We start from the raw sequence: 288,358 nt of genomic DNA, 5'->3' as shown, positions 1-288,358 counted from the left end.
GTAGCTCAGTTCTTCCAGGTAATGGATGCATTCATTTAGGGGGCAGCTTCTAGCATGCAATACAAAAATTAAATATAGCGTACAGTAAAGCATGGTAAAGCTCTGTGTTTATACACTTTTAGTCTGCTCGCCTATATATGTACACAGGTTGGTATTGCAATGGCAAGCTATTTTCGCAATTGTCAACAGAAGAATGTGAATGATGCACTCATCGCCGAGCTGGAAAGTTGAATTTACTTGCTTGTTCCTTGGCCCGTCCTCGCAGGCAGGCTTTGTGCACATTTGCATGTAAATAGAAGACACGACACACATGTGTGCGGGGCTGCCTGAAAATTGACAAAATTTCAATTTGCGTTTTAGTTTATTTCATTGAAGTGTCTACGAAGCCTCCTCTAGTTACAGGGCACATGCTAATTGCCTGACCGACTGGTCAAGCCTAGGGCCTAGCCGCTCCGCCTGGGCAAATACCATTTGCGGTTGCAACAATTGCAATTTGTGTGCAGCAGTTGCAACACCAGTTGGCCTTCCAGCCAGCGGCTGACCCTTGTCATTTACATCCACTTAATTTCACACATTTAAAGTGCATGGAGGTTCTGGCATTTAATTCCTTAAAAGTAATTCCAAAGTAATGGGCGGGTGAGTGTTGCAGCTGTAGCTGCTGTTTCTGCTGCTTCTGCTGCTCATAATTATTTTTTGCTGCATTCAAGGACAACGGGCGAATGTGCGCATTTTCCCCATTTTCCATTTCCCATTGGCCACTCCCCATTTTCCTTTACATGGTTATAAGCATAAATTTGAGCTTTGCACGAGTGTGTAGCGCTCGGCTTTTTCCTTTCCGTTTCTTCCCATCCATTTCTTTTATTTAACGCGCGTGTCGCATTTCGTGCCCCTGCGAATTTCTGGAGAAACAGCTGCTAACTGCTCAACTGCTCTTGCAAGGAGCCGAGAAGCAATAATAATACTAATAAGAAGAAGAGCAAGAAGTACAGCAGAGTCGCAGCGCTGCTGACCCCGAAAGCCTTCGCAGGCGCTTAGTTGCCTTTTTTTTGTTGTCGGTTAGCAATTCATTTCCATTATCATCATCAAAAGTTTTCTACTTTTCGGGTGTTTTGCTGCTTTCTCCATTTTTTCCTGCTGTTGACGCTTATGTGTGTGATTTGCGCGGCATTATCTGAGTATGTGAGTGTGTGTGTTTGTGTGTGGGTGTGTGAGTGAGTGTATGGCAGCCTTAGACAGCGGCAGGCAACATCATCATCAGCGCCGCACTTCTTAAAAAAGCAATTACATTAAAAAGGATATGAAACCAGTGAGCCAGCCAGCCAGCCAGTCAGCCAGCCAGTCAGTCAGCCCTTTGCCTCACGTTACGTATACGTAGTGCCTGCTTACGTGCCACAGCGGAAAGCGGCAACTAAACGGCTGCACAGACATCGGTGAGTGTGTCTCTTAAATGTTCATTAAATTGGATTTTTAGTGTGCATCGTAAAAAATTCAAAGCGCCCATTTAATTCGCCAAAGCAAAAACAACAACTTTAGAAAGTGCAAAGGCAGCGACCGCCCCACCCGCTCCAAAGGGGTCGCAAAAGGTAAGGCAGACGGCGTAAAAGGTTGCTGACCAAAAACTTCGATTGCCGTTGGATGTTGGCCGCGCAGCTTGTTCAGCATTTCCAATTCCTTGCACTCATAAAAGTCCTGATGCCGCTTCTGCTCATCGAAAAGGCTCGGATCACAGCTCTCATTCGATTTGAAATATTTCCGAATTTTATTGATTTTCGGCGTAATGATGCGGCGCATATTAAATGCGACTTCTTGCAATACTCTCAGCTGCAATACGAATGGATTCTTCGCTAGTGATGAGCAAAAACTGCGATTAACCAGTCAGTTGCGAACCCAATTGTGCTGCATAAGTTCAATCATAAATTTTCTCCAATACGATCAAACACACATTGAGCTTTTTAATATCTTACAAAAAATATTAAATTCAAACCGAAAATATACATACCTGCTACGAATTAAAAGGAATTACTTAGCTCGCATAAAATAAATTAAAGCAAAACTATTGTAAAACTGGAAGTATAGAGCAAAATTCGAAAGCAATAAAACTTTAGACAATCAGTAAAGAGTATAAAAAAATATATACAAGTATGATATTGTTATAATAATAAAGTTGTTTATAAAATGCTATTAAAAGAAAACTGGATTTTCAGACTGATTGTATGTATTTTTGAAATAAAATATAAAACCAATACAAAAAGCCTTTTGTATGTTATCGAAATCGAAATTAAGCCGAAAAAAATAAAAGAGCGGGAGAAAAATTATCAGCAAGGAACCTATGTACAAATTGAAACATTGACTTTTGAAAGAAGATGGTTTCTTAGGAGTCCCTTGGTTACGAGTTCAGGTGGAGTGCAGCAACTTTTCACAGGAACTTTTTGAAAGGCTAGTAGAGAGTATGCTTAAACATATTTAAGCTTAAGTGCTTTTGACTAAATATTTAAATAAGTATATCAATGTCATTAAAAACGTACAAAAGTGGCCTTTCTGTTTGTTATTTACACAAAAAGTTAAATGATGTTAAGCAGTTTACATCGAGTTTATTAATGTTTTTCCTGTAAACATAACAAATGAATCTAATGCAAACAAATACAGTTCGATGCAAAAAAAGGACCAGAAGGAAACTGCTTCTTAGACACGTTGCGTGGATTGCGAAAATGAAAAATAGTCACAGTTCGCAGTTACTGCATTGTGATCACATCTCATGTAATGCTGCACATCACTTGCTCGGATTTGGATCCCTGCAAGCCATAGAACGGCCAGTGCTGTTGTCATTATGCGGCGCCTTAGTTTTTCAATTTCCAATGCTCACTCACTCACACATACGAATAGATTAAAAGCCTTAAAATTCTTTTTACGGCAAATTGTGCTGCATTTTGAACGGAAATGACGAGCGTCCTGCGGCGTGGCCGGACTCTCCGACATTTTTCCTCTCTTTTTTTCCAGGATGTACCATCCTGACCGCAAAATGGCGCAGATGCTGCCCGCACAACGGCTTGCATTCCCCCAAAACGTTTTTGTTTGCTGCGCCACCAAAATATTTGCATATTCATCTAAACAAAACACCAACTTCCTTCAACGCGCCATGGAGAGTGCATAAAATGGTCAAGAGACAAAAAAAAAAAAAAAATAAATGAAAAAAGAAGAAGGTAAATACAGAAAAAATAAAATAAACATTTGAAAAGAAATTGCCGCAGCAAAGTGTAATGGCCAAAATGACCATGGCAGCAGCAGTTGGCCAGCCAGGGGGTGGTGTGTTGGCCAAGTTGGCCAACAACAAGTCACCTTCAGTGCGAGTGGCCATTAGGCGATGCCACCTACAACTCACCAGTCACGCGCCTCTGCGGCATATTGGCAAAAAATCTAAATAATTGACACTGGCTGGTGTGTTGTTTTCTCTTCCCCCACCCCCCATTCTCTCTAACATTTTGTTTTTCTTTTCTTCTTCTCTGTTTTTGGGGACACCTACGCCAGCTATGTATTTTCTAATTGCCTTATCGCTTTCAGCGTTGACAGGCGCTGAAGCGCGAGCCAGCAACTCAAAGTCCTTTGACGATGAGTGGACACTTTTTGGGCTGGCCACAAAAAAAGGACACGAGACAGAGCAACGTCAATTGCAATTTGCTTTGGAATGTGTCTGCAAATGTGTGTGTGTGTGTGTGTGTTTTTGTGTATGTGTGAGTGTCGTCATACACTTTGAAAGGTGTTTGCACTTCTAAATGGCTTTTTGCTGTCCGTTGATGATAACACGCTGAAATATTTCATAAGTGTTGGCCAAAAAGGAGCAATCAATACAACACCAGCCACACCGATGTCCATGATTGCACGTTAGATTGGCAATTAGGCCAAAGTGGCAAAGTGTTTGGCATCGAATTACAGACATTCACACGCACACACGCACACACATACACACACAAACAGAGAGAGACAATACGTAGACCACAGGCTATGCGGCCCGTTGTACTTGATGAAGCATTTTGGGTTATCATGTAGCAAGGCGGATTGAAAGCCTTTTCCATTTTGTGCAGTGCTCGAAGGAATTACAATTGGAATATCGTGATATATGTATGTGTTTTGATTTATAGAAAATCGTCAAATCGTCATTAAGGTCAAGAGCAACAATCAAATCAACTTCTAAATACTTATAATACAAAATGTACTTGTATGTACAAGAGGATTATACAGCTACACAAAATTAAAACGACTATTCAGACTCAACAAAGCTTAAGTAATTTTCATTTCTAATAAATGATGAATCTTTGCAATAGATAGGCTATGGATATTATAATCGTCTGGTGCCATTTTTTAATGTTAAGTTTATCTTAAGGCAGTCACAATGTTATTTTGAGTTAACTTAACTTATGTTTACTTTCAAAAATTAATAAATTGCAAATCTAGTATATGAAGATCGTGAGAGCGAGACTTGGTCGATCGGGCTGTATTAACAATAAAATTATAGGTTTGCAACAATCCTATATCAAAATAAAATATAATAAATAAAAACTTACTTATTTATGTTCAGAATGTTTGAAGAATCTGGAATTTAGTGACAAATAATCGTAATATTGTTGATTTTACATAATAAGTGACCTTAATTAATTTTTTTTTAGACTCTTTTTGTTTACACTACCTACATAAAAACAACTTCTTTGCATTCCTAATCAAGAAAATATATGTATCTTTTTAAATTTTGTTTGAATTTCTTTAGAAATAAAAGGCGCATGCAACAATTATGCATTATACACTAAGCAATTCAAAAAAATAGAAAAATAAAACAATATCATCATTCTGATTTCGCTTCTTTGTGGTATCTTGTCCTAGTTTATTGAAGACAACATTTTTTAATTTTAAAAACAACACTACTTTCCACGGTGAACTTTTATAACTACACTTTATTTTCGACGTGGTAAAGTTTTGAGAACTTCTCGATATCTTATAACTGATAACCTATAGGACTTTTCGTTCCTCTTCCAAATCGAACAAATTAAAGCAGTTTCAATATCTTTTTGTTTCCAAGTTCTTTGCAAACTCTGAATTGCTTTAATTCGTTTTCGCCATTCATGGCCATTGTTGCCACATTTTTGCATTCAACTTTTATGTGTGGCATGAACATAAAATATCAATTTGCATTTCCCTGATCAACTCTTTATGTGCATGACACAGATACGTAGTTTATGTCCTATGAATAATTTGTCGTACAGGAAAGGGGGTCACATTTTATTAATGACAACAAAAAACTCCATATAACTTGTCGCTTGGGCCTTAGAAGGTTAATTGAAACTAAGAAACAAATTGTACAGCACTTTCAACTTGTCCGCAATATGGGACCACACACACACACACATGAAGACACATGAAATGGCACACAAAAAGACACATAGAATAGGAAAAGTTGCAGACATGCAAACTTCTAACCACTTTAATATAAAAGATGAGCAACGACAGACTAAGAAGTTTGAGTTTATGGGTGAGGGAATGGCTCTGGGCTTTGGTTTGGCCACTCGGCCGAGGTGGCAGTTGCACGACAAATTTATGGCATTGACCACAGTATGCTGGATTGTATGTGTAGGTGGATGTGGATGTGGGTGTGGGTGTGGGTGGGAGAGGGGGGTGTCTGGATGATCGGGTGTGAGTTGTGCAGCAAAACTTCAGTTTGCAAGTAACTTTTAGCAAGTCTACCAAGTACGCTACTAAATAAAAATTTATGCTAGGCGACACATACGAGCACAATACACTCGTACATACTAAGTGAAGCACACACACACACACACATACTTATGGGAGGAAAGAACTATTGCAAGACACTTGACCACTAACACTTATGCAATTATGAAATCGCCATAGAAAGTGACACTTTTATTTGTCGTAGTCGCCGTTGCTGCCTTTTCTGCTACAACAACAACAACAACAACTACTGATGCTGCTGCTACCGACGTCAACATTGTCGTTGCCATTGTCCTTTTTGTGAAGGCACTTTAGAGGCTAGTTGGCCAGGAGGCAGCAGGCTGGGTTGTCAACATCGTCTGTTGCTGCTGCTAAGGCTTCTAAGGCTAGGGCTGCTAGGCAAAGTCATAGGAAAAATAAAGAAAATTGCGTTTCGAAAACTCTTAACAAAGTCATTTGGTCCAGATGCTGCCAGTTATGTTTGTGTGTATATATATGTGTGTATGTGTGTGTTTCTTGTGAGGGAGTATGTGTATTATGTGTTTGCATGAAATTGCCGACAAACAGCAGCCACCGCTAGCAAGCAGAGTTTTTGACAGCAACGTCGCAAACAGAGAATAAAAACACATGTGGCTTAGGCAATGGCTAGTTGCCTTCATCTCTATAGCGGACCAAGGGTTAAGGTGCTACGACTGCAATTTGGCCAAAATGTGCTACTTACTACACAAACACACACACACACACACACACTCACACACATATATTGTCAGCTGGAGTAGGGGTTCTCGAAAGGGGCTTGATTGAGTTGACAACACGCCTGGCAATTGAAAACATTTTCGTCTCGACGCATTTGGTCACTTACTGTAATTGTCTTTCGCAGCGGCGAACTGGTGTGCAAATTAAGTGCAGGAAGCGATAAAACTTGGAGCTTGAGAGAGCTTTGTCATTACGGGCTTTATGAAAAGACAATCGACCCTGCCGACTGCTTTGACTCTTTGACGCATCTTGTCGCCATAGAGTGTAGCTGAAACTTTCAATTACTTTGTTTCTTGCCTCCAATAGGAAATGGCAGACTAGTTTAATTGAAAAGCATCGGTGAAGTGCAGGAAAGATATAGCCACGTTTTTACAGAGGGAGGGAGTCGGGTCTAAATTTTGAAGAAGTCAGACGTGCTGAGAGAGTGAGTAGAAAGAAGAGTCAAGCTGAATAAACTGTTGAATAAGTAAACTCCGTCATTTTTATTAAATAAAGTATTCATAAATCAAAGAGCTCCATTTGTACAACATCCACTTGCATAATTTTGTTCATTCAAGGGTTGGCTTCGATTTAGTTTCCACTATCTATGGATCATAGATTATTTTTCTTCACAAATAAATAGCTTGACTCAAGTTCTAATATTTTTTTAGTTTAAAATAATATTAATAATAATAATATTTTGATAAGATATAACAAACAGAAACACTTTAATTAAACTTTAATGCTGAGTTCTGGTGTTTTTGAATTCTCTATATTAATTATTCTGCTTTTGGTTGCAATTCGCAAATTCAAATCATAAAAACAAACAAAAACTTATGTACTCATGATATCACTTAACACTCCTTATATAACTGAAGTTAACATTAAATAATTGTTCCTGAAAATTGTTTCACCATTTCCAAAAAGTCAATATGCTGACTCATTCCCCTCCATCGAGTTTTTATTTTACTTTTAAGCTGCTGAAGAAGAGCATAATATGGCAAGTATGGAGAAATTAAAAAGTAGTTAACAATGTTATGTTATAATCTATTGTCTAGTTATTTCGATAAGCAATTTGTATGTACATAGTAAGCCACAAATATGGATTTTCACTACTTTGTCGTGCTGATGAAGTCGTCATTGATGGTGCAATTCAAAATAATATTGTTTCGTTTGTGCCTCGCCATCTGTGATGCCTTTATCCAACTCCCTTCGTTGAGCTTCTGCTTCTCATCATGTACAATTTTCGGGGCTCGAAACTCCAGGGAGTAGCTGGTCTTGTTGCGATTGAATTTTTCCATAAACTCTTGACACTTTCGATAGTACGTCATGTGATGACCTCCATTGTTTCCATAACAGTCGAGGGGATCTCGAACTACACGCTCGTGCACTGCCATGAAGTGCTCTTGGCCCGGCGGTGACCTTTTGGCCACCGAGAGGCAATGTTGGAGACGCATTTTTGGCAACAAATCGAACATTAATGTGTTTGTTGTAGTAAAATTCTTCAAATATTTCTTCGCGTATCGAAGATGAATGTGCGACTCCTTCACTTTACTCTCGTTCTGAAACACTTGCAGCTGCGTCCTCAGGAACTCACGCGTGATTTCGTCCTTTGGCCCCTTCGTGTAGCTGACTTGGTTCACTGTCTGGTGTCGTTCACAGCCCGGAGAGGTCAGGCCGGGTAATATGGCGTTGTTGGGGACATCATTTCTTTCGTATCGATCTGTGGACCAGTTACCCACAAGCACGGTTGGACTGTAAGGCGGATTGAATTCCATAAACGAAAGCCGTTCATTTTCCTTGTCATTGTCCTTTAAGTTTGTGCGTTTCTCGGCATCTCTGGGCATCTCAATAATATCAATAACGAACGTAAACTTATAACTATAGTTGGGAGTAATGTAAAATGAACTGAGAAGTTTAGTGCTAAAGTAAAGTGACAAAAAGTATTACAATTTTACTTTGTTTATTAAAATAGGAAGGAAACTAGCTCGCTCCCAATTTCTATTATACTTCTTAAATCCATTTTTCAGCTCAGATTGCATATTATTTGCTTGAAATGAAAGTGGAACGAAATATAAAATGGAAGCACCTTTGAGGTTCTGCAATTAGAAGAGAAGCTGAGAAGGTTTATCACCTTTTGCAGAACTTTCTGCAAAAGAAACTTGAAATTAAAGCGCACTTGCTAAATAATCAGCGCCGATTAGCCGTTTTTGTTGCTGCTGTCATTTCTACACTCCACTTGTATATTTTATTACAAAGTTTTTGAAATGTTACTGCAATGGCAGCAGTAACGCAACGGCAACTGTGAGGCATCTGTTTCCTTCTGAAACACACATATTTTTCGGCTTCATGTGTGTGTGTGTGTGTGTGTGCTTGACCATGCGTGTGAGCTTTGCCTCTGCACGTGTGTCTCCAGCTGCCTAGTCGTTGTCGTTGTCGTTGTGCGTTGTTGGTGTTGGTGTTGGTCTGCAGCATGTGGCTTTTACATTGTAGCGGTGCCTTTTTCCGTCATGTTAGCAGACAGTCAACCAGCCCGCCCGCCAAGCCGAGCCACACAGCCGCCCGGGCAGACGGTTGCACCGCCCAGACGCCCCGTACAGCCGCCCAGCCGGCAGTCAAGCAAGCGGAAACTCACAAAATAAATGCAACATTTGGCAGCGCATTTCATTGCAAACGGAAAAGTAGCTGCAGAGCACGTTTGTATGTATGTATGTGTGTTTGTTTAAGAGTGTGTGTGTGTGCTCCATGTGTGTGATACTGGCTGGTAATGTCTTGCTTAAGACTACACATATACACATATAAAGAAAGGGGGACGGTAATGCTTTTCGCTGGCACCCTGCTGCTGTCACATTTTCAACTGGCTCTGTATCCAGGGATGGAAATTCCATAAATTCCAAAAGCGATTTTTAACTTTCTGCAAAATATCATAAGTTGAGCAACAAAACAATGCTTATTAGATATTAATAGATCAAACTGATTTCGCTATTACTATAGCCTCTCATTAAGTTGGGAGTAGTATAGGAACTTTAGTTAGTCTGAAAATCATGGATATGGCCATTAGGTAACTCAAAAACTCAGTCTGCAATGAAAAATGCAAGGCCAAAGAAAAATTTAGGACTAACTTTTAGAAAATCTTCATTATATTAGCAAAGTAAATAAATTTTGAAATAATATCAAATCATGGTTGGCATCGACTTCGACAAAAAAGAAAACCAGTCTAATTTTTTTTTACTTCCTATATATATTAGAGCAAAATTATTATTGGTTAGACTGCCATACTGCATTTTCTTTATTGTTCCAATGTGAAGAAAACCCTCTCTCCATGTATTTATTTTTCAAGTTATTAGTAGTATTTTGTGTTTTTATTTTTCTTGTAATAAAATTATGATGGCAGCCGGTTTTGTTTATGCAGACGAGAGCAGCTCTAGCATTTGGTATTTTAAAGCTTTACGTTTACTGACTACGGGTATTTCCTGTGCTTTCTTTAAATCTGTGATGAAAAACCCTTTTTAAACTTAATTTCCATTTGGTTATGCAGCATAAACAAATTTTAATTTCTTTTCGAAACACTTCTATCCACAGCTAGCAGGGATTTAATAGCTGCCCTGTTTAAGGCAAACAGCTTACCTATAATTCTATCAATGTAGTAGTCGCTTTCGTATGGTTGATATTTAATCGACATATTAGACAGGGTGCGGGAAACGTTTCAGCCTTTATTTAAATTAAATTATATTATAACACTTTTATTCTTATGAAAATCTCTGATATAGTTCGGATATTGATCAGGAATAATACCAATAAACTCTTCTAGGCGGTCAGTTCATTATACTCTGTACATGAAATGTACAGAAGTATATTAGGTTTGCGGGAGCTCAAAAATGTAACAGGCAGAAGGAGGCGTGGCAGACCCCACAAAGTATATATATTCTTGATCAGCATGACGAGACGAGTCGATCTAGCCCTGTCTGTCTGTCTGTCCGTCTGTCCGTCCGTATAAACACCTGGATCTCAGAGACTATAAGAGATAGAGACACAAAATTTTGCACAAAGATGCGTTATGTGTGTATTCTATACGAGTTTGTTTTATTTTTTTGATTTTCCCCCCCACTTCCCCCCTATGGGGGTTTTCCCGATTTTCCATTCGTATAATCGCCTATATCTCGGAGACTATAAGACCTAGGAACACCAAATTTTAGTCCCAGATGCCTTATGTGAATACGCAGAAAATGTACATTTTGGAATTCCCCTCCCTCCGCCCTCTACCCCGCAAATCGTAACTCCCGTAATTCTTGGAATTTCGAACTAAAATTAAATACCCCCAGTTAGTTATTATGTGTCCGTATGCCAAATTTCATTATGATAGACCGATTTAACAAGAAGTTATAGCCATAAATATATTTGCTGATGCAGCGCTGCTGCAGCGCTGCTCAAGCGCTGCCCGCGGCTGTTGTTGATGTTGCTGTTTGGTTGACTGCGAAAATGCTTACACAGACACGAATTGATGCGCATAGGCATACATACACTCACACAGACGCAATTGCTATGTAAATGTGCAATTATACACCCTGTACGTGAGTTCGAATACCGAGAGAGGTAAAATCGATCAAATTTTTTTTTTATTTTCTTAATTTTTTTTATTTTCTATAATTATTGTAAACATATGTACAGAGTATTTCAAAGTCGGGACACCCGACTTTAGCTTTTGTACTTGTTTAATTGCTAAACATGTTCGCTAGGATTGCCATCCCTGGCTTTATTTGTTTGTCAGCTTGATTCTGCTTTTAGACGCCCGTACATGTGTTTGTGTGAGTGTGTGTGTGTTAGAGAGATTCTTATATTTTCCACTTGCTGCTTTGGCACTTCTTTTTGGCTGCTGCTGTCCGTTTGGCTGGCACTTCGACTGTTGGCTGCTTTTATTGTTTCAAATTTTATTGCTGCATCACTTTGTGGCGCTGTCTCACACACACACACACACACACATATACACACACATACACACACACACACACACCCATATATATTTATACATAGATGCACACACATTTGCCACACAGCGGCGACTTCCTTTTGAATTTTTCTTGATGCCTGTCCAAGTGGAGCATTTCTTGTGCCACTTTGCCGGTGGCAGTGGTTGTTGTTGTTGTTGTTTTTGTAGTTGCTGCCTCTGCCTGCATTTGAATTGTGTGCGTGCAACTTGGCAACCCTGACAGCCGACAGCAGTGTCTAATCTTTTGATTATGTATGACATACGCATATGTAAGACATTTTGTGTAGTCGCCGTCGCTGTCGCTGTCGACGTTGACGTCAGCGTCGGCATCAACGCCACTGCCCTGCAGGGTTATTTATGGTTTTATCAAAGCGCAGCGTCAATAAAAATTCGAAAATATTATTATTGTTGCTGCTGCAGTTCTCAACTGTCTGTGGTAACTTCAATGTACTTTTTCTGCTGCTCGTTTTGTCCTTCATCCCGGGGCCAACATTGAAAATTACTGAAGTCCATTTGGCGATGGCAGCAACGCCAATGATTGCGTCCAAAGGTCATGCCCCTTTTTGTTGTTGTTGTTTTGCTTGTCGATTATTGTTGTTGTTGTTGCTGACAATTTACCTAGTTCTGTTATATGCCTCTTTCAGTTCATAAAAAATTGTACAGAAGGATAGCATTTAAAAGAAATGTGAGAAAATCTCAAGAGTTATGGCTTCCTATAGATTCTTAGGTTGCACATTTAACAAAATTTGAGTATGCCAGAAAATTTGAATACTTTTTAAATGTACTTTATTAATGTTAGGATGTAGCTAGTTCTGATACCAAACCATGGCCTATTCTGAGAGAAACATTATTTAATAAAACCTTACTCTCCATTTCGCATTAAATTATATTTCAAAGTGAAAAGTCGGCTTGAAACCACAGCCACACATTTCCAAGTGATGTTGCTTTTAATGCTACTTTTCGATTGGACTTAGTTGTTGTCGTTAACTTCTAGGTGGAATTGTTCTTCTTGTTTTTACATTCGTCTCGAATTTATGTTTATATTTCAACAGTTACGGATTAGATAAATGTTATATACGCTGCATTGTCCAAGTATTTTGAAATGCTTCCTTAACTGTGTATTTAAGGAGCGAAATTTCATTCATTGGAGATGTTTGAGTAGCCTTTGCTAAGCTGTTGTACGGATTATGCATGTATGCCAAACGAAATGCTAAAAGCCTAATACTTGTAGGCACTTTTCCACACTAACAATAAAAATCAAAAGCAGAATCAATAATTAAATGCGCTCCAAGTGCTGCCGCTACAGCCTGCATTGACCAGAAAAATCAAAAGCCAGCAGCAGTGTTTGAGCTTTGCAGGCTTTTCAATTAATGGCAAAGTGAAAACTGTATTGCCTACTTTTAGGCTTAAATAGTTTTACTCGCACACACAGACACACACACACACACACAAATACAAACACTCACGCACAAATATAGTAGGCAAATTCACACAAATACAAACGCAAGCAATTGATGGAAAAATCAAACCAAACACTTAAACTTTTAAGCATATTTGAGTTTTCCAAAATGCATTCTACCATAAACTCGCCTCACACACACGCACACACAATACAGATGCAAACAAGATGGCCGACAAAGCATGTGAAAGCCTCTTGCGCTCTGTGGCACGAACTGAATATAGCGCAACAAAAGCGAAATGCATATAGAGATGAGTGTGTGGGTGTGGGTGTGGCAAAAGGAAATGCGAGCGCAAAAGGAAACAAGAAAGGAATGCTAAAGTCGAGCAGGCTCAACTCTTAAATACCCTGTACCACCCCACAAAAAAGTAATTAAATAAATTAATTAATTTAATTAAATTAATTAACTAAATTAATTTAATTAATTAACTAAATATTAACTAATTAAATATAAAATATTCCATGCATGCATACATACATTTACAATTACATCAGAATCGTGTCTATGCGTGTTTGTGTACTTGTACATATGTATGTATGTGTGCATTGAGTCTGGTTATATGGCTATAACTTTCTTTCCGATCATTCTATCATAATGAGACTTGGTATACGGTTATATAATTACTAACCTAATGTGACTACCAAATTTTAGTTAAAAATTCCAAGAATTACGGGAGTTATAGAAAATCGTTAATAGGGGGGGAGTGGGGGGGTGGATCAGAAAAAATGAACAAACTCGTCCTTTCTCGGTCTCAGGAGAATCTGTATACCAAGTTTGGTTATTCTAGCTCTTATACTTTCGGAGATCCTTGCGTTCATACAGACAGACAGACGGACAGACAGACGGACAGACGGACATGGCTATATCGACTCGGCTTGTCATGCTGATCAAGAATATATATACTTTGTGGGGTCTACCAAGCCTCCTTCTGTGTGTTCCATGTGCACTCGCACTAAACTAATATACCCTTGTACCCTTTGGGTACAGGGTATAAAAATTGCATATTAATTATGTTTTACTGGCACAATTCCTTGACGAGCACCAGCACACGCCATGCCGTAAGAAGGGGAGGAGGAAAAGGTAGTATTCGTGTGATAGTTGTCAGAGTATTTCTTGTACAGTGAATAAAAGGATGTAATTCAGTCCATTATACGGAAAACTGCCTTTATGTCAATGGAAAATTGCGTTTTAAAGCTGAAGTAGAACAAAAACTATTATACTATAAAATAATATTTAAAATCTCATCTGGGAATATTGAAATACGTTAAATTAAGGCAACTATTATCACTTGATATTTGGTCGCACTTATTTTTTTTTCATTCTGCTATGTGCTATCTATGTATACCAAGTCAGTTCTCATCCATCGTTTGCTAAAGAAAGAACTCGCGCATAAGTGCATAATAAATATGTATAACCTCTAAACACTTTAAAGCAACTGCGTCCATTTGTTAATCCAACTGATCTTAGATTATAGCCACCAAAGGTTATAATTTAAAACAGAGAATATATTGAATCAAGCTTAAAAACTGCAAAAGACGTTCGAAATCGCTTTAGTTCTGAATCTAATGCTAATATATTTCGCCAACGCTTCGATAATGAAATGTGGTTTTTATGAATAATTGAGATATTGGAAATTTGAATTTCAAAAATAATACATACAATATTACAATACATTTTGAAACTGAGAACAACTTTCTAAAATAAACCTATTTATAAAACTAAGGGCACAAACTACCAGCCTCTTTCCAATAACAATCATGGCTCATGAAAATATTAACATTTAGGAATTCCCATACTCTTTGCGTCTATTTAAAAAGTTATTGCCCGATATTATGCTTGCGATTGATATCTTTGGAGACAAAGTAGAAGCTTCGCACTTTATTGAAAGACATCAGTAATAGAGTATACAGAAGTTACTGTTATAATCTTCACAATCTATTACAAATAATGCATTGCTTTAACTAAATAAGTTGAGATAAAGATAAAACTAAATTAAGACTAAGACTATTTAGATTTCATACAATTCAAGCCATGCAAGCAGGCATTACTGTAGCGGCATGTGCTTCTCACTTCGAATCATGTTGACTGTTTGGAAGTAGAAGAAGGCTGAGTTGGCCGAAACTGTTGATAACTTGTATTGGGGCCGCGCAAAGTGCCGACTTTTGCAAACACGTCCATACACACACACATAAGCACACACACACACATTCTCTGAGGGGCATAGCTGCATGCCACGGCGTGTTGCATCTTTCAAAGGTGTTTGTGTTTAGCCGCATGCTGTTTACTGTTTTCCTATGTTTTGCATACCTTTCAACACATCAACACACACACACACACACACACACAAATACACACACACACACATACATACGCACAAACAGACACCAGCACAGAAACATACTATACGTGCAAGGTACACCATTTAAGCGTGCCATTATCTTGCATGCGCTTTTTATACTGCGCGAGTCTCACTTTTTTTCACAACCTCCCCTTTCCCCACCATAAATATACAATTTGTTGTTGTTGTTGTTGTTGCTGTAGAGCTGCTGCTGCAAACTAAAAATGGAAAATTGAACAACAACTTCTGCTCGTTTTGGTGCCTGAATGAGCGGAAGTTGATGCCTCTACCACGCAATGTTTTTCTTTGCTGCCACCAGTAAGTGTGTGTGCGAGTGTGTGAGGGCGTTACTAGGGGAGGCGGACGAGGGGTGCGAGGACGGACTGGCAGCTGAGCTGCTGCTATCAAACTGCAAGGTTAAGCCATAATGAAAGTAAAATGATGTACAAAATTGTTGTCGTTGGTTACGGCGTCGGCGTCGGCGGCGTCGACGTTGACGTTGCTGTTGCCGTTTCCGTCGACAGCAGCGTCAAGCCTTTCACACAATAGTGGAAAATTCTGCCAGCGTCACGCTCACTGCTTTCATAAATGCAATTTTCCTAGGTGCGAGCCGGCCCGGCCGGCCCGGCCCGCCTGCCTCTTCGCCCCTCGCCCTGCCACCCTGTCTACATGTGTGTTGCTGTTTTTTCAACTTGCCTGCCTTATATTCAACTTTCCGATTTTGTATGTAAGGGAGTGTGTGTGTGTGTGTGTGTGTATGTGTATGCGTGGCAAGCAGCATCGACTCATAGCCGCGCCTGCTTTTTTCCCCGCTTCTATGCCCCAGCTCCAGTCCGTAGCTGCTGTTTTCATTGCAAGGATAATTGCAAAAACATTGCATGCTGTTCGGTGCTGTAGATGGTCCTACTCGTGCTTCTGGGGCCTTGTTTTAGCCGGAGCCGCCTTCAAGCCGAGCCATTCGTCTATAGTACGAGTACGGGTATGTGTGGCCAAATTAATTACATAAAAATATGCCGTAGCAATTTTTGGTTACGAATTTTCAACACACACGGACTCAGCTCTGCACAGTTTTCAGTTTTATTTAACAGTTATCGTATTTCTTACTGCACTGTGGGCCCATCGAATGGATACTTTCTGTTTGAAAAACATACAATACGGCACCCATAAAAGCCTAAAAATTCACAGAGCCTTGCACCAAACTGTAGTTTGTAACTACTTGTATACCAAGATATCGAGGTAACAAAAACTATACAAAAAGTGGATGCATATTTTCAGATAATGAAAAACGTTTTCCATACAAACTCAACGAAATGGTAAGCGATGATGAAAAAGGCGAATTTAAGTTATTTAAACTGGATTTTCTTAACTTAACTGCGGTATTTTCTGTAAATTAAACCAAAAGTTAGACTGATAGGTAGACTGATAGACCCTTAAATCTCATGTTTGCAGAAAAATATATTGTTGTAAACGGATATAAATAAGGTTTAAAAAAAGGCTTGTATAATGGCAGCAATGCTCGTAAAAAGGACAATATGCTTTTTGCTTTGATTTAAACATGGAATGCAATATTTAAGGTACTTATTGTCTTACTAGTAGTCTAGTATATAACTATATCCGAGTCGAATGCTAGGAAAGACTCGTATGAAATCATTGCTATCGATGCATCGCAATACAATATTCGTCCTTAAGTCCTTAATTATAAAGTTTTTTCTTGAAATATAATGGGATGAGTTGTAAATACACGTTGGAGCGGTATGTCTATTAAATAGTTAGCAAGTTCCATGGTGATGTTCTGTGGTTGCTGCCTTAAGTTTGGATGCTTTTGGGAGTGGAGGCGACATGGCTGCTCGGCCATGACTGACCGCCATGCTGTATGCCGCATGACGCAAACGCTCGGCATGGCCTGCCCATGTTTGCTTCAGATCCCCCTCCCTCCCCCCTCCTAGTAAACCCTCCATCACATCCTTCGCTCGCTTTGCCGCTCTGGCTCAATGTCTCCCTGGTTGTTTGCATTTGGCTGCTGCTGCTGCTGTTGCTGTTGCTGCTGCCAAGGCTGTCGTTGCATGGCGTGTTAAAAGTGCGTGCGTGAAATGCTTGCACTGCCTCATACATACACGTATGTGTGAGTGTGTGTGTGCGTGTGTGTGTGTGCTTTTTTGTGTGCGACAGTGGCCAATGCCTTATTTGCCTTCGTGCGTTTATCGCTGGCATAACCAACAACAACAGCAATGGCCACGTCACGCATCCCCGTCATCGTTGTGCAGTTGTTTGTCTTTAATTATGTTTGGACGCGACGCCATTTTTGCGCAGCGCAAGACCTACTTATGCTCACGCACACAGACACCACACACCACAGCACACACACACACACATACACATACACACACGCACGCAGTGACATGCACCATAGCCACATAGCCATCAGCCTTTAGCCATCTGCCTGCTTCTGGGCCTGGACTGGGCGGCCGATTTCTCGCTCTTTCGTTCATTCGCTTGATGTTATTGCGCAATGGCCGCCATTGGCAAAAATAAAATTAAATGAAAACATTTCCTTTTCATTTGCGCACGCATAAAATGCAAGTCCAGATCAGCTTTGGCACAACCCAATACCTTCTTATCTACCCCTACCGCACACGTCTCTCCCATTCCACAACTCCACCACTGCCATCACGATTCGGAATGAAAATCTCTTTGGCAAAAGCTTGCAACAATGCGCTCCAGCTCCTTGTTCTTCACCATATTCTGCATCAGTTCGTTCGACACCTTGCTCTGTCATATATTTTAAATTAATTAAAAGCATAGCTGCAAAATTGATTGATAGCATGTTCGCATCACAATACAACAATCACGCCGGCCACACTTACTCTTAACCCTAAAAACATTTTTACAGAAAACATGTATGTATAAGATACTCGCACGTGCATCGGATAAACGAGTCTCCATTACTTGTAAGCTATTTTTCAGTGGATCGAATTACTGCTAATATAGAGTTGTCTCCACATCTCATTATTTAATTTGGAAGTTTTTATAACCAAAATTTATATTGGTTCCAAGAAATGCAAGTGTTGAGTTATTATATTTTGGGAAAACATGCATTTCTTCATTAAAATAATGAAATATTTTATTTATTTTGTAAGCTTTTAACATTTTTGATAATTGTCCAATAATAGTGAGATTATGCTACTATCTAAAAAAATTGTTCTGTTCTTGCATGCACTGCTTAATAATAATATAAGCATTCAATTTCCGATCCACTTAGTCTTTGCCAGATTCAAATCCTGATTTGAAAGAATCAACCGTTCTGGGGTTAAGCTACGCACGTTCCACAGTGCGTATGCGTAATTTTAATTGGCAGCTCAAGCAGCTTACAACAAAAAAGCTGCGCACTTTATTTGGTCAGCGCGCAAAAATCAACTACCATATATACATATATACACATATATGTTTAAATATATGCATATGTGGACGGAGTGGTCACTGCATGCGTGTAGAATAGATTGGGAGAGATGCGTGGGGGGGAGGGTATGGGAAGGGTAGCCACAACTGGACAGCTTCATTTCGCGAAATTTCATGTCAAAGTGAAATATTGGCTGGAGACACGTAATAAATTTTTAAATTTTTTATTGTGCGCTGCAGCAAAACTGTCAGCGAGCCACGGCGCCAGAGAAAAAGAGGGAGAGTGAATGGTACTAGATGGAGAAAGAGAGAGAGAGTGAGAGGGGGGGGGGGGGGGGGGGACAGAGAGAGAGAGAGAAAAGGAGAGAGTGAGAGCGAGTGAGTGGTGGAGTGAGATGCAAATATTTCGGCCTAACGCCGCGGCCACCGCCGCCAAAGTGGTTTGCACGGCTGCCTGCCCGTCTGTCATGCGTGAGCCACACACTCGACCTCGCTTGCTGCTGCTATTGCTATTGCTATTGTTGTTGTATGTTTGTTGTTGTTGCTATTGTGCAGATTCGGCGGCTCCTCAACGTTGCGTGAATCGTAAATCAACGATTTAGGCGCATGCAGTGAGCGGCACTTTTTTTGTAGCTTCTGCGACGCCAGTTGACATTTTTACGCTGGAGGCTTTTGAATATTTGTAGCAGCCGTTGCCGCTGGCGTTGCATGCCCTGCAGAGCAACGACATAAGCATTAACTAGTTTGTTTTAAATAAAAACAAACCCGAAATCTTTTATTAAAATAAACATTTATGATCAATGAAAAAATACTGATTTCTTATTTAGATTTGCTTGTTCACTCAGCCTGAAGCTCGGAATAAAGTCTAGAAAAGTTATTACAGACACTTTAACAATATTTTTTCAAAAGTAATATGAAATTAAAGGTGAATAAAAACTATTTATAGAATAAGAATACGAAAATCTGCGCTAAGGTCAAGACAGAACTGAGAAATTTTAAATATAAAAAAGATGACTTCATGATATAATAAACATAACTTTAGTTCATCAATCTCAATCTACTTTTTAATTAGACGTTTTACTATCTATTGAGAAAATCTTAAATTATGATGTCTATTTTTTTTACTACTTATTTAATTGTACTGTATTAAGAAATACATTTTAAAATACTTGATTACATTTAGAAAATGTATACACTTAAATTAAATTTATACTTTTTTTTACCGATATTCGCATTTTAATGGAAACTAGAGTTAAAAGTAATACTAGTTTTATTCCAAACAATTATTGAACAGATGAGATAAAGCAGAATGGCATTTCTTTTCAGAACGTCTTAAAAAAAATTGATTTTCTTTAACATATTTTAAATATAGGTTTTAGAGAAATTCTAAGAAATGGAGTAGGCTTTAAGCAATTTTTGTTAATTTTCTTCCAAATCAGCAGTTGGTTCATCAATTAACATAATAAAAATTATCTGCGTAATGGTTACAGATTTGGTGAAAATGTAAAATAGCTCATGCCCATAGCCATGTAGGCCAAAACTTTGAACAGGCAGCACATGCACAGCGTTGCGTATACGCAATAGCACGCTACACAAACGCACACATCACAAAGGGACGACGCACACTCACACACCGTCAACACATCAGCACAGTGTCGCGGCACCACTCATGACATATTGATTTGATGCCCTGCTATGTCGAGAATTTCCATTAAATTTTCGCCAAAGAGCGAGCAAAAAAGGCAAATATCGACAGGCATTTGCCATTAGAAGGAGCACGAGTCGCTTTAGCCAATGCAGTAGTGGCTCCCTATTCGTTTGCTTTTTTTTTTGTTTTTTGGAGCAAATCGTGCGAAAAATGATGCCGCACATCAATCAGAGTGCGCTTTGGCTGCTAAAATATTAAATTAGCCTTTGTTGCTTAATTGAAAACATAATTAGCGCTAATTTATTAGCTGGCCAATGCGAACGACCAAACTCGTACAGTGGCAGTTAGCCAAATGCTGGCACTGCATTGTCGGTGCAGACCGGTCTATTGCCCCCTTAATGGCACATCGATATCGGTGTCGTCTGTGCTCCGAAACAGCTTTGCATCGGGAAGCTTGTGACATGTTGGCTGACTTAGCCTGACATGGCCTCAATTTAATTAATCCGTGCAAAAACTTGCACTCTCTGCTTATTATAGAGCGACTGCCGTTGATGCTAATACCTTAACTAAATATATAATGCAGCCCCTCAGGCGACAGCTCAGCCCTGGCAAACATGCTGCCCCCCTCGATCTGACTCGTATGTGAAGTTAGTCCTTCAACTAAGTGCAGGGCATGTAACTACCCAGCGCAAGGTGGGGTGGGGCCGAACGTGACGTGACGGGACGGGACGGGACGGGACGAGGCGGTATTGGTGTCGGTGTCGGTTGCAGGCACTGGTGGTGTTACTCGTAGTTAATGCTGTACATTATTTTGGAAGTGCACCGCGGCCGTCTCTCTACAAAAGCAACAAACAGCAACAACTAGACGGCATTCATTACACCCTGTTACTCAACGTAGCACGTTGATGTTGAAGATAATAAGACTAAGTCCAGAGATACACTGCTATACTCTTCTCAGAGAATTGAAGGAGCAAGTCATCTGCTTCTATATATGAACGTAAATATACTTAGATATACTTGTATGTAACGCAGAAATTAAAATTGATATACGTAGAAGTATATAGACCTATACTATCTAATTATAAACGCAGTTAAAAATTTAAACAGGATATTAAAAAGAATTTGATATAAGGCAAAAACTCCGGTTATGTTAATAAATGATTTTGGATACAAAAAAGGTTCCAGTTTCTACAGGAAAAAATCAGAGAAAGATCATTAAAGTTATTCAAATAATCTAGTGTCGGGTTAATTAAATAAATATTTCATACTTATAATAGTGCCTAAACTTTGGTTTTGTCCACAAAAATGATAAAGCGTGGATAAAAGATTTTGGTCGAGAATTTACAAATTTTCAGGATTACAATTTAGAGCTTATGTAACGCCTCTAAAATTATTTAAGGTGTTTTCGGTGTGTTTTTATATTTTACATAAATTAAATACAGATATTTGATGTAAGTTTGCAGCTTTTCATATATATATATTCCTTTTAAGAGAAAGATGTGCGCACATTTTCATTATAATTTTAAGAAAGGCGTCGGATTGAAGTACAGCTAGAACATGATTATATTGAGGGGCTAGTAATTAAAAGCTAAACTCAGCGACTAAAAAGCACTTAATGAATGTGATTTTGAGATCAAATTTTTATATTCATTTGTTTAAATATTTGTTTGTATTTCTATATAATATTCAATTTGTTTCTCAGGGTATTTTTTAGTCTACGGCCCTTGGCCTATTTGATTGTTTACATTTTCTTCTAGAAACTGCTTTTGGGCTGCTGCGTTGGAAAGGATGAACTACGTTTTCTATTTTTTATTTTTTTAACATGCTCATGCATGTGACTTTGTCGTTTATAACTGCCGTCAAACATGTGTGCATATGTAAGTGTGTTTGTGTGTGTGTGTGTGTGTGTCTTACTTGGCTGCTATGCGCTGGCGCTTGTAAATGTCTGTTAGTGCAAAAGTCTTGTATCCTTTCGGAGCTGCCTGCGTCTCATCGGTCGCAGCGCCTTGCCGTGCATTCATTTTAATTTTGAAACTTGTACGGCAGTTTGCCTGCTACTTTGCACACACAGACACACACACACACACACACACTACCACACATAAGCTCAATTTGGCATGTGTCGGTGTGTGTTCGTGTTGCCATATTACTTCCTGCTGCTGCTGCTGATGCTGCCGATGCTGCTCTCGTTACGTATACGCCGCATGGGCCGCTGTTACTTTTTCTGCTGCCACACAACTAATTATTTTTCGCTTGACAATGAAAATGTTTAAGTTTAATTAAATGCAGCTTGCGCGCTGCTTTCTTTTGCACTTTGTTGTTTTTGTTGCTGTTGTCTATACGCCACACCTGATGCTGCCCTTGCCACTGCCGCCTTAGCCGCTGCCAGTTGCTGCAACTTTTGCTGCTACTTGCCGCCTTCTGTAAATTTATGTTGTATGTTTTCATTTGGAAAGTGTTAAATGTGCTTTGGATTTTCCTGTTTCTTGTTTGCTACTTTTTGTTGTTGTTCTTGCTGTTGTTCGTGTTGTTGTTGCTAGTTGCTTGTGCGCGCCATGTTTGCCCCAAAATTATTTGCTTGCCACTGCAGTAGAGAGTGTGAGAACATTCTTTGTTGCTGGCTAAAGATAAAGTTGCGCATTTGTAAGGATGGGATACAAAAAGGAAATGCGCAGCTAATTGCAGCACTCCATTTTTGGGTTTGCAGTATCAGCAGCAGCAGCAGGAGTAGTTGTAAAAAGTACGCTCCTTAAAGGCGTTTCTCCAATTTGGGCCACAACTAAATGGGTTCTTGCATCAAATAGATTGGCGGTTCTGCCTTGCAGCTCGTTTTAACACAACCCTGGCATTCGTTCTTATTGTCCTTTATGCACAATTTAAGTTACCTTTTGAATTGGTTAAAAAAAAAATTAATTAATTAATATTTTATAAATGCTTATATTTCGAATGTGGAGTGGAAAAGCAGAAGGGCAAAAAAACCATTATGTTTCTTCAAAGTATGTAACAGAGGGAGAAGGAAGCATCTCTGTTACCATAAAGTATACATACTTATAAATTCCATGACCCCATCGAGTCGGGAGCCTTTTATTAGGTGAAATTTGATATGAATTTTCAAACCTATGCTTCCATAGCTTTTAAAGCTTTTTTATAACTTTTTTTTTGAACCTGTCATATTTTGAAAGCTTTGTCTTCGCATATGTTGGAATTTTTCAAAAATATTAATAAATTCATTTATTCGCCCTACACGCCTAAATAAGTGAAATATATAAACACTGCCGTCTTTAAATTTCCTTTCAGTTCGGCTAATTCTTTCGAAAGCTATAGATAATAAAATATATACATTTGAAATTAAAATTATCCTAAAATCCCTTCGTAATGGGTTTTCAGTTAGGCTTCAGTTTTATGGTTTTATCTGAGAGGTAGAATTTTTTCATACTAGAACATTTTACCTGCAAAGCAGTATAGATGATATTATTTTTATATTTACAAATATTTGGATGTGTTTAAATACTTTAGCGTTTTATTAAAATTAAATAAAAATATTTTCTAAATATTAAGTTGATATTCTGCATTAATTTGGTTTTTAAAAACAGCATTTAAAATTGTTCATATTAATTCACATCAGCGAAAAGGTCCGTTAATTATAAAAGTAGTTAGTACACCATAAACAAAAATATTGTCATTCAAATATTTGCACAAAAAATAAAGTAAGAGCAGACTCTTCTTGTTCTAAAGAGGTTTAGCATCTCAATGAATTTCTGCTATCTTTCCGAATGACTTTCTATAACCACCTTGCCAACTAGGCCTACGAGGCGCATACTTGAGCAGCACACAACTCTTTTCATGCATAATGACAAATATGCATGGAAAAATGCTTTGACAAACAAAACTATTTGTCTTCGCATGACTTTGGGCAAAAAGTTCTGTTCCATTAGAATCGATAATCGTAAAAACGTTTGAAAAACGATGCGGGCGCAAAACTACTAAGATGGGGTTCGGGCCTGTGGTTGCCAGTCGAATGGTAGTATAATATAGTAGTGTGCGGAGCTGGGGAGGTGGTTTGCTGCGGCGCCATCGAACTAAGCAGGCAGTCAAGCAGCAACACTTGTCATGCCGTTGATAAATTTTTAACCAAGCTCTAAACATTTTCTAAGCACAACTCATGCAGTTTACGCTGCTAGGCTGGGTAGGCGCAAAAGAAAGCACAAAGAAGAAAAAAGCTGAACGAAATATTCAAAAATGCTTACAAACAATTTGCCGAAAACCCACAGATATGAGAGTGTATAGCTGTGTGTATTGTGTGTATTAAGGATGCGTTATATGTAAGACTATGTATGTGTGTATTTGTGTGCGTGTGTGTTTGAATGTGTTTGCCGACTTGCTGACTCGCTTGGTGACGCTTTTTGGGTTTTGGCATTGCATACATTTAGGCGCGCATGGCCTTCGCGCTGAACAGCAGCATGGCAGGGGTGTGCGAGGACTGCTGGCAAGGGGAAGAGGAGCTCTCGTTTATGTTTGCCAATGTGTTTTTAGTCGCCGGCGCCAGCATCAGCTTCAGCTACAGCCTCAGCGTCAGCGCCACTCCTGCTCCATTCGGGTCCATGTTTGCGTGCTAATGTTTATAAATGCTTAGCGCAGTGTAGTCCTCTCCCCTCCTTCCTACTAGCAGCCCGCACCCAGTCATTGTCACAGTCTGAGTCTCTGCATCTCATTCTCGCTCGGCATACGGGGCGGCTGTGAGCATCCTTTTGAATATTTTAATATGATTTAATATTAAACATCACTGGGTGCGTATGTAAGCTCAGCCCAAAAAGAGATCAAGATAACAAAGGCTTACAAAATGCTTTCATTTCTGAGTATGAGTGTGTGTGTGTGTGTGCAGTTCTCGTTGCGCATGTGTGCGACTCCGATGCCGATGTGGACGATGTTGACGCCAGTGTCGGCACTCACCATACGAATATTAAGTAAATGTTTTGAATAGTTTTTAGAAGTTATTTGGGTTAAGATTTTTTCGCTTTTCATACTCGGCGTCGTCGTCGTCGTGTCCTTGCTCCTTCCCCTTCAGCCCTCCTTCTACGCTCACTCATCACATTGCCTATTTTTGTCGCCTCTACGTTGTACGCATTTTATGCGAAGCCAAGCGCCGAGCACTGAGCGTGTAAAAAGGGCAAATAAACGCATTTTAATTCAAAGTTCTTGGCTTCCCTTTATGCACGGACTCCGACTATGTGTCGTGTGTGTGCGGTTGAGTGTGTTTGTTAAAAGCTTTGAAAAGATTTGCCTTGTAATCACATGCACAAGAAGGACATGGCGCGCAAACAAGTTAAATCGCTTTGATGACATTGTTAATTTGACATACTTGTGTGTCGCAGTGTTGTTTTATGTGTCCGTTCGCCTCGCCCCCGTCCCACCTTGCTACACCACAGCTTATTTGTTGCTCCAATTATTGTATTTATGCGGCATTTGAGAGGGGAAATCTTCATTTTTAACTAGGGGCTGAACTATAGTTTAAGTTAGAAGAAGAAAGCAATAGAGAAAAGAATATCTGCGAACGTTATAAACCAATGCAACGATACTAAAATAAATAATTTAACCATGTTCTTAGTTCAAGAAATTAAATATTAGATGTCAAAAAATACCTCCTGGTTGCAACTTATGCCGATGATACTGCATTCCTGGCTTTATCTCAAACTAGGCCTCTGAACTGCTTCAGGAGCAGCTTGATACTTTCCGCAAGTTTATTCTTAAATGGGACATATCGGTTAAAAGAAATAGGTTCTCTCAACCAACATTTTCTGTTAATATCTGAGTCTGTCGGCATTGCTAAGCGCAAACAACCTATCGAGAGAGCTTAGAAAGAAAAAGAGGATGTTGGGTTGAAAATGTAAACTAAAACTAAGAAACAAGCTTTTGCTATAAAAGGTAATCCTCCAGCCTGTAAAAAGACAACGTTGCAATTCTGCTAAGTGGACATTCATCAGGAACTTGTAGTTCCTTACATCATAGACGAAATATCTAGAATCAGACAAACTACGTGGCCATAAATCTACTTAAAATAGATTTAATCTGCTATCTATCCTCTCTTCTTCCTATCAATATTTAACAATATATAATATTTTAACATAATTTTTAAATCTTCATTATACACTTTCTCCAAGTATACTTTTAAACCTACATTTTGAATGCGCCAGGATACCATTTGAACATTTTCTGATTGTCCCCTTGCGGAGAGATTTAAAATAAAATTAAACAAACAAAAATTAATGAAGAGAATTGAGATTATGAAATGATTAGCTTTAAATGTGCAACAAAAAGTTAGTTGTCGTTTTTATAGGTCCAAGAGTGGTCTTGGTGTCATATTTTCACTGGCAACACAATTAGCTGTGTCTAATGGGTTAAGCGTAGTGGAAAATATATAGGTAAGCGCATTCTTACAAATGAAGATGCGAACATCAACAGATGCGAAAATGTAGACAACTAGAAGTCATTTCAAGCTTGTCTAACTGCAGGTGACAACACTAGCCAGTAAACTAATAGTGGCAGTAGGAGCCATATTACTGGATGTTGAGCATTTACGATCAGATGTTAAGTCAATTGGACAGATTGTGAAACACTTTTAAAGCTGGTAGATCGGCTGTAAAAATTGAAGCACTTTATTTGTTAATTTTTAATTTCTTTAGAATGATAATCAAATAAGTAATTACTGATAAGTGTTACAAAAATTTTTTCTGTTAATAGGAAGATGGAACCTTGCATGCTTACTACATGCAAACGCTTATAAATATTTTCATTTACATTCAAATACTTCTCTCTACGAATTTTGATTGAAAATTGGTATTCACTATTAGATGGAAGGAATTACATGTTTTATATGAACAGACCTTGATGATGGATGCTTTACTTATCCGCACGCATGAGCGCCATGTGCGCCTTGTTTTGGGCAGGTTGTATGCTCATTATAGAAAGCCCATCTATCCGGCGACATGCAGTTCATCAAATATACATGCATGTGCACATATGTATACCTATGTGTGTGTGTGTGTGTGTGTGTGTGTGTGTGTGTGTGTGTGTGTGCATATGTAGTGAATACTGTTTATTCGGCAACAAGTTCCACTTCTACTTTCTGCTCGCATTTTTTCGCACTTTTCAGGGCAGCCCAAAGCATCAGATACTCACACACACTCTCAGACACTCACTCACACATTCACACCCATTACTGCACTGCTGGTGCTTGCTGTGCTTGAGTGCTGTTTCAGTTGCGCTCAGTCTCGGGCCAGGCGTCGGGCCGTGTCGCTAAGCTGTGGCCATGGCTGGGCCTGCACTTGGGGCTTTGGGCTTTGGGCAATGGGCGTGGTTATAGCTGAAGCTGAAGCTGCTCGTGCGCTGAATTCTTCTTAATGAGCGACATCAAGTGTTATATTAAATGTCAGTCTGCCATGTGAATGTCTGGGTGTGTGTGTGTATGTGTGTTTATATGAAGCTGTCTGCATGTGTGCGTGTGTTGGCGCACAAGTATCTGTAATAAAATTTGTAATGAGTTGCAGGCACGGAAAAGGATTTTTGAGTGCAATTTATTTTATTTCACTGCTTTTATTTTTATTTCCTCTTTTCTTTAGCATATTTTTGCACACACACACACAGACAAATATTTATACACACACATACCCAGACTTTTAGCTCGGGCGTTTTCCTGCGTTACTTCTGCGCTGTCGAGGCAGTAACAGCGAATGCCATGGCATGTTTATTTCTGTTTGTATTCCATTTCTTATGATTTTTAATTACACTGGCGTTTCGTATTTTCCACTGCCGTTGCATTCGGCTATAAAACGTAGCATACTTTACGGCGCTCGCTGCAGGCACTTGCAATTTCACAGAGAAACTATATAGGAACAGTTACAGTAACTACCAATGCCATTGCCCGAATTCATAGAGTCGCAAATTTATCGAATGACCAAAAGACAATTCATTACGTGCTTAGCAGCGTTGCCCAACCCCCCTCCCCCAACCACCATTGTTTCTCACCAACGGGCAGCATCTTCCCCCCCTTCCCCCGCACACTCCAGCGGATCGGACAAACTGGCATTTGCATTTGAGATAATTGCCGCAGCGCTTTGTATGCTGCGTGCCTGTCAGAGTGCGTCACTTGCTTGCTCGCTTCTCGTCTCCGTTGTCGTTGTCGTTACGGTTGTTGTTGTTATTGTGGTTGTTTTCGTTCTTATTGTTGTTGTCGTCGTCGAGCTGCCAAAGCAGCGCCATAAATTTCAAGCGCGACGCACTAGTCAAGCGGACAGACCAACGAACGAACGAACGAGCGGATGGGAAGCCAAACGCTGACCATTGGGACCCGCATGTGCGCGAGAGGCATTCGCAATGGCGGCCAAAAGCCTGCCAGTTGCCTATAAGTTCGCGTTTGTGTGTGTGTGTGTGTGTGTGTGTGTGTGTGTGTGTGTGTGTGTGTGTGTGTGTGTGTGTACTTACAGTCATTGCTACAAATTGACAAATTCGCTGTCGGCTGTCAGGGAAAAGCGAAAAATCTTGCCGACGAGCACGACGTCAGCGTAAGCGTTAGCGCAGGACTAACCAGCCAGCAGACACATATGAGCACGATTGTGCAGTAGAACCTGCCTATAAGTAACACAAATTAATTTGAGCTGGCCTTAAGAGCATTTCTGTGAATGGGACTAAGATTGAAAGAACAATGCAGGTGCTCCAAAAAATATATATATTAACAACACATGTTAGTTTGTTTTAATAAAGTTTGGAAAGGAACCTATCTCAAATGATCCAAACCTTTAAGTAAACCAATAGTTTGCTTAAAAAACAAAAAGTTACAATTTCAAGATGCTCAACAAGCACTCTTCTTGGCGCATTTATTAAATTCAAGGAAAATTTCCTGTTGTAAATGTGTTCATACTGACAATAACTATTTAAATATGTGGACTTAGCTTTTTATGAAGTGCACTCCATGACCAATCTCTACAATCGAAGCCATACAAATTAAAAATAACATTTTATTCGTATTTTAAGTTTTTTATTTACTGAGCTTTTTGAAGAAGTAGTACGCATCTCCTATAAATAAATAAATCTTATTGTGATCAATATAAAACAACAATTTCGCAGGCCTTAGAAAGAAAGAAATTACAACAAATAACCAATAATTTATTTATATAAAATTGTTATTTACAAAATATAATAATCACTTGCGCGATACGCTGTTCATTGTTTCGTAAACCTCTATTTCGTTTTAAATGTTATCTGTTATCTGATCCTTAATAAGCAGATACTTCATTTACATTTTTCAAACTTTCACAATTTCTTTTAATACGTCCATGCTTCACTGTATTTGTTTTATAGCTACATATGTGTGCCAAATACATATGTATGACTATGTATGTAGTATGCGTGTATGTGTGTGTGCCGCATTGTTCGAATGGACATAAATGATAACAGTCGCAAAACGCTGATTCATTTACTAAATATTTGCATAGGCCTTGTCAATGGTGTCAAAGGACACGCGCAGCAACAAAGACTAACCGGCAGCCATTTTTTGGTCATGCCGCACAATTTCCCATTTCCCTGGCTCGCCCTTCCTATACGTATGCCCTATGTCCCATGCTCTACCATTCTGGCAGTCTCTGCGCGCAAACGAAAGACAAACATAGTCGAGATATGTTGGTCAAGATTTACGATTGGCGCATGTCAAAGGCTTAATGCGTTCACATGTGTGTGTGTGTGTATGTATGTATGTGTACTTGCCGGCTTGGTATTTGCTCAGCTTTATTAAAATCCGCCCATGGCCGGCGCCTCCTTTCAAGCGGTTTCTTCATTAATTAAATGCGTTCAGCCGCAGTCGCCAAAGCTGCTGCTGCTTCGTATGCCGCTGGCTGACAAAAAGCATAAATATTGTAAAGCATAAAAATAAATAATAAACCAAAATTAAATGTGTGTGAGTGTGTGCGTGTATGTTTTACGCACGCACAAAAAATATCGTGGGCCGGCATTTTGTTGGCCTTTGTGTGACATGAAATCGAATTTCCTCGCGGATGTCAGTTCTTAAATTTGATTGTATGCAAATGTGATTTCTCCCGATTAACATTTTGTTCTGGCCATTAATTAACATATTTACATTGCAGAGGACAGAATAAATACTTTACTTTGCGAAAGGGAATGCAAGATGTTCGCATAGCAAGAGGCTCACTATATTTTTGCTCGATATGAAAATTTAACTTATGGTTTAGGAATTGAGGGCTGCCAAGTCTATAGTCTTAAGAATGGAAGGGACTCACAAGTTGAACTAAATACATATAACTAAAGGATAAATTTCCAAATATTAATTATTCTATAGAAGCAGCGCTGTTATTCTTTCATAAATAAATAAATATTAAGGGAGAAAACCATGCTTTGCCAATAATTCGACATATAGTATACTAGTAATTAAATATAAGTTATATTTATAAAAAATAAACAAATTGTAAAAAGCAAAAATTATGCAAACAAAAAATATTTTAATGTCCCTCCACAACACAATTTCTTACATTTAAAGTCAATACGATTTTTAAAATATTAGCGTGATTTTGTTAAGGGTTTTTAAACATTATGTTTATACTTTAGTAATCTCTAATGTTATAATTATAATGTTTTTAATTGATATTGTTTTATATAGCGTATGATTGAAAGAAAACGTTTGTTAACTTTAAAGCAGCTTTGCTGTCCGATTTGATGAATTTTGAAATCACTTCCAATCGAATGGCAAGCATCTCTTGATCTGGTGGTGACTGGAATCGTTATTTATGGAATACAGTATTGCACTAAAGCATCTTTTTAAAGATTGTGTGTATACCTTTAATTAATAAGTTGAACTCGCTCTTACCAGACTTAGTATAATACCTGGTCTATTCAAATACTGTACGATTAGGAGCTAAAAAGCTAAGTGGTTCAAAAATTACTCATTGTGTGAAAACAGATATATTGAGAGTATTTGCCATACATTGCTTCACTATAATCGATTTCTCAAAATGGATCGCTATGTCGTCTATCTGTCATTAAAATAATTGAATGATTGATTAATTGGCACAGCAAAGTTTCTTTTAATTGAATGCCTGTTTAGGGGAGAAGGGTGGATGCAGAATTTTCAAGTGTTGGGCTGGCTCGACTTCAGGGCTCTATAAGCCACAAGCTTAGCATCAATTATGTATATAGACGAGTAAATAAATGATAAATCAAACGACAGACTGCATTTACAACTAAAATATGTGTATAACTTAACATAAAAATCATAGGAAGACCAACATTTGCTCGATAAAGGAAGACCGGAGGCTAAAACTTAAAGGCATTTCCATTTCAGCAGCCAAGAATAACACATACTCGGATTTTTCTTTGGGCGAAAGCAACAAAGTTGGGGAAAAGCAAAAGTTAACCACGTTGTCATGTCATACTTAAATTATAATGAAAAGGACAAGCTGGCAGTGAGCTGCTGATGTTGCTGCCTTTAACTCACATGTACGTACACACACACACATACACACGCTAACACACACAAAGAGCTCTGAAATGACAGTCAGTGTTTGTAACCTTATTTCACCCTCGAGGTACTGCAACGTCGAGCGAATGCACAAGTCGATTTTTTCTCATTGAAGGTTGACGTTGTTGCTGTTGATGTTGATGTTGCTGTTGCTTTTTAGAGCACAGAATTTTACTTTTGGGGTAGGGTGCCCGGTTCCCACAACGGCTTGGAAATTGTTGAGTTGTGTGTGGTCGTCGTTACTGCTGCTGTTGTTGTTGCTGTTGTTGTTGCTGTTGTTGTTGCTGCTGTTGTTGTCACTGACTGACTTTTGGCATCACTTACCGCTCGGAAATGGGATCATCAGCCTGCCATTTCCTTGCGCTGCTTCACTTCACAGACATTGCCAGCTGCTAGTCGGCCTGCCATTGCAAATGATTGTTTATGTGTGTGTGTCGATGTACGTGTGTGTGTGTCTGTGAGAGAGTGTGTGTGATTCCATACATATTTAATATTTCATATGTCTGTTAAGATTTCGTTGCCTTGTCTTGCCTTGCCTTTCCCACTGGCCAGTTCTATGCCAGATACTCGTATGCTGCGCATTACATTAAATCCAAAATGAAGCTGCTGATGACGACGAATTGTCGTCGTTGCTCCACATACCCTATATGTATACAGATACATATAAACATATATATATTATATGTACTATGCATGTGTGTTTGTTTGTTTGTGCTGTATTCGCTCGTTTCTCTTCTTTTTTATATTTTAGCTGCCGCTTGTTTATTTGTCATTCCCTGCCTGGCCTAATATTGTATATGTATTTCGTTTTAGTTTCATTTGCTTTTGCCAAGTTCCGCTTGACTTGCGCGCCATGTTGACTTCAATTTGTATGGCACATGGCCTGCGTTTCGCTTGGTTAGCATCTTTTAAAGAGCCAGTGTGAGCTTCGGGGCAGTGCAGAGCGGTACAGTGGAGAGGCTGGGAGATTTTCTTGCAGAGTGCCGAAGGCCAACAACGCGAGGCTGCTTAAAGCTTGGCAACTTTTATAGTAAACTTTAATGCAATTTTAATTAGGCAGTCAGTCGAGCGTTGGCATAAACTGCCATCGAAGCCCCTGGGCCACGCAAAATGCACAAATTTACAAATCTCTAACAAATTGACCATTGACTTTGGTCATAAAGTCTAAAAGTTTGCCCGACACACACACGCACACCCACAACAAGTGAGAGGCACGCATGAAACTCAAAGCATTTAGTTACACGCACTTACACAAACATGCCACGCCCATTTGATAGCACTCCCAGCTAGCTTAACGCTTTTAAAATATGCACATACACGTCGCCCGGGCAACCAGCACCAGCACCAGTTAGGTGCTGCCTTACCCACAGCCCAGAAGACCAGAAACTTGCACTTTGCACTTTGGCTAGCAGCAGCCTCAAGAACCCACGCAAAATCATAAGAAAAGGCCAAGTGGTTCGAGCAGAACTAGGAAAAATATGCTGCGTGGCAAACAGAGATCAGGCTGATGGAAATAGAGATGGTGGTGGCAGTAAGCGGGCAGAAAAATCAGTGAACAGTTAAGGTAAAAGCCAACTAAGTAAAGTCAAAGTATGTAACATACACACACACACACCCATCCCCAAACCTATACATACATACACATGCCGTCAGTTTACACTCAGAACAAAATTGTCGGCGACAAAATGTACTCACAATTGTAATTGTAGCAAAATATATGGACAAAATACCAATGTAATAACACAGACAATAGAGTTCATTGCGATATTTAAAGTTGATAATTAATCAAAAAATAATAAAATGTAATGTCGATAGATAGTAGAAATAATAAAGTTTTTTCTACAGATGAGGAAGAAAACCAAAATGTGATAACTAAAATAGCTTCGATAACAAAGATAGCAGAATTTATATAAATAAATAATCATTTAAAAATTTATAATTTATATAAATAATATGCCCGCACCCAGCGAGCACAAATTACTCGGAAAGCGAAGACCAGTGCGTACGAGAAATGAGTGATGTGATTCCTATTGAAAATACCTGATGCTCGCCACGCGGCGTATACGTAATACGTATTTTGTAAGATAAGTAAATAATAGAAATAGATAGAGATAAAAAATAATAATAAAAACCGTAAAATATAAATACAGCATAAACAATAACAGTAGACAAAATGATGATCAAGTGAAGATAATGAAGCTCAATAACTGAAAGTGTTATATAAAATGTGATTCGTATAAATACATAAATATATCCTCGTATTGATGCCTCTGCCTCAACTTAAAAATGGTCGTTTTATTTTAAGCTCTATTCGAAATTAAATCAGCTTATCTTATTATATTTCTCAATGCACATCGATAGTTATTAAGGTGTCATAGATTTTAAATTACAATAGATAGACGATAGATATTTCAGTAGATTAATATCAAACATTTTGCAACAGCTCGACGATCACATTAGGAAAGTAGAGCATTCTTTTTGTGAGTGTAGAGCCATAGAACCATAGCCATAGGCCGTCGTCGCTCGTTTGCAGCTTACCTTGAGCTAGCCTGGTCCAAAGCGAGCTTGGCCTGTTCGCTAGGTACTCGACTGGGCAGGCTTATGAGTGGCAAGTGCACTTTGCACGTTGTCGTAAGTATTTTAGAAAATTTCATTGGTTTCGGCTACGCTTTGCAGTTTCTACATAAATAGTTGAGCACTCAGTCTGAGCGGGCGTTTGGGGCTATTGGGGCGGTTGGGGGCGCAACCTGGCCTGCATAAAGTTTCTTACTGTATAAATAGTTGCCAAAATTTCTCATAAGTAGGCGGCTGAAATGAAGGCGACGCTCAACATGCAAGTGTAAAAGATTCGTTTGAAACTTTTTGTTTTGTTTAATGTTGCTAATGAAAAGTTGTGTGAGTCTTAAGCTAGCAAAGAAATCAAAATTCTAAAGCGCATGTCGGTCGAAGCTGTTGCTGAAAGGCATTTGTGGACGGCATACCGGCAGTCAAGTCGGTAAATAAACAAAGCAAAAATGCTTCCATGTTGAGGATTTTTAAATTAGTTTTAGATTTTAGACAGGCAGGCCACTTGTATAGCCCGGAGGACAGGTATAAAAATGTGAATATGGCCTCGTTGCCATGTGGTTTATGTGCCGTTCAATGCCATATTGCTAAGTTGGCTCTGTGTGGAAATTAGACTTAGTCATGCAAGTGGAACACATGAGCTCATAAAGTGGTCAAAAATTGATTTAACCATTGACTTCTGAGTTTTATAAATATATATTATGAATAGTAATTGGATAGATGGAAAAGGAGAGGAAAAGAAATCAAGCAACCTAAAACCTAACCATGAAACATAACAGATACAAAGCAAAATCTTATGCAAGACTCAAGGATTCATGGAATACTCCTAGTGCATTGAATTTGTATAACAAAAATGATAAATTAGAGTATTGAAGTCAACAATAATATGTAAAAAAAATTCACCGATAAAAATATGTCTCAGAATTGAATTCGATATTTGGATCAAGTATGATTATAAAAATCATTTAAACTTTAAATATTAAAGATAACTTCTTGAAGCTCAGAAAAATGGAATTGTCTTTGCAGGCGTATCGAAGATGATAATATGAAATATTGAAGTCAAAATGAAACACAGAAGAATGGCAAATAAACAATTGAAATATAAATATGCGAGCATTTAAATATTATTTTGAAGGATCCAATTTTCTTGAGATTAAAAAAACTGCATCATCGAAGACTGATGAGATGAATCATAGAATAAAATAATATAAATCTTGGGCATCGCTAAAGAAAGCTTTTATGAAAGCTCTCCTATGTATCATACCATGAGACTTCTTAGAAAAAAATGATAGCAATCGTCTTAATTAATTAAAATTATTAATTAAAATGAAACATCAGAAATAATGGAAGACGCATATTTAAAGAAAATATCTGAACTTAAAAAATAAAATAAGTCAAACACATTTTCGGGTTATGGGTAACGTTCTTGCTTGAATGTTATATACGAAGATATCTTAATGGTATGAAGTGTGTAGGACTCCGATCAGTGAATCGGATGTGGTTATCAGAAGACTGCACCGGTTGCAGCAAACAACACTCACAGATTAGTAAGAATATAGTATTTTTGAGTTTCCTTAAAAGCTCTTACTTAAAAGTAATCTGATTTCCGAAGTAACTCATTAAAGTCGATTCAGTGAATCTGAATGTTGAACGAAATAAAATTTCAGCCTGTGCTGCAACATCAGGGACAAATAAAATCAGGTAAACCAACCCAGCAACAGCAACATACACCTTCCCCTGCATGCATGGGGGGAGGATGGGCAACGGAACAACAATATGACTTCGGGATTCATTCGTTGTGATGGACATGGATTACAAACAGGAATTGTATGATGCCATTATGCATGTATGTGTGTGTGTGGATGAGCTGCAACCAGCTTAATGCCCAAATAACTCAAATCCTACTGCAAAAGTAACTATGAAAACTTTTCAGTATTTACTGGCCAATGACTACGACTGCGAGTACGAGTACGAGCGTATGGAATTTCATTTGCAATTTGGGCGGGTGTGGTGTGGTTCGGAGTGTGTGTTTCTTTGGAAACGTGGCAAAGAAGTATTAAATTTGAGAAATGCGCAAATTCAGCAACATAAACAAACACACACCCACACCCACACACACACACTTATGCATTCATGCTCGTATGTTGTATTTTCAGGCTGACTTCCGTTGCCCAAAATCCAACGAGCGCTGCTCATACTGCTTGTTATTGTTGTTGTTGTTGGCAGCTCGACTACTAGCCGTGCTGCTGGCTGGATGGCCACTAAAAAATTCCATTTGCAAACGGGAACCGCATTAAACCAAACTCATCTCCGGTTGTTAATGACTGAAAGATACAAATACTCAAGCACACACACACACACACAGCCAGACACACACCCGGACACACATTGGCAAGCCTTTGACGTACTAACTGAACAGTGAGAAGACAGCATGTCCGAACAACTAACTGACTCTTCAGACGCTTCGAGCTTTTGGCTTTTAAAGTTTAACGAGCTACAAATAATTGGCACCCCAAATAAAACGAGAGTAATAAATGGTGAGGGCAGGAAAGAAACAGAACAGAGCGGAAAAGAATGAAAAGTGCGTTCATTGCATTTGCCACAGACAAATGAAAACTGACGGCACCCAGCGAGCAGAAATTACTCGGAAAGCGCAGTCCAGTGCGTACGAGCAATGAGTGATGTGGTTCCTAATGAAAATACCTGATGCTCGCCACGCGGCATATACGTAATACGTATTTCGTATATGTACCGAAAGGCGTTTTAATTCACTGCGCGCAAATGATGCAACAAAACGTTCAATTGTTGTTGTTGTTGTTGTGGATGTGGCACTGCTGTCGTGTTGCTGTTGCCGCCTGTTTGTTCTTTTGTCTCTCTGTCTGTCCTTCTGTCTGTGTGCCTGTCTGCTCTTTTTGTCTGTCAGTCAACGACAGCGCGCAGTGACCGCAAATTAGTGCAAAGTGCCCCCAATGTAGGTGGCAAGTGATGGCAATAGAGGCACACGTTTCGGTCCACTCTGATACGACACGGCCGCAATGCCACTCATTGCCACACACCCGAACACACACACACACACACACACACACACACACACACAAACACATACGCAGACACTCTTATATGTGCGCTGTGTACTTCAGCATCCAGTCTTTGTTCTTGTGCCTTCTTTTTGGTTTTCTATCACACGCACACACACACAGACAAATTCACGAGGTTTGTTGTGGCAAGATTTGAAAGTTGATTAATGAATACGATTCTAAAGCATTGGACCAGCATTGTTTGCTAACACACTGACATATACACACAGATGCGCAAACAAGCACGGTACTTCTTCTTGGCCATGTGCGTGAATTATTGCGGAGCTCCAATTCCAATCATTGTGTAAACGACAATATCGTGAATATTTATTTAGATTGCAGTAAAAAAAAAAGAATATTCAGAATAGACAATAAAGTATATTTATAAAATTTATATTTAATATGAATTGGCTTTATAATAAAAATGATCAAAGCATACCAATCTATGCAATTCATACTCAGTTTTTAATTATTTGTTTGTCTCAACATAAAAACAGGTATAATCGGTATGGGTTCTGAATTCAACAACGAAATTTCAATATTTTCATTTCTACCACAAAGTTTCATTCTCGTCTCAAATATATTCAGAAAAGAAAAAAAACCAAAGAACGAAGTGCTCCCATTTTTGTCACGCACTCATCTCTAATTGTAGCAATGACAGACAGCATTTTATACAGTTCGAAGTTGTAGCCGCTCAGTGGACGAGGGGCGCCAAGGGTGGGGCAACGCACTAAGCACGGAAAGGGCTGCGGAAATGAATAAAGTGCGAAATTTTTGTGTTTTTCATTGCCGTCTGTTTGAAGAATGCAATTTTGTGATGAAGAAAAATTGATTGTCGTTGTCGTTGCTGGCGTTGCCGCTAAAAAAAAGATGCCGCCACAGTTGTTAAATAAAAAAGTAGAAGCACAAAATCCCGAACGTCTGCGAGCAGGTTCATGAATAAAACGACACCCAAAGATGGCAACTGGAAATGTGAGAAGAATGTTGAAATAAAAACCAAAGAAAAAGTAAATAGCGACGCAAGAAAAAAATTAATATTTGTTCAAATTGCGGCAAAGAAAAATCGTTCATTCCCAAGTTCAATAGTGCGTGAAATAAATTGTTTCCTTTTTAATTTGCTGCAAACGTTGAGCTAAGAGGACAAGGACATCGACCATGTTAAAGGCAACAATTTCGCAGTAAAATGCTTTAAAAAGTATATTGTGTGCGTATATATAAATATACATGTACATGCATACGTTATGTGTAATTTAATGTGAAACAATGAAAAAATGTTTTGTCATATATAGTGGAAATCATGTGGAAGCAATTGCGATAAAATTTAAAGCACGAAAAGTTTCTAAATTTTCAACAATAAGTAAAGCAGTCCTTTCTGAGCAGGACTGAAAATATGATAAAAACAGGTATTTTGAGAATAGAATAAAGCATTAAAATGAAGTATAGTGGGAAACAGGAAATAGTAATATTTGCAATTTAAGACCAGCTAGTGTTACATTATTATGTACATAATCATTGATTGGTCGTGGCAGCCATAGCTATTCACTACCTATTAGCTATAAGTCTTAACTTTAAAGCTAGCATTAAATAAATAAATAATTAAAACTAGCCTTGTTGAACTTTATTGAAAAATTATTGAGTGATAGTTTTTGCCAGTGCTTTAGTTTCATTTGTTCCTTCCAGGCAGTTTTCACTGTTTTACTGTAATTTCCATTTAATTTAAAAGGTGCTGCATAAAGCATGAGCGCCGATAATCAATTTGTCACTTTAGTCAGTGTTTTGCATACCAAAACTCAATTAAAGCGCACGCACACATATACACACACACAGTTAGAAACACGCGCACGCACACACTCACACACACGTGTAGATATGTAGATACAGATGCAGATACAAGCACAGTTCAATTCTCAGCTACAGTTACATTTACGAGCCTCGCTGTAAATGCAGAAATTTATATTCGAAATTGTACAATATTTTTGCGCATGAATTATGAATTGTGTAAATTGTAGAGCAGGCCGTAACACACACACACACTCACACTAACATAGGTACGAGTACATATAATATGTATATAATATATATATGTATATATATATATTCGAGTATATATGGAAAGATAAATATGTATATATGGAGCAGGTCTGAGTGTGCGTGCGGCAAAGCCAGAAAGTCGTTTTTGGCTGGCCGGGCGCTACAAAAACTTGTCGCCTGGGTTGCCAAGTTGCGTGTGGGCCAAAACCAAAGCGCACCAGCTGCGACCGCTGCTGCAACTGTGGAGTGGAGTGGAGTGGAGAGGTAAAGAGCCAGTCGACTCGAGGCGAGCAGATTCGAGTCGAGTAGAGTCGAGTCAAGTCGAACTGGCAGCATCGAGCGATGCTGGAACGGAATTCACATAACTTTACAGTCAGCCTACAGACTACAAAATTTAAATCACTGCATGGCCTCGAGTGCTTTTTGTTACAATTTACGCTTTATGGGTGACATTTTACAATTTACTCTGTCGCAAAAGCACTTTGCTGCGTGTATGTATGTATGTGCGAGAGGGATCTCTCCTCTTCCTCCATCCTCTCCACCACTCCCCTAATGCCTGTTTGTGTGTGACTGTGCAAAGCGAAATGGGTAATATAAATTAAGCAGTTATGTGCAATAAGTGGGACTGCCTGGGACGACGATGCGATCTCGAGCTCCAACTGCTGATGTATTCGAAGCAACAAAATAATATTTAAATAGGAAAGTTGTCGCCTGGACTGGCATTTGAAAATAAATCTGCAACATTCAACATTTGTAAATTGATCTCGGCTTATAAAGATGAAGAATGTGAACAGAAAATGCTTAAAAATTTGTCTGATAACTGCTGAAATAACTTATACGACATTCATTAAAGCAAATATGTTACTTATGACAGAAAATAAAGGCTTTACAATGGGGCGCTAGAAAAAAAAACTCTATGTTTATCAATTAAATATTAAACTGACGGTGCGTCATACATGAAAGTATTTTAAAACTTTAAATAATAAAAATAGTTTTGAAAAATTGTGTGCCTAATTTCTATTTTTCCATTTCAAAAGTACTTAGCGAAGATAGAACTTCTTAAATACAATCCTTTGTTGTTGGATAGAATTACTTATTAATTAAGATTATTAAAAGATTCCTTTTGTAGATTTACATTCGTCATCAAATTAGTATGCACTGAGATTAAACTCTAATTGTAAAACATGAATAATGCAGGATCTTAGATAATATTAAAGATATAGAAAGATCTACAACTTCACTCAAACTATATTGTAGAATATTACTTAGAAATTTGGATCAACAGGATGTTTAAAGCTATGTGTATTTGAAATCAATCTTCTATATTAATATTTCGACGTATTTTTGACTTGTGATCCAAAATAGATTTCTCTTTGCTTTGTATTCTTTTTAAACATGCATGATGAAATGCATATATTTACGACAAAGCCAGCTAGGTGAGCAATGCTTTGTCGACTTCAGTTTGTCATGAGATATAGTGTACTTCATTTGATCTCGAACTGTTGCACCCATTCGACATAAACTATTTGCCCCTACCATGACAATCTCTTCTCTGCGATTATGTGAAGTAATAATTCTGCCACACTTACACACACACAGTTATATTTACAGGCCCAGAAAATATATTTAAAAAGATAAATGCACTGGTAGGGAAGGCTGGGTAGGGTTGCTGGGCCATGAATTATTCAAGTTATTTCGCGCCACATTAAATCTTGCATATGATGTTGCGGACAGAGCGACAGACACTGGAAGCTTTGCAGCTACTCGATGATTCATTCGAGCATTTACATAGCCCGATTCATTTGCTCAGTCCCAATACCAACAGATATCCTTCGCACACACACACACACATACAGATTGCATTCCTCACTGGTTTGTGCCCTTATTTAAAGCATTTTTAATACAGGCAATAAAATATTCCCCACTCTTGTTGATGTACAAGTATTATGTGCAATGACATGCCTATTTTTATGTCCATTTTTATTGCAAGTGGGTCTATGATTTTGGCCATTGTGGGTGCATTTTACAGCCTTTTTGTTGTTCTTCGAGGTTTGACAAAACATTGTCTGTTTTGTTTACTTTGTGCGAAAAATGAAAGAGTCGGTAAATATGTTTTAGTGTAGCTAAATTTTAATTAAAAAATGTTCATCAACTAACATAACCAATAAAGATGAACGAAAGCCACTGAATGCCGCTGGGCACTAAAACAAAGACCCTCACCTTAATTTTTAGGGGGTTGTGTGAGTGGTTGGGCGCTTTAATGGGTGTGGGTCGCATAATTTTATATCTGCGTAAAGCACATTAAAGGCGCATAAAAATTCATTACGCCAACACAAAGGCTGATGGCAACGGTGGCAGTTGCCAAACAAATTATCGTTAGCCAAGTTAAAAGGCAAATGTGGCAACGGGCCTACAAGCAAGTGGCAAATGAAAATGGCGCACTGCAGCCTCCCAAAAGAAAAACCAAAAAAAAAACCTGTGACACGCCACTGCCAGCGCGCCAAAAAATGTTGTAACTACACAGGCACAAACACACACAGACAAGTTTTCGGCCTGGACACTGGACGCCCGGCACGAACATGTACACGTGCTGTTGCCTACTTTTGGGGGCACGATTTGGCAGCCCACACTACTGCTGCTAGTACTTTTTCCCCTCAGTTGTGTTGTTGCTGTTTGTTTTGTTGTTGCTGTTCAACCTCATCAAGCAGTTGAACTCCCCGACCGGGCACTTATTTTCATTATCTGACACACCTATTTAAAAATTTAAAGCTCTGAGTGTGACCCCCATTAGGCAGCACCTAACAGACTCCACACATCACCATCGCCATTGCCATCGCATCATCGTTGTTGGATCTCAACCCACCTCTTGGCACGGCATGCCACGAAAACGGCTCGAGTCGGCTTTTTGCAGTCGGCCCCAAAACGTGCATAAATATTTCACTTATTTCGTTTTTAGTGCGCTGCTAAAATTTTACCCAAATACACACACACACACACCAACAAAAACACACACACATACACGCTTGTTGTTGTTTCATTTGGCTTTTCTTAAGCATGTGGACATCAATTTATTTAGTGCGAGTTTTTGGCGCTCTCGTCGCATTTGCCGCTCGCTTTATTGCCAAAAGTGACAGCAACAACAAGAATTTGCACATTCCGGCCGTTCGTCCACCATATTCGACCTCTCTATTCCTCAGCACCAAATCCCCATTTCTCAATCTTCCAAAAGCTTACGATAGCGACCATCAATTTCTAAAGCTCTCCCCGCTGAGCACAAGACTCTTGTCCATTGCGAATCTTAGCCAAAAGGTGCTTAGGTGTTTTTGTTTAAAGCATCGCCAGCGACATCCTCGTGATTACGAAACCGTTTGGGTTTCCTGCTGTTGCCTCTCCTTGTTTATGTGGCCTTTGTCTTTGTGGCCATTTTCGACTCATGAAGGTCCTTTGTGGGTCTCCTTGGCTTGGTGGCGTCCTGACATTGCCAAGTGATTTTGTCACCCGCTTGTTAGTTGGGTTTGATTTGATTTAATTTGATTGAGTCTGAGAGCAGCTGCTTTATTTGTTACCCTAGACACGACTCTGGCCTGCAGTTTCTTGTTAATATCGATGTCAGCTTGTTAAGCGCCAAGGGAAGTACTTTAAGTTGTTTTTGGAAATAGATCAAATGAGCTGTGGGAGTGCGGAGGGTACTTGAACACGAACGAACACGAGAGTACACAACACATTTGTTTCTCAGAACAAATCTAAATAATTGAATGACTAAGTTTGTTTTAATTTTTTGACGATGTTCTGATGTATTCCCAGCTAATTAAATTAATAATAAAAATATAGTCATTTAATAGCAATAATGACCACCTAAGGACCGTCTTTCCTATCCTATTTAAACATTTTTATATCAAGTGTAGACATAAGCAATTCAAGTTGTATTCTCATATATTATATACTATACTATATTGATATACATACAAAGTACAATATCAATCGGTAATTGTTACACATATTTAATGTAGTCGAACTATGTCATTAATATAATTAATTTAATAAGATATTTTTCGACCTTAGAGCTTTCTGTTTTAGTGCGAACCGTTGAGCGAGATATGTAGCTCCTGTTCAGCTTTAGCTCTTGATAAATATCAAGCATACGCCCCATATGTTGACACGTCAGCAGAGCAGAGATTTGCTAAATACTCTAATTGGCCGAACAATGCCTTAATTTTCTGCTTACATAAGAAACAACAAAAAGAAACGCAGCCACAATAACAATAAAAACAACAACGACAACAACAACAGCAGGAACAGCAAACAAAAGCGTATTGTCCTGTTGATACACACACACACACACACACACACATATATATACACACAACATACAGACTCGTACGCAGTCACACACCCACGCACTTCATTACGCTGAAATATTTTTAGCCTCATTTCAGTTAAAGACGCTTAAGCACGTTATAACTTTGGCGTGGTTGCTGCTCTTGCTTTTGCTTTTTCTGTTTTATATATTTTAATTGCATTGTTTTTGTTACTGTTGCTGTTGCTGTTGTCGGTGTTGATGCTACTTGCAACGAACCTACAGAGTCCAACTCAAGCTGATTTACCTAACAAGCGCAGCCAAGAACAAAAGAACAAATTGGCAGGGTGAAGGGTGATGAAGGATGGGGCAGGAGATGCCTGGCAAGAAATCCTGTTTTCTTTTTAAATGATTTAACAAATGGAAAGGGCGATTGTCATGGAACACCAAGAAGGAGCCACACACGCTCCTTAGCCAGCTCTCTGTCATTCTCACGCAGCTCTTGGGCTCTTGTGCAAGGGACTCTTGCTGTCATTATTTGCGTCACTTTTGTTATTACATTTTCAGCTGAGACTGTTGTTGCATTTAAGCACATGCAACACGCTTCTGTGCAATTCTATGCCATTGGACTTTGCTGTTGTGAGACAAAAAGAGTTGACTGCCTGGCCCACACACATACTCTTACCATCTACTTTACTAGACAGAGTTACACTGGCACAAAAATATGAGCAAGTTTTAAAAAGAAGAGCTGTTAATAGGAGCACTAGGTGTGAGAATAATATTTATTTATCCGTCGAATTAAAATTTTTAGTCTATTTTAATATTTCTGAGAATGAGTTTGGCTATTTATAACTAAACATTGCTAAATTGTCAAAGAAAATATAACACTTGCGGTTTCCTTATAAGATTTGTCCTTTTATATGTATGCAATAGACCGTTTTATTTAATTTGTCTATTTAACAATATAAGAAACAATTGTAGCATACAACGTACACTTTTTGGGTGAGCTGATGGTAGGGCAGATGTGTGAACGGCGCACGCGCTAGCATACCGGCCTCAGTTTAGTCGGCTGGGGGGGGAGTGGGTTATGTTGAGGGTACCGCAACACTGCGTGCTCACAAAGGTGTATTATTTTATTTATTTAAAATTCGCGTGCTGTTTTATGGGAGGAGGGAAATAAAGTTCTATCAATCAGCGATCAGCTATAGGGAGGAAAAGAAGGAAAAGGGGGGCAGAAAGTATTAAGAGAAGAAGCTGGCTACGCTAGGAGCCATAGTGGCGAAATGAGCTCGCAATGGTGGTAATGAGCGGCTCGAGTAACCCCACCCTTCCATGATCGTCATGCTGCATCTACAATTATTGACGATCCCTAAGCACACTGCGGATTCCTAAATTGGCTCACGGACGGCACACATGATTCCCGAATTTAGACACTTACGTCGATTTCAATATAAATTTATTCATATTAACAAGAAAAAACAACTAGTTCTAATAAGTAAATAAACAGAAAAAAAAATTCAGGGAGTTTCTCGCTTCATCGATAATCACTATAATCCATATTAAAAAAGGGAAACACAATAATAAAAGTAATAGCAATAATAATTAATAATAGTAGTAATAATAATAACAGGAAATACAATAATTAAATACAAATTCCACGAAAGAATTTGAACAGTGTATAAATGTGCATAGCAAAGAAAAAATAATGAAGTTCGGTATTGGCCTGTATTTAAATTATGCTGTCCAAAAAAAAATGGATTTCAATTTCGAATATACAATCCGCAAAATAAGAAGCAAAAAAAAAATATATATATATATATATGGAGAATAAGGTGGGGGGGGAAAAAAAAAAAAAAAAAAAAAAAAAAAATATGCACAAACGAAAATTGCATATGTTTTGTGCAGTAAAATGTATTAATGCACTAAGGTCAATGACCGACTTAAAGCACACAGCTGACTACGATGTCGGCATTGCTTCGAATTTGCATTAGACTTTCAAGAGAGAGCTATTAAACATTGCGGTTTCTGTCCGCTTAAAATGAGCGCTTTAAGAGCGGACAAGGTAATCAAGTAGATAATAAAAAGAAGAGCGCACTTACGGTTTCGACTCCGAATCCAACGGCGAAAGATCTTTCGGCGGTGTTCGGCAGGCTTTGCTGAAAAAAAATTGTTGTTGTTCCGTTTCTTCGGTTTCTTGCATTATTTAAATGCACTCATTAAAACACTCATTTTATCTTAAACAGAGAACAAAAAAAATAATAAAAAAAAAGCAAAAAAAAAAAATAATATTTACAATATCTACGCTCGTTAGTTGTAGGCAGGAACGACCAAAAATAAATACGACTACCAATCTTGGCTTCACTCGGCGCTTACAGATTGCGGCACTGCCTAACCTCACTCTCTTATTTTTCTTTGCACTGCAGGCACATTTTAAAGGTAATTTAACCTATTGGCAAATTAATATTTTTTCCTGCGGCGTAAACAAAAAATATATGAAACCGGGAAAATATAAGAAATCAGGAAAACATGTAACGCTAAAACCTAATTCGGCGGTTTTCCCATTATCACTGTCCACTTTAGAAGGCGTTTAAATTAACCCCGAAAGTAATTATTTTGCGACTGGCCGTAAGCACAGGGTCCGCCGGCGTATACATCCGCGCATCAACTGCTGGGCTTAGAGTTCTCGGGTCCGCCAGTGAGTACGAAAATAGTTCGTTTTTTCGGACAAGAATTTAAGAGCGGCTTAATAAATAGCTCCAGCCGTAGTAGAATGCATCGTACATAGGTATATGCATAGGTATATAGGCTCCAGACTTAGTGCCGAATCTAAATGTGAGCGAACAGAAAAACGGCAACTAAGTAATAGGCACAGAAAAACAAGCCTGAAATTAAAATATTTACCCTGTTCGGCATCAACTTAAGAAGAATTCCTTTGCCAACGCAAATGGCATCCACGCCAAAAAACAGAAAATAGGCAATAGCTCTAACTTGCACTTAACACAGGCGTTCACTTCTATACCAACATTTGTAGTTTCTTTTTTTTTTTTCCTTAACAAAAGTTGTTTTTTTTTCTTTTAAATTTGTTGCACGGGAGCAATTATTTCTTGCCCAAATTAAAATTTTAATGCAAGCACATTTATTTTTGCTATGCGAAAAAGTACGTCTGTTCCGTTCGGCGGTTCAAAGAAAAAGAAGGTGGCTAGTTCCAACCTAGGCTCATTAGCCCTTCCACGGAAGTGGTTGAGGTGGCAGTTGTCAAAAGAAAGGTGCAAGGAGAACACTGACATTGACAATTCAGCCAAAAGAAAGGAAAAGAGAAATGAACCTTGCCACGACCATAGATGGCGCTCGTATGCAACTAATCTACTACTAAGAGTAACCATAGATTCTACTACTAAATGTAAAACCGAATCTACTACTAAATATAAAGGCAAAAAAAAAATAAATAATAAAATTTTACTACAAAATAAAAATAAATAAAAGCAAAGTTATTAATATTTGCGACAAGCGCTCCTACAATTCCCCCCGGCCAAAATCACACTTGGGGAATGCAATTCCACAACGGGTGATCCACGCTTGTCGAAACATCTCTTGCTTGGACCAAACTATTGCTTAATATCTTTAGCATGATATTTCCCAACCACATTTCCTTGCAGGTCCTCTAGCTCGTAATAACTATTTCCAAATTTTCGTTTTATTCTAGCTTTTACAAATGTAGGCGCTAGTTTGGCATTAAATCCGTTACTAAAATTGCTTTGCTGGAAATTCCTACGGTACACTTCCTGACCTATAACAAAAGAAACTGGGCGACATCGCAAGTTATAAGTATTTTCATTGCGGCTATGCTGCTTCCGCATTGCAACTGCAGCCTTGTTTCGCATCAGCTCCAATGAATCATCACGATCAAATCGGATCGTTCGATCTTCTAACAACTCGAGCTCGCGCAACAGTTTATATGAATTCCCTTCGGTAATCATGTGCTGCCCAAAAACCAATCTATAGGGAGTATTGTTCACGGCGGAATGCCAACTTGCCCGCAGTGCGCAACTAATGCTACTTAACTTTTCGTCCCAGTTTGACTGATCAGGATGAATATAAGATTTAATTGCCGTCAAAACTGAGCGATTTACCCTTTCTGAAGCATTCGCTTGCGGAGCGTATAACGCTGTATATGCGTGATGTACACCATATCGCTGTAGCAAGTCTTTAAAGATACGGGACCTAAATTGAACTCCGTTGTCTGAGACTATAACTTCTGGTATCCCGAAACAATGGAATAAATCTTCTTCTAAGAACTTCAAAATGGCATCGGCTGTGATCTTCTTAACAGGCTTTAAAAAAGGGAATTTAGAAAAGTGATCCAGTACTATAAATATTCCTACATTACCGGATTTAGACCTGGGATACGGACCCAAAAAATCTACATACAACTTTTGGAAAAAACGCTGACTTTCACCCGTTTTGCCCAAAGGTGGACGGAGTACATAATTAGGATGTTTAGTGCTTTTGCACACTTCGCATCGATTGACGTATTCCTTTACATCTGTCACCATATTTGGCCAATAATAATGACGCCTAAGTTTTTCAAGCGATTTATTTATTCCACAGTGGGATGACAATGGGTCATCGTGAACTCTTTTCAAAACTTCAGGGATCAACTCTTTTGGGAGCCACAATTTCCATACCAAGTCATCTGCTATTCGCTCTCCTGAAGCATGTTCGCTTCGTCGATAAATAAACTTATCCACTATTTTTATGTCAGGTGTTCGAGCTTTCTGCTGCTCTAGCTTCGACCTCAGATCCTGATAACTTGGTGAATTGAAATGCGGATGCTGCAAATCTATAACACAACCCAAATCTATTGCAGACAAATCCTCTGTGAAGGTACGTGATAATGCATCTGGGACCACATTCTGACTACCCTTCCTATGTTGTATGGTAAATGAATACCCTTGCAATTTCAAGGCCCATCGCGCTAATCGACTGCTAAGATCTGACTGTGACATTAACCATTTAAGGGACGCGTGATCAGTTATAATTGTAAACTGCTGCCCTTCTACGTATGCACGAAACTTCTTAAGACTTAAGATAGCTGCCAAGCATTCTTTCTCTGTCACTGAGTATTTACGCTGACACTGATTCAATTTTCGAGACATATAAGATATTGGCACCTCATTTCCTTCGTTGTCTTTCTGCATGAGCACTCCACCTACTCCCGTATGACTTGCATCACAATGAATATAAAATGGAGACTTAAAATCGGGCGTGTGCAAAACAGGCGCTGTACACATGGCTGTTTTGAGCTGCTGAAATGCACATTCGGCTGCGTCAGTCCATATAAATTGTCTGGATTTCTTTAGGGCATCCGTAAGGGGAGAAGCTATTGCTGCATAATTCCTAATAAATTTATTGTACCAGCCAGTCATACCTAAGAACCGGCGTAATTGCTTAACAGACTTTGGAGTAGGATACTCTTTTATTGCAACTATTTTATGACCATCCATCGAAATGGTACCATGCCCTACAATATGGCCTAAATACTGCACTTCTGCAACACAGAAATTACTTTTTTGAACATTAATTGTTAAGCCAGCGTCGGCCAACCTTTTTGCTATGTCCTTCAGAACAGCAATATGTCTTTCAAACTTATCGGAAATGATGAGAAGATCATCCAGATAAACAAATACTTCGTTTCGATATTTGACAGGAACTATTCGGTCCATTAGTTTTGACATTGTGGACGGTGCGTTGGTAAGGCCAAAAGGCATTACCGTGAATTGGTAAAGAGCCCGCCCGGGAACGGTGAAAGCAGTTTTGTCCCTTGAACTGGCATCTAGAGGAATCTGCCAATAAGCATCTTTCAGATCCAGAGTTGTTATAAATTCAGCCTTGGGAAGCCGACTTAGTATGCCATCTATCAGTGGCATGGGATAAGCATCCTTTCTCGTCACTTCATTGACCTTTCGACTATCTAGACATAGGCGCACCTTTCCAGGCTTCTGTACTAGCACTACTGGGGACGACCATGCACTCTCTGACTCTTCAATTACTCCAAGGGCAATCATGCGGTCGAGTTCCTCGTACATCAGTTTCTCTACGGCCGGAGAAACAGGATAATGCCTCTGTTTAATTGGTTTGGCATCGCCAACATCTATTATATGAGACAACAAGCTAGTTTTTCCTAACCCTTTCTCCACAAATGAAGAAAAACACTCAATGGCGTCCTTCAACGCTTTCTGTTGTTCGTTATTTAAGGGACGCTGTTCCACAGCAATATCTTTTTGCACGCTGGCGAGAGCAGCGGGGCAGTTGGACACCTGCTTCGATAAGCCCATTGGCAATAAATCAAACTCTGTCCAAAAATCTATTCCTAAGTACAACGGTTGATTTAGGGAGGGTACTAAATAAAATGTCAAAGCTTTACTACTTCCGAGATACTCAACTTTACAACGAATCTTTCCTACGATATTTTGCGTTTTACCATCGGCGGTACGCACACTGGACTCCATAGGCTTGTACGGCTGCCAGAGTCTATCAACTTCTTTGCAAAATTTCCACCGATACAACTAATCGATGCTCCGGTATCCATTAAACCTATCATAGAACTACCAAGCATGCTGACTTCAGCATATGGCCTTAAATCATGACCGACTATGGCGGCGATCAAAGCTTGTTTTTCAATCTTCTTCCGCTTAAAATATTCCTTCTGTCGCAAGCGAGAACGAGTGATTCTCTTCTCCTTTATGGTTATTTTTGTAGATTTATGCTTTAGACGGTTATGTAGCAGTGATTCATAAGGTAAGTCAAGGGAAAAGGGATTAGTGGGGGCAGAACCGTCCACTATTCCGTATTGGTGGCCTTCGTCACTAGTTTGCGTACACTTTTCGGCAGTGCACGCTGCAAACAGTTTTTTGAAGCATTACAATTATAGCAAGATGGTTTATACGTATCTGGCTGTCCACAACCATAACAAAATACGCGTCGTTCAGAAACACAGTCCTGATACCGATGTCCCATTGCACGACAATTCCAACAGGACAAAGTCAACGCGGACACTTCATTGTCGCTTAGATCCGACTCTTCTAATGGCGCTTCTATTTCATGTACGGTGCGCTGTGGAGCAGTTCGCATTTTAGGCCCTGCAGGTTTAGCTAACGACTGCAAAAACGACTCACGCTTTCTTACTAGGTGTCGGAGCTGGGCTACACTAAATATGCGTTCATACAGAAGCTCATGTTGGATTTCTGGCAACAAGTTAGCTTGCAGTGTCTCTAGCAAGGCTGTCTCTGGCAAGGGGTTAGACAATTGGTCAGCTAGAAGAACTACTGACTCATAAAATTGGTCAAACGACTCATTTGGCTGTTGCTTTCTGCGACTCATGACAGCTCGAATATTGCTATCAGTTCGCTCATCTTTAAACTGTATTCGCAACTGAGTACACAAATCCTCCCATCGGATGGATTTAACGCTTTTATGATAGCGCCAAAACCAGTCACTAGCACTACCATCAAATAAATTACTGACGTGACGTGCTAACAGGTCAAAATTTGCATCCAGTGTTTGAATAGTTAGTGCCTCTGCGCGGTAAATAAAATCATCAACGGACAAAGATGATCGTCCAGAAAATCGTAATTTCCAATTCAGAATGATCTGGCTGATTCGATCTGGACGTATATCAGAACGTGGAGAAGTGCGAGGATGTTCTGACTGACTTGACAATCGACATGGCTGCTCATCCTGTGGCGGAAGAGTATGTGTATCCACATTTGTTACTTGACTCGGACTGTCATTTCGGATTGCATGAAAACCCTCGGCTATTGCCTCTCTCAACATATTTGTCTGTCGTAATGTAGCTTCTGACAGTATTTCCGTTTGTCGGATAGCGGCTGCTGCCATTGCCTCAGCTACAATTTGCTGTAATTCACTCATATTCGGTGAGGGAGCCGTAGAAGTTGTAGGGGCTGCATCTAGTGGCAACTGCGGACCAGTAGATCGCACATTCGAGTGTTCCCTGGGTGGAGCATCTATTGCTTTAGAGCCACTTCTCGTTTGTGCTGGCATTATTTCTTGTATATTCTGTATAGACGGAGATAACTGGCCTAAACTAGAACCATACAGTTGACCCAAGGTAGAACCTTGCAAGGGAGCTTGGCAAACAGGGCAAACTTTCTTCGAGCCTACTCTGGTGTTTACACAGACTTTATGAAAAGTGTGACCACAACAATTAGTTATCAACTGAGCCTCAAACTGCACTGATCGGAGGCAAATAAAGCAGTCAATATCGCTCAAAGTCTCGTTTGATTCGTCGCCGCTGCGATTTAAAGACATTTCCGCCAACTCTCAGATTGGCCAAACCGTACAAACAGTTGATATGTACACCCAAAAATATCAAAGAAAAAGAATAACAATATTCCTTTGTAGCGAAAAAAAAACTTTAATACTAACAGTAAATACCAATTAAAATCAAAACTAAAACATTCGGAAATCATGAAACGCTTTCATGAGCAATGTAATGTAGCAAGTGAAAAAGAAACCAGAAGACAGAAAATTGGCACAAGTACCACGGACAGTATACAGCAAACGGCAGCGCAACTGATATCCAGCAATACCTATGCTCTACATAAAATAGTATGCAGAATGCTCAGCTTTCAGTATAGGAGTAATATTCTAACGAGTACTTATTAATCCAAGGAATAAGGTAATTAAGTCAAGGCACCAGCAAAATAACTACACATTCCTGTAATAATTCTCGAATACTATAACCAACAGCTTCTAGCCGAACAAGGAGGAAAAAAAAAGTTAACAGTTGAAAGAACGGACATTATCCTAAAATATTGTGCATTCGCATTTACATATAATTAGCGCGGTATATGCAGTATATCCAGCACTGGTCAAATAATGTAGCTCGCACATAATACAAAAGATAATGGTAAATAGGACAAGGGTTAAGAGTTGTGCCGGCAATGAACTTATGTTGAAAGTATCACTGATCCAATACACAGCGTAGGGTGTAACTAATGTTCTGAATTTAAATAAGCGGTAGGCCGTAGATTGCATCCACATAGAACCTAAATCCAGCAATACTTTTGCAGAATTATCAGAAACACAGGAAAAAGAAGTCATCGGTTATCTCATGATTGTGGAGCTGTAACTGATCTAGAAATACAACATGTCCAACCAATCTAACCAAATGCGCAAGCGTTTACAGCTTCTATTGAGGCAGGGCTGGAAGTTATTTGAAACCACTACAGTGTCCGCCGCACTCAAGTACGTAAACTGGTATTTGGGAGAAACATTTAATTTAACCTACACTGATTGATTTAAGTCAGCTGTTAATGACTGAAACTAGGATGGGGCTTGCTGAACCAAGCTTATAAGTTGATAAGCTAAAAACATAAACTAATAAAAGAAATCTTGTAAATGGCTTAGAATGTAGCATTGGGATAGAAACAGGCCTCTTAGATTGGCTCCAAATAATTAAAATACTAAAAAGAAATATTGTTTCTGGCTTAACATTTAGCATTGGTTCAGAAACAGGCCCCTCACGTTGGGCGCCACATATAATTAAAATAATAAGAAGAAATATTGTAGCATACAACGTACACTTTTTGGGTGAGCTGATGGTAGGGCAGATGTGTGAACGGAGCACGCGCTAGCATACCGGCCTCAGTTTAGTCGGCTGGGGGGGAGTGGGTTATGTTGAGGGTACCGCAACACTGCGTGCTCACAAAGGTGTATTATTTTATTTATTTAAAATTCGCGTGCTGTTTTATGGGAGGAGGGAAATAAAGTTCTATCAATCAGCGATCAGCTATAGGGAGGAAAAGAAGGAAAAGGGGGGCAGAAAGTATTAAGAGAAGAAGCTGGCTACGCTAGGAGCCATAGTGGCGAAATGAGCTCGCAATGGTGGTAATGAGCGGCTCGAGTAACCCCACCCTTCCATGATCGTCATGCTGCATCTACAATTATTGACGATCCCTAAGCACACTGCGGATTCCTAAATTGGCTCACGGACGGCACACATGATTCCCGAATTTAGACACTTACGTCGATTTCAATATAAATTTATTCATATTAACAAGAAAAAACAACTAGTTCTAATAAGTAAATAAACAGAAAAAAAAATTCAGGGAGTTTCTCGCTTCATCGATAATCACTATAATCCATATTAAAAAAGGGAAACACAATAATAAAAGTAATAGCAATAATAATTAATAATAGTAGTAATAATAATAACAGGAAATACAATAATTAAATACAAATTCCACGAAAGAATTTGAACAGTGTATAAATGTGCATAGCAAAGAAAAAATAATGAAGTTCGGTATTGGCCTGTATTTAAATTATGCTGTCCAAAAAAAAAAATGGATTTCAATTTCGAATATACAATCCGCAAAATAAGAAGCAAAAAAAAAATATATATATATATGGAGAATAAGGTGGGGGGAAAAAAAAAAAAAAATATGCACAAACGAAAATTGCATATGTTTTGTGCAGTAAAATGTATTAATGCACTAAGGTCAATGACCGACTTAAAGCACACAGCTGACTACGATGTCGGCATTGCTTCGAATTTGCATTAGAATTTCAAGAGAGAGCTATTAAACATTGCGGTTTCTGTCCGCTGAAAATGAGCGCTTTAAGAGCGGACAAGGTAATCAAGTAGATAATAAAAAGAAGAGCGCACTTACGGTTTCGACTCCGAATCCAACGGCGAAAGATCTTTCGGCGGTGTTCGGCAGGCTTTGCTGAAAAAAAATTGTTGTTGTTCCGTTTCTTCGGTTTCTTGCATTATTTAAATGCACTCATTAAAACACTCATTTTATCTTAAACAGAGAACAAAAAAAATAATAAAAAAAAAGCAAAAAAAAAAAAATAATATTTACAATATCTACGCTCGTTAGTTGTAGGCAGGAACGACCAAAAATAAATACGACTACCAATCTTGGCTTCACTCGGCGCTTACAGATTGCGGCACTGCCTAACCTCACTCTCTTATTTTTCTTTGCACTGCAGGCACATTTTAAAGGTAATTTAACCTATTGGCAAATTAATATTTTTTCCTGCGGCGTAAACAAAAAATATATGAAACCGGGAAAATATAAGAAATCAGGAAAACATGTAACGCTAAAACCTAATTCGGCGGTTTTCCCATTATCACTGTCCACTTTAGAAGGCGTTTAAATTAACCCCGAAAGTAATTATTTTGCGACTGGCCGTAAGCACAGGGTCCGCCGGCGTATACATCCGCGCATCAACTGCTGGGCTTAGAGTTCTCGGGTCCGCCAGTGAGTACGAAAATAGTCGTTTTTTCGGACAAGAATTTAAGAGCGGCTTAATAAATAGCTCCAGACGTAGTAGAATGCATCGTACATAGGTATATGCATAGGTATATAGGCTCCAGACTTAGTGCCGAATCTAAATGTGAGCGAACAGAAAAACGGCAACTAAGTAATAGGCACAGAAAAACAAGCCTGAAATTAAAATATTTACCCTGTTCGGCATCAACTTAAGAAGAATTCCTTTGCCAACGCAAATGGCATCCACGCCAAAAAACAGAAAATAGGCAATAGCTCTAACTTGCACTTAACACAGGCGTTCACTTCTATACCAACATTTGTAGTTTCTTTTTTTTTTTTCCTTAACAAAAGTTGTTTTTTTTTCTTTTAAATTTGTTGCACGGGAGCAATTATTTCTTGCCCAAATTAAAATTTTAATGCAAGCACATTTATTTTTGCTATGCGAAAAAGTACGTCTGTTCCGTTCGGCGGTTCAAAGAAAAAGAAGGTGGCTAGTTCCAACCTAGGCTCATTAGCCCTTCCACGGAAGTGGTTGAGGTGGCAGTTGTCAAAAGAAAGGTGCAAGGAGAACACTGACATTGACAATTCAGCCAAAAGAAAGGAAAAGAGAAATGAACCTTGCCACGACCATAGATGGCGCTCGTATGCAACTAATCTACTACTAAGAGTAACCATAGATTCTACTACTAAATGTAAAACCGAATCTACTACTAAATATAAAGGCAAAAAAAAAATAAATAATAAAATTTTACTACAAAATAAAAATAAATAAAAGCAAAGTTATTAATATTTGCGACAAGCGCTCCTACACAATAATATAAATATTTCACATCAGCAATAATAAATATATTTGCAATTCCCATATGTAATGACAAAATAATTAAAGTATTTTTTGCAAACATTATTTCTTTTATAAACTTTTGGAACATTTTACTTCTGTCTTTCGATGAAAGCAGCATTTAAATTTTTAAGCACTTTTAAAATATTACAATTACCCCTTAGAGATTAGATGAAAAACTTTTGAAATCCTTATGGTATGTGCATTTTATTTGTAGTCTACAACTTACCTCCCATACTTATAAAGTTTTAAAATGATTTACGAATTGTAAATTCGTAATTACCTATAAGCTATATAATTTAAGCAGTTTTATGCTCAATATATGCGTCGCTTAACTGTAATTAAATTAAAAACCAATAAACCAAACGTTAGCATTCGAAACCTATTGGTGATAGAATGGAAAACAAATAATAAAAAGTAATGAAACCAATCTTCACATCAGATAGTATTTCCCCCAATGGGAAACAAATTGAAACCTAAAACGACAATAGAAAACATTTAAATGCATTATGTGATGGTTGTTAAAGTATTCATCAATATTTCCATAAAGAGTAGAATCAAAAAGTTGTTCGTGGTTGGAGAAAAATTCGGGTTTTGCGGTGCCTTAACAAGCACGGACTACAAAAACATTTAAATAAAATATCGAAATAGAGAATTTATTATATGGTGCTTGCATGCAGTTAACTTTAAACTTTAGTTCTTAACTTTTGATATGTATTTACTTCGCCGCAGGAAAAAAGCTTAAATTCTGCAGAGTTTTTTTAAGCTCTATTGTTTTGTCGAGTGTAGTTACATGTGTGAGTTTTGAAAGTGTGTGTGTGTGATTCGTATTGTAGGAGCGCTTGTCGCAAATATTAATAACTTTGCTTTTATTTATTTTTATTTTGTAGTAAAATTTTATTATTTATTTTTTTTTTGCCTTTATATTTAGTAGTAGATTCGGTTTTACATTTAGTAGTAGAATCTATGGTTACTCTTAGTAGTAGATTAGTTGCATACGAGCGCCATCTATGGTCGTGGCAAGGTTCATTTCTCTTTTCCTTTCTTTTGGCTGAATTGTCAATGTCAGTGTTCTCCTTGCACCTTTCTTTTGACAACTGCCACCTCAACCACTTCCGTGGAAGGGCTAATGAGCCTAGGTTGGAACTAGCCACTTTCTTTTTCTTTGAACCGCCGAACGGAACAGACGTACTTTTTCGCATAGCAAAAATAAATGTGCTTGCATTAAAATTTTAATTTGGGCAAGAAATAATTGCTCCCGTGCAACAAATTTAAAAGAAAAAAAAAAACAACTTTTGTTAAGAAAAAAAAAGAAACTACAAATGTTGGTATAGAAGTGAACGCCTGTGTTAAGTGCAAGTTAGAGCTATTGCCTATTTTCTGTTTTTTGGCGTGGATGCCATTTGCGTTGGCAAAGGAATTCTTCTTAAGTTGATGCCGAACAGGGTAAATATTTTAATTTCAGGCTTGTTTTTCTGTGCCTATTACTTAGTTGCCGTTTTTCTGTTCGCTCACATTTAGATTCGGCACTAAGTCTGGAGCCTATATACCTATGCATATACCTATGTACGATGCATTCTACTACGGCTGGAGCTATTTATTAAGCCGCTCTTAAATTCTTGTCCGAAAAAACGAACTATTTTCGTACTCACTGGCGGACCCGAGAACTCTAAGCCCAGCAGTTGATGCGCGGATGTATACGCCGGCGGACCCTGTGCCTACGGCCAGTCGCAAAATAATGACTTTCGGGGTTAATTTAAACGCCTTCTAAAGTGGACAGTGATAATGGGAAAACCGCCGAATTAGGTTTTAGCGTTACATGTTTTCCTGATTTCTTATATTTTCCCGGTTTCATATATTTTTTGTTTACGCCGCAGAAAAAATATTAATTTGCCAATAGGTTAAATTACCTTTAAAATGTGCCTGCAGTGCAAAGAAAAATAAGAGAGTGAGGTTAGGCAGTGCCGCAATCTGTAAGCGCCGAGTGAAGCCAAGATTGGTAGTCGTATTTATTTTTGGTCGTTCCTGCTTACAACTAACGAGCGTAGATATTGTAAATATTATTTTTTTTTTTGCTTTTTTTTTTTATTATTTTTTTGTTCTCTGTTTAAGATAAAATGAGTGTTTTAATGAGTGCATTTAAATAATGCAAGAAACCGAAGAAACGGAACAACAACAATTTTTTTTCAGCAAAGCCTGCCGAACACCGCCGAAAGATCTTTCGCCGTTGGATTCGGAGTCGAAACCGTAAGTGCGCTCTTCTTTTTATTATCTACTTGATTACCTTGTCCGCTCTTAAAGCGCTCATTTTCAGCGGACAGAAACCGCAATGTTTAATAGCTCTCTCTTGAAATTCTAATGCAAATTCGAAGCAATGCCGACATCGTAGTCAGCTGTGTGCTTTAAGTCGGTCATTGACCTTAGTGCATTAATACATTTTACTGCACAAAACATATGCAATTTTCGTTTGTGCATATTTTTTTTTTTTTTTTTTTTTTTTTTTTTTCCCCCACCTTATTCTCCATATATATATATATTTTTTTTTTTGCTTCTTATTTTGCGGATTGTATATTCGAAATTGAAATCCATTTTTTTTTTTGGACAGCATAATTTAAATACAGGCCAATACCGAAATTCATTATTTTTTCTTTGCTATGCACATTTATACACTGTTCAAATTCTTTCGTGGAATTTGTATTTAATTATTGTATTTCCTGTTATCATTATTACTACTATTATTAATTATTATTGCTATTACTTTTATTATTGTGTTTCCCTTTTTTAATATGGATTATAGTGATTATCGATGAAGCGAGAAACTCCCTGAATTTTTTTTCTGTTTATTTACTTATTAGAACTAGTTGTTTTTTCTTGTTAATATGAATAAATTTATAATGAAATCGACGTAAGTGTCTAAATTCGGGAATCATGTGTGCCGTCCGTGAGCCAATTTAGGAATCCGCAGTGTGCTTAGGGATCGTCAATAATTGTAGATGCAGCATGACGATCATGGAAGGGTGGGGTTACTCGAGCCGCTCATTACCACCATTGCGAGCTCATTTCGCCACTATGGCTCCTAGCGTAGCAAGCTTCTTCTCTTAATACTTTCTGCCCCCCTTTTCCTTCTTTTCCTCCCTATAACTGATCGCTGATTGATAGAACTTTATTTCCCTCCTCCCATAAAACAGCACGCGAATTTTAAATAAATAAAGTAATACACCTTTGTGAGCACGCAGTGTTGCGGTACCCTCAACATAACCCACTCCCCCCCAGCCGACTAAACTGAGGCCGGTATGCTAGCGCGTGCTCCGTTCACACATCTGCCCTACCATCAGCTCACCCAAAAAGTGTACGTTGTATGCTACAATATTTCTTCTTATTATTTTAATTATATGTGGCGCCCAACGTGAGGGGCCTGTTTCTGAACCAATGCTAAATGTTAAGCCAGAAACAATATTTCTTTTTAGTATTTTAATTATTTGGAGCCAATCTAAGAGGCCTGTTTCTATCCCAATGCTACATTCTAAGCCATTTACAAGATTTCTTTTATTAGTTTATGTTTTTAGCTTATCAACTTATAAGCTTGGTTCAGCAAGCCCCATCCTAGTTTCAGTCATTAACAGCTGACTTAAATCAATCAGTGTAGGTTAAATTAAATGTTTTTCCCAAATACCAGTTTACGTACTTGAGTGCGGCGGACACTGTAGTGGTTTCAAATAACTTCCAGCCCTGCCTCAATAGAAGCTGTAAACGCTTGCGCATTTGGTTAGATTGGTTGGACATGTTGTATTTCTAGATCAGTTACAGCTCCACAATCATGAGATAACCGATGACTTCTTTTTCCTGTGTTTCTGATAATTCTGCAAAAGTATTGCTGGATTTAGGTTCTATGTGGATGCAATCTACGGCCTACCGCTTATTTAAATTCAGAACATTAGTTACACCCTACGCTGTGTATTGGATCAGTGATACGTTCAACATAAGTTCATTGCCGGCACAACTCTTAACCCTTGTCCTATTTACCATTATCTTTTGTATTATGTGCGAGCTACATTATTTGACCAGTGCTGGATATACTGCATATACCGCGCTAATTATATGTAAATGCGAATGCACAATATTTTAGGATAATGTCCGTTCTTTCAACTGTTAACTTTTTTTTTCCTCCTTGTTCGGCTAGAAGCTGTTGGTTATAGTATTCGAGAATTATTACAGGAATGTGTAGTTATTTTGCTGGTGCCTTGACTTAATTACCTTATTCCTTGGATTAATAAGTACTCGTTAGAATATTACTCCTATATTGAAAGCTGAGCATTCTGCATACTATTTTATGTAGAGCATAGGTATTGCTGGATATCAGTTGCGCTGCCGTTTGCTGTATACTGTCCGTGGTACTTGTGCCAATTTTCTGTCTTCTGGTTTCTTTTTCACTTGCTACATTACATTGCTCATGAAAGCGTTTCATGATTTCCGAATGTTTTAGTTTTGATTTTAATTGGTATTTACTGTTAGTATTAAAGTTTTTTTTTTTGCTACAAAGGAATATTGTTATTCTTTTTCTTTGATATTTTTGGGTGTACATATCAACTGTTTGTACGGTTTGGCCAATCTGAGAGTTGGCGGAAATGTCTTTAAATCGCAGCGGCGACGAATCAAACGAGACTTTGAGCGATATTGACTGCTTTATTTGCCTCCGATCAGTGCAGTTTGAGGCTCAGTTGATAACTAATTGTTGTGGTCACACTTTTCATAAAGTCTGTGTAAACACCAGAGTAGGCTCGAAGAAAGTTTGCCCTGTTTGCCAAGCTCCCTTGCAAGGTTCTACCTTGGGTCAACTGTATGGTTCTAGTTTAGGCCAGTTATCTCCGTCTATACAGAATATACAAGAAATAATGCCAGCACAAACGAGAAGTGGCTCTAAAGCAATAGATGCTCCACCCAGGGAACACTCGAATGTGCGATCTTCTGGTCCGCAGTTGCCACTAGATGCAGCCCCTACAACTTCTACGGCTCCCTCACCGAATATGAGTGAATTACAGCAAATTGTAGCTGAGGCAATGGCAGCAGCCGCTATCCGACAAACGGAAATACTGTCAGAAGCTACATTACGACAGACAAATATGTTGAGAGAGGCTATAGCCGAGGGTTTTCATGCAATCCGAAATGACAGTCCGAGTCAAGTAACAAATGTGGATACACATACTCTTCCGCCACAGGATGAGCAGCCATGTCGATTGTCAAGTCAGTCAGAACATCCTCGCACTTCTCCACGTTCTGATATACGTCCAGATCGAATCAGCCAGATCATTCTGAATTGGAAATTACGATTTTCTGGACGATCATCTTTGTCCGTTGATGATTTTATTTACCGCGCAGAGGCACTAACTATTCAAACACTGGATGCAAATTTTGACCTGTTAGCACGTCACGTCAGTAATTTATTTGATGGTAGTGCTAGTGACTGGTTTTGGCGCTATCATAAAAGCGTTAAATCCATCCGATGGGAGGATTTGTGTACTCAGTTGCGAATACAGTTTAAAGATGAGCGAACTGATAGCAATATTCGAGCTGTCATGAGTCGCAGAAAGCAACAGCCAAATGAGTCGTTTGACCAATTTTATGAGTCAGTAGTTCTTCTAGCTGACCAATTGTCTAACCCCTTGCCAGAGACAGCCTTGCTAGAGACACTGCAAGCTAACTTGTTGCCAGAAATCCAACATGAGCTTCTGTATGAACGCATATTTAGTGTAGCCCAGCTCCGACACCTAGTAAGAAAGCGTGAGTCGTTTTTGCAGTCGTTAGCTAAACCTGCAGGGCCTAAAATGCGAACTGCTCCACAGCGCACCGTACATGAAATAGAAGCGCCATTAGAAGAGTCGGATCTAAGCGACAATGAAGTGTCCGCGTTGACTTTGTCCTGTTGGAATTGTCGTGCAATGGGACATCGGTATCAGGACTGTGTTTCTGAACGACGCGTATTTTGTTATGGTTGTGGACAGCCAGATACGTATAAACCATCTTGCTATAATTGTAATGCTTCAAAAAACTGTTTGCAGCGTGCACTGCCGAAAAGTGTACGCAAACTAGTGACGAAGGCCACCAATACGGAATAGTGGACGGTTCTGCCCCCACTAATCCCTTTTCCCTTGACTTACCTTATGAATCACTGCTACATAACCGTCTAAAGCATAAATCTACAAAAATAACCATAAAGGAGAAGAGAATCACTCGTTCTCGCTTGCGACAGAAGGAATATTTTAAGCGGAAGAAGATTGAAAAACAAGCTTTGATCGCCGCCATAGTCGGTCATGATTTAAGGCCATATGCTGAAGTCAGCATGCTTGGTAGTTCTATGATAGGTTTAATGGATACCGGAGCATCGATTAGTTGTATCGGTGGAAATTTTGCAAAGAAGTTGATAGACTCTGGCAGCCGTACAAGCCTATGGAGTCCAGTGTGCGTACCGCCGATGGTAAAACGCAAAATATCGTAGGAAAGATTCGTTGTAAAGTTGAGTATCTCGGAAGTAGTAAAGCTTTGACATTTTATTTAGTACCCTCCCTAAATCAACCGTTGTACTTAGGAATAGATTTTTGGACAGAGTTTGATTTATTGCCAATGGGCTTATCGAAGCAGGTGTCCAACTGCCCCGCTGCTCTCGCCAGCGTGCAAAAAGATATTGCTGTGGAACAGCGTCCCTTAAATAACGAACAACAGAAAGCGTTGAAGGACGCCATTGAGTGTTTTTCTTCATTTGTGGAGAAAGGGTTAGGAAAAACTAGCTTGTTGTCTCATATAATAGATGTTGGCGATGCCAAACCAATTAAACAGAGGCATTATCCTGTTTCTCCGGCCGTAGAGAAACTGATGTACGAGGAACTCGACCGCATGATTGCCCTTGGAGTAATTGAAGAGTCAGAGAGTGCATGGTCGTCCCCAGTAGTGCTAGTACAGAAGCCTGGAAAGGTGCGCCTATGTCTAGATAGTCGAAAGGTCAATGAAGTGACGAGAAAGGATGCTTATCCCATGCCACTGATAGATGGCATACTAAGTCGGCTTCCCAAGGCTGAATTTATAACAACTCTGGATCTGAAAGATGCTTATTGGCAGATTCCTCTAGATGCCAGTTCAAGGGACAAAACTGCTTTCACCGTTCCCGGGCGGGCTCTTTACCAATTCACGGTAATGCCTTTTGGCCTTACCAACGCACCGTCCACAATGTCAAAACTAATGGACCGAATAGTTCCTGTCAAATATCGAAACGAAGTATTTGTTTATCTGGATGATCTTCTCATCATTTCCGATAAGTTTGAAAGACATATTGCTGTTCTGAAGGACATAGCAAAAAGGTTGGCCGACGCTGGCTTAACAATTAATGTTCAAAAAAGTAATTTCTGTGTTGCAGAAGTGCAGTATTTAGGCCATATTGTAGGGCATGGTACCATTTCGATGGATGGTCATAAAATAGTTGCAATAAAAGAGTATCCTACTCCAAAGTCTGTTAAGCAATTACGCCGGTTCTTAGGTATGACTGGCTGGTACAATAAATTTATTAGGAATTATGCAGCAATAGCTTCTCCCCTTACGGATGCCCTAAAGAAATCCAGACAATTTATATGGACTGACGCAGCCGAATGTGCATTTCAGCAGCTCAAAACAGCCATGTGTACAGCGCCTGTTTTGCACACGCCCGATTTTAAGTCTCCATTTTATATTCATTGTGATGCAAGTCATACGGGAGTAGGTGGAGTGCTCATGCAGAAAGACAACGAAGGAAATGAGGTGCCAATATCTTATATGTCTCGAAAATTGAATCAGTGTCAGCGTAAATACTCAGTGACAGAGAAAGAATGCTTGGCAGCTATCTTAAGTCTTAAGAAGTTTCGTGCATACGTAGAAGGGCAGCAGTTTACAATTATAACTGATCACGCGTCCCTTAAATGGTTAATGTCACAGTCAGATCTTAGCAGTCGATTAGCGCGATGGGCCTTGAAATTGCAAGGGTATTCATTTACCATACAACATAGGAAGGGTAGTCAGAATGTGGTCCCAGATGCATTATCACGTACCTTCACAGAGGATTTGTCTGCAATAGATTTGGGTTGTGTTATAGATTTGCAGCATCCGCATTTCAATTCACCAAGTTATCAGGATCTGAGGTCGAAGCTAGAGCAGCAGAAAGCTCGAACACCTGACATAAAAATAGTGGATAAGTTTATTTATCGACGAAGCGAACATGCTTCAGGAGAGCGAATAGCAGATGACTTGGTATGGAAATTGTGGCTCCCAAAAGAGTTGATCCCTGAAGTTTTGAAAAGAGTTCACGATGACCCATTGTCATCCCACTGTGGAATAAATAAATCGCTTGAAAAACTTAGGCGTCATTATTATTGGCCAAATATGGTGACAGATGTAAAGGAATACGTCAATCGATGCGAAGTGTGCAAAAGCACTAAACATCCTAATTATGTACTCCGTCCACCTTTGGGCAAAACGGGTGAAAGTCAGCGTTTTTTCCAAAAGTTGTATGTAGATTTTTTGGGTCCGTATCCCAGGTCTAAATCCGGTAATGTAGGAATATTTATAGTACTGGATCACTTTTCTAAATTCCCTTTTTTAAAGCCTGTTAAGAAGATCACAGCCGATGCCATTTTGAAGTTCTTAGAAGAAGATTTATTCCATTGTTTCGGGATACCAGAAGTTATAGTCTCAGACAACGGAGTTCAATTTAGGTCCCGTATCTTTAAAGACTTGCTACAGCGATATGGTGTACATCACGCATATACAGCGTTATACGCTCCGCAAGCGAATGCTTCAGAAAGGGTAAATCGCTCAGTTTTGACGGCAATTAAATCTTATATTCATCCTGATCAGTCAAACTGGGACGAAAAGTTAAGTAGCATTAGTTGCGCACTGCGGGCAAGTTGGCATTCCGCCGTGAACAATACTCCCTATAGATTGGTTTTTGGGCAGCACATGATTACCGAAGGGAATTCATATAAACTGTTGCGCGAGCTCGAGTTGTTAGAAGATCGAACGATCCGATTTGATCGTGATGATTCATTGGAGCTGATGCGAAACAAGGCTGCAGTTGCAATGCGGAAGCAGCATAGCCGCAATGAAAATACTTATAACTTGCGATGTCGCCCAGTTTCTTTTGTTATAGGTCAGGAAGTGTACCGTAGGAATTTCCAGCAAAGCAATTTTAGTAACGGATTTAATGCCAAACTAGCGCCTACATTTGTAAAAGCTAGAATAAAACGAAAATTTGGAAATAGTTATTACGAGCTAGAGGACCTGCAAGGAAATGTGGTTGGGAAATATCATGCTAAAGATATTAAGCAATAGTTTGGTCCAAGCAAGAGATGTTTCGACAAGCGTGGATCACCCGTTGTGGAATTGCATTCCCCAAGTGTGATTTTGGCCGGGGGGAATTGTAGGAGCGCTTGTCGCAAATATTAATAACTTTGCTTTTATTTATTTTTATTTTGTAGTAAAATTTTATTATTTATTTTTTTTTTGCCTTTATATTTAGTAGTAGATTCGGTTTTACATTTAGTAGTAGAATCTATGGTTACTCTTAGTAGTAGATTAGTTGCATACGAGCGCCATCTATGGTCGTGGCAAGGTTCATTTCTCTTTTCCTTTCTTTTGGCTGAATTGTCAATGTCAGTGTTCTCCTTGCACCTTTCTTTTGACAACTGCCACCTCAACCACTTCCGTGGAAGGGCTAATGAGCCTAGGTTGGAACTAGCCACTTTCTTTTTCTTTGAACCGCCGAACGGAACAGACGTACTTTTTCGCATAGCAAAAATAAATGTGCTTGCATTAAAATTTTAATTTGGGCAAGAAATAATTGCTCCCGTGCAACAAATTTAAAAGAAAAAAAAAAACAACTTTTGTTAAGAAAAAAAAAGAAACTACAAATGTTGGTATAGAAGTGAACGCCTGTGTTAAGTGCAAGTTAGAGCTATTGCCTATTTTCTGTTTTTTGGCGTGGATGCCATTTGCGTTGGCAAAGGAATTCTTCTTAAGTTGATGCCGAACAGGGTAAATATTTTAATTTCAGGCTTGTTTTTCTGTGCCTATTACTTAGTTGCCGTTTTTCTGTTCGCTCACATTTAGATTCGGCACTAAGTCTGGAGCCTATATACCTATGCATATACCTATGTACGATGCATTCTACTACGGCTGGAGCTATTTATTAAGCCGCTCTTAAATTCTTGTCCGAAAAAACGAACTATTTTCGTACTCACTGGCGGACCCGAGAACTCTAAGCCCAGCAGTTGATGCGCGGATGTATACGCCGGCGGACCCTGTGCCTACGGCCAGTCGCAAAATAATGACTTTCGGGGTTAATTTAAACGCCTTCTAAAGTGGACAGTGATAATGGGAAAACCGCCGAATTAGGTTTTAGCGTTACATGTTTTCCTGATTTCTTATATTTTCCCGGTTTCATATATTTTTTGTTTACGCCGCAGAAAAAATATTAATTTGCCAATAGGTTAAATTACCTTTAAAATGTGCCTGCAGTGCAAAGAAAAATAAGAGAGTGAGGTTAGGCAGTGCCGCAATCTGTAAGCGCCGAGTGAAGCCAAGATTGGTAGTCGTATTTATTTTTGGTCGTTCCTGCTTACAACTAACGAGCGTAGATATTGTAAATATTATTTTTTTTTTGCTTTTTTTTTTTATTATTTTTTTGTTCTCTGTTTAAGATAAAATGAGTGTTTTAATGAGTGCATTTAAATAATGCAAGAAACCGAAGAAACGGAACAACAACAATTTTTTTTCAGCAAAGCCTGCCGAACACCGCCGAAAGATCTTTCGCCGTTGGATTCGGAGTCGAAACCGTAAGTGCGCTCTTCTTTTTATTATCTACTTGATTACCTTGTCCGCTCTTAAAGCGCTCATTTTCAGCGGACAGAAACCGCAATGTTTAATAGCTCTCTCTTGAAATTCTAATGCAAATTCGAAGCAATGCCGACATCGTAGTCAGCTGTGTGCTTTAAGTCGGTCATTGACCTTAGTGCATTAATACATTTTACTGCACAAAACATATGCAATTTTCGTTTGTGCATATTTTTTTTTTTTTTTTTTTTTTTTTTTTTTTCCCCCACCTTATTCTCCATATATATATATATTTTTTTTTTTGCTTCTTATTTTGCGGATTGTATATTCGAAATTGAAATCCATTTTTTTTTTTGGACAGCATAATTTAAATACAGGCCAATACCGAAATTCATTATTTTTTCTTTGCTATGCACATTTATACACTGTTCAAATTCTTTCGTGGAATTTGTATTTAATTATTGTATTTCCTGTTATCATTATTACTACTATTATTAATTATTATTGCTATTACTTTTATTATTGTGTTTCCCTTTTTTAATATGGATTATAGTGATTATCGATGAAGCGAGAAACTCCCTGAATTTTTTTTCTGTTTATTTACTTATTAGAACTAGTTGTTTTTTCTTGTTAATATGAATAAATTTATAATGAAATCGACGTAAGTGTCTAAATTCGGGAATCATGTGTGCCGTCCGTGAGCCAATTTAGGAATCCGCAGTGTGCTTAGGGATCGTCAATAATTGTAGATGCAGCATGACGATCATGGAAGGGTGGGGTTACTCGAGCCGCTCATTACCACCATTGCGAGCTCATTTCGCCACTATGGCTCCTAGCGTAGCAAGCTTCTTCTCTTAATACTTTCTGCCCCCCTTTTCCTTCTTTTCCTCCCTATAACTGATCGCTGATTGATAGAACTTTATTTCCCTCCTCCCATAAAACAGCACGCGAATTTTAAATAAATAAAGTAATACACCTTTGTGAGCACGCAGTGTTGCGGTACCCTCAACATAACCCACTCCCCCCCAGCCGACTAAACTGAGGCCGGTATGCTAGCGCGTGCTCCGTTCACACATCTGCCCTACCATCAGCTCACCCAAAAAGTGTACGTTGTATGCTACAGTATGCTAAACAGAACAATGATAATGTCGCATGGTAAATTGCATGCAATTATGTATTTTTGTTGTTGGCTTGCTTTTGTTTTCACCTCACTCGGCGGTGCTTCGAGCTTGGTCTTGCTTCGTACGCCAGCGAGCAACGCTCTTTGGCTTTCATTTTGTTGCAGCAACCAGCACTCGTTACCGCCGTCGTAGCCGTTGTTGTTGCTGTTGCCATTAACAAATACATTCAGCAGCTTGTATTCCAACAACAATCATTGCATTTTCTTTGTTTTCTCCACACTTTTCCACGCTACGTTTCGGTTATGCTCTTTAGTAATTATGACTTCAAATTGTTGAAAAGAGGAACGCATACGGTACAGCGCTAGAAAATGTAATTGTAATTGTGTGTGTCTGTTTGTATGTCACTGTGGCTACACGGACTAACAGCTATAATTAGCACACCCGTATGCACACATATACAAAAAACAGAAAACAAAAACAATTCCACTTACACAAATGCCAAGCTTCTGTCATTGTACGCCCTTCATTTCCAACACCAATTTTCCATGACATTTTGTTGTCTCGCTGTGCATTCTTATTATTTTGTTGGTTTTTGGTTTTCCTATTTTTATTCAAAGGGAGTATTTAATTAACATTTTGTCGCGGTTTTGTTTGTGCTCTTTGCCTCATTCCTTAGAAGCGGAGTATTGAATTTATTTATTCATAATTGGGACAGAGAAAAAATATTTCAAATACGATAACATACAGGAATTGTTAAAATACAATTTAATAAAATCATTCTGATCCGTCAAAATATCACATTTATGAAAGGGATGTGTTTTATTAAGACATAGCTGGAGCAAATAATATATTTGATGTATGAGAAAACTTTTCGAAATATAAAAAACAAAATAATTCACATTTTGTTACAACAATTTAAAAGCAATTCCGATCAGCCAGACAAGTTTCAGTTTCATTTGACACCGAAGCAATGTTTACTGAAGCAGGCAATTAAGGCACGGTTATCAAGACCTTCTTTAGCGAATATGAAGAGAAGATATGACAGTGAATACTACTATTTGTATACATGGTATGTGTGTTGGGTTATGTTATAAAAGTTCGTGTCCGCAAACAAGATAAATCGTATCTAAATGTGAACTTAATTTAAAATAATTTCAAGCAGAAAATAATGTATTATTACAACGCCTTATGTTTGATAAAATATTGAACCATTCTAATCCGATTTCCATGAGTTATCAATCCGTTCACACTTTTGAAACGGACACTTTCAATTAAATTTAAAAAGTACGACTATTAATAAATCTTGTTCATACTGTGTTAGTTCTGGATGATGGCACATGTTTTAAAATTGTTTGATAATATTTTTAATTCAAAATACCTTTTGTATGAGCGATAATAAATTGCATTCGTTTTTCATTCAACTTATTTTCCATTAATACAAGGGTACTTCCGAAGTAGAAATAATATAATAAAACATTGGCTTTATATTAATTTGCTATTCCTTTATTTTTTTACAATAATGCTACAAAGTTTATTGGTAACTAATGAGTAAGCGAGCTATAGTTATTGCTAGTTTTACAATTAATTATATATGAGTATGAGTGTTTAAGGCAATAGAGTGGAGCTAAAAAGTGATTTGAGCTTCCAAAAATAAATATAGAAATTAATAATAAATAACTCTGCCAATAAATCTGAAAATAGGGAAATATAAAAATAAAATATATGAAAATAAAATAAAACTAAAATAAGGTATAAGCTTAAAAACTGGTTTATTATTAAAATATAAAATAAAATTCGTTTTATGTTCAAAGGTGTATTCACATGTTGTGAAAAGAGTCCACTGTAACGCGATCATGTGGGTCTCTGTTCTAAGTTTTGATTTATTTCTCACCGTTGCGAACATTTAATTAACGTAATAAGGTACAAATAAATTTGTTTATGCTGGCATAAATCATTGCTAAAATAAGTTTCAAAAGAGGTTTTGGATGAAACATGTCACTAAAGCATAAAAACAATCCCCTACTAAGTAGTTAGTAATTGTGCGAGGCGCCTGAGTATAACAGTTTTCTGAGGACTTGTGGAAAATACTGGGAATTTATATTGCGCGCAAGGTGAAGGCACAGTTTTCGAACTTCACTGAAAAGCGAGAATCTGCTGCAAAATAAAGTGCGTAGCTTCTACAAAAAAATTGTTAATATAAATAAAATAAATAATAATAATCATAAATAACTAAATGAATGTATTTCGAATTAAATTTACATTCATTTTTTGAGAAATTATATTATATTGGGCAAATTATTTGTCTGGTGATACGAAATTCAAATGTTTTAGCGCCTTTTAGCAAGTTGTGCTCTCAGCGTGGAAAAGCGATTGCGCAGTAGCCGAAATCGATTGCGGACTCTGGCAATTGAAATGCCAAAAAGGACGAACAGCTACAGCAAAAATGAAACGAGCCACAACAGCCAGGACGATAGAGTAGATTGCGTTCTGAATGGCGCTCCGGGCACAACGACGACGATGCAAAGCGAGGCGAATAGGCACGAGACCAGCGAGACCACGAGAGATGGCGGAGGTACGAGTATGATGATGATGAAGATAATGACGGACTGTCTCGAAATGAGCGCAACAGAGAGCGGCACAGCACGCGATGGCACAAGTGAGAATGAGAGCGGACACTTCGTGAATATTTTATGAACGAGCGCGCACTTTCGATGCTGGCGAGGAAGCTTTTGTGCGAGCGAGCGAGTAAGTGAGTGAGCGGAGAGGAGCGTAGTGTGTCGCACGAGCCTCGAATAACGGTTAGATGGCGTCGGCGACGACGACATCGGAGCTATCGTTATGCCATCCTCGAAGAGAAATGTAGGGAAACGCATCCTGTAGTTATTGTCGTCGTCGTCGTCGTCGCCGACGCCGCCGACGTCGTCGTCGTCGTTCCAACTGCTTACGCGAATCGCTTGTTGGTGGCAGAAGCAGCAGCAGCAGCAGCCTTAGCTGTAGCAGCAGCACCAGCACCAACATTTGGCTGCCTGACTGGCTGCCTGGCTGCTTGGCGGCCGCCTGCCTGCTATACTGCTGCCTGTTATCCTGGCTTCGCTGGCCGCCGTCGTCGTCGCCGCAGCCGCCGTTGCAGCGCTGGCGCTTTGAATTTTGGCCAATGCGTGTGCCGTTTAGTAAGAAAAGCGTCGCCCAGCGGTCTAGTACGAAAACGTACCGTACGCTTTGCGTTCTTTCTGTTTTTTGGGGTCTCCTCCATATAGTGTGTGTGCGTTACGCTCGTCTTTTGTTTCGTGCGTTATCCAAAACGCGTTCAAAGCATTCGAAATCGACGGCCACGAGTAACAATTAAACATACATTATTCATTCAAACATTATGATAAGCCAATTTAGCAAATAAACTGATAAATATTTCAATCACTAGAGCACTTGGAAAATGACAAATTCATTTGTGTTTCTCAAATTTACAAATAATTTGCTTACAAAATTGTAAAAATGTATTATTTTACAATTATTCTATTTCAAGTTAATATGTTGAAATGGAATGATTTTTATATTATTGTTAATTTTAATTATAAATATTAATTTTAAATTATGAAAAATTGTATACACTTTTTATAGATAATAATAATGCCATTTAAAAATTGTCGTACCTTTTCAATATGTGGTCTTAAAACCAAGAAATACGATTAATTCTGAAAACTTTTGAGGATATTTATACATTAAGGCATTTCTAGAAAATCAAAATATTAGTTAACTTTGAGTTTAATGTTTTAACTTGGTCAATTTTTGAGGAGCTTACTTTTTTATATTTTACAAACATTTTAATTATAGTTCCCACGAAGATAGTTTTTGGAATTTCTGGGCCATTAATAGTTACCAAATTGTGGTATCAACACCCTCAATTGGATTCATTTGATTATCTGTCACATCGTATTGCCCTGGAAATTTGTTGTTGACTTTTTCTATGAATTCCATTAGCGTTAATTATGCGGCCTCACGAAATTACGACTTAATAGTTTAACATATTGTCTAGACTTTGCTTAAGCCATGGCGGTGTGGCAACTTAAAGCCAACCGCAAACTTTGGCGACACTCATTTAAGTTTGACAACATTGCTGCTGCCGTCGTTGTTGTTGTTGTTTTTATTATTTTTCCTCTGCTCTATGCGAGCGGCCTGGCAGTCAGTCAGTGACTTCAGAAGCAGCCGGCTGCTGCTGCAAATTATTTCCAAACTATTTTTTGTTGTTGCCTGCAACTTTAGCGACATCGAGCCATTTGCCGGCTCTCCACCGAGTCTCTCTACCACTTTTTATGCGCCAGCCCCTGACATTACACATACGTGCTGATACACTTTCCCGTCATGCCGTTTGGCCGTTGCTGTCTGGCGCGCATATGACAGCAATATTTATAATTTCCGTAGCTGCTACAGACACAGACACAGCTGCAGTAGCAGAAGTAGCAGCAGAAAAAACAGCAACAACTAAGAAAAATAATTTGTGATTACAATGTTTGTTTTGCTTACGACTTGTATTGTTGTTTTTGTAGCAGCAGTAAGATAGACAGGCATAGCACATGAAATGAATTCCATGGCCAAATCCAACGTATCGTGAAACACGAAAGACAAGACTACGATAAATATAATAGCGAGAAAAAAAAACACAAAAACAAAAGAGAAGTAAAAAAAGTATAACGCCAAGTGCGCTCGTGTTCGTGTATTTCCGGTTGAACAAACACATAAGCAAAAAGTAAAGAAAGAAAAGCCAGCAAAATTATAGAAAATAATAAAAAAGGACACATACGAGCAGCAGCAGCAGCAGCAGCAGCCAAACAACGAGTGCAAGTATATACTTAGAAGGTAGTATATAAGGAGCACAACCAACGAGCGATTGCGATTGTGACTGCGACTGGTACGGGTACTGGAGAGGCAAAAAGTGAAAATACACATAAAAGTTGCAAAAAAGCAGCACAATATTTTTCATAAGTTTACAACACACACTGACGCACACTGACACAATCACACTCACACACATAACCATTTTCTAATATATAGCCAGAAGGCAAGAAAGGGAACATAAAGGCTAGCAGTGAGCAGTGAGCAGCCAGAGCATATGTGAAAGAGCGATAAAGGCTAACGCACGACCTTTGGCACAGAGTTCAAAAGCAGCATCATTGCAAAGAGTTGGGAGCCAACAAATCAATAAGTGGTTGGAAAGAAAGCAATTTGCCAGCTGAGCAGCAGTCGAACTATCCACAAAGCCTTCAAAATTCACTCACAAATTATGCTGGCTATGTCGACACTGATGATGCCAGCGCCGACTATAGCCATGGGGGCCCCGCAGATAACGATGGGCCCCCATAAGCCTCCGGAAACCAAATTACTTGCCATACATCCCGCGGCAGCCGCGGCCGCTGCTGCTCAACAGCAACAGCAGCAGCAGCAACACCAACAACAACAACAATCGGCCCACTTGCAACACAACGGCCAACAGCATCCGCAGGCACAACAGCAGCAGCAGCAGCAACAACAACTGGCACCGAACTCGCAACAGCAGCAACAATCGGTGGCTCAACAGCAGCAACAACAACAACAGCAGCACCAGTTGGCTGGCAGCAACTCCAAACCAGGTGAGTGAGTGTTCAGGTAGCCTGTGATGTACTCGTACTCGTAATTCTGGGTGAATGTCCTCTACCCGTTTGGCATATTTATTGCACATCTGTGCCGCTCTCCTTGTTGCTCTGTTTGGTGTCGCGTTATCCAGAAGGACTGTGCAATTTCATGTGGCATTAGTCTCCGTTTCCAGCGCAGCCAACGCCTGAGGTGTTGCATAAATTTTCAAATATCGTTGGCGTTTTATTTCTGCGACGTGTTTCGACTGCTTCATCGATTTTCTTGTTTTCCGGCCTATTCGAATGATGCGGTTGAATGTGACTGATTATATTGAACGTGCCTAGAAGTGGGGACGACTATGAATGGCCTCTGATGGCGTTTGATTTAAAATTAAGAATATTTAAAGGTGGATCTTAGGATGCAGGATGTATTATACAAATCGGAAAATTTGGCCAATTCGTCATATTAGTCTTAGTACATTATTAATAGTAGTAAATAGTAATTATATTTATTGCAATAGCTGTATCAAATTGCCAAGCAGATCGCGCTTGTTGTCAGTTCCATTGAATATTTCTATAAATATCTTAATTTTAATATAAAATATAATAATTACTTTGAAATTTTTTGGGGGGAAATGATAATATTTTATTATAATATAATAAGCGCAATGTCAAACTTCAAGTTTTAGTTAGAAAGTCAATGATAATTAATAAATTAGGTTTTTTTTATGCTGAGTCTATGTTCAGTTAAGTACTCTTAATAACAACATACTCTAATTTTATACCTGAAACTGATTTATATTTAATTTTTAATATTATTTTAATAATATTGAAAAAAAAAAACAACCTTTTATAAAATCATATGAATTTGAAAAAGTTAGGGGTAGTCTGACAATTGTTCTATTTACATCCATTTATTTATTTAAATTTAAGTTTTAAATTTTTTTAGCTCGCTAAGCTATGCCAGGACCCACGTTTATTTATGAAAACAAATAGCAAATCAGATGAAATTAGTTAAAATTTCAAAAATGTAGAATTTAACTATTACATGTTGTGCAACACAAATACTAAGTGCGGTCTTAAATTGAACATGTTAATTTAATTTAATTTAACTCAGTCTTATAAGAGACATTGCACAAAGCTAATAAGCATTACAAATTTATTCTGATTATTCTGATTATAATAGGAGAGATCAAAGAGAATATTTAAGAGATACAAAGTTTACATGCTCGAATTAGTTAACTAAATGATACATTTGTTTAGTTAATTGACACAAAAAATAACTTGGTAAGCATTTGCCATACTTCAAGGAAAACAGCAATCTCGAAATAAGAATCATATTCACAGTTTTCATTCAGAAAACTCGAAGTTTATTTTAGTTTTAGCATGGTGTAAATTCCTTAAACCCAAAAATCTGAGCTGCACATATTTAGCTGAGTACTATGTACAGTTATTTACTAGTATTTAGGTGTGATGGTATGCTCAATAGAACAATTTTCAAATTAAAATACTCGAAGACCCGTATATTGCATCGCATAACCTGAATTTATTTCAAAACTATGCAACCTGGTAGGTAATCAGTTTTAATACCGATAACAAATGCCAAGAAATTACTGGCCATTAAAATTGTGCTCAACGAAATGTGTTGATGTTGCTTTTGCATATCAAGTGTGGTTTAAGTGCCCGCAAAAGTATGCAGCAATTTATTGGAATTCGTATTCAGCCAGCCCAGTAACACATTTAATCACAATTTTACAAGCACACACACACACACACATGTATATATATTTATGCATATATATAGAAATAAATGTACGCAAAATTCCAGCAAGTCATAATTTGAACACACATATCAGTTACATTCGTTTATGTATACAATGCCTGAGAAGCGTACTTTCTAAGGACAAACCAAAGAAATCTGCCACTTGAAATGCAACTGAAATGAAAATACGCACGTAATCTGAAAATAACAAAACTCGCACATGAATTTTCAAAATAAATTATTGTGGACGTACTACGTATAGCCACAGCCAACAAGAGGGGGACGTAGACAGCCACAAATTTGAAAGCATAGGCAAGCATATCAGTTACAATTTCATATTTTTGTCCATAACCATTTTTAGAAACAATCGGGGAAATTTTCTTATGAATATGAATTCGCATAGAGGCTTGGCAAATAAAATTGCACAGAGAGACGTCGTCGTTTTCGAACGTAGAGATTTACAACTTAAAAACAACTTAAGCCGAAACTTAAAAACAAAAAGCAAGGCGTGTCGAGTAGAGTATAGTCGAGCTGGCAGGCTGTCCTCGCCTTGTGCGCCTAGCCTTGTCTACGGTTGCTAATGGCACAAACTACATACATATATACATATAAATAGGCAGGAAAGCTGGCTGAAGAGCGGGCGGACAAGACCGGAAGCAACAGCACAGGAAGCTGCATGAAATGAAACGTTGGCAACCAAGGCAGCCAAGTGTGTGCGGCGGGTGTAGAAGCAGAGGGCCTGGCAATGCCTGCAGCCTACAGCGCACGGCTCTAATGAAAAATGGAAATAGTGAAATATATCTAAATACGTATATATGTATATATAGGTATATATGTGTGTGTGTGTGTTTTTGCGTCACTGTCTATCTCGCTCGGCGGAGGGAGCGACTTGAAAATGAATTTAATTATGGCAAAAAAGTGAAAATTTCCACACTTGAGTCTGAGAAGTTTGCCAAGGAAGTGAAAAGCGAAGCATAACGAACGCTGCCAAGTGGGCGGAGATGGGCAGCATGTTGATGAGTGTGTGAAGTGTGGGTAAATTACTAGACAACAGAACATAAATAAGAAAACCGACAGCAAAAACAACCACAGCAACAACAACAACAATGAAAAGTACCGAAGTGAAGTGTTTGGCTGTATTGTGTTAGTTAGCTTAATGCAAGAAAAGCGGCAAGTTGGCAAAAGACAGAAAAAAATGAAACAAAACTGGGCGGGCTGAGGATGAATAGCGATGATTTTGAAGAAAATAAGTTAATTTAGCTCTGAAACTTCTCTGGCTTTAACCTGACGCATAAGGAGGCATTTCAGAAATTCATATTAAAGGTATTAAATTCCTATTATTTGTGTTAAGAATAATTTTAAATATAACTACTTTATGTTAATTTAACTTTGAATCAGAAAGCGTAGAATAATCTCAATAAATTAATATAAATGTAAAAGTCAACCCATTCTTAAAAATAGAAATTGATTAATTAAATGAAGCCGCCAAAGTACTATTCCACTATCAATCAAAAAGTAATGAGGTAGTCTGATTTGTTATAAACAGGTATACAGGTATATCTAGTTGTATTTTATCATTACTCAAAATTATACAAGAAAAGTCTTAATTAAATTAACCGCTACATAAGTAGTTTTAAGTTTTAATTGGACTGACTATTAATAAAGTATTATTATTATTATTAAGGGGATCACCCAAAGACGAATTTAAAGGCAGCTTTTCGGGATATCGACTAATGATGAAGATAAGGAGCCCCAAAAGTGTAGGGAGCTGTTCTCCAAACTTCAATAGAATTTGAAAATATTTCGAATCTTTTTCTTTTAGCTTTCGCCACAAAGTTGTAACTAGTAGAATCCTAAATTGTTGCCACGGTCAGCAGCGCCGTCTGCATCTGGCGACAATTGACTTTGCAATGAGCCACACTTAACTGCTAATTAGCACACCAATCGAATTCATTAGCGCGCAAGGCATGAAGTGAAAATTACGACACGGAGAGGACGAGAGACGGAGAAAAAATTGTTGCTGCTGCAGCACAAACATTTGATTAGTGTGGCAAAAAAGGACGAGGAATAAAATGATTGCAAATTGAAAATTAAGTAGTGTGTGCATGCATAGAAATTTCCAATTCAAATGCAACGATGTGTATACTGGTATGTGTGTGTTTTTGTGGAGCAGGAACCGGGTAAAAGTTGCAGCAGCTCGGCAAAATGGAAAGTGGGGGGAAGGGGGCACCTAAGCTGTGTGAAAGTGTTGCATCTTGCGCTTTATGGACATGCAAACAGGCACATGCATATAAATTTATATAGCAGCACACGTATATGCTCATAAGTAGAAATATACATATCCGGATATATACAACTACATATGTATATGTGGCGGAGAAAGAAGCGCACAGTGCATGAACTTTCAAGCAGCACTTACACAGTTACACCCACATATAGTATATGTATGTGCCTATGTGTGTGTGTGTGTGTGTGTGTTTGTGTGGGTGTTTACCAGAGCAAAAACAAACTGCAAGTTTTGAAGTGCGACAGCAGCCGAGCCAACAAGTGCCACAGTAGCCGCGCCGAAGTAACAGCAACAGCAGCAACAACAACTACTAACTATTTTGCGCCACTGCCGTCGTCTGCACTTGCCTGTTTTTCTTTAATGCCAAACCGGCAACAACAGCAACAACTGCTACTGCCAGGGCGTCTGTAACTGCAACTGGCTGGCAAGTAGTGGCAGAAGAAACGCGAGCCTGAGCTCCAGCTTCAGCTACAGCTACAGCTTCAGCTTCACTTTACTTCACTTCAGTGCAGTTCACTTTCGCCGCCTGCTGCAACGAAGACAGCAAAACTTTTAAATTGGTTGGCAACACTTGCCACAAACACACACACACACACATACATAGATATCTTCACATGTATGCATACAAAGGGAAAACTACACTCACAGCTGGCAGCCACGTCTTGGCTTTCGTCTGCTCATGTAAAATGTTTGTTTTGGAAATGAATTTGGCAATTTTTCCCGCGCAGCAAAGAAAATTAAACAATACGCCAGGCAGACAGCGGCACCTCAAAGTAATTTGCTAGCAAATAATTTGAAGAATTTTACCAAAAGTAGACTGCATGATGCGGTAGCTGTAACTGAGAAATACCGAGTGTTATCAATTCACATACACCTTATATAATACAACATATATGTATTCTTATAGGTGTGTGAGTATGTGTGTGTGTGTGTGTGTTTGTGTGGGCGTAAAAACCACTAACGTGAAATGCATTTATCGACCGCAAAGCATTCGAAATGAAATCTGTTTAAAGGATTTTAATACCGTAGCGAACGTGAGCTGCGAGCTGTGCCTGACTTGCATGGCAAAAGGCAAAGGGGTTGTGGTGTGTGCTGGGAACCGGAGGAGGCGGGAAAAGACGAGCAAACAACACAAAAAGTCAATGAATTCGTTTGCGAATTGAAAAATTAATTCAGTTGCCGTTCTTGCTTATCAGCAGAGCTGAGTTGAGTTAAGTTAAGCAGAGCAGAGCAGCAAAAACTTTACACACGGCGCTCATTTTATGTGTCTTTATCTTTCACTCTGTCAGTCTGTGTGTGTATGTGTGTGTGAGTGTAAGTGTGTATGATTGTGCTGCACACCCACAAGCTTTTTACTTACTAATGATTTCTCATTTCGCTTACGTTATTTTCTCCTCCTTTTCTGCCCTTTTTGTCTTACTTTGCGTTATACAACGCCTCGCATTGAGGCCAAATTACTCACTGCCTCTGTTGTGGATTTTTCTCATTTTATTTTGCTTAAATATACTTACATACATATATATGTTTGGGTGTATGTGTGTGTAAACTCAACATAACATCGTCATAGTCGTTTTTCTCACACAAATGAAACACTGTAGCGAAGAATGCAAAAGCAAAAGAAACGAAGAAGGAAATTAAGCAAAAAGCGCAAAGATTTATTTCGCTTTGATCAAAATTAAATGAATTGATTTTAATACGCCCCGTGGGCAAGATATTTCCAACATTTTGCAAATGAAAACGCATAGAAAAAGGTGTTGCTTCAGCCTCTGTGCCCCACATTCCTCCAACTCTCGCTTCTACAAAGTACGAGTAGTGTGCAATTCATTGCTCTGCTTGTTTAATTCCATGCCGCGGGTCATTACAGTTGGGTGGCTTGCGTGGGTAAAGGTTCTATATAATACGAGTAATTCCTTAAAGACGAGCAATAAATTCAGCTTGTGTTAAACACCAGACGTGAGATTAAATATTTAACGATAGCGCGGCCGCTATTTAGTTGAATAAATCTCAGATACAATTGCAGCTTAAAGTTGGCAGCATTTAATTGAAGTTGTCGGTTGTCTGTATTTGTAGATTAATGGCAATCAATACAAATATAGAAATAGTGAAATATGGCGAGTATTCAAATTAGCCCAAATATACATATGTATGAGCAATTTTCACTTTTAACATCACTTTAGTCCTTACTTCCGAAGACGATTGCCAAGTAAGGTAAATTTACCTCAAACACATTAATATTTATTTAGTTTAGTTAGGGATTCCAGGTTTTGTATAAAAATGAAGCATACTTCAAATAAATGAAGATGATTTTTGAGATGAAACTGCAAACTGATAACAACAAAAGAATAATTTAATCATGAAACCGGTTATTTCTTCAGCCATAAGCCATCTCGTATTATTAACAATCCATCAGAGTGCTTGTTGAATAATGTGAGAGGTTAATTTTTCTACATATCGAATTGTCAACTAGTGATCAATTCAGATAACAGTGTAAATTAGATCTGCAGCACAATAAATTCCTAGAAAATTCTTAAAAAGAGGCTAATAAAAGTTGATTATAAGCTAGGAAAATGTTCATTAGAAATGAATGTCAAGGCTCTAAAACGCAGCAATGATTGCTAATAACTATTATGCTTCAACATGTTTTATTTAAAAACAAGAGAGAACGCTACAGTCGAGCATGCCCGACAGTAAAATAGCAAGCCCACAAAATAGGAAAATTAAAACAAGATAGAACGCTACAGTCGAGCAAGCCCGACAGTAAAATAGCCTGTACTCTCCACAAAAAAAGAAAAATTAAAAAAAAAAAAATTAAAAAAAAAATTAAATTATTAAAAAAAATTAATGAATTAATTAATTAAATTAAATTAGAATATATGTTTATGTTTAGTTTTAACAGCATACATTTACATCACGTACCTATGCGTGTTTATATGCGTGTATGTATGCAGCACAAAGTTGAACCAAAGCAGCAACAACAACAACAGCTGCGGGCAGCGCTGCCGACAGAGCTGCAGGCAGCGCATGAGCAGCGATTTTACTTATGGCTATAACTTTCTTCAGAATTGACCTATCATGATGAAATTTGGCACACGGACACATTAGTACTAACTGGATGTACCTACCAAAATTGATTTCAAAATTCCGAGAATTACGGAAGTTATAAGAAAAAACATGAATTGCGGGGGAGTGGGGGGGTGCATCGAAAAAAAACTCAAACTCGTACTTTCTCGGTCTTAGGAGAATATGGAAACCAAGTTTGGTTATTCTAGCTCTTATACTTTCTGAGATCCTTGCGTTCATACGGACAGACGGACAGACGGACAGACGGACAGACGGACAGACGGACAGACGGACGGACGGACAAGGCTATATCGACTCGGCTTCTCATCCTGATCAAGAATATATATACTTTGTGGGGTCTGCCACGCCTCCTTCTGTGTGTTACATACATGCGCACAAAACTAGTATAGCCTTTCACCCTTTGGGTACAGGCTATAAAAAAAAATAGAGTTAGAAAACGTCTAGTATGCTTTCAACATAATTAGTCTTAATAAATCAAAAGCTTTTCCAACTACACAATAAAATATAGAATGAAACATGTTCAACGATTTTAACAAGTCTGCTGATCATGAAAAGCCAATTATTATTTCACCCTACTAATTGGTTTTAGAAATTTCCCACCATTGTTCTCAAATCCATGTTTTATTTTCCTTCTTTTTTTGTCAAACCCTTCTTTAACATCGTTTGACAAATTTTCAATAGCTTTTACATAAAATGTTCGCTTGTTACATTATTTGTTTTTTTTTTTTAAATGTTTGTATTATTTTTTGTTGGCTGCTCAACTTGTCGTAAATGAAAAACAATTTGAGGGAACTGCTGCCATTTTCCCCAACGTCCGTCCCTGCCCCGCTCCCCCACAATGCACTCATTCCGTATGATTTCATTTTATTTGATTTGTAGCCTTTTTCACATGCCACTGGTGCCCAGCTCACCATTTCTCCCTCTGGCCCGAAGTTTTTCACTAAATTTTGCGTTGCATTTTTGAATTTCATTTCGATTTTTTTTGCGCAAATGAAAAGTTTACATTTCATTGCTCAATTCGGCTGACATTTGGCAGTCGCATAGAAAATGAGGTTCACAGTCGATGCGATGCGATGCGACATCGTTGTCGATGCTGAATGGCTTTTGGCGTTTTGCAATGCTCCTCCCCGCCCCCTTTTCCAGCGACTCTATTTCAAAATGCACACAATTGACAGTGGCGTCGCATTTGGCACGAGCCTGTCGCCTTTTGTCTACTGAATTTTCCTGTTTTTCGCACCTCCCCCCACTCCACCAGCACCACATTTTTGATCCGAATGTGGAAAAGGTGTTGCCGGCTTAATAAAAGTCCCATTTTGCAGATCGCTTGTTGCAACTGCATGGTGCATCGTGCATCGTGCATCGTGCATGGTGCATGGTGCATGATGTGCTTTTGTCTGCATATTTGAATGCACGCAATTTAAAATGCATGCCTTTTTCTCCCACACAAAAAGGTACTTGGTCATATGTGTCTGTTAACTGGGCCAACAGAAAATGACTCTTGATAGTAAAAGTGACAAGAAAGAGCATTTATCTAGTGTTATTAAGCACAGTGAAAGTTTTGAACATCACTTCTCACTAAAAACAAAAACAACTGAAAACTCGCGCTCTTTTAAATTGTTTATTTATTACTTTTTATTTTGTCTAACTTTACTTATTCATTAATAATCCAATTTTCATGAAAAAGAGCTACAGCTTTAGATTGGCAAATTAATTTTGAGTATCTGTTAAAAGTGTAAAAGTAAAAGTGAAATAAAATAAAAAGGTTATTATAGCTCTTTCTTCGATTATGTAGAATAAAACCTGACCTGAGTCAATTATATATAATAGTTTTTTCCATTTTTTATTAGCACTTGGCCTCACTTTTCGATCGCTGTCTCAATATCAATAGTCGGTCATCTACATAGCTATCGATCGCTGGATTGTTTCTACTACTTATATTTTACTAGTTAGGGAACTTTTACCACTAACAAGTAGTTTCTTCACTTGGTAAATAAATCTTAGGCAACCCAGCCATATATATTAATCATTTCAAAAATGTTTACAACTCCAAGAATATAAATCTGCCATGGAATGGAATTCTTTAAGCAATCTTCTTCACAAGAGCAATGCTGACAATTTCTTCAACCCAAAGTGGAATACATTTTAAAGATATAATTTCATGATTTCAAGAAACACTAGAATGCAATGAGGAATCGCATTTCTTACGTTCAAATTACTGCTTCGACTGTATATAATGTGTATTTGTTGTGCGACCGCAGCTCTATCTTATATGGCGAAACTTTTTATGTTCACACACACACATACTTGTGTCTAGTCCATTTACATTTTAGATTCTCTGCATTGGCTTACTGCCCGCCCCCTTTCCCTCTAATTCCATTTTCTCAGCTGTGGGCATCGATTTCAGGCGTCGCCTGCCATTCAGATGCTTTTTATTTCAAATTTATGTGACCAAGCGTTCAAATTTAGACTCAAACTGCTCAGGCTTTCAGGGTCTTACATCTTTGTCATTACCATTGACTTGAGGCACGTTTTAATGCATTGGCCACAACGACGACTTACGTCACCAATGGGCTCAGACTTCTGAATGCCCTTATTCGTAGTTCCTTTAAAAATAGATATAAGTCCTGTGTAAGGAAAATTGTTGTGAATAATGAATTGGTCTAAGACAAGATTATACTTCCTGAAAAATTACGAAATAGCAACTGAATGCAAAACATGGTTTGGACGTAAAACTTACATTACCGATTTCGAAGCCATTTCTTGGCACAAGTATAATTTTTTTTATCTAATGGTTTTTTCCTAATTAATGCCATCAAATATTGTGGGCAGGATACTGGAATCTCTGAATCGATGGAGTGTTGAATAATGCAATAAAAAATTGAATTAAAAACAACATTTCTGAAATATAGAAATATGAGCTCTATGTTTCTCTTGAACCCCTTCAAAAATTTGGCTTTCATAAATCAATGTTGTTTTTTAGCATACATAAATAATCTGCTTGGGCAATATATATGTAGCTCTACGTAAATATCAGATACAAAAACTTATTACTATTCTTTTTTTTTGTGTTCAATGATCGAAGGAAATCAAGAAATTTTTCTGGTTAAATTCTATGATACCTTGTAAATTTAAAATTTAAAATAATTTGAGCAATATGTGGCAGTTATATCCATTAAATTATTTAATTTGATTCTACATTTGTAGTATTCTTGTTAAATTAAAAGTCAAAGTAAATCATCAGTTTTTAAACCTTTAATCTGACTTGGTTTTGCTGCAATCGCAGATAGTTTTCTGTTTTTCAGAGCATCTCATGTTCAGCTTGTGGCCTTCCCCTTTCAACCCGAGCGCTTTGTTTTGCAGGTTATTTTTGGGCCTTTCTGTTTGTTTTTTTGCTTTTTATGTTTGAATTCGGTTTTGTATTTTGGGTTTTTATGTGCTGCCCATTTTGCAAGGTTATACGCCCTTTTTTTGCATAAAGTCATTTGGCGCGTTGATGGAATTTTTGAGCAGTGTCGGAGACCGATTGCATTGCATGTGATAAAAAGTGTTTAGTCTTGAGCTAAACTTTATGAGCTGTGCGTGTGTGTGAAAATTTGTTTTCTTGGTTTGTGCTTAACAGTTAGTTCTTATGGCATAGTTGATGTGCTGACTAAATACGAAGCTGTAAAATGCTGCATTTTATGACTTGGCATGCCCCACTCGGCACTGAGTGAGCGGAAAGGCTTAAAGGCCAGCAGGCTTAATATATGCGCGCACTGCTCTCTGAGCTTCATTCACTGTGCAAATAAGCAAATAAAAATATTATGCAAATAATAATTTATAAAATTCAAACAGTTTTTTGAGTCCGACAACAAACAAATGCCATTAAAAGGCAACAGCAATAGCAACAGAAACAGCCACAGAAACAGCAACAGCAGCAATGATCGGCACATACAGCTAAAAATAAAATATAGCTAAATAAAACAAGCTGTAAGTAAATAAAACATTTAAACATACAGTCGTTTTACCACCGTACAGGCCACAGCTGACCCCGGCCATAAAAAGTGCTAAGTAAACACATGTGCCGCATTCGCACCCTCCCCTTTCCCCCCTTCCCAATGACCCCTTCCCATCTCCCCCAATCGCCCGCTCCGCCATCCAATCCACGCCTCCCACAGTGCCAGCAAGGCAAATGCCTGCACATAGTGTAAACACATAAATTTATGCATTTTCAATGGAGAACTGTTAGCATAAATTTACGGGCAACCAAAAAAAGACAGAAAGGCAGTCAGGCAGGCTGGCAGGCAAGCAAGCAAAAACTGTGCGCCGGTCAGTCAGCAACAAGAACAACAACAACATCCAATGGCAGCAACAAATTTACAGCAAAAGGCAAAACACAAATAAAAAAAAATAGAAAATGCTAACAAAACAAAAACAAAACAAAAATACCGTTCAAGCAAAGCAAAGCAAACACAGCACACACTCCACACTTCACAGTCCACGCCAAAAGCAAACACAGCAAGAAAGCAAAAAGTAAAAGGCCATTTCGAGGACTCGATCCCACGCCACGCACCACCAGGCCGCTGCGAACCGCTCCAAGCCCAGCAAAAAAAGCTTCAAGTAAATGCGAGCAAACTTGTGCCGCTTTAAACGAGTAGCAAAAAATTCTTTAACGCATTCCCAATGATTGAATCAATAAACAGTCCGCATGTTGGCTCTATTTGTTGGCTCGGGGAGGAGCGGGTCACCTTTGCTAACTGCTGCCAATTGTGGCTCACAAAATGGCCACCAAACGCAAATAGATACCGAAAAATGGAGTCAAACCGTGATTTTTGTTACGCTCGAACCGCAGCTGACACTATCCAGAAAGGACATTAATTTTTTTATATATTATTTGCATTTTTTTACAGTATTTGATTTAAGAAATAAAATACTACGTATCTACCTCTGTTCTTCATAAAAAATGTATGATTGGGGGAAAAAATGTTTGTAGACTCTACAATTTTATTTAAATATCTATTCCCATTTTTATGAAACGAAATTTCTGAAACTATAAAATAAATATGAATGATTGAACATTGAATCAGAAAAATAAAAAGTTTCAGAGCGATAACTAAGGCTACTTATTCACAGATGTTATAAATTATTTGTGTTTATTGTTGTTTATTTACAATTTAATACAATAATGTATTCAAATGCAGTTCTGGCCAGAGCTTGAACACCCCTTAATTGTTTACTTTTATTATCTACAAAAAGTTTAAATTTGCTTGAAATATAATGCGAAACAAAAGAAAATGTATATTGTGTTCTGCTTATGCGATCAAACCATATGGGTATCTACCTTAAAATTCTTCAGTTATTAACATTTAAATAAGCATTATTAACTATTGCTGATTTGTCCTTCGATCTTTGTATATTTTACATTGCAAAATGTTTCCATGTATGTAACATTTCTAATAATACGTTTATCTGGTCATTTAAATAATCATTTCTCTGCAAAAATATTTTGGCATTTTTACGAATATGAACCATAAATAATTAAAATTATTGTGTAAAGATAATATATATTAAAAAAATATACGGCAACATAAAAGAGATGTTGAATGTTCTTGACATTTTTCATTGGTATTTATTTATTTATTTTGTCGGCATAGGTGATACTTTATAGCGTTATAATGAACACTTTAAGCCAAAAAAGCGTTCATAGAAAAAATCTATTCAAATTACAATTCCGTCTGGTTAGGCCGCCGAATCGCTGGAGGAAGTGGCTATGCCCCGATTCACAGCCAATTATAGTGAGAGCAAACATTTAAAAAATAAACATTTTAAGTCTTAAACCTATAAGAGAAAGGAAACCTAATAAAGTGCTAATTAATAAAGTGAAAATAAAAGGAATCTCTGACCCGAAAAACTATGCTTCATATATATTTTTATGAAGCCTACAAAAAAAAAAACTATAAATTAGTAAAACTTTTCTATTACTATTTCATAGAAAAATGGACCATGGCTTTCACTAATTGGAAGTACTTTCGAAAATTTTTCATTTTGTAATAGAACAGTGACTTTGCATTATAACTTTAAGCACATCATAGAGTATGTGTGAGTGTGCCTTTGTCCCCTTTATGTAGAGTCTCAGAAAACAATTTGCTAACTTTTCAGAGACCACACAAGCGCAGTGTTACCCTTTTGGTCTTGCTACTTAGAGACTAAACTTTAATATATATAGAAAAATTGTGCAAAAAACAACTTTTCAACACAAATATGTCAATGGGCACACACATACACACAAACAGAGAAAGCAACTTATCAATTTTTGTGTTCAAACCCACTCAAATGGCAGGGCAGAAGCTTGAGCTTGAGCTTGAGTTCGAGCATGTGTCGAAAGGAGCTGGGAGGAGCGGAGACATACGACAGGACAAACATTTGACTAGCAGCGGCGGCAAAGCCAAAATCAAAACGATGCTGCAGTGCAAAGGGATGAGGATGGAAATGGGGATGGGGATGGGGCAGCGTGCAGTTCAGTGCAACCGTAGCAGCCGGAAATGCCATTGAAAATAGTTTAAAGTTACCCAAAAGGGATATTGAGCTAAGCCAGTTGCGCGCACAAGCTTACAGAAGGCGACTGTCTGTACAGGATGCCCCTTCTTCTCTCTCCCTCTCTCTCTTCACCCCGTCCTTTTCTCTGACTCAGTCTTTGTGTGTGTTTGTGTGCGTGTGTCTTTTTTCTTCGCCTTGCTCGTTTTTCTATTTTGCTTCGACTCGCTGCTTATGGAAATCCGCATGATGATTGCATATCCTATGCTGCATGAAAACGGAGACGCTGCCATATCCTTAATGCGGCTGCTGCGTTCGGCGTTGAGCGCCGAAACTTTGCGTTCATTTGGAGCTGCCATTGGAATTTTCTTCCACACTAAACAAAAAAAGGTGACCTACCAATTATCGCAAGTAATCAAATGAATGCTCTTAACAATTCTGTTAAAGACAGATAAATTTCCTGTGTTCTTATTTTAAGAAGATTTTTACTGAAATCAGTCTCCATAGAAAACGTATATATTTCTATAATTCGTTTCAAAAGAAGAATTAATTTGCAAAACATTAATGAAAAGAAAATGTTTTTGGAAAAGTATTTTTCATATTTTTCTGAGAAATCTTCTAATATTACTTAAATGTTAAAATATGTTAGTTTTGGAAAATATAGTTTTAATCAATTTATTATATAAATAATTACAATTCAAGAGATAGGTGACTATAAGTAACAATTTCTTTTTTACTTTCTTTCTTTGGTTTTGTTTTTTTATTGTTTTAGTATTCTTTTTAATTAATTTGTATGTAATTGGGAAAAAGCCTTTACAAATTTTGGGAAGTCAGTTGTCTCAAGGAACTACACCTTTTTTCATTTAAAGCAACTTAAGGTAAATGTTTTAAATGTAGGGGTAATTATTTTTTTGAGTGTTCCATATTACTTAAATTTTTTTGCAACTTTTTCTTGGCTTGGCTTTTGCAGTGCTACATGGCGGCGTCGGCCAAAGTGTTTCTCTTGCATTTGAAGAGCTTTTTCTTAATGTCACTTATGCATAAGTTCTACGAGCTTGGCCAGGAGTGTTTGTGTGGCGTGGTGTGGTGTGGCGGGCTCGCTTGTGTTTGCTTGCGGATAAGCGCAGCGACAACGACAACACATGTGTCTCTGTTTCTCCATCTCTCTCTTTCTCTCCCGCTCTCTCTCCTGCTATGTAGATGTGTGTATGCGCGTGTGTATTTGTATTTGAGACTAACTTGACGGCACATCCTCTGTGGGGATTTACAAGTGCTTAGTTCTATGTCGCAAGTAGAAAAAAAAACGCTTTAATATTATTATATTTTCTTTTCTATGCACTTGCCATTTTTGCTGTGCTTTTATTTTTGCATTTTTCTTCTGCCTTTCTTTTTCAATTTCCTTCATTTTTTTTTTTTGGTGGTTGTGTGTGCACTAAAATGAAATTAAATTAAATGAAATATCTGCTGTCAAAATAAGATAGAGGAAGCCACGAACAGGGCCATCGGGTGAGGACTCTACTCCGGAACGTTGAATTTTAACTGCATGTGCGCAGCTTTTTATGTCATTCTGGCACGCATGGCGCATTCCCAAAAATAGACCAACAAATTGTCAGCAGCGAGGGCTGTTGTAAGACACACAGCCTCCAGACACACTAACCGACAAAGTAATTTGCTAGCCAACACAATCACAGACATATACCCACCCACCCATACGCACGCACTTGATATATTACATGTGTTGGCATTATTTACTCAACTTCCTGCGCTATTTTTCTCTTAGCTCCAAAAAGCCAAAGTCTACTTTTGTTCGCAAAACCGCAAGCGGACCCAAAAAAGAGCAACGCCACACCATGAAATAGACATTAGAACAACACATGCCGGACTCCAAAGCAAGCCCACTCATACATGAACATGTCCCAGCATATGTGGGTGTAAGAAAGAAGAAATATAATGCCAACATAACGTTTAATCCGAGAAATTCCATATCGTAGTTAGTTTAGCGTGTGTGTGCAAGGGCACGGGGTGTCGAAAAAAGCACCGTGGTGCCAAAATGAGCAGAGATTGTGATTTAGATAAAGGGGGAATGATGCAGCTCTTCGTCATCAACAAAATCACACATGCACCGAATTACCTTCATAAAGGAACAAGTGTTTAATATCTATTGCTAAATTGTATTTAATTATAGATTTTTTTGTTTTAAATTTAAAATTTGTTCGAACAGACAAATAATTGTATTAAGTACTATATTTTGTTCTTTATAGATGATGTTCTTTTAATTAAAAAAAAAATATTTCAAAAACTATACTATTTCAATTGACTCTTAACACCCAAAATCTAGCCATAGAGTTAAGCAAATTACATCAGTACATGGGGATGAAGAAAAGATCAAAGAAGTAGAAATTCAATTCTTTTTACATTCAAACGACCTAGTCGTTAATTTAGATTTTTAGTCGTGGGAAAGTAGGTCTATTTATTAAGCTAAGGTGTCATCTTCAATAAATTGTGCACATGCAGCAGAGTCGTGCAAAAGTGTATCTAGATATAAATGCTACTCGTATGTGCATGTGTGGTAGTCTGTGGGCCGTCGTTTAAAATTACTAGGCGCTTAGCATCGTATTATGTTTGTGGATCATTGAAATCTATGCAGCGCTCAGACAACATTATGTTTATTTCCACTGTGCTTATCTGTCGGGACGCAGTCAGAAGGCAGTGGCGCAGTGGCACTGGCTGTGGTGCTCACTAAATGCCATACACGAATACGAGGAAAATAGCAAAGCGCACAAAGCAGCTCGGAAAAAATGCTCACATACTTTTAGGAGTAAAAGAGGAGGTAGCAGCAGCAAAAGCAACAACAGCATAATGGCCGAGCCATGGCTACGAAGCGTACGAATGAGCCAGCGGAAGGAAGAAATAATCATAAAAATTATTTCAACATATACGCACACAAGCACACATAATGCAACTGTGTGTGAGTGTGTGATCATAATGTTGCACAAGAGCAGCAGCTGAAGGCGGCAGCTCTGTTGGGAATTTCTTCATTTTCGATGCCTGCTGAAGATTTTTACTTTAATAGCCTCGTCGGGCGACGTCTCGTGTCTCGCGTCTCGCATCTCGCGTCTCATCCTGGCTGCCTTTTTTAATTTTCGTGCTTCATATTTTTCTATTTACTTGTCGTCTGTGCATGCTTGCGTGTATACGTGTGTGTGTTAATGGGCCAAGCGCCTGTTGGCATGAAAAAATTGATATCCCGTCGTCACATTTAATGCCTTCTGAATGTAGCTAATGAAACTTTGTGTCGAGTCGTGGCCCTGGACGTTCCGTTTGGTCCACATCTCGGCACATACAGTGTATTTTTTTCTATATTTTTTTAATCTTTAAATAAAATTTAATGCTCATTTTCTGCTCATTTTATTTACAGGTAAGCCAAGATGCTCCCCAGTTGAAAGCGCTTTAAACATAATGCCAAACACTCCCCTGGTTGTGCCTCTCTTGTTGGGTGAGTTGAGCATTTTGTTAATATAATTTCGTTTAGGAAAGGACACGACTCTGCTTGACTTCTATCTCGCTTTGGTTTTCTCCTTGAAGTGAGTTGCAAAGGCATCAGCAAATTTGATTTATTTTAGACACAAGAATGCACCCGCGGCGCCTCGAGGCCGCAGCTCATTAACATTTAATTAGAGGACCATTTACGTGGCCGCTAAGCAATGAAGTTATCAGCCTCAAGTTCTCACCTGACGCCCCTTTGTTGTTTCATTCATCGGCAGCAGCAGCAAAAAATTGTCATTGAATTTGTTGCTTAATCTGCTATAGAAATGGCCAGCTTGACCATTCAACCTACGCTTATCAGAGGCGATTCGTTCAAGCATTAAATCGAATTAATTTGAGGTGTCCTTTGGGCAGTTATGCGTACATCCTTGCTCCCCTCCCCCTTCCCACTTCGACGTCGTCCTGTACTTGACGCGCCTTTTTTGTGTCGTTCTTGTTTTGTTATTTTGTCGTTTGGCTTCACGTCCTCAACAACAACAACAACAACAACTACTACTACAATGCTGAAGACGTCGACTGGCCATTTGACATTTGTCGACAAAACGTTTACATTAAATGTTTTGCCATGTCCTGGCGTTTCTTTTCCTTTCGTTTCGACTCGTATTTGTATTCTATTTAGTTTCTTCACTTGAGCATTTGCTGTGTTACAAATATACTTGTTGTTGTTGTTGTAGCTGTTGCTCTTGTGCTGGTATTGTTGCTGCTTTTGTCTGTCTTAAGCGACATTCCTGGAATTGCTCACATTGCCGACTGCCTGACTGTCAGCGACAGCACCGCCAGAAAAAAAGGGATGAGTGCAAAATTTTGCCAGCGGACAACAAATCGCTTAATGGTCAAGTTAAGATATTTACGTTGACAATTGTTTTAAGTGGAATTCTTTCGTTTGAGGGTCTGCCTTTACTTAAACAAAAAAGAAACGATTTATTATAACTAAGAAAAATGTTCGTCCATCAACATTGGAGGGAACAACGAAAATTCAATGCTCCCATTTATCTGAAAAACTAACAAAAAAGTAACAACAGTCTACAAATTACAAATATTTTCAGCGGTCCTCAAACTCCGGGAGCCATTTTCCACTTAAATCCGTGGATTCAGCTCCGTAATGAATTTCAAGAACTGAATGTGGAGAGCAGTGGAGATCCTAACAGGATTTCCATAGAAACATTTTTATCGAGCTTGTAAAAAATAAAAGCATTTCTTCATGGTTTTTGTTTTAAAATTTACTATCAGTTTCAATTCGAAAAAATTCCCAAACAACTTTCTTAATGAGTTTTGTCAACTTACTCGACCCTCACATCCACATAAGCTGCCAATCTTACCACAAGCATTTGTTAAAGAAAAAAGATATATGTTTGACCTTAAAGTCAACTGACCTTGTCTCACAGTTTACAAATCAATTTAATTATTTTCATGTTAAATATCAGATAGACTTGAAGATTCTCATTATTCTTTAAGCAATTGTTTACTTTTTAAGCTTTTATGTCATTTTCAAAAGTAATGCTTGGCAAGGAATTAAATACATAGTAGGAATTAAATACATAGTAGTTCTCTCCGCTGCTTTTGTAAGCTTTTAATGCATATCACTCGATTTGTGGCTACTTAAGATACGAGATATCTCCAAAAATTTGTATAGAATTGATATATTCTATCAGAATCGTTGCAGGATGTACCAAAATAAATCAACTGAGAAAAAATGCTCCATTTATGATCCATTCGAGCTAATGAAATATAAAACACATTCGTAAACGTATACATAATTGCCACCTTCTACTCAATTGGGCTTTTGCGTTCCAAGTACCGTACTCACTCAAACAACTTGCAAACCCACAGCCCATAACCAATTCAATTAAACACATATAAGCAGTCGCAACTTTGGCACTCGCATCAGAAACCACACGATCCTGCAAAGCTGGAATGCCGCCACATCCATCAGCACGACATAGTCAAATTTTATTTTTTTTTATTTATTGCAAAAGATTTTGTGGCTTCGTTGCGAAGAGTGTGCAACAAAATCTAAAGAAATTGTTTCAATTTGTCATGACAATTTTCTTTTGAAATGACAAAAAATGTACGCCTACAGATGAAATGGATAGGCAAGGGCGAGCCAACAACGTCTGCCAAGTTTGAGGGATCAAAGCGCCGAATTCAATTTGGTTTTAGCGCGCAGGCAATTCCTTTAGCCATTTCCAGGACTAGGTTTACGGTAACAACGATGATGACGATGCGCGGGCCTGAGAACGACAGCTCCTGTTTATTTGCCTCGCTGTAATTTGCAATTTTCACCTAGGCTGGGGTGAAAAATAAGAATGAAGAGGAAAAACCAAAATCGGAAGGAAGCCGTCGGGTGTGCGCGATGGCTATTATGAGAGTTGACAAATCAGCGCTCATTGGCGCGCCACCTAAATGACTTTAATGGCATGGCTTGAATTTGAGTCGGAAAGCTTGGTTGGGCTCTTGCTTTCCCTGCCAAATTCTCAAGTAAATCTGATATTGCTGCATAGAATAAATAAATAAGCGAATTCTAGGATGTCAGCGGGTGTCAGCTCTGGTGTCATTTGGCTTAAAAGCGATCACAATCTGAAATTGCAAGCGGTTTCGCAGCAACATCCCAACACAAAAACAACAACAAAAGCGGTCACAATCTTTGATGCACAATGGGCCAAATCTTGGTCCTAGATGAGTCAGTTAGTGATAATTCAATTCGTTTAAAGAATAATTAAATCACTCTTCTTGTTAGAACAAATTATGCAGTATATTATTGAATATCTTTGAAGGTCTTTGCTTTTAATATTATTATTATATTATTTATTATACTACATATGTATATTTTATAAATCCCTTTGGGCTTGAATGTGAGATATGATAATATTTATTCTATATATAACTCAATAATTGATGACTTTATTAGGAAGTATTTATTAAACATCAGTCTTGGAATTGCTATAAACGGAAGATATTTTATTTGAAAAATTGCTGGCTTGGTGCCAAGTAAACTGCCCCAGACCTGCATAGCATAGCTCCACACAACAGTTCTGCATTGAAGACTAACTTCACTTTACTGTCGCTTTGTGATTAATAATGATTTTTAAGAAACTTCTCCTTCAGTACTACATATAATGCGATATATAGAATTATAAATTAACTATAGGTCAAGACATTGTTGACCCAAACAGGGCTTCTTTCTCTTAGTTCTTTGACAATATTTATTAATGCGTATTATACTATATCGGTTCAAGTATTATCACAATTCATTTTGGAAAATCTAAACAATAGTTCTGAAGGATTATATGTTTTGTCCCATTGTGCATATCCTTAATTATATGCTTCTTCACTCAATTATCGAATGTTGCAAATTGTTTGTCATTGCGGTGACATACTCCTCCATGCATATGCATGTATGTAAGCTGTGGAAAATGGTTGTGAAGATGTGCGTGGTGCAGGGAAGGGGGGAGTGGATATGAATGGATGTATTCCTGTCAACACTGGTCAGCAAATGTGCTAAATTAATATTGCAAGGGCTGATTGCTGCAAACTATTGCGGCCAGCCTCACAATTAAATCAAAGACAAGTCTGTCGGTTCACTGAACGTAGTCGTTGCCATAGCCCTTCCAGTTGTTAGTTGATGTCGACACACACTCACACTCACACACACACAACAGAGACAAACACAATGCATTAGTGTAAGTGCTTATGCTAAAATATTTTGATGTTAAGCAAAAGCCAAGACAGCCGAAGCATGACGGCCAGCACGGAAAACGGAAACAGACAGGCAGAGGAAGAAGATGGAATGGAAGAGAGTATGGAAAAGAGGAAGATGCCAAAAGCAAAAGTGGCATCAAAAGTAAAGGCAAACGGACGACGAGCTGCTGCCACTCAAGTGGCTGGCTAAACGCAGAAGCTTGCAAATTAAAAGCCCAGCATAATGGTACAACGAGGCGTATGCGCAACGTTCTGTAGGTAAGTGCAGAAAAACAAGCCGAGGCACGTGGCCATCAAGACAACCATGGCTAATGGCGTGCACATCAAAAAAGAAAATAAAACAAGAACAAATCGATAGCGCTACTTGAACGATAAATCTTTTGGAGCCGAGGCCAACCATCGATGATGCGACTTTAAGCTGCTTAGCTGCGTCCATTTGGCAGCTTCATGGTGTGTCGTGTTGCAATTTCCGTTGCGCCGCTGTGCCGCCCCCTTACGTACACCACCTATCTATCTACCCGCCAATCTGTCTGCCTGTTTGTCTTATCCTGTCTCCCGTCGCTGGGACGGAAACGCGCGACATCGGAAGCAAAGCAACAGCAGCAGCTCCCTGGGGTTGCCAGACGAGTCCGTAACTGCAACTGATGACTAGCCGTTGCTTTCGCGGAAGTAACAATATGATTGGATTATTATTATTTTATTATTTATTGACCCGCTTCAAGGACGCAGCCAAAGGCTATAGCTATTGCCCAGACTATGAGACTAAGTCCAGCAGAAAAGAAAATAATCGCTTTTACCGACATTAACATTTTTAAAGTGCGGTCTGAGCTTGCATTTTGCCTTTTCCTCTCGCCTAGGGCTGGCAATTGGCGTCAGACATGCAAGATGTTATTGCTTTTGTTGCTTTTGGTCGTTATCTTCTTGCGCCTGCAATTGAAGTTAGTTCGCAAAGTAATTAAGGCAATTATGTGGCGCTTAAGTATCAATAAACGGCAATTATATCGATTGTAGCGGTTTGCGCTTTTCGAATTTTTCCTTCCATTTTTTTGTGGTAGTATGCTTGAAATAATTTTTTGTGTTCGTAAAGTGATTGGATTTTTGTAAAGGAAGTGGCGAACTTTAAGAAAATTGAAGGTGCACAATTTTTATTGTAATATAAAGTGGGAAATCCATAATTTTTTTCATACTAAATGAACATTTATTTGTGATACTGTAGGAGGGATAATAAGCCATGTTTTCGTTTAAATAAGAAGAAATTAAACCCACAATTAAGTCATTTAAGATAAAGCTAGAGGGGGAAATAATTTATGAAAAGACATCTCCAATTTCATGAGCCTTGTAACATTTCACTTAAAAAACTAGGAGAATTCTATACAAAAACATGATGATGGTTATAATTATTGCGGTCTCAAATATAATTTCAAGGTTTAAGGCATTATGATTTGAAATTATCAACTGAAATAGAAACATTTTCATGAAATGAAATATATGAATGGATACAAGTCAGAATATTCAAACTTTTGTCTCTAACAAATACATATATAGAAATCTTTGTGAGCTCATGTCTTGTATTCCCCTTTTCGCTGGATTTGCATACAACTTTATTCTTATATACAAGTATGTATGTATGTGTGTGTGTGAGTGTGTGTAGTTAGGTATGTCGGGTGTACGTGTTAATGTTGAGCAGCAACTATGGCAACCAATTTTCAATTTTCGATGTTCAAGCAAGAAAGCTAACAAGCAGAACAGCAGCAGCAGCGACAGTGGCAGCAACAACGAAAACAACAACAGTATCGGCAGCTGACAGCAGCAGCAGTAGCAACAACAACAACCAGTGCAGCGCGTCAATCAAGCAACTTTTGCGTTGCTAATGAACTTCAATGCGCATCTACTAATTTGAAAGTCACTCAGCTTAATCCACTCAGCTGGCACACACACACATGCATATATATGCAACATATGTATGTATGTCTGCACGTGTGTGTGTGTGTGTGTGTGTGTGTGTGTGTGTGTGTGTGTGTGTGTGTGCGTGCAATATACAACGTCTCTAAGCCAAGTCAGTGCCAAAAAGTCAAATTTTAATCTGTGATGTTGCAAAACTTGATGAAGAAAGTTCAGTTCAGTTCAGTTTTGTGCGAAATATATTTTCTGCCACATGTTGAGATGCAACTGCAGTTGCCGCATCCCCCCATCCAACACCCCTCGTCACTTGTAGTTGCTTGCATTTTACAAGCCATAGCTCACTCACACACAAGCACACGCACATGCATACAAACATAGACTGGAGCAGACGCTGTTGAAAATTCCACTGCGTCATTGGCAAAAGTTACGCGTTTCAGCCAAAATGACTCCCCGCTTGCCATTGGAAAAAAAATATATAAATCTTAGACTTTAGTGCTTGCTGCTGCTCACTGCTGCTCAGTGCTGGGTGTTAAATATGGGGTAAAAAGCATTTGTTATCGCTGCAGCAACATAAATTCACTTTTGTAATTATTTCTGGTATTAGTAGCTGAGGTAAAGCGAAGCAGACGGCCAACGATCGTCGACGACTTGCCAACGCACGACAAAAGTCAGCAACGTGCAGGACGACGCCAACTGCTGTCCAACTGCTACTGCCACCTCTACTACCACTCCCACTGTTGCTGCTACTGCTACTGCTGTGCTCCATCATAGCCCAAAGCCTTGGCTATGCTTTGACTGAAATGAATGGACGCTGGCGAGATTATTTGTTAAAGCAACCCCGTCTCTAAGCAACGCCAACTGTGTTTTAAAACTACTACTCACTACAGTTTTTAGTGCTTAAGCTCAACTTTTTAATGTACTTTGGGGAGAGAGTATATGTTTGATTTATTATTTATAGAGAAGGGCGTTCGATTTTAAATGGTTGTTTTGTTGTGAAATATGTCGACATAAAACCCAATATGAAGCGATGCATTGGAAACAAAATTCATTGCTCTTACTAGAGTAGGTGTGGCGATCTGCCGATCTCTCGACAACTATATACCAGTATTAGATCGTGTACTTGTTGCTTAATAATAACATTTCAATTAATATCAATTAAAGGGGTATCCTATTGGGATCGTTGATATTGACGACATTAATAGTAAATCAAAATTGGTTTCCTTTTTTAATGACAACGAAAATGGACAAGACTTCATAAAGAAAATCGTAAAATCTTCAAAAGTTTCTGTAGCAATATCCTTTTTGAATAATACAGAGATATGTGTGTATAAAAAAACTTGACTTCCTTTGATTCTGAGTAGTAGTACCACTTCTTGCATCACCGCTTTATAGGGAGTTAGTTCAGAAGCTGCCAATCAACTGACTATGTTGACCATTAAGAAGAGGAAGAGCTAACAAGTAACTTTCTGAATTACTATTCCTGCAGAAAATATAGATATTGGTAGAGTTCTTGTAGCAACTGGTGAAGGTCACATGTTTCGGAATTTTATTACAGACTTTAGAATGGCAGACCATTATGCAGGCAATGAAGTAAGTAAGATCAAAGCTGTGGAATATAAGCAGCTCGTTAGTTGGTTAAAATAAATGTATATTAGTTTAAATTATTCTTATTTGCTATGCTTTCACATTTTCATATATTATACAAGCAGCTCGTTAGTTGGTTAAAATAAACGTATATTAGTTTAAGTTATTCTTATTTGCTATGCTTTCACACTTTCATATATTATATGAAATAAATATTAAATATTATGGATGCGTGTTTGCTTTCGTTTATTTAAACAAATTGTTACAACTAGATGTACTCTTCTCGAATTTATTATAAAATAAATTGAATTTTTATTGGCTGCCTCCAATAGTTTACATTTAAAAATGTATTTATTTATTGAGCAATTTATTGTTAAGCCAACACGTTGTACCAGCTTAGCCTAGAATATAAGTCGGAACGAAATATGAAATATTTCAGTCATTTTTAATAAACGTTTCATAAATTGCATGTTATTTATTGAACACTTTGTTTCGTTTAAATAAAATTATTTTCACTCTACTCTTTAATATTGAATGACTAAATAAATACATATTTAATAAAGATTGTAAGCAGATACAAATACAAAGCTAAAATGGAAAATGTATCTAAAGCAATTTTTGAACAAAATACGAGCCAAGCTTCAAAGACTCGTTATAGTAGATGTGATATGTTCAGCATCGGGTTGCCTTAAAATGAATTGATCAGAGGGAAATCAAAGCTAGTTTGGCTATATTTAGGCAACTTCCCCTGTACATAGTCGCCCCTATTTACACACACACTGCCTTATAAGTAGATGCTGCAACGACTACCTACATACACAAACAATTTTAAAATTGAATCAATCATTCTCACTTTGATGCACATCAGCAACAGAAGCTGCCATTGCCGTTGCCGTTGCCGCTTCTACTGCTACTGCTACTGTTACTGCTACTGCTGCTGCACTTTTTGGCCAAAGAAATGAAAAGCGTGTGGTGGCGATGGATGTGCGGGGAGGAAGCTGTGGAGAAAACTGCGAAATCGCTGGCACGATAAGCTGTAACTATAAACAAGCAGCTTATGTGTTTTCCAGGCGCTCGTTCACAACGTCATTTTGGTTGTTGGTGTTGTTGTTATTATTGTTGCTACTGCTTCTGCTGATGCCCGTAACGTTTTTTGTACTTGCTGTTAATTTTTGTTGGTTTATGAAGTTGCTTTTCCGATGGCATGGTGGTCTGATGGTCTGCACGCCCTTCCCCCCCTTGTCCAACCGAAGCCCAATTTCATTGAGTTCGTTAAACACTCGGCAGCTGTTCTTGTTGTTGCCGAGCGCTAACGAGCAAAAACTAATAAATCCCCACAAAAATGGCAGCGCGCAGCCGTGGCGGAAGCGGAAGTAGTGTGTTGTGTTCCTCATCTCTGTCCCTATCCCCATCCCCCTCCCTCATCCCCTCCCCACCCCACCCCCACCACACCCACACTAAGACCCTCGTCACCCGCAAGCTCTGCTTGCTTGCCGAAAGACCGCTTGTCTACCCATGTCTGTGATGTGTTTTCTTGCTTAATTCTTATTATTATCCCAGCCATTATTATTGCTCTTGCTGTTGTTGTTGTTGTTATTTTTCTTGCTGTTGCGTCGCCTTTTACAGATTTCTTTTGGCTTGGCGTTGCTATTTCTGTTACGTTCGTGTTGCTTATCGTTTGGTTGTATTATTATTGCCATTGCCACTGCCATTGTTCGCTGTTCGTTGTCGTCTTTGTTGTTACTGTTCCTGTTGATGTTGTTGTTGCTTTTGCCGTGCAATAGTTCATTTTAATCTGGCTGTGCGCTAAAAATGGGATAATGCAAGGATTTCGTAATTTTACTTCCATGGTCCTTTTTTCTCGCCTTCTTCTTCTTGAGTTCAGTTTTTATCTTGCTATCTGCGCCTGCTTCCTGCTTCGGCCGCTATTTACAAGTATACTAAGTACGAGTATATATGTAATGTTCAGTCTATTTCTTCTTACAATACGCTTTTGACTTACGCTCGGCTCTCTTTGTTGTAGCCCTTACTTAAGTCGCCTTTGTTGTTGCTGTTGCCGATTGTAAAAACTTTCTCTCGAAGTCATAATAAATTTCATCATTGTTGATTGCTTAAAATTTTTGAGCTACAAAAACTTTGCAGCTTTCAAGTGCTTTCATAATAGTTTTTACAGCTCTTTCGCTCCCACTTCCACTCCCCTCTCGCAACACAGCGCAGCTCCACCCCCTCCATTCACCAGCTTTGCTTATTAGAGAGGGCAACGTGTTTTCTACACTTATTGGCAGTAAATGCTCTATTTCTCTTGTTCTGATGATGATGTTGTTATTGGCACTGCAATTATGGGCAATAATATGGTTATTAGTGGCACAGAAAATCGAAAGCTCCACTCACTCGGCGCGCTTGGCAAATGTTCTTATGGTCTTTGATTTGAATTAATCAAGACAGTCTACGGGTGTTCTTGAGCATACCAACATTAAATTTTACTAATTCTAAAAACGCATCATCTCGAACAATATTAGGGCTTGAATTGAGAAACTACTTGAAGATATAAATTTACTCAATCCATAAATTAATCAATAAGTTTAAATGTCATTTAACAATTCATAGAGATAAAAAGAAAAATTTATTGCATACTAAATTTAACTATTTTATTTATTAATCTGGTATTCTTAAATTCCCTGGATGAAAATAGTCCGAAAAATCAGCCAGAGTATGAAAAAATACCTTTTATATTTAAAGAAAAATTAAAACTTTAGGATATGTTTTAATAAAATATAATATATTGTTGTCTAGATTTAATATTACTTTACCTTACTTTAGTTATAATATTTAATAAACCTTGTCATTTCAAATTATTATCCTTAATTTTGTAATTATGTATCCACAATTATCATAATTCAATTTACATAAAGGATGTCTCAGCTACTAATTAAACATTTTTATGCAGGCCAGCTGTTTCTTTAAAACTTTTCTACAAGATCCTGTTATGCTTGTTATATTTGAAACTATTTGAATTGTCATTAAAGCTATTTTCTGCAGTGCCTTTCATGTAAGCTTAGCTAGGTTATTAGTTTTAATTTGGCTTTATTTTTGTAGCTTCGAAAAGTTTTGGATAAAGACTCTACTTTTAGTTGAGATATTGGTTCAGTTTCCCCTTAATAATCATTAGTTTTGTCACAATATTGGTTACTGAGCCTACGCAGGCGATCTGTCAAATAAGCCTTTAACATATTTAAGATCAATTTGATTAATGCAAGTATAGTACTCAGAATGTATTCAAATACCTAATAACAAGTACGTCCAAGGGAGAAATTCTCTTTCTTTTAAAAATTACAACTTTTTTAATTCTGCAATTAAAGGTTGGGGAACTTAACAGCTACAATCGTCTAACTCGCCAATTCTTGTTCACACCACAATTCGTTTGCAAATATGAAATGTAATAATTTTTGAAATCCTATCGATTTTGCTTGCCAAAGGCACAATGGCAAAAGAAGTACGAGTGAGCGCGTTTGTGCAGTGCCAATTGGATATTTTCAATTCCCCATCCAGACTTTCAACAACCAACAAACGTCAGTGGAAACTTTGAGACAAACTTTATAACTGCCCCCATGGACGACCTTACAAATAAAATATATTATGCAACACAACGCGCAAATTGTGAATGTGTGCGGGAGGGAGGAGGGACGGCGATAGAGACAGAGACAGAGAGAACTGGGCTTGGCCAGTAGGGGAGAACAAAACCCGAAAAAACTTTATGCAGTTCAACTAATGAAACATCAGAGTGCACGCAGCAATGCAAATGCCAAAACAAGCAGCCGGGGAAAGCAAAAAGTCCGAAACGCAGTCAAACTAATTAGAAATTATTTTTATTTTTTATTTTTTTGGGTGCAGCTTCGCCTCTTTTTGCTTTCTACATACCATGCACATTTTCATATAAATATATATTTTGATTTATGTGTGTGTGAGAGAATTTGAAAAGTTTCTGAGTGCGAAATGTGCATTCAAAGCCATTTGGGGTCCATTGAATGGCTTGGCAAGTGCACGCAGATTATGCAGTACGTGCCGAAATTGGAGGCCCCCGAAGTTTAAAAAAATTAAAGTTCAGCTCTGTATGTCAGTCTGTGCTTGAGTGTGTGTGTGTATGTGTGTGCGAGTGTGTGCGAGTGTGTAAGTAGAGCAGCGAAAGCAAAAGAAAAAATCTAATTGCGCACAAAATGAATTGATGTCGTTGCCAAGCGTCGACGTCGAGCAAATGAATGGACGAGCAAGACGGGCCGTTTGGTATCCTCTCGAGTGTTTTATTAAGCGTATGTATCCAATTTCGCAACGGACTCAAGTGGCGCGCACAAAGCGACAAATGCAACAACAACAACAACAACAGCAGCAGCAGCAGCAAGGACATTGGCTAAACTGCCTGGCTCGGCTGGACTGGACAAGCGAAAACTAATTTATGGCGTTCCATTAAAACTTGAGTTCAATTGCCAAAAATTTCATAAAATTTTTATTTAAAAAACATAAGAGATACGCAATCAAGTTTATTACAAACAGCGCACACACACAACACACAAACGAACACACTTGCATGGGACAAGAAACAGTCGAGTATATAGTAGTCGTTGTCATAGTCATCGTTGTCATCGTCTGGATTGTTCTCTTCGTGTCTGATGTCGTGCTCGCCCTCGCCCTCGTCCTGGTCCTGGTCGTCTGTAGCTGGCCACTTGTGTCGCCTCAGTGGCGACGGGGGGTTACTCCATCCTGCGAACTGCCCCCCACCCCACCCCGCTGCCTACTCAAGGCTGCACTCTTGCAATTCCAGCTGCTGCTCTGGGCCACCTCCTAGTTCATTTGCTGCAGCGCCCAAACAAAATGAAATAAATTTAAATATATTTTTAGTACATTTCGCATAAAACAAAGAGACGGCGGTTGGTCCCATTCGTTGGTACGTTGTTTCGTCGGTTCGTTGGTCGGTTCGCTGCTTCGTTTGGGTCATGTAGTTGGGCTGCTTTTATTTTCCGGCCGTTTGCTGTCTCAGCTTTTGCGCCGCTCTGTTCTTTTTTTTATTGTTCTCGTAGTCACAGTAGTTCTGGGCTCGTCTGGCAGTCTGTCCGTCTGCTGGACTGCCTGTTTACTTATTTACTTTTTCGTTTTATTATTCTCCATTAACTTGACAAAATGAGCAAAAGTAGCAACAAAAGCGGCAGTCGCGCAATTTTAGTTCCTAGGCCATACTGTGACTTCCCTTTTCCTTCCCATTGGCCATTGGTATTGTGCTACGACCAAGTGCCGCCCAGACGCCAACTGCCCACCACTTCCCTTCCTGTTCGCAGCTTACCACACTTTGCACTGTTGCATAAAATTAAAAAGGCAAGGCGAACTCCTCAGTTAATGCTACGCCTGCTTTTATGCTTTTGTAAGATTTCAGCGAAATGTTAAATAAAAATTCTTAACTAAGCAGCTGGATTTTGAGCCCATAGTAAAAAGTGTGACAAGAATGACAAAAGCTTGCATACATTTTCATAATTTTTTTTTCTTCAACTGAAACAATGGTTTCCACCTGGAACAATAATCAACAGCAAAAAACGTAATAAGCTACGAAAAATCCCTACTTCTGGGTAGAAGAATAATAAACAATTTTCTCAATTTTTATTAGACTTTTAATTTTCTTTCCATTTCAATTCGATGTAATTGGTAATAAACACTATATAACATACTATACAACAAACAATAGTAAGATTAAGCCTTAATACTAAAAAGTACTTAAATTTTTCGCACAGCTTCCACCACTTCATTCATTTTCATTTTTGGTATTTTTTTTTAACGAAATGCAGCGCCAAATTGCTAAGAAGTGTGATGTATCGGAATAATTTCTTCTTCAACAATTGAGATAATAATCTTATTGCAAGTAACCTTTCTTGATGACGTCGCTCAGCTCAATGGAAGGCTTCGAGTTTATACGTGAAGTGCAAATTCAAAGCAAGCTCTCTTTTCCAACAATGTGATATGATAATAAAAATGAATTGCCTTCCTGCTGAAATAAATTTAAATATGAGGGTAACCATCAAATCCACCCTAAAACCATTTAACAACTTCCATTTAGATTTCCTTTCACAAATTATCCCTTCAGGGCTCACCAACCATTTAAAAAATAAAAATGTTGAATCGGGTACACGAAATATACGAAAATAGGAAAGGAAAGAAGACAAAATGGAAAGAAAGTCATGGAAAGGGAAACTTACTCACTTATGTTTTTCTTCCTAATGAGACCTAATACTCTTACCATGCTAGCTGGCTTGCTCATTAACCCCGTTCTACAATTTGCAAATTTGCCGCATTTGCTTCACTTTGTGACGACACAAAGGCGAAAGGAAACTTGTAATTTGTGTGTTTGTGTAGATGAAATTCTCAAACAAAAAAAATTAAATAGAAAAAACAAAATGTAGCCAAAGTTGCTTTGGCCATCGTTGTTGTTGTTGTTGCTGCTGTTGCTGCTGCTGTTCTCGAAACTGCTGCGAGTTCTTAGCGCCTTAAATGAGTTTCTGCTCTGATTGTGTTAAATTTTGTCGCTGTCGTTGTTAGCTTTATACTCTCAACACGCAGACATGTGTAGGGTGCTCGGCAACGGGGAGGAGGCGAAGTCAGCGCTCATGCAAAATAAAGTTAAAATAGAATGCGGCACTTACAGTGAGCATGTGTTAATGTTTATATAGTATATGTGGTGGGCCTTTGCTTCTGGGCCAAGCTAGAGGGCTTATAGTTGTAAGTACTATAGCAATTGCTCAACAGAGCAGGCCATTACACTTAGCCTAGTCTTAAGAGTGAGTTCAATGAGGACATGTGCAGACATTTATTTACAACTGTTGAGCGTTTCTTGGAAAACATCTTCAAACTTGTAAACTTGCTTCAGTAACGCATGTTATGTTTCCTAAAAGGATCAAAAAATTAAATTAATCTAATATATGTACGTACTAGAATAAATACTCGTTAATATTTGCATCTAGCATTGCATTCTGATATGACTTTTGAAATAAAAGACAAAAATATAACAACTTGTTTTAAGAATTAAGTTAAACTAGTATTAAAGAATTACGTAGGAAAAGAATTATGTAAAATAAATGATATCGAAAATATTAGGACTGTGTGTATTGTATGGGGTATCCTGATAGCCCCTCATAATAAATACAACTAGATGGAAGGAAATCGGGCGAGTCACAAGTTAATCATAAGAACGTATTTACAAAATTGTTCATATAGACAATTAAACTAGTAGCGCAAGTCAATATTTAAATAATAATAATTATTTCTGTTAAATAACTAAACAAATAATTGCAGTTAAACTCTAAATGCATTTTTTTTAATAAACCCAAGGTATTTATAGAATGAAATCTTCAGAAACTTAATAATTCTACTATTATTATTGTATATTAAAATAAATGTTCGTCCAGGAAAAGATGAATAGAAGTTAATTATTGCATAAATTCATAGATTTTGAATACTTACAAATATTTAAGAAATATAAAATCATTAATTTAACAATTTTTTATTATTTTTTGTGTGACGCAGACTACAATACGAAATCAAATCGAATTGGAAAAATTTTTTTATAATTTTGACGCCTAAAATCGAAAATATTGTGAAACAAATATGACAGCAACAATTAAATCAAATACAGGGATTAATCCTGTATTCAGTATTTTGAAATGTTTTGTTTGCGTCAGCGAATAAAGACTGCTAAACCGCTTTGGAAAATTGACTGAATTGAAATCGCAAACATGAACATATTTTTTGACGTAAAAAATAAGATAAAAGTGTCAGGGCTGCAACATATGAATTGTTTCTTATAGACCTTAATTAGCCGGCGTTCCCACAGTTACGGTTTTTGTTAGTAAATGCATATCTAGCTGGTACTATTTTGTGCAAACAATTTGCGCGCCTCGCATGTTATTCGACGGCATGCACCCAATTAAGAGGTTTGCGCCGCTACACTACTCTGACCCTTCCTTCTCCTGGCCACCTGCAACATTGCTAACTATTGTGCCCAGCCTTCTCTGGATGTTTTTGCTTTTTTCCTACTGCCGCATTTTAAGTGAAAAATACTCAGCAAAATTTTACTTATTTAGTACGTAACTACAATTTACGCCATGCATCTGCATATAAAATTCATTTTTTTCCAGCTTTTTGTTGGCCGGGTCGACAGAGCTACACCCATTTTTTCCGCAAACACGCACACACACACAGTTGTATATATATAAATATATATGTATATATGTATACAACAGTTCATACAGCGACTTATTATTTATATCTCTATGACTGTGTGGCTGCCTGTACACGTACAGTATGTGTGTTTGCAACGGCCCCCTCTCGACTTGTTTTTTATGTACTCACTGCTATTTGCGTTGCCAAAAAATGCAAATAGTAAAGCACAATGCCGAGCAGAGTGGAGCAGAGTGGGGCAGCTTATTTCTTCAACGCGAGAACTGCAGCGTTCCTTATCCATCTCGCTCGCACTCAGACTAGCCGCGCTTTTCACTTAACTCGTGTTGTTAAGCGGCAGATTTCTGTGTATTTTAAATGCATTTCAACAAGCATACACGCACACACGCACACACCCACACACACACACACACTCACACACCCACATATATATATGACTCGTAGTACAGTAAAGCCCAATAGATTAGGTTCCACAAATTGCCCACGATTTATAGTGTATTTCAAGGCACACAAACAATAAATCCAATTGGAAAATAGAACAGTGCTTTTTGAATTACTTAAATACTTTTTCTACAGAGCATTTGAATGTACTTGTACTTTGTGATTACTTGACGTTTGTATAAATAAAATAATTTACGATATTTTCGAAGCCGAACCATATTTTTGAGCCAAAGCCACCAATTGAGACCAAACATGAGGTATAAACTTTTTCTAAAAACGATTCACTTTTTCTGAAAGCATTTTCCTCTGTTTATCAGTCTTCAAACTGTAAAAATTAACAAAATATAAATTCAGCAATTGTTGATTAATTAATTAAGTTAGAAAACCGCTAAAAAAATCATACGACTTAAAACCAATTTTAAAGCAGTCGTTCATTGGTACCGGCTTGGGAATTTGTTAAGCATTATATAAATCTGGGCTTATCATATATTTAGTTTAGTGTAAGTTTGTTCTATTTTTAAAAGTGCCTTTTTTATTTCATTTTCACCGCAAATTCGGCCTACAAGCAAAGTCTAACAGGCTAGTGACTGTATTTATGCGCCAACTTATTGCAAGAACCAAATAAGTATACTATACTAAGAATAAGTATTATTAGATATGAACTTAATTTCTTAACCTATATAGTAATACGAAGCAATTATTTTTAATCGAGTACAAGCTTAGCTAACAATAGGAAATTAAATAGCCACCAAAGAAGAAAGTATCATTACTTTGAATAACAACATTTCCTGCTCAGTCATTTAAAACGGTAAATTTCTTTGAAATAAATATTGGAACAACTGCAAAGACTATTGAGTTGCCTGGCACTGTATAGTGCCGCGTACACTACAGCCATTTCAGGCTTTCGTGCATGCAAAAAACAAAAACAAACATAGCGATAGTTTGCAGCTATACTTATAAGTTTTTTTTTGTTTTTGCCCGCACGCTCAGTGTCTTGCTGTTTCTTTAACATTTGATTAATGAGCAGGGAGCGAGCTGGCACCTAATTTTTTTTGGTGGAGGGGCTTAAGTTGCTGCGAATATTTCGCATACGCAACGTGGGCTGTTCGTGCTAAAGTGCATTATGTTTGGCCATCGGTCTAATGCCCACAATTACGCAATCATCGATTAGCGGCAAGGCCAGCTTATGGCGCCTGCTCAAGCAAATACTAGTACTTATTCTGCAGAGCTTAACTACTAAAATGTGGGGATGTATCTGATCATAAAGTTGACATTAAAAGCGACAGCAACGACGCTTAGTGGTGGTGGGTGGATGGCCGGGTAGTTGGCAATACCGAGCGGCGTGGACAAAAGTTCACAAAAGTTATGACATAACAAGAAAATTAATTAAAAGCAGGCAAACCTCAAACCAACCTCCACAAAGAGTGAGCCCCAAGTCGTGATGCTGTAACTTTAAAAGACAAACTAGACATATTTGTTCGTTGTGGCTGCTCTCGGGCGTTAAGCAGGGGACACACTTTGGGTTTATGTTCCTGAAATGCGACGGCCTAGCAGTCGTAAAGCGTTTCAATGCGCGAAACGCGCTCCGCATGCCACACAAAAAATTATGAAAAAGTTTGCTTTTCTCGCCCAAAGAAACTCAAATATTAAGTATACGCAATGACTTTATCAATGTGTTGACAGTCGGCATGAAAAATGTGGGAATATGCTAAAGAGATAACAGTGAACAGCTCTAAAACTAAAACTTTAGTTATGCTCTGACAGCCAAGACTGAAATTGTATTAACTCTGGATGTAGCTTTTCTTAAGAATATCTACCTAAAATAAGCATGATTGTTGGAGCAGATTAGTATTAATTGCGATTTAAATGTAGTGCATTGAAGTGTTGTAGTCTGGCAACAGAATATTCTCTCTGGTTATCTAATTTTTCACGGCCAAGAAAGCGGCCAACAATGATAATAAAGGCAATATCTAATACAAGCCCCGATTTTCAATTCTCCTTCCAACTATTTCTCAATTATGGCAGTTCTAACAATATTACCTATTTGTCAGACTTGCTTCATAACTCACGGCCATAATTCCTATAATAGGAGCTATTATAGTAGCAAGAATAATGCGGTGGCATAGTTTGACAACATGAAGGGATTACAGCAAATTTCATTCAGCCGAGGAAAAAGCAAAAGTTAAAGCATATTTCCATCCATTTACATTATTAAAACACTCGTCTTTGACATTCTGGAAAACAATTTCAATAAAAATATAAATAGCTGTGGAATTGGAGAGAGCTTTAAAGAAATACCCTTCGACTCCTAGAGCAGCAAATGTACTGCTCCTATTAGGCTTTGCATCCATGCATTTCTATAAAAAGCCGAACACTGCTTACTGCCGGGGAGAAAAGCAAAACGGCAACGTTGTGGGGGCACAGTCTCAACAGAAATTGAATTGTAAGTAAGGAAAAAGAAATGCCAGCGCATAAATACGTATACAAGACGAAAAATATATATAAACATTTATAGTACATATAGATATACATACATATATACTATATATGTATAAAAAATTGCTAGTCTGTATTGGCAACAACAAGACGGCATGTCGCTGCTGCAGGAAGCCAACATCAATTCAGGGATTAAGGACACTGATTTGATTTACTTTTTATTACCATTAAGTCTAAGTTGGCAAATGCGAATACGAACGTGAGCTGTGAGCTGTGAGTTGTGTGTTGTGGCCTCTCAACATTTAATAAGCGGCCGTCAACATATCGAGAATTTAAAACCCAGGCCCGAAACAGCGACAGCGTCAGCAACAGCTACAGCAGCAACAACAACAACAACAACATCAGTCATTAGCTGCGCACCATTAGCTCCGACGACAGTGAACCAAAACGAACCACCACACCACACCCCCTCGCACCACATCAGAGCGGCGTACTCATCACACGACCCCAAAATCGTGGCTCGTTATTATGGCTGATAACATTTTTACGATGCCGACAATGACATGACATGATTTTTTGCTCGTTCTCTAGCACTCTCCTTCACTCTCTGTCTCCCTCTATTCTCATTTCGCTTGCACTCTATTGTCCCTGGATCCCTGAGATTGGTACTGGTACTGGTAATGGTCCTGGTATGGATGGCGCTATGGTGATGTTTGCTGTCAGTTGCCGGGCGCTCCAAACGATTTTTTATGCCGCCAAATGACGCAGTTTTATTGCGCGACGGCCGACTACAGACGACCGACGACCGACGACAACCGACAACTGACAACTGACGCCCATGCCTCACATCTCAAATTTCGCATTTTGGGAGGAAAGAGGAGGACTGGCTTTAAAGGCCGAGAGTCGAGATTTTCGTTTCGTTTTTAAAGCATTAAAAATGCCTCATAAATTTATTGTTAAAGTCCTTGTGCCTTCGAATATGTTGCTTTTCATGGCTGGCCATTTGATTGGTCAGCGAGATTTCGGGCGCGTGTAGTACTAGGCACATATTTTGTGGGCCATTTCAATTGGAAAACATATTTTTATAAAGTTTATTAGTGTGTTTTTATGTGCCCCAGAAGGAAACTGCGATAGTTGTTGTGGGTTAACTTTACTACTTAGGGCGCAAGGAGGCAACAGAAGTTTTCAAGAATTGTTGGTGCCCAATAGAAAGGCACTAAAGGAAATCGATAGATACAGACTCATAAATTGAGGGGCTTAAAATGCGTGGCAAATGGTGGGTTAATAAATTTATTTTTAAGAGCCTAATAAACTCATATCTCAAACTAAATATATGTACACACTTCATTCAATTTCTTGAAATATATATACACATTGTCATTGACTTGCGTCAGGAATTCAATAAATGCTTTGAGAATACAATATATCTAAAGAGGTTAACATTTTTAAGGAGCATTCTTTTTATTGAGAAAGTTACTAAAAATATTTGATCTCACTTTTAAATAGAGACCACCTTTGTAGATAAACTAACGAATCGTAAACTAAAATTTATAATATCTTAAAATTTTTGCCAGTATTAAAACTTAGTTCACTTCAAAATAAGTGAAAAATATGTGGTCGTTGTAAACTGTACGCGTTTATAGAAGCTCCATGTCAGTAATGACAGAAAATCGCCAGTTGGCAAAGAGTAGGGCAGAAAATTGGGATCTGGATCGAAATCTTTTAATATAGCCGATCCCTAGTAATAAAATGTTTACTAAACACAGTTGGAAATTAAATAAAACTCAAATGGCACTTACCTGGTGAGGACACGTGTGGTTTAGATTTGTGAAGTTCCCGAAAACACTCCATATGATCTTAATAGCTAGATCGTTCCTCTTCTCCAAAAAATTGCAAACATTAAATGTGTAATCTACGATATATGTTACATAGCCAGTCAACCGCTTAGCTTTCACTTGAATTCGAAGCCAGATGTCGTTAGTTGGATGCAGTATTGTGGTATTTATATTTAAGAGAGTCTTATTTGTCGCTGTTCTAGAAATGCCACAATACCGTAAATCCAACCACGATCTATTGTAAGACTTGCAAACAACATTAGTCATATTCACAATTAGTGTCTTCTGCTTTAGCTCGACTATGTTTTGGCTCATCACGAAGAACAGAAGCGTGAGTGCCACGACCAGAGCTTTTGGAATTGTTTTCATTTTGGTGGTGCAAAAGCAAATATTGGTTTTGAAAAAGGTTAGACAAGACCGAAAGGCTAAGTCAATCGGTTAAAACACATAAAGCGAAACGTGCTCATTTCTGTGAAACAATTAGAAACTCATTTAAACTCTATTTGGATACACGTACATTAAGAAGCCTAATGCTTTCCAATATTATGATTATAAGCTAATAGTTTGTCATTCTAAAAATAGCACAAGCCCTAAAAATGGATGAACTATGACCAAATTATTGATTGGTTTTGGAAAATTACAAAATATGAGCGACATTTTTACGTGATTTCCATGATTTATCTAATCTAAATTAAACTATCCTTTATTTAAAAGGTTGTTATCTTAACAACTTTCCTAGCATTTGTTTTTAAATAAATAGACTTGTTTTATGAAGAAACCTTCGCTTTGTTATTTAAATAGCGAGCATAGATGTGTACGCGATTGCTGCCTATAACCCTATAAAATCTAGCCATTTTTTGACCTAAGCTGTCTATTCCTTCTGTCGAGCATGTCTGCCTCTTGATTAAGCTATGTATTTATACAAACACTTGTAAGTATATTAAACATAACTAAAGAAAGTGCTTATAAATGAATGAAATATGGGTTATATAACATTGGAATTATTGCGATCAAATAATAAGGGATACAAGTTATTCAATTTTCCCTTCAAAATGTATATATCCTTGATTTCTGAAAATCGAAGCGCAGTTGGGGGCATGGATTATCAAGTTCTAAGAAAATTCAAAGGAATTATTAAAATGCTGCACTTATGTGCTTTTAATTTTTATTAATTTAAGTATTTTAGGTAAAATATTCATCATCATATTCATTTGAAATACACATTTCCGAATGACTGAAGTCATTGTGGTTAACATTTATTTGTCAAGCCAATAGGAATTTAATGCAGCTAATTTATTTAGAATATCATTTCGTATTCAATATACAACATATTTGTTAATACTTGTATGTACTTGTATATACGTGTATTCTTCAATTTTAAATAAATGAATAATATATATTAGTGGAGAATTGTGGATGCTTTTGGAAGCTCCATGTCATAAGTATCAAATAGTCGCCATTGGGTATGGTAGAGGGTAAGACTCTACCATCTGGATCAAAATCTTTAACCATTTGCAGACCCTATTCAAATCCATAAAATGTATATTAAATTGTCATATTGCAGCTTATTTTAAAGGGACTAACCTCATAAGGACACGTATGATTAGCATTTGTAAAATCAACAAAAAGGCTCCAAAGCACTTTTGTAATTTTACTTTCCGGTTTTTCCATAAAATCGCACACATCAATATCGTAGTTAACAAACCAAGGCTTGTACTCATTTCCCTTCCTCTGTTTCACTTGAATCTTAAGCCAAATATCATCGGTTCTATGAAGAAATGTGGCATTAAGATTGAAGACTGTCCTGTTTTGCGCAGTGGTCGAAAGTCTGCAATGTTGGATATCCACCCATGACTTATTGAAGGACTTACAGACCACTCTCGTCATTTGCACAATCAGAGCACTCTGGAAAAGAAAAACTAATATCAGTATTATTTCCCAAATCATTTGATTTTGATTACGTTTTGATTTGCCAACAAAAAGAGGGCTAAGAACGCTACGACTACAACTGTCAGTGCTGCTTGCATCTTATATGAGAGAGGTGTAATGATTGAATAATGTGGGCGAAGTGCTTCATTTCTCAGGTGAATTCATATCGCAATCAAAATATATAATTGTTGCAATATTGTTTTTTTATTTCCTATTTTTTTTGAATTGAAATGGAACATACACTTAAAAAAATACAGAACTCTGTTTAAAATGAGAATCATAAAAGAGCTGAGGGCCGCAGTTTATGTGCCTATGGAAAAAGGCTTAAGTTGAATTTTCAATTTCAAATAAAGAAGAGATATTTGTCAAAAATTTGTTGTTTTGAAAATAAGTTTCTAAGGAACTATAAATTCTTGACTACATTTGTTCTATCACTATTTTTTCCTTGCCGAAAGTATTTTTAATTTATGAATGAAGAATATATGGTATATACATTTTATATATACAACTTACATGAAAATTCTACAAAGTTAAAATTTTTCTTTATATGTATTTGAGAATTTTTTTCACTTTTTACGAAAGCACCATTAGTTTCGCATGAATAGCATGCTCATTATTTTAACCAATTCTTATATTACAAATTTTAAATTTAAGCGTAAAATAAACCCAACAATAAATTTGCATTAATATATAAATTTAAGCAACACAATTATATGCTTAACAATTAAATAAAATAATGAGGGACAGCGAAAATGTTCGTAAATTATTTGAGTATTATTTTGGTGGTTTTTATCGCCAGAATGCTCAAATATAGCACTGATGCTTGAGCTTAATTAATGCGCAATGTATGCATATATTAGCAACACATTATTGCAACAATACTAATTACAATAAAAATTGCATATATATTACACACTTACATGTGTATGTATGTATGTACATACATATGTAAAGCTGGACATGTGTATTGAATATTATGTAATTAATTGGCATTAAAGGCCAAAACAGAAACACGAAAAAATTATACCACCATGCATAAATACAAACACACATATACACACACACACACATACACACTTATGTATGTGGACACAATATGGCGTGTGTCAGTGTGTTGGTTACCTCAGCCAGTTCATTCAATTTTTGCCTGCTGCTCAGCTTATGTTTATTAATGAATGGGCGTGTGCCATGTTTTAACAAACACACACTCACATATACTACGTATGTGTGTCCGTCTGTATGTCTGTCTGAGTGTGTGGCTGTGGCTTGCGGTGTGTCATTTATGTGTGAACGAGTATGTGTATGCGCGGGTGTGTGTGTCTGTTTTTGCATAATTAATAATAAAACTAGGCTTTGTTGCTATTATTTTAATTACGCACACATAAAATGTGTGGTATATGTACGTAAAAGCAAAAGTGTGTGGTGCAGCAACAGAATGAAAGCTTACAATCAAACAAAAATAAAACAAAATGAAATAATTTAAGACTGGCGGAGGGGATAAAGGGGCTCTTGGCAGCTAAGCTGGCGAAGTCGCGCCAGGGCTGGCTCTTACTTTACAAAGGCATTAAAGGCTTAGAGCCTAAGTCCACAAATAAGCGTCATGTAAATGTAATTACGCATACACATACACCAGTACAGGCACAGAAATACACACACACGCACATCGATTTTATGCACTCCAGCCCATCGCATCGCATCGCATCGCACTTAAGCGCAATGGGCACCATCAACGATATCCGCTCCAGCACTTGAGAACTTTGCGGATTTCAACTGCCTTTACCTTGTGCTTCACAATTTTGTCTGTCGCTGCCATTTCGCCGTCTGTAGCAGCAGAATAATCATCACCATCATCAGCATCATCATCATCTTTGTTGGCAGGAACTCTTTGCATGTGCAGGTATAATTGGTAGCAGCTTCATTGCTCCATAGCTGTGGCCTTTACCTTGTCTCTAACATGGCCCACTGTTAAGGAAACATCTGCCGTCGAAAGTATGTGTGCCTTCTGTTCAAGAAGGACTACGCATTGCTGTACAATATTCCCCATACTGTATAGATAATTGGTCGGCCAATTTTTGTCCGCTCAAGGGGAGTGTACGCTTAAGGGGATACTTAATTACTTTAAACACCGATCGAATGTTTTAAAAAAAAAGTGTCCGCCGAAGAGAGTGTCCGAATAAAAGAGGTGTCCAATAAAGGAGTTTTCACTGTAGTTACAACTAATTTTTAGGCTAAAAAAAATATATTTTTAAAAACTATTAAGAAAAAGGTTCGACAGCCCAAAGGTCATAACTAAACTTGTTGGTAATTGGCAACGCTCATTAGTATACAACCATTCGTAATAGTACCGATCTGGTAACACACAGTAGCAGTTAAGTTACATATTTGTCCTCAATAAAAGTAGTCTCTCATAAACCTTCAACAGATGCAGATTACTCTTTCTTATTTCCCCCTTCTATGCAACTTGAAATTAGCAATAAAACTAAACTTAAACTAAATTACTAAAAAAAACCTTTACTTTTTTAAATTTATTTTTGTTTGTCTTTTTTTCATTCAATAGTCTAATCTCCGAGTGTTATATTGCGGATAGCTAGTGTAGTTGAGATACCATTTAGAACTTTTTGTTATTTGAAACTGCCGATTAATATATCTTTAATATCAACTACATACTAAACTTTAGAAGTAAAAGTGCTGCCATTTATAAAATAATTTTTAATACATTAATCGCTTAAAGATATAATAAGATTATTAAACAATTGGATAGCCACATGAAAAATGTGCATATCCAACAATTTGCAATTTGATTCTAAATCTATACCCATGTCTGTTCATTATAAGCTCTAATTTGTATTGTATGTGTACAACGAGGTCTATATGATATATGTACATATATAAGTATACATATATAGTATATTACATGTGTAGGAATATCGTGTTTATCGTTAGTTGTGTGCACACTTAAGCGTTAATGAAATTTCAATTCAATTTTGTGGTTTCGCATTTATAATGTCGCCTACTCCGTTGGTTTGTTTGCAGCTAATACTGTTGCTGCATTCTGGCAGGAGAGCAGCAACAAAGACCAACAAAAACGGCACAAAGCCACAAAGCCTAGCAGCAACAACAACAACAACACCATCTGACCGCTGCTAAATGTAAGCCACTTTGCAATTAGTGCAAACAGCACAAGCCTGTCATTTTGTATTAATTTTGAATTAAACTGCGATCCAATATGAGGGAATGCCTCCAAATGCTAAATCACAGTGTTGAATAATTGTAGCAACAGTTTGGAAACTACACACTAGACATAGGCATGAGAAAATACAAAGGAAATACTCAATAAATTTTAATTCATTAAAACATTATTGTGACAATGCTCGTTATAAGTACGTGGAGAATACAAAATAAAACTCGGACTTTTTAAAAATATCCATATGTTTTTTAGGTATATTCCTAATTGACATTGAGTCAATATTTAATGACAATTTCGAACTGATATTTTTATATACAAGTATTTAAGGAAGTTTCAATAAAAAGAGCAAAACAATGAAATGAAATAATTAAATCGTATTGTTCTGTAACAAAAAATTCCTTTAAAAAGTGGAAAAGAATTGAATATAGGTATGTCTCGAGGGAAGAAGGGTCTTTATTTGATGATCTTTTTGCTTAGTGATATTTGTAGAACGATCTCAAATCCTATAACAAGTACAATCTCGTCACAGTCCAACTGTAATCTCGAAATGTGCTCCGAACATCATTCGTTGACTTGTCAAAGCGAATAACTAAAGCCCTACGAGCCTCTAAATGGTTGTAAATTCGTCACCAAATCGATTTGCATGGCTTTGAGCCACTTAATGCTGTTTGCATCTCATTGCTGGTGACGATGAAGACGAAGACGATGACGACGACGGCGACGACGATGACGATGTCGTTACATGCCGTTGCATATGTCGGTCAGAATGGCCGCCCACTGCGCCTTAGCTTGACAGTCAGTCATTATTATAATTTCTGTATTTGCACAAATGTCGGTGCTGGTCATCGCCAACGCCATTGCCATCGTTGGTACTGGCCGCAAATTGCAATTGCCAACGATTATTGAATTAACTTAAACAGCGTTTGTCGTCGGTGTTTGTCGCTGTCGCTACACTCCCCTTCCCCCGACCATTCGACCCACGACCCATGGCCACCGACTACCGACCACTGACTTGTAATCCAAAACTGTTGGGCTGTCAGTCGACGGCTGTCGGCCCGACAGTCAAGTGGAGTCGAAAATTCATCCTGTGACTGTTAAAGGCTCATTGCATGAAACTTCCGCACTGCTGCGCTTGCGTATCAAAGTCTGTCGAGCTGTCTGATTGACTTCCGTTGTCTACGTTTGTCAGCTTGGCCATTTTGGTTTTGACTCGACCATCACACAAACACGCACACACACACACACACACACAGAGAGACTCAGTTGGCTACTATCCGTACTTATTTACACTTTAAGTGAATTGTTTGCTTGCGCTTTAACGCAAATGCAATTATTGTCTGTCATTCTTCCTCTTGCAGCCGCACCAGGCCCTTGGTCCTTCGACATCGCTCTGCTGCTGCAGCTGCTGCGGTCGCTGCTGGCATTGCTTTTGTATTTTGCATTAGTTGTTGCTATGTAAAGTGGCAGTGTGATTGTGTATGTGTGTGTGGGTGCGAGTGTGTGTTCTGTTACTAATGTTTGACCATTAGTTTTTGTTGTAATAGTTTCTGTTACAACTTCTCGTTATTTGTTGAACGCTACTCACAACTGGATCTGCTTGGCTTGGCTTTTGCGGTAATTGAAGTGTTTTGGTCAAGTGGCCAGCCAGCCAGCCAGTCAGCCATTCAGCCAGACAGTCAGTCGAGCGCTAAATTTTCCATTTGTAAATTGACTTTATTACGCACTGGACCTCAGTGGGAACAGCTTAGATATATGCACTCTAACTGGCTTTTTTAATGGCAAACTGAGTTGTTTGGTGCACAATTAATGTCTGTTAATGAATGCTATTCATTCGAATCGAATAAAGTATGCTTAAGAGTGACTAATAACTCTGTTTAGATATCGATTGAAGGGGAAAAATATAAGCTTTAAAATTAAATCCTCAAATGGGGCAAAAGAGCGGCCACAGTTTGGTGGGAATAGCTTTCGACTAACATTTACTGCTAAAGTAGAATGTATTCAAGGTTTTCTTTTTATTTTAATATTTTGGAGGAAGAAATAAGCACTTAAGAAGACGCTTTTTAAATTTTGTATATAATTGTGTTAATATTTGTTATTTTTTGCAACTATTAAAATTTTTTACACATTTTGTAAAGGCCTCTACAGATTTTCATTGAAGTTTGTTATTTTTACGAAAAAGTTGTAGATATTATTGCTACATTTGTTTGCGTAATTCTTATAAACGCTATCGAAAATGTAAGGGTACGGTAGAGTGCGAAATGGTGAATGGTGATGAACTCCATGTTAAAGGTTCATAGAAGATGAGTGTGGCGAGATGAATAAATATAGACATGCCCGCGTGTCCATAAATATTTGGCTTAATTTTCTTACTGCTTCCTATTTTCTTATAATAGCTGTAGTGCACATAAATATCTGTAAGAAATCTCTAATATAAAGGGAATTACTTTATCAAGTTTATTTAAATTGAAAGACTTAGTTACAATACAATGGTCAAGAGTTGCGCGATTTTAAAAATGTACTCGTTTTTAGTAACAAAGGTAAGCTACTAAGCAATATGTTCTTAAAATAGACAAATCCGCTACATAACCGCTTCTCCTTAGAAATGGGGAAAACTCATATGAGCATTTTGTATGGCATGATGTGAGATTAATTCAAAATGCGCAAAAATTAACAAAGCTATAACTGACATTTTTGCTCAAAATATAACGATAATCCGTATACTTGTTTTCAAATTGCATAAAATTCTTTTAATTTAAAGATATTTTATATTGAAAGCAATCAATAGGCCAATGATATCTACCTGGAAATAAGATAAAAGAAGCGATTAAATCTCTTCCTTTGCTTATTGTCAAATGAAATTAAACTCTTTCTATACACATTTACAAGTAGATATAAGCAAATTAATTTGCCTGATTGCAGGCCGCAGATATGCAATTATAGGCAATTTTTCTGTGTTGCTCTAAAATAGAGGAGGAATCGCCGAATATAGTATGCAAATGCAAAAACGCTGGGTGTGACACGCTTTGGCTTCTAATTAAATATAAGTGCGCGACTCTGGGGCGGTCCCTGCGACGCAGTGAGGTGCGGCAGACGTCAGGCAGGTAGGCGGGCAGGCGGGCAGGCCAACGAAGGCCAATAATTAGGGAACCTGACGCAGTCCCGATGGCGTCCGTCTGAGAATTACGTACAACGTCGCCCCGAAGTGATGGCGTTGAGTGTGCGCGCACACACATACATACACGTACTCGTACACCCCTATATAGACATTCTACATGTATGAATTGTAAATTTAATTTAATCAGCCTTAAGTGCAGCTCTTCGTATTTGTGTGAGTGTGTGTTTGTTTGTGTATGTATGAGTGTGTGCGTGTGTGCATGCATTACGTATACGCAACGTGGTCAGCCACTATTGAAATTGCTGGTAAGCTTCGTTTTGGAGGCGCCCAATTCGGTTTGTTGGCACTGAGCTATAATTGTTAACAATTTATGAAAATGTCCATCGGCCAAGTGTATGCATAATTGTTGTTCTAGCTGCTATTATTATTGTTGCTGTTGTTGCAACACATTTAGAGATAGACATACGCACGCACTAACTCACACAAACTCACGCATATGGTCTGTGTAATTATTTGAAGCTACGCAGCAGAATAAAACAGAAGCAACACAATTCAGGGCCAGACAAAGGCACCCAGCCCCCCTCCACTTCACTCCACTCCAGTCCAGCCCACTCATAGACACACTCGCCGACCCGCTTCCCCTCCCACACCCCAGGAACGATGAACGTAGCAGTGCGCAACGAGGCGTGCAAATTGAAGTTGTAGTTACAACATTTTGCCTGACTACATATCAGCAACCCGCACACACACACACACGCACACCTACACACACATACAAACCATTAACAGCGATTAGAAGCCACCATGCGAACATTAGAGTACACATATGTATGTATGTAGATACTCGACATAATATTTCAGCCCCGTGCATGTATCTATTTAATTAGTAAGACTCAAGGTGCCTTAGTCAGTTAGCAATTAGTTTGGCGCTCTTCGTATATTAAAACAATGGGTTAACTATCAGATTTTGTTGGTAGCGAAAAATAGAAAACTCATCAATGTTTAGTTGAAATTGAATAGGACTTGTTTTACTTAAGAGTTACTCTGAATATAATTGTAAATAATTGCAATAATTAAATACTACAACTACTTGTAGAAAATTATGCTTTGCGCAAAGGGTAGCATTAAAAATGATTAAATTAAAGAATAACAAATTCTTCTTAAGGCTTGTTTGAAAATAAAAAACCTATAGAGAAAGAGCTCAATAATTTGTATTAAAGATAGTACAAAAATATTAGAAAACATCCCTACAGGGCTTTATTTAATATTAGTTGCTTGTCTTAAATAAACAAAGCTATTATTGTTTACACAAAAGTTATTCAATAAAATTTATTATATTTCTAAGTGACAGCGTTTTTAAAATTTGACCCTATCTAATTCTATTTAGTGAGCTCCGATACTATTTATTTACTTAATATATATTTTTCACTTTCTACTTGTAATCTTATTATTAGAAACATAACAAACAAGAGAGAACGCTACAGTCGAGCAAGCCCGACAGTGTAATACCCTGTACCCAGGTAAACTTCCGCCACTGAGTTATATGCGCCCAAAGCAGCAAAAAGAGGAAGAAGAAGAGCGAACTTGTTGCAGCAGTTCGTGGGGGTTGTACTGGCGAGAATTTGTTTCGCTAATAACTTTTCTTATAATTGACCGAATTGAATAAAATTTTGAACAACAGTAGACAATTATATAGAAATTATGTGTGCAAAGTTTGGTTTAGGTAGCATTTGAAATGTGGACGCTATTGACGAAATTCTGTAGCGGGGGAAGGGGGAGAAAATTCCAAAAAATAAAATAAACTCGTCCTTTCTCGGACCTAGGAGAATCTGGATGCCAACTTTGGTTATTCTAGCTTTTATAGTTTCTGAGATCCTCGCGTTCATCCAGACGGACGGACAGACGGACAGACGGACGGACGGACGGACATGTCTAGATCGATTTCTCTCGTCATGCTGATTCAGAATATATATACTTTATGGGGTCGGAGATGTTTCCTTCTGTATGTTACATACTTTGCACAAACCTAATATACCCTTTTTACCCTACGGGTACAGGGTATAAAAATATTTAAACGTTGAAGACATGAGGACAAATTTTGTTTAATATAGTCTACAAAAGTATACATATATAAATATAGGCAGACTGTTTCATTGAAAGAATTAAGCGTAAACTTAACAATTGGTAGTTTCTTAAACAGTCAACTTAATAGTAAAATAGTTCTATCTGATTTGTACAGCAAATACAGATTATAAATTAAACATACTATAATACTATAGTAGCACAAAAAAAAACATTTTTTCTATCGCGAAATTGAAGAATATTCATAAATTTGTTTCACAGTCGAGTCGAGAGTAATTAAAAACCAGAAATGAGTAAAGTAAAGTATACAGTAAAGTATACACCACTTTTTCTTGCTCACTCTCAATTTTAAAGTAAACAAATAGAAACTTTCACGATTTAAATTAAAAATCAACAAAACGAGAACTTCAAATAAAAAAGTTACAAAATTATGAAAAAATTTAACAACAGCTGCGGTCTTTGTTTAACTGCTGACCTATTGAAAAAATATGTTATTTCTGAAGAAATAATAAACTTGCCTTTGGAATAACATTTGGAGTCAGCTATTCTGAGAAAATGCTTAAAAATTTGAAAGACTCGTTGTCTGCATTTATGCCTACTTTGCATTGTCGCATTGCGTTCGAAAAACCCCTTTCGTTGCGCCCAAGTCCTCAATCCAGCAGCGTCCACATTATGGCTTATCAATCAACACAAATTGTGGTCATAAAGGCAGCGACCAGCAGCTGCTGTCCCCTGCACAAAATATGATGTTTATAAATAAAAAATGAGTGCCCTTTTTCTTGCTTTCATCGTCCCCGTTTCCTTTGGCTTTCCAATTTGCGCTAATGCCCAAGTTAAGGACTGCCTAACGCTTTGTTAAGCAATCGTATCGATAACCTTTGGGTTGACGATGGTGCTGCATCAATTTTGTGCGTTAACCTTTTTGATGGTGCAGGATGGTGTGAGGAGCAGTAGTCCTGCGTCAAATTTGCACAATTCGATTTGCATTCCCATGCCCCAGTTGTACGTGGCTTCATTTCTTTTGCTTGTTTGTGTTCAAGAGGAACACATATAGTATCTGTGTGTGTGTGTGTTTTTTTTTGTGTGTGTGTGGCTTTGAGTCTCGACGCTTATGAAATTTTTATTGTGCTCCTGCTCGTGTTCTTTTGCTTTTAATATGTAAATTGAAAACTTTTGCAATAAAATTACATTAAAGTACAATTTGTCTAAGCATCAGATCAGCCGCAGTGACAGCTTAAATGTTTCATCCCGCATCCACACTCTACGGCTCCGAGCCGAAGCGGAAGTTCGCCAAGAAGAAGACGAAGAAAATGGCATAGATACAAGTATGTGGGCCTTGGTCGCCAGTGCTGGACGAGTAAATCAATCAACTACTGCGGAAATTATGTTAACAGCACACAAAAGTTTTGGCTCTTTGCGAAATGAAACAAACACAAACTTCAATTGCAACTGTAGAAGCAATATATCATGAAGTGACCGACCGCATGTGGTGCCCAAAATTAGGGACCCTCTGCCTTTCTCCCCTACCAATATAATATGCTTAATGACAGCAAACAAAATGCGTAAAAGTCAATTGCCCGAAGATGGGTCTGAAGTGTGCTTTAATTTTGCACAAATTTCACGAGAAGCCACGACAATTCGGCTGAAGCTCATTATGCGGCCCAAGGTATGCATCAATGTCAGCTCAGAAGCAAAAAGGAGCTCGGAACGAAAGAAATTATATCACACAAGTGGAAGAGGCCAAAAGGAAACGGAGCCAAGGACGCCAGTCACAACAGGCAAGAGCGGAAACCGCTCATGCTAATTATTTTACATTAAATTAAATAATGATACACTTTGTAGACGCGCCAGGATGTGACGGGCCACGAACCACGAACCCTGAGCCCGAGTCTGAGTCTGAGTCTGAAAGAGTGAGAAAAGGTAGCAGGCAGCAAAGCCAAAGAAATCATTGAGGCACGTGACGCAATTTGCATAAATTTCGAGTCGAGCTGCCTCACATTTTCATCGGCACACATAGTGGGTGAGGTGGCCGATGCGGTGGTGGAGGGGGGTGGAGGAAGCGGCGGGCAGGAACTTGAGCATGGGCACGAGCGTGTAATTTCAATTGCGGTTAAAAGGCAGCCAAATGGGAAGGGCAGACAAGCTAGGGTTGTCGCTCATCAAGTGCGACTCAGAATGGAATTTTATTGAAAACTCCGTCCACCTTGTCAGCGTCCAAATAAAAATGGCAGGCGACTAAAGCTTTCTATTTACTGGTAACACAATTTATTAGAAAATTATAATAAGCCAGTCTCAATGTATTGTCACAGCTCTGTGGTGCGGAAATCAGGTGAGAACTCGTTTGGGGGATCCCCGGCCTACAAGTTATTGGCCTGCCTGATTGGTCCTAAACAAACATTTGTGTCTTGGCAAATGGGCGAAATATTTTTTCTATTTGCTGTTAGATTCGAAATGAAATTTCGTCTGGATAGGTGGGCGGTGCTCGGGCGCTTCGCAGCCGCTTGGGTGGTACGCCGAGCGTTGCGTGTCTCTTAAGGCGCTGTCAGTGTTTTGGCAAAGATAACGAAAAGCGCTTGAAGTGTTTGCTTGCGATAAATTGATGTGTTTGCATTAGCACAAAATAATAAATTAAGTTTTCTTCACTATTGTTGTTGCCGTTGCTGTTATTGTTGTTGTAGTTGATTTTGTTTTATTGCCATTGTTGCTGTCTCTTGTGTCCTACAAATTGCTTCAGGGGTGTGCGGCTATTGTGCGTAAATTGAAACACTGGCTCTTTAAATATTGAAAAATTAAAGGGTTGACAAGGTACTTGTAATTTAGTCAGCTATTAGCAATTAATTTTTTACAAGCGACGAGTAGTGCACACGTTTTTAGCAGAAATTACATATATAGGATGACTTTAAAGAACGTATGTACAGTGTTAACTTTTACAAAAATATTTGTAGATAGAAAGCCAAAAACAATTTGCAATTGTTTCTTTAATGTCACTTTAATGGCAGCTCAATAGAAACATTCTTTTGGAATAATTAATCTGCTAGTTATGCTGTTTTTGAGGATTTTGATTTGTTGATTTACCAAAGGGATATGGAAACATAAACCTAATGAAAAGCTGTACATTTACTTATTTCTGAATGATTGGTTTGGCAATCTGGTGCTGCATTGAATTTTATTAAAAGTCTGAATAAATAAGGGAACAATAGTGTGTGAGACTGATATAATAATCTTCTTCTACATCTACATTTTTATTGTCAGTTATGGCTTATGCTAACATTTAATCTACGGTATGGTATGGAACACACTCGTCAGCAGATCCCACACCCGAAGCATTAAAACCCCTTTAACACTTAAGTAATTACATTCTAATGAGCCTTCATCTTATTGATTTCTTTCAGGTACGTACACTGCCCCAAACAATGAATCGCTTTACTTACTCGAAGGTGAGCTTCAACCCATCCAAGTGAAATCCTCTATACGCTGTCTTCGAATCACCAGCCAAAGTAACCCAAGCTGTGTCTCAAGTACGAACACATTGAAAAGGTGAAATTGTGCCAATATTTTCTAAAAATAAAAACAGACGCTTCTTCGCGGCAGACCCGTAGGGCGTACTTCGCAACGTACGGCTGCTAAACGCTTTCGTGCACGCGAAGGACTGCCAGGCAGACTCAACCCATTCGAACCAATCCTGTGCGATCCGACCCGACCCGACCAGCTAACCAGCTAACCAGTGTAGCCGCCAAGCCACCAAGCCGCCACAGCCTGGTTCGTTCTTGCCCTGCTTTGCATTCCGGCGTGGCGCGAGCCAAATGCAGTTGCAGAAAATTCCACGCCATTTCTTTATTTCTTTCAAGTTTTCGTGCGCTCTTTTCTTTGCCACACCGCTTTCATATTTTTCTAACGTTAATGTGGCCACAAATTGAAAAAGAAATCAGAAGTTGAGTGCCAGGAAGGCAGTCGGCAGACCAAAGTGGAGCAGTTCAGTCTCCCTGAGCCACCTGCAGCCGAGGCGGCCCAGACAGCCCAGACAGCTCAGCCAGCACACCTGAACTCAATAAAAGCTTCATTTTAGTTTGCTCAAGCAGCAGAAAAGTAGAAGAAAACAAAAAATAAATTATTTAAGAAAAATATGTTTTACATAGCGAAAAAAAAAGAGTGTTGTGGTGGTGGTTCGGTGGGAGGTTGAGTTGGCAGAAACAGTAATAATAACAGCAAGCGCACAAAAATATATATACATAAAAAAAGTGGGAGCGAGTAGCAGGTTAGAACAAATGGTATGCAGCTCGAGCGTTGAAAATTGCAAAAGTAAACAACTGGCAGGCGAGTGGATAAAAGTGTAGACTAAAATGCACAACAAGGGTTGTGGAAATGGCAATGATGCGGTGGTGGAAGAAGGGACAGGACTTCTGCTTCACAGTTGTGCCCGCAGTTGGGCAGAACGGAACATGAAATTCGCGTTAGGCAATGGCCGACTACAATTGCATAAAGTTGCAAAAGTATTATTAAATTCAAAATAATAAATACACGGAAAAAATAAGGATAAAACTTTGACTATCAAGCGTCCAAAGAAATGCCAACAGTACACAAACGTAACTTTGGAAATATAGAATTTTCGCTAAGCACAAAAGAGCTTCTCATCTGATCAAACATTTCTCTATTTAATTGCATATAAATAAAACATACATATATGAATAATAGGTAAATCTTAAAATATATTTATTCACAAAAAAGACTTTAGAAACAGAAATAGGATAGGGGCTTTTCTTGCACCTTTACCATTTAAATCCTTCTTAGTATTATTACAATATCAAATTAAGGAGCTATGATATTACGCCTGAAATAATATTTATTTGTTGTTTCAGTATTTTATGCCTGTTTTAAGTATTTGACCAAAATTTGCATTTATTCTTAACTTTAAATATTTGGAAAATAAACTTCAACTATAATTTAAGGTACAACTTCTCTCTTAGTGTAGAATATCTGGTCAAGACAGGGTATATACTAATAGCACCAGCATTACTTCCGAGTAAATAAATTGCAACTTTTTGTTTCAGCTTATATTTTAATAATGTTAAATCCATAAAGGAGGATATGAAGACTATAAAAATGTAGTGTCTGTAAAAAGTGGATAGGAAGCTAAATAAGCAAGCAAACAATAAACAACAACATCTTCTTCAGATCTACTTATTAAGCTGCGCGCGTTGTCTGGCAGAGCATAAACGGGCAAATGGTGCCCGGAAAATTATGCAACATTGTTTTGGCGCTCATTTGAATGCAACAGTCCTTGAGGAAGCCTTCACTGTTGCTATTGTGGCTGTTGTTGTTACGGTTCGGTAAATGAAAAGGTCGAAAGCCAATAGCAGCAGCCCGCAGTGTGGCATAAAGCCTGCAACATAGCTTGGCATTTATATGTAAAAAATGCGTTGTAATATTTACTTATGTTGCATAATCGGATCCAACAGCAATGAGCCATAAATGTTGCCGATGACAGAAATGTCCAGCCGGCAGCATAAAACGGTCAACTGTAGCTCATAGAGATATGTACCGTTTAAAACGATTGTGTGCTTGGCTAAACAATAACATCTGGCCAGAGCTGTTCAAGTCATTGTGGGGTGGAACGGGGGCAGTACGAGGCACAAATAAATGTCGCACATGCAAAAATAAATAGAATTGAAATAAGCAAGCGAGTGTCGGCATGACAGATGAAACGCATTTTTACACGCCATTCCCGTGACATGTAACAGACAGCGGACAAGCTGAGTTGAGGGGTCATTGAAACACAACTAGAAAGAAACTGGGCTAAAAGTTGTAGTGCTAAGCAGGCAGCGTATATACCCTAAGAACAAAATAATGAATTAAAATAAAATAACAACTTTTCCAAATGCCATTAAATTCTCATTTTTATTTTATTATTTGTTTAATTGTCAGAAAAAGAATTTCAAATTAATCGAAATGACCTTAACATAAGTGATGAAGTGATGTTTCATTTTCTAGACTTCAGACGCCCATCACACAGTAATAAATCTTTGTTTTCTTTTTGTAGGATTGTTTGCGAATTTAAAGCTAATAGATGGTTGCTGCAAAAAGTTATTAATTAGGGTCTCAATAATTATATAATAATAAAAATATATTAAATACCAACTGCAGTAAAATAAATAATACTGTATGTGTAAGGGCTCTTATTAGTCAGGTTTGTTTGTTCATATTTTCTTTATTACATACATTTTTTAGCGTTGTCAGTAATATTTATGTCCTTAAAACTATGTCTACACAGCTCTTAAGCTATATATCTAAAGTATTTATAATCAGCCTTAACAGATTAAGACATATCTCCATATTCTTTATTTTTAAACTAAAGGTATACTTTTAAATTCTTATTACGAGTACTAATTGTACCAAGGACGTGCAGTCCAAGTGAGGGAGGTCTTATAATCCTTTAAGCTTATCAAATCTTTTGGAGTTTATTTATAATGTGTTTAGTTTTCTATTACTTAGTCAACTACAACGAAGGTTAGGAGCATAAAAATTACATAATGAGTTAAATACTTCTTTAACATTTAACATATTTTAAAAAAATTGTTTATGCATTATTCAAATTTACAAATAAAATATAAATATAACTTTAATTTTTGGCATTAAAAACTACTTATATGTGTATGAATATCTAATGGCTATGGTATATTATGTAACTGTTGATCAAAATAAGCCTGGATCTATTACTATAGAAATGCTTTCAATATTTTTTAAATACAAATAAATAATAGCGTTCTATACCTCTTCCACTAATACACAAGAGACACAGCCAAATAAAAGTGCTTCAGTATGTGAGTGTGTTAGTGGTCCACACACCAACAATAACAACAACACAGCGAATGGTTGACATTTTGTGTGCAAATGTCCAGCAGTCTGCTTGTGTCTCTCTCACAATATAATCAAATGTGTATGTGTGTGTGTGTATAAGTGCGTAATAGTTGTGTATTCGTCTTGCGCTCATTTTGTTTTTGCCGCTGCATAAATTTAATATTTTGACATATGTAAGCGTAGCAAGAGCTGCAACAATAACAACAATCGCAACAACAACTATGTCGACGACGTTTTCAAAAATGAGTTCAAATAAAATTTACATGCCTGCACTTTGGTTAAACTGTCAGACCACAAATCAGAAATATACTAACACTTTTGAATTTACATATGTATATATAAATACATACATGCATATATATATATATATATATATGTGTATATGTGTGTGTGAGTGTGTATGTAAATGTGCATTTATATGAACAACTACTGTCAAGCTCTGGTCATGTGGCCGTTTCAGTCGCCCACAATGCAATTTTTGCTGTGGCCCGTTTTTCTCCCACACACATGAGAGATTTATGGGCAGCAGAAATTTTAGTTGATGCTGCACTTCCTCAACCCCCAATCCAACTATATGTATTGGACATATCTGCCACAACAGCAGGCGCATCTGTGTGCCTGTTTTATGTTTTATGCTTAATGAATACCATGATGACTGCCATGCAACGCATAAAATATTCAGCGATATGCTCAACTGTTTGAACAGCACATAGCTGTGCTTTAAAATCGATATAAGAGGGCTTGGCATTTTTTTTTTCGCCTGTTACATAAATATTTATAGAATTGTTGCTGTTGTGCGGATTTAAAATACTTAATTTCTTTTAATAAAGCCGCACAAATTTAATTAACCAGCCTGCAAATGCACTTACACCTTAATTATTAATCGAATTTAAATACGTAATATTCACGTACATGCCCATCTGCGCCTACATTCTACATATTGGTCACATAAGGCCATATTCATTTGCATATACCATTATTTTTTCCAGCTCACATTTCGGGTTGTTTTCGTTGTCTCTTTTATACAGTGCGTCTTTTTTTTATGCAATTTTAACCTCATGCGTATTTTCTTTACAATAGATAACAAAGCAAAAGAAAAACAGAGCCGAATAAATACGCTTATGGCCAAATGCTTTTGTTGGCTGCTTTGTCACAATTTTAATTTTATTTAATAGGGCTTGCCATAATATTGACATAACAATGGCAATTAATGAACAGGGCTTGTCAGGGCTATCACAATTACTTTAATTAATTTCTATAATAAAATTGGATAAAAAGACAGAAGAAAAACAAAAATGAATAAAATAACTGGAGCATACATTTTACATAGGCCAGAAGAACAGATTGCACAAAAAGAATTAACGCTGTCATTTAATCGAAAATATTTGACTGTCAGATGTTGAACTATCGAGCAGCTTTGTCAAGAAAAAGTGAAACAGTTATTTATTAGTAAATATTAAGCTTAAATGAATTTATACAAGTAAAGATGCATTGAGTTGTCTTTTAGCTGCTTAAAAAATTGTTCAAATATTTTAACCACACCAAATATTAATCAAAAGTACGGCAGTATTATTGTATTGGAGTGATTATTTCGATTATATATAAGTTAGCACGAAGTTTTTATGCTCTGCACTGGGTGTGTCAGTTTTTTTACACCCAGAAGAAAGAATAGTAAGCCATTATACTTGTAAGTACAAGTTCATTTATGATAGGCATAGTGAGTCGCGGCAGACTATATCAGATCACTATTTGATATAGCTCTCAAAAAAACTTGTTTCTTTCTAAAGACATCAGAATCAAAAATCACAAAGAAAAATATTTAAAAAAAATTTAATTAGGTGAAAAATAGTTTTGATAGAATAGAACACAGCCCTCAACCTATAACCATGGACGAATAAAGCTTTGTTAGAACATCCAGCAAAGGGGTTATATTAAATTCGCGTAATATATTTATTGCTTTTAAAAATGATTTATTATTGCGGGAAGTGTATTTTGCTTACTTAACTTTATATTCGTGTATAGCTGGATAAACCTGAAAACTAAATCTTCCCCACTACAACCGTCATTCTTTTTGTTCAGAGTGAAACTTAAGTGAACTACCAAAATTGGAACAAATAATTTGACTCTGAAAAAACATAAACATATTACATAATATGGATTTAAATATATTTATTCACTCTTATGATTTACAAATTCTGATATAGGCGTTAATAGTTTGATACTGATTTCGGTCTCTTACTGTCGTGGTGGCAAACCAAAGTCCTTCTATTTATGAGTTGACATCGTCATCGTTGGCAGCAGGAGCACGTTGCGAAAGCTCGTCAATCAGATAGACAGAAAGACCGCGAACGCAGCAGGACAGCAACAAAATATGCAGCAGATCGGTCAATTGCGGTGAACATGCGGAGTGTGGAGATGTGGAGATGTGGAACAGTAGGACTGGACAAATGTCATTATGTGACTGCGTATAATTAACCGAATATCATTTAAATACGCGTGCAGGGCTCGACCCTTGCAGAGCGCCAACCGCAGCTGGCAAATTAAAAATGAAAATGGTGGACTGGGGCGCAAGGAGCGAGCAGCATACTGCTCTGATACACTTGTATCTCAGTATGCTGAGCGGCTGCAATGCAAATGCAAAGAGCGACGCTTGCATACCGCGTGTTTACTTTGACATTAAATAAAGTTGTTTGTCTGGGCTGCGTTTTTAATTTGCAGCCGTCGAGCCATCAGAGGCCTACAACTGCAACTGGGCCGCCATCATACGCATAAATAACAAATAAATCATTTATGGTCAGAGCAAAAACATTTATTGAGGTTCGCGCAGCAAACAGACATACATATATACTACATACAAGTATATATATAAAGCATACACAAAGACTGACATACAGCGTGCGAAAGTTGTGCAAAATAAATTAATTAAAAGTTCAGAACGAAGCGAAATCAAACTTTGCTAGCAGTTTGTTTGTTTGTCCGCGACAACACTGCGTATATGTAACGCTTCTGTGTACCCACACATACACACACACACACACACACATACATATGTGCCTTTGCCTTTGTGTGTGTGCCATATTTGTGTCCCGATTTGTTGGACACAATGCAGCCGTGCTTTATAATTGATGTCATGCTGAAATTGCCTGTAATTGTTGATTACCGACTACCAAGAGTTCACATAAACGTCAAATTGTGGACGCAGGACTACAATTTCCCCTAACCCTCGTTGCAAGCGGCAATAAGTCATTTGCATTTTGTTTACAACCCTGACTCACTTACTTGTCATTCGGAAATAATTATAAGGAAAGTTGTGCTAAATGCCACAAAACGTTTGTTCAGCATGGAATTTTATCTTCTTAAAAGGTTTTATAATTACATGTTTTAATCTTCTTTGCGGCTGCCACTTTTTGTTTATCTTATCAAACGAAATCTCTGTTAAAAATATTTAGTTACCAATTTCTGAGAGCCAGATATGAGCGAAAGTCTAAGAGAAATTTGAACCAGATAGAAGCAGAAAAGTACATTCTCAAAATTCATTCTTACTTCTTCATACTTAATAACATAGTTTTATACAGCTCTTGAAATTAACTTGAATTTAATTGAATTTGTGTAGCTTTTTGGCAGTTAACGATATAAGATAATCTCTTAATCAACAAATTTATGTTATCTTACAAATAAAAGACTAGCTTTATTGTGGCATGGAGGACATGATTTCTCGAATATGTATAATCCGGTCGATACAATGGTGACAAAATGTTCTTCAACTTCTCCAAGCCTCTTATTTCCACCAACCACAACCGACTAAATTTTCGTAACCTTAATTAAAATATGTTGTTAAAAAGCAGAATTCCCACAAACCAAAATTTGTCATACTCATACCTTTTGTTTTGAGTTTTTGTTGTAAAAACTCATTTCAATATTGAAAAATAAAAATATGAATTATAAAAACATTTTATGCGTCTCTATTATAATCTTGTTGTATCCTAAGTATCATAATTAACTGATGATTTTAATTTTCAAAGTTTATCGTTTTTTGTTTCACATCTAAACAGGTTTTAATCGGAATTCACTATAACTTATATTGCTGTCTGCGAGTTTTAAGGTATTTTCAAAATAAAGATTAACTTTTGTAATTTCAAAACAAAGGTAACAAAATCGAATTCCTACTTGATTTAAGAATATTTTCAACACGTGAAAGAGATTAAAATTATATGCATATGGTATGACACTAAATTGGTCATAGAAACAGTCGTAAAAATATCAGATCAATATAGTGGTCGTTAGAAGTCAGTCATTAGTAATCAGTCGTTAATAATCAGTCGTTAGTCGTCAAGCAAGCCGTCGCCGGGGTTTTATCTTGTCACAGGTGTTTTTATACCCTGTACCCAAAGGTTATAAGGGCATATTAGTTTTGTGCGAGTCTACATGGAACACACAGAAGGAGGCGTGGTAGACCCCACAAAGCATATATATTCTTGATCAGCATGACAAGCCGAGTCGATATAGCCATGTCCGTCTGTCTGTCCGTCTGTCTGTCTGTCTGTATTAACCCAAGGATCTCAGAAAGTATAAAAGCTAGAATAGCCAAACTTGGTATACAGATTCTTCTGAGCCCGAGAAAGGACAAGTTTGTTCATTTTTCTGATGCAACCCCCCACTCCCCCCTATTCAAGATTTTCTATAACTCCCGTAAGGATTTTGAACTAAAATTTGGTAGACACATCCAGTGATTATATATCCGTACACCAAGTTTCATTATGATAGGTTGATCACACAATACACACATACATACATACATACATACATACATACTTATGTACAAGTACATAAACACGCATAGACACGATTCTGATGTAAATGTATGTATGCATGTATGGAATATTTTATATTTCATTAAGTTAATCAATTAAATTAATTTAATTTCTTTTTTTGTGGGGTGGTACAGGGTATTTAAGAGTTGAGCCTGCTTGACTTCAGCATTCCTTTCTTGTTCTATATTAGTACACTTAACTCACTTTAAGTGCATAATCGCCATTGCATCAGGAGTTTGCAAAATTTAGATTTAACCAAAAAAAAAAAAAAAAAAAAAAAAAAACGTTCAACTTATTGCAACAACTTCTATTTGCTTCTAATTTCTGTGTAAATGTACCGTTAAAATATCAAACTTTAAGCATCCATTCAGGATACCACTTAGGTTTATATTAAAATTCTATATGATGACAAAGTTCAACTCAATGTTGGTTAACCAAAGTGATTGCAATTATTTCAATATCAATTAGCAAGGCATTAACTTTTTAAGCAAGGATAACAATCATGCACTGTTGCTTTTATTTTAATTCTTGAAGCCAGTTGTAATTTGTGTTCAAAATTTAAATTGCGAGTGTTTCTACGAATGAGCGCGTGTGTCTGGTTGTGTGTGCGCTTCAGACACTTTTTCATTTCTTATTGACATGTCAACGCACCGTTATGTTTAAATAAGGCTAAAAGCATGGCTGCTGGAAGTGCAGAGCATACTTGCCAGAGCGCTGGTGCGTGTGCATGTGTGCGGGTGAGCGTGTGTATACTAGGCAAGAAAATTAATTAAAAATGCACAACAAACTTGTTGCAAAGTAGAAGCGCGCTTATTGCCGCCCTGCTTGTTTTTCCTGCCACGTGAGCAATTTCATTTTCGCTTGCTTGCTTGCACGCTCGCTTCTTTTCTACATTTTTTCTTGCCTCTTGTTTTTGTAATTTGCAATGCATTTAAAAATTCAAAAGCCAACAACAGAACTTCTTACCCATAGCCACAAATTCCCCATCTCATCTGCCATACGCCGTGTTGCTTCCACCTCATTGTTGTTGTTATCATTGTTGTTGTTGTTGTTGCTATTGCCGTTGCTATTGTCCTCGCTTGTGCTTATTTTAGCATATAACTTTTGACATTTCCTCTATGTATGCCAGATGCTTATCAATAATTTATTTATAAGCTTCACCTCAAAACACATGTTGTCAGTTTGCAGCTCTGTGTTGGGTGCTGTATGTGTGGTTCTCTTGATGCGGTTGTCGTTCAGATTGTTGTTGTTGCTGCTTCTGTTTTGCTTTATGCTTTATGAGTTGTATAGTTTCATAGTTGCGTTGGCAGTTCTGCTAACAAGCAAGGTGGCCTCCATCATCAGGAACAACAACATCAACAACTTGCACCTGCCACAGCCCCCTTCCTCTCCGGTTATACATATGCGACACACATACTCGTACAAGTATGAAGGAAATGTTTGCTTGCTTGCCTGCCTACCTGTCTGCCTGCCTGGTTGGCTGTCTGTTCGCCACACACTCGACGCGTTTGCATAATTTATTATTTCAAAATGTGTTCATTTAGTTTTGCAAATTGTTGACATGAACAATCATTAGTCCGTTGCACAGATTTCAGCGTCATTTCACAAATATTGTAAGCATATTACACTCTGTGCCCCTGTGTATGTTTTGTGTGTGTGTGTGTGTGTGCTTGAAAACAAGTTAAAATATGCTGACATATATGAATAAATGTATCTGAGGCACACAATTGTATGTCAACTACACATAAGTACTATATACGTTTACATCCTATTAAGTATTGAAGGCATAGTAGTAAGGCAACAATCAGTTCTCTTCAAAATTTGCGAATTTATGGTCATTTTATTGCGAATTCAATTTAAATCAAGCTGCTTTCCGCTATTATTTATTGCAAAAACTCTGCAATACGTGGAAATGCCTCGCTATTATTTTTAGTCGCAAATATTTCAATGCCGAACACAACAACATTCGATATCGATTCGAGGCCATCAAGCTTATAATTATTACATGAGTATATTTATTGAACTTATTGTATTTATGAGTTCTTAAAACCTGCACTTATCACTAAAGCCACTAAACACTATAAATTAGTGCCGAAATGCTTAAATGTGGATTAAGATTATGTTTACTGTTACACTCATAAAAAAAGGTTTAAATATTGTTTTCATTGCCTTTTCATACCATTGAAAATGTGACGATATTAAATAATTAGTGTTAATGCAGGCTTAAATATAAAAATGTTTTAATCCTATTTTATTTACTCCATTATCTATTATTATTGATTAATTTGAATGATTATAAGTATGTATTTCGCACATGAAAATTCTATGTATTTATTTATAGAGAAGACAATTTTATACTAAGAAACCCATTTGCTAAATTTTCTTTTTTAATCTATAAGTATTGGTGTTTTCCACAATTTATAAAGCCTTAATCAATATTGATATGAAAAGTGAGGAAGACCCTATTAAATTTAATTACTTCACACATACTTGGCGACTATACGTGTCAAGTGCTTAAGCTGACGCGTGTCTTTGTAAATATATAATAAGTAGGAAATATTGTGTTTAATTATTAAGTTCAGCGTTTTGAAGAAATTATATTTTACGATTTGACATTGCCCTTCATATCCCGCCGTATTTTATACATATTTTTGGTTACATTTTGGCAGAAAACAATCCACCGGTGCTATGTTTCTTGATAAGTCTACTGAATAGTGTGCATTCCATGTTCATTAGGCACTTCAAGTATATTAAATTGCCCCACATACGAGTACGAGTATGTACATATGGCTGACAATAAAAAGTTTCTTCGGCTTTTTACGACCATCCATCCATGCATCCATGTATCCATCCAACAAGATTTCATCTGTGAGTTGTCAAGTTTAATTTCTCTCTTTCTCACTCGCTGTGTGTGTTTGGTTGCTAAACAACTTAAGAAGTTGACACTTGCATATGAAAATATTTTCATCAACTCGCAGAAATTAGCAAGTGTCAAAGATAAATAAAAGACAGGCTCGCCTCGCTCCCCTCCCCACTACACCTCACACATAAACATATACATGCTCGCAAACAATCAACACACTCCTTCAGCCCACTGACCCATCAAATAAGTGTGTGTGTGTGTGTGTGTGCTTGAGCTTGTGCCAAAGTATTTATTCGCCTATATATGGGGAAATAGTGTCAAAGTGAGTGGCTCTTCACATAACTTCAGTCCGCCCCGACCCCGTTAAGGAGGAAACTTGACTAACTATGCAAATAACAGTGGCACGTGTGTGCCTGTCATTCCCCAAACCACCGCCACCCCCCATCGTACCTCCCTCGGGCAATTGCTGTTGGTTAGTGTGTAAGTGCAGTTGGCAGAAATTAAGTAAGTTTTTAGCTGCAATTTTTGTCAAAACTATGTCAAGTTTGGTTTTAGTTGCGAGTTCAACGAAAGTTTTTGCTTAAGAAAATTCAAGTAAGTATATCAAAAAGCAAAAACCATGCAGAAACATAAAGAAAGAGACACACACAGAGAGAGAGAGAGAGAGAGAGAGAGAGAGAGGAAACGGAAGCTAGAGCGCGAGTACTTAAGTAGACGCAGCATTAATGATGACGACTGGAAAAACCTAATGAATTTCATGCATGACATGCGACTGACTCGTTTAATTAAAACCATTAAGCGCCAGTCAAAGTTTTATGCAAATGGTGAGAAATAAAATTTGATAGCGACGTTGTGGAAAGTGGAGCAAGCGATGTCATCATCCTCATTGTCTTTGTTGGCTATGCTGCTGTGTATTGCGGTTTTGCTTTCTGGCATAGCCTGCCAAACGCATTGTCCACGCCCAGACACCGACAAACACACACACACGCACACATACCAAAATATATATCCACACAGACACTTGCAGAGAGCGCCAGCCAATTTACATAGTTTCTTTAATGTTTGCTGCATAATTTTCACATTTTTCAATGTCAAACTGTGGCGCTGCATTGTCTTCTACTGCCAACCCAGCTAGCCTCTGAAAGGCTCCACCCTCCAACCTCTACCGCTAGCCCTACCCCTTTCCATTCCATCCCGCCGCCGGCATTTTCACTTTTGCTGGCGTACAAGAAAAATTGCACTGCACTCTGCCAGCTAGAAATCTTTTGCATGTTTCGGTCATACTGTAAAAATAATAGAAGCCCATGCTGGCCACATGCAGTGGACCAAATTGGCAATGCAACTAAAACCGAGCCAGCTTCATGTTTAAATATTTAAGCTTAAAACTACAAATTACTTGTACAACTGGTTGGGGTTACCTGAAGGATCACAATGTGTTAAGCTTATTTACTTTACATGTGATTTGTCAAATATTTGAAACTCAACACAAACTTACTTCCATAATTTATATTCTGTTTCAAATTTTGAGAAAGCCACATTTCTGGCTCAGAAATAAATTAAAAATAAATGTTCAATAAATTAAAATAATATTAAAACGTGAATTTGCTGCAAGCAACTTAACAATTTAAAGTTTAATAGCTATTTCAAAATATTTTTCAAATAACAATAACATTTAGTTCCGCGACAAAGACCATAGATGTTGTGTTCGCTGAAAAGAAGTTAAAAACAAATCAGAAAGTGAAAATAAATTATAAAAATCATATGGAAAATCTCAAAGTAACACTTCTAAAAGAATATATAAAATTATACCTCTTGGGTCAAATTTGTATCTAAAAATTACATATCCTGCTTCATTTTCTGCGTGGTCAGACCCATTACTACCTGTATGAGGCCCTTTAAATTTATTTTAAATAACTTTTTAATAGTTATAGTATCGACGATAAAATAGCTCTTGATTCAGAATTCATACTACTGTGCTCAGACGTCCAACATTGGTGACCCCATCGTGTGATTTTTACGACACTGTAACCAAAATATGAATGAGAGAAGGCGGATATGGAAGAAAGCTGCGAGGGGCTAGGCTTGGCGAAGCTGTTAAAATTATTTTGTAAAATTATGTTGTGCGCCTGCAACTGAAACTGAAAGCTTAACAAATTTGGCGCATGTGAGAAAAAATGCTAGAGATTAGACAAAGAAAATAGCAGAAGTGGCAGAGAAAACGAAAATAAATTTATATTCTACACAATTCAACATACAAAATGATGACGTCGTTAAAAAATGAACTTATTTCAGCACAGAGGGAGTTGAAAGGGGTAATGCAAACTTTTTACTGGAGCAGTTAGACTAGATTGCAAAATTATAAGGCAAAGGCAAACAAAGCGCAGCACACGACGCCACCACAGGATGCCAGCCAGCGAAACAGAAGAGGCATCGAGCTTGTGAGGTGTAGGGGAGGTGTAGGGCCAAGGCAGAAAGTTTAATTCAAAAACTTGTACAAAAATGCACATTTAATGGAAATTTACTACCTAAAGTCGCGTCAGCAGCAGCCGCAGAAACAGGGCAACAAAACAAATGCCACAAAGTTGCAGGCGCACAAAGCAGTCCGGCTAGGACATTGGGGGGAGGGGGGCAGATCGGGCTATAGCAGAAACACTGAAAAGTGTTAACGGTTTGTTTGTGCACCAAATGGTAGCAACTGCATCAAGAGAACAGTGGTAGGGCGAACTGCAACTGCAGTTGTCTGTGCGACAGGCAAAACGGAAGCGGAAATTGCGTAGCGCACCACAGCGTGCTTCGTGGGGCAACAAAGTGCAGCAAACCATAACGCAAGGCAAGGAACAAGCAACAAGGATAATGGATTCGAAGGGTGCCAGGGCCATCGAAACGCAGGTGGCAGCGTTTGCCCGTCCATTAACGCTCTTTTTGAGTTTCAATCGCGGACAAAATTGTTTCTTTCTTAACTTTCATAACTTCTCGCAAATGTCAAGGCTAGGGGTAAAAGCTGAATGCAGCCCCCAAGCAAGCTTCACAAGGCTGATAAATAATCTTCATACAAGCCTGAGGTGAATATGTAATGTTGAAGTATACTGCAAGTGAGTGCAAGGGAGGTATTCTTTTCTTTATTGCGCAAAAATATAATAATAAGGAAACCAGAAAGCCTTATTAGCTATACATGTCTGTAATGGAATTTTTAAGCCAAGAAACAATTAAGGGAGCATCTTAAGATAGCTTGAGCATCGCATTTAAAGTCCAATATACGGGTTATTTCCTTTTAAAAAATTGCTGGTATCCATAATTTGAGAAACAATTAACTGATATTGCGAGATTGTGGTTGACTATTAATACATTTCACAAGCCAAAAAATTAAAAGTCGTTCAATGTAACTTATCCACAAGTAAAATTGAATTACCTTTTAACATAATCTGATTCCACAAAAATAAATATAAATCCCATCACTTAACGAAAATAAAAGGTAAAATAAGACCAACAAAACTCTTTGTATAGAAAATTATAAAAACAAATTATAATAAACATAAAAACAAAATATATCGTCAAAAATAACTTGGTACTGACTCAGTCTTGAGCCGCTAAGCCAAATAAAAAAATAAAAGAAGGAGAAATTGTAAATAAATTGGTAAGAAGCTTTCCAAAACAAATACAAAAACCTTTGTTAGCTTAAAATATTTACTTTTTCTGTTTTTAAGTACAATCCTCTGATGTGAATATTTAACTTTAGTTAGCCAATTATCCACATTAAAAATTTTATATTATTTTCAATGAGCTTCTGCAAAGCTCTAAAGTCAGCTTGAAGTTCTGAGTATTAGCTATAGTTTCCAGGTAACTAATTGTATGAGAATTTCAAGGAGCTTAGCACTATTCACTTTCGACTGCTAACTCTTTGACATACTTAAGTAGTTAGTTGTCTTGGCAACGCAAATCCAAACGAATGAAAATTACAAAACTTTTTCATGAGCAATTCGCTGGTCAAGAAACAATAATGGAGAAAGGGATAAGGAGAAGTGGAGAAGTGGAAAAGGCAGAACAAAATCAGCAACAGCAGCTAAAAAAATGAAAATAGAAAAGTTTACAATGCTTCCTTGTTATATTTGTTTGCTTTTGTTTGGATCTCTTGCCGCCCCACTGGGCCCCAAGTGGTCGGCAATGCCACGGCGTGTGTGTTGCACCGCAAAAGCCGAACAAATAAGAAATTAGTTGATGCGAAATTGTTGTTGTGTCCGCATTTGCAGCTGTAGCTGCAGTCGAAGCGCAAAGAGTAGAGTCGAGAAGAGAAATGTGGCAGCAACACCGCAAGAAAAAACTTTACGCTAATGTCTTAATGCAAAAGTTTGTTGCACGTTGTTAACAGCGGCCAGTGTGCAACAAACGATGGTGGGGAGGGGCAGCTGCCTAACGCACAGATATGCGGTTGATTGCAAGCCCCGCGCTCTCCAACTGGCCACCTTAGGGAAACTTTTATTTCTGGCCAGCACGCTACGTATGATTGAAATTTGTGGCAAATTGCTGAAGGTTCACTTAACTAAGCTGAACTGCCCACAGGACTTGGCAACAACCGTGACAGCTAGTTGAGCATGAGAAATGCGTCCCACGCAATTATAATGCTTGTGATCAGTAATAGCCTGAGGCCCAACACCTGCGCTCAATATCACATTCGAATATTCGAATATGTAGTTACAACAGCGGCGACATTAACATTAATGCATCAACAAACAGTGTTGCTCTAAGCTGGAGTTGGCTAAGCCTTAGTTTGATTGATTGGCGGCATGAGCAAATGAGTGCAGTAATGCTTAGCATATATTTACGAAGTTGTTAAATAGCCATGAGATTGGATTTGTTTTCCCTTCAAATGGCTGTGAAAAACAAATTAGAATTGATATGCATTTCATTTGGCGCCACACCTTTTTGTTCTGCAAATACCAATCTCCAATTGAAATTTAACATTGGAAGAAGTAGAATAAGGAAAAAAAAATTTAATATTATTCTCTAGACTTCTTCAATACAAATAGACTCGTTGTAAACTGATAAAATAATAATGATTTTAGTTAAGATTGGAAATATTACGATCGCAAATCAGCTTTGATAACAAAGTTTGGCTTTATTAAATTATTTCAATGAAGTATAAAGAGTTGGAAGAGACACTTATAGCTTAATCTATAAGTTAATAATTAGACTCTCATTTGGAAGATAAATATATTGTCTGCACATAATCATTAACTGGCCATAAATATATTAGATAATATCAATAGCATGTAAATTAGACATTGGAAGAGATCTCATATTTTGGATTTTCACAAGCAGATTTGAATAATTTGTATTATGCTTAGTCGCAGGGCAATAAGATATTTTTTTTAGGTAGATATGCCCTACAAATAATGCCCTGATTCTTGTAATTAAAAAATTTCGTGAATCTTAATTTACTGCTTGCCAATTCAAATATTGAACAATTTTAAAAACTGGAACACTTTCTATATTGTATCACTCTTTTCTATTTTAGTAATTATCAGCTAGTCTCAATCAAATTATTGTATCCACAACAGAAAGTAATAATAAATGTAGATATTAGGAAAATTAATATACCTTATTATTATTTATTGTCCATACACGTATATCAAGAGATTCATTATTACAAGTTTCTACAATCTTTCATATTTATTATATATAAGGTATGCTTAGGGACCAAACCACTCTGCTACTTTTAAATTCTCTCGCTTAAATATTACTTTAGATATACATTATCAGTATAGTCTAACATACCTAGCATTAAGCCATCAACTCTTGTTTGTTGATTCAACAATCCGTTAAAAATTTTGCATATCAAACTAAAAGAGATAATCATAAATTCTAAAAAAACATGGTACTTCATTACAAAAAAAAAAAAAAAAAAAAAAAAAGCAAACAGTTCAGAGATATATATATGTATCTTCCACAAATAGGCAAACATTGAATGTCTTGCATTTATCTGCTTAGGGATTGTTGAGCAGAACCCACTTAAAAGTGTTGCCAAGTTGTGGGCGTTGCACCCGAACACACATTAACACACACACACAAACATATATATGTAAGTGTTCTACTTGTATGTGTGCAGTTTTGCAATGGCAAATTGCTAAAAGGCAGGAGCCAAACAAATTGCTAGCGATTACCAGTTGAAGGGTAATTTTTACTTTGCAGCTTCTCGGGCGCTTTATTTGTACGACGACGCATGCCAGCCAAATTTGAACGAAATGCAGCATTTGTGCAAAAGCAACAACGGAAAGCTGGCAAGTACTTGTAGGTGGTAGGTTGTAACGTTGTAACAGTCATGGTAGTATCAATACCAACTACAACACGTTTCCCTGTCGATTTGTAAAAGGTGATTTGGCAAAGGAAATTGAGACATCAATAAATGTGGCTTGGCTCGATTGCTTATTGGCTAAGGAGGAGGAAAAGGACGCTGGAAAGAGCGGGAGTGGGTGGTGGAGAGTAGATGGCACTTATTGCTAAACTTCAAGTGGCAATGCAGCGGCAGGTAATATGCAAAATATTGCTCGCGCTTACCAAAGAAAGGCAAGGCACGGCACAAGCTTGTGCATTGCGTATACGCCACGTTAGCTTGCTGTAAAAACGAATGGCCAAGCTTTACACAATGCTCTCCGTGTGGTGTGAGTGTGGAAACGGACATGTGTGTGTCTGTATGCATGTGAGTGTGTGTTTGCCTAGTTAGGCTAGCAAACGTTGTTGCTTTTGTTGTTATTGGTTTGCACAATCTTAACACTCTAATTGCCTAGCAATGCTTGCGCTAAAAGTCATTTGGTGAGCCAGCCCCCCATTCAGAAGAACTTGAGGCCATTTCGCTTTTTGATTTCGTTCTCTCGCATTTGCTCTTCCGTTTTGTTTCACTTGGGCTTTTATGTTTGTATTGCTATTTTTTTTATTTCCTTGATTTTTCTTGTTTTTCGTTTTTGTTTTTGTTTTTGTTTTGTTGTTTGTTTGCTCTTTCCTGGGCACGCAAATTGAACATTATTGCCACGATTGGGCAATAAACGTATAGTACAAGGGCGCACGCTAGCGACCAGCCCAACGCCATAGTTAGCTGTGTCTGTGTGTGGCATGTCTGGCCATCGTTTGTGCACGAGAGAAATCAACGCGGCTTGTTAGCCAGCAAAATTTGATATGACAATTTGACGAGATTGGCGATTGGCAAGCCAAAACGATGCATGAACAACACAAAAACAGAAACAAAAAATCAACGCTGCAGTTTTATTTACAACAATTTTCAACACGAACAACAACAGCGTGATATGAAAACCTGAAGGTCCACTCCGGCACACATCGATGAAAAAAATATGAGGCTTTGTGAACCTTTCGGTTCATAATTGCATAATTTGGAAAGTTCTTTGGACTCTAATTTATGTGAAATAGAATTTTATTTTGAAACTAGACTTGACTAAACAGTGTTTAAATAAATAAACTTATACTGATTACTGTAATGCGGAGGACTAAGTACGAATAAAGTGCCTGCACAAACGTAAAGTAATTTCTTGCTAGCGTATTCTATAATGCACAAAAAATTATATTTACGAGTATATATTATATTGGGAAAATTGACATTTCAGGTTGGAAAGGGGAAACAGTAAATATTGAATAAAACGCCAATTACCTTCATATGTTAGCAGAAGAAGATGAAGCCAAGTCCCATTAAATATATCTTTAGGCCTATTAAATATCTCTGCAGTTAGTTTAAAAAAAGTGAATAAATACCGCCTTAAAAAACTTTGTTTGATAATATTTAACTAAAAATAATAGCCAATCAATAATAATGTGACAATTGTAGCCATCTCATTGTATAGATACTATTTACTATATATTGCCATAGATCGAGCAACGCGCGGGCCTCAATAGCTAGTAAAAAATGAAGGCTATGAAACTCTATTTAGGTGAACAATAGAAGATCTCCAGCAGACCCAAAAAGAGTGCAGAAAGCTCTAGAAACATGGGTGACGGTTTGAGATTAAACAAAATATTGTAATATTATTATATATTTTTATTTAATTTCTAAGTTCCTGTTGGGTTTAAAATATTGGTAATATTGAGAACAAAATAGACAACAAGACGATTACACACTCTATACAGTTTAAAGCAGAAATCTGGCAGAGGACATGTGATAGCTGCATTCCAACATATTGTTAACAATCAGAACACAAAATGGCTGTACAAACACAGACGCGCTTGAAGTCAAGAACATGAAGAACGACTCTCGGGTTTCCAGTGATTGGGCGGGTGAAGGTGCCCTGGTGTTGGTCTATGATTGGGGCAACGGATTGTTTGTGCAGCAACAACAAAAAACTGTTAGATACAGGCAGCAGACTGAAAGAGAGAGAGAGAGAGAGAGATAGAGGGAGAGAGGAGGGTTGCAACTGTGTGCGTGCAACGGCCTGAACTGCAACACAGGTGCAACTACAGTTGACCGCAAGGATAAGCGCGTGATATGTGTGAGCGATAGTGACGTGGACAATTCATTGAATTGCCATGGAATTGTCAATGTTTGTTGTCGGTTTTTCGGTTTGCAGCTGCAATGCCAGCAAAATGAATATATAGCATAGTACTGTAGTACACACATACTCGAATATAAATAGAGAAAAAGGGAGGATGCGTTGTTTGGCTTACTGTGTTTGCTCAATTGAGCATTGTGCTGCGTGTTGCATTTTTTGTCTAGCTTTAAACGCTTGGGAAGCTTAAATAAAATATATTATTTATACTATATTGGTTAACCTTTAAATTCAATTTAGCTCAGAGACGAAGGATCTGCAGCTGATTTAAAAAGCAAAAAAGCCCCACTTGAAGTTATATATACTTGTATAATCATGATAAGGAACTATGGGAGCTCAATATACATACAAAAACATGTTTACAAATGCAACTGATTTATTAATTTTCAATGGGAAATATAGAAAATTGTTTGTTTTGTATTATTGAACATTATTATACTATATGCTATGCACATATACTTACCCATATGTGTGCTTCACAGCATAATTACAGCAACATATTATTTTTAAGCCATATGTATCTCATAACACATCCCCAAATATTGGTTCCTTTACAACGAAGTGTAAGCAATGGAGTGAGGAAAATGCGCACCGAAAAAGGAAACATAAACAAACATGTATAATGAGCAACCTCCCTAAATCTCGCCACATTTAGGACAATTTTTGAGCTCGGCATGCATGCCGAAAATATTCCATTTAAAAGAACACACAAGACGAAAGCAAAAACAACACTGAAGCGGTACAAGTAATAATAATAATAATGATAACAATAATAATTGAAATAAAGCATGAGCAGCAACAGCAACACCAGCACCAGCGTTGACACAAAAATAATATTGCGAAAAGAGCTTTAGGGCAGACAGGCAGCATCTAAAATTTAGCTGCACTTACAGCTGAATTAACATTAACGCACACACGCTAACACCCTCACACAGACTAATACACACGCACACACAATTGCTTAAATAGGCGTGCAAGTAATCTGCCATCATTTTGCGCCTAAAAGTTGGTTGCATTATGTGCCAGAAACACACACAGCCGCCTGCATCTGTATGCGTGTGCTTTCGTTTCATCACTAATACATCAACAGGCTCATTGTTGTTGCTGTCGTTGTTGTCATTATTGCTAGAAATTTGCAGCTGCAACGTACATAATTTTCATATATTCATATTCTACTTGCATACGTTTTGCCGCTTGCCAGCCTTCAACAATTTTGTTAACAATTTAACTGGGCCAAAAACAACAAAGACAGCAAAACCAACAACAGCAATAGAGAGTTAGGTATTAGAGCTCAGCTACATCAGCCATAAGATAACCATGCTCGGCAAGATAAATACATATGCAAACAATCATACTGCTGAGCCATATTAAGGACCAACAGTATTGGGACTTATCATACATTTTCATACAATATCTTGATTATGCAGACATAGATCAAACTGATTTTAAAATAATGACAATACTTGTAGAATTCATTCAAATTTGTGATTTAATTACAGCTTATTTTTAATATTTTGTTTTCATTTTGTTAAAGTCTAGCATACTCCGAATTTTTTAAACCTTTTTTTCGCTATCTACTTATTAAAATTGCAGATTCGTGTGCTTAGTTTTAAGAAAACTTAATTAAATAATCTGTTCGATTTTTCTCTCGAGTTTACATTTTTTCTAAAATTTTCTAAAGTTTTAAGACAACAGTGATCCCAAAATAAAAGACACTATCGCATTTATTTAAGCTAAGCTGTAGACCTACTTGGTTTTCAGTCATAGTCGTAATGTCATCAATTCTTGTGTTAAAGTAGTTCGAAAACAGCGAACGTTTTGTAATATTAAGATATTATAATTATATGAAAAAACTGAAGCTAAAATTTCAGTAATTGTTGCTTTGAAGTTCAACATACTATAGTAAAACCAAATTGATTGCAAATTGTGGTGTTTGTGAAGAAGCTTATTTTTCACATCAATAACAACCTAAATCGAATACCCAAGTTGGAGTCCAATATATCAAGAGAAAGTGAGAGAAAATGTATGTATGGTATCAACGATGCCTTTCACCAGAGCCATCTAATCCCTGATCAGTCTCCGGTGAATGAAATAGTTCAATGACATGATCATTGAACCAAATTTAATAATCATGGTCACTAAGCGTATGTTACCTAAATTGTATTATCAATTTCTATCAGCTGATTATGTGTGTGTAAATATTGGTCAAGAGACTGCTATTTAATTTATTTTAAATTAAGATGTTGACAATGTTGTCGAAAGAAAGACAGAAAACATTTAAATTTTTTTGTATTTTTTATTATTAATCTCAAGCTATGCTTTTGGGAATTTAAAAATGAATTACATATTTTTATATCATTGAATTATGAACGCATTAAAACATATGTACTTATCTCTCATTCCACATTTGTGTAAGTTGATTGCTGAGAGTTTAATGAAAATTCGAGGAAGTTTAGCGTGCCCTGCTATTTACCCATACTTGTAGTTTGTAAAAGCATTTATGGCATATGGTGTGCTGCTCACATATGCATTCAAATTAAATTGCAACAGCAGAATTTGAAAGCGGGCTAAGTTACCAATTCCCGACTGCCCCATTTAAAGTGGCAACACAATTTAGAAAAATATGAATTTTGAATAAAACTCTTGTTTTAGTTGGAACAGAACTTTAGTGGCATTGAAAGTTAAGTTTAATATTACAGCCTAATTAAGCATGCAAAGAAAGGGGCATGGTGCCAGTATACCTACATAGAGCTTTAATCTAGGACATAAAACATTAGCCAAAAGTTCCGATTCGTAATAAAATTAAGTTGTATTAATTTTGTAGTGTACACACACACACACACGCGCACGCACACACACAGGAGGACAAAGACGATGAACGACCACAAAGCAAACCGAACAACTGCCGACAAACTTTTATGGCCAACAAACGACAAAGAGACAACTTGAACTAATAATTTACACAAATTGGCAATTTTCGTTACCAAAAGCAGAAGGAGGAATAAAAAAATCAACTCGAAAGAAAAAAAAATTGTACGTCAAGTCAACACACAGACGTAATAGTCAAAATTCGGTCAAAAGTTTTGCGGCCAACTACAATAACAGCAACAATGACAAGAACGAGAACAAGGACAACAACAACAACAACAGCAGAAGCTGGAACAACAACAAGCAGCAAAAGGCGGCGAGTTTCAACTTGTTCTCACTTTATCGCATCTTTATCGCTCAGTGCTCGACAAACACGTCAAAAATTCAAATGATAAGGAAAAATTGTGACCCAAGTGGCGAGCCGAGTGGTCCGTTTGGACTCTTGGTTAGAGTTAGCGGCGAGGGGCGGTGGATGGACAAGCTGCCGGGCATTGCGCGTTATGACAACATAAACGATATTTACTTTTTGCTTTGCTTTCTTGCTAGCCATTTTTTATGCCAGCTTCTTCGCTTTTTATGCCTTTTATGTGCGTTTTGCTAGCTCTGCCATTTTGAACGCCTGAACGCAAAACTTTTCGACTGTGCGACGTTCCTTTTGCTTCTTTAACAAGAAAATTGTCCTCTCTCCCTCTCTCTGTCCGTGTCTCTCTATTTCGACTCTTTCCATTTCTTTCCTAGTGTTTTTTTTTTTCAACTTTTTGCTATTTGAAGTGTCTCAAAGATTTTAGCATATTTTATTTGAATACTTTATTTCGTTGAAATGCCCTTCTATGTGTGAATGCTGGCAGAGCGGGCATTGCGTTCTGGCCACCCAAACTACAAAAAAAAAAACATTGTCGACATGACTTTCTCAGCTTTGTTGCTTGGCTGCGTCCGCTTCACACACACACACACACACACACACACACACACACACACACACACACACACACACACACACACACACACACACGAACACTTCTTACTAGTTTTCTATGTCTTTGGCAAAAAGTTTTTCTTCAGTCGTTGCGAAATGAAATTTTTGAAAATTTTTCCGCGGGGAAATGAAAAAGTTTGCCTTGTCGGACACAATGCGGTAGCGATGCTGCCGTTTCAGCTGCCGCTGATGCACAGTGTCGTAGTTAATATTACGCATACGCCGCGTATGCCCTTTTGACTTTTTTTCTGCCTAGACCAGCAACGGAGCGCAGCTCAGGCCGCGACCCATGCTCCTGCACCTCTTTATCCCTCACCCTTGGTTCTTCTTTCGCTTCAACCATGTCCTTGTCATTTGCGTGCCAATGTGCACGCGCAACTGTCGGAGCAAAGCGTGGGATAAGCAATAAAGGATAATGTCATTCAATGTTTTGTGTGTCGAGCGCAAAGCAACAACAACAACAAGTACAAGAACCAGAGGCGGAAGCGCTTGCCATCATCAGCAGCAATGTCGTCCTCACCATCACGGTCTCCGCTGTCGTTGTCGTTGTCATTGTCATTGGCAATGGCAATAGTTTCGTGCCGACTTTGTTGCTGTTTTGCAGACAATAGTCAAAAATGTCTTCATGTACAATGCGGCGCGCGCATAACGGAAATTCGCATTTGAAAAATACTTTCTTCATTTAACAACAAAGTTCGCACGAAGTTGAGCAAAACGAGTGTGAGCGCCGTGCCAAGGGTAGGGGCGGCGATGTGCCGGCATTACTGTAAATCGTTTTCGTTTTACGTTCCATAATGATGAAAACTGACGCCGACATCGTTGTAGCAATTGCCAGAGCACAATGGGATGATATAGAAGTCGATGCCCAAATCTTGTTACAATTGATTGGGAATAATAAAAAAATATAACTCCATATAAATATATATAAATATTGTGTTAAGAAATAGCTATGCTAGGTATTGACAGGTGTACTCTCGTTTTTATTTATATAAATAGATTAACTATATAAATCCAAACGAATAAAAAGTGCAGAATACAAGTACAACACAGCAATAAATAATTTAGTCATCCATTGAACTATTGTCTACTGAAAAGAAACAGCTTATGGAAAACTGCCTCTCTAGAAAAATAATTTGTGTGTAGGAGAATATAGACAACTGACATTATTCACAGTTGCCTTTCAATTTTAAAAATTCAAATATGTTACTATATTTCAAGACACAGCTAATGTAAAGAAATACAAGCGAATTTTTAATAAATTTAAATATGTTTTATCCAATAATTCAATCAATGTTATTAGATCGAAGTCCTCTTACATAATAAGATGCTTATCCATATTTGAAAATGGTTTTTGTTGAGAGAAAGTTTCCAGAAAGGACGTTGTTTTGTGCATTTTGTGCATATAAGCAGTGTTCCCAAAAATTTTGCGGGCCAGCCTTTATTCGTTATATCTGCTTTTCATGTTGCTATAGTGACGATATTTATCGAAATGATCGGTCCTATTGATTTTTGACTTAAAAATCAATTATATAATTCTTAAAGTTGATCAATATGAAATATCATAGTTTGGGGAAATAGTTTGTAGTGAAATTGTCTCTACCCAGATATTAAGAAGGTGTTCAAGCATAAACAAAAGGCGTTGTAGCAGGACTAATAGAAATTCCCCACAATTACCCAAAGGCCATAGGAGATCATACAGAAGTCTGCAAAAGTGCAACTGCGTGAATTAGAACGGTTTAGGAAGCCGAAATCAGAATAATATAGTGTACGTCACGAAAAAGTATATTAAGACACAATTTCCCAGAGCTTCAGGGGCCACCTAAGAGTCTCGCTTCCCTTTTGTAAAGCTTGGAGATGCAGAAAAACAAGCAAAACAAGCCAGTTTAAAAAGAACGAAAATATTTGCAAAGAATATATGGCATTAATGAGCGAATATCTTCACAAAGTTTGATGAAAATACCATCCGTCGCTATTATTATTTACTTTGTCCAGTGCAACACTTTAGATTATTTTATACATTAATCAGATTGTAACTTGTTTACAAATTGAGTTTTTTTCAAAAATTTAGACAAATAAATAGTTAGATGTATGCGTCTTGGGAATTCGTTGCTTCGTGCTTATTAAAAACGTACATACAACATGGGATCGACCTCACCTGCTTCCGGTACAGCGTATAAGGAAGCTAGTTAAGTGAGATTCTTTTTACGTTTTACAAAATATCTTTAGTTTTATGAATCTACTTACGAATTTCTCCCATTTCTCGCTTTCATCTAATCAACTTAAAGAAAGAGGGGTGCGTGGGCTTGCGTCTTATTGAAAAACTTTTTACATAAGCAGCAATATGAAATTCAATTGATTTGCTTGCACAAATATATATACTATAGCGCATATGCAAAAAGCAAGACTTTTCCTGCTCTTGAAAATCTTAACCATTTTTCAATTAAATTGTACCAGCTACTTGGTTTTAAATTGTTAAGTGCCGAAGCCATGACGATGGTGATGATGATGGCGACGAGTGGTCGCCGTTGGTCGCAAAAGCAGTTAAACAGCAGCGCTGTAAATGTGTGTGTGTGTGTGTGTGTGTGTGTGTGTGTGTGTGTGTATGCAGTGCATGAAGTACACTTTGTTTGATATCCTGCAGCGTGCACTTATTTTTACATTTGCTTTTAATACTAATAATAAAAAAACAGAAGGCAGCCAACAGCAGGCGGCTGCAAAGTGTTGGCGCAAACGACATATGCCAACTAATACAAATACGAGCACAAACAACCACAAACACACTCACACACACTCATACACCTACCCATCCATAGTTTTATACATACATGCATTCATAAGCTAGTGTGTATTGCACGCCCTTTCGCCTTTGGTCGATAACGACGTTGACGATGACGACAAGGACGAGGACGAGAACGACGACAGCTCATTTTCATCAGCAGGACAGCAGCTCCCGCTTGACGGCAGGGGGGATGGCGTCACATTTAAATCTAATTTTGTCACCAGGCAAATAACGACGCGTAAATGCGACACAAAAACACACAACTGTGCGCAGTATGTTTGTGATGGAATTACTTGGTTTATGCGAGACTTTTGAACACTTCCCACAAACCATGATTTCACATAACACTATTTAAAAACTTTTTAAACATATGTACCGGACAGATTTACTCAATATAAATATATAAGTAGTAGCGTTGCACAAAGCCTTGTTTGAAAAGTGTAAAATAATAATATTTATTTGTAAACAACAAGTTATCATAAAAACATATGCTTGATATTCTTCACTCAACAATAATTTGGCGGTCATGATGATAAATGAATTAAGCGTGCCATGTGACTTAAGCAACTACTAGTAAAGTACTAAATATATTATAAATTATAGTCAAATAAGGTATGGAAAACGACAAAATGTAGCTTTCTTAGATACACATGGAAACCATATTTTATAAACGCAAAATTGAAAAATATATACATACATCTATGAGCATAGATCAGACATGAAGTCAGCAAAATATCATCAGGAAATACCAAGCAATCACTTAAAATATGTATGATAGAGTGTAAGTAATAATAACAAGAGTAAGAAAATGAAAATAATATTTATAAATGAAATATTATATTATATATGACAAATGAATAAGATCTCTGGGATTTGTAAAATGAAATCCAAATCAGCTTTAAAATTTTAGCAAATGTTTGTATTCATTCTTGTCTTCAGCATTTGAGAAATAAATATTGTACATTTTGCTTTATAATCTGCTGAGATGATTTGAAATCATTAAACCAGCCACCATTTAGTAGAGAATGGACCTTCTACATTCTTTTTAGAATTCCAGAATAAAGCAAAACAAATGTAGCAAATATTTTTTCTCTTTTTTTCAAGCCCAACATGTTTTTATTATTATTTATACACTGCTCTCAGGTAGAAAACAATATCATTAGTACAGTTCTATATGGAATTAAGATTCATTATTAACTATATGCACTATATCAAAAAAAAAAAAAAAAAAAAAAATTGGCCACTTCAGTGCATAATCACGCATTTGATTTTTATTCTAAACAAGCTTGTCATTCGATTACTGCGTACATATATTTACTTTTATATCAAGAACCTTGACAAACACAATCCTAAACTAGAATGTTCCGCATAAACGCTTTACAAAACTTATCTAAATACTTTCATGCCATATGTGTGTATACATATGTGATTGGTTGGTGGGGCAATGGGCGCTGACGGGGCTTCTGACTCGCTGTAATCGTGATTTCCTGCGCAACAGACGGTGTCAGGCTCAGTCAGCGCCAGGATGCGGCTCAGTCAGGCAGCAGTTGTAGCTACTGCTGCCACTGCCACTGCTGCTGCTGCTTCTGCTTTGGTTAGACAGTTGCTGTTTTCCTACCAGCACCGTTATTTTTGTTGTTGCCGGGAGCAGTTTTTGTTGGTCGCGTTAAAAATGTCACAGCGCATTGCATACTTATTGGCGCGTGTGTTAATGCACATCCCAAGCCCAAGCCCAGCCAGCCACCAGCAACCAGCAACCAAGCAATCCCCTGTCATTTCATCCTCACACCATACATCTTCCAGCCCCTAGCCAGCCCAACGACTTACCACTCTTTTGAGCCGGCAGCCATTGGAGCCGCGAGCTAAATGTTAGGCATCGTGTGCATTTGTGGCATGGTAAATCCTTTCGGTTTTGTTGCATTGTGTGCCATGGCGCACAGTGTATTCGACGTTTGCATATTTTCACTTCACACATATACACACATACGCAAACCCACACACATACACACACACACGTGCATGCTTACACAATGCATTTGTAGCAGCATTTTTTTCCTACCTTTTATTTGCCATGTGTTTGAATTAGCTCTGTGAGGGGCAGCAGGAAATGGCGGGGTCGGACTGGTTGCAATTGCACAAAAGCTTATTAGGTTTTGTACGCGTCGCTTTCTCATGTCACTGTGCATGTGTGGGGAAAGTGTGTGTGTGTGTGTGTTTGTGTGTGTGTGATGATTGCCATTTCGTGTTTGTGTGTGCACACAAAGAAAATAATACTTTTTCACAACAACAAATGTGCTTTGAGGTCGCGTGCTTTACGTATTTTAATCCGTCACGCTTTTACTTTTCCTTTCTGGTTTTCTAAAGTCTTTGTCTCTGGTTTCCCTCTTCCATTATTTGACTAGCTGCGCTTTTAACTTTTTGACACTTTTAGCAATGTTTTAAATGTAGTTGGCAAGCCAGAGAAAACCACTTAACAACATAAAAACAACCTGAACACGCTCCCTACATGCCTAAGTCGTTTACATACGCATGACGATTCCCCAAGACGGCTGGAAAGAAAAAACTATAAATCATATGCTTCAATCGGAGGGGCATAAGTCAAGGGAATGGTTATTGTGCTGTTACAGACTTTCATTTTTGAATGCTGTCTGGCAGCTGCCAGTTGTAGTGACAGGCAGTCGCCTCTAATTGACAAGCAATTGATAAAAGTCTGTTATGACAATCGACAAGTGAGAGTGAAACTAAATTGATTTTATGGAGGCAATGCAGAAGAAACAGAAACAGAACTTTAAAAACTTTACATTCAAATATAAGTAAAATATTATTGTATTTGTTATTACTATTTATCAATAATAACTATTAATATCAACATGTTGCCTCAATTAAATCTAAATTTAATATTATTTTATGATCATTATTAGCTCCCTGAGAAAATAGACTTGATGATGAAATGATTTCATAATTAGACCTTTAAACTTTAATTTATTCATGATCATCGTTAACTTAACTGAACAAAATCCATAAATACCCTATCAGTAACTTAATGGTATTGTAATGAAAAATTAAAGCAGTAATCAGCTGTTCTAGCAAGATCTAGACTTCCGCAACCAACTTCAAGTAGTCGGTTTGTTCTTGGAGTTCTCTCGGTTGGCGCAATGTATAAAAACTTCTACTTTATGTAATTAAATCGTTCCATCCTCAAATTTTGTTCGCCACTAGAGGTAGAGCTGAATTGCATGACGCAATTATTTTTGGCGCTCCATAAGTGGCTCCGTCTTGCTTCTCACACCTACAATACATGTCTATATTCAATTTTAATAGTAATTCATATGCACAATGATCTTATGCCAATGTGAATATACTACACCAGGGTCTCTTTGTTATTTAAATGCGGGTCCTTAACTATTTATGTTTGAGTCTCTTCATCACTCTATTATTTTAAATATCCTTAAATTGTATTTATGTACATATACAAGTATAGTGTACGAGTATATATCTATGTTTAGGCAGTGCTGATGGTTGCTCTTAGTTCGCAAGACAATTCAATAAGCTTATTGAATATACGAGTATTTTACGGAAACTCTCGCTCTTTCCACTGGATGCTGCACCAAAATAAAGGCACTAGGAAGCCAAGAGTTCGACTCTGTGCCTGTCCGTATTTCTGCATTTCTGTATTTCTGTTTACCATGAATTATATTTCGACAACAATGAAAACCAAGCTACAGCATCGCTGAAATGTTGCGGTGCGGGCGATGGCTGCTGACTGGCGAATGGTAAATGGGGAATGGGGAATGGTGGCTGTTGCCAATGGCCATTATAGCACACATGTTTAAGCACTCCAGTCTTTGGCCGGACGGAAAGTTGGACTGTCGTTGTGCGAGCGTATTTTCAGCTTGAGTTGTTGTTGATTTAATTCAAGAGGCAATGCATTTTACAGTCGAGTGTTCATATGAAAAATGTACAATCAAAAAGTTCTGGGTGCAGTTGCACTTATACCGGTATCCTTTTTATCAGCGCCATTGTTATTGTTGTGACTAGGTGCATGCGCTCGCTTTGTGAGCACTTGAGCCAACAACTGGCCGACACGGCCATCTATGATAGACATTCCGTGTGTTGCTGTTGCTGTTGCCATGTTGTCTGGCATCAGTATCAGCCAAAGTGCTATTGTAACATAATTTCCGCTGAAAATACATCAGAATTCGCAAACGTTAAAATCATTTTTAGATATGAACGGGTATGTTTGCATAGAAGTGCAGCAAATAGAGTGAACTGTCTGATTGAAGAGACAAACTTCTTTCCGAGGAATATAAATTTAGGTTTGGTATTACAAGAAATACGCTGGAGACGTACACAAAACATAGTTCCTATGGGCAGGAATTTTCATATAAATATATTATATGCGCTCAATTGGTTTTCACTTTGTTTGCCCATCTCATCGATTTTATTTAAATTATATATTTTACATAAACACAACAATTGATTTCAAAATTGTAATTAGAATAACAAAATTATACAAAGTTAAATAAACATAACAATACATAGCAAACATTGTGATTATGTGGGTCAGAAATTTAATACTAGCATTAATTTTAAACACTAATACTAATACTTAGCATTACTTAGCAAGTATGAGGATATAAAAATATATAATTTAAGATCAAAATATAAATTTCAGCAGCTTAAAAGCATTAACAAATAAATATATTATTTTATTTTAAAAAGCATATAAATATTATTTTAACAAAGTTAGTTTCAATCTAAATTTAATCAACACATGTATAAAGTTTGAACAGTAATAAATAAAAGATTTTTTAAAATCAAACATCTTGCTGATAAACTAGCAAACAGGACAATTAGTGTGAGCCGCTTTTAGTCTTTCCGTCAACGATATATTTTCTTAGCTTCCCATAAAAAGCAATTATGCGCCTTTGTGCTAATTTGGAAATAATTTGCTTCTAGATAAGTGTGGTTACAAGAGTCCTTATTGCCAATTTAGAGTTTCCAATTTCATTTGCTTGTTTAAATTGCTTGCTTGAAAGGCAAGAAATTAAATTAAAATAAAGGTGTTTTTTGAAAAAGTCCTTATGCTGAAGTTGGACTGTAAGTGCATGTTAGTATATGTGAAGTGGTACATACACGTCGCTGTGGTTAGTTAGCATCTGTGTTTATATTTGTATTTGCATTTGTTGGCACACACACAGACAAACACAGCACTCACTCACCTACGGCTACACATGTCCGTCACTCTTGCCATTTGTCTGTCGGCCTCCACTACACTCCACTCTCCTTCCATAACAAGCCCGCCTACCCACTACGTGGCTTGTTTTTTCCCAACGATTTCGCCTGGCACATTTGTGTTTGTTCAGCTACTTTTGCGGTTTGCCGCTTTTCGCGTACATTTCAACCACATTTGTAGTCACTACGGTTTTCACAGAGCGCTGCTGTTGTCCCTGCTGCTACGGTTGTTGTCGCTATTGCTGTTGTTGTTGTTATTGTTGTTGGACATATGCCAAAATGTATTCCCGTAACATGCAGCAGTAGCAACAACAAACTCAGACACACATGCATATATGTACAAGTATGTATGTATATTCGTGCAGAACCTAGAGCTATATGTATTACCACACGCTTCACTTGAGTCCACTTCACACTGACTGCGCCTAAATGAAGGTAAACACTTGCAGCTAAATTTATGCACACTTTACGTGTAAATGCCAGTTTTGAGGCATTTCGCATTTCTGGTGGGCCAACTCCAGCTCCAGCAACAACGTCAAATGCAAATGTGTGAAACGACATCTTATTAAAATATAGCCGCAATACTCACTGGCTTAGAGTTCTGACTAAAATCATGCTACTGCTGTTTTATTAAAATCAAGAACAAAAAAATTTTGTGCAACTATTAAGACGACTCATTTCTAAGAATTACAAGCTATACGATTTTTAATCGTATTATGATTGCACGTTGATGAAAAGTACTTACAATTGTATTTAATAAATATATAAATCAAATGTAAGCTGTATTCATTTTCATATTCATTATTTTATGAAACTTTAAGCCTCATTCGAAGTTTTAAAATAATTAGCATTGTAAAGTAATATGAATATTAGCAATAAATTTGAAATTACACATACATTGGACAGCCCGATTATGCTTTGTTTAGTACACACACAAATAGATAAGATACGCGTCTGTTGTTATGCGTGTACATATCTATATATTATTGAGCACTCAAAATAACCATCGTTTAGAAAACACAATTTTAGTTTTAACTCCTTGTCCACTGGCACTACATAATAATTCTAAGAAGAAGCTGAAAATATTTTACTAAAACAGTGCTTACTTATTTTCCTTAAGAAAAGAATACATTATTTTTATAATATATAAAATATTTGTCAGGCGACAAGTAAAACCAATATAATATTATAGAGAAGCAAAATAAAGCCTTCTGTAATACATAGAAAATCAGAGTGTAAAAACATTGAATGTCATTGGAATTTTGAATGAAATTTTTGTGGAATGGAAAAGTGACGAATGCTACTAAAATTTGTTAATGTTCATTTGTATAAATAAGAGCGGACAAAGAAACCTTTTAATATTTAAAAAGCAATGAATTGTGTTTCACTAATTGTGAATTGTGATTTTGGACTAAAATATCTTAAGCAACCCCATTTTACACATATATAATCGTAAGATTATGTATGAAATCAAAAGGAGCACCCAGAACCTTCTATGCAAAAACCAAAAATTTTTCTAAATTATAATTTTCTTAAAGACCTATGTATGTGATATAAAGTTTTCTTACTTTTGCTTCTGCATATCATTTCACAGTTTTTAATAGTTTAATAAGAAAGAGTTAGTCGACTTAATTTCGTATGCACAGATATATCTTCCAGATTCAAAATGCATTGATATATCGGCCAATTATATACACAATTTTTTTACTATCTTTATTTGCTCACATTTTCCATAGCCACAAGAAACCACACAGTTTTATCGCTCGCTGCACATCTTTTCGATTAATTTAGCCATAATTCTCCTGCAGCATAATGACAACTTTTCTCATTGCTTTTATCACATTTAATGTCCGCCAGACAATTTTTATGTGTCTGTGTGCATTACGACCGCACACGTATGTATGTACATACATATGTAAAGTATATACACACTTATAATATAAATTTAACAACCCACACAAAGTGCCCGGCAATAAACACAACAACAACAATGAGAGCGATAGCGGCAAACAACAAATTCAACATTATGCATATCCATATGTGTGAGCACGCATTTTATAGAGCTATAGAAAATGCATTTAGGTTTTAATAACAGCAAAAACATTTTAACAACCGCAACACGGGCAACAACAAAAGTGGAACGACAACAACCAATTTGATGCGATGCTGCGCACAAACACGCATCTAAAACCGATAATGTCAGCCAAATTAGAGCAAATTATTATGACAATTCGATGGCTTTTAAGCGAATCTAAAATTGTAGCATACTTATACGGGCCAAGCACAAATTCAATTAAGTATGCAAATGGCTATTAGAAAATTAAAGCAAACTGTTTAAATGTAGCTGGAAATGAAATTTAATTGCCAGCGCAAGGTAGTTAAGAGAGGCGCCAATTTCTCCCCCATCCCCCATCGGCCATCCTCCAACCCCTATCCCGATTACCTTGCAAGACTGCAGCACGTATTTATTAGCTGACGCGCATTGATGAAGGTCGCGCTCCCAGGTCGCTGATTGACTCACGATTATGCAATAAAACAAGCGAGGCAGCAGACTACAACAATAGCGGCAGCAACGGCAACGACATTAAAGACAATGGCCAATAGTCCGCTTATATATATATACTTGTACTATATATGTATGGATGTGTGTTTGTGTGTTTCATTGGCTTCATTTCAGTGCCAGCTTTTGAAAAGCTAAAACTTTTTTATGTCCAACTCATTAAAAATGTACGGCAATGGACTTTATGCGGCAGTAGCAGAGGCAGCCACGCCCCAAAGCATCCGCATGCCATGCAGCATACAAAAATACCCGAACACACAGAAGGACACACACACGCACACACATGTAGGAAAACACGAAGAGACATAAACACGCGCTTTACTTTTGGGGATTTCTATTGGATTCTTCGCTGTTTCCGGCGAGAAATTCATGAAAGAGCATCAGAGTGGAATAGAGTGAGAAACTAGGGAATGGGGGAGAGGTCAGCGCGGGGTCACGAAATAAGTTGGAAGCAAAAAACATCCACCGAAAAAAAAAAACATCAAATGCAATTTCCAAGTTTTTAATGTGCGAAATTTCTAATTTAAGATTTACGATATTTTTATGTTGAATTACATTTTTGTTGATGTTGTTGTTGTTGCTGCTACTGCTGTTCCCGTTCTTCTCGCTGTTGTTGTTATTGTTGATGTTCGCTCATTTTCATGTTTGGTGTTTGGCTGCGAATCTTTCTCGGCTGCTTTATGCGCATTTTCAAGTTGCCAGGACTTTTTTATGGCCTTTAATTGTGGCAATGCGTCTGCGAGATTGCAGCTATTAATTTTTGCCTTTTGCCCAAATTGTTGCCTAATTATGAGCAGCAGCGCACAGCAGAAGAAGTGGCCTTCCAGGCCACTGGCCAAGTTCAATGGAACATTTGAAATGTTTTTTCATGCAAATTTTATGGACTGTAACCTAATAGCCAAGTGGAGCCAAAATGGAATTGTTGCAGAAAATAAATTGTTTCGCTTAAATGGTTTTGAAGTGACCACTTGAGTAAATCAAATAAAACATGAGTTCTTTTATCTGTCGATTAAACTGCACATTTGAAGCGAGTCAAAAACTAGGCATATTGTTGATACTGATAAGGTAGCCATTAAAGAATTTAATCAATTTCCTAAACAATTTTCAAGCTTATTATTCACATCGAGTTTATTAGTTTATTAATACGTTGTATTAGTTTTGTTTGACTTTAGCGGCCTAGCAAGTCAACAATCTAATAATAAATTCCAATTGCAATTACGAGAAATCTTTACAGCAGTAAGAAAAATCTATATATATAGTATGCCTAACAACTAAAAATTTATATTATCTAATTATTATAAAAACAATTTGGCTTGTGATTTGATTCTGAGAAATTAAACAAAATAATATTCTTTTACAAAAAAAAACCCTTTTTTCGTTTTAGTCCACAAAAAAAATGGTTAGGCTTTACCTTTTCTAGTGGGCGGTTCATGTATTAATGCATTATAAACAATTTATTTTAGTGAAGATTACAAATAATCAACAGTTAAGTACCTTAAAAGCTTTAAGCGCATCGTTTGTAATGTAGAGATGTGTTCAGGACAGTAGAATGTAGGAATTTCCGGCACATTAAATGACAAATACTTGTACATTTTTTGGACAATGCCCAGCCATAACTTTAAAAGGCATCAGTGTGAAAAGGAGCAAATAGTCAGAACACGTGCTCAATGGCTCGGCCAGACAACAGCCAGCCAAAAAGAAACCACAAAAACCGTATCTCAATTGCAATCACTCAAAACAACGGAAATGACGCTTAGCAGAACTTCCTGTCGCTCAACGAGCCGGACAGTTAGCCATGAGCCTCGACGGGATGCAGGAGCCGCACAGTACGAGAGCGGGGTCACCTACTTGCCACTCGGCACCATGCAGCCTGCAGAGCTCCACAGTTCCAAACTCTTTCCCGCCTCATGCAGTGCGAACTGTGAACGCTTATTGCAATTCATGGTGCTTGGGTTTTTGGCATATTTGTCAACGCTGTCGTCTCGGTGCGCACACATACACATGTGACACATAGCCACGCCTACCACTCATCTACTTACCACCACAAGTTCCCACACCCCTACTGCCTCACTGCCTGACTCTCTGACTGACACATTCAAGTGCAATTTCCTTGTAATCCGAAACTATGTCATTTTGGCACGACGCGGGACCAAAAACAGCAGCGACAACAACAAGAACACCAACAAACAGGCTGATGGAACGCAGATAGTAGCAGTTAGTTGCAGGGAAATGTTTCGCCTGGTTCGGTATGCATACAAACATGACACGTTGCCACACTTGGGCTGCACCTGAACGCCCCCGCCCCCACCCCCGCTCCTGTCCCGCATCGGGACCGGACAGGCACGTAGAAACTCCCGCTCGCTGGCCAAAACGATACGGCGTCTCTATGTCTCTCTGTGCATCATCCAATGTCGCCCGAGTCCTAGCCCGAGCATGAGACCTGGCCCAAAGCCTAAGCAAGTGGCAACAGCAGCGGCGTGTGGCCAACTTCACACAAGTGCCAACTCAAAGACTGACACGATGCGACTGCAGGCAGCCTGGCAACTGGCAACTGGCTGCCACTTGATAGTGTCAGTAGTGTCCCGAAATTCGCAAGTGCTAGGTCTGCCTAGACAGCCGAAATTGCAAGTTGCGATTTCATTGGCAACTGTTGTCCTTTTGCTCGAGTGGACGCAGACTGAAGTGTTTTGTCAATTGCTTGCTTGCCTGCTGGCATGCGTAGCTCAGGGAATTTAATTGTACTTTAAACTACGAGCACTTTTTAATTTTGTGCCTTTCGATCTTCTCTCTTTACAGAACAGTTCCACATTTTTGTTGGCGATTTGAGTGCCGAAATTGAAACGCAACAGCTGAAAGATGCATTCACGCCATTTGGAGAAATATCGTAAGTGAAACACACTCTTATACAAACTAACAATATATAAATAAAATATAACAATAAGGAGTTTAGTAAATTAATTAAAATTTTTTAAATAAAAATTACAAACATGTGAAAGCATTCCACATTTATTTAAAATTTTTAATAATTAATCCTAGTCTTCATGCAAGGTCCGTCTACAGGCTCAACATAGGTGTTTTAAAAATTATATTTCGGCTTCTTAGAGAAAGGTGTATGTTTCAATGTTGTCTTTTACAAGTATTTGCTTATTAAAATATTCTAAAAGTTTGCCCGCCTTATATTATTTAAATCTTTAAGAGCGAAATAGGTGCAAATTTACAATTGCATTTCAATAAATTGTATTAACAAAAGACTCTATATATCACATAAAAGTCTTATTTGTAAAAATATCATTTAAAGGTATTAAAACAGAGTAATTAAAATTGTAAATATCGTGTATTTCATAAATCAGAAACTTCTGATCTCTAAAGTCACTCTATAGTTTTATATTATATAGCTGAGGACTCTATAAAAGCTTCTTGACAAAATTCCATGCTAATTACGGCTCAGAAAACTGCTTTGGCCGTAGCACCATGAATTATGTTATATGTATAGGCATTCTCTCTGGCAGTCGCTGTTCTACTTTGGTCAGATTATTAACTTCAATCAAAGAACATTTTGCAGCACTTGTGCAAATTGTTAAATAAACAAACAAGCGGCGAATGAAGTACACCAAAAATAAAATAAATAAAAAACTCAAACTCTCCCTTCTACCACATCAAAAGCCGGGCAGACCAATACAAGCTTAATTTATGAATAATTAGTGCGCACGGTCGTTTCGAAGAAAGCCGCAAAATGTTGCGTCCCACAACACAGAAAATGGCAACAAAAAATGTTCAAAAACCAAAGCAAGACTGCGGGAGTGGCCAACAAACAGGCTGGATGGCGGGCAGGCAGTCTGGCGAGCAACTGGAGCAGTGGCAATAAATTAATAATTTAATTTTCGACTTTTTGTTCGAGTCACACCAACAACAGCAACAACAACAACAACAACCAGATGTAATACCCGCATGGGTTGCAGGCGAACCACAAGCAGCCGCCGCAACCACCGCCGCAGTCACCGCCGCAGTCACCGCCAACGCCAACGCTCGCGTGGAAGCAAACAAAAACGTTGCAAATGCTCCGAAAAAATATTAGAGCAGAACAAGTGAAAGCAAATAAAACTGATTTACACACACACCCACACACACACACACACACCGGGGAGTCAGGAAGCTTGGCTCGTTGCTCATATTTCCACTTGCTCGCAGGTCAGTTATCAAGCATCTCCAAGTGGTTCAAAATGGAAAACAGGCTACAAATAAGTGAACAAAATCGTAATCTTAATTGGGACGGAAAGGCGTTAGGCGCTCAAATTTTTGAAACCGCTATCACTATCTCTAATTGAAGATACATTAGATGTACTACGATTCAAAATAAAATACAAATTTTCATTGAAAAAAATGCCTGAAACTAGGTTGAATGGAAATATCCTTATCATATACTATTTCCTAACACACATTAGTTCAAATTCTATTTTAGAATTAACATTTTTATAAATGTATATTTTAATAAAACTTTTCAAATTTATTAAAAATAACTTTCATTTCAGTAGCCCTCCTTCATAATTTTAAGTTCCCAACTTTTTATATTTATATTTAATAAATATTTTCCTTGCTATGCTATAAAGCTACAGATTTCGAACACATTTGAACTGTATTTTTACGGCAGACATATTTGATTCAGCATTTGGTAGCATGTGGCTCAGAAGACTCAAATATTCAATCTACTATTCGAGTTTTGGTTTAGTTTTTAAGTAAACATAGTTTATATTTATATATTTATATTTTAATAATATTATTCATCACTGAAACGTTTTTGCAGTAAAAAAAAATCGCATTTTATTATGTTGTATTCGCTTTTAAATACCTTTCCATTGCTTTAAATAGTGAAAATTTACCAACGAGGTGATGGTGTTGCCTAAATCAACTGCAAAGTGTCGTGTTTTTGATATATATCATATGTAAATTAAAAATAGAATATATACTATACATATGAAGAAAATTATATATGTTAACTTATCGGTTTTAATTTGTTTGTTCCAAAACATTCAAATAAACCCACTGTAAATATAGCATTGGCATCGTCGTCATCGTCGACAAAATTGAAGCCCCTCAATTCGGTACGTGTTTTCAGGCTTTTCATTTGCCACTTTCTTAATTAATGAGCAAGGACCCGAGCGCCTTTCACCTGCAACTGCCAGCAGCCTCAGTTGATAGTCCACAGTACACAGCAGCCGTTGCTTCATGTTATTTGCGCTAATTTCTTTGAGATTTTGTAAAGGCAAAAGTTTTGCTCGTATTTCAACATTTTGGAACGCCATCGCTGTCTACTATTATTTATTTAACATTTTATGAATTTGCCTTTTAAGTTTCAGCTGACTTCTGCTCTCTTTTTTTTGGGCTGCTGCTATTTGGAGCGCCCAGCTCATTAGCCAGGGACTGCTGCTTTCGAATGCTTTACATAAGCCTGCGGTGCTCTGGCAGGAAATAGTAAAATTTTCCGCATGTTTATTTTTTGAACGCAAATCTACGAAATAATTACATTTTTCATTTGCACCTGAAGTGGTTGGTGCCGCCTGCCTGCCTGCCTGAAGGCTGAACGCTCAAGCACCTGCCCTTATTTGCTTTCTAGCATCTTGGGTAGCCGCTAGAAGCTAGCAGCTCCTTCATCAGCAACATCGTCATCTTCATCATCATCGCCGTCGTCGTCGTCGTCGTCATCGTAAGAAGAGTCAGGACGACTTTGTCGATGTTGTCGTCGCTGTTGCCTGACTTTGCTTTTAATTTATTGCTCTTTATGTTCTGAGTGCCCGCGTGGGAAATAATCGCAAATGTGCTGCTGGCGCTCAGCCGCCCCACTGCTTTCGGATGCCTTTGCTGCTCCTGCCGTAGCCATTTTACCTACTTTTCATCAGGTTAACAACACTCATGGGTAGATTTTTCATTTAGTCGCGCATAAAAAGCAAAATTTATATAACAATTCTGCTATGGGTTTTATTTTTTTTAATTAACTGAAAGTTTCTTCTATGCATACATTGTGCCAACACTCAACAACAATAATGCAAACTTTATGAATATGCATGAATCAAGGCTGTGCCTGTATACGTGTGTGTATGTGAGTTTGTTTGCGTGTGTTGGTTTGTTACCCAAAGCAACGACAGTAGTTGGCAATTTATTGTAATATGCGTACAATACCTTACACTTTTCAGTGAGCTGTGCGGGCAATCAAATGAGCACGAAAAATATAGAGTTGTACAACATTTATAAAAACTAAATAGCTTTCTTTAATGTGCTTGATACATATGTACCCTACTAATATAAGTAAAGCTATTAAATAATACATGCATGTCGCCGTCCAGTGTATGTTTAAGATAGTGCATGGGTGTGTAGTGTTCCCCCTTTTTTATGGAATTTATATCTGTTTCAGCTTAAATCAGCTGTCATCATTCATAACCAACCAACCTTACAACTAAATCAGAGACACAATTACTTTAAAACATCAAAGATGACAGGGCTAGGGTATTTAAAGACATTTTACTAGTTTCGGAATTATAGAAATGACTATACAAATTATGTGAAAGATTAGTTTTTATGTCTTCCAAACCCTACACTTTAGATTAAAATAAAAAGTAAATTTTCCATAAATTCGCGAGGTATTTAAAGTCCTGGTAGTCCAAATTAGTATACAAAAAATATATTTAGCAAATAAACAGATCCCGAAAATATCCAATTTTTAGGCCTTTTAGACTTTACTTTATTTATTTAGCAACTATAACCCACTAAGAAAGAAGACTGTAATATTGTGAAGAAATACCATGTAATGAGTATATAAACAAATTAAATTGAAAATATGAAAAAATGTTTATATATTACGATTATACATAAAAACTTTGAATTAAGATTGAAATTATTAAGTACAATTATAGAGCAGTATAAGACAAATGTTAATGCGGGGATGGCTGTGAATATAAGGTTTGAGCATTCAAACAATTCACTTATTACATATTAAACATTCTAACCTTAAAGTAACTAAAACATAATTCATAATTTCACATAATTGCACTATTATGATCCTGAACCAATGAACCTTTTATAAGCCCGCTTTAATTATATTTGGTTGAATCACACACACACACACACATCCATGATTCCGGCCTGCGCATGCTTTGTTAAGATACTGAGCCGCAAATACTCGCAAATACATCGAGAAACTCATTAACATCACTTCTTCACCCTTTGTTTATCAGCACTTTGATAAATTTAATTGAGTAACCCAAACTGCAAGCAATCGAGGCGACGCCTAGGCCTCCAATCGGCTTAGACACGATGATGACTGTACCAGTGCTGATGGAATATAATGAGCATAAAATACATTACAATCACTCGCATTGGCTTTGAGCCACTACGGTTCATGGACAAGGACTACAAAACTGAGCTGTGTGCTTATTTTAATGCAACTAATTAATTATTTTAGCATTGAATGACCAAGCTACTGTTCGCATAAAACCAAAGGCTGTTTGGCAGCGGACGATTGGGGAGGTGGTGGCGGCTCGTGTTGCCAATTAGAAACATTCGGAGAAACCGAAAATGCGCACAATCAAACCAATCGACTGCAGTCGAGGACGAGCAGAGCAGCAAGAGCCATGAACGCCATGAAAGCCAATATAAGTGGGCCAGAACCAACAACACACAAAACTGAAATTCAATTACTAGCTGGTCAGAAGAGGCGTACAGTTGTGAATGTGGTGGTGGAGGATTATGTGTGGAGAAGGAGGGAGGAGCAGCGTGACACAAATTGGCGCTGCTTGTTGAACTGTGCGCATGATTTTGATGCAAATGGCGCAGTTATCGATGCGAACCGAGTGCCTTGAGCATTGGCCACATAAACCGCAAGCAAACACAAGATAGCAATTGTGCTGATTAATTACATGCAATATATTTATGGTTAAGGCACTATACACTCTACACCCCCCATGCCCATGCCCCTCTTGTGTATAAACGAGCGTATCATAAATATGTGAAGCAAAGAAAAGATGGGCAATGCCTTTGATGGTTGCTCGGCATCATTATCACGTATCCGCATCGTATTCATGTTTATGCCTTGCCTATTTCCATAAGATTAATATAATTGCCCTTTCTTGCTATTGTTGTTGTTGTTGGTGTTGCTGTGTTATTTTTGTTGTTGTTGGTTTTGTGAGTAGTGTTGCAGTGCACGAAACTTCGTTTGAATTGGCGCCGCACATAATGGAATTATTTATTTTTGATTGCATACTTTTGTGCGCCACCAACACACCCACACAAATACATATATATGTATATAGGTTTCAGCTAACAAGGCGACATTATAATTGGCTGTAGCATTATTGTAGCTACTGCTAGAACCTTTCTGCTTGCAACAAAAGGCTTAACTTGGCTTTTGTGTGTGCAGCAGCGAGCAAAAGTTGGTTACAAGTTCCAGCCACCGGCAATAAAAAATACATAAGTATTTCGAATTCCAATTGGCAACACGCACAAACACACACATACATAACCAGATAAAAGTTGTGCATTTGTTAGCTTTTGTCGCAGCACAAATTATCTAGGTATCTTGTAACGAGGGTGGGCTGAGAAATCCTTCACGTACACAACTATTCACAAATCAATGTGGTGTTGAAAATATTTTTGATTGCACAGTGAAGAAGCTCCAATTTAATTCCCTTAGCTGCTAAAATGCCTTCTCTATGCGACTTAGTACCCGAAATTCTAGATTATTCGCTTTGAGTTGGTTTCAAAGAGTCTACGGTGGTTATAATACTAATCGGTTGTTCATTTATTTTAAAATACTTAGTTTTTTTACGGGAATCGGACAGAATTTACTTACTACGTCATCATTTTTTATTCGTTTATCAATGTTGGTATTTATTTAAGGAAAGAGAACGTCTTGAGCTTTAACTTAATTGGACTTAACATATTAAAGCGATTTGTAAATATTGAAATCGATAAAAACTTTGTCCATAAATGAACACATAGATTTAATTTTAAACCTCGCATACCACCCTCGCAGCGATCAAAAAGGGAGCAAATCAAGATGATGATAATATCATTGTATTTGCTGGCAAGGCAAACGCGCAAATAAACTTGCCGCATTCTGCTTTTTTTCGGTTAGTTTTAATGACACTTGAAAAGTTTTGATTTTTGTTTTCTTTTGGCGCGTCTCGATGCTTACCCTGTGTGCGCCTTCGTCTGCTGTGCTGACATCATTACGTTGATTTCTCTTGGCATTGCTATATTATTTTGTGCTACCATGAAGAAAAAGTGTCAACCATAAAAGACAGAGACGACAGCTAGCAACTGCAATTGAAAGTGCCTGGGCTTAGGTGTAGTTGGCGCTTAAACGAGAGTCATAGCCATGGCCGTAGAGTCACAGCCATGCCTCAATGCTGAAAATGAGCAAAACTTTCAACTTAATCTATTCAAAAAGTTCGGTGAGCTGCTGCTTCTGTTTCATAAACTTCAAAGTGCGCTTGTGCACGTTGCCGCCAAAGTTGAAGTTGTGAGGAAGTTGAGTTGGAATAGGAGAGCTGCCAAGCTTGGCTGCCATCTGACAAGAACGGAAACCAATGATCGGCAGCGACAAGTGGGCGCCAAGAATTTGAAAAGAAAGTGAAGCGTGTTGATGAAACTGCGCCTGCTGCTGCTGCTGCTGCCGCTGCCACTGCCACTGCCGCCTCTAGCAATGGCAATGTTCTTGCCACCGGAAATGGTAGAATAAGTTGAAAGTTGAGCCAACTCGTCTAAGTAGGCGTCGGCTTTTGTCGCGAATGACAAATCAAAATCGCATTCAAATGCGACGCGGCATGCAGCAACAGACGCGACGGAAGTTAATGCGAAAAAGTTTTACCCGAAAAACCCGCGCACAATCAGTCAGACTTCCAAGGCTTTTTGAAAAATGAGTCTCCTTACTTTTACTGCAACAAACGCTCAACAACGCTCAGCAACCGCAAAAGCTTGCCACTTTTTCTCGCTGCTGCCAGCGCTCTGGCAGCGACTATTTATATTTTTGTGTGTGCGATGTCAAAAGTTGTGTGGAACTTTGCATACAAGTTTCAACTTCAACTTCCAATCGGCCATCAACGAGCTCTATTTCCTTTTTCAAAATCGCACAATTTTATATGACATGTTTGGTAGTCACAAAAAAATTAAAGAAAACACCAGGTATTGAAGAAGAAATGATCTGTAAGCTGATAACCTTTTCAGCAAAAGCTGACGATAACTCCATAAGCTATAATCTGTATTTATTGCCAAACGATTGGGATTACCATTGGAATTCATGTGGATTCCCATTTGAGTTCGCATACTTTATATATGTGAATATATAGGGTATACAATTTTAATGGTTAAAATCTATTTGCATGCTCGTGTTAATAGAGTTTTGGGTTATAAAACAAGTACCAAAGTTTTACCTTAAATATGGAAAATAAATGTTTTCGATGTCCTAAGATTTCCGATAGTATCCCATATCTATAATAACAAAGATAATATATGCAAGTATACAATATACAATATACAAGTATTGTATACGAGTATACAATAGATTACAAATACCCCCTTTATACTTAAACACTTAAAATAAAAGTGTATTTAAAAGCTATTCAGCACTTTTTGAATTTATGAATTTTTTGCAAAGTGCTGCGATATTGGATGAGCCAATTGAAAAATGAATTTCGATGTTAAAACGCAAAACTGTTAGCTCTAACTGAACTGTGCTCATTCATTGTTCAATTAAAGGCGTAATAAACCGCAATTCGGCTTCAACGAATCTACTATTTCTAAACGAGAGACCGACCCTTTTTAATCAATGCCAGCTACTGGACAAAACTTTGCCATAAAATGCCACTTCATTAAACTTGAATTAGAACAAATGAATAGCACTGTGAATTTTGCATTAGCCTGTTCAAAAAACAAACCCCTAAATGCAAAAATGTCAACGCTTAAATTGAAATGGGACCCCAAATGTTGCCGTGCAACTTTTTAATACAATTTTAATAGGCACGTTGAAAAGTTTGGCGCACATTAAATGTCGCAATTTTCATTTTCAATTTGTAACCAATTTTGTATCAATAGCGCACACACAGGTTTAATGTTTAGATAATAGACAACAGGCGCAGCATTTGTTTGGGCTCGGGTACCCCTAGGCGGCACAGCAGCATAATGTGAGCGCATAAATTTATTTAATTTACTTTTATGCCATCCTATGAAAAACGAGGCACAAAAAATAAATGTTGAAACTTTAAGCTTTGCGGCAAGTTGGGCAGCAACAACTTTTCACATAAAATACGCATTAATTCATTTAAATTGACAAAGGGCAAAAAGGCGGTCCTTGCCAACATGGCTGCGTTCAAGTGGAATGCGTGCCAAGTGCTTGACAGAATGACAAAATGACAGACTCGCTGAGTGACTGCCATTGTCAATGCAGTCCAACTAAATGGCGCACTTGGCAGACCAAACAATTTTCACCACTGCCTTCCCCCTGCCACTACCACTGCATACTGGGCAGAATATTTATTATATTGAAGGCTACAATAGAAAATGAGATTTATATTTATTTTTCAAAGTTGCCTAAAGAATAACATTATTACAAAACGCCCTGTAAATGTGAAATACAAGAGTTAACTCTGAACAGATTTAATAGCCACTTAAGAGTTATAATGGAGCTAAAGGGGTGGAGGTGGGCTTTCCCTTGTACTTCCCAAGCCATGTAGCTGGAACTATAACTAAGAGATAACAACATACCAGAGCACTTGTATTCGAAGATATTAAAATTGAGCTGCTGTGACTAATTTTGTTAACTACCTGGTACATTGTTATACCTTTGTTAATAGGACATCGAAATCGCATGTTGAAAATTTATTAAAACTTAAGGAATCGGCCTCTAACTACCAATCATGCCTATTTGATCCTAAATAAGGATTATTGTTGAATTATTCAAGTTAAATGCTTCTATCACGTCTATTTAACTAATCTTCTTAAGAAACGCAGCTGCTGTACTCTTATTTACATTCAATGTGGCCTCACTTGTGCCTGATTTTGATATAAATCCTTACTTTTTATAAGATGTAAAACTTACAAAACATTTGATATTGCTGTTTGAAATATTATAGTAAGATTTACTTTATTGTAATATCAAATTAACGAAAGGATTGCAATATATATTTAAATATTTTAAAAACCAACTTAATTTTCTCCATAGGATTTTCACAGTCACATTTTATATATAAACACATCCTAACAAGCCAATTAGTCTCAATTTTAAACAAAGCTTAAAGCAGAAATTTGGTTTGGAAAGAAACTACATCTTTAATTTTCAAGCAGAAAAAAATAAGAGCAATTGAACATGTTTATGCACCATAAAAAGTATTTTCGACACAGTGTGCGCTGCTTAGACCAAAAATACATATAAATAAGAGTGCTTCGGTGGCCAAATAAAGAGCTGGTGCTGGCCGTTGGCGGGTTTTTGGAGCCTGCGTTGCCGCCTTTTAAAATTAAATCAACGGAAATAAAGGCACAACAAGAAGAGCAGTAGCGGCAGCACCAACAGCAGTAGCAGCAGCAGCAGCAGCAGCAGTGGCGACGAAACTTTTTTATCGCGCAACAACAACAGAAAAAAGGGAGCAACACCAGATATTATGCTATGGGGTTGCTCCAGTCCACTCTGCTTCTACAATGAAGTCCGCAGACAACAGTTGTCGACACTAGACTTCGACGACGTTGCACTCTGCTAGTCTGTACTAGCATTTTCCCGTCTCACTTGTCGCCCCATTTTTGGCTGCTGTTTAAAATGGCACTTTGGCTTTATGTGCCGCCATTCCATTTCCATGCAGCTTCTGCCAGCTCTTCTTCCTTCACATTTTCGTGCCATTTTAAGTGCGGGCCGCGCCTGTCACTTGCAGTGCGCGGTTGTCGTCGCCGAACACCCAAATTGAATTTAACTGCAGTTTGCTCTTTCAGCGATGCGACCGCTTAGTGTTGAGCCGCTGCCAAAAGTGTCTCAACAAAATATGAGGCATCCCCTTCAATACCGTACACATATGTTGAAAGTTTATCACTTTGAAAAATGCCCAAAAAAACAAACAAAAAAAAATCAATGTGAAAAGAAAAGGAAGAAATTTTTAGCTGCCACCTCATTTTTTATGTGTGGCCTTGCTCTAAACTTTTGGGCTACAAATTTATTGCCAATAAATTGACTGCCATTAAAATGAGCGCCAGGCGTTGCTACAACAACAGCGAATAAAATAAAAAATGACTGGCAACGCATAAATCCTCAAATAATTTGACACAATGAGTCACACAGATTGAGCCAAAAGCCCAACCAAAAGCTGCTCCTGTTTTATGACATGCTGCGGATCTAACTTCGACTTTGGTCACAGGTGCAATTTCGACACGGAAATGTAATTTTAAAGCACTCAGCAACGAGAGAGAGACAAACAAATAATAAATTCGAAAGCAAAGAAAAAAGGAAAAATTAGCACAAAGAGAAGACGTACAAAATAATATAATCATGGACCAATAAAGTCAACGACATAGACAAGAGCAAATTTTTTTTCGGATGATGCTATTCAGGTGTGGCAGCCATGAAGTGGCCTTTGAGTGACACTCTGTGGCACGCTAGACAGACGCTGCCTGCCTGCCACATTTCCAGAGCACAAACAAGCAAAATCTAATCAAACCTAATCCAACAAAAGCGAATGAAGCTCTCTGTGTGCTCACTGAGCAACGAACACTGGACTCTGGACACTGAGCAGCAACAACGCCCCAATGTCAAGCGCCTTTGTTTGCGCAAAGTGGCGTAAGCGCGGAAATTTGCTTAAGCTTGCTTAGTTGTGGTGATGATAAAAGAACACTTGAAGAAAATAAATCCCATTCCCATTGAGATAATTGCAAATGGTTTATTATTGCACGCCAATCTGAAGTTTCAAGTCTCAATTCAGTTTGAAAATAAGAAGTCTTGGGTAAACCCTGTTTTTCAAAATGGATAGAAATATTATATATTTTCTTTAAAGAATTCGCTTGCTGGTGCTTAAAAATGTATAAACATTTCGATTAAAATGTATAAGGGAATGCAAAATAAATGCTGCTTTGTGGCATTTATTTTGCATTCCCAGGAATTACAAATCGTCAAAAAATAAACATGATATTTGTAAGTTAATTAAATCAACGGGCTTCTTTTTATTTTCACGTAACTATAAAATAAGGAATCGGCATACATTGAAATATTTTCAAATAAATTTGTTAGAGTGTAGAGAAAATTTATTTAAAATACAAGCTATAAAATAAGCGCTGCCCCTCATTGTCGGATGCTCGTGCCGCCGCTGAATGTCGTGTAATTTCAAGCAGACAAAGGTGTTTGTTAAGGTGGCTCCTCGGGTGGCTGAGTGGCTCTTTGTGTTTGCTGTGCGGGCGTGTGTTGCACACAGAAAACTAAATGAATTTGATTTACGTTTTTAAATCCAAATAAATGCCTTTCAATTAAGTCCAAGCGGTAGCTAGAATGCAGGAGAATGTAGCCGTCCCCCAGGGCCCACCAATATCATCCACATCGTCATCATTGTCATTGTCATCCTCATAGTGGTCCTCTGCTATCTCCTATTGACTTTATTCGTAGCGTTGACAACGCTGCCATTCATCGCTGTTCTCTACTGAAATTCTCGAAAAACCACCACTAACACCTGGCGAGCTTTTATTCATTCAGCCAGTCAGCCAGCCAGTCAGTCATTCGATTCACACTGGTCTGCCGCATGTGTTTGCTTGAAGAGCGTCGCTCATACGCCCCGTTGCCTCTATTCATTTTTGTTCGCACACTTTCCTCGCTGGGCGTTTTGTGTACTCTGCCTCGGCTGCTGCCGAGCTTCCAATGCTCACTGATTTCACTTGCAAATTAATGAGAAATTAGAGACAACGTTACTCTTGCCACTGGACACTGCTGCTGCTGCTGCTTCTGCTGCTGCCATTTTTGTTCTTTTCACTGTGTTTGTTGTTGCCAGCGACCGCTGTCAAAGTCGTAAAAAGAACATTTGTGCTAATTTAGAAAAAAGGCAAATTTGGACAGGACTTCATTACGGGCGTAACGGCGCACCGTATTGGCATTGCAACCTTGTTTGATTGATTGAATTTGTCTTTTGGCTTGATAAGTGGCTGCACAGTCAGCAGGTGAGCTTGAATGACAGAATCATCGTATGCCTAAATGTAAGTATTTAAATCAATACTTCTTTCAATCCATTTGCATTTGATTTTCATTAAAATTGCTGTTGATTAAGAAATTTGTATATCTAATTACTATTCGAATGGCTGTAAAGTTGAGTATTCTATTGACTAAGCAAAAAGCCATGGACTGAGAATATTTTAGTTGCAGTGGCCAGAACATAGATATGTATTGATATAGTACTTATTCGGCTGATTGTGACGCGCCTCTTCGATAGCAAGAGCATAAATCTTTTATTGCTTTTCAAGTTGATATTAGGTATACCATCTGTAAAGCGTTTTATTATGATATATGTAGAATATCGGTTAATTTAAGAGGTGCAAGGCTTAAGATCTATATTTTCAATCATTTCTCGATTTCGATGCATAAAAGAGCTTAGCATTAATTAACTTAATTAATATTTAATAAATTTTGTTTGATTTGTTGATTGTTTTATTTTAGAAAGAAATATAAACGAATAACAACGTATCGGTTGCTTGAAGCGACTTGTAAGTAATGGAATAAATTCGTTAAATGTTATACAAGTTTTGAAAGGTTTATAACCGATGTTCAATTGTTTTTTAAATATTATTTGCAAATATTTGTAGTCACAAGCTGACATTTGGACAGTGATTCAAACCTAAAGGTGTGTTTGTAATTTTTTTAAAATTGTATATGCATTGAACGGTTTTTCATACCATCGTTCTCTCGGTGAGGCTTTTAAAAACCTCTTATTAGAAACATGACTACTATTTGGAAAACATCAGATCTTTTTTTAAATTAATATGCTTATTGACGTTTCAAGCAAACACAAAACGAAGTAAGTGCCCGCCAACTGATGGTTTTGTTGAAAACATCGGTGGATTCAAGGAAGCATATAATATGTTATTAAATATTTTTCACAGAAGTTGCCTCTGTAATAATTTATTACCAACCGACCAACTCAGATATTTGTGGGGAACCCTTTGAAGACTAATCGCTAATCCAATTTACTTCAACCACTATCCATTGCATGTCCCACTCCAAGCCCAATTAGCTCGCTGTCGACCAAACACATACGCGCACGGTTACATATATACTAAGTAGTTCGAATGTGCTTTGTATGCGTGTGTTTGTTCGTGTACCGCGTCGCATTGCGTCGTAATTTTAGCTTCATTTGCATATTGGAGCGCTGACATGTATAACAACAACAAAAACAACATCAGGAGTAGCGGCAGCCGCAATGGCAAAAGCATGTACTTAGTCAAAACAGTGACGAACCGATTAATTGCGTTAGATTATCCGCCCAACCAGCACACACACACACGCGCACACTTATGTATATATATATACATATAAACTTGCAATGGCTCTGTATATACACACACGCACGCACTTAATTTGTGCTTTGAGTTAATTTCATTTTTTGTTGTTGTCTTTGTTATTGCAAAACGCACGAAGGACACGGCACGAAATTATAATTGAGCAGCCGCACCGAAATCCACAAGCGCGCTAAATGAAATGAGATACAAATGTGCACTCATAGATACCCGGTACAGTGAAGTCTCCTCAGATTGGCCAACTCAAAAATATGACTTCTTTTGTTCACTTCTAGTTAATTTTTACATTTATGTAGAAACCTAGTTATTTGCATTTTTATGCGAATACTAAGTGAAAACTGTTGTTCATTTACAGAAAAATCTCAATTTTTCCTTCCTGTTAATGGTAGCTAGGCTTTACAAAAAATTCCCAAAAAGTCTAATATAAATATAAACAAAATTGTAAATATTTCAATTTAGTTTTGACTTAAAAGAGTAATAAGTCAACAATAACAACGACAGAGCTTTTGAATCCCAGTCCAGGTCAATCAATAATTTTTATTAGAACCCTTAACTAAAACTTCTTTGAACTGTATAGCACTGTATTGTTCCATAAAAGGTTACTGAGGGGCTGTTCCATTCCAGTTTTTACTGTAACGCTAATGCTAGAGATTGCTTTTATTGCTGTCTATAGATGTGTGTGCGTGTGTGTGGGCGAGGGCATAACCGTAATTATAGACATGCAAGTAGCGTCAGTTAATAATCAACTTACTCCCACACACACGCACGATCACATTTATAGAAATGGCGATGGCGTCGAATCCAGTAAATGAAAATGTCCTTTTGCTTTGCCTTTGTGACAATGCCACACTCGCTTTTTATTATTTAAATAATAAAAATGAATGAACGACTTTGTGTTGTCACACTGAACAAAAAGATTCTGTCCTGAAACAATACTTACATACAAATTTGAAAAATTTGGATTACAATGGCAAGTTAGTAGCGCATGAAAAAAATTCAATTATGATTTAAAGTTTATATACAAGTAATTCAACTAATTCATATCAATTGAATAAATACTTTAGATAGTTGAACTTATTCCTGGCTTATTTCATCTACTTATTATAAATTAGTTTCTTCATAAGACTAAATTGCTAGATAGGTCTAATTAATCATTGATATACAAAAATTTTAAAGACACCACATGGTCTCTGAATAGGGTTTTCTAAAACTAACCTATGTTTTCTTTATGCTTAAGTGTAAATAAGTGCTACTTATTTTCCGTACACTTTTTGAACCCAATTCAAGTTCAAAAATTGATTTTCAAAAACCAAACCTCTTCTTAGAAAGTGTTGTAGGAATGTTAGTGAAGGGTAAGCCGAGCCAGAGGGCCTATAACAACCGGTTGTGCGCAGAGGAAGAAGAAACGCTTCATAAGAACTAAGAACAGCAGAGCTGTTACAAATAAATGAGAAGCATCGCCTCATTCCTGATACGACATTTACAGTTTATGTGTTTGCTCATTTCTCATGTCAACGGGTGTCACATTTCTAATAGAAAGGAATCTTTTGTGATGTTCTTTTCAATAAAACGTATTTATTTTCTTGCAGTGTCCTCGTGCACCATATAGGTAATTAAGAAGAATAGCGTAGGGCGGGTATTATACCGGCAGCAAATTAAATAAAAATGTTGACAATACAGACCTTGCCCATTTCCGAACACACGCCCCCAACTTGCAACCGCGCCTGAGTAATCAAATAAGAAATAAGAATTGCCACGCGCAACAAAAGCCAACTGGAATAAAAACAATTGCATAATTGTAGGCGTTGCTGCTTAATTAACAATTTTAATTTGATTTCCATTAAATGCGTGCGTACGTCACTTGTGTCTAAGAAAATTCCCAGAAAATCTCATTTGGGAATTGAATAAATGTAAATCAGACCTGATTGAGTTGGGGGGGAGGGGAGGTAGTGGTGGAAAAACACTCGGCTAAGACAAATAGAAATCGCAGCAGCTGCAACTGCTCGGCAGCAGCTTCTCCAAATGTACGATAGAATGGGTTGAGGGTGGATGGGGGAATGGGGGGAGCCTAAAAGCGGGTCGGGAGCAATATTGTAGATGCTGGGAAGTCTGCCGCTGACAATGTCACAGCGCAGCGCAAACGGCAGCAGTTGGCAAGATGATGCATGATGAATTGTTGATTTATCACAGACACGCAGACAAGCACAGCTCAAGCATATCACTTACACACCTACACACCTACGCACAAACGCATACATTCATAAGACAAATAGCGAGCCAGGGCAAGAGAGAGCGAGTGAGAGAGAGTGAGAGAGCGAGGAAAGTGCGGAAGTAGATTGGAGGAAAATGCAAGGCGCTGGGCACATATGAATAAAAATAAGCTTGTAGTGAAACTTGAGCGCTGCCACATAAAACTGTGAAGATTTTACAAAATGGCGTGAAATTTATTTTCAAAAGCGTCAGCAACAAATACACCAACAAGCACGAGAGCAGACAGTGAGCAGCAGCTGCAGCTCCTGGTGTCCTGTTCATTGGCATTTTGTAACAGCTGTTCTGTGTCAAGGGACAGGACTTGCTCCTTTGTCACATTAGAGGCTGTGGAATGCACACAATGGGAAAATTCCAGCAAAACTTTAAGCAAGTGCTGTTAGGCATTTAATTTATTACAATTTTTGATATTTTTAAGTTCAATGATTTATGTACTAACTTGTTCAATTATTTATATTTTATATTTATTTGTTTGTTGAAAAGCACGCTTTTATATTTTAATTTTAAATTGATCGCAAGAGTTTCTTAAACCATAGAACGCTTGTTCAGGATTCACTTTAATTAACAATTATTTTTCAAATTACATAAATATACTCGTATATCGTAAATAGCAAGTATATTTCTTTAATAAAAATAAATGTAGGAACTTGGTAATTGATTAAATTTTATTTAATTTATTTCCTTTACTCTTAGTAGAAAATTAATTAAAAAATTTAAAGTTGTATTAAAAAAAAACTAATAACGTTTTTTATCATTTTATTTATTTATTTTTAAATAAAACATTACTTGGAAATCACACCCCGCAAGCACTATCAAAAATTTGTAAATTCATGATATTAACTTCACCCAAATGGCTAAAATTATATCAACAAGCTTTACAAAGATCGTTCGAATTAAAACTTAATACAATAAAAAACTTAATTTAGCATTCAAAGTAAGAAACCACGATCCAGCAAACTACATACTTGTATATTCTTTGGCATACTTGTATGCCTTTTGTAGGAGCGCTTGTCGCAAATATTAATAACTTTGCTTTTATTTATTTTTATTTTGTAGTAAAATTTTATTATTTATTTTTTTTTTGCCTTTATATTTAGTAGTAGATTCGGTTTTACATTTAGTAGTAGAATCTATGGTTACTCTTAGTAGTAGATTAGTTGCATACGAGCGCCATCTATGGTCGTGGCAAGGTTCATTTCTCTTTTCCTTTCTTTTGGCTGAATTGTCAATGTCAGTGTTCTCCTTGCACCTTTCTTTTGACAACTGCCACCTCAACCACTTCCGTGGAAGGGCTAATGAGCCTAGGTTGGAACTAGCCACTTTCTTTTTCTTTGAACCGCCGAACGGAACAGACGTACTTTTTCGCATAGCAAAAATAAATGTGCTTGCATTAAAATTTTAATTTGGGCAAGAAATAATTGCTCCCGTGCAACAAATTTAAAAGAAAAAAAAAACAACTTTTGTTAAGAAAAAAAAAAGAAACTACAAATGTTGGTATAGAAGTGAACGCCTGTGTTAAGTGCAAGTTAGAGCTACTGCCTATTTTCTGTTTTTTGGCGTGGATGCCATTTGCGTTGGCAAAGGAATTCTTCTTAAGTTGATGCCGAACAGGGTAAATATTTTAATTTCAGGCTTGTTTTTCTGTGCCTATTACTTAGTTGCCGTTTTTCTGTTCGCTCACATTTAGATTCGGCACTAAGTCTGGAGCCTATATACCTATGCATATACCTATGTACGATGCATTCTACTACGTCTGGAGCTATTTATTAAGCCGCTCTTAAATTCTTGTCCGAAAAAACGACTATTTTCGTACTCACTGGCGGACCCGAGAACTCTAAGCCCAGCAGTTGATGCGCGGATGTATACGCCGGCGGACCCTGTGCTTACGGCCAGTCGCAAAATAATTACTTTCGGGGTTAATTTAAACGCCTTCTAAAGTGGACAGTGATAATGGGAAAACCGCCGAATTAGGTTTTAGCGTTACATGTTTTCCTGATTTCTTATATTTTCCCGGTTTCATATATTTTTTGTTTACGCCGCAGAAAAAATATTAATTTGCCAATAGGTTAAATTACCTTTAAAATGTGCCTGCAGTGCAAAGAAAAATAAGAGAGTGAGGTTAGGCAGTGCCGCAATCTGTAAGCGCCGAGTGAAGCCAAGATTGGTAGACGTATTTATTTTTGGTCGTTCCTGCCTACAACTAACGAGCGTAGATATTGTAAATATTATTTTTTTTCTTTTTTTTGCTTTTTTTTATTATTTTTTTGTTCTCTGTTTAAGATAAAATGAGTGTTTTAATGAGTGCATTTAAATAATGCAAGAAACCGAAGAAACGGAACAACAACAATTTTTTTTCAGCAAAGCCTGCCGAACACCGCCGAAAGATCTTTCGCCGTTGGATTCGGAGTCGAAACCGTAAGTGCGCTCTTCTTTTTATTATCTACTTGATTACCTTGTCCGCTCTTAAAGCGCTCATTTTAAGCGGACAGAAACCGCAATGTTTAATAGCTCTCTCTTGAAAGTCTAATGCAAATTCGAAGCAATGCCGACATCGTAGTCAGCTGTGTGCTTTAAGTCGGTCATTGACCTTAGTGCATTAATACATTTTACTGCACAAAACATATGCAATTTTCGTTTGTGCATATTTTTTTTTTTTTTTTTTCCCCACCTTATTCTCCATATATATATATATATTTTTTTTTTGCTTCTTATTTTGCGGATTGTATATTCGAAATTGAAATCCATTTTTTTTTGGACAGCATAATTTAAATACAGGCCAATACCGAACTTCATTATTTTTTCTTTGCTATGCACATTTATACACTGTTCAAATTCTTTCGTGGAATTTGTATTTAATTATTGTATTTCCTGTTATTATTATTACTACTATTATTAATTATTATTGCTATTACTTTTATTATTGTGTTTCCCTTTTTTAATATGGATTATAGTGATTATCGATGAAGCGAGAAACTCCCTGAATTTTTTTTCTGTTTATTTACTTATTAGAACTAGTTGTTTTTTCTTGTTAATATGAATAAATTTATAATGAAATCGACGTAAGTGTCTAAATTCGGGAATCATGTGTGCCGTCCGTGAGCCAATTTAGGAATCCGCAGTGTGCTTAGGGATCGTCAATAATTGTAGATGCAGCATGACGATCATGGAAGGGTGGGGTTACTCGAGCCGCTCATTACCACCATTGCGAGCTCATTTCGCCACTATGGCTCCTAGCGTAGCAAGCTTCTTCTCTTAATACTTTCTGCCCCCCTTTTCCTTCTTTTCCTCCCTATAACTGATCGCTGATTGATAGAACTTTATTTCCCTCCTCCCATAAAACAGCACGCGAATTTTAAATAAATAAAATAATACACCTTTGTGAGCACGCAGTGTTGCGGTACCCTCAACATAACCCACTCCCCCCCAGCCGACTAAACTGAGGCCGGTATGCTAGCGCGTGCTCCGTTCACACATCTGCCCTACCATCAGCTCACCCAAAAAGTGTACGTTGTATGCTACAATATTTCTTTTTATTATTTTAATTATTTTGGCGCCCAACGTGAGGGGCCTGTTTCTGAACCAATGCTAAATGTTAAGCCAGTTGCACTATTTCTTTTTAATATTTTACTTATTTGCCTGTTTCTGAACCAATACTAAATGTTAAGCCAGAAACAATATTTCTTTTTAGTATTTTAATTATTTGGAGCCAATCTAAGAGGCCTGTTTCTATCCCAATGCTACATTCTAAGCCATTTACAAGATTTCTTTTATTAGTTTATGTTTTTAGCTTATCAACTTATAAGCTTGGTTCAGCAAGCCCCATCCTAGTTTCAGTCATTAACAGCTGACTTAAATCAATCAGTGTAGGTTAAATTAAATGTTTCTCCCAAATACCAGTTTACGTACTTGAGTGCGGCGGACACTGTAGTGGTTTCAAATAACTTCCAGCCCTGCCTCAATAGAAGCTGTAAACGCTTGCGCATTTGGTTAGATTGGTTGGACATGTTGTATTTCTAGATCAGTTACAGCTCCACAATCATGAGATAACCGATGACTTCTTTTTCCTGTGTTTCTGATAATTCTGCAAAAGTATTGCTGGATTTAGGTTCTATGTGGATGCAATCTACGGCCTACCGCTTATTTAAATTCAGAACATTAGTTACACCCTACGCTGTGTATTGGATCAGTGATACTTTCAACATAAGTTCATTGCCGGCACAACTCTTAACCCTTGTCCTATTTACCATTATCTTTTGTATTATGTGCGAGCTACATTATTTGACCAGTGCTGGATATACTGCATATACCGCGCTAATTATATGTAAATGCGAATGCACAATATTTTAGGATAATGTCCGTTCTTTCAACTGTTAACTTTTTTTTTCCTCCTTGTTCGGCTAGAAGCTGTTGGTTATAGTATTCGAGAATTATTACAGGAATGTGTAGTTATTTTGCTGGTGCCTTGACTTAATTACCTTATTCCTTGGATTAATAAGTACTCGTTAGAATATTACTCCTATACTGAAAGCTGAGCATTCTGCATACTATTTTATGTAGAGCATAGGTATTGCTGGATATCAGTTGCGCTGCCGTTTGCTGTATACTGTCCGTGGTACTTGTGCCAATTTTCTGTCTTCTGGTTTCTTTTTCACTTGCTACATTACATTGCTCATGAAAGCGTTTCATGATTTCCGAATGTTTTAGTTTTGATTTTAATTGGTATTTACTGTTAGTATTAAAGTTTTTTTTCTGCTACAAAGGAATATTGTTATTCTTTTTCTTTGATATTTTTGGGTGTACATATCAACTGTTTGTACGGTTTGGCCAATCTGAGAGTTGGCGGAAATGTCTTTAAATCGCAGCGGCGACGAATCAAACAAGACTTTGAGCGATATTGACTGCTTTATTTGCCTCCGATCAGTGCAGTTTGAGGCTCAGTTGATAACTAATTGTTGTGGTCACACTTTTCATAAAGTCTGTGTAAACACCAGAGTAGGCTCGAAGAAAGTTTGCCCTGTTTGCCAAGCTCCCTTGCAAGGTTCTACCTTGGGTCAACTGTATGGTTCTAGTTTAGGCCAGTTATCTCCGTCTATACAGAATATACAAGAAATAATGCCAGCACAAACGAGAAGTGGCTCTAAAGCAATAGATGCTCCACCCAGGGAACACTCGAATGTGCGATCTACTGGTCCGCAGTTGCCACTAGATGCAGCCCCTACAACTTCTACGGCTCCCTCACCGAATATGAGTGAATTACAGCAAATTGTAGCTGAGGCAATGGCAGCAGCCGCTATCCGACAAACGGAAATACTGTCAGAAGCTACATTACGACAGACAAATATGTTGAGAGAGGCTATAGCCGAGGGTTTTCATGCAATCCGAAATGACAGTCCGAGTCAAGTAACAAATGTGGATACACATACTCTTCCGCCACAGGATGAGCAGCCATGTCGATTGTCAAGTCAGTCAGAACATCCTCGCACTTCTCCACGTTCTGATATACGTCCAGATCGAATCAGCCAGATCATTCTGAATTGGAAATTACGATTTTCTGGACGATCATCTTTGTCCGTTGATGATTTTATTTACCGCGCAGAGGCACTAACTATTCAAACACTGGATGCAAATTTTGACCTGTTAGCACGTCACGTCAGTAATTTATTTGATGGTAGTGCTAGTGACTGGTTTTGGCGCTATCATAAAAGCGTTAAATCCATCCGATGGGAGGATTTGTGTACTCAGTTGCGAATACAGTTTAAAGATGAGCGAACTGATAGCAATATTCGAGCTGTCATGAGTCGCAGAAAGCAACAGCCAAATGAGTCGTTTGACCAATTTTATGAGTCAGTAGTTCTTCTAGCTGACCAATTGTCTAACCCCTTGCCAGAGACAGCCTTGCTAGAGACACTGCAAGCTAACTTGTTGCCAGAAATCCAACATGAGCTTCTGTATGAACGCATATTTAGTGTAGCCCAGCTCCGACACCTAGTAAGAAAGCGTGAGTCGTTTTTGCAGTCGTTAGCTAAACCTGCAGGGCCTAAAATGCGAACTGCTCCACAGCGCACCGTACATGAAATAGAAGCGCCATTAGAAGAGTCGGATCTAAGCGACAATGAAGTGTCCGCGTTGACTTTGTCCTGTTGGAATTGTCGTGCAATGGGACATCGGTATCAGGACTGTGTTTCTGAACGACGCGTATTTTGTTATGGTTGTGGACAGCCAGATACGTATAAACCATCTTGCTATAATTGTAATGCTTCAAAAAACTGTTTGCAGCGTGCACTGCCGAAAAGTGTACGCAAACTAGTGACGAAGGCCACCAATACGGAATAGTGGACGGTTCTGCCCCCACTAATCCCTTTTCCCTTGACTTACCTTATGAATCACTGCTACATAACCGTCTAAAGCATAAATCTACAAAAATAACCATAAAGGAGAAGAGAATCACTCGTTCTCGCTTGCGACAGAAGGAATATTTTAAGCGGAAGAAGATTGAAAAACAAGCTTTGATCGCCGCCATAGTCGGTCATGATTTAAGGCCATATGCTGAAGTCAGCATGCTTGGTAGTTCTATGATAGGTTTAATGGATACCGGAGCATCGATTAGTTGTATCGGTGGAAATTTTGCAAAGAAGTTGATAGACTCTGGGCAGCCGTACAAGCCTATGGAGTCCAGTGTGCGTACCGCCGATGGTAAAACGCAAAATATCGTAGGAAAGATTCGTTGTAAAGTTGAGTATCTCGGAAGTAGTAAAGCTTTGACATTTTATTTAGTACCCTCCCTAAATCAACCGTTGTACTTAGGAATAGATTTTTGGACAGAGTTTGATTTATTGCCAATGGGCTTATCGAAGCAGGTGTCCAACTGCCCCGCTGCTCTCGCCAGCGTGCAAAAAGATATTGCTGTGGAACAGCGTCCCTTAAATAACGAACAACAGAAAGCGTTGAAGGACGCCATTGAGTGTTTTCCTTCATTTGTGGAGAAAGGGTTAGGAAAAACTAGCTTGTTGTCTCATATAATAGATGTTGGCGATGCCAAACCAATTAAACAGAGGCATTATCCTGTTTCTCCGGCCGTAGAGAAACTGATGTACGAGGAACTCGACCGCATGATTGCCCTTGGAGTAATTGAAGAGTCAGAGAGTGCATGGTCGTCCCCAGTAGTGCTAGTACAGAAGCCTGGAAAGGTGCGCCTATGTCTAGATAGTCGAAAGGTCAATGAAGTGACGAGAAAGGATGCTTATCCCATGCCACTGATAGATGGCATACTAAGTCGGCTTCCCAAGGCTGAATTTATAACAACTCTGGATCTGAAAGATGCTTATTGGCAGATTCCTCTAGATGCCAGTTCAAGGGACAAAACTGCTTTCACCGTTCCCGGGCGGGCTCTTTACCAATTCACGGTAATGCCTTTTGGCCTTACCAACGCACCGTCCACAATGTCAAAACTAATGGACCGAATAGTTCCTGTCAAATATCGAAACGAAGTATTTGTTTATCTGGATGATCTTCTCATCATTTCCGATAAGTTTGAAAGACATATTGCTGTTCTGAAGGACATAGCAAAAAGGTTGGCCGACGCTGGCTTAACAATTAATGTTCAAAAAAGTAATTTCTGTGTTGCAGAAGTGCAGTATTTAGGCCATATTGTAGGGCATGGTACCATTTCGATGGATGGTCATAAAATAGTTGCAATAAAAGAGTATCCTACTCCAAAGTCTGTTAAGCAATTACGCCGGTTCTTAGGTATGCCTGGCTGGTACAATAAATTTATTAGGAATTATGCAGCAATAGCTTCTCCCCTTACGGATGCCCTAAAGAAATCCAGACAATTTATATGGACTGACGCAGCCGAATGTGCATTTCAGCAGCTCAAAACAGCCATGTGTACAGCGCCTGTTTTGCACACGCCCGATTTTAAGTCTCCATTTTATATTCATTGTGATGCAAGTCATACGGGAGTAGGTGGAGTGCTCATGCAGAAAGACAACGAAGGAAATGAGGTGCCAATATCTTATATGTCTCGAAAATTGAATCAGTGTCAGCGTAAATACTCAGTGACAGAGAAAGAATGCTTGGCAGCTATCTTAAGTCTTAAGAAGTTTCGTGCATACGTAGAAGGGCAGCAGTTTACAATTATAACTGATCACGCGTCCCTTAAATGGTTAATGTCACAGTCAGATCTTAGCAGTCGATTAGCGCGATGGGCCTTGAAATTGCAAGGGTATTCATTTACCATACAACATAGGAAGGGTAGTCAGAATGTGGTCCCAGATGCATTATCACGTACCTTCACAGAGGATTTGTCTGCAATAGATTTGGGTTGTGTTATAGATTTGCAGCATCCGCATTTCAATTCACCAAGTTATCAGGATCTGAGGTCGAAGCTAGAGCAGCAGAAAGCTCGAACACCTGACATAAAAATAGTGGATAAGTTTATTTATCGACGAAGCGAACATGCTTCAGGAGAGCGAATAGCAGATGACTTGGTATGGAAATTGTGGCTCCCAAAAGAGTTGATCCCTGAAGTTTTGAAAAGAGTTCACGATGACCCATTGTCATCCCACTGTGGAATAAATAAATCGCTTGAAAAACTTAGGCGTCATTATTATTGGCCAAATATGGTGACAGATGTAAAGGAATACGTCAATCGATGCGAAGTGTGCAAAAGCACTAAACATCCTAATTATGTACTCCGTCCACCTTTGGGCAAAACGGGTGAAAGTCAGCGTTTTTTCCAAAAGTTGTATGTAGATTTTTTGGGTCCGTATCCCAGGTCTAAATCCGGTAATGTAGGAATATTTATAGTACTGGATCACTTTTCTAAATTCCCTTTTTTAAAGCCTGTTAAGAAGATCACAGCCGATGCCATTTTGAAGTTCTTAGAAGAAGATTTATTCCATTGTTTCGGGATACCAGAAGTTATAGTCTCAGACAACGGAGTTCAATTTAGGTCCCGTATCTTTAAAGACTTGCTACAGCGATATGGTGTACATCACGCATATACAGCGTTATACGCTCCGCAAGCGAATGCTTCAGAAAGGGTAAATCGCTCAGTTTTGACGGCAATTAAATCTTATATTCATCCTGATCAGTCAAACTGGGACGAAAAGTTAAGTAGCATTAGTTGCGCACTGCGGGCAAGTTGGCATTCCGCCGTGAACAATACTCCCTATAGATTGGTTTTTGGGCAGCACATGATTACCGAAGGGAATTCATATAAACTGTTGCGCGAGCTCGAGTTGTTAGAAGATCGAACGATCCGATTTGATCGTGATGATTCATTGGAGCTGATGCGAAACAAGGCTGCAGTTGCAATGCGGAAGCAGCATAGCCGAAATGAAAATACTTATAACTTGCGATGTCGCCCAGTTTCTTTTGTTATAGGTCAGGAAGTGTACCGTAGGAATTTCCAGCAAAGCAATTTTAGTAAAGGATTTAATGCCAAACTAGCGCCTACATTTGTAAAAGCTAGAATAAAACGAAAATTTGGAAATAGTTATTACGAGCTAGAGGACCTGCAAGGAAATGTGGTTGGGAAATATCATGCTAAAGATATTAAGCAATAGTTTGGTCCAAGCAAGAGATGTTTCGACAAGCGTGGATCACCCGTTGTGGAATTGCATTCCCCAAGTGTGATTTTGGCCGGGGGGAATTGTAGGAGCGCTTGTCGCAAATATTAATAACTTTGCTTTTATTTATTTTTATTTTGTAGTAAAATTTTATTATTTATTTTTTTTTTTTTTTTTTTGCCTTTATATTTAGTAGTAGATTCGGTTTTACATTTAGTAGTAGAATCTATGGTTACTCTTAGTAGTAGATTAGTTGCATACGAGCGCCATCTATGGTCGTGGCAAGGTTCATTTCTCTTTTCCTTTCTTTTGGCTGAATTGTCAATGTCAGTGTTCTCCTTGCACCTTTCTTTTGACAACTGCCACCTCAACCACTTCCGTGGAAGGGCTAATGAGCCTAGGTTGGAACTAGCCACTTTCTTTTTCTTTGAACCGCCGAACGGAACAGACGTACTTTTTCGCATAGCAAAAATAAATGTGCTTGCATTAAAATTTTAATTTGGGCAAGAAATAATTGCTCCCGTGCAACAAATTTAAAAGAGAAAAAAACAACTTTTGTTAAGGAAAAAAAAAAAGAAACTACAAATGTTGGTATAGAAGTGAACGCCTGTGTTAAGTGCAAGTTAGAGCTATTGCCTATTTTCTGTTTTTTGGCGTGGATGCCATTTGCGTTGGCAAAGGAATTCTTCTTAAGTTGATGCCGAACAGGGTAAATATTTTAATTTCAGGCTTGTTTTTCTGTGCCTATTACTTAGTTGCCGTTTTTTCTGTTCGCTCACATTTAGATTCGGCACTAAGTCTGGAGCCTATATACCTATGCATATACCTATGTACGATGCATTCTACTACGTCTGGAGCTATTTATTAAGCCGCTCTTAAATTCTTGTCCGAAAAAACGACTATTTTCGTACTCACTGGCGGACCCGAGAACTCTAAGCCCAGCAGTTGATGCGCGGATGTATACGCCGGCGGACCCTGTGCTTACGGCCAGTCGCAAAATAATTACTTTCGGGGTTAATTTAAACGCCTTCTAAAGTGGACAGTGATAATGGGAAAACCGCCGAATTAGGTTTTAGCGTTACATGTTTTCCTGATTTCTTATATTTTCCCGGTTTCATATATTTTTTGTTTACGCCGCAGAAAAAATATTAATTTGCCAATAGGTTAAATTACCTTTAAAATGTGCCTGCAGTGCAAAGAAAAATAAGAGAGTGAGGTTAGGCAGTGCCGCAATCTGTAAGCGCCGAGTGAAGCCAAGATTGGTAGACGTATTTATTTTTGGTCGTTCCTGCCTACAACTAACGAGCGTAGATATTGTAAATATTATTTTTTTTCTTTTTTTTGCTTTTTTTTTATTATTTTTTTGTTCTCTGTTTAAGATAAAATGAGTGTTTTAATGAGTGCATTTAAATAATGCAAGAAACCGAAGAAACGGAACAACAACAATTTTTTTTCAGCAAAGCCTGCCGAACACCGCCGAAAGATCTTTCGCCGTTGGATTCGGAGTCGAAACCGTAAGTGCGCTCTTCTTTTTATTATCTACTTGATTACCTTGTCCGCTCTTAAAGCGCTCATTTTAAGCGGACAGAAACCGCAATGTTTAATAGCTCTCTCTTGAAAGTCTAATGCAAATTCGAAGCAATGCCGACATCGTAGTCAGCTGTGTGCTTTAAGTCGGTCATTGACCTTAGTGCATTAATACATTTTACTGCACAAAACATATGCAATTTTCGTTTGTGCATATTTTTTTTTTTTTTTTTTTTTTTTTCCCCCACCTTATTCTCCATATATATATATATATTTTTTTTTTGCTTCTTATTTTGCGGATTGTATATTCGAAATTGAAATCCATTTTTTTTTGGACAGCATAATTTAAATACAGGCCAATACCGAACTTCATTATTTTTTCTTTGCTATGCACATTTATACACTGTTCAAATTCTTTCGTGGAATTTGTATTTAATTATTGTATTTCCTGTTATTATTATTACTACTATTATTAATTATTATTGCTATTACTTTTATTATTGTGTTTCCCTTTTTATACCCTGTACCCAAAGGGTACAAGGGTATATTAGTTTTGTGCGAGTGCACATGGAACACACAGAAGGAGGCTTGGTAGACCCCACAAAGTATATATATTCTTGATCAGCATGACAAGCCGAGTCGATATAGCCATGTCCGTCTGTCCGTCTGTCCGTCTGTCCGTCTGTCCGTCTGTCCGTCTGTCTGTCTGTCTGTCTGTCTGTATGAACGCAAGGATCTCCGAAAGTATAAGAGCTAGAATAACCAAACTTGGTATACAGATTCTCCTGAGACCGAGAAAGGACGAGTTTGTTCATTTTTTCTGATCCACCCCCCCACTCCCCCCCTATTAACGATTTTCTATAACTCCCGTAATTCTTGGAATTTTGAACTGAAATTTGGTAGACACATCCAGTTAGTAATTGTATATCCGTATACCAAGTTTCATTATGATAGAATGATTGGAAAGAAAGTTATAGCCATATAACCAGGCCCAATGCACACATACATACATATGTACAGTACACAAACACGCATAAGGCACGATTGTGATGTAAATGTAAATGTATCTATGCATGCATGGAATATTTAGTTAATTAATTAAATTAATTTAGTTAATTAATTAAATTAAATTAATTAATTAAATTAAATTAATTAATTAATTTAATTAAATTAATTAAATTACTTTTTTGTGGGGTGGTACAGGGTATTTAAGAGTTGAGCCTGCTCGACTTTAGCATTCCTTTCTTGTTTAATATGGATTATAGTGATTATCGATGAAGCGAGAAACTCCCTGAATTTTTTTTCTGTTTATTTACTTATTAGAACTAGTTGTTATAGCCTGTACCCAAAGGGTGAAAGGCTATACTAGTTTTGTGCGCATGTATGTAACACACAGAAGGAGGCGTGGCAGACCCCACAAAGTATATATATTCTTGATCAGGATGAGAAGCCGAGTCGATATAGCCTTGTCCGTCCGTCCGTCTGTCCGTCTGTCCGTCTGTCCGTATGAACGCAAGGATCTCAGAAAGTATAAGAGCTAGAATAACCAAACTTGGTTTCCATATTCTCCTAAGACCGAGAAAGTACGAGTTTGAGTTTTTTTTCGATGCACCCCCCCACTCCCCCGCAATTCGTGTTTTTTCTTATAACTTCCGTAATTCTCGGAATTTTGAAATCAATTTTGGTAGGTACATCCAGTTAGTACTAATGTGTCCGTGTGCCAAATTTCATCATGATAGGTCAATTCTGAAGAAAGTTATAGCCATAAGTAAAATCGCTGCTCATGCGCTGCCTCTGTCGGCAGCGCTGCCCGCAGCTGTTGTTGTTGCTGCTTTGGTTCAACTTTGTGCTGCATACATACACGCATATAAACACGCATAGGTACGTGATGTAAATGTATGCCGTTAAAACTAAACATAAACATATATTCTAATTTAATTTAATTAATTAATTCATTAATTTTTTTTAATAATTGAATTTTTTTTTTTAAATTTTTTTTTTTTAATTTTTCTTTTTTTGTGGAGAGTACAGGCTATTTTACTGTCGGGCTTGCTCGACTGTAGCGTTCTATCTTGTTTTTTCTTGTTAATATGAATAAATTTATAATGAAATCGACGTAAGTGTCTAAATTCGGGAATCATGTGTGCCGTCCGTGAGCCAATTTAGGAATCCGCAGTGTGCTTAGGGATCGTCAATAATTGTAGATGCAGCATGACGATCATGGAAGGGTGGGGTTACTCGAGCCGCTCATTACCACCATTGCGAGCTCATTTCGCCACTATGGCTCCTAGCGTAGCAAGCTTCTTCTCTTAATACTTTCTGCCCCCCTTTTCCTTCTTTTCCTCCCTATAACTGATCGCTGATTGATAGAACTTTATTTCCCTCCTCCCATAAAACAGCACGCGAATTTTAAATAAATAAAATAATACACCTTTGTGAGCACGCAGTGTTGCGGTACCCTCAACATAACCCACTCCCCCCCAGCCGACTAAACTGAGGCCGGTATGCTAGCGCGTGCTCCGTTCACACATCTGCCCTACCATCAGCTCACCCAAAAAGTGTACGTTGTATGCTACACTTTCTTATGTACAGAAAATGACAAACTCCACAAATTTGTTGAATTTGTTTGCACACGTTCTAAAAGTGTTTCTGAAATATTGTATTAGAACAAAATTTTATCCCACTAGTTTCCAAATGTTATCTTTGCAATTATATCAGGCCCAAAATGTGCCACCATTGCCAATAAAATTAAATCAGTTATTTACTTCTGTAAGCGATGCTTCCAGTTTTCATTTGTTTGGCTTATTCTAAAATACTTTTTGAGTTAAAGAACAAGAAAGGAATGCTAAAGTCGAGCAGGCTCAACTCTTAAATACCCTGTACCACCCCACAAAAAAGTAATTAAATTAATTTAATTAAATTAATTAATTAAATTAATTAATTTAATTAATTAACTAAATTAATTTAATTAATTAACTAAATTAATTTAATTAATTAACTAAATATTCCATGCATGCATAGATACATTTACATTTACATCAGAATCGTGCCTTAAGCGTGTTTGTGTACTTGTACATATGTATGTATGTGTGCATTGGGCCTGGTTATATGGCTATAACTTTCTTTCCGATCATTCTATCATAATGAAACTTGGTATACGGATATACAATTACTAACTGGATGTGTCTACCAAATTTTAGTTCAAAATTCCAAGAATTACGGGAGTTATAGAAAATCGTTAATAGGGGGGGAGTGGGGGGGTGGATCAGAAAAAATGAACAAACTCGTCCTTTCTCGGTCTCAGGAGAATCTGTATACCAAGTTTGGTTATTCTAGCTCTTATACTTTCGGAGATCCTTGCGTTCATACAGACAGACAGACAGACAGACAGACGGACAGACGGACAGACGGACAGACGGACAGACGGACATGGCTATATCGACTCGGCTTGTCATGCTGATCAAGAATATATATACTTTGTGGGGTCTACCAAGCCTCCTTCTGTGTGTTCCATGTGCACTCGCACAAAACTAATATACCCTTGTACCCTTTGGGTACAGGGTATAAAAATTCAAAAGTCAGTTAAAGTACAGCTTAAATTTCCAATTATGAAAAGCTGAGAAGTCTTTTTACCTACAATATCGTACTCTTGTTAAATAACAATAAAAGATCGTTACTACCAGCAACAGTTCGGCCATCGATCAAAAACTTTGCGCTGCGAAATGTGGAAGTGCGATTGCTATCTTCCTCCACAACTGCTGTAACTTTGTCCGCCTTCGATTAATAAATTGTCATATCTGTCATGTAATATCTAAGAACAAAGTGCGATGCATAATAAAGTTTTTCGCACAAATCAAATTTGTCCTTAAAGAAAAAAACAAAGCAGAGCATGAAACTCCCATGCACAGCTTGAATAATTATGTGCAGCAATGCCCAAGACCAAATCATGTTCATGTGTGCTGTATTTCCGTTGCAATTTCGAAAATCTAAACTTGTTAACAGCAAATTGAAGTCATTTCCTGCGGCAAGGACAACAACAAACCGGCAGCAATATGTTTGTGGCGAAATAAATGAGAAAGCCACACACACACACACACATATATATATATATAACAATGAAACAACAACAGCAAAGGCAAAAACAACAAAAAATGTGCACAAATAGGCAAAAAGCTCCAAAACAAAATGCCAAAAAGGTACAAAAGCGGAAATAAACGTAACAGGCAGCCAAGGCGGCACAGGACGAGCGACCACAGGATAACCTGTTGACCACATGCATACTGCAATTCAAACACAAACACATACACACGTGTACACACAACGGCAGGGCTTTGCCAAAAATGTCAAGAAAATTGCATTTTCGTACAGCAAAAGGAAGAAAAACATGAAAAAGGTAGCAACAGCAGCAAAATAAGAACAGAAAAAAGGAAAAGCGAAAGAAAAATAAGGCAGAAAACGTAGCTGTTGAAAATAAACTCTGCTCGAGCAGGGTTGCAAGTGAAATGCGCGCATCGCGTGCTGTGAATGCAATTTCTGCACCACTCCTACCCCAACCACCGCACCACCCCTGCACTATACTTGCAGCCAGCCAATGCTTTTCGTTAACAATTTGCAAGGCACTGAATTTTACAGTGCAACTCTTAAAATGCTGGAGGTACGGACTGTGGCGTATGTTGTACTTGTTGTTGTTGTTGTTGGTTTTGTTGTTGCTGGTTAGTTGGTGGTGTTGTGTGCGGGCGGTTGGGCGTCAAATGCAATCTACAAACAATGAAATGAATTGTCAAGTGCAAACATGCCGCTGACGTGCAATTGCAGCGATGTAGCTGTTCCGTGCCCGTCACCGTTGCTTTTGCCACTCAGCGCAACAAGCCCTCATTGGCTGCAATTTTCTCACTTAACACACTGAAAAAAAAATTGTAACCACTTGCTCATCTTTCAAGCAAAATCTAACATAGAAAGTCTTCTAGAAACCTATTTAAAAATATATTAATTAATTCAAACTATTACCTATAAGCTAATTAGATTATTTAAGAAGTTTAAATTGATAATTGATTGCGACGGAAGATTTTAAGCCAAAACCTGCTAGGATACGAGGGCAAACAAAGGTTGAGATCTCACTTAAATCCAATTCCTAATGCCAAGCACGGGGCGTACTAGAGAAGCATACAGAGGTGTTTAGTTGTATTAAAACATTATCGTCTTGGACTAATCTGAATACTATACATCTATAGCCTTGATAAGAGTAGTTGAAATGTGAAAAATAAAGTTCAACATTGATTCAGAGGATTTATGTCAAACAAAAAAGGCTGTGTATAAGACTGTGACGAAAAAGAAGGGAGGTCATTAAAAAATAGAGTAAAGAGCAAAGGGGAAAGATGACTACTTATTTATAGAAGCTAAATAAATTTGTTAAAAATTAAATAAAAATCTGCAACCACTGAGAAATTGAAAATTCTGCAAACACAATTTCTAATTTTTACAAATCAAGTACACTTTTTAAAATAATTTTTTAAATTTTTAAGTAAAATTTGTTTAACTTCTAATGTGTAATAAATGTCTGTTGTCCTTAAAATATATATAAGCTCTTCAATTACTCTTTCAAAAACTCCCCATTTAAAAGTAGACCTATAAACTTTATTTTTGCATTCGAAGTTTATAAATCAAGTCTCTTATAGATATATTGCTGCAGTTTAATGAATTCACATTGCAAAATTTTCGGTGTATGTATCCCTGTCAGCGACTTCGTCAGGTGTTACAAATTTTTCTTTGCATGCTCCTGCTAAGAAAAAATGCAAAAATAAAGATTAGATGAGGGGGAATTGCAGAATTACGACGTTGTTGGGGCAAAAATGCGCATCAAATTTTACACCAAATTGCAAGCATATAAATACGAGCTACTTAGGCACTTCCGGCGAGCATGCCTCCCGCACACACACACACACACACATTCGCAGAACGCACAGCAGGACGGCAAGAAATGTGTTGCCATTCTGCCTCGTTTCGCCTTTCTGTTAGCCAAAAAGAAGGAACCGTAACGAAAATGCTGAAACTTTTATGACACTGCAATTTTACTCAAGTTGTTTGAATTGTTGCTGATGTTGTTGGTGTTGGTGTTGCTGTTGAAGTTGTTGCACTAAAGGCGACACGTTTAAGAAAGCATAAAGTGTAGAGTTGCCAAAGTCGCTTTTGTGCGGGCGGTCTTTGTCGTTGGTTGTCGTTATCCTGTTGTACGAGTATATACTATTTTCCCCCTTTTCTATGTATACTTATGCCTCAGGGATTTATAACGCTCGCCGTGTAACTTGCAACTTCAGCGGATATCCTGTATGACACGCCACCAATGCATTCGGAATTGGCAAGGACGCACACCACCGGAGGCAACTGGACAATTGTCGACTGCCTTGCTGTGTGGCTTTGGAAGCCTTAAACTTTTTGATAGAAATCTCTTACCATGTAACCTAAGCAGAGCTTTCGCCATCACAAAGAACAACAACTATAGTCCACTATTCAATAATTTGATTAAAAGAGTGCACCTTCTTGCATACGACTACATAATTTCGTGCTTATATTTCATTCTGCTTAACTATTTATTTAAAATAAAATGCAATCAATAATCACGTTTCAATCAGCTGTTACATATGTTATCAACAATTCATTTTCAATTGGTAACATCCTTCCGTTTTCGAGTTATGAACAAAGAGGTGATGATTTTCAATTAAACTCTTTATTAACTAACTATTAACTAACTATAATTAGTTGCATAGCAAGCACAATATAGACTAGTTAATTATTTAACACTCCATTTTGTTTAACAATCCTTCTCCAAAACTCCTCTTGATGATTCATTCTTCGCATACTCTTTCTTTGATTCAAGACATTACATACTATAACGTTAAAGGCGGAGCTCAACAATTTCTCAATTATTTTTACTTGTATGATTAAATGAACACAAGTTTTCTTAAAGTAAATTTGGCAGAAAACTTATTAAACTTCACATATCTCTACACATGAACATACTGAGATTTTAGAAAAATAAACAGGACAGATCGAAGTCTTAGGCAGAACAATTGCTTAAAGTTTGCATTCAATTATAGTGGGGAGGAAAGAGGCTTTTTTTTGTTTTCCATTTCTAGAGCGCCAAAATAAAAAGACAAAATTTAAGACATAAAATTTAGAACTCCCGAATGACAGAGATGGTTAGTGGAAATATTATTTACATAGATCTCTAGAAAAGCATTGTCTAATAAAGTAAAGTAATGTTGCTTACATGCTTGGCTAAATCAAATCTCGTATACAAGTATACTCGTATAAATTCTGTAAAAGAAAAGACAAACCCAAACAAAGTATTTCCCTCCTGAACAACAACGACATTGCTAGAAAGTTAGAAGTGAATGATGATAGTTTTTGGTTAGCTATATAGAAGTCTAGATGCTTGTATACACTGACCATCGCTCACAATTGTTGCTTATCGCTTTGTGTGTTTGTTGACTTTGTTGATTTGAACTTCAGCCCATTTTTCCTGCCACTATTGTTGTCGCCATTGTTGTTGTTGACTTTGACAGCAGGCCGACGGGCTAATAGCTTGCATTGGAGATGAGATGGGTGCTTCAGATGGTTGGTCAAGAACTTTGCTGTTATCTTGTCGACATGCCGGACATTGACATACATATATACATTTTTTGCTAGCCCGTTAGCTTTTCGCTTATTTTTGTATTCTCTTTAAAGGACCTATGTTGCCTCGCCAATGTGGCAAAGGTACAGTTTCGTCTGCCCTTGCCTCTTATTCCATTATTTTGTGTAGCAGCCACAAAAATAGAGCAGCAGTAACAATTGTTGCTTTGTCACGTTGGATAATTTATTATTTTTTGAGTGATTTCGAGTTTTTCTTCTTTTTTTTTTGAGCCATTTTTATGTTTGTTCTAATACACTGCACCAGAAGCATAGAAAGGTGCTATGCATGTTTGAGAAAGATAGTAAGGGAAATTGTTCCAAAATATACAATATATTCATGAGGACTTGCAATATCTTGCAATTTTCAATAAATTTTTATAATTGTTTGCCTTTGGTAAGGCATTTTAATTTAGCTATGAAGATCATAGCAACATCATGGGCACATAACTATTTAAGTATATAACTCTTCATTTATAATAAATTAACTATAGAATTAATACAGAATAATTGTCAAAGAAGTTTCTAAGTTGAGCAAACACATTTGCATTTAAAATAATATCAAATAATAAAAAAATATATATATACGTACATAAAAGAATATACATACAAAAACCAATTTTGCTGAACAGATACATGTTTTGATTTTAATTTTCCATATTTTACGCGTTTTCTAAAGTCAAAATTTGATAAAGAAAGACGGTTACTGACGGTCTGGGCTAGATTTTAAATATATATAAAAAATTCAGTAATTTCTAATGTAATTCCGCACCTTTATTTGAATTTCATTCACATCCTAAGATGATGTTATAAGGGACACAAATTAGACTCGGATACTACCTCAAAACTTTAAATTTGCTCTTCTTTTTTTTGCAATGCACGCTGAGTTGATTTGGGTGCAGGGCATATACTTGTCGGGGTTGCTCGACCGAAACACTCTCTGTTGTGTGTTGTTGTTATTGGGTTCGATTTCTTCCCTTCTCTTCCTTTCATTATCAACAAAGAAGCTGGCGAACAAAATAAATCAATTTTAAATTACGTCATTATTAAATTGTATTGAAACTTGTCGATGTGCTAGGACTTGTGGACTCATGCTTGTCCATTTGCCTGATTACCTATACATACATACATACATATGTGTGTGTGTGTGTGTGTGTGCGTGTGCGTGCGCACTCGACTGCTTCAGTCCAAACAATTAACACTTGGCCATTACTTCCATTTGTGGCATGTTAATTTGTTGCCACATCAATTGCTGCTACCAATATGCGAGGCGCATCCACACATACACACACACACACCCGCACCCACACAGACACACAAGCACATGTGAGCGCTGTGTAACAATTTCACCGACAGCTGGCGCTGTTGCGGTTTTAAGTTACAACTATTACAGCAACAAAAGCAGTAGCAGCAGCAGCAAGCGGCTGCTGACAATTGCCTGATACTGTATCCCCGACCCAGCCCCCTCGCCTTTCCCTACAAACATTTCCATTCCAAAACCCCTAGCTGCAGACGCTGTCGTTGGTTTATTTGCCATACACGTGAACAACAGCTGCCTGTCTGCAGTCCCGAGCTCTGCCCTCTCTCCATGGAAGAGGTTTGGTTTTAGTCGCCAGCCAAGTCAGACAAACAACTGCAGCAGCAACAACAACAATAACCCTAACAACAACAATGGCCGGCTAGTGTGGGCCCGACTCGTGCTGACTGCCTCAGCAGTTGAACAATAACGCTTGAGTGATTATGCAATTGACAGCTAAATCAATCAATGATGTCAACTACATGCCGACAACGAACAGCAGCAGCCGCAACAACAGCAACATACACACACATACACACGCACACTCACACACACATGCTACATGCTCACTCTCTTTGTGTGTGTGTGTGTGTGTGTGTGTGTGTGTGTGTGTGAGTTTGTGTTTTTGGGGCACGACCGTCCACGTTGTTTTTGACATTTTCAATTTTTTATGACAAAACTCAAATTGGTGCAAGTTTTGTTCGCTCTACCCGGCATTTGGCTCCAAGTATTGGCTGCCATAAAAAATTCGTTCGTTTTTTTATTTCTGGCATAAAGCTCTTCAATTTCAAAACATGATTTTGCTTTTTTTTTGGGATTGCACAGTTCAACAAATGAAATTGCGTTGGCCAAATTAAAAGCCTATCAGCACAAATTTACGACCTACAATTTAATAAAAGGGAAGCATATATATGAAAAAAAAAGAAATGACACCTATTGAAATTGCCAGCAAAACAGGCAAGATACACAAACAAATTTCAACAATTGATAAAAACAAACAACAAGAGTAACAATATGCTTCAAAACACAATTTCTGACTTTAATACAAGGCATCATTCTCTGGCTGACAATTTTATTTTGTAAATTGAATTCTATATTATAGTAAAATCCTTCATAAGAACCGAAAAGTTTTCCATCTAATATAGCATATAGAATATCAAAATATGTGATAAGCACTTTGTACTCCACATGTGGTTTTTTCATGTATGGGTAGAATAAATATAGTATGCTATATGTGTATTCAAATTATATACACTTTTATTTTGAAATAAACAAATTTTTGTAAAAACTTTACGTACATATAGTATTGTTCGAATTTGTACAACAGCTATTATATTATTTTATTTGTGTGAATATGCCGATCCAGCTCACAACATTTTAATTTAAATCGATGCCTCTTCATTCGTTGAATTCAAATTTTCCGCCGATTTAATTTAATAAAACAATCATTCTTATTATTTAGACAGCTGTTTCGCTTTTCGAAGCTCGATTGTACAAATGATTTTTTCTTAAGCATCTTTAAATTATTAACTCAGATGCATTTGTTTCTTAGTGATGAATCTGTAAGTACTTGACGCTTAAAAAAAATCCATTATTATCGATATTTGATGGAACTTAACGAGGAACAGATTTAGGAGACTAACAATTTTTAAAATTGTTTCAAAAGAAGTTAAAAACATAGAAATGCCTTTATAATGTAGACCATTTTTATGTAGATTTTCCTAAAGATTCTAAATTTAACTTTTTTAATAATTTATATTTGATACTCATATATTGAATATACCATTCTTTAAGTACAAATATTTCAAAGCAATGATTTTCGTGACAAAACCTCATCACTTTGTAATAATATGTGCTTAAGAAGCATTACAAATAAAAAGCAGCAAATATCGTATGTTGGTAGTAGAGGGAAAAGGAGAAGTGAGTGCAGCAAAAAAAAATGACTAAAAATGACAAAAGATGACAAATTTGACAGCAAATACACTCGTCGAATCCCAAAATGCTGGGCGCTGATTGCCCACAATCGGCAAATCGGCAAATACCAAAGCACGTTCAATTTTTATTTGGATCGAGCACACACGCCAGCAGCAAGGGGGATGGGTGGGTTGGGAAGGAATAAGACATAATAAATATTTTATTTTTATGTTTTGGTCTGACAAGCAAACAGACACACACACAAACACAAGTGTCAACCAATAACCAACAGCCCAGACAACCTACATAAAAAAGTACACACACGCCCAGCTCAGCTATCTGCTGTATCGATGACGTTTAATGTATAAATATGATGAAGTTTGTGTTGTCCCACACACACACACACACACACACACACACACACACACACACACACACACTTTCTCTCACACACACAAACGCGGACGCGGTCGCATCGAGCAGTCAATCAACCCGAACCGAACCAGCAGGGTAGAGCAAAAGTTTCGCAACTTAAGTTTACATCTCGTAAGCGGAAGTGTTCGTTTTGTACGTTATTAGCTCTGAAATATTTATATGCTGCAGTTGGCTGCTTCCTGCCTGTACCAGCACGGAGATGGACACAGTGGTGTGGAACAGTTACAATGATTAAGATTCTTGATGACACATTATTTTGAAAACCTTGATGTGTGCTTACTTAATTATACTTGTAGTATATTTTAGATGTGTCTAACTTAAATAATATTAATCCAGAAATATATAATTCTGAAATTATTAAATGAAACCAATCAAAAGCTTTTTAGTCAATCAAAATTAAAGATATCGCTTTTCAATATTGCTGAAAAGAATTTCGCAGAAGTTGAATTTCTCGTCAAGTTGGTCAGACGGTGTTTCTGCAAATTGTGTAAAACATAGTTGGTCTACAAATATTACTATGTACATAGATACATACAGAAAAGCAATGTATAACTAGCAGCAATTAAAAGAAAATATTACAGGCTCTATAATATGCAAAATGAGTTCGAGACATTAAGCTCTGCTCTCTCAGCCCTGTTTTCTGGAAAAAACATCGGGCAGTAACTCCGTGTATCAGAGAAGAAGGAATTTATATTTATTAGCTTGTTATTTGCAACTATCAGGCTGCAAGCCTGTTCTGCAAGAACACGTTAATTGAATGACTTACATTTCCGGTTGAATTTCAAATTATCTATTATTTAGGTCTAGGTCTTCGATGTATAGAAAAATTAGTTAATAAAAGTTATTATATTACTGTCAGAATTATGCCAAGAATTAGAAAAATCGTTCTTACTCGTAAAATAACAAACTGCTTCGGTGAAAATAAAAATATTTGTTCACATCATTAGACTTTGTTCTACTATATAGTCGATAGCCTTGAGATAAGTTTAATGTTGTTTTCTTTATTTGTGGAGAGGTTTTGTCATAACTGTAGTAACCTTTTGATCGCATAATCTGTGCAGTAATTGATGATATTGTTCTAATATTTTCAATAGTTTTTTCCCCATTGTTTTCGAATATTTAAGTTCATAGCCCATTGTGCGTTCCGTTTGTTGATATTTTTTGTTGTTTTGTTTGTGGCTGGATACAGCATATCATCAATTATGGCAACCGGAGGTTACTTTTTGTCTATGCCATATCTTTATTTTGTTTTTCGTAATGGAATCAGCAGCAGCAGCAGCAGCAACAGCAATAACAACAAGAATCTGCCGACTCTTTTCAGTTTTTAAGCTTAGGCAGGTGTTGTCGCAATGAGTGGAGAACCAAAACGCTGTTCAAGGCACTGAATAATTAATATACGGGCACAGACAATGGCGTACGTCCTCGAAATATATGCGCTGAGGATGAGGCGAATATGTAAATGACTGAACGCCCACACAACTCACCTTGTAGTACTAGGTTGGAGAGCTTGAAAGTAAATTCATAAATAAAGCGCGCAGAAAGCATAGAAATCGCGCAAACAAAAAAAGAGAGTATGATGAAGGAAATCAGAAAAAAAGTCTTCTGTTTTTAGTGTCAATAACTCGTCAATAGCTCCTTTCCTCCCTCAATTCCAGCCCACACTGAGTATTATGTAAATCAATGTAGGAGACAATCTCTAAAAATCTGTTTACGAACGAGAACATCTGTTGAAAATCTAAAATATTTCTATATCGAACAGAGAGAAGCGAATCGAGTGGAGTCGTTGTCTGGTCATGTTGCCTGTTGTCCTTGTTGCTTTTGTTGTTGTCTGGCATGTTTTTATACGAGCGCCAGGGCCTGAGTCTAATCCTCTGCCTCTGCCATATGCGTGTTGCTTTGCTATTGCATTGGAATGCGATTTTCCATTTGCTTTGTTTTCCCATCCCATATACACAAGCACCCTCACACCCACACAGAAATAACAACAATAACTTCATATCAGTCTGCAGCATCGGCTTTCAGCTTTCAGCTCGTTGGCAAATTCATATATCGTGCTTCAATAAAAATTTTTCAATATTTCCTACGTTAGACCGTTAGACAGCCGCTATATTTGTGATTGTTGTTGTTGTTGTTGCTGCTGCTGCTGCTGTTGCCGCTGCTGCTGCTGGATTAACATTCGTTTTTGCTGTACGTTTGTATTTGGCTCTGAGCAGCATTTTCAGTACAGTTTAGTTGCTCACAAAAATGTCCTTTAATAACAAAAATACCAATAGGAGCTGCACTGCACTATAAACAAGTAAGGTTTGCGAAATTGCCAACGCCCTGTAGGACATGCCCCTACCAAGTAAGCTCATACTTCACGCCGTCCTTCCTAGAGATTTCCAGATGATTGGTATATATTTCAAATCATTTAGGTATGTCTATGAAATTGTTGCACAATCCCGGACTTAATTATGTTAAATAATATAGCTTAAATAATGATGTAGTTTGCAAAATGTGTGCGACTCATGCGCAAAAATAGCTCTTTTGACTTTCCGAGTAAAGAGCAGGAACTCAGCTTGTAACATTTCCATTTAAGTATATTTTATAGTTGTTTGTGATAGTCTTCTAGGAATACGCTTTAAATACAATATTTTTATTCTCCTCTATCATAGTGTTTTCTTTGAAGGCTGCCTTGTTTCATTTCTTCTCCTGGAGGCTTGTTATACCCTGTACCCGTAGGGTAAAAAGGGTATATTAGGTTTGTGCAAAGTATGTAACATACAGAAGGAAGCATCTCCGACCCCATAAAGTATATATATTCTTGATCAGCATGACGAGAGAAATCGATCTAGATATGTCCGTCCGTCTGTCCGTCCGTCTGTCCGTCTGTCCGTCTGGATGAACGCAAGGATCTCAGAAACTATAAAAGCTAGAATAACCAAAGTTGGCATCCAGATTTTCCTAGGTCCGAGTAAGGACGAGTTTATTTTTTTTTTTTTTAATTTTCCCCCCCTTCCCCCGCTACAGAATTTCGTCAATAGCGTCTACATTTCAAATGCTACCTAAACCAAACTTTGCACACATAATTTATATATAATTGTCTACTGGTGTTCAAAATTTTATTCAATTCGGTCAATTCTAAGAAAAGTTATTAGCGAAACAAATTCTCTCTAGTACAACCCCCACAAACTGCAGCAACAAGTTCGCTCTTCTTCTTCCTCTTTATGCTGCTGCTATGGGCGCGTATAACTCAGTGACGGAAATTTACCTGGGTACAGGGTATTACACTGTCGGGCTTGCTCGACTGTAGCGTTCTCTCTTGTTGGGACTGTCAATTATCTTGACTGTCTTAAAAATAAAAATCTCTTATTATTGACTTAAGCCTTTTTTTTGGCTTCAAGATTGATGAAATTGATAAAATTGAACTTAATGAATTAAGCAATAAGTTCACAATATTGCATCGCATATGGAAAAGTGGTTTCTTACAAAACATACTTAGTACAATTTGTTTGCTCGTTTTAACAACATATTGAATAATTATATAAAAGACACTTGTAGTGTATGTTTTAGCTGCTCTTTAAATTAAAACTGTAAGTCGACCGTACTTCGCAGCAGCGTTTTATCCTTACTTATGGTCAGCCATTGATTTTTTACCTATATCCTCGGCTTTTTTGTTTCTCAATACCTGCCTGCTGGCTAAAATTTACTCTAAAACGCAGCTTCCATTTACAGTGAATTAACGAGCAGCCATCCGAACTATCCTCAGTGACTTTCTGCAACTTCTGTTCCCCCAAATTCCCTTTTTGGCCAGCTCAAAAGATATCTACACACACACACACACACTCACAATCACAAATGTGTGTAAAAGCTACATGAAAGGCATTTAGCGCGCGGCTGGTCAGTAGCCATATAAAGTAGGAAAATAAAAGAACGCTGCAACAAATAATAGAAACAACAACACAGCAGCACCACGTACGGATAATCAGCGCCCAAAGGTAACATCCACACGTACATATGTCCTACGCTGTGTGTGTGAGAGTGTATGGACAGCTGGAAAACAATACGAAAAGCTGATGTTTCTACAGCCACTGACAGAAAGCCGTGCAGCAAGCAACACCAACAAATGCAGCTCAATGCAGCTCAGCTCTCAACTCGCCAGGACTTTTCCTCACCCTACCACCTTGCCTTGCCCTGGCCTGCCCTGTCCTGTCCTGCTATGCCTTGCCTGGACACTCAACGTTGCAAAAGTCAGAAGCATAAAATCCGATAGCTTCCGCTAAGCTAGCTTATTCAAGCGTACATAGGGCTAATAAAACATTTCTAAGGATTTCGCCAGGATTTCGCGTTGCGCTCGGGCTCAATGTGTATGAACTTTGTGAGTGGGTGTAGACGCGAGTGTGTGGTTGAGGTGGTGTGGAAGTAAAGATGCACGGGCTAGCTGTAAATGTGTAGCGTTTTTTGCTTTTCGCTCAATTCCCTTCGCTTCTAGTGAAGGAGTATTGTACTTTTGATATAAATGTTTGTAGGTTTGAGGTGCAGATGCCTTTAGATTGATATGTATGGGTTATCCTCATGATGAAATCAAGTGACCCTCTAAAAGTATTTCTATTGATATCTGCTTTTGTTCGCAACTTAATGTGTCCATTTGCCATGCCATTTCCTTCTTCGTTTGTAAAAACTATAGAGAATATATATTCAGAATGGCAGACGATTCCATAATGTCTCAGAATTCATATAAATGATAAATAAGCTGGCAGTTTAGTTTGGGTTTTAAGTCTATATAACAATTTATTTCAGATAATAAATAAACTGTCGGTGAAGTAAACCTTCAGTTTTGAATAACTTTAAGTTTCAAAACACACAGTTCCCTCCTTCAATACTTCAAAGCTTTTGAAAAAAGAAAATGTATGTTAAAACAAATTAGAGATGTTTGTATAGTACGCATAGAGCTTAAAATTATAATTATAATATAATTATAATATAATTTTGCCGCAAAATTAATAGTTTATGCGAACTTTGTGCTGAACCTGAAATTTCTTCAGAGCTATAACATCTATATGCAACATTTTCTTGTTGCGACTTTCTGTTGCAAAGTATTGCCGAAGGTAACAATTTAAAGTCGAACGCTGACTTTAAAAATTTTAGCTTTATCAGCGCAGAAAAGGGGTCGCAATTTAAATGCAACAAATTGAATTTACTGCATGCATCTACTACAAACCCCTCTTTGATGGGAAACGCTCACATTTTTTAGATTTGTGCTCGGCCGGCTAAACTTTTGAGCAAATTACTAACCAAGTTAGTGTTAGCGAACACATGGCTGAAAGTGTTTCAACGTTTTAAAGGCCACTTAATTCAATTGACATAAATTTTGTCCACTTTTCAAGGGGCGTCAATCGCCTATTTAAATTTTACAGCCGAGCACAACCGAAACTACACAAACTCCTTGGCTAAGCTCCATTTTATTGCGCGCCTTTTGTCCATCTGCACTTATCTCAAGGAAGCGACACCCACACACACAAACACAGACACTCACACACACACACATAAAGAAAGGAAATTTTCAAAGCCAGCTTGATGCTTATCCTTAATGATGCTGTAAAATACTGCTGCCTTTTTCTTTCCATCTCCATTTCATGATCATCTGTGGCAGAGTTTAAAGCTTTACGTAAAAGTTTTTGCTTCTCCTGCCCCTCGAAGCAATCAAACTTTTGTTGCAAAAGTAAATGCTTGCAACATTTGTCATCGCAGTGTACGTGTGGTAGCAGTTGCTTTAATTGCTCTCTCCATCTATCAATGGAAACTATGGGTCATGTTCTACATATTTTTTCCCTCAAATTTGCTTGCGGAGTACGTGGCCAGGCAAATGAAATAGTCCGCCGCCTCTGACACTGTCTTTTCTTTTTACTTCGCTTAAAAAGGGATAACGAGACAACTTGGCCAGTTTTACAAGTTTTTAATAGAGAGTGCCAGCAACAAACAACACTACCTACAAATAATAAAGAATGAAAAAAGGAACGAACTTAAGCCGGTGGCCAATGCACGGGCACAAAAGCCAGCCTCCGCATCTGAGGTAGGCATAGCAGTGGATTCTCCAGCAACAGCAGCCACAGAACGTGCCAAGTGTAGGCAGTAAACTGGCGCATAAACTGCTAAAAAGATGATGAATTTTCAACGCAGCCACGCACTGCCGGCCAGCAGGGAGCAGGGAATAGTCTAGAGACCAGACTCTCAGGCAACCAACAGTGTGCAGTTCTGATAATGCAAGTGCACAAAAATAACAATATTTGCGATTCATTTTATTTATGTAATTGCAAAGTATAAATGCAATTACAAATTACATCCAACTACACAGTTCGAGTATTTATTAGTAAATACAGCACCAAGGCTTTATTCTAATATTTATGTACTCTTATAAATATTCGAAGCAAGTTCCTACAGGTTTCAGGCTGGGCAATATATTTTAATGTGATTAGGTTTTCTGTAAAGGGATGTGTTGACTTACTGTATTCTTGAAATAACATAAAACTGTGTGTGCTCGAGACAGAATATAAGGGGAAGTTATTTACTTGGAAAAGAAATGGTATCTACAAGGTTGTCAGGAGGAACAAGTTTTTTCGCTCGATTGTATAAAGAGTAACGAGCAATTATTTGTTCAATTTTCAGACTTCTATTACATTCGAGGCATAATGGATGTTCCAGTTTTCGAAATATATATCTTCGCGAGTGAGTGTTCGCATGTACCAGTGGTTATACGGGAAATAATAGGACTTTTCAAACAAATTCCTTGTACAGCTTTTTGCTTGCTTGCAATTTTGGTTCCGGAAGGTATCCCATAATATATCTCTGATTGTAGAGATGTACAAATTGTTATCGGATGTATTGGTTAAGTATTTAATAATAGAGAAGAAAATCAGGGGAACAATCAGGCAATAGTTGAGAGAATTCTCAATTCAGATAAATTATGAACCCTTTATTTTTTCTTCTTCCTAGGAGCAAATATTGTAAGTATTTCTAATAAAAAACGAATTTTTGAAATTCAAAAAATTTGCTTCAAAAGTAGCGTACTTAAGCGTAATATTATACATTTAAAGCCTTTTTAAATTATTAAGAAAAATAACTATAATATTAAAAAAAAAACATCTCTTGAATTAATGAAATTATTTCCCTCGGATTGCTCTCCGAAAAAAATGTGTTTTCAAGTTGTAAATGTATTTATTACTTATTGTAATAAGCAAACAAATAAAACTAAGAAGTAATATTTTCATTTAGCATGAAACTGTTGTTAAACTTTGGGAAAAGAAACCTTAAGACTAAACGAAACTAAACTTTAAAAGAAGTAAACTGCAAATAAGGCTAGCTGAACGAGATAATCTAAAAATCGTTAATATCAGTGAACAGAAAATGCATACCAAAATGATTTATTTAACCACAACTTTTTCCAATATATGCCATTATGCAGAGCCTAGATGGTGGACCGATAGCGGGCTTTCAGGCAACGTCTGCTTAAACTTACTTGGCCGCACTGTGAACGCTACTCACTTTTTTTTGTTGTTGTTGGCGTGTAATAAACAAACTTTTGCGCAAAGTTTATTTCACTATTTTTTGCCGTTACATATGTATATATGTACACGTGGTATAATAGTGTGTGTAGATGTGAGAGGGCCTTTCAAATAGCCGCACGAGCTACACGAAACGTTAGTCTCATGAAAGTGGAGTGCATGGAGCTCACAAAACGACGAGTTTAACACCGAAAGACGATGGCGCAACACGGCACGCTTAGTTAGTTATGGAGATGCTGCATCTCCCCACACCCCTCTCCCCTCTGCCCTTATCACAACCTCACCAGCAACCAGGTGCCTTTCAGCACTCCCTATCAAGAACTCGGCGCCATCGTTCAACTGCCAGCGGCCGCAACTTTGAGCAGCCGTTGGCGTCCATTGACACACTGCGCTCGGGTCGCTCATCTTTGGCATCATTAAGCGCCATTTTGTTTGGCAGGCAGTCAGACAGTTGAGTGTGTGAGTGTGTGCAGGTAACTGAGATTTTGCACAGTGCCAAGAAAGTTGGCCGAGTGTAGTCGAGCAGAAAGTGAGTCTCAACTTGCGCGCCATGTACAATGTGCTGGCATGAAGATATTTCACTTTTATTATTTCATCTGCCTGGTGTTTTTTGTTAGTCAGATTTTGTGTGTGTGTGGCCGTTGCTCGTTTTGGGCAAATGCGGCCGCTGAATTTTTTATGAGTTCGTTGCCTGTGCGTGGCTGAGATTTTAGCCATGGTCAGGTCATAGCCTCTGCCTATTCATTGAAGTCACTTCAGTTAGTTAGAGCCAACGTCAAAATCGTTGCTGCTTAGTGCAGTGTTAGCTTAACCACAAAATCCGTTAAGCATGAAATGCCACCGCTCCCCGGAATCCCCACAACACAACACATCCTACTTCGACACACTGCGCTTAAAAACTAATTAATCTAAATGGATTTTTGTTGTTGCATTTTGCAACTGGCGCATAAAAAAGCAAACACACACACACACAATACACTTGTACAGGGGAAAAAATAAAATAAAAGTCGAGTAAAATGTGAGCGCCACTCATTGAAAGCGAAAAATAGTTGTGTGTGGTATGAATGTGAGGAGGTTGAGTGCAAGAGGACGCAGCTCACCGAACCGCAGCGAACCGCAAGCAATTTGCATGTTGCCCCATCGCTACCCCCCGCCCCCCATTTACTAACACCTCCCCACATCCCCACCAACCGCTCCATTGCAAGTATTGGGCAGCATGAAACACGAAAGGGGCCGAGCACGTATCATGTGAAAAACGGGGACAGCGTTAAAGTAGCCTTATCGGTACACACACATCGCATCAGCCTCAGTTTCAGTTTCAGCCTCGGCTTTGGCTTCAATGTGGACAGTTTGAAGCAATTTTGCATTGACGTGTGTCCGGGGCGAAGTGGCCAACTGAGCGTTCAAAATGGGGCGGTGGGCGTTACGTTGGTGGCTATGGGTATAGCTATGGCTATGTCAGTGCTTGCGGCTCCGACTATGACCATTGCTTTATAAATAAAGCACGACCAAGCAAATGCACTTCAACGTTTAGCCTGCGGCTGGCAGCAGTTAATGGAATTTATAGTTTTAAGGCTTTAAGCCAGCGAGACGCCTTTTCTACTTGCCTTTGCCATAATTCATGTCAAATCAATGCCAAATAGTATACTATATACTATACTACAGCGCAATATATTGAAAACGTTTGCATAGCACGCAAAAACATTAGTGTACATGTGTTTGTGTGTGTGTGTGTTGCTCTGTGCCTGCGCGAGTGGCGGCGCCATTTTAATTTGATTTTGCTCGCTTTTTTCGACTTCCGTCGTCGTTGTCGCCACTTCTGACATATCCAAAAGCCACATCTCCTCACCATATTGGATTATATATATATATATATATATATATATATTTTTATTTTTTTTTTGGTGTGCAGAAGCTTCTTAACATGTGGGATTGGTGAAAAAAAAAAACACTTTCATGTAACAATTTTGTAGTAATTACGAAAAAAAGAGAAATAGCATTCGACGTTCTTTTCAAATGAGGACGACGAGTTTAAGTTATTTCTAGATAGAGCTAATTATATTTAATAGTTCAAAATAAATAAAGTGTTAAGTTTTTCAGGCATGTGAATAATTTTTACAAACATTTTTAATTGTTTAATTGCCATTATTCTGCGTTGATTGTGAACAAATAAAAAACCATTAGTGCTTGAAAAATCAAAAAAAATGTATTCCTTTTTATATTTTTTAAAAACAAAACGATAAAGAAAAGCAATATTTCAAATATTTGATAAATTATATAATATCTATTTTACTATCCATTTATATGAAAATTGTTTAATCAAAATTTAGATTTATAATATAATCCCGAGCAGCCTTTCATTAAAGTAGAAAGGCACAATCAACAGAACCATTAAGATCAGATTACTTTAAACCAGCATTAATCCCTTACTGCTACTAGGCTGCAAAACCTCGAAAAGACGAATATATATAAAAAATCTGTTAATAAATGGCTTAGAGGCATCTGCCTCATATTTAGGCCCGACATTACATTCAACAAACGCTTACTAGGAAAAACTTCAAGCGAAGCCATCCAGTCTGAAATAAAGCACAGGAAATGGAAGTAGATTACCCCCCACTGCTCAGACATTTGGCTTTTGAATATAATCCAAGTAGACCAGTACATAGTAGACCAAAAACTGATTACCACAAGAACAACAAGAGTATATTGGAATAGTTTCTGCCATAAGTTCCGCTTAACAATATTCATTTAAATAGTTTATTGTTTAAGGAATTGTTAATTATGAGACTCAAGGAAAAAATAAACATAATTATTAAATTTTAATATATTTGCTTGTGTACCAATTAATTAATTTCATTAAACCAAGTTAAGCAAAAGCTTGCAAACATACAACCAACTTCGTTTCATAACTATTAAGAATTTTTAATTCGAAGAAATTTAATATTGCATTTCAAATTTATTAAAAAAGTTTTGAAAATCAAACATTTCCGGGTTAAAAATGTTCTTAAATGAAACTTCATTTAGAACATAAAATTTTAAATACAAAAAAAAATTGTTTCTTAAAAGGATTCCACTGCTAAGTAGGGACAAATGAAGTAGGTTTCTTTGGCTAAAGGTTAATTAATGATTGGTTTATTTTTCGCTGTGCCCCAAAAAGTAGGCAGCAGTTTATAATAAGATGCTATTTATACGCAAATGCAATGATTATATAAATCTGATTTATAAGTTATTCACTGGCTGAAGTTAACTTTAATCTGCAGACCTGATGCGTTCTACATAAAAAGGGTAAAATTCTTTATTGCACAGTCAGATCCACATGTAAATGCAAGCGCTGGCAGCTCAGTCCAGAGAAACATCAAATGTCCATTGAAGGGATCGCGGCATCGTCGAGTGTACGGTGGTTGCACAGTGTGGTGCAGCTGTTGGTATTTTTTGGGGTTTTGGTGGTTTTTTGCACATCGTTTATTATGCCAAGCGAAAAATGCAATATTTTTTCCTGCGTCGCTACGTGGCCGATGAAAATATTTACAATTTGGCAAGGCACTGTAGCTGCAGCAGCAGCTGTTGAAAAAACCCAAAGCCATAAAAAGAAGCGTCGCCAGTCGAGCCCAGCGACTTGCTGTGCACTCCATAAAAAAGGAGGCCACACACCATTCGGCTAAGCTCAAAAGCGCCAACTTCAATCTTTGAATGTTTTATTTACTGCAAAATCGATATGCTTTTTGGACGTGTGTGGTTGAGGCGGAGAGTCGGGGGGCTCTGAGTTTAACACACAAGTGCCAGGCGTAACGAGTTGCATGCAAATTTTTTTTTTCATTCTTTGCTTTGGGGTTGGGGCGGCTGTTGCCATTTTGCACAAGCGCTAAAATATCGCCACAGCGTGTCTTTGAAGCGCGTCTCAGCACATATGTATATGTGTGGATATGTGTGAGTATGTGTGTGTATGTGTGTGTATGTGTGTGTATGTGTGTGTATGTGTGTGTATGTGTGTGTTTGGCAGGCAACGTAGCTGAGAACGTGCACTGCAAACGCCAAACCAAAAGCAAATGTACAGCAAAGACATAAAAAGAATCAGAATGACATTTCCAAAGAGTACAATCGACTAAAAAATGCACTAAATGCTTATCAAAAATTAATAGGAATATAAAAAATAAGGAATTAGTAATATATTTGGAATATTTGCATTGAGTTTTTTCTAAAATACTGGAACATTATTTGAATAATATTAATACAAATAAGAATTATGGAAACTAATTAGTCATATTTTTTAAGAACATTTGAGTCTATGCTACTTTATGTTTAGTTTCGCATAGCCTTACCAACGAATACTCCCGTCTGGCTGTGTATTTAGGGTATTTGAAGGCGGAAATAAGAATTGGAGCAGCGTCAGTGGTGAGCGGCAGCATTTGCCGCTGCAGCGCACACGCCAACACACATACTCGTATATAGGCAGACAGTTACAAACAAGAAGCATGCGGAATGGCTGCGCTGCTGCGGAATTAGTGAAGCTGTCCTGTTCGTCCCTGTCCCTGTCTCTGTCTCTGGGTCTGCCCGTGTCCCTGGCCCTGTCCCACTCCCTGTCACCGTCATCGTCGGCGTGTCTGCGTCGCCACATGCTCCCCGAACACATTACGTATGCATGGCATTCGCATAAGCCAGAACGCGCCAAAGCTAAGCGCCGACCAACAACGTTGTCCTATGGTGTAAATGCCAAAGCGCTCGGACAAAAACGTACCAGCATCTGCCTTTCCCCTCCCACATTATCTCCATCACCAAAAAAGCACTCCAAGAGCGACAACAACAACAACAACAGAAAGAAGAAGAAGAACATCTGCGACAGCAACGGCACAAGTCAAGCAGCAGTGGCAGCAGCAAAAGCGACGTGCATGGGCCACAAAGCAAAGAGTGGCCCCCAACAGACCTCCAATAGACCCCCCTCTCCCACCCGGTCCACTGCCTTCTTACCCAACGCCCGACAACTAGAAAACTTCAATGCTGATTGCGATCGCTCGTTGCCCATTTCAGTTGGTCTGCCCTTTTTTCATGCCGCTACACTTTCCTGTTCCCACGTTGATAATTCGAAATTTGTATTCCAATCTTCAAATTGTCTCAAAATGGAATTGATTTTATGCAGATGAGCATGAAATTGTCTCAATGCGAATTTTGCATGTAAGTGTAAATAAATGTTACGCCCGTCTTCAATGCACACACATTGCGAACACAAATGCATGCGGAATTTTGTTGTCGTTGTGTTTGTCAAGTCATTGCTTTTTGGATGCGACAGATATTGTATGTACGAGTATATTCTGCAATTTACAGCGTGTTGAGTGTGGTGTTTGACTTGACCATAATTTACATAAGAACCTCAAATTCATCGCTTCAAACAAACAACATGAACTCGTATAGTATATCAATAGCCAACATAATAAGTATATCGCTTTTGATAATGAAAATTAAATTCATACAAGTATAAGGAGGTTTTGTCAACTCAAGAAATGAACGGATCCATTAATAGTGTTATCATTGAAATAATAGGCTCTATGTATACATATATAAAATTTTTAAATAAATTGGGAAAGGCTGAATTGTAAGCTTTGGGTTAATTATGGTCCGTACTAAAGCTATTTAAATATACTCTACATAAGCAGCAGGATCGGAATGATCTCTTCCAAGATGAAAATTAATTTTACATGCCGTTTTCAAGAAGTATTCGATTTTGTTAATCATAAAATGTCAATTTTGTTCATAGTTTCAAAATGATGACAAAAACTGCACATTAAGGTATTATCTACTTAAATATTTTATACTTAAATGCAAAACTAAACTTTAAGTTATTATTGAATAAAACAAAACTCCCATTGGCTACAAATAGGAATCATTTTACACAAAATTAACGCATGAATGAGAAATGCATTTTTTGTTTTTTTTTTTTTTTTTGTAATTATGACTACACCTGCCAGATTGTTTATGAAACATGTCAACATTTTAATGATATGAGAAAAGTAATGTATTACTGATTTACATTATGTTTCGCAATAAAGTTTTCTTTTATATTCATATTATATTAGATTCATCTTCACATATGTCAGTCTAGTTATGAAAAAAGCAATTCTTTTTGCTTTGATTTTAAGTAAAAATTGCTTATGCTTCAAAAAGAAACAACAATAATCAACCGGCATTCCAAACAATTGCACTCATTCAATTGAAGTACAAGTATATAGATTGCCAGCTTCAAAACCACAGATATTTTCGTGCCAACAAGGCCAAGGGGATGAAGACCATAGAAACATAGAAACTTATTACTAAATTTTAGTTATTACCGAACTTGAAAACCGAATCAAAAGCAAAGCTATATTGAAAACTCATAAAATGAGAAAACACTTTAAATATTTGCGCAAACGAACCTCAATAGCTGGAAAGTGAATAGTCCCCTCAACTAGAAATGGGGCTGGTTTTGACTTGCTTGCATTTCATTTGAATTTACAACTGTTTTTCCGCTTTGTTCCAACCACCACCAACCAGAATGATGCCAGTTGCCAGGAAAATAAAACAAACCAGAAATGAAAATCATCGAGCATTGAGAAGTACTGCTGGCCAATAAAAAAAAAAATAAAGCAGAGACACGGAAATCGCATAAATGCGCTTGAAAATTGTAAAAATGCATAGAGCCGACAAACGAAAGAAAATAAAATGAAGAATATCCTAACAAAAATTTCGCAGTCAGTGGGCAATATGCAAACATGGCCAAAATATTTCAATATTTCAAACACGCAACTCCAAATATGCACCGCATGCGGTTGAGCTTGTTGATGTCGATGGCCATGATGATGATGATGAGGATGAGGATGAGGATGCTGCTGTTCGACATTGATGAGCTGCCGTTGGCCTGATACATCGTTTGCATTTCTCACTCGCTATATACATACAAACATACATGTACTAATGTATGTATATACAAATGTACATATGTACAAAGAGTATATACTCGTACTTGTATATATTTTCTTACTGCGACTCTGGCAATATCAAAATTTGGCACAGGAAATTGAAAGACAGCCGCAATTCAGCGATTGAGCCCCACTTTCCCATCAATGTTTGGAGCTGGATGAGCGCGCGATGTTATCGCTTTTCATTTGTTTACAATGCTGAGTAATTTGTGTTTACTGTTGGTTGTGTTTAGCATGCAGGCAAGGCAATGTTTGCCAATGAAAATTATATGCCTGCGATATGCCAGATGTGGCCGAGGATAAAGAGCGCCTTAAGTACGCAGGAAATTGCAAATTGCTAGTTTCTGGCCAACTTGCTCAGCTCTGAAGTGTGCAATTGATGTTTATAGATAGCTTCTTATTGATTTCTTGACCATATCAATTGTTTGCTTTTTCTTTTTCCGCTCTGTCCGCAGTCTATCATTATGGGGCATGTCTAAATGAATCAATAATAAACTGGAAGTAGATTGGGAGTGGAAGGGGTGTCTAATCCGCAATAAACAAAGAGGAGTATCTGTGGCAGGATGTAGCATAATCATTAAAATTGCAAATTATTATTATTCAAGTAAAACCATTTGAGCTAAACACAAACACTGACTTAATTAGTGCTCTAAAAAAATTATTTTTATTTCTCTTTCTTGGAAATGCATTTGAATGGATAAAATAGGAATTATAATCAAATATCTGCTTAAATTAATTTGAGGATAGTTTAATATAAATATGCATTCAGTGTTAAAACTTCTGAGTGTTAATACTGTTTTTAAATTTAATTCAATAATATTTCGTATCTTTGAACTAATTTTAGTAGACGGCGAAATAAAAATGCATTGTTCGTAGAAACAAAATTGTTCTGAGACGTCAAATAATTTTTTTTTCATTACTCACATAAATTTTAAAAGCCATTTACGTTAGCAATATTTGTTAATGAAATAATATAAACCTTACGAAATCTCCGCTAATGTCTTAATAAATAACCCAAGTACTATTCAGCAGAAAAGGCAGAAAAGCTTTTGTGAATTCACTTTCTCCGTTTTCTAAATCTCCTAAATACCTCATGAATACATACGTTCCATGCTTATTCAGTTTTCCAGCGTCACAAAGAACAAAACAAAAACCAAGAGAGAAAAACTAGACCAGCAGCCATAACTATCTCTGTATCTATAAATCATCTATGCAATTTTAATTCAAATACAAAGCATTTCCACCGCACAATACACAAGCACCAACAACATGAAGAGCACCAAGCACATGTGAGGGTATTGTTAGCATAAACCAATTGTAAAAGCCAAAATATCGCCGCCCAACTAATGCGCTCAATGCGCCAGTGAGTCAGCCAAAAAAGCTACTCGAAGCTAAAGCCAATGCTTCGAGCCAATGCATGGGAATAAAGCCAAAATATGTATAAATAACCGCATTTGCGTGTCTATGTGTGTGTGTGTGCATGTTTGTGTGAGTGCTTGATATATTTTGTTTAACGTTTATAGTTTTATGCACTTAAGATAGCAAAATATTTTTTAAATTTATTTCACCAGCAAGGCAAAACTTTTGCCAATATTTGTAAAAAAGATATTGATTGGGTTGAACTGCAAGAGGGAGGAGGGGAAGCAACGAGCAAGCATATTTCCCACTTAGCTCCCATACACACTTACACACACACACACACACATGCACAACACACATACCGCTTATGCACATAAATTTATCCTTTCAATAAAACATGCAAGTTGGTATGCGTTTTCTTTACCGCCCTCAACAGCTTCGCTCAATTCTTTGGGCAAACAACGCGCAGCTGCCTGCACAAGCTGAAATCCCCGCAATACCCCTCTCCCCCCCCTGCCATCCACATCACTTCCTACTCCTGCCCTGCTTCCTTGCCCGGCCATCGCTCGGCTGCCACTCTGCATAAGTAAACGTCAGCGCATAAATTGCCACAGTCTCTGCCATGTGCGTTGCTCGTAGTCAAATTTTTGAGTTTTTCGTGCATGATAACAACTATGGCAACAGTTTGAGAGTCATTGAAGCGAAGTGGTTGTAAGGCAAGGTTCGGCGATTGGGATGCCGAGGGAGCTGGGAGCTGTTATGTGGAAGTTCAGCAAGTTCTCATATTGGTACTTGAGAGTCAATGCTGTTTTTTTTTTTTTTTTTTTTTTTTGTTGCCCCTAAGCCAAAGGTTATATTTGTTTTATGTTTAGTGTTCAAATATATTATTGAAGCGCGATGCTCTGCAGGCTTCCAAAGCACACACTCAAGCTTATATACACTAGCGAACGTTTGCATTGACTAGTTTCCAATTAAAACAAGCGTTATTCATACTGGTATGTTAAAGAAAAAATAGAAAGCATATTATGTCACATGCAGTGGATTGCCGCAATTTGTTAAGCATTCTCGAACGTCCTGCTGTTTGCAATCCTACATAACTATAGATCAGCAATTGAAGCAATCAAAGAAGTTACTCGTGAGTTGTATTGTTAGTTTGAACTACGCTAACAGCTTTAACGACTCGCTAATCCGGCGGAAAACAGTTTATATTTGAAACCCTTTTTTTTAATTAAAGAAAAAGAATTGAGTTTAAATCTTAAGAGCTAGAGAATTTTAATTATTTATTTATTTACTTAAAACAGTGGTTTTTACTTAAAGCTACCAGCTGGCTTAAGTGGAAAGTGGAAGTTCAGCTCTAAAAGGATTATTATTATTTGGGTATTTCCCATCATTCAGGCGAAAATTGAAAACATACATACATACAAACATACATTGTCTTTAACTAAAAGCTGCAAGCTTGCTCCGCCTGTTCGAAATTTGATGCAACATGGGACCTGTTTTGTTAATTTTACATTTCCTACAAATTTACATGGTATTTTCTGATATAAAAGTGACCCTGTAATTTGGATATAACTTTCAGAATCCTTGTTAATTTATTAAGATTTATTTCATTACGTTCGAAGTAATTCTATCTGGATAGGATGTACATATGACAATGTTTTTTTTAGATCCCCAAAGTATTTCGAACAATACTATTCTGGAATGGCCTTTTATACTATTATTTAATAATTTAATTTTTTAAAACTTATTTAGAACAAATGGTATGCAAAAAAGGGATTATTTAATGAGAACACGTTTTTTTATTTAGACAATCCTTACATAATGACTTAATATCAATTTATAATTAGAGCACAATTAAAATTTAAATGTATGTAGTTCAAGGCAATTTTTTTAATTTGTTAAAATACTGTCGAAGTATAGTGTAGCGCACATGTGTGCATATAAACAGATCTACGTACTTGTATGTATGTAGATATACATATGAGCGCAGTAAATGCTCGTTGTGGTTTTTTTGTCATTGCTTTGCTTTTTGTTGTTGTTGCTATTGCTGCTGTGCTTGTTGTTGTTGTTGCTGTTGCTGTTGCTGTGCTTCGGCTGCATGTTGAAATATTCAAACAAAAACGCAATGAAAATATGAACTGATGTTTATCGATTGTGAAATATGATAGAGCTGCAGGCTGTTATTGTTGCTGTTGCTGTTGCTGTTTCTGCAAAGGTGTGTTGGTTGGGAAACGAACATGCAATGCACGCACACCTTTACCACATTTATGCACACACACACACGCACACACAGACACACTACAAATAATTCTACACAGACAGAGCCAGAGAACTGGCGTGCATACGTTTGCATGGCCTTTAATTTGTTAGCACAATCAAGTCGACAGAGGGCGCTGCATTATTTGTGTGCACTGCTGTCAGGCATGTGTGCATAAGTGTGTGTGTGTGTGTGTGTAAGTCTGTGTCTGTGCGCTGCTCTGTTTGGCTTGTTTGCCTGCCTTTCGTGTTTGATGATGTTGTTGTTATTTGTTTGCGTGCCGCTTGCTGCAAGGTAACCCGCCAGCCAACCAGCCAACCAGCCAACATAGCAGCCAGCCAGTTCGCCAGCCAATTCAATGCATAACAGCTATAGAAGTTACAACAGCAAAAAAACAACAACAACAACTATAGCTACAACAACCAAGGAGGCAAACGCGCCGACGCCCCAAAGCAATTGCAACGAAATTCCTTTGGTAGCTAATAAATATTCAAGTTTAATTAAATATGCTTTTTCAATATTTATGTGCGTATCGATTGCAAAGCCCAAAATGTTCGAGCACACACACACACACACACACACACACGGACATACACCCCAAATGCAATTTCACTTTTGGTCAGCGCCATAAATTGCAGCCTTGAAGAGAACGCGCAGTCTCTCGCCAGAAGCCATTAAAATAATTTTTGTTTGGCTCGCCACAATCGACTCGCTCGACCCACTTCATCCGCTCGACCCGCTCTCCCTACTCGCCCGACTAGCTTACTCCACTATTCGACTTTACATGGGGCTCAACTAAAACTCATATTAAAAATTGACTTTTATCGTGATTTACAATCAGGTTGCCTTTTTTCATTTTCCTTCCATTTCTTTTTTTTACATTTTTAAAATGGCTCGCCCCATATGCGGGCCATGTTTGCTGCCTGCTGCGGTTTGGCCGCCAACTTCAAAATATTTCTTCGTGGCTTAGCACAGACTTATATATATTTTTTTAAACCTATGTTGTTCATGTATGCATAAGCACTTAAAAAAATACATAATATTAAACTAATCCAAGAAGTTTAAGATGCTATAATATGAAGAAGATATCTATAAGTATTGGACACAGCTTGTTATTTATTAAAAACCATTATATAACCATTATGAAATAATATAACATGATAACATTCATGCACAACAAAACGGGTAATGTTTAAACAATTTAATTCAGGAAAATGCTCTCCCTATTATCCAGAATTATGTAATTATTGAAACTCTTCTGTTTAATTCTAGCAACTCTCTAAACTATGCTGCTTTTTTTTGTAAAATTCCTCATTTTAAATCAATAGCGTAGTAATTTTTGGAAAAATCAGCGCACAAAGCCAGCTTTCGTTGCAGTCAGAGTTGAATGATTAAGTTCAACATTTGTATTAATTTTTGTTATTATATAGTGGTATTACATTGCACTTTAATGAAACAATTTAAAAATATTATGCAGAACTACAATGTTTACTTAATAAAAGAAAATGACAAATAATAGCTTATGAAATAGTATTTTCTTTCAAAAACAGACATGATATTGAAAATTTGTTACCTGATGAAAGGCTAACTAGTTGCTTAGTTAATGAACCTTGTAAGAGCTACCTAATTAACTAATTTTCTAAAAGAAAGAACAAACAACTAACTATTTTCTTGTTCAATATTGATTGGCATTCAATAATTATCTCAGTGTATTTGGAGTATGTGCCCACATCTACACGTGGTCTCGCATTCTGGTGGTTTTTAGCAGCTTAAATCCTTTTTACACGAACGCCTCGCCAACCGCAGTTAAGGCCCCTCCCTGCCCAATGAACCGCCGCCATTGCTTGCTTGTATGTGCTACACGTCTTGATGGCTTGGCGATGTCGGCTCAATCCTTAAGGAGCTAGCAGCTACTCTCTCACAAAGCTTTTACTTTTCTGCCACTATCTACGAGCAAATGCGCATACATAGTTGGACATAGCACTTCCATTTGCTGAAATCCTTTTCTCAACATTTTTTATACGCTTCATATTTTTTGTAGCATGTAATTCTATTGGATTTCATAGCGAACTGGCCAAGGACTTTTAGATTGACTTAGATTGTAGCTTTTATCCTTGCTACTACTTATCTGAACTTCACTTTTAATTTGTCATAGACCAAACTCAAATAAGACCTACATTTTAAAATCATCTTAGTATTAAGAATAGAGCAGCTGCAAGTTGGTATAAAATTCATATGAAAATAAAATTAGTTTTTTTGTTTGCTGATACTTATTCAACCTTTTCTAACTACTTTTTAAATTTGATTCATTCTTTACAGAGACTGCAGAGTTGTGCGCGATCCGCAGACGCTGAAATCAAAAGGCTATGGTTTTGTCAGCTTTGTCAAGAAATCGGTGAGTAAATGTAACAACAATTGCACAAATAACTGATTTAAGCATCCTTAAGCTCGCACGAACATCAAACGATGTCAAGCTGGCATTGAAGCCTTGATTTTAAATGTAAATAAAGATGTCAGCACCAATTCAGAAAACTGATGATGCTGGCTGACAAGCTGTTAGTTGTTAGTTTGGCATGACGGCTTTGAATTCTTAATTAAAATGAAAGACAAATAGGCAGACAATGTTGGCGGCAAGTTGACAAAACCGCTCACTAAGCATATCAAGAGAGAACCTGTAGCATTATTTCTGCAAAACTTTTCTCACTCCGTCAGGAAAGTTCAACGAAGCGCGAAGATTTTTAAAATTTAAAGCACATTTTAGCGAAGCTGTGTGGATTGGATTTTATTTTCTTACTCTTGAACGCACTCAGATATCAAAGGATGTGCGTTGGGGACTGGTGGCTGAAGGCTGAAGGTTGAAGACAGTCAGTCACGCACGTAGATAACTTTTTACGCACACACGGGCAGCTGCTGGCTGGCAGGAAGCACATGCAACAAATCTCACGGCAGGGCAAAGGCAAACATGTAAACATTTACACATCATATTCAATACGTTTAAACCGCAAGTGATAAGGGTCTAAATATCTTAGAGAGGGCGGCATGTAACTTTAGCTGTGCCATTCAAGCCACTGCCAAGTTTTATGGCAGTTCAAACTGACTGCCTGCAGGCTCTTTATGTACTCATGTGTGTGTGGGTGTATGTGTGCTGTGATTGAATTTCATGTGTTTAATAGGTAGAAAATTCGACAAAGCCATGAGCCAAGCGCAGAAGGACAGACAGCATCAAAGACGCTCAACGCTCAGCGCCCAACGCTCGAAGAGCGTGTCAGCCAACGAAGCAGAAAAAATGCGCAAGCAGCTTAGCTCGGCAAGCAGACAGACGCAGCAAAGCCAAGCTAAAACCAAATCAAAATCAAAATCACACACACAAAATCAATGTCGAAGTCACTTGGCCTCATGTAAAAGCCAAAGGTGCTCCCAAAGTCAATTAAGCGGCAAATGTTGAAAATTATTAATTGAATTCCTTAATGTGTCGAGATGTGCGCGCGACATTTTTGTCAATCCTAACAGCTGCGACAGATGGCAACTGCACAACCCCACTTCTGTACATATCTGAGTATATATGTATCTGTATATATGTGTATTCCCGTACTTGTATGTGTTTGTGCGGTGTTAGTCAGGCGTGTGCAAATACAACATAATCCTTGACACTTAGACGCGACGCCCACAACTAAAACCACCCAAAGCCTCCAGCTGTCATTCAAATGTTTAAGCTGAGAATCCTTTCCTCCCCTACTCTAAGGATAGGGGTAGCGGTAGAGTAAAAGAGTCACTGAGTGCGAGGCCAACTTGTTACGGCATTATGGCAAGCGCTTAGTGTCTGCTTTGGCTGAGGCAGCCATGCGGCCGTATACGCAACGTCAATATTGTCAGCTTTAAAAATAATGACGAAGTCGCCCTACATTTTAATACTGCCACACACTATAAGCTAGTATGTGTTTTAAAAAATGTATTTATTATGCAATATTTTTGATCGTTTGAATCAATGTGAGCAACTGGCTTTAACGCACTTCGATGATTTGCACCTCATTTTTATTCTATCGTTCTATTGCGTTGTTTTTAAATGCAATTAGGCGCACTAATTACTCCATTAATAAATTAATCGTTCATTTATTTATTTAGTACAGCTTACAATAAAGTGAATGTGCACTTAATTTTTAATGAAGCGTTAGCTTCTATGGCCTTCAGCAGCCAGTATGTACAGTAGAATGAGTCTAATATTTAGACTCCAGAACGTTAAAGTGTGCCTATTATTATATGAATGTGTTTAAATATATGTATGTATGTGTGAGTTTACTGAAAGATAGGACAGCTTTAATGATAGAGACTACATTTGAAAATAAATATTGACAAGTTTTAATTCCAAGTTCATTCAATATTCTGCAGCCTTAGTTGGGATATGAGGATTAAGGGGTCACTGGACTTGATCTGTGATTACTTGTGGAGTTGGAAGTTGCTTAATTAGAGTGTCCTCAGATAATTCAACTATCTTGCACGAAAAAGAAGTTTCCACCACTTTGAATAATAATTGGATTTAAAATACATACATAGATGTACTATATAGTAGTAAAGGAACGTATGCAGCAGCTCTGGAAACCCTGTCAACTGTTTTCCTAATCTAACCCTGCTTGGTATTTTAGTAACTCGCTCACGAGGGTCACTCTGATGCGAGTGAGAGAATAAAGACTATGCCTTTATCTTCTAGAAATATGTGTAAGTTTATAATGATTTCAACCAATTTATTAATTAATTTCCGCGGTTCATACAAATAATTAAAGTTTTTGGGATAAGCCGCCGAACAAGTTAGCTGCCACAGAAAATAGGAGCAATAAGGAATACTTGTAAGTTGCGGCTGCTACTGTTGCTGTTGCTGTGTTTGATTTGCCACTAAGCTTGGCATGTCAGCTTGGCTGGCACACTAACTAGTTAACTTTTCGATTGCATACACACAGGCGCACAGGCCGCAAAAAATGACAGCTCAAATGACGGCCACACACACACATACACACACACCATAGCGCAAACCAATTGCATTTTACAAATTTTCGAACTTTCTCGATTAGTTTGCCACTCGGTGCGAATTGCCAGGCGAATGCGCAAAAAGAAAAAGACAGCCAAAATAGCAAACTCAAATATTTCAAATTAAGTTTCTCGACATGCGTCGTACTTACGTTTGCATGTATGTATGAGTGTGTATGTTTGTAGCCATCTCTAAGCCGATGCTGGTGCTTGCAGCTGATTTAATGCAAATTTTATTTATGCGAAAAGTTTTATTAAATTTTTGTGCAAAGTTTATATTTTCTGTGGTTTTGCGGAAATTGAAAAGTTATTTTTCGAATGGCTTACTGCACACATACACACACACACACACACACACACACACACACACACACACACACACACACACACACACACACACACAGACACATACAGGCAAAACACCAAGCACATACATATACATATATCTGACAGGCATGTGCATTGCATTTCGACTTCAAACGGAAAAAGCAGATTTTCTTCATCTTTGCAGCTTCCGTTGCGCATTGCCAATGTCGCAGGCTTTTCCCCACAATGCGCTGAAATATTTTACGAAAATTGTTTAGCTACATATTTTAAATAAACAGCAGCCAAAGCTACCGACGAAAGAACATTGACGCTGGCGAAGACGACGCATACAAATTGCCATAATTTAATAACCATCAACGCAAGACACACTGAGGACGCACTGAAGATGCCGCCGTCGCCAAAGTCTTTCCAGTCTTCTTCATTGTCATGAGCAGCAGCAACAGCCGTGACTGCCAGCGAGGAACATTTTATGTTGGCTGCGTGTCATTAGCATCATAAATCACAAACACACGCACACGCACACACACATCCAAGCAGAAAGCGCAAAATAAAAGAGGAAACAAGGAAATTCGCGCAAACATTAAACGCAATAAACATGTCGATGCCGCATAAGCGACGACACAGCTCCAAATGCTTAAAAATGCTAATGGCTGACATCGTCGGCCACATTTTCAAAGCTGTTGATGTTGCTGTTGTTGCTGCCTCTTGGCTGTTATTGTCACATTGCGCATATTAACATATTATTGCAGCTACAGCCAATGCGGCGTATACGCAACATGCTGAATGAAGCCTTTTAAATGTGAGGAGGAATTGCGACAAATTGAACATTATTGCACAGTGTCGGTGTTATCATAATAGAACATATCTCATCAGCCTTACGTTTTCATCAGTACTACTCGTATCATAAGAAATGCCTATTCTCGGTAATTCTTCGCGATGTCTTTGGATTATGGATAGTTCAATATTTTTAATCTGATTAAGGAATTCCTTTTTCAGGCGAAAATCAAAAAACAATCACATAAATTTATTTTAAAAAAAGAAGCCTTCATTTATAAGTAGTTGCGGATTATCTTTAAAACAAAACATTTCTTATTTGACCTTCAAGTTCTCTGACGTTAAGCTCTCATATAGAATGTTTTTCAATTCTTTTAAATGTTAAACATCAAAGCCGAAGAACGGACTATTGAGTGAAAACAGGCTCGAGAGAATAAGTGCGAATCAATGGAAAGTGAGAAATAAATCCTTCAATAATGAAATGCAAATTTCCGTTTTCGATTCAAATATTTAATTTGGTGGATTGGAATTATCACAATACTAATTTCTGAAAGCTAACTGATTGTATTTCAGAATTTATAAGTGTGTAATAAAGAGGCTGAAGATAGTATTTCAAAATTTTCTAAAGCGAATATACAATCGAATGAAGTTACAGAGAAAATCTTGAGTCTACTGTTCTCATATTGAAATACTATAGAAAATGGAAAAATTTAATTTTAATTTGCCTCTACAATACATTTTCAAGGTTGGAATGTGCGGCTTACAGCCCAAAGCACTTATTCATAGGTTAATTGTAATAATTATGAAAAATCGCATAAGTCGATTGTGAGATTTGATTTGAAGGCGGGTGTATAATGGAACAACGGTAACATTTGCATTTACTTTAATTTCTCTCTATGAATCGCAGTCCAAGTTTGTTAAAATGCTTATGCCAATTAATTTGCATATTTACTTAAACGTAATTTTTAATCGCAGCATCCAGCTGACAAAAGACTCTGCTCTGCTGCTTGTGTTTGCTTTTGTGTTTGATTTTGCAACACTAAGCTGTTGCAGCTTTACAACACAGTCATCGTTGCCGTTTCCATTACCATCGCTGTCTCCGTCAAGGCACATTAAGCGACAACATCATCACATCAAAGCTGCCTGGGCCAGTCGCGCGTTGCTCGTGCCGCTTGCATTTAATCACATTACAGCTGCACCCTCGCTTTTTTGTTCATTTTATATATGTATTTGTCGCATAATAATGTGCTTAAATTTATTTAAAAGTTGCCACTCATGCCGCCAACATGCGGCATGCAGCAGCACCAGCAGCAGCGCCAGCCGTTGCCTTTGTTGCCGGCAAAAATAACACTGCCAATGTTGCTGGGGAACAATTGACAATATGTGCAACGAACAAGATATAATGCTGCTCCTGCTCCTACAGCTCCTGCTACTGATGTGCTGCTTTTACTTCCCCAACCCTCCAGAACCCTGTGCCTTAATGCTGGCTGCCATCATATTTCTGCGTAGCTGCATTTTCGCTCATTTATTTTCTGTCCTTTTTTTCGGTATTTCTTGCACAGTTCATTGTTGCAATATTATCATTTGTTGCTATTGTTGTTGCAGTTACTGCTCCTCCAATTGTTGTTGCTGTTGTTGTGCGTCACACAATCACTGCGGTGGTTAACTCACATTGCTTGTCGTCTCTTGTGCTTGTTCACTTAAAAAGAAAGTGCATGCCGTTCATTGGCCCTAATATCTGTTATGCCTTTGCTTCAAACAACCACAAATTATATAAAACGACATTAGGATCTCGTCTAACAATAGATACTGTGTGCGTCTTTAAGGTAAGGCCAAGTATCTCTTAAACAACGTTCAATAATTGTAAATTATAAATTGGAATATATTACTTGATGTTTATTATACCCTGTACCCGTAGGGTAAAAAGGGTATATGCTGATCAAGAATATATATACTTTATGGGGTCGGAGATGCTTCCTTCTGTATGTTACATACTTTGCACAAACCTAATATACCCTTTTTACCCTACGGGTACAGGGTATAAAAAGGTTATGAATATTTTTAACACTTACAAATATGTATATTGTTTCCATTGTTGAAGACGCTGCCAAGAAGGACACACAATTTTAAATTTCATTTAATTTCACACACATTTCATTTCACACTAAAAAAAAATTTACAAAAAAGAAAACAAGAGAGAACGCTACAGTCGAGCAAGCCCGACAGTGTAATACCCTGTACCCAGGTAAACTTCCGTCGCTGAGTTATATGCGCCCATAGCAGCAGCAAAGAGAAGAAGAAGAAGAGCGAACTTGTTGCTGCAGTTTGTGGGGGTTGTACTGGCGAGAATTTGTTTCGGTAATAACTTTTCTTAGAAATGACCAAATTGAATAAAATTTTAAAGAACAGTAGAAAATTATGTATAAATTATGTGTGCAAAGTTTGGTTTAGGTAGCATTTGAAATGTGGACGCTATTGACGAAATTCTGTAGCGGGGGAAGGGGGGGAAATTAAAAAAAAAAATAAACTCGTCCTTACTCGGACCTAGGAGAATCTGGATGCCAACTTTAGTTATTCTAGCTTTTATAGTTTCTGAGATCCTCGCGTTCATCCAGACGGACAGACGGACGGACAGACGGACGGACAGACGGACAGACGGACGGACATGTCTAGATCGATTTCTCTCGTCATGCTGATCAAGAATATATATACTTTATGGGGTCGGAGATGCTTCCTTCTGCATGTTACATACTTTGCACAAACCTAATATACCCTTTTTACCCTACGGGTACAGGGTATAAAAACGAAACACCGTCAAACACTTTTAACAAAGCGAGCCACTTATTAATTGTTCATGCGAGCTTACAAAGATTGAATAAAATAAGCGCATTTTAAACAATGTATAATTATTTATATATGTGTGTATTTTTTTAAATAAGTAATGGAAATTAAGAAAACAACACCGATCGCGAATTTCTAAGCGCAGCTAACACCGCCGGAGTTTGCTGCCCTTAGCGAGCTAAAGCTTGAGCTTAATGCTATTTGTTATAAGTGGGAAATCTCTCGGCTTCTGTCCATGCTCCCGCAATTGAGAGCTAAGCCAAAGCTGCAACAATAATAACACCTGCTGTCACACAGACGGTTGAGTGTGAGTGCCGCTTGTACCGTTATGGCCTTATCATTTGCTCTCGTGCGTTTGTTGCTCTTTATAAGAGATTAATTCGAACACCACTCAGTGAGTTTTTGCTTTATTTACTGTTTTTCTAGGTGGGTGTAATTTTTCGCGCTCATACATTTATTTATCCTATACTTATTATTACTTGTTTATAATGTTATGCACATATAGAGATGATTAATAAAGCTTGTTTGTCGGTTTCAAATCTAGGAAAACATCGCCAAGTTTAATAATATACTTACTTGTATCATTCGTATATATAAAATAACGCGCTTGAATCGGACAATTTTTGCTAGTATTATTTAAAAATATAACGACAGCTTTAATTCAATTTGTTTATCATCATAGAAATGAAATATCAAGTATATCCTCTAATATTTAAAGTGAATTCTATGCCTTTTTTAAAATCTTTTAACATTTCCTTAAACTGCATCTTTTAAGTAACTTTAAGGCAATTTAATTTCTCAAAAAACACGCACAGTAATAAATTTTGTGAAGCGAACACACAACTGGTTATAAATATAAATGGCTTGGACATTCATTTTATGTTTTCCATAATAATTCAGAAACTAGTGATTTGAAGCTGAAACTGCCTACACACGCATGAGCCTGTTGTTCGGTCCATTCGACACACCACCACATACTCACACCCTCACACACATACACACATGACAAGCAGCTTTTGCCTTCTGCCCTGCTGCCTGGCAACTCTGGATAGGGTGAAAAAAGAGAAATCAGAAATGTGTAGTGGACTGAGTGGGCAGTGCAAACAAAAAGCTAAAAACGAAGAGAAAAAATGCTATACATAAATAAATCCCATGGAATTATGTCTTGACAAAAATGCGTTCTAGCGTGAAATACTGATTTTTTTTTTTGGTGATGGCGTTTTGCGCTGTTCAATATTTCTTGTATTTTATTTTATTTTTTTTTTTCTTTGTGCTTTGGGGGGCTGTCTGACCGAATGCCTTATCTCTTTATGCTTTGGTCACATCATCAGTAACGCACTTGAGCTCCAACGTCTTCCTGCTGATGCGACAAATGGGACAAACATTTCAAGTGTGTAAACGATTTGCCACTTGAGTTATTCTATAAATATCAAAGATCATGATGCCATTGCAGTTGGTCGGACGAGAAATGTACTTTGACGCTACATTCCGGCAGTTGTTGTGGCTGTGGCGTTTGATTTTGAAAATGGGGCGACTTTAATATACGGCTGGCGTTGCCTCTTTAAGCTGACAGCTTATCTAAATGGCCACGTTAATGAATCTGACCGAAAAACAACGGTAAACCGGCTTAGAGACGGGCAAACCTTTTAGACCTGATACGCATTCAATGGGCAGCTTCTTCCTTTTACTTTCCTGGTAGCACTAAATACTTGGCATCTCGTTACCTTTTTTTTAAGACAAAACATACTCGCCGCAGCAACAAAAACTGTAGAAAAGGGCGCTCAATTTTATTTTTTTACTTGGTTGTCCTTGTACATAAGGAAGGGATTATCCCCTTTTTGTTTGACTTTCCCTTTTTGTTACGAAAGTGTGTTTGCTGCTTCAGTTTTCTTCTTTCTTGCGTTCTTTCTTCCTTTTCCTTCTTTTCCCCTGTTTGCCTTTTCTACTTCAGCTCGGTGTGTTTGTTTGTGTGTTCTTGGTTTGGCACAAACCATTTCCTTATTGTTTTAATAAACATTTAAAATGTCTTGCTCTCGGCTTACGTTTTACACGATGACGACATTGACGAGCCTGCGGAAGGGGAAAAGGACGCGCTTCTTGGCCATAGCCCACCAGCCAGCCCACCAACTAGCACGCCCGCCCACCCATTTGTGGCAAGGCCATGAAAAGTATGACAAAACCCTTTTAAACCACTTAAAAATTCTTCAACTTACTTTGCTCTTCTTCATTCGCCTAATGAAGGTATTTCGTTTGCCCCCTCCTGCTGTATTTTGTATAAAAAGTACCTCATACGTTGGATAAAAGGGTAAGCCAAAAAGTCCGAATGTGTGTCAGAGAAAGAAGCAGGCGTGGCAGAAATAGGAATAAAAGAATCGCTATAGACTTGTCCGCTTGTCTAACTGCTGCTACTGTCTGTCTGGCTACCATAACATGGGGTATTTGTTTTCACTGAGTTTTGTTTTATCTCTCTACTATCATTCATAATAATGTACCTTATTTTAATTGTAAATTTGTCGAGTTCACAAATACTGGCTGTCGCCATAAACCAATAGATTAGTTTAATAAAGAAGCACAGAATCTAAGAAATAGTATGTTAAATCTAGAAAAGTAACAATATAAATATCTAAGAATATCTTTGATATGTTGTGGCAAACTGCCTTTCTTAAAGGGAATAGCATTTAAACAGAAGCATTTGTTTATTTATATTCAGAAGAACTTTTGAGAAAAATGCGATACTGTCGCCACATTTAATATCTATTAGTTATTTTCGCCTTACAATATTATTAATCATATCATTACTAAAATATCTGTAAAACATATCTCCTAGGTTATAAAAATAATTTTCTAACAATTCCCAATTGAGAGTAACAGAGGTTTTTGGCAAAGCAACAATAAGCTTATTTCTGGAAAGATAGGAGTATAAATAATTGATTTAATGTTGATGGTGGTGCTATTTTCATGAAGATGTAACTTATGTACTGATGTACCTATTTGGCCTGCTTGCTGAGCCTTGTTTTTCGTTTATCATGCAAGGAATACCAAGTGCCTGATCTATTAATTAATAAGTGATACATCGATGATCTTTAGACATTGTCCTCTCTACTTTGTTTTGGAAATCTTTGGCCTTGTCGCTGAGGTGGATAATTTGTGCCAAGACCAGCTTGTGGGATGAGTTTATCATTACATATTATTTCTATTTTAAATCAATTTAGTGCCTTCGAGAGCTTTGTCACTGTAACAGGCTATGCAAGAATAGGGCAAAACAGCTTTCTTTTATTTTTGTTCACTGAACGGCAAAACTTTGGCACGTTCCCAACCAAACCGCTGATGGTGATGACGGCACTGACCCTTCTCTATGCTCGACAAAACGACACACCGTCCCTGCATTGCTTACAACTTCTGGGCATTTAAAGGATTCTACGTTTATCAAGTAATCAATATTTACAAAGGCAGCGGCAACGGCAATGACAGGAAAAGTTTTATCAAATGACTTACATAAGTTGCCAGCAAATTGAATTTTGCACAGAGAAACAGCAATAACAACTACAACTGATTATTGAAATATGCTCTTTCTCGTTTCCTATTTATAATTCTAAAAAAAAAAAACAAAAAAATTAATTAAGTATGCCCGCGGAAATTGTAATTTATAACGATTTTAAAAAGCATCTCTATGCACAAAGATTGAACAAAAGAAACGATAGGAATATTTATAAATAAAGCTTAGCAGTCAGTTGTCATGGCAGGCCAGTGGCAATAACTTTTAATCAAAGTCAAATTATTTTGCGCACTTCTACGGCCCACTGGCTCTTAAAGTGGTGTTAAGGCTTGGAGGTCCTGGCCAGCAACAGAGTCAGCTGCTTATTGTTTTAGTTGTCGTAGCGACGGTTCAACTTTTCTCGCTATTAGCTGCAAATTCCCATTCACAATTAATTAATTTCGTCTACCAACAACACCAACAACAGCAACAACAACCACAACAAGAAACTAGTATACCAAGCACTCGCAAACTGACTGCCCGACTTTATTTTAGCCACACGCCGAAATTTGTCCCTTCAAACTGCCAAATGTGTCACGCCTCGCCCCTCATAACCCCCATATTATGGGTTCCGAGAATGTGCAATTAGTTTTTATGTGTGTGTGTATGTCTGTGTTTGTGTGCCTCTGTCAACTCGTTGTTATTGTTTTGGTTTGTTTGTTGTGGATTGTGGTCCGTTTGTAGAGAACTTTTACAAACACTTTCCCTTGCTTTATGAATGCCTTCAATTTCAGGCCTCGTTGCGGTCTTTAAGTTATGGTTTAGTCGCCGGAATTGACAAATTAGTTAATGGTTCTCCTCAGCTGTCACACTTGCCTGCACTCAAATAATCAATTTAATGTGATAGCTTGGTAATCAAATAACAAGGATAGATAAGCTTAGTTGAACCTCATATCTAACTGCTCTCCATCTAGAAGCAGGGGTAAACAAAAGGAACAAAGGTTGTTTAAGCCAGCTGAAATCTCTAGACGGAAGCTGGTCTGAAAATCAACCACCCTGCAATGGCAAAAGCGATTGTTTCGCAGGTCCACTAAACAAACCAAACAAGCCTTCAAGTATAAAAAAATGACAGTTATGGACAATACTTTTCAATTTGACACAGTTTTGCATATCCTGCCATAAGCGCATCATTTTTAAAGCTTAGATAATATATATACTATATATACTTATAAACTATCATCACTGCAGTCGAGAGTCTTAGGAGCGAACAAAATAAGACAATTTAAAAAACCTAGACTGGGACACACGTGCCAACTTTTTTATGGCACCATCCTGCTCATCCCTCTCCGACCACATATACATTTAGCCTTATAACTAAGAAGCCATATCATCTATCTCTAATACTACTTCGGATGACATCCAATAATTACAAAGTTTGAACAAATATTAGCGGATTCTAGCATTAGTTGTTTTAACGTTAAGTATACATATTATATTAATTATCTATTTAAAGCATTTAATAACTGCCTTATCTATACAATTCAAAATGTTATTCAACAATTATTCTATTTAATAACAAATGCTCTACACTGAACTCTTCATGTGATTTATCAAATTTTTGAATTATTTAAATAGTCCACATTATTTTTTACATACATTCTAATTAATTGAATTCAAGTCAAGAAAAAACTGCATAAAATCAAATGAATTATCAGTGAGTGGTTGAAAATTGAAATTATTGGCAAATTGTTCAACTTTAAATAAATTAAATAAATAATAGAATAATGAACTATTTGTCACTATTCATTGTCATTCAGTTGAATATAGAATTAATAATTTCAATGTTATCGCTCACATAGATATTGAGTGAAATATGGAAAGCAGTTAAGTATTTCTTTTATTTAAAAGGCAACTGAATGCATTTAAAGCCACCTGTACTCATAGACTTAATGACAAGGGGCTATCCGTAATTCTCAAATTAGTATTTCATTTATAAGACTTGACAGAATTTACATTAATTTAATTTAATTTAATGCATTTGTATATTTATTTATTATCTGCAAATTAACAAACAAACTAATATTTTTCTACGAGCCCTTAAAATACAGTTAGGTAATTAGTTAATAATATATAAAATATAATTGCAAAACTATATTTTTCATATATTCCGAATAGAGCTTTGCTTATAATAAGTGATATTTAGCGTAGTTTCTTCTGAAAAGATTAAAAAAAATAATAAAATAAAAAAAAAATTATAAAAATAATGTACATACTTGTATGTTCCTATTATGTAAAAAGGTGTTAATGGAATTGCTGTTATTGAAGTATTGGATGGAGTTTAGATGGAATAGAGATTAAAAAGCGCTACTAAAGCAGAAGGAGAAGTTCTCTGTGTTTTTGTAAATATGAACATTGCAGTAAGATGTGTTGAGGAGTTATACGCTTCAACACATCTTACTATGTATGTGGGGGCGAGGAAAGAGGCAATTACTTACATATATGATTGAATAGTTTTCGAGAATACAAGTAAGTGGCGGAGAATTGACAGCTTGGATTGTATTGGACCGTATTTTACATACTTTGTGTTTGCTTTTGTTTTATAGGATCTATAATATGTATTGGTGTGATATTTGTGTGGCTTTAAAGTTTCTTTTTTATGATTGTTTCTTGTGAAAGTGAAATCATATGTTAGTTTTAATATATTCATGTTTTTTATACATATATTTAGAATTAGAATTTAGAATTGATTCAAAAAGTAAGACCTTTTATAAGTTACAGTGTGTTGTAAGTATGTTCCACCATTTATATTCTACCCGCAAGTTCAACGCCCGATCACTGCTTTGTTTAAAATGGACATCCACATTCTTCCGGCTATGAACTACATACATTTTTAAGCAACCTCTACTGACCAGCAGCATGTGGCAGCAGCTTCTACTTCCACTTCTCTTGTGCTTCAATTCATGTTCACAAAATGTTTTCTAAGCAATTTACCACCAAAATGATTGATAAACTTTTTCGGGCCACTGTCAAAGCGAAGACAAACTGCTTGGCCAGAAAATGTTCGCTGCACAGCAAAAACTTTGCTTGCCTGTGTGGCCGCACACACACACACACACACACACACACACACTCATTCACTATTTCACTCCAATTCGCATTGTCAAGTGCTTGTTAAGACAATTTGTGTTGACACATGCATTGGCAACGAGCTTAAAAGCTCTGCTGACTGCAATCGAATGGTTGTCACCGGAAAGCGCCTCAAGCCAAACTTGAATTGTGGCCCGAAGCGGGGATGTGAAAGACAGAAATTAAATATTGCATGTGGCAAGTTTAAAGTTGCACATGCAACGCATAGACTTGAAACATTCAACTGGCATTTCATACCCGCTGTTGGACAACAACACTATGCAACGAACTGATTGTCGTTCAGCTGGAAAAAAAATCGAATAACAATTACAATAATTATCTTAAAAATTTTGAATTAGTTTAACACTCTTTGTATGAATTATTTAACTAAACTCAACCAAAGGGATCTCTCATAGCTATAAGATTTAACTGGTCATTATAAGTTAAGCTATTTATCTCCTTTTTAACGTCCGCCTAATGTATGTACATATATATTGGCAAATACAATTAACGAATATTAAATTAAATGATTAAGGACACTTCCTTGTTCGGAGGAATATGTTGTTTACACAGCTCTTGGATCCGGCACTTGGCTGTTAGGTAACTTTTCCTCAGATTTGGGAAAACATAAAAGGAAACAAGTCAGCTCGACTAATGATGTTTTAATTAATGAGTACAAAAATAAGATAAAGAAAAACAAAATATAATAGCTATATATCTAACAAACAAACAAATGTTAATATATCAGGAAAAATTTAAAAAAATCAATAAAACAAATTAAACAAGATACGTTATTAATCAAAGCAACAACTAATGGAGAACATTATGATGAAAAACAATTGAAATTTCTTACATAGAGCCTATGCGTATTCGTGTCCAGGCATGCAGCTAATCCTTTCTTAAAGGAAATGGAAATATATAATTGATACTTTTTATGTTATACACGTATACTATATATATAATATAATAATATATAATATATAATAATATATATAATACTTGTTTGAAGCACTTACAAATGCACATGTATTCAATTGATGAGTTCCCTTCTTTATTCATTTCAAAGTAGTGTCTAAAATATCCTGCGCTATAAGCTCGTTGGAATTTAATGGTGCTCGATAAAAAGTAGGCTTTTGGAAAAATGGCTGTTAGGTGATCTTCATCGAATTCTTGGTGCCTTTTAAGTAATTTTTTCCACAATTTATTGCGCAGCTCTGTTTATATTTGTATTCATCAATTTTATTTTTTACAATGCTGCCTCATTCGTTCAATCAATGTCACTAATTATATTGTATGCAATATAGAAACAAAACGTCGAACACTAAAATCTGTTGCGACATTTCGTCGAATCTTCTTAGGAGATGACCATCAGTTCAATTGTGGTCTACCAACATATTCCTATGTTGAATGTCAAATTAAAGCTTTAAAAATGTATGGTTTTTATTTGATCAACAAAAATATTCATATTAGCAACAATAAATAATAATAAAATCAATAAAGAAATTAAAATAGAAAATAAACTAAAAGATTATTTTGCCTCTATTTGCATTTCAATTGCGCTTTATTCCCTAAAAACCTGCATAAATATTATTCAGAATATGTTGAAACATAGAGCCCACCCTTTTTAAAACAACAGTTATTTCAACTTTAACATCTGTTGTGTTATATTTTCATCATGCATGGCGCAAAAATCTGTTGTATAGTGTAATCGCATTGTTTGGCGCCCATCAACCGGCTTGTCGCTGTTGCTGAGTTGTTGTTCCGTCGCTTGTTATATATAGTTGTTGTTGCTTTTGTTGTTGCTGCTGTTCTGTGTCACAATCAACGATGCGTATCGGTTAAAAATGCACAATTTATAGTTTATGCAAATATGAAAAATTCAACTGTAGATGCATAAAAATGCGCACGCACGCAAACAGCGGGCGGTGCACAAAACACACACACACACCAATGCACATACATACAAGTATATATAAATGGTTGTGTGTGTGTGTGTGAGTATATTTATAACGTACATCATTGCACCCTGCTCGAAATAAATTACCACTGGGACCATTAAATATTCTGCATATCCATAAATTGCAAGGCAATAGCAGCATTTGTTGGGTCAGTGGAGTTCAATTTTATTTGAAGACGCGACTTCTCATTAAGTTAGTAGTGAAAAAATAAATAAATAAAATTTTAAAAAACTATAGACTACTATATAGACTACTATATAGACTACTATATTTACTATAGTATACAATATATACAATTTATTATAGTTCGCTAGATTCTTGCAGAGACTTACAGATAACGTTTGGAGAATTTGTTCGCCTCAGAAATTTGTTTGATACAGTGTTTTTATATAAAGTACGTATTTAATTATCTACCACAAAGTAAAGAATGAATTGTGTTTAAAAAAAGCATGATCAGCCGAATTAAATAATTATACACAATTGTTTACATATAGCGTCCTTTGCAATTTGTTAATCGACAGCTTAGTTATTAGTAGTAATTAGTAATGGAAAAAACTCTTTTATTTCAAATTATTGATTTTTTCCATTCGAATTTTTTAAATTATTTATTTTAGTTTTCATCGACAAACAATGCAGTCGATAAACTAAATAAAACTAAAGAAATTAAAAAAGCCTATAAAAATGACAAAAATATCTAATAACGAATCCGACACGGTGGGGGCATTTTATTTGCCAAACGGCCAGCTATGCCCCGATTCACAGCAGAGAGTAGTCAGATACGTTATTAGAGCTATCAAAAAAGAAGTGAAGATGAAAAAATATAGCAATAGAAGATAGAAGAAAACAAATTAAAATTAAAATACTTAAAGATTAAATCAAAACAAATTGTATTCCATTTCAAAATGCGATAATTATTCTCAATCTTGCTGCAGACAACATGCAACAAGCATTTCCCACCATACCAGCAATGCCGATCCTTTTCAACTGTATAGTCACGAAGGATACTACTCCTTTGTAGTATTCAAGAAGAGCAAGCTTGAGCTTGACCTTTTTCCTTTCGAGTAGAGTGGTAGTAGTTCTTTTTCTTCAGAAATGCTTGTTATTATCGGACAGGATGCGATTATTTCTTAATTATATTCTAGCAAAGATCAGACGCTATGGATTTGAAAGAAATCCGCCGAGCCCTAAATTTTTGCTTTAAGCTTTTCAATTGTATCCACGGGTTCTTTAGAGGGTGAGTCTAAACGAACATCTCCATTATTACCATGGAACTTAGTAAAACTTTAGTCCAAAAGCAAAAACAAATAAAATAAAGAAATATATGTATGAAAGGGAATTTTTGAATAATATTAAAATTGATCTCCTACAGTTTGGGAATATTATCCTACACACTAGCTTGGCATTGCCGCAAATTCGCTTCAGTTACAATCACAATCCATTCAATAACATTAAACTTGAATACATTTGTTCCAATTTAAAACGAAATTAATAATCTAAATTATAACCGTATTTCTTATGACTCAAAATATTTTAAATACTTGTTGTTTCCATTTAGAAGCATATTATGCAAAAGTGTATTTCAATTTATGATCCACTTTAATATTCGGAGCAAATATTACTAAAATATTGATTTTTAAACTGAAATTATAAAAAATGGTGATGCAAATGATTCAAAAAGTTAAAGCATGATTCAATGTTGTGAAAGAGAGAAACGGCGGCTTACAATCAGGCTTACTCGATCGCATGCGTAAGACTGACTCTCTTTGCCCGCAGGCCGCTCTCTCGCAGTTCTCAGCCTGGCAATATTATTCAATCAATTTACCGTTAGCTTAGCAAGTGCACGGCGCATGAGAGCAGCAATTAGCCTGCTGCAGTAAAAGAGAGTGGCCAATAATATGTACATATTTACTTGAAATCCACAATATAAAAATATACATAGTACATGCATATATGTATGTATGTATGTATATTTGTTGTTTGTGACAGTGGCCACAAAGTGTGGCAGGGGCAGCCACTCAATTGTTGACTCTTGCTCAAGTGGTTAAATTAAAGGCCAACAACAGCAACAATCAACAGCAACGATCAACAAGAAGAAGAACAACAACAACAACAATAGCTGTGGCAGCAACAACGATGAGAAAAAGTTGCACGTCAACGGCAATGCCGCTGATTTCGAGCGTTGCACGTAGCAGGCTACATGCCTGCCACACTGCCGCACGGCTTCTAGTTACAGTCGCTGGCTGTGGCAGTCGGAATCGCAGGCAGCAAAGGCGAAACGTGCAATGAGCAGCTGCTGCGTTGAAATACCAACAAACGCCATTATTGCATTGCTGCCTGCTCGGTCTTTGGTGTGCCGCAAGTAAATTGCTTTGAAACGCCCACACATGCTGCATGCAAGGCGGCTAGGCGGCAAGCGGCAGGCGATTGGCGGTTGGTGGTTGGCGGCTGGCGTCTTCCGTCTGCCTGCCAGTTGCAATCATTTTGGCATGAATCACGTTTGATACGCACGAATTACCTTTTATGCGAAATTGAAATTATAATTTGCGCATGCCCCTGCAAAAAAAAAAACATCTGAAAAAGAAAATACTCATACACATCCATTACGTATACGCCACATGGCCCATGCCACAACTACTTTAAAAGCAGCCGGCACTTAAAGCGCCGCAATAAATCCCCCATCTGCCAAAATGCCACCAAAACACCAAAGAAATCAAACACTCTGCCCGACTTCGTTCGGTGTTGGCGACAATCGCAACTGAAGGAGCAAGTTTCTGGCAGCCTCAACTACTTGTCAGCTTTTAACACTTTTGGGCTGCGCGTCAAGCTGTTGGTTTGTTTATGTTTATTTTAGCTCTTTTTTGTTCTTCTTCTTCTTCTTCTTGTTTTTGTTCATGTTCTTATTGCGGTGCTTTGTTTTATCGTCAAGTCAATTGAAGTTTCTGGCCTGCGCCATAAGCCGCTTAATGGCTAGACAAACTCAGCTAAATGGCCGCGGTCGCTTCCGGCCAATTTGTGGGCATAACACGCGCTTACTTATAATACTTAAGCACGAGTCGTAATACCAAGGAGGAATTTCGAAATAACATGTTAGACGACTGTACAAACATTCCGGGAAAATGCGCCGATTAGAGCAGTGCTTAATATTTGTGCGCTCAATCGCTTTGAATTGACTTACAAGTATATATGAAAAATGATGGGGGCGGTATGTGAACTTTCTAATCCTTATTTTACCAATCTATATGGGATCCAATATATATGGATTCAAATTTAAAATCTCACAAAATAGTAAAAAATAAATTGTTGATTATAATGAAAAAGTGTTTTCGTTGACTCCTTCTGTAGTCATTGTTCATTGCCGGCTCAAAAAAAAATGTATTACAACAAGTTTATATTGTGTTTCATGTAGGTATTTAAATTCTTAGCAGAAGTTTTCTTCAGGGAAGTAAATGGAATTTGATGCATAATGGATGCTAACCTATTTAACACCCTTGGCGCGCTCATTAAAAATCAATAATAATAAAAATTACATTAATTAAGAATTATTATTATTTATACTTTTGTAAGTAAACGTACATTTGTTTTTGTGGAAAGCCGCTTGGAAAGTTAGAAAGATTTCTACCATTATTACACGCCACTACACTTGGAATGTCCTACACATGGAGCTGCTAAATCAGAGACTTCGGAAACTTCTTTACAGTTTCAGAAGCTCCGCGGTTCTTTTCCGTTCGATTTATTTTTCTCCCACTATTGTTGGACTCTTGTCCTTGAGTGGTTGCGCGAAAAAAGCCTGAAACAGACAAGTGGCATATCAATTCCATTCTTGTCAGGATGGTGCTGTGCAGCACTTTCCTCCCTAGCAGTTCCCCTTCATGTTCCTCAATGTCAACTTAAACTGACCTGCTGAGCTAACTCGTTAGGCAGTCAGTGTTCTAATCCAGTATAACCAATAATGTTCAGAAAAAATTTACTTCAAACAAAGAAAATAAATAGCTTTTAGTCATATGGATTAAAACAACAACCAGTTCTCTCATAAAATATACTTCGTATTTGTCCTTTATTTTAATGAATAACATGCACTTTATTTAAATATACATGCTAAGCTCTTATCTAAAAATGATTCAAAATTATTATTTTTTATTTGTTTTCAGGAAGCCGAAACCGCTATTACAGCCATGAACGGTCAGTGGCTGGGATCGCGTTCAATACGCACAAACTGGGCAACAAGAAAACCGCCAGCTACCAAGGCAGACTGTAAGTATGAGTCCAAGAGCGAATGAGAGAGAGAGAGAGAGAGAGAGAGAGAGAGAAACAGAGTTCACATTCTAGCCCATACCCTCTCTTGTTCCAGTGAATGCAAAACCTTTGACATTTGACGAAGTTTACAACCAAAGCAGCCCCACAAATTGCACCGTCTATTGTGGCGGTATCAATGGGGCGCTCTCTGGCTTTCTCAACGAGGAAATATTGCAGAAAACATTTTCACCCTATGGCACAATACAGGAGATACGGGTGTTCAAGGACAAGGGATATGCATTTGTACGGTAAGTGGCAAGGCCGCAGAAAGGCAAAAAAAAAGCAAAAATAATAGCAACAACAACAAAAGAAAGTAATACAAAAATAAAATGAAAACTGAAACTCGCCAGGAAAATGTGCAAAGTTCTGACGCAGTTGCGTGCCATGCTGCGTATACGTAATGCACTGGCACTAACTAATCGATGTGGGCAGCGCCGAGTACCGATGTTGGCCGAAGTGGGTTAATGCAAACTTTATAATTCACACAACATATAGAAATGCTTATGTACGCGTAAAAGCCAGTCCCAGCAACTCCAACAATAATAATAATAAAAAATAAAAAAAAAAATGAAACGGCGCCACACGCAAGTGGCCAGGATAACAAAGCACCGCCCAAGTGCAAAAGTAGCGGAGCACAAGCGGCAGCAACAACAACAGCAACAACCACAACAATATGCAATAACATGAGCTCTACTTGTACTACATTAACCCATTGTGCCGCCATTTTGATTTCTGCTGTATTGTGGCAAGCGTCGTCGTCGTCGCCGCCAGCGCCAGCGCCTATTGTTGCTGTCGCCATCGGCTTCGCAATTGAGTGCACGCCATATCAACCACCACCGCCACCACCACCACCATCATGTACCGTTAATAAATCAACAACACTTTTGCACTCAGAAAGAACAACAACAACAGGAACAACAAAAGCAATAGCAACAACAAAGAGCACGCGGCAAATTTGAAGCTACAAAACAATGAACCGCAATAACAGCGTCATGTGAAAAGCGACGCTCCGCAATATAAAAAGTGCACAGCAAAAACGGCAACAAAAGCAATAGCAACAACAATAACAACAACAATAACAAAGGCAACACCAGGCTCAAAACATTTACGAGTTGAGCCAAAGGCTCGCTGATCACAGCTGCCGCACTCTGATAGGGTTTTAAAGGTTGGCCCAACCATCAGCAAAGCAACAATGGAGCAGAACGTTGATATCACTAAACAAAAATATACTTAAATTAATAAATTATAATGACACCAACTATTAATTCCCAACCAATTTCAACATTCTCAAATGAAGAATATTTTTTGAAACTTGAAAGTAGCAAGAAATTTCCTTAGCAGTAAATAAATTAAACTATTTAAAAGTATGCATAAAATTGATTTATTTTGATTTGAATTTAGCTAAAATATTTGGCGAACATTGACTTAGAAGTTTTATAGTAAGATAACCTGAATTGATAATTGTTCTATTAGGACTGGTCTTAAGTAAAGCAACAATTAGAAAACAAATAAAATAATTAAAACTAAATTCTGTGGTATTTTCAAATACATTTGAGAGGAGCATTATTTTTTGGATTCATTTCATTTGATCCAATCTGTTATAATTTATTCTTATAATTATTTTATGGAGCGAAATTGGCTTCCATGCACATAAGCCTTTTATTTTATTCTATTTTCAAAATATTGCTTTGTGCTTTTTGAGACACACTTTATATGGCAGGAAATGTTTGTTGAAGTGCCAAAGAATCTCCATACATAGCTTCTCGAAAATTAATAAGAGTTGTGTCCAATAGTTTTTCGTTTTCATTTTCTGTGATTCAGAGCATATTGAAATCTTTTTATTGTTTGCGGGTAACATCTCGATAAAAACATTGATTTGATTTGCTTTTGTTTAGTAAAGTTTAAAATCGTTTGTTAATTTAGTTGAAAATAATTAAATTAATTTAAATTTTTCTTCCCTTTAATTGAAAGTTGAAAAGGTGTGCGAAAAAGTCCAAATTCAATACATACAAGTATGTAGAGCGTGTTAGAAGCTCATGAGAGTAAGTTCATTATTTTCTTCCCAAAAAAGGTACATCAACTTTTGCTTAAAACATATTGCCATATTGCCCCTGTTTCCTGCCCGATTCCCGTCTAGCTTCCCATTCTCTACCATAGTGCAGGAGGGTCCTAGTCGAAATTAGAGGCAACGCATTGCAGTCGCCTGGTCGTGTGCTTTGCGGGCTCCGAAACTCATCTGTGTTGGGAAAAGAGCGCGCCAGGCGGCGCTGCTTACGCGTTCAACACGCTACAAATGAAAGCGAGACCGAGCGAGAAAGCAGGCCGCACACACACACACATACACACACTCCCTCTTGTGTTTGTGTGAGTGCAAGCATTGTTTGGCATTTTGTAACATAATGAGCTCGGGGACTACAAGTGGCCCCTGCAGCTGCTGCCACAGTCGCTACTGACTGCCGACTGCCGGGCTGCCGGACTGCTGGCCGCTGCCAATGCGCTTCATCCGCTGCAGGGGTGCTTATAATGATGCAGCAGCGATGGCGGCAATGTTCTGGGGCGGGAAAGGGGAGGGGCAGTGGTGCTGCAGCATTGGCCGGCAACAACAGCGAAACAATTCCATAGACGGCTGTACCACTTTTACGCTTTGTTCTTCTTATGCAACTAGCGCACAGCTGCCTTCGATACAATATAAGCTGTTGTTGTTATTGTTGCTGCTGCTGCATGGGCTAAATGGAAATTTAAGAACGCTTAAAAGGTTAAAGCAGGTCTTTGAAAGCAAGAAGCAGTGGTGGAAACAGAAAATGCCAGAACAAATGTGTGGTTTTAAACATTTAATGATAATGAGCTAAAGGCAAGCAGAATGGAACATTAACTGCAAGCCCCCAACAACATATTATTTTTTTCCGCTTCTTATATTTGTATTAATTAGTTTAGTAGATTATGCTTTGATTACTGAAGAGAAATCACAAGATAGTGCCCCAAATTAATGTACGCCCAACGAGAATAGAAACAAGAGAAGCTCAATCTTTCTTTGAGAACAGTTCTCAAATTTGAGATATTAATAAGTATATATTGGCGAATATGGTTTTTGCCTTCGCATTGCCATGGATGAGCAACTACATTTAGTGCTCAAGGGTTTTATCGATATTTCATTAGCCACGCACACCAATTCAGATCTCTCCATTCCTACACACTGACTTATGGAACGAATCGATGGGAGACAAGTGCCCGAATATTAATCAAATTTTAATTTATTCAATCCTCGACCGCCAGAAACACCTGAGAAGACGGTCATAAGTCCAATGAAAATGATAAATGAAATCTTGGCTTGCAAAATATCTCTTATATTATTAATACTTTCCTTTTTCATTTCATTTAATAATAATATTAAATTAAACAGATCATGAAATAAAATAAATAATTTGAATATCTGAAAAAATGTTTCATCTAATTATGTAAAGCAGTTTAAGGATTCATTTTCTTTTTATATTTCTTTACTTAATACTTTTTCAATGGGACAATAATTTAGTTTTACATCCAACTTGATCAAAAGAAAGAATAAACACAATTCGATTTGTTTTTTAGTGAGCACTCTCGTTATTTATAGGGGCTTTCAGTAGTTTTATTGAAATTCAAATTGACAACTGGAAAAGGAAACATATCGAAAAGAAATATGGCAAGGGTCTTTCACAACGTAAATGTTAAATCAAATATAAAATATAAATATTCTATTTAAAAAATGTACAAATGCACAATTCAGCTTTTAATGAAATATTTATATTTATGTACTTAAGCTTAAATGTTTTGCAATTTTGTTGTCGCTATTTTTAAAAGGTGAAACTAAATTAAAACTGTAAGACCAAAAAAAATTAAGCTGGTAAACCATATTCAAAAATCTCAAACAAATTATGAGCTGCTCAATAAAATGAATATCGAATTATTACCTTATTCTCTCCATTTCTCTCTCTCTCTCTCTTTCTCTCTATCCATCTCAAATATAGCTTTTCTACTAAAGAGGCCGCCACCCATGCCATTGTGGCTGTGAATAATACAGAGATCAATCAGCAGCCAGTGAAGTGTGCGTGGGGTAAGGAGAGCGGCGATCCCAATCATATGTCCGCCATTGCCGGTCAGGCGTTGGCCCAAGGCTTTCCCTTTGGCTCTGCAGCCGCTGCAGCAGCTGCTGCCGCCGCTTATGGTCAGCAGGTGGCCGGCTATTGGTATCCACCGGCACCCACATATCCCACAGCGGCACCGGCCAGTGCCCTCCAGCCGGGCCAGTTTCTACAAGGCATGCAAGGTTTTACCTATGGACAATTTGCAGGCTATCAACAGGCCGGCTACATGGGGTACGTAACAAAAAGAAAAAAGAAAAGCAAAAAAACCATTAAAATGTAAGAGATGAGATGAGATGTAAGCAATATAAAAAAATTTCACATAAGAGAACTAATTAATAACGACAAAAATACACAAAAATATATGAAACATCAACTATTTATAAAAAGTTAAGCAATAAATTAAAATATTTTTCTTAAGCAATATGCATTGCAAATGAAAAACAATTAAATACAATATTAAATATCATAAGTAAAATTGAAATGCTCGTAGATTTCTCCCACACTTTTGTGTCCCGCTGTGCGCGCGGCCTCTGTTTTTCAGTGTTTTCTATATCTTTTAGACCTACATCGGATTTAACAAATACAAAATTTCGAAATACTACTTATATAAATGCAATAGAAGCACAATAAATATTTATTTTTAAATGAGGTTCCCCCCTCTGCAAATACTCTTCGAAGTCCATCACTCAACAGACACATCTGTGTCTCCGAGCTCCTTGCCAGCTCGTTATGACTGTACAGCTAGTTAGAGAACTATGCTGATAGCATAAAAACAACAATATAAACAAACAACAAAATAAAGGATGAATCAAGCTCAAAACATCAAATAATGCTAACAAGTAGAATACTTTAGGCACTAAAATCTATAAATAGATGTAATCAATTCAACTCAATATAATGGTGATAGAACCCCATTATGACTATAATTTACGACGATTGCAGTTTGCGGGCTAGAGTGAACAGTAACCCAAATTTAAATTGTATTGCCAGGTATTTGGCAATACAACTGGCACATAACCAAAAGGGTTCCGATGAAGACGAGCAGCACTAAATAGTAACAGAAAATATAGAATTGAATGCACAAATCGTAATAAGTTCCCATTTTCCCATCCTTTAGAAAGCAAACCATCCATCATAATGCAGTTTACTACAAACACGTTGCTAAATAAATATTTATGATTAAATTTAATGAAGTAGAATAATTTTCGATGATCCCCAAATCATATTAAGTACTTGACAGCAAATTTTTAATTTCTTACAAAGCTGTTTTAATCCCTTACTAACCTCCAAAGCAAAAGTTGGCACAGAATACAAGCAAAACTTGTTTTTTTTTATAAATTTATTTTCGTACTATAAATACATTATATGAGTAGAATGCTGGCAATGGCCTTGAAAAACAAATAAAATATATTCAATTAAAAGTCAGCGTTGATCTCAGTTTCCATAACATGATAGTATATTGATATTTTGGGCTTATACGCAATTATCTGACATTATTGCTCAACTCTGAATTGTGGCCAGAAAGTATTTATAAAAACTGTAAACAATTTATTTTATCCTTTTAGCATGGGCGTTCAGCTGCCGGGCACCTGGCAGAGTGTGCCACCACAGCCACAGCTGACGAGCGCGGCTGCCGCCGCAGCACCACAAATTACTCAGAGCGTGGGCAGCGCCTTGCCGCAAGCTGCTGGTGTTGTGGCCTACCCGATGCAACAGTTTCAGGTCAGTCCGCAGGTACGTTTGCTTGCTTATCCGTCCCACATGGCGTATGCGTTATATATTTTTTTATTTATTTATTTCCATATGGGTTTTTTCTTTCTTTTTGAAGCAGCTGGCGGAGGATGAGTGGCTGGCGCCTAGCTTGTTAGTGTAGCTGCCATGAACGGTGGCCATGTATTCCACACAGCAACAGCAGCAGCAGCAGCAACAGCAACATCATCCTGCGGCAATAGCGCAGCAGGCTTCCGGTATCCCTGCAGCAACTTCTTTCGTGGAGCAGCAACAGCAGTCGCTGCAGCCGTTTGCAAGTTGCGGTGATTGCACAAAGGAGAGCGCTGTGCAGCAGCAGTACCAGCAGCAGCAATATCAACCCCAACAGCAACAACTACAGCAATACCAACAACAGCAGCAACAACAACAGCCACAACACTATACAACAACAATGCAGTATCCAGCTTGGATGCATATGCAACTGCAACAGCAGCAGCAGCAGCAGGTAATAAACAACGAGCAACAGCAACAACAACTACAACTACAACCACCAGTAACCCATGTTTATGGCATGCCAGATTTGTACAAAGATTAAAAAATGGCATTATTATTATTTTTTCTAATTGTGCGTTAAAATAAAGTAACAAATTTTAATGGGCATTGTTGAGTTTTTGAACAAAAAAGAAAACTTAAAAGCCGACACCAAATAACAACAGCTTGGGAAGAGGCCTACAATTTATAGCATAATATATATACCGATGCATAAAAACAGCCGTAAATTATTGCTAAAATATATAAATATTGCAAACACAAAACAAAACGAAAAACTTAATAAAATTAGCTAATTGTTGACGGCAGCATAGGTTAAGTTAAATTAAAAGCCTAGAAATAATTTATGTGAATTAAATTATTCAGAAATGCAGAATAAAACAAGAAAAAAATATAAAAACAAAAAAACGAAAGGAAATATATATATGTATATGCGTGTAATTTGTGTCTATTTTAATGGCATATATGCCCCCGACGACTAAGCCTAACCCGCCCCTAAGTTTTATCTGCGCCACATACACATATACATGCTCGTATATAAATATGTATACGTACAGACAGACATATTTATATTGCAATGTGTGGGCCTAACATAAATATGTTAAGTTTTTGTATGCAGACATTTTTATGATTTAGGGCGCAATTTTGTTACGGAAGCTTTCAGCAATTTGACGCTGTTAACTAAATTAAAAATTGTTTAATATTAAGCTGATGAAATTAAACTAAGTATGACGACTAGTGCGTAGTGAGTAGTTTGTAAAATAAAAAAAAAAAAACAAGTATATACTATATACATACATATATATATTTGCTTCAACACAGCGTTTAACTATCGACTGAGCAAGCCCGAACCCGAACCCGACCGTTTCCTGAACAAATTCAACAAAAAATGTTTAAGTATGTTGCAAAAATAAAACAAACACTTTTGATTCGAGCAAACATGCCTTAAAAGTTGTAAGAGTCGTTGACATAGAAATCAGTTCTTCTTGATGTTTATTTGGCAAACAAAAATGGAAATTGACGCATAAATAGAAAACAAAACCAAAATATGTAATCCTAATAAATAAAACATGGTTAATTGTAAACACACACTCCGAAAAAAAGTAGAAAAGTGCACATAGTATATAAATCGAAGACATAAAACAAATATAGTAGTGGTATCCATAACTAGAACTAGCTGCAAATATCGACAAAATGCCCACAAAACACACTACTCGTACTTTGAAGATAAAGCAACTTTCTGTTTAGCCTTTGCCATTTTTTTGGGCTAGGCTATGACTAAACAACAAACAAACAACAACACTTATCTACGAGTACATATGTGTAAGTGTAAACATATATCTAAATACATACATATATATGTAGTATGATTAAAAAACAGAAATACATTTTAAAATAAATTTGTACATGTGCAAAAAGAAAATCTAGTGAAATATTTAGTGGAAAGGCAGATGTCATAAATCGAAGTCAATAGGCAGCGTGTACAGAGCCCACTTCGATGCCTGGTACGTGTAGCAAAAGCAAATTAAAAAGCTTAGTCAATGTTCATGCTAAGTAACTAGAACTAATACTATATGCTAAACAATTACATATTGTATTTACAAAGATGAGAAGGAAGAACACAAGACACCTAAACATTTGAAAGTGAAAATACTGTAAACTATTTTTTACAAACACACGAGAGAATTATAAACAACAAACAAAAACAAACTAAACTTAAGGCACTCTTAATTGCATGTGCAACAAAAAAAAAAATATATATTTAAAACAAAATTAGAATTGTGTAACTTCTATAAGTTGTGATTTTAAAAGGAATGCGATGTTATGGCAACTGATTTAAAATGATAGAAAAGAGTTCTTGGCAACCCGAAAGTCAAAAATGAGTTTAGAGCAAAAGGTGCAACGTTTTATGCATAACTATATACAAATATATATATACATACATTCATATATACTAAATGTTATTTGGGCAGACAACAAATGTGTGCAACTAAAGGCAAAACTCTATATATATATATATATATATATATATATATATATATATATATATATATATATATGTACTAAAAAGAATATCTTTATATATATGTATGAAGGCAAGTAAACCAAAAAAAATAATGTGTAGCTGAACATGTGTACGTTGAAAAAGGAAAAATGTCGATGGTAAAAATGATATATACTTAGCATAATTATATTTAATTATGTAAACATAGTTACAATGTAAGCTAATTCCATATAAATAAATGATTAAATGTTGTGTATGTACATATAAAACAAATATATATAATATATATATGTAAAACCACTATATATATACATATAAAATTTAAAATGGCAAAGCAAAACAAACAAACCTATAAACATATATTAACGATGTGAAAAGCAAACGAAACATTCTCACATGAATTCACAGCAGACGTAGGCACAAAAAAAAACAAACAGACAAACAAACACACTCACACACTTATACATATATCCATACATATATGTGTGTGTAAAAGAATATAAATAAATATTAAAAAAAATAACAAAACACAAGCTGCATAGAGCAAATATTTGTTAGACATGAGCCAATCAAACTCACAAACACACATCCACAATTTCAACTAATTGCATTTGTGGCCACAAAGAAAGCAGAGTAAGGCAGCAAAAAGCAGAGAAAAAACGCACGCATTCAATCATAGTAAAGAAAGAACAACAACAACATCAAGAACAAGAACAAGAACAAAAACTACAGTAAAAATTGCATAATTATGTTAAGCGCCTATCAACACAGCCTATCCAATCAGCCAACCAAACCGCTTGTCAGAGGCCCTGCTCGAGTGCAATAGACGCGACACAAAAGCGGGAGAGGCAATCGCACATCCACACACACACACACACACATACATACATTTGTGTTTGCGTGTGTGTATGTGCTTGTGCGCCTGCAAACACGTTAATATATGCATTGATGGCGCTGGATGTGAGTGCAGCAGCGTAGAACGAGAGAAATAATCAAATAAAATGGAAAAATGTTAATCAAAAACGAGGCAAACTGACTTTCATTTTTTCCCCCATTTCTACTTGTACTCCCCCCCTCCCATAATACTACTATATACGATTTCCCCAAGCTTTGACGTGGGCACTGATAATTGCAAACAATTAGGGCACGTTATCAAGTGGCAAGGGGTGTCAAACCATGCACATGCAATTGAGCAGCACTGAACCGGAAGTGCGCTTCAAAGTATGCAACGCTTTTGCGGTAAGGTAACTCATTATTTAAATTGTCTTTAATTCTTATTTTCAATTCCCATTAAAATGTTTTTATAATTCTTTTTACATTATTGATTGATAAGTTTTAGAAAGCATAATATTATATTGCAGATATTGTCTTTTAACGGAAAAGAGCTAGTCAGCCAACTAGGCTGCCAATAAGATGATTTACATGGATTAATAAATATAAGAATTAGTAGATAATTTTAATATGCATACAAACTTTTAGGGACATGAATAACATAACAGTTATTTTAGCATAACAACATTGTTTTGTTTTTTTTTTGGAAGCGATGAGTTTTGTTTAGCAGGTTATCTTCTGAAAATCGAATATTGGTAAAAGTAACACCAATACCAAAATAACAGCTTTTTGCATAGCTGTTCCTAACTACACTTTTAATCCACTCTCAAATTATACTAGCTAAAAAATTTAGGGAGTAAGAAATATACTTGCTTTTTATTAAATGCTGAACCATCAATCTCATTGAAAAAGTTGATTGACTCTCATCTTCAATGCGAGTTCAGGACATTTAATAAATGTTAAAATCATAAAAGCTCTTTCTATCTCACAACACATTATTTAAATTTCTTTGTTGATTTTAAATAAAGGTATGGCAATGTTTTTCAAACTGACTAAACATATGGTACCCCAATACTTGTAGCACTGTGAACAATCACAGTTGCACTACTAGATATTATTTGAAGCTAATGCAGTAAGTATCTTCTGCTGTCCCCTTCTAGTATTTATTATAATTATTCAATTTTTGACATCTTTGGAGTTAAAGGTCTAGCTGTAATATGTCACAAAAGACAAGTCAAGTCAATACATTTTCCTTAGATATGTAAAAGAGTACCACTTAGCTCGGGACCATAGGCCACCTCAATGTTAAAAACAAAAATATGATAAATATGTTTATCCCTAATTGGGCTTGATGGGAAAAATCACGTCATATACATCAGATCTATAACCATTCCAAACTATTTCGGTGCAAAGAAAGCTGAAGCATAAAAAATGTGCGAAAAGAATCGAGTACTTGGACTAGTGAAGAAGCAACTGCAAATAAATGTTCAGCAGACTACGATACACTCAGAATCCGACAGCTGTGGAAATGAATGGCTTCACGGTTATTGGAATGTTCTAACAACACCTTGCAAATAAAGCTAATCGCTTACTAACTAACTAACAAGCCATTTTAGTAAGGATACCTATCATTATTATGTTAAACGGGTACAGTGTATCTTCCCAACACTGAAAGAATCCTTTTTAATTAAAATAAACAAATAAGCAATCAAATCTTTCTTCTTTATAATATTAGTATAGATAATATTCAAAATATATTTCTGGCACCTTTTAAAAGTTTGCCTTTGAGCATATCTATCTTATCTTATTGAAGTCCATGGTTTAAACATAAAGCTTTTTGAAAGAAATTAGCTATCAGCAAAAGAGAAAGGTGGTAGTTCACTAGACTTTGTGCAATAAAAAGCTAAATAAAAGCATTCTCTTATTCCCCTTCGGCTCCTAAGAAATGCGCACTGCACATTCGAGACCATTAAGTGTGCAATGCAAAAGTGCACTTAGGAATCGTGATATAAAAAACAATTGAAGCTGCGTCGCGTCCTGAATCTGTATACGTCTATAAGTATAAGTATATACATAGTACATATGTGCTGAGTTGGCATAACTATAATTTCGCTTATAGCTGCCACTAGCAGTGTTGTCTCTATGCTCTTTTAATAGGCGTTGCTTAATGCAACAACAGCAGCAGCAACAACCATCTGAACAGCTAAAAAATAACAATGCTAATAACTTGAAAAACTCCTTCGCCTTACCTAGAAGGTGGATATTTTTATAGGAAAAGTTTGAGTGTTTTTCTGTTTTATTAACAGTGCGCGCGATAGCAGTAGAAAAAGCGCTACTCCATAAAGCTTCTAAACTTTTTTCGTAATCATAACACACACACACCCACATTAAGAAACTGACACACAATCTATGGCCGTGCAGAAGTCATGAAATCTGCAGGAAGGTATGCAAAATTTTAGAACATAAGTTAAAAACTCTACAGCTTACAACGAAGTTCGTGGAAGCGTTTTAAAGTGCATTTTCATTTATAAGTAACTGAGCTATAAATTAGATCCATATATGTATATTAGTAAATTTTTGCACTTGCCAGATATTTTTGTTATAGAATAATATAATTTTTGAAGTTCATTTCTATAGTTTTGTCAATTACACTTCAACCTGTAGCGATTTGAGCATTAAAGTGGTTAGACTTCTTGAGACGGAGCTTCTTATAAGTCTTATGAGTTAAGAGCACGATCAAAGCAAACATATTGAGAGCTGCCATTCTTACTTCATAGGGAAGGGTTTTCGAAATCGAGAAGCTCGTCGGGTAGGCGGGTACATATTATTATGTAAATTCGTCTCAACGCTGATTAAGAATATATACCTTTTTTATCTTAAGAGTACAGGATATTAAAACCAATTGACTCCTGTTAAGGTGCTGCTTTATCAAACAGAGACTCTTTAATTTTGCATCAAGATTTTGGAGCTTGCGATTTAAGGTTTACTCATAAAATCAAAATTCACATAATTTGTCTTCAGTGTGTTCAGCATATCGATGCAAACACATATTTAATTGCAATATTGTCTGTGTTATCAGGTTATTAATTAACAAATTAAAGAGCTTCATTTAGTTTCGGAACTTTCCGTGAAATACCAGATTGCACAAAATACACTACTTTCAAAAATATAAAACTAAAATCGCTTTAGTTTTTAATTACTTAAGTTATTTGGGGGAAAAAACCTAAAATATATTTTAGAACCCTTGCTCTCAAAATTTTTTAAACGCATTCTTAATTTAAAATACACTGTAATATTGTAATATTTTCGAGTAGTATTACTCCACAAATTATTGAGCGAAATTGAATTAATTTGCGACTGCAAGCATGCTTGAACTAATAGCACTTATTAGTTATTACTAAAACTGAGTCGGCTAGGCACGAAGAAACAATACTATAGTATAATACCATAAAATACTTTTCATTTATAAAGGCTACTAAGCCATACAAACAGAAATCAAAAATTTTAGTTATACCGAAGATGTATCTATTTTTTGTGTTTTATAAAATTTAAATGCAATCAAAAGATGCATAACAGTTTTAAATAAGATGTAGAAGAATCTTAAAAAATAAGCGGTAAATTTTCTGATAACATCGACAAGAAATATATATAGCTGAAAAGTACAAAATTGTCGTAACTTTGGAAGGAAATGTAGAATATAGGAAAACAATTACCTTAAAAAAATGAATATTTATGTTTTATATTTATGTTTACAAGCATATTCTATTTATTTTAAAAATTTAGATATATAATAATCATTGAAAGTTTTGAAATTTGTATCCTTATTTTTAAATAATAATAAAAATTCAAAAGGGCTGAGCATTGAAGGATCAGTCTTGAAAAGGGTTAATCAGTTGGAGCTAAACGAATTATATTCCTATATTTTCACATGAATATCGAAATAAAGATAACTGGGGCTTTAGGCTCGTTGCTTCAACATGTCAAAGAGGACCGTTCCAAGGTTAAAGGTAAAGCAAGACTACACTGCGTATACGCCATTTATACATGCGTCTACTTCCATTACACAGCAGAGATTCTTTCTAGCGTTGTCGCCAACATCATCGCAGTCAGTCACTATGAGTGTGACTGTCCTCATCAAATTCGTTGTCGTTCTCGTCCTCGGCTGCTCCAACCACAACAGCAAACAGCAATCTCGTTTTCAAAAAGCAAACGCTAATGACAAAATACTGAAATTTGCTGCCGCCGTCGCCATCACTGCCACAGCTAAGAGCAAACGACGCGCCATGTTGTGTTCGCAAAATGCCACCAGCTATATGTGGCGGTCTGGCAACGCACGCAAACCGCACAAAAGCAAGGCATCCATTAATTTTCGTACAACCGCAAAATTCAAAATTGTTTATAAAGCTACACCAGGCTGGCGCAAGGAAATGCAGTACACCGTCAACACTCTTGCACCCTGCCTCCGCAACACTTTGCGCGCACACACACACACACAAACACACACACCATTTCTCGTTCGACCTGTTCGTGGCTTCATCACTGATACTCTCTAGCCGTGTGGACACCAGGCCTGCCCAGAAAACAGATATATGCACAAATTAAAACAAACAGGAGTGTCAAAGGAAAAGTCGGACATACCCGACCAGCAATTACTTTCAATTATTTTAACGTCATTATTATTAATATTTTATTAATATTTTATTAATAATTCATACAAGTAAGCAATTTCTTTTCCTCTTTGATGCCTTTTTAGTTTACAACTGCGATGACTGTATTTTTATAATATTTATATCTTTGAGCTATTATTATTTATTTTATTAACAGATATTGATTTTGGATTTAACAGCACATTTTATAAACTTTTTATAATATATGATTATTAAATATGAAGTAACTTTACCATTATTTTTAACAACTCCCACTCCTTTTTTACATATATGCAAAGGTTTTCTATAGGATAAGGGTCTTGCAATTAATAATAATAATAAGTTTGTGTGTACTGGAACGAATTCCTCTTTTAGGTATGCTTTGGTTCGCTCTGTGTCATCGATACCCAAAAGCCGCTATTAGTGCTAAAGTAAAGAGCTTAAAAACCGTTTTATTAATTGAATTGATTTATTTACTTTTATAGTATTCATTAAAAACATTAAATAGTTTCGTTGTTGCGAAATTCTTTATATATATATTTTTTTTAGTTGATGGCCCTGCTGGTTACACTGTTCGAAGAAGATGATGATGGGGAAGAGAATTAAATAAATGTGCGCAATAGACGTTGCTCGAAACTATTAAACTATTAAATTAACTCTCTTTTCAAACATAAAAAAAAACTAGTGTTGTTCATTCTTTGATATTTTCAAATATTTTGAAATGGGTTATTTATGAATGTTTACTTTTTAAATACGCGCTAAGATGTTCTCTTATTACCAATTTCTATGATATAGTTAGGCTTCTTGATAAGAAAATTGTTATGGTTAGACTTTGTTTATGTTGATGAACTAAATTTTTGCAGGGTATTACGAGTTTCATTGAATTGGTTGTAAAGAGTGTCCTTATGGCTCACACAATATATTTTTACCTCCATATCTTTAATGTTCTTTCCCACTTTTCTGCACTTAAGCAACCCGCTCGCCAACTGTCTGCCGGCCAAATAATCCATCCATGCTACTAAATTATACGCAACGTACCATGTGCGTGTGGGGCAAGTTTTCAACGCGATATCCACGTTACCGCTGCTCTGAAATTGCGAACAAATTACGCAGAAAACTATTATCGTTAGGAGCATATGTGACAGCGTTAGAGCGCCAAAGCCGTTGGCCAGCCCCTGTACTCTACCAACACCATTACCACCACAACCACCCAATAACGTCGCTGACTCGCACTCCCATACACACAACACATGCCAAATGACGACGGTGAGCAAGATGATGACGATGATGATGATGACGACGACGACAACAGTGAGGACAACAACTACAACAGAGATTGGCACTGGGGTGCTTGAGTGCCTAAATGCAACCCAAATCCCATGCTCGACCGGTAACTGCACTTCTTTCGGCAAAAACACGCCTACACTTAAAGAAAATATTCCTGAAAATTTATAGACTGAACTAAAATTAAATCTAAATGAGAACGGGTTAATAGATGAGTAAGATTTATATAAAATAATAAAATAATTAAAATAAATAATCATAGTATTGGCAACACCATTAATAACAGACTCTATATTGGGGGAAATAAATTCAAAATGAAATTGGTTTTTCTAACGTGGTTATTAAAAGATGATTCTACATATTAACATGTATTCGTAAACATTAAATTTTTTATAGCAATTCAAATTTAAAAAAAATTTATTTATCTTATTTCGATAATAATCATTTTTTGCTTAGCTTCACTTTTCACTTGACCTCAATTTTTGTAAGCCAGATACATATATGCATAAAATGTGAATGGCAATGAACATATTTTTAAATCGAACAGCAGTTTAATACGGAGCTAGTTTTGTACAGCACTTGCTACCAAAATAGTTCGATGCCACAATTATAATCAATTACTTCCTTTGGGCTTTTAATGAGGAAACAACTGAAAAAAACTTTACTCAACTTTTCATTCACTTAATACGCGTTTTGTGTGACACTGAAAGGGAAATAAATTAATTGAAGCATTAATAAGACTTTCCGAGTACCGACATTTTCGAAAAGACAAGAAGAATATACATTCGATATTTGTTTTATTTACCATTAGAGTAAATACAATAGAAATATTGGTGTATGTAGCTGATCTATCTTTATTTAATTCGCACCCATATTTTCTCTATGTGGACACACTCACACAATCGTCACGTGCGTCTCATTGTCTGACCCATACAAGTGTCACTGTGTGCGTATGCGTGCGCGTGAGGGTGCATATGCAATAGCCACCATTTCCACCATTGCCATCATTGCAGCAATGGCGCACGCTTATTGTCTGTTTTGTCTGGGCGGGCCTGCCGAGCTCCTGCTCATGCTGCGCTCTGAAAAGTTTTCGACGTTCGTTAAAATTGCGTTGCCATGTTAATGTTGTTAGTTGATTTCAGTTTTGGCTTTCAAAACCGCCACAATGCCACGCCCCTTTGCCCCGCTGACCGGACAGAAAGCGTCGCCGGGTCATGTCAGAATTTCAGGTGATGCTGGCAAAGAGCATTGCCAAAATTGTTAAATACACTCCCCAATACATAGCCCGAGCACAATGGCAGAGCACAGCAGGAGCCTTATAGCACACACACACACACACATACACACACTCCCATTCACCTACATACACACACACACACATAGATAAATGCAAACGAATGCAGTCAGCGACTATGGGCATTTTGCATGCTCGTGTTTATGTCTTTGAGTTATGAGGGACATTTTGTTTTTGGATGCCTCCTGCCAGCTTCCACTCTTCACGGTAATAAAAAGCTAAGCCTGCTTTTGAGTGCTCATGAATTTACCATCTCCGTCTGTCCAACTGTACCATCAGGCGGTCGGTCTGTCTGTCTAGCATGCAAAATGGCTGCCATGCTAAACGGAAGTGCACTTAGCTAAACTAAGCCAAATGAATTACTCTTCTTGGCTAAATGTGCCAAAACTTGTGATTACCCGATATTCGCAGACACAAACAAAGGACTCCCTTGTCTCGAGGTAGTCAAGTTCTATATCTAAACGTGCACCCAGTTTAAAGAAAGAAAAGCAGTTAGAAATCTAGTAATCATGCAATGTCAAGCCGACTTTTAAACTGTACTTAATAGGCGTTTTTATAGCCCTTTAAAACTAAAATATTTCTGAAGCTTCTTTTTTTCTGGAAACTTTAGCTATAATAGGAAACGTTTAAACTAATTGCCTACAACAAATAAGTGAATTGGCTAAAGCAGTCTGAAGAGCCAAAAAGTTACTCCAGTTCATATCTCTATAGATTATTCTTAAATCTGTTTATCAATAGTTTTCTGTCACTCATCCATTAAGTTTATTCGTTAATGTCCTTTTGGCCCACCTTTATCATTTGGGGCTTTTGGTACAAACTGCTCCGGCGACTAACGGAAACTTGTCCTCCGAAGGGAACTAAAAGTGAGTGAAATTCTTAATTAATTTCAATTGCAATACGAGTAAAAGAAATTAAATGTGAGGAGTTTCTATAAATAGTTTTAAATAAACACTAAATTCCTTTTGTTTGCATACTAAGCTAAGAATTTACATTGAACTAAAGTTTTCAAGACTATATGTATGAAAAAGATTATTGATTGATAAATTCCATGCAGATTTTTCACAAGACAGTTTTTAGTGTCTCCCTTTTTTATAGCTTCATATGAACCTTACTTATATATTGAAAAAAGGTGAAATTTCAGCTCAAAATTAATACTTGAGACCTAAAACCACTAGTCACAAGTGTATACAACAAATTTCTAGAGCTAAGATAATTTTGTTGAGAAGAAAATTATGTACACAATGCGGAAAGTGAAACAAAAAAGCACTCAATATATTAATTTTTTTTTTTTCTAAATTTGATATCGATATTGAGCTGCTATTAAATTTCTCCCCTTCCTTAACAGGGGCAAGCTATTTTTTTTTTTTTTTTTTTTTTTTTTTTTTTTTTTTTTGAATATATTATTATTATTATTATATATATTATGTATGTTAAACATATAGATGTAAAACAAAGCGTAGTAGAACTGTTGCTTGCAAATATTTTTCTTTGCAATTTTATTTATTAATTTAATTTTTTTATGATACTTTGCTGAATTTGAAATATCTTCAGTAATTCTAGGAATAAAACTTTCAGAGTGATTCACACATAAGTACTTACATATATACAATTTTATATTGTTAGCAGGTCTTGACGTAATGAATTGGCATTTTCGGGCACTCATTATACTACTTTATATTGTTAAGAAATAGTCAAACAATTATACAGTTTTTAAGCATTTTTGTAAAAGAGCGACCATGCTGTAATCTGCGCTATATCTCTCATGTGATATTTAAAAAAATATATTTATAATATTAAATACATACAGTAGCCTTTTACGTTAAATGTTGGTATATATCAAGTAGTAGGTGCGATGATGAGGATCGAATATCTCGTATTAAAAACCTTAAAACCGTTGAAATGAACATGACACTATCTATATAATTAGCAGGACACCCTGCACAAGAGCTTAAGCGTCAACAAATGTAAAGAATTAACTGCAATAAAAGCCAGCTAGTGGGCAAAAAGATCACAGCAACAACAAAAACCAAAGCAAAAACATAATAAATAAAGCAAGAGACCCAAAAAACGCCAAGCTCAGAAGAAAGACGAGCTGCCAGGAAAATTAATGGTGCTGCCAAGGAATTTTAATAAAAATACTTGTGACTAGATAGCAAGGTGTTTTTTTGTGCATTTGAAGGTGGAAGAAAAAAAAACAAAAACATGGCTGCAGCAGGCTGGTGCTCGAGCTTCTCTTCGCCTACTGCTTCTTCTACTGCTGCTGCTGTCATAATGCTGCAATTGTTCATTATCCACTAATGAACAAAAAGTGTGTGAAATCGCACACACAAAAACCTAAATGAAGAAAATGCCGCACAGCACAAGGCTGATGAAATAGAAGCCGAGTACTAGTGATGGAACATTTTAATGCATTTCGCTTTCATTTACATAACAAATTTTAATACGATAGTTTTTGTCTGCTATAACTGGCAATAACTATTATCCACTGATTATCATTATGTTGATCTTAAATCTCCTGAAGATTTGGGGAATATTATTTTGAGATGACCGCAAATTTGGTGGTAGATTAGGGGTTTCAGGAGTTTCAACAGTTTCCTGGGACAACTGTTTCTTTCAAGATGCAGCACAGATCCGCGAAGTAGTGATAAGTCGTAAGCAGCCTTTTTTCAAATAAAGATTGATGGAGGCTTAGACAGGCTCTTACAAAGAAGTGAGATCTGTTTGGATTTGGATCCGGTTCAGGTGGTCCATCAGCAGTTGTAAACAGTTGCTTTAATATGCAACTTAAATGTTAGCCGTTTCTCCAAAAATACTTGATCTCTTGATCCATTCAATCGGACATTTCATGTGCAAGCTCAGCTTGGAAGCAGGTAGATAGGTACAATACATAATTATTAAAATGTTTAACTTAATTATTAAGGAGCGAGTTATAAAATGCTGTCATTACAATTCTCAGCAAGCTTTTAATGATAAATAGCACGAAAACTAGTCATTCATAAATAAATTGGGAAAATGTACTTAACGTCTCAGTACAACATTAAATAAACTATTTATTACGATCCACGCCACTCAAACGAAGCTCTTGAAGCCACTGTAGCAGCCAATAAGTATAAATCATATCTTTATATTTAAATATCAATATTTTTCCGTTCGTTATAGGCATGTTTGATGCCATTGTAACTAGCACTATGAAATATTTCCGTTAGCTCTTCAATCAATCACAAAAAAAAAGATATTTTATTTTCTTAAAATAATAAAGAGAGAAAAAGGCCGATTAAATAAATACAAATTAGAATGCGGTTTGGTAAGCATTTTTAAATGTGAAATTGCCGATTTCTTTTAAGGGAAACAATTATGAGATACATTTTTAAATATCATTCTTATGGCATTCTATGGCTCATTCGAACATGTGTTCCATAATGATATTTTTGACAGTTTCATAGTGGTACTTTGGCTCATCTCTACAATGCACTGGGGGCGAGCTGGTGGGAGAAAGATGGGCCACATAATGCAGTGCTCGCTTCAAAATGAGTGGTGGCAGCAACACTGGCACTGTCCACAGACAGAGAGGAGCAACACAAATTGAAGCAGCAGCAGCAGGAGCAGCAGCTTTAATTTGTGCCACTCCTTGCACGTCTTCTTATTTACCAGCTGCCAGGCAGGGGTCGAGCTTCTCTCCTTTGAGTGCATTACGTGGAATTTTTGAAGCACTCAAGAGCCGTGCCATAAAATGCTGCTGCTACTTCTGCTGCTGCTGCCTCACATGTGACTGTGACGGCGGCAGTTGCAGTTGCAGTTAGAGTTGACGCTAAGGCAGAGAGTCCTTAGTGTGTTTTTGCTTGGGGCTGGGGCCGGCATCGCCTTTTGTCTATGACGTTTTTGTTCGTGCGGCATTTTCTAATGACAATTGTTTTGCAATATAAATTGCACAAGTGCGCAATATTTGCCTTTGTTTATGCGAAAACTTCAGCGTTGCCGTTGCCGTTGCCATTGCTCGGTGCTGCTTGCTGGTCGCTGTCTCGACTCTTGTGCCTGACACCTGCCCACCAAAAAAATACAAAAAAATAAACAACAACAACAGCAACAACAAAAAATAGCAGCAAAAAGACGATATAGCAGCAGTAGCAGTGGCAGCAGCTGAAACAGCCGTTTTAGCCATTTCAGCCATTTGTCTCGTTTTGCACGTTTTTCTGCGTGTGTGTGTGTGTGTGTGAGTGTTTGGGTGCTTTGTTTGTTTTGCCTGCTGTTTCTTGTTTCATTATACCCTGACTTGGGGCCCCATACAGCGGGCAGGCCATGCACACCGAAATTCAGGCGCCGACAACAACAACAACAACTACAGCAACATTAATGGCAACAACAACAACAATAGCAACAGCAGCAGCAGCCGCAGCAGTTGCATTCAATGGCTTTTGTTCAAGTCGTGATATTTGCTAAAATTAAATGACGTGAGTTATGAAATTAGATTTTCGGCTCATCTGTGTATGCTTAGAGCAACAAAAACGCATACAAAAACAAAAGGCATATGCGTAAACATGTCAAGGACTTTGGCACAATATGACTCGCAAACAAAAGAGGTTTTGTGCAGGACACGAATAGGAAACGATTATGACATCGCACAGCACGGTACAGAAATTCATTCTCAGTGCAAATTAGAAAATTAAAATTTGTTGAGGCCCATGAACAAATGAAACATAGAAAACTATATAATTAACTATAGAATCAAACATCCTATTAATGGTACTGTTTTTTTCAATTAATAAATTCATTTTTTTTTAATTGAATTTTTCAATTTTTTTGTTTATTTATTAATACTACGTAGAGAGAAATGATCTTATCAATTGTAAAATGTTTCAAATAGTAGAACTTGTTGGCTTGTTACTTCTATTTTTGATCAATTGTGGTTCCATTTGCAAATGAAAACCAAAAAAATGTGTTATAAAATCTTTATAAACGGTTGATAGGTAATTTATTCGCCTGATAAAAGAATATACCTTTTATGTGGTAAATATGAAAAATTTACGAAAAATATATTGTTGACTTCACTTTCAGAATTATCTATGTGTTTTATAAAGAAGTAATGTCATTTTTTCGGAATTCGGAATTATATTCGTCTACAGTTGTAGACTTATATTAAAAATTCGTTATAACAATTAAATATTAAATACATGTACTTACATATGTGATTGATGTGCTTTTGATAGACTAATAGAATGAATATCGCAAAGTTTCAAGTTACTTAATGCAGTTAGCCTTTCGATTTAACAAATACAGCCCAATAGTTTAACAAACGAATCGTAAATAAATAATTGGAAGATTCTACAATCGATTCAAATAGCTTGAACTAAAAGACCTACGAATTTATACATTTTTGTATATTATATTGTAAAAAACTCCTGAAAATGTTAATAAAAGCGTTTAATAAAACCTTTTTATTTAGTTGTTGAATATAAATGAAAATTCTTTATTCGCACGATGTCGCCTTTAATTGTTTCTAAAGTTCAGAAAAAATAATAATCAAATACATTTGTGCAACTAACAAAGTTGTACATTTTTTGTTGCTAAAACAATTGGACAAATTTTCAAAATGAGTTATGTGTTAGAGAAAAAAATACATTTGCATAAATATGCATATGTATGTGTTTCTCTGACACCTTTTGAATAAATTTGCACATATCATCGGCTTATTCATGCCACACAATTCATGCTGCCGCACTAGCAGCTCTTCTAAATGTCAGTCTAAATTTGTAAGCGCTTTAACATTTGCAACAGCAACGCATCAACATCAAGGGAATTTTTATTTTAAACTAAAAGCGCACACATGTGTGTGAGCTTCAAAGCCCCGACGCTGCCAAGTATGCAACATGAAAGTGCATACCTAGCTGGAATAAAAAAACACACAATAATATATACATATATATGTGCCTGTATATTCCACGACAATAGCAACAACAAAAGCGACACAATGCCAACAACTTTACTCGGTTCTGGCATTGAGGTTACGGCCTGGCTGGTGTTGTTGCAGTGAGTGACGAATTTATCCCTATTTGCATATCATTTTGCAAGTTAACGGTGAATGCGTTTACCGCGCGCGCGCACACACACTCGCACACCCATACACACACTCACCAACATGTACATGTGTGCGTGTTTGTTTGTTCCATTGCACAGTGGTCCAGAATCGTCTGGCATCAGCCACAACTTATTACCCTTTGTAGAATATTATTTGTTGTGTCTTTTATTTATCTTTTCTCAGACTATTATTAATTTTTCGTATGGGAAAAAAGAGATAAGCCCTATTATTATAGCCTTTGTTAACTGTGATGAGCACCTTTTTCCGAAAATACCATTAAATGGTTGCTTCTTTATGAGAACTTCGTACCAAACATGGCTTGAAAGACACATTTTGACCATGATCGTAATATTTAAAATTTTTTAATGAAGCTCATTCATTTAAATAAACCATTTTCCTTTTTCAATCTTTGAATAAATAATATTTGATAATAGCATACATTAACAGAAATTCAAACTATTAAAAAAAGTGGTTGTGTTGAAGCCGTTCTTGCCCAAGAATGTTTACTTAAGGGATTATGTTTATTATTCCCCATGAAAATATCCATTGAATTAACAAACGAGTAAACACACTTACAATTTTATATACTTGTATAAAATAAATCATATAAAGCATGATTATAAAACTACTTGCAAATTTACAAACTCTAAGAGTGTTCTCATATCTAATAAATGTCAATCTGTCGTGTTATGCGCTAATCTCCAGGCCGTATCCACCGCAAAAAAAATTGTTTTTCATATTTAACTACATATTCCACTCTTAAGTAGCACGGAGTTTGTTTAAAGAATATATATGTCTCATATAACAAATCCCTAATTATTTAAATTATATGTATATGTCAATAAAGAAAGATCTAATGAATTCAATAATATTGTGATTGAAAAGTAAACTTTAATGTAAGGCTATGAAGTAAACGTTGTTAGAACCATTTTAAATTCCAATGACACTTGTTGAAAACTGAAGCCTACTTATATTTGGAATGCAGACATGATGCCCAAAATAACAAGTAAAAAAGCTAAAGTCGGGTGTCCCGACTTTGAAATACTCTGTACATATGTTTACAATAATTATAAAAAATAAAAAAAAAAATAAATAAAAAAAAAATTGGATCGATTTTACCTCTCTCGGTATTCGAACTCACGTAAAGGGTGTATAATTGCACATTTACATAGCAATTGCGTCTGTGTGAGTGTATGTATGCCTATGCGCATCAATTCGTGTCTGTGTAAGCATTTTCGCAGTCAACCAAACAGCAACATCAACAACAGCCGCGGGCAGCGCTGCAGCAGCGCTGCAGCAGCAAATATATTTATGGCTATAACTTCTTGGTAAATCGGTCTATCATAGTGAAACTTGGCATACGGACACATAATTACTAACTGGGGGTATTTGCAAAATTTTAGTTCGAAATTCCAAGAATTACGGGAGTTAGAGAAAATCGCATTTGCGGGGGAGAGGGGGGAGGGAGGGAAATTCCAAAATATACATTTTCTGCGTATTCACACAAGGCATCTTGGACTAAAATTTGGTGTGCCTAGGTCTTATAGTCTCCGAGATATAGGCGATTATACGAATGGAAAATCGGGAAAACCCCCATAGGGGGGAAGTGGGGGGGAAAATCAAAAAAATAAAACAAACTCGTATAGAATATACACATAACGCATCTTCGTGCAAAATTTGGTGTCTCTATCTCTTATAGTCTCTGAGATCCAGGTGTTCATACGGACGGACAGACGGACAGACGGACAGACGGACAGACAGACAGACAGGGCTAGATCGACTCGTCTTGTCACGCTGATCAATAATATATATACTTTGTGGGGTCTGCCACGCCTCCTTCTGCCTGTTACATTTTTCAGCTCCCGCAAACCTAATATACTCTTGTACATTTCATGTACAGAGTATAAAAATATGTTTAAGACCTGCATTGCTACTGCAAGCTTAAATTATTAAAAATTTACAAGAACAAAAACTCGCAGGCACAACACAAGGATCATATTAAAGAGGTCCAACGCAAAAAGCAAAAGCGTTTAAAATTTTGTATATTCTGTGATTCCAAAAATTAAGTGTCAGACCATTATAATAAAATTTACTGTCACAAAAAATCTTTTTTTAATTTAGTAACTAAATAAATGCATAAATAAATAATAAGCTTATGCAATAAAACAAATGCTCCGCTTTAAACTAAAATTTGTACGTATTTATGTTATTACTTTAGATATTTTCCACTAATTTTTGAATGCAAACTTTGATTGTAATATGAAATTTATATCACAATTTTTGGCCAATTTTTCATCAATTACTGGCATTTATAAAAAGTTTACTTCTACAATTGAGCGATGAATCTTTCTGCTTAACCACTGTGCAGCGACGACTGTGTGCTTTCGAGGCTGGGAGCTGGTCAGGCTGCTTTTTAAAATGCGCACCAAACAGTGCAAATATGTAACATTCTGCTAATGTAAATTTATTGTTAAGGCAAGGAGTACAAAAAAATATTCGTACACGGTCGCGTCCACTCTATGCAGGTCAACCAGTGTGCCTGCCACGCGACCGCAGCGGCCAACTTGGCTCACAACCTGCAACACAGGGCCTGCACAGAGGGGCTTAAGTGGGGCTGAGTGGGGCCTGGCCACCTGGCAAGTGCAGTGGCGTACAATAAATCTAATTTGCGTCGCATTTAATGACTTTGTCCGTGCGGGCTAAGGGGTTGAGCGGCAATGCCTGGCACGAGGGTGACAGCAGTTGACTCATGAAAATAGTGGCCACCATAACGAGGCAGAGCCACTTGGCAGCTACCACCACCGGCGACATTTAAGCCGTTGCCACAGCAATTTTACTACCCATATTTTTAGGTAACAACGCAAAGTGCCTCATAAAGTAATTAAAAACGTTAATTAGAATTATGAGACAAAGTTAATGCGCAAATTGTAAATTAAACAATGCACGAAAAAACAAACGTAGAGCCATGGGCATTTCCAAAGCAATGCATACAAGTAAGAATTTGAAATGGAGAAGCCAACTCTCTCACTCTCTCTCTCTCTCTCCCTCTCTTAAGCACTGACAAAATTATGTACGAGTAGTACGAATAGGTGATAATTATGGTAGCACCATTACAAGTGTTAAAGTGTTAACACATTTTCTGCGTATTCACATAAGGCATCTTGGAGTGAAATTTGGTTACCGAGATACAAGTGACTAATCGAACGGAAAATCGGAAAATCCCCCATAGGGGAATGGGCGAGGAAGTTAACAAAATTAAACAAAACAAAATTAAACTTGCACAGCGTCCGAGATTCAGGTGATATTTTTATTCAATTATTCATTATTTTATTTTATACAGTTAATACTCTTTTAATAAAAACTCAATTTTCCATAGGATTTTTAATCTCAAATACTTTGTCTAAACAAAATGCGAAATTCCCTTGAAGTTGCTCTAACTTTATTACCATTTGAATGGGGGACAAATAATTTGCCGAACAAATTTGGCCTGAGTTTATGGTGAAGCTGGAAAGTTAAAGTCCATCAAAACAACATTGCCAGTCGGTTTGTTCACAAGTTGAATGTCTGACCAGAGTCTAAGTTTAAAATGGAACGTTTAAGATGACAATCTTTGCCATGTAACCCAAATAGCTAAGAAGCTTTTAGCTCTCCACAATCAAAAGGACTTGCTGACTAAGCGCCAAAGTGTTTTAAATACACGGATATTGTCGCTCATCTGACAAATGAATGTTGACATGACACACAGACACACATACAGCTTCGAGCATGATGTGGCTGCTGTCCCATCACAAACACATGACGCGTATTTATCATTTGCATAAAATGCTCCAAATACAATATATCTATACTAACAACAACAACAACAACGGCAGCAGTTACCAAAGATGGAGCACGTGCCCAGCTTAGCCGCAGGACCGTTTCGGGCCTTCGGCATGGGTCTGTAAAACATTTGTTGCGTCGTGATTTGGCTGATTTATGCGCCCTGATAAATGTTCCTATATACTCACTACTCGTATATGTGTATATGTAAGTGCTTCAAAATGTGGTGATCGGTTATCGTTCCCCAACCACAAAATAAAAATATATATAATGTGTAGTACGTATAAATAAATAAAGGAAAGCAAAACGTCGCCGCATTGGCCCAATAAAATGTATGAAACGACTTTTGTGATAAATTTATGACTAGCCATGGACTTGCACATACATTGGACCAACAACTACAATAACAACAACAACAGCGTATGAAATTAAGGCAACAAATCGGACAATTTACAATTTGCATATTTTGATACTGGCTGCTGTTATTATTATTTCTCCTCCTCCTCCTCCTCCTCCTTTTGCTGCTGTCTTACGCTTGTACACTCATTCATTCATTCGTTCATTCATTCATTCATTGAGCTGAGTCGCTGGGATTTTGATTTACAGCCACCGACTCGGGTAGATCGTCAAATATCTTTAGGCATTTGTATGCCCTTTCCATATTGTTAATATGCGCTTGTCAAAAAAAAGAATTGACAAATTATTTTCAGACATCAACATAAGGCAAGTTTAAGCAACAATTGGCTAAGAAATTTTCTTCGTCCTCGAAAAAACCCATCCCTATAAGTACTACAAATAACATTGCAATAAATATCAAATTAATATTAAAAGGTTCATCACATTGTTTTCATCAACAAAAGTTCGATATTCTAATGAAAAAAGCTTCAATTGGCTAGATAAATAGCATAACTGTAAAGATTATTATTTATTCATTAATGTTGACATCAATTTGAAATTATGATAAAGCCGTGAATAAATATAAATATATATTGTAAGTACCTTTTACATATACTACTTGTATTTACTTCTTTTCACAAGAATTCCCTACGTTGCGCAACTACTATATTAATTATCTTCTTCTCAACCTTAACTTATGAGATTTATATTATTTTTATTTGAGATTTCTAATTTAAAATTATACAACTATTAACTATTAACTTTGAACTTAACTATTAACTTGAAGAAAAACAATTAAGTAAACATGAAAGTACCTCAAGCAAATAAATTGAAAAACTAAATGTTAATAAAAACCCCTTCTACTGAGAAGCTAAGCATGGTTATCAATCAACAATCAATTAATGAAATAATATATAATTTTATAAATATAATATAGTTACAATATTTCTTAAGTTTCTAACAGTTTCTAGCAATCCAGCTCATCAATAATAATGTTTGCAATTTGGTAGCAGGTTGTTTTTCTAACCCATTATTTTCTACGCTTTTAAGCCGTGCTCGTTACTAAATGCGAAGAACACTTCTTAAATATATGTCTAATATTTTTCATAGTTTTGTGAATGAACTATGAGCACAAACAAGATTTTTCTGCTTTCATTGTTGGCTAGTCTTATAGCAGATAATAGTTTTCTTCGATCAATTGACAGTTTACCATTTTGCCCAGATTTTGCTCACATTACTTTAAGTCCAAAAGTATTTTTAATGGTTAGAACACTATTTTAAGGTCTACTGGTTTTCATTCTTCATTAAAAAAAAATGGATTTAAAATCTTGACCACTTTTTCCAAACTAGCAGCTCTAATTTTTGTACAGTCATAATTTACGAATTAAGCCATTAAAATGCTATTTACGTATGGGAACGCTTGCGGATTGAACTTTTTTTTTGTCTCACAAGAAATGTTGCTTGACTCAAAACGAGTTGCTGCTGCAAAATTTTCTGGACATTATTTGGCAATTTTATTCAGGATCAATGCTTGCTGCTGCCCCCTTAAAAAATACTTTAATTTTGAGCATGCTCAAAGGAAATCCTGCACATCCACAAAAGCAAAGATTTTAGGCATTTTTCCGTGCCGTCACTCAACCAACGAGGATGGCAGAAAGGCAGTCGAGTCATTCATTCATTTCATTTCATTTGATTTCATTCGTCGAGCGTCTTTATGCTCTCTGCCCCCCCGTTATCCGGATTCCTTGTGAAATGATTTATTAAAATTCCAAAACGCAATCACTGACAAAAGAGCTGGGCAAAATCAAAATCAGTAGCAGCAAGGAAGTCAAGCAAATGACATTAATAATACACAACAACAACAACACTAAGCAAAAACTAAGAATGCTTCTTGCTTTGTGCTTTCAGTCCTCCACTAATAATAGCACTATACAACAAAATCGATAGTTTTTCATTAAAAGGTGATATCGTTTTGAGTTTTGGACAAAAAATCTTATTCAACAGTAAGTTTGAAATTTTAAATAGATTCCAATAGATTCACAGCCAATTACAAGTAGAAGCAGACAAGTGTATGCTTTAAATGAAACATCAATATATAACTAACTATTATTAAAATGTTTGCTCCATCTAAAGTGTCAAGTACCATAAAGTTAATGATCTGATTTGCTGAAATGTGTTGCCTAGTGTAGAAATATAAAGCAACAGTTAGCGTTTGCCGCTCTAAAATACTTACGGCCTTTAGCATGCGTGAGAGCTCTGGCAAGGATGCTGGCCAGCAACAGCAATTGAACTCGGCTTCGATCGGTCACAACACACAAAATTCATTTGGAATGGCAGAAACAACAAACAAACCCACAAACCCACAAAAGGCACTAGAAACAAGAACAGGAGCTAAAGCATCAACCAAAGCCACCAACAAATCACAAGTTGTCACATAAAATATGCAAAAGCGTAGCAAACCAACAAGCACTTAACATTACTGACACAAAATGTCTTATGCAAACTTTAAACTTCATTTTAGAGACAAGCCACACCCACCCCCCCCCCCCCCCTCCACCACTTAATACAGTTGTGTGCATAAATTTCTTTAAAACTAGCTAAGTATCTGCTGCCTTGTCAAGATTTAATTCTCCCATGAAACCAAACTGAATCTTTAATGAGAAGCCAACAAAAGTGCTGGCAATTGTTGTCCTGTTTGTTATTATTGTAGTTTGGTTTCCCTCACCGTCTGTTGTTGCCATTGTTGTGGCAATGCTTTTGTTGTCATTGTCGCCCAAACTCAGGTGTTGGCTCATTTGGTGGCTGAAAATGGATCGTCTAGAGTCAAGGCTGTTAACCCATTTTCCCCCACACTCGTTGGTCATTCGTTTTCTTCTCATTTAGTGTACATTTTATTTGGTTTTGTGGCACTTTCGTATTATATTTTATGCAAAGATTTCCCCAAAGTCGACTAAGCATGGCAAATTTATTAATTGTTTTGTTTGTTTGTTTTTGTTATTGTAGTTCGCCGCATTGTCAACAATGAAGTTTTCCCAGCCAACCGAAAATTGTAAAGTAATTGCTTGAAAACCAAAACCACACAGCCACACACACACACATACACACTTGTACTATATTGATTGGCACATTACGCCTTTTGTGTATTCATTAAATTTATTTCAAGCATGTAGTTCAAGTGTCAGAAATTGACCAAGCTAATACTTGACTTAGCCCTTCAATATGTTGTACTTATTTATTCCAGCATAGTGCACACAATAATTCTAAAAACATATAACTGCCATTATTTAATTATCTTTGTACGAATATTTTTCAATAAACTCTATTCATTTGGCTACTCCTTGTCTCAATTTTCATTAAAATACAATCTGTTTTCTTTAGAATAGTAAAATTTTAAAGGATTCTACACCCAACAAATTTATTCCATAATCATATAAATGAATTAGCTCGAGCTGTGCAGTTCAAGTGGCCGTAATTGACTGAGCTTATTTCTTTCAACATATTAATATTTTTTTATAAATATTCCTCAACAATGTATTTAAATCGATTTGTGGGACATTTTTTCAATAAATTCCACTCATTTGATTGCTCGTTGTATCAATTTTCATTTAATCAACCAACAACAACAACAAAAATCAACTCAACTTTTGTATGCGTATTCCATCAAATGCTCTAAATGTCAAAATGACTATACAATTAATAATTATATAAATAAATTAGCTGGAGCCAAACATGCGACATGTTCTGATCTAAAAATGTATTTTGAAAAATAAATGCAATTTGTCTTTGTTGCATTCCAAACAAAATATGCCACAAACATTATATTTCAATGACTTAATGCACTTAAATCCACTTTATTATAATCATCCACTTGATATTCGATAATGACATTTATGAAATGGTGCTTTTTGTGTGCATTTAGATAAAGTATTTTATTTGCACATAAAAATGAAAAGGGAGGTCATGTAAAATGGACTTTATTTAATAGAGTATTTCATTAATTATCGAGAACGTAGGGTTTGTATTGCTTCTAATTTTAAATGTTTGCCAAATTCTTAGAATTCTAGAATGCATTAATCGGCCTGGCATTGCTTAACGAGCTAGCGGCAATCCCAAAATGTAGGTCGCAACCTGACGGTTGAAACATGGTTATTAAAAAATTGGAGAATTTTCCAACTCAGGACAGATCTTAAATACAGATTAAAGATATATAGCTTACCCCTACATCCCATCCCAAAGCAATGAAAAGAATATGCCAAGAGTGTAATAGTTCATCGTCTGAATCTGTTAAATCTTCTTCATCTATTCGCTTGCTTCATTCCCTAAAAAATGAGAAAGTAAACGCAACGCGATAACATTTTTCACATATTGGAATAAATTGAAATAAAAATAACAAGAGAGAACGCTACAGTCGAGCAAGCCCGACAGTGTAATACCCTGTACCCAGGTAAACTTCCGTCACTGAGTTATATGCGCCCATAGCAGCAACAAAAAGAGGAAGAAGAAGAGCGAACTTGTTGCTGCAGTTTGTGGGGGTTGTACTGGCGAGAATTTGTTTCGCTAATAACTTTTCTTAGAATTGACCGAATTGAATAAAATTTTGAACAACAGTTATATATAAAATATGTGTGCAAAGTTTGGTTTAGGTAGCATTTGAAATGTGGACGGTATTGACGAAATTCTGTAGCGGGGGAAGGGCGGGAAAATTAAAAAAAAAAACATAAACTCGTCCTTACTCGGACCTAGGAGAATCTGGATGCCAAATTTGGTTATTCTAGCTTTTATAGTTTCTGAGATCCTCGCGTTCATCCAGACGAACAGACGGACAGACGGACGGACGGACGGACATGTCTAGATCGATTTCTTTCGTCATGCTGATCAAGAATATATATACTTTATGGGGTCGGAGATGCTTCCTTCTGTATGTTACATACTTTGCACAAACCTAATATACCCTGATTACCCTACGGGTACAGGGTATAAAAATAATTTATTCCATCGCTGAAAATGGAATATTCAACAACTGATACATAAGACATACACAGTGGATAGCGCACGGCACATCAAACAAGAGGTCGTGGGTTCAAGCCCCACTCATGGCGAGGGCATAACCCTCGAAGTAACTCAACGAACTCCCCGAAATACATGCCTTCAACGTCGTGGTCTTTTTAATAACCACCAAACACATCATAATAACATCAATTTGAAATCAATTTGAAATTATGATAAAGCCGTGAATAAATATAAATATATATTGTAAGTACCTTTTACATATACTACTTGTATTTACTTCTTTTCACAAGAATTCCCTACGTTGCGCAACTACTATATTAATTATCTTCTTCTCAACCTTAACTTATGAGATTTATATTATTTTTATTTGAGATTTCTAATTTAAAATTATACAACTATTAACTATTAACTTTGAACTTAACTATTAACTTGAAGAAAAACAATTAAGTAAACATGAAAGTACCTCAAGCAAATAAATTGAAAAACTAAATGTTAATAAAAACCCCTTCTACTGAGAAGCTAAGCATGGTTATCAATCAACAATCAATTAATGAAATAATATATAATTTTATAAATATAATATAGTTACAATATTTCTTAAGTTTCTAACAGTTTCTAGCAATCCAGCTCATCAATAATAATGTTTGCAATTTGGTAGCAGGTTGTTTTTCTAACCCATTATTTTCTACGCTTTTAAGCCGTGCTCGTTACTAAATGCGAAGAACACTTCTTAAATATATGTCTAATATTTTTCATAGTTTTGTGAATGAACTATGAGCACAAACAAGATTTTTCTGCTTTCATTGTTGGCTAGTCTTATAGCAGATAATAGTTTTCTTCGATCAATTGACAGTTTACCATTTTGCCCAGATTTTGCTCACATTACTTTAAGTCCAAAAGTATTTTTAATGGTTAGAACACTATTTTAAGGTCTACTGGTTTTCATTCTTCATTAAAAAAAAATGGATTTAAAATCTTGACCACTTTTTCCAAACTAGCAGCTCTAATTTTTGTACAGTCATAATTTACGAATTAAGCCATTAAAATGCTATTTACGTATGGGAACGCTTGCGGATTGAACTTTTTTTTTGTCTCACAAGAAATGTTGCTTGACTCAAAACGAGTTGCTGCTGCAAAATTTTCTGGACATTATTTGGCAATTTTATTCAGGATCAATGCTTGCTGCTGCCCCCTTAAAAAATACTTTAATTTTGAGCATGCTCAAAGGAAATCCTGCACATCCACAAAAGCAAAGATTTTAGGCATTTTTCCGTGCCGTCACTCAACCAACGAGGATGGCAGAAAGGCAGTCGAGTCATTCATTCATTTCATTTCATTTGATTTCATTCGTCGAGCGTCTTTATGCTCTCTGCCCCCCCGTTATCCGGATTCCTTGTGAAATGATTTATTAAAATTCCAAAACGCAATCACTGACAAAAGAGCTGGGCAAAATCAAAATCAGTAGCAGCAAGGAAGTCAAGCAAATGACATTAATAATACACAACAACAACAACACTAAGCAAAAACTAAGAATGCTTCTTGCTTTGTGCTTTCAGTCCTCCACTAATAATAGCACTATACAACAAAATCGATAGTTTTTCATTAAAAGGTGATATCGTTTTGAGTTTTGGACAAAAAATCTTATTCAACAGTAAGTTTGAAATTTTAAATAGATTCCAATAGATTCACAGCCAATTACAAGTAGAAGCAGACAAGTGTATGCTTTAAATGAAACATCAATATATAACTAACTATTATTAAAATGTTTGCTCCATCTAAAGTGTCAAGTACCATAAAGTTAATGATCTGATTTGCTGAAATGTGTTGCCTAGTGTAGAAATATAAAGCAACAGTTAGCGTTTGCCGCTCTAAAATACTTACGGCCTTTAGCATGCGTGAGAGCTCTGGCAAGGATGCTGGCCAGCAACAGCAATTGAACTCGGCTTCGATCGGTCACAACACACAAAATTCATTTGGAATGGCAGAAAACAACAAACAAACCCACAAACCCACAAAAGGCACTAGAAACAAGAACAGGAGCTAAAGCATCAACCAAAGCCACCAACAAATCACAAGTTGTCACATAAAATATGCAAAAGCGTAGCAAACCAACAAGCACTTAACATTACTGACACAAAATGTCTTATGCAAAGTCATGGTATATGAAAATATTTTGTGCAACTTTAAACTTCATTTTAGAGACAAGCCACACCCACCCCCCCCCCCCCCCCCCCCTCCACCACTTAATACAGTTGTGTGCATAAATTTCTTTAAAACTAGCTAAGTATCTGCTGCCTTGTCAAGATTTAATTCTCCCATGAAACCAAACTGAATCTTTAATGAGAAGCCAACAAAAGTGCTGGCAATTGTTGTCCTGTTTGTTATTATTGTAGTTTGGTTTCCCTCACCGTCTGTTGTTGCCATTGTTGTGGCAATGCTTTTGTTGTCATTGTCGCCCAAACTCAGGTGTTGGCTCATTTGGTGGCTGAAAATGGATCGTCTAGAGTCAAGGCTGTTAACCCATTTTCCCCCACACTCGTTGGTCATTCGTTTTCTTCTCATTTAGTGTACATTTTATTTGGTTTTGTGGCACTTTCGTATTATATTTTATGCAAAGATTTCCCCAAAGTCGACTAAGCATGGCAAATTTATTAATTGTTTTGTTTGTTTGTTTTTGTTATTGTAGTTCGCCGCATTGTCAACAATGAAGTTTTCCCAGCCAACCGAAAATTGTAAAGTAATTGCTTGAAAACCAAAACCACACAGCCACACACACACACATACACACTTGTACTATATTGATTGGCACATTACGCCTTTTGTGTATTCATTAAATTTATTTCAAGCATGTAGTTCAAGTGTCAGAAATTGACCAAGCTAATACTTGACTTAGCCCTTCAATATGTTGTACTTATTTATTCCAGCATAGTGCACACAATAATTCTAAAAACATATAACTGCCATTATTTAATTATCTTTGTACGAATATTTTTCAATAAACTCTATTCATTTGGCTACTCCTTGTCTCAATTTTCATTAAAATACAATCTGTTTTCTTTAGAATAGTAAAATTTTAAAGGATTCTACACCCAACAAATTTATTCCATAATCATATAAATGAATTAGCTCGAGCTGTGCAGTTCAAGTGGCCGTAATTGACTGAGCTTATTTCTTTCAACATATTAATATTTTTTTATAAATATTCCTCAACAATGTATTTAAATCGATTTGTGGGACATTTTTTCAATAAATTCCACTCATTTGATTGCTCGTTGTATCAATTTTCATTTAATCAACCAACAACAACAACAAAAATCAACTCAACTTTTGTATGCGTATTCCATCAAATGCTCTAAATGTCAAAATGACTATACAATTAATAATTATATAAATAAATTAGCTGGAGCCAAACATGCGACATGTTCTGATCTAAAAATGTATTTTGAAAAATAAATGCATTTTGTCTTTGTTGCATTCCAAACAAAATATGCCACAAACATTATATTTCAATGACTTAATGCACTTAAATCCACTTTATTATAATCATCCACTTGATATTCGATAATGACATTTATGAAATGGTGCTTTTTGTGTGCATTTAGATAAAGTATTTTATTTGCACATAAAAATGAAAAGGGAGGTCATGTAAAATGGACTTTATTTAATAGAGTATTTCATTAATTATCGAGAACGTAGGGTTTGTATTGCTTCTAATTTTAAATGTTTGCCAAATTCTTAGAATTCTAGAATGCATTAATCGGCCTGGCATTGCTTAACGAGCTAGCGGCAATCCCAAAATGTAGGTCGCAACCTGACGGTTGAAACATGGTTATTAAAAAATTGGAGAATTTTCCAACTCAGGACAGATCTTAAATACAGATTAAAGATATATAGCTTACCCCTACATCCCATCCCAAAGCAATGAAAAGAATATGCCAAGAGTGTAATAGTTCATCGTCTGAATCTGTTAAATCTTCTTCATCTATTCGCTTGCTTCATTCCCTAAAAAATGAGAAAGTAAACGCAACGCGATAACATTTTTCACATATTGGAATAAATTGAAATAAAAATAACAAGAGAGAACGCTACAGTCGAGCAAGCCCGACAGTGTAATACCCTGTACCCAGGTAAACTTCCGTCACTGAGTTATATGCGCCCATAGCAGCAACAAAAAGAGGAAGAAGAAGAGCGAACTTGTTGCTGCAGTTTGTGGGGGTTGTACTGGCGAGAATTTGTTTCGCTAATAACTTTTCTTAGAATTGACCGAATTGAATAAAATTTTGAACAACAGTTATATATAAAATATGTGTGCAAAGTTTGGTTTAGGTAGCATTTGAAATGTGGACGGTATTGACGAAATTCTGTAGCGGGGGAAGGGCGGGAAAATTAAAAAAAAAAACATAAACTCGTCCTTACTCGGACCTAGGAGAATCTGGATGCCAAATTTGGTTATTCTAGCTTTTATAGTTTCTGAGATCCTCGCGTTCATCCAGACGAACAGACGGACAGACGGACGGACGGACGGACATGTCTAGATCGATTTCTTTCGTCATGCTGATCAAGAATATATATACTTTATGGGGTCGGAGATGCTTCCTTCTGTATGTTACATACTTTGCACAAACCTAATATACCCTGATTACCCTACGGGTACAGGGTATAAAAATAATTTATTCCATCGCTGAAAATGGAATATTCAACAACTGATACATAAGACATACACAGTGGATAGCGCACGGCACATCAAACAAGAGGTCGTGGGTTCAAGCCCCACTCATGGCGAGGGCATAACCCTCGAAGTAACTCAACGAACTCCCCGAAATACATGCCTTCAACGTCGTGGTCTTTTTAATAACCACCAAACACATCCATCCACGCTATCGGGACAGCACCAACAGTAAACAAGATAGAATGCTACAGTCGAGCAAGCCCGACAGTAAAATAGCCTGTACTCTCCACAAAAAGGTAAAATTAAAAAAAAAAAAAAAATTTTTAAAATTAAATTATTAAAAAAAATGAATGAATGAATTAATTAAAATAATTAATTAAATTAAATACATGTTTATGTTCAGTTTAAACAGCATACATTTACATCACGTACCTATGCGTGTTTATATGCGTGTATGTATGCAGCACAAAGTTGAACCAAAGCAGCAACAACAACAACAGCTGCGGGCAGCGCTGCCGACAGAGCTGCATGCAGCGCATGAGCAGCGATTTTACTTATGGCTATAACTTTCTTCAGAATTGACCTATCATGATGAAATTTGGCACACGGACACATTAGTACTAACTGGATGTACCTACCAGAATTGATTTCAAAATTCCGAGAATTACGGAAGTTATAAGAAAAAATACGAATTGCGGGGGAGTGGGGGGGTGTATCAGAAAAAATAAACAAACTCGTTCTGCCTAGGGCTTATAGGAACCTTGATACCAATTTTGGTTATCCTAGCTCTTGTACTTACTGAGATCCTTGCGCTCATACAGACAGACGGACAGACGGTCAGACGGACATGGCTATATCGACTCGTCTTCTCATCCTGATCAAGAATATATATACTTTGTGGGGTCTGCCACGCCACAGAAGGAGGCGTGTTACATACATGCGCACAAAACTAGTATAGCCTTTCACCCTTTGGGTACAGGCTATAAAAAATACATAAGACGAACATAGAATTGAAATTTATAGATATTGAAGAAAGAAGAAATTAAGAAATTTATACGAATAAGCAAATACAAAGGAAGAATCAGAAATTAAGATTGTGAACCACGATGCACGAAGAGAGGATTTTATTTGCATGTCAAATTATGCCTTGACTCACAGCTATAAAATACATGATCAATTAACAAATAAATAAAAAGAAACAGGAAATGATAAATATAATTTTAAAAACTAAGATTAAACAAAAAAAAGCATGAAAATCAAAAACAAAATATTCTTGAAAACTTTACGATCGACAAATAATGTTGGTGCAATATTTGTGGACTGAGAAAAACAGTATTGAGCTATATCAAATAGATAAGACCTATCGACACAAGTAAGGCCCCGACGAACGTAAAGAAAAGAGAGAACTACAACTGCGTTTTATAGTTAAGAACTATAAGTTTATTCAGGTGAAAGGATTGCAAAGGACTGACGATGTCAAATGGAATATGCGAACACATCGCGATCTTGTTACATTGGGAATGGAACATTAAGTTTGAATTAACGGCTAGAAGCATTTAAAGAATAATTAATTAATAATTAATTAAAATATTAAGTAAAATAGTGGCATTCTTCCTTTAAAACAATTGAAGAGCAATAAAGGCGATAAAATGCAAATCCAACAAAAACATGTACACAGCTTGAAGAGCTCGATTACATATTTCGATTTAAAATTTAAAAAAAAATAAAAAATTGTGCTCGCTAATCCCCATACAATACACACAAACAAACAATATTGAAGGGCATATGAAATAGTGCTGACTGTCGCAAGCTGACGTTACAGAATCTGGTGTGTGTGTGTGTGTGTGTGTGTGTGTGTGTGTGTGTGTCTGTAATTCTTTATTGCAGCAGCAGCAGTGTAATGGTAACAAAAAAGTACAACAACAACAACTGCAATAACGAATATAACAGCAATAAAAGCGACAACACTAATAACATCAATGCAGCAGCACAGACAAAAACAATAAATAAATAAAAAGATGGCGTAGCTGCCTTTTACCTTCACTGCTGATGCCCACAAAACCGCAACGAGCGCACACACACGTGCCTACCAACACGTAGCGGTTATAAAAACGGCACACAAACACACACAGACAGAAACAACCATACGAGTAGTCATGACAAAAGGAGTAAGCAACGCCATTTGTAGATTTTCATTTTATTTGTTTTGCGCTGTTCCATGTTTTTAGTTCTTATTTTTGTTTATTTTTTATTTTGCGAAGAACGCACACATGCAGAAATATTTCTTCACACGCCTGTCAAACCGTTGCATTGCTGTCATTTATTTGCTAGGCTTAAACCGTTCAACTCTGCTCCATTCTAGCCCTTTCGACTGGCCACTCACTTGGTATGCCAGAACAAAATCGTTGCGCTCCTACGTGGACATCAGGGGAACAACAACAACAACAACAATGATAACAGCAACAACAGTATTGGCAGAGGTTTTCATTTTTGTTTTTATATTTTTTATTTTTGGTCTGCCAAGCGTTTTACAAAGTTTGCAGTTTTTTAGAGGGCGCGCTGACAAAACGAAACGCGCACGTTTTGTTTGCTATGTCCGCTGGGCAGTTTCTGTTTCCTTACTCCCTCCCCATCTTCCCAGCTCCTGTTGTCTGCAACTCTTCTATTCGTTTTTTTTTTTTTTTTTTTTGAGGGCGCTAACATTGTGTTTGTTGTTGCAGTGGCACGATTAAAATGTGCTCGACAAAGGAATTATTTAATACACGTTTCACCTTTTTGCAAGATTTTTATTTGCACTCAACCGCTACACGACTGTTTGCCGGCCTTCATACACACTCATACACTCATACTACACATATAGGTGCACATGTTTGTATACTGTGGGTGGAGGTATGTATCTGTGAGTGTCAGGGTGTGTGCTTTGCCTTAAGCAAATAGCGTGTTGGTTACACATTTGTATGCCGTTTTTGGCGCTGCTCAAATATTTGACTTGAGCACTGTTACATCGCACATATAACCATATGGTATATACATATGCATGCATATGCACTACCTGGCCCACCAAAAATATTACGTATACGCAACATTAACATGCATGAAAAGCGCTACGTTTCGCTGTCTACCTGTACTGATGTACATATATGTCTATCTGTGTGTGGGCTATAACTGCTGCAGGTTTTAATGCTTAACAGTATGCATGACTTTGATATGAACAAACTTTTGGCTATTACAATAAATGCAAATGGTGTGCGCTCTGCAAACAAAACGAACCAACCCCAGCAAAATACTCAAGCCATTCCCACCAGCCTGTAACCAGCTATAAAAATAATACTTCCAAGCGTACATATCTATCTCTCCCCCTATATGTGCTATATGTGTGAGTATTCCTATGAAATTTATTTATTACGCCTGCCAAAATCCCACAGATAATAATTTAATTTGCGCCAGGCAGCCAACACACACTATACGAGTATACACAGACAGGCACTCCTGGGAACTTGCAACAGGGGCGCCATAAAATGCGACACAGTCGACAAATTTCCAAACGCATATTTGGGGTGAAAGGTGTGCACAGGCCCCTCGTGGCAATGGCAGGGCCAAAAACTGATAAGAAAGCAATAACTTCGTTGCATTTAAACTCAAAAACAAATAGCTGTTAAGGTTATGCTGTGGAAATTCTCTTCGCAAACAAGAAAAACAAATCAGGAGGACTTGAACTCACATGGAATAGGGATTTGGTGAATTAAATGCTGGATGGCAAGAAACATTTGTTTAAATTTAACTTCTACACTTTTATACGCATATTTTTTGTCAAGCGAACAAACAAACAAAAAATATTACTGTAAGGTAAAGAACTTTTCAATATATATTTCATTGCAAATAACAAATATAATAAGTTTTTCTTTTAAAGCCTTTCTATTTGTAAGCATTTATTATATACGTGTTTTTATTTGTTGATATTTGAATTCAACGAAGTATGGTATTTAACGTTGTGTAGTATTTAACGATGTATGGAATTTTAAAAGAAGATAATGTCTGGACACACTGTATATTGAATACTTGTATGAAGATAACTCGTACTAGAAATAAGTTGAAGAATATAAAATAAAAGAATAAATAAAAACAAAATTCAGAATTCAGAATTCTTTTTAAGGCGTTAAAAAAGCTAAAAGTTAAAAAAGTTATTTTATTTATTTATTTTAGGCATACTTTACTATTTATAATTATTCATAATATAATAACTAACTACTAAAACATCGACTTTTGAAATAAAAATTTACAACTTGAGGAAGAGTTTACAAGTTTGAAAAAAATTAATTTTTTTGGATTATCGTGTTCTATTGAATAGTTTCTTTGGGACAGATTGTTGTTGGTGTTGTATTAGGGGATCGCCCCACAGACTGGGTAGTTAGGTTTGCTGGCCCTATTAAGGACTTGTTTGTGATTTAGTTCGCTGTGTCCCGTTCAGAGTCTTGATAGAATAGTGCAGCATTTTCTGTCTAATAACGAATCATTTCTCATTTGGACCTTGATAGAATTGGTGGCTTCATAACAATGGTTAAAGAAATGCCATTCGGCCATTTTCTGGCATCTTAAATGGATATATTTTAAATTAAATTTTACATTTTTTATATCTTACAATTTTATGTTTTTTTTTATATATAATAATGCGTATTAAGCAGTCGATTTAATATAGACTCGTAATTAATGAAAAATGAATCTTAAAGAATAAAACTACAGCGCCTTAGAATAAATTGTTTTCCTCTAGTATATGTGTATTTAAGTGGCATTACAAAAGTGAAAAGATTCTATGTGTGATCTGTAATTTTAGCTTGGAAAGAGAGCAAAGAGTATAAAAAATGCCACCATAAATCCGAGTCAGTCATAGAGATGCAGGCAATAAAAAAGTGATGTGGTGCAAATTTCTTCGTGCGCATAAATTAGACGCTTAAATGCATGAAAGAAATGTAAATAAATAAATGCGAATGAAATCACAGCCATACACAAAAGGTAAAGAGATAAGCAGGCAGCCAGACACGCACACAACACTCACATTCACGACACACATCAATTCAACTACATAAAAAGTAATGTTAATGCCCATGAATTGCCACTCGTGCACGTTTTTATTTTGCCACACACAAACACACAGACACGATATATAAACTGTATTTACTTGAATTTATGCCATTTATAGACTTTGCAGCGTTTTTGCTTCACTTACAATTAGCGATAATATAGCGCTTATCGTCACAATTGCAGCCCGGACTACCGTGGCTGCCTATTTAAGGGAAGAGCATCCTCCACGACGTCTCACTATCTCCAGCATCTATTGGCATGGAATATCAAAGCTTTAATGTTAATACTTATAAATGTTTAGTGGTGTAATCGTGAGTATTAGATGCAATGAGTTATAATATTTAGTAAGCACGAGATCTGCAACATATAAAAATACTTTTATTTGACATTGACATTTTGTTAAAGCTTCAACTAAAAGACACAGAATTTCTTATATCTAACAGCCATTCAGAATTTAAAATCAACTTGAAAACTAAAAGATTTACTTTCTCGACTGATCAGTGAATTTAAACAAAATTTTATTGTAGTATACAACTCCCACTGATAATAGCTGGTTTGGAGACACATTCCTTTTGAAAACGAAAAAGGGGTTTTGCGGATTGCAACATTTAATAAACCCACAATAAATATTCTCAAATATAAAACGAATGACAATAATGGAAGTTTTTGTAATGGGCATACAAGAGTACAACGAATTTCTAGCCTAATTACCTTCGTTACTGCTAGATTTAATTTTACCTTTACTATTTAAACTGATAAATAATATTGAACAAATATAAATATTTCTTACATATTCTTCAAAAGTGACCAATCATAACTTATCTTTCAGATGCTAAACAAAAGCACTTTAATTCGAAGACATTTAATACTAAAAGAATATAATTTTGTGTATTTTAACTGCAGACTTTTTCTATTCTACTAGATTTTTAGGCATTAGTTTTCTTTTCTATTTAATATTCATTCCTATTTTGGGCGTAAGCCCAAAAAACAATATAAAGCTTAGTAGATTAGATTCTAGGCTTTTATGGAATATACAAATTATTGTTTTAAGGAATAAAATTAAATAATATATTGCAATTTTCTCTAACTTTAGCAATTTCTACTCTCTAAATCGATTGACTTTTTCACGCTTTCATCTCCAATATGCGCTCGCGAAGTCATAGTTCTGGCCAAATGCTTACAACTGGCGCACAGGAACTTAACTCCTATGGCCGTGGCCCAAGCATATCGCATAGCTGATCATTTGCTTTGGTGCTAAAAAGCGGCGCATAAGTGCAGCATCATTTCCGTTACATATAAATACACTTTTCTGCTTCGATAGCGGCAGCTCATGGCATGCGGCATGACTTGGCCAGACACACACACACACACATACATACGTGCTTAGCTAACAGTCAACAGTCAACGAGCGCAATTTAAACTTGTTACGTGCTTCACATGCGCGCCGTCATGTCGAACGTAATGAAATGTTACAGACACATATACACAGATTACAGTCTAGAGCCTAATGCCTGGCAAGCTAGTCAGACACGGTAGCATTTTTCTGCTTGATTTGAAGCGTTGCCTATCGAAGCGATGCTTTTTATTATTATCAGCATCAGCAGCAATAGTAATGACAGCAGCATCATCGTCATCATCATTATTATCATCTTGCCAGTCTCATCTGCGAGCGCAACTTTTCGTTGCTTGTGCTATTATCGAATGCTCCAAATTATGACAGAGCCTTTATTTGTGATTTCCATGACTTGCTCTATTTGTACAACACTTGTCATCGATTTTAAAACATTTTATATAAATTCGTTCCTCAGATCCAAGTACATGCAATATTTTATGACCCCTATCATTAAAAATATTCGCAAAGACTGCCTTAAGCCTAAGAGAATAGCTCCGCCTGTTTAATTTACAAATAAATTGCACCATCTTGTACATATCTTATGTTTATTTTAAAACATATAACTCCAAATTCAATTAGAATTTCGTTGCATACGTTTGGGAGCTGTTTGATTTGTTTACATGCATTACGTATACGCCACCGTGGCAAACCGGCAACCAAATTAGCATTCGCTTTGTATTCTCTGTGCACACAATTTCTTACATCGAAAATTCAATTATTATTCTTACAAATTTCGAATCTTTGCATCCCACTCCCCCATCAAAAAAACAAAAATCGCTAAGCGACCTCAAAAGACAAAACTCAGTATACATGCGAGTACGAGTACATGCGAGTAACTTCAATAAATAACCAATTACAAGCAAATATTGCCGCAAAACACACAAAAATATAATGGAATTTGTAAAGGCTTTTTTTGAGTTAACAAACAAGGCCAGCCAGGGAAATACACAATCGAGCTCGCAAATGCCAACAGATGGGGAAAGTGAACAAATTTGAAATGTAAAGCAAAAATCGAAAATAAAGATTCAAACTAATGAACATTAACTATATATATTCTACGTAATATGTATTCTTTTAATCAATTTTAAAATGTTTTAGCAATATATTACACTAAATCTTTTCTAAAAAAAGTATAAATTAAATAGAAGTATGTTCAGAGAAGATTCAGCAGCCACACGATTACGAAAGTTATATAAAAGGTTGATTAACTAAAGTTGCACAATTGAAGTAAGTTATTGAGAAAAAATATATCATTGCTTGCTTATTTCCCCGCCTTACTGATCATTTTTATAAAACTTGTAGTCTACCTCTCGTTGTGGGTTACAACTATCAGGCTTAGACTCAATAACGAACGCATATTTTATTTTAAATTTAATTTATAAATATTTTCCACCTAAAGGCTTACATTTGTTAAACTATTCCATGCTGCATAAATGCATTCACCCATTCTTACATACCTTTTTAAGATCACAATTCCCATAACGACGTGAAGAAAATTATATTTGATAAAATACAGGTACTGTTGATATTTGTATGCATTCCATATTATAGTTTACTATCCTTTCCGATTAACTTATTTTGCAGTTGTGGATTACGAGAGAAACCAACTTTTTTAAATTGCCTGCTCTTTGGAATTGTGCTTCAAATGTTAACTCTTCGTTTTATTTGTGCAAGTCAAACTCAAACCCTTAATAATTTATTAATATTTCACTCCATTCATTTATACTAACCGAAAAGTCTGTATCAAATAATAATAATAAGTCTGTAATAATAATAAGTAGGTATTTGACCGTAAATTAGGTGAATATTTCTGGCTGATTCATACTTTTGTATTGAAATCAAATACTCTGCATTTCTCTTTACGGCTTTCCTATATAATTTAGGTAATGTTGTATAAAGTTGTGAAGGAATTTAATTCACTTTTAAACAAAACTGTGACTAAAACATAAACACAACAATTTTTGAAATAGAAATAAAAAATCAAATTAATTACACTAAGTTTTGATGAACAATATTTTTTGGCATTTATTTATTTTGAGAGGGTTATTAAAGGATCCAAAGTATCCTGTTTTTATTTATGATATGCCTAATTTCAGGCACACTAAGAAGTTAATCAATACACTTGCCTTCTAAATTAATAAACTTAATAACATGAACAGCTGTGAAGTTTATGGTGCCGCAGTAGTGGTAGGTGGTTCAGGAGTGTTAGCTGATTCAGGAGTGTTAGCTGATTCAGGAGTGCTTACGAATCCAGGAATAGTAGGTTTTTCAGTTGTGCGCCCTACAGGCGGTTCCCATGGTTCTGTTCTCACGCCATGATAGCGCCATTCATCCAATTGTGAGCACCGCTTTCTGTCCCCACACCGTCCTGGTCGACGTTTTGCAAAATCTTTCATGAAGTTCATGTTAATACATTATTCGAGTACAATCTGTGTATAATTTGAATAATTTACCCGGTCTTCCATATATTTTGTTTTTGCAGTTTTGGATTTCTACTGTGCACCGATTTTTAAATGACTTAAAGCAGATACCATCGAAAGCACAGACAGGATCGACATAGTATGGACAGTCACGGTAACAAATAGGCTTTTTTTTAGCAACACAAGCACAAATTAATGCTGCAGAAGAAAATTAATCAAACAACACATTCATTATATTTATATTCATTTACCTACTAACCGAAAAATATAACTACATCAAATTTCATTTTTGCTTCAAAGTCATGTCCAACTGTTTCGAAGCTGCTTGAAGAAGTGTCAGCCATGCAAATGAAACCATGAAGCTTGTTAAGATTTAGCACGGACCATGTCGAAAGATAAAACACAAACACAATTTATAAGTATATACTTATACTTTATATAGTAAACCGATTCAAACACAATACAGTCGCTCCCCAATGCCACTTACTATAAGAACTAAGCCCAACGCATTGCTAATACAAAATATTGAGCAGTATTAAGCATTTGAGTTTAATTTAACGTTAATTTCTATCCAATTATGAGACGCTACTTTCAAGCGCCCTCTTTTTAAGTATACATCTTCAAAACTGAAAGAAATTTTCATTTCTATTTCTGCTCTTAAGAGTAAGCTATGATGAATCCTTAGATGAGGGCAATCAGAGCTTATGCTGGAAGCCTTAGCTATTGACAACGCATTAAAGTTTATCTTGGAATGACTGAAAACCAGCATTATTTTTGGCTTTTATCGACCAACAACTTAGCGAATTTCTGCACTCTGAACGTTGTCTAACTACTATTCAAGGATTTCACAAATCCTGCTTTGTTCCAGTGTTAAAAGACACTAAACTTAAAATAGATCTTTCAAAAACAGACTACTGCTTATACAAGTAAGTAGAACTAAATTGAATTGCATTCTTTTTTTAATATAACTACTGCTATGGAAATGCTTTTTGCGTTCTAATCTTAAGGGATTTTGAACAAAAAGCACAGTTTTATTTTTTAGCTTAATATCTCCACTTTTACTTACATAAATTTTGTAATAAAAGTTAATTATTTTTAAAAAATGCTTTTGTACACTATATTTATAAAAAAATGATTAACACCTAAATGAAAACTGTTAAAAGTTAATATAATTTTGAAGCTATATTCATTACTGTCGTAAATAGTAATACAGAACCACAACAAAATTACAGGGGAGCAATAATTTTTGCTATATTAACAACTTTTTCTATAGTACACAACCTTTAGTATGACCATAAAGATGGAAGAATTTATATTAGTTGCGGCATTAGATTTATATTCTTCACACTATCATAGTTACTGTATTTTTAAAAATCCAAATAAATCAATCCAGCCGTCACTCAAAAGTTGCAGCAATTACAAAAACTGACCAGCAATCATCACGACCCAACCGCATGCATACCTTTGCAGACCTTATAGGATCTTTTATTACGCGATTTGATTTCATTCACAAGCGTCATAAATGGAAAACTACGAGCAGAAAACGAATTTCAAATAAATTATGCACATCAACTTGTTGGACAGCCAGTCCGTCAACTTGCACCCATCCAGGGCGAAAGCTGCGGATCCAAGCCCATGGCGGAGTAGGTGCTAGAGCTCGAACAGCTCTTAGGGGCGCCAGAGCCAATAAATTCCGCGTCTTTCACTGGGCGCCGTGATTGCAAGCATTTGATGATAAATTAAACTGTAGACACGCGCGTCGAAGAAATTTATTATGCGCCAAAAGGCCAAATGGCTGTCAGCCTAAGCGCAGCGTTGCAAGCCGCACAAACCTTTTTAGCTCTAAATCCACATCAATGCATCATCGGCGTAAAGCCAACCAACGGCTGCCAAAGAGGAAAGGGTGGTATCACAAAAAAATAAAAAAAACAAAAAAATAACAGAAAAGAAAAAGAAAACTTTGCTTTAGCTTTTTGGCTGTTCAACGCCATATTTTTTTCTCGTTTTTCTTGCTCGCGAACTCTGCCATAAATTGTAAAAGTGGCTTTGCAAGGTGGCTCGACACTGTGGCTTGTTTATGCGCTTCACACGCTTGTCTTGTGAGCTGCCAGCATGCCTAGCTGTTCTTCGGGCGGCAAAACTGCCTCTCGCCATATTGGTTATTAATGTTTATGGTTGGTCAAAGTTGCTGATACAGTTCATGTTGTTCTACCTCTTGCAGTTGTTGTTGTTGCTGCTGTTACTCTTATTGGCTGTGCGCCATAGTGTGGTCATTTGATCGGGGCTAGCGCCTAGGCTAATGCAATTTATAATTTAATTTCTTGTCCATTATAATAATTCACTCAACAATAGACATTTACCTTTCCGCTTCTCTCAAGCAGTTCCAAGATTCAAATACACTCAAAAAAAAGGAATTAAAATATATCTATAGTAATGATATTTTAGTATTTTCGCTCTCGTACAGATGGCAATATTGTTACGAAATAACGAGGTGTTAATGCGGGTTTCAACTTAACGTAGCAATAAATGCAAAATGGTAGTAAAACGTATATTTGTTTAAAGTGTATAATTAAAGCTGAACTTGGAACCAAATGTAATGCCAGTACTGGTATGGGATATGCCTGTAGAACATCATTCAATGAATGGAGATATAAACAATGATAGATGCAAATTGTATTTAATAATTATCATTTATTACAAATAATATTTCTTTTATTAACTATTTAGCTTTTAGCTTCGTATTTCCTTACCCAAAAACTCTGTCTTTACAAGCGAAGGAACCAGCACAGGAATTAATATTAATAGCAATACTGGAACAAGTACTAAGTATAACTGATTCCTAGTAAGTTAGCAGCAGTAAATAAAACAGTTTTGGCACTGAAAACAGTTCCGGAGCGAGCATCAAAACCAAAACCCTTAGAACTTGTGCCCTAATCAGAGCCAGCAGAACACAGCATAACATCAGTAATAATAAAAAATTAAGATATTTTAACTAAATCAATTTAAATTTACAATTCGTCGAAAAATATCCCAATACTATATGGCTAACAAGGTGCAAACTATTTAGCTACTGTCTTGCATCGACGGCTTCAAACGATACGATTCAAGTGGCATAATAGTATTAAGATTAAACATTTATATTTTAGAAAAAGAACAATTTGTGAAAGGCTAGTGTTTCTTTAAAATTTAAAAAATAAGAATGCACAGTTCGTAAAGAAATTATTAATCGCAGCTGCTAACTGCCTTCAAAACAACACTAACGAGTGGCAAAAAATGTACACATTTTATAAAAATATAACGAATTTGTATTCAAATCCGTTTTGCAATGTTAACCACAATTTTTCTGCGTGCATGCTCCCCCTAATA

General features: G+C 37.1%; 1 protein-coding gene and 1 long non-coding RNA gene across 2 annotated transcripts; one reads left to right on the top strand and one right to left on the bottom strand.

The window, feature by feature from the left end:
* The first annotated feature begins 71,098 nt into the window (after positions 1–71,098).
* Positions 71,099–245,788, top strand: LOC115620833 (nucleolysin TIA-1). Its single transcript, XM_030514265.1, has 10 exons — positions 71,099–71,212; positions 72,419–73,404; positions 73,447–73,498; positions 161,380–161,467; positions 220,203–220,278; positions 239,552–239,654; positions 239,752–239,944; positions 243,698–244,045; positions 245,380–245,548; positions 245,646–245,788. Exons 2-10 carry the CDS (start codon positions 73,153–73,155, stop codon positions 245,685–245,687), a joined length of 1,323 nt encoding a protein of 440 aa, XP_030370125.1. The 5' UTR covers positions 71,099–71,212; positions 72,419–73,152; the 3' UTR covers positions 245,688–245,788.
* A 38,830-nt stretch (positions 245,789–284,618) lies between these two features.
* LOC115621719 lies at positions 284,619–285,129 on the bottom strand. Its single transcript, XR_003995291.1, has 2 exons — positions 285,026–285,129; positions 284,619–284,961 (listed from the first exon to the last, which is right to left on the bottom strand). It is a non-coding gene; the product is annotated as an uncharacterized LOC115621719 (long non-coding RNA).
* Between the last annotated feature and the right edge of the window lie 3,229 nt (positions 285,130–288,358).

Source organism: Scaptodrosophila lebanonensis, unplaced genomic scaffold (assembly GCF_003285725.1).
Source record: "Scaptodrosophila lebanonensis strain 11010-0011.00,11010-0021.00 unplaced genomic scaffold, SlebRS2 tig00000024-arrow-pilon, whole genome shotgun sequence".
NCBI lineage: Eukaryota > Metazoa > Arthropoda > Insecta > Diptera > Drosophilidae > Scaptodrosophila > Scaptodrosophila lebanonensis.
This window is presented reverse-complemented; position numbering and strand designations above follow the sequence as displayed.

Excerpts from the sequence above, each read along its gene's own strand:
- LOC115620833 (XM_030514265.1), top strand. The coding sequence starts at position 73,153 with ATGCTGGCTATGTCGACACTGATGATGCCAGCGCCGACTATAGCCATG. Across the intron at positions 161,468-220,202 it reads ACGCCATTTGGAGAAATATC|AGACTGCAGAGTTGTGCGCG; the intron begins GTAAGTGAAACA and ends CATTCTTTACAG. Across the intron at positions 244,046-245,379 it reads CAACAGGCCGGCTACATGGG|CATGGGCGTTCAGCTGCCGG; the intron begins GTACGTAACAAA and ends TTATCCTTTTAG.